Below are 288,358 nucleotides of genomic sequence, written 5' to 3' on the forward strand. Positions count from 1 at the left end.
CCTTCATGATTCTGATATCCTGTCTGCCCCTCTGGTTGAGAATAATCAATTTCAACATCAAACAATTCTCACATAAAACATATTGGCATCAAGGCACTCTCATTCCCATTTACGCTCATGAAGTGCTTCCACACGTGTGTGTGTGTGTGTGTGTGTGTGTGTGTGTGTGTTTGCTCCTAGCTGCAGACCTGGATCACATTAACAGAAATCTGGTGTGATGGGAAAGGAATCAGCCGTTTCTGGTTTTACAGCTGTTTGGAGACAAAGGCTGCCTACCTGCTGAATTTCAAGTACTTCCAGCCTCTCCCTATGGCCTTGTTTTGATAACACTTCCTTTCCGTGAATTGGGGGGTGGGGAGAAAGCACCCTCAGTTATTGCCAAGGCACTTAGGCCAGCCCGTTGTAGGCCTTTATTCTGGGTGTAAGAGAGGCAGACTAATTTCCTAATTTTGCCTGAAAGCTGTCAACAGAGGGCTAAGAAATGAATTGATTCTTTTCAGTTTGCTTTTCAATTAAGATATTTTCCTTTCCTTTTTTTTTTTTTTTTCTTCATAAGCATTTATAGAGCAGTCCAGGTCAAAAGCTTAGTTGAGTTAGGTTGGGGTTAGTGAACAAGGCGACTGTGATAAAAGCATCCAAAGACTGCATGGAGTGTAATCCCAAGTTCAAATCTAGAGAAAAATACAACTAAAGATATACTTTCATTTGCTCAAAGTATTCAACTGCCAGCTGACAGTGGTGATAGGACATTGTCCTTTAATATCCCTTTTCCCGTATTGATAGGATAATGGCACTTTTGAGTTTTAGTTGGGCCCATGGGCTCTAAGATTATCTCAAGCCTCTCTTCCAGCTTAGGTATGACACTGTGACTGAATTTTGGACAGCAAGATGGAAGAGGAAGTAGTATGTACAATTTCTTGGAAGTTCCTTAAAGGGAGAAGGTGTCTTCCTTTCCCTTTTCTTCTTCCTGCTGGTTGGAAGTCAAATGGTGATGGGGGGAGCTGAAGCAGCCATCTTGGGCCATGAAAGGATTCTGGGAATAAACAGCATGCATGATGGAACAAAAAGGTAGGAAGAATGTCTGACATCATAGAGGGCTGTATCATCTCTGGTCCCCCTGGCTGTACATTTAAATGAAGAGAAGACACAACCTTCTGTCTTGTTTACATTACCTGGCAATGTGGGGGTGAGAGTGGGGAGACAGTTCCCCCCCCATTGGTATAATTTTATTTATTTATTTTAAATATGAAATGTATTGTCAAATTGGTTTCCATACAACACCCAGTGCTCATCCCAACAGGTACCCTCCTCAATACCCATCATCCACCCTTCCCTCCCTCCCACCACCCATCAACCCTCAGTTTGTTCTCAGTTTTTGAGAGTCTCTTATGTTTTGGCTTCCTCCCTCTCTAGCCTCTTTTTTTTTCCTTCCCCTCCCCCATGGTCTTCTGTTAAGTTGCTCAGGATCCACATAAGAGTGAAACCATATGGTATCTGTCTTTCCCTGTATGGCTTATTTCACTTAGCATCACACTCTCCAGTTCCATCCACGTCCCTACAAAAGGCCAAATTTCATTCTTTCTCATTGCCACGTAGTATTCCATTGTGTATATAAACCACAATTTCTTTATCCATTCATCAGTTGATGGACATTTAGGCTCTTTCCATAATTTGGCTATTGTTGAGAGTGCTGCTATGAACATTGGGGTACAAGTGCCCCTATGCATCAGTACTCCTGTATCCCTTGGGTAAATTCCTAGCAGTGCTATTGCTGGGTCATAGGGTAGATCTATTTTTAATTTTTTGAGGAACCTCCACACTGTTTTCCAGAGCGGCTGCACCAGTTTGCATTCCCACCAACAGTGCAAGAGGGTTCCCATTTCTCCACATCCTCGCCAGCATCTACAGTCTCCTGATTTGTTCCTTTACGCCACTCTGGCGTGAGGTGATATCTGAGTGTGGTTTTGATTTGTATTTCCCTGATGAGGAGCGACATTGAGCATCTTTTCATGTGCCTGTTGGCCATCTGGATGTCTTCTTTATTAAAATGTCTGTTGATGTCTTCTGCCCATTTCTTCAGTAGATTATTTGCTTTTCGGGTGTGGAGTTTGGTGAGCTCTTTATAGATTTTGGATACTAGCCCTTTGTCCGATATGAGACAGTTTTTTTTTTTTATTACTCACAGCCAAATCTTTTCTAGACTCATACATAAGGTGTCAGGTGGATACACAGAAGCATGGCTGGGACATTTGCATGCTATCCCTTTGAGGCAGAGAGGGTTCAAACGTCATTACTATTTCACTTGTGGGAAACTCCTGCAGGGAGGTTAATTCAGTTCTTCATCCCAACTTCTATCTATTGGATCCCATGTTCCTTCCTTCCCACCTGGGTCTCCAGCAGGTGCACCTCTCACTTTTTATCACTACCACTCCTCATAATACTTAACTAAGTTCTGCCTTTTAGTTTTACATGCTTTGTAGACTGTGAGAATGTGGGGATGGAAAATGTCTCTTTTGCAGCCCCTTCTCCCACTTATGCAAAACAAAGCATAATTTAAATTTCAGACACTCCATAAACTCCATAACAATTAATTTGGAAGGCATTTTGAACCCCACCCATTATACCACTTCCCGTGTTTTTGTTTTTGTTTTTTTTTCACTCTCATCTTCAGACTTTCTGGTCTTTACAGAAATCATCTTTGCAGGGGACTGAATTATAACACTATCTAAAATAGTGGCCCTCAACTTGAGGAGGGGGAAGACAGAACTTCAGGGAGTCCATCAACTCTGCAAAGTTTTATATGTGAGAATATGAGCTTTGGTCTGGAGGGAAAGTACACGGCTTTCATCCAAATTTCCAGAAAATCATGACCCTCAGTGGCCTACAGAAAAAAAAAAAAACTTTGGCTAAAATGACACCTAAAATTGGTTGTTGGATGGGGGTAAGAGAAGGAACAAGGCCTATTTGGACAATGTAGTTCATAAAGAAGGTAAACCCACAAACAAATCTAAATGTTTTATATATCCAAAGTTGTTTTTTTTTCTTTTTAGGCTTAACTTTCTTTCCATGGTTTTAAGGAATGACCTTAATCCTTAATCCCAACTGAAGAGGCAACCAAACAGAAAAGATCAAACATACACTGGGAATAAACCGAAGCAATGCTTTATTGTGACCACAAAGCACCAGTTCAACAAGGCATTGACACACAGAGATTTGAACCAATGTCTCTTTGAACAGAGATGTAGCAAGCCCACTTTTTCAAGTTCTTAAAAACAAGTACTCAAACCAAGAATCCAACAGAGCATCAGAGCAATTAAAAAAATATTACACCATCATGAAGGAATATATATAAAAATACTCTGTACTAGTAACAAGGCTTTTTGATCTATAACTCTTGGCAAATTCCTTCAGAAACAAATTCGTATAAATACAAACCATAAAGTGAAAAAATGTTTTCTTCTTCGGAAACAAAGAGCCAATTTGAAAGTAAATCTATGCAGAAAATACCGTTACCCCGTATGAAAGAAGCTGAAGATGGAGGGACATCCCAAAGACACAACAGAGTTTCTCTTTTTCAGAGGTTCTGCTCCTGTAGGGGCCATGACGCACGATCGTCTCAAACATCGCAGTATATCCCAGTGAAACCTTAATAAGGTCAAGTGGAGGACCCTCTATAAAAAAGGGTGTCGGCAATTCCATCCAAATAACACAAGCTCTAAGGAGCAGAGGAATTCAAGGGAGACAGCAATCTTTCTTTTCTCCCCTTCCCCCAAGTGTTCTTGTTTTTAATCTCCCTACATCTGTAACCAAAAGATCATTCAATTCAATCCTTTTTCAAGGATTCTGGGAAAGCAATTTGAGAAGAAAATCCCTTTGGTGGGGAGGGGTGTCTAATCGTGTCAAAGATCACTCAATTTGACAAGATCCACCAGGAAAACCATCCTGTCTATAAGTTATCCTTGCTCCTCCTGGCTGAATTCAGGTCAGCTGATGGATTGCCTAGTCTATCCAATAGGATAACGTTTCATTTGACTGAAATTCTTTACATATACACATGTATGTATTCTGTTTACAAAGTTTCATCACATGAAACTAAATTATGTCATTATGTATTTTTTGAGGTCTAAGACCCCAACTTGACTGTACTATGAAGAGTGGTTCTTTAAATGCTTTGTCTGCAGAGGTTTAACATGATACTCGTAGATTTTCAGAGCAGGCCCCAGTTTTAACTGAAGTCCTGTCAACACGTCATTTCTTGTCATCAATAGCAGGGATTTTCCATCAATTTCCTACAATGGAAGCAAAGGATGAAAGCAACATGTAAGTCCAAATCCAAAGTTCAAAAGAAAAGACATATTGATTGTCTCCAACCCAAAAACATTACTTTTTTATTTATGCCAAATGGAAAAAATGGACTCCTCTATTTTTATGTTCCATCTTCCACTTTTATTTTTGGATTAAATGCAATCCATAGCTGATCTGGTTGTCAAGACCACATTGCTAAAGTTGCATCTTAAAAAAATGATGGCGGACTTGGTATGTATACTTGGTAGGGATCAAAGATATTGTTTCTGAAAGAGATAATGACACTTTCCTTTTATAAAATATATTAAAGTTTATGCGGAATTTCTGTGTACTTAATTTCCTAAAACAACTATAAATTAGGACGGGCAGGGATTATCATAATTTTACAGGCAAACACAAGGAGCAAGGTGTGAAGATCAAGAAGTTAGGCAAAGGTAACAGGATTTGAACTCATCTGCCTACAGCCAAAGCCAATGTTTTTTCCATAACTCCTTTCTGTTTCGCTTGACACTTGCAAGTAAATATGTGTGGTATAGATGAACCAATGGGGCCACAGAGTCCTAGGTTTTCTGGAATCTTGTTACTCACAACAATGGACAATGGAAAAATGATACACTTTTGGTGAACTTCTTTCCTGTCCTTTAAAAGAAGAACAATCCTGCCTCAACCCGAAAATCAACCTCTCGTGTTGCAGGTCCTACCATACTTCCTCTCAGTGGATCCTCAAGATCCCAAATAAGGTAGTGAGGGACAGGGCTCTGCCCCTGTTCTCTCGGAGTCCACTTCCCACACCCTTTAGGTACCCAACCAGAGTGCCCTGGAGACCACAAAGCTTGGAGGTGAAATACAAACAGGTTTCCCATCAAAGACATGAGGATCCCAAATACAGAAAATGGTTTGGAACTTTTGGAAAGAGATCACTGAGAAGGATGCTGAATGCCACCTTATTTTTGTTACTTTTTATTGTGGGGACAAGTGAGCTGGCTCTTAGGGGACCTGGACCCAAGAGATGGACCAACTGTGCATGTTAGGTAAGCCCTGACATGTCTGTACCCACCTCTCCCACTGATGGACAGACAAGGGGACATGGTGTATAACTGTAACTCTACAAAACTGTGACTCCTTCCTACACTGATCCCTAGAACTCCAAATTCCCTTGTGTTTTGCCAGACTGTGAAGAACATGTGCTTTGTACATCTCTGTGTGTGGAGAAACAGCACTGGGCTAGTGGGCTGACGAAACACTCACTTTGTGACCGGTAAATCCCTTCCTCCTCTGTCTCCTTGGTGGCAACGTGGGGATTTGGGGTTTCTGACAGGATTCCATGAGATACTATTCTCGCAAATGCTTCCTGAGCTATAAGTTATACAATCGCTTGTCATTACTCCTCAACAGACCCATGGTCCTCATGTCATTTGTCAACCACCTACCATGAACCAGAGCAGAAGGACAAGGAATTACTTATAACCGCTCTGTGGTGTTTTTGAACTCTGAAAATCTTTATTTTGCCGATTACTAGAAAAAAAAGATCTCACATTAATTTGTGAGAGACAACTAGTCAAAAACATGGTGCATAAAGCAGTTAGTTGACAGGGCAAGAGTGAAAAATTAGATGAGGACATAGGAATGGACGCTAACCCTCAAGTATTTTCTTCTCCTTAAGCAGCTAGCAAGCCCAAAGACTGCCCCTCAGTAAAACCCGTAAGCATAAGAGTTTGCAGAAGAGCTTTTGACATGCGGAAACCACAGTAGCAGTTCTGAAGGCTCTGTGAGGTCACAGGAATCTGAATCACAGGTTCCTTCAAAGCTCGCAGTCTATCTTAGATTGATGGAGATGAACACTGATTCACTTGGAATGCTGTATAAACCAGCAAAGCCCTTCCTGCTCTCCAACTTTCCTTTGTTGTTAAATGACAACAAAGTATGAGCAAATGCTCATACTTAACTTTGTACATGTTTTAAACAGGCCTCAGGAAGAGATGACACTGCTTTCATTTCTACACAACAAGAAAACTTCCTCGACTAACTGAAAGTGAATTTTTTTTTTTTATCTTTGCTGGCAAAAAACTCCTTCTACAACTCAGCATTTCTGTCAGAAGCCAAGTATGTCTGTGAAAGATGCTGAAATTTGGATTTTATTTAAGACAAAATAGAAAATCAAGTTTCATGCTCCAATTTGATTTTCCCTTTGTTCAGTAGCCACACTGAAGTTCACCTCACACTAGCAACGGTAAAAGAAAGCTCCATCTGGCAATCCTCATTTTAAAAATTTGAAATGAATCTAACTCATACATACAACAAAACCTTCCTCTTGAGCCATGACTACAGCAGCTCAAATGAACGGCAGTGGAACACAACATAATGGGAACGTGAGCTTCCAGGTCAAGCAAACTGTTGTCCAAACCCTGCCTCCACAACTTATTGTGTGGCCTTTGGTAAAGTAAAGGACTTGTCTTCCCTGAACCCCGGTTTCCTCACTTGTAAAATGGAAATAAGCCCCTGAAGGATTCTAGAGATTAGAAATAAATCATTCATGGAAGGCACCTAGCACAGTGCCTGACATATGGGAGATTTTCAATGACTACCAAGTGGAAATGCAAAGGCTTTGAGAGAAACAGGATGTGTTCCAATTCCAAATCCATCTACTGCTTCCTTTCTGGAAGCGTGCTCCCTGCCTGAATGCTACCCGTTGCCAGAGGGATGCAGGCATATTCCTGTTCAACTTCAGAAAATTCGGTAAGATTAAAAAAGCTCAAAGACTACATCAAAAATTTTGTCTCATAAAAACTGCAAACACAGAAAAGTTCCTTGATTAAGGAAGCAAATCATTTGTTACATAACTTCTATAAAAGACTGGGATGCAAATGAAATCCGAATTTTGCCAGTCAGCATGGTGTACTAGAATGAGCATGAGATTGGAAACTGGAAGACAGAGTTTCTGATGCAGACTCCACCAGTAATTTTCCACAAGCAACCACTCCTCTATACCCCAGTTTGTTTATTAGTATAAATGAAGGGGTTGGAGTGTGACCAGATCCAGTTAAATAAATAAACATTAAAAAACATCCCATGATTTTGCATATACATCATGATTAAAGTCAAAACAAAGAGATAATTCACATTTTGGGATCCTGTTTACATTCCTGTGTTAAGGGATAATCATTTGTCACTTTCAGTGAAGCTTTGTACATTGCTTCTGTCTTCCTGAAAGAGTAACCAAGTACCTGTTGGGCAATAATATTCATGCAAAAAAAAATGTCTGCATACTTAAGAAGCTCGAGCAAGTACTCTTGCATGGAAGTAAGGCTTAGAGATGATCGGTGTAAATTTCCAATGAGGGCAAGACCCTTGATCTAAAAATAAATGAGTAGGCTCCTTAGATGTTACAGCTCAGTAGATAAGCATGTGTTTTAGAGTAAGACATTATTTTATTGCTTATTAGGTGGGGCTGGGCAAGTTAATCTCTCTAAGCCTCATTTCCTTATCTATATGATGGAGGGAAAGTAGCTACTGTATTTCACTGCTGAAAGGATTACTGCAATAACATACGTGAAGCAGAATGCCTGATACCTACAGAGTACTCAATAAATGCTAGCTATTAAAAAAAGTATATAAAAAAATCTTAACCCATTTACTGTTCACTCTTTCTCTCTGCGAACACTAATCTACACCTTGGTAGCTTTTTCAGTTGAGCCTAATTGTGATATGGTCCGTTGGAAATGTATGGGAAGAAAGATGAGGTGGGAAGAGAAAAGAGAAAGAGGCTAGGAAGAGAAAAAGAGTGGCCGTCAAGCAAGAGGCAAACCGGTTAATAGCAAGGAAGGACAAGGAATAAGTCAAAGAGAAGTCAATGGGCTTTATGATGGTGAGACCCTGCAACTAACTCAGAAAGCCATATTTGTGGTGGTGGTCTCCACCCCCTATACGGTGGAGAGGAAATGAAAGCTCAGTTTAGACCAGAAGACCGGCTAGAAGCCAAACTCTGCCGCTTCCTAGTTTCTTGCATTAACATCTGGCCCATTATTTCTTTCCTCTGTGAAATGAGAGGTTTGCACTAAGCTGGTTTCTGTCCATTCTGCTTTAACACACTCTCAGATTCCAACTCTGTCTTTGATACGCATCAGACTCACCAGCCTTATAGGAAAGTCTCCCTGTGAAAGAACAAAGCACAGACTCCTTACCAATGACGTGGAGGAATCTGATGAAATAGGTTTTCTTTTTCCACTTCGGTCTTCCCCCTCACATTTTCTAGAACTTTCTTTGTAACAACTCTCTTGCCATTCACTATCTGGCTACAAGTGGTGACCAGTCTGAAGTTTCCCATTCCACTGCTTACAAAGGGTAAAAATGTTTCAGAGGAAGGGGCACTTGTTCTGGAGCCCAGGGATACAAACGTGGAAAATCCTGTGTCCAGTATGGGGATCACATCAAAGAAGGAGGAGCGGAATCTTCTGGCCCTACCCATATGACCAGTGGAAAAATAGTCCCATGAGAAGTGGTCTTTGTCTTCAAAGACATTTTGAAAGCCACAGTGTGGCCTCTCAAACCATGGTTCCTCTTTCAAACAGTTTTTGTCCCTGCTGAAGTCCCCTTTATCTTCCATTTTGATGCGGTTTCCTCTGGACTTGTCATAGTTGTTGCGTTTCTTGGCATCAGACAAGACCGCATAGGCTTCTGCTACTTGTTTGAATTTCTCTTCAGCTTCCTCCCTGTTTTTTGGGTTCTTGTCTGGATGTACCTGAAGAGCTAACTGGTGGTAAGCCTTCTTAATATCAGACGGGGAAGCATTTTGAGGCACTCCTAGCACTTTGTAGTAATTCACCATGTTTCTTTAAAAAACCTTTCCTTTCTAAGACACAGAGTTTGTTTTCAGAAGAATTTCCATATAATTTTGGAAAGGAATATGGTGAACTACTCAAGTCTACACCAAGACCGTTTGAATCTCATCACATGGTTGTTGGGACAAACTCTCCTCTGGGGAAGAAATTCCTCTTTGGTGTCCTCTACAATTCCACCCTCTCCATCGGCCCTGATCCTGCAGCTCAATGTGGGGGAGTGACTATGAGCTCAACATTATCAGCCAATGACTCCCAGCTGATGCTGTGCTTGCCTTGCATTCCTATTGGTGGAAAATTTGAGATGGATAATATACATATTAGGAAGACTTCACCTAGTTTAAGAAACCAACACTGAGCAGCTTGTCTACAGGAAAAACAAAACAAAACAAAAAACTGTTTATGTGGCTCAGAAAGAAGTCTACCTTATTTGTTAAAGTAATAGTCAGAACCAAAACGGGTCTTGACCTTAAATCAGACACAAAATCCATTTTGGCTCATTGTGAGGGCTCATGCCTTCAGTGACTTAATGGGTATCTCTGTGTTATTTAATATTTGCTGCTGGCACAAAGTGGGTGATAAAGGGGCTCTATTACAAAAAAAAATCTTGTACACATTTCTGATGAAGGAAAAAGAATGAAACTCACTTCATCAACTGAGGAAACTGGGTTACAGAGATGTCTGCCTAGATTTAAAACAAAACAAAACAAAACCCAGAATAGATACAAGGAACAGAATTAGAAATGAAGGCTTCCCATGTATGGTCAGATAAGGCTTCTTCACTTCAGCTATCTTTTAAAGTTAGCCTTTTTGAAACTTATCTCTGGACTTAAAAACAAAACTAAGTAGCAGCATCACAACTGGAAATGCTTTAAAAAATGACTTCGAGGCTCAAGTGTAGCAAGGCCTGTTGGTGGCTCTTTTTTTCCAGGACACAAAACTACACATTTCTCAAGATTTCCTTGCAATGTGGTATGACCATGTGACCACATTCTGGCCAATGACAGATGAAACGATGATGTGTTTCTATGTGCACCTGGCCCATAAAACCGCCTACGTGTGCCCCTCCTTGCACCTTACCTTTATGCCAACTGGATGTCAATGCCTGGATGATCCTGATCTTGCTGAAGATGACAGAGCCTCCATCAACCTGGGTTCTTGAATTATAGTGAAGGAGAACACTCCCAAGACCACCTTGGACTATTTACATGAATAAGAAACAAACTTCTACTCGGGGTGCCTGGGTGGCTCAGTTGGTTAAGCCTCCGACTTTGCCTCAGGTCATGACCTTGAGGTTTGTGGGTTCAGGCCCCACATTGGGTTCTGGGCTGACAGCTCAGTGCCTGGAGCCTGCTTCAGATCCTATGTCTCCCTCTCTCTCTCTGCTCCTCCCCTACTCATGTGCGTATACGTGCGTGAGCTCTCTGTCTCTCAAAAAAATGAATAAACATTAAAAAAATTTTTTTAAAGAAACAAAATTCTATAATTATGCCATGACACATGTTTTCATCTACTTGGGACAGCAGTTAGTAGAATACACCATTTCTACAACTTCACCTTTACTTCTAGAACTTTCTATAATGTCACTAACCAGAAGACTACAAAATCCTGCAACACTTAAAAATCTAAAATTCTATCTCTCACTCCTCACTCTCATTACACCCACTTTCACATTTCAAATCCACTTTTTCCATGGTTATGAGTCTCCTTCAGGCTCTTTCTTTGTATCAAGTCTGCACCCCCCGGTTGGCACTGGGAACCATTCTTTTATATGCCCTCTCAAACTGCTCTCTTAGGCTATTAGCCATCCACTGTGCCCATGCCACAAGCACCACATTCAGGAGCAGTGTAGCAATCCAGCTTCTCTGACTCCTATACCTGGTGCAGCTGGGGAAAAAAAATCAAGACGCTGTGAAGATGAAACATTAGACGTGGGCACTGTGCCGGTCTCAGCTGGGTCAGTAAAAGTCCTCAACAGTTCTGGGTATCCTCAATCAGATCTCTCTCCCATTCCCCATGGTGGTCGCTCTTAACGGTCACTGCTTTCCTCTAGTTCCTTACTAAACCTCTCCCCATCCTGTCCACTCCAAGCACAGGAGCTTGCCTCTTGTTTAGCAAAGGAAATAGAGACTGTCAGGAACTCCCTTACTGTCCCTGGGGACAAGGGCCATCTTAGCTAGATCGGTATACATCCTCACCTATGTCCCTGGAGCACAGGAAGGATAGAGGAAGAACAGGAAGGACAGGGGAAGATATCCCTGTCTTGCTCAGAATTAATCCCTTCATATTCTTTTTAAAGCAACAAAATAAAATATCTGAATATTTTATCGACCAAACTGAATGAAGTGAACCATGTATATTATGGCCGACATTATATCTTATTATGGTAAAATATATATAACAGCAAGTAGGCCATTTTAATGAACTGTTTTTAAGTGTACAATTTAGTGGCATGAATGTATTTACAATGTAGTGAGATCATCGCCACCATCTATTTTCTAAACTCTTCCATCACCCCAAACAGAAGCTCTATTAAGCAGTAACTCCCCCTGCCCCCAGTCCTTAATAGCCTCAAAGTTGCTTTGTGTCTCTATGAATAATTTGCCTGTCTTAGATATTTCATATAAATGGAATCATATAATATTTAATTGGTTTACTTCACTTAGGAGAGTGTTGTCAAGGTTCATCCATATTGTGGCATGTGCCAGAACTTCATTCCTTTTTATGGCTGAATAATATTCTGTTGTATGTATATACCACATTTTGTTTATCCATTCATCTGTTCATAGACACCTGGGTGGTTTCCACCTTTTGGTTGTTGTGAATAATACTGCAGTGAATATTTGTGTACAAGTATCTATTTGAGTCCCTCTTTTCAATTCTTTGTGGGGAATTATTGAGCCATATGGTAATTCTATGCTTAACTTTTTGAAAAACTACCAAACTTTTCTACAGCAGCCGCATCATTTTATATTCCCACCAGCAATACATGAGGGTTCCAATTTCTCCTATCCTTGCCTTTCCATACTCTTTGATCTCATCCTTTTCCTTATCCTCAGGGAGTTTGCTTTATTTAACTGTCCTCAATTTCATTGAATTTTAACCTGTGTAATTCTTTTGGCTACTTTCCTGCATGTAAATAAGTTTGAGTGTCTCCTCTCTTTGAAAAGAGCTCTCATGTCTATATACTGCCACCACCCCTACCCCCACCTACTGGTTCTCCCTCCACTTGCCTATTTCCTGTTCATTCCTCAGCTTGGAGGAAAGGGTCCTCCACCTCAATAGTCACCAATACTCCCCCACCCCCAACTCCACTGAAACCCCACCATCATTCGCAGACTCCACTGGGGCTTCACCTTTTTGAGGAATTTGACCTTGTCAATCATTTCATTTTTCTTAAAACTTCCTCCTTCATTGGTTTCTGTACAACCCCTCATTACTGGTTCTCTCCTCACCTCCCTGACTTCTTTCTCAGTTGCTTTTCATAGTTGCCTTTTTTGTCCCAACAATTAAAAACCTTGGTGTTCCCCAGGGTGCTGACCTTGACCTTTTTCTCCCCCCGCCCCCCTTCTATATGCCTCTCTCATTCTCATCCTTCTTATGACTGTTGATGACCTCATATCTCTGCCCCTAGGTCTTACTCTTCCCTTGAACCATCTGCTAGATATGTCCACCTGGAGGTACTACAGGCCTTCAGATTTAATGTGTCCCAAACTGTGCTCATTTTAGCCCTTTTACAACTTACCTCCCACAAACATCCTAGTTAATGGCACCACTTTACAACCCACCCAATCTGGAAACTTGGCAGTCACCCAAGTCCCGTTCTTTGCCATCTGTGGGCAGTGAGCTCGGTCTTGGGTTACAGCAGAGAACAGAGATGGGACAAATCTTCACCCTCTATTGCCAATGATCCACTAAATTCTTCTGGCCATCTTCCCATATTTTCGAAGCCATCTTTTCCTTTCCCCAGTGGAATTATTACAGCCAGCTTTCCCACCTTCTATCTAGTTGTCCTCCAAGCCACATTCCACATTGCCACCAGACTGATCTTTCAAAAACACAAATCTCATCCTGGCACTTGCTTCCCACTTAATATCTTTCCATGGTTTCCCAGTGCCTTTCAGGTGAAGTCTTCCGTCTGCCAGGCAAACCAGACTGTCTGTACCCTGGACCCCTGTTTATCTTTCAGGCTTATCCCTTGATGTTCCCTGCTCCACACCTCTAACTACAAGGTACTTGGAATTCTCAAGATAAATCATACTTTTCTCGTGTCCTCATGCCTTTGTATTTGATCTTCCCCTGCCAGGAATATTCTGTGCTTCCTTCAAATGGTTCCCACACCTACAATCATTTCAGGTGGTTTGTTAAAGTAAAATAATACTTGTAATGATGAGCACTAATTACTTCAACAGTTTTATATTTATTTTAATAAGCCTTAGAAAAAGCTACAATAACTATTTAAACAACTGAACAAGTGAATGAGACAAAGAAGCACCATGAATGTACCTGGCTAGGTGATAATGTCTTATAACTGGTCTCATTTCAAATAAATGACTTAAACAACCATTTGGGATTTTGGGTTTATAGAAATATATTCTATTTCAATAAAAAATTCAAATGGTTTCTTCCTTATCAGTTTTGCTTTCAATTCTCTTGACTATTTTCTTATTGTTAGCATCATCCACTGACTTTTTAACTATTTCCCAAATATTTGTGGACTGGAAGGACACAGCGGCAGAATCTGAGTTGCCACTTCCTCTGTTGATTATGTTATAAAATATTTTAAGCATTTCAGGAGCCTCCAACTGTAAAGAAATACCAGGTGTCAAAGCACCTTAAATATTTTCAGTAGTTGGTATTATAAAATGCTTAAAAAGTAATAAAAGTGATTTCTAATTTGTGGGGACTTAACTAATCTAACTCAGAGCTGAATGTACCATGGAGCTAGTGAAGCTTAACTTTTGCCTTAGTAATTGTGTATTCATATTTCCTGATTTTTCTCCACAAGGAGGGCTCTTAAAATTGTAAAAAGCTTCCCAAAACCTAGATTGGTCCTGGGTCTAGTTAGAAATATCCACCAGAATCACTACAGTTGAAATCCATCTGGCAATGACTTCGGCCACTATGCTCAGAGTTGCTCTGATTGGTCTCCCTACTTGACTGCTCCATTTGGAAATAATGTTATTTGGCAATTTGTAGCAGTGAGAATTTGTATTCATATTTGTTAAGTCAGTGGCTTCAGAAAGTTAGCAAATAGCCATCTGAAAAGAAATGCATTCCAAATGAATGGTTTAAACAACCAGTTGGGCATTTCAGAGTAAAATACTGCTCTTAGTCATGTGGTTTGGGGACAATGAGGAGATAATAGAGTAAAATTAATTTGTCACCATGAATTGCATATTACATTGTTATGATACTCTGAGGAAAAAAAAATCTCAGTGATACATATTGTTCTAGAAACAGAATCACCGATGTTACTCACTTGTAAGCTTGAGGAACCTGAACAATGTGAATTATAGGACACCGATTGAGTGGCAGACTGCTGTCTTCCAACTCCTTCATATATAATGTGACTATGTGAGTCAGACAGACAAAGACATGGAGGTGTAGTGACTACATGACGAGCGGCAGAGCTGGCTGTGACCCACATTAGGGTCCAGTCTGAGTGGTGATGAACCGGACTGCCAGAATTCCTTAAATGGCAACTAAAAGCACTCTCAATAGAAGTGGCTTCATACCGGAGAATGGTGCTCATTTAGCCTTCAGAGTCTGACAGAGTAAACCTTATCCTAAATGTTCTGTGAGGGAAGCGGAGATGCTTTTGAGTAAGATTAGTCAGAGGGTTCTCTTAAAAACTAATGCTAGGAAAGTAAAGTCCTTTTACTTCATAAGTACCTTTGACTCTTGAAAACCACGCAACTTGAATCTAAGGGCAAGTGCCATATCATCTAGTCACCCAAATTCAACACTGTATACCCAATATCTCAAGTGGTTTTGTGCTCTGTGCTGTGCATTGAAAGCATACTTCATCAAGGCCAGTTCTAAACTAATACCTGACTATTAGTGCAGCAGCTTGAGCAATATTCTGCTTGTTTACATCAACATTCACTTTATAGAAACCTGTGTCCTAGAAAGGGCAGACTCTTCAGGATCCTCCAGTGATCAATATCAATCAGGAGAAAAGAAACTTGGAGTCATGACTCTAACTAACACTCTTCACCACAGCATGAGAGACCTGTCTGCCAGAAGACACCTGGGAAAATAGTCACCACACCGCGGTGTCCATAGGAAAGAGAGCACTGACAGAGTTGTCATCACTGTGTCCTCCACTAAGGACTCCCACTGCCTCCTGTTCTTACAGGTCAGTGAACCCTCTGGAACACTATGTTAATGGGGCCAGGGAACCAAGGAAGAGTGAGTGATATCACTGGTCTTAAAGGGGACTGACCAGAACAGTAAACAACCTGAAACACACATACGCTATTGACACTGGGTCATCCTGGGTGGGGCAAGGGGCCAGGCAGGGGCTTAGACCTTCCCTCCGGACAGTTCTTTTGGCTTACAGTTGTGGCTTACGCAGAAGGGTCAAAACAATTTTACAGAAGAAAACTTGATAGAGATCACTGTACCAGAAGGAAACTTAATGGAAACCATTGTCATGTGGCAGTGCAATGTGTCTGCACAGGGAAAAGGCAGTCATGCAAAAATCACCAGCTTAACCAGATGCTTCATACCCCAGGAACATGGGACACCATTTCTGCCCTTTGGACAAACCTTACTCAATGGCCTGACATCTTCCAAGGAGGCATGCTACTAGAAAGCCACATCTGTGTCTGGTTGCTACAGCAACAGAATATCCAGTATGGTACTGTGAGGCCATATCACGAAGATGGATATCTGAAAGTCAGCCCAGCTGAAGGTGGACATGTCTGGCATCAATGTCACTATTTTAGCCAGCGCTAAGTTCTGATCACAGTTCTGGAGGCTGGGAGTGCTCACAGTGCCAGCATGGGCAGGTTCTTGGTGAGGTCCTCTTCCTGGCTGCCAGGTGGTATCCTCTTGCTGTACCCTCACATGGCAGAGAGAGACAAGCGAGCTTTCTGGTATCTTCTTTCCAGGGCACTCATCCCATCACGAGGGCCCTATGCTCATGACCTCATCTAAATCTGATTATTTCCCAAAGCCCTCCTAATACCATCACATTGGGAGTTAGGGTTTCAACATACGAGTTTTGGGAGGGGCACAGACATTCAGTCCATAACAGTCAGCCATGAAACTAAGCTCCCCACATTATTGACAACTGTACTATCCTTTCCAGACTTGCTCTTTCCAAATTGGTTTAGAGGGTACTCTCCAGTCCTGTCCTGCTACTGTCCAATGGCAGAAAAGCTTTCCCCCAGGAGATTTCACACTGTGGCGCTTCTTATTGTTTATTAGCTGCTGAGACCTGGAAGATGTACCTGGAAGGGACCTGTGTTTGAGCTGGGGGTGGTCTCAGTCTTCCCATCTAGGATGAACTTGGAGAGTGACTGCTGACTTTTGAGGTTCACTGCAGGAAGATCCTTGGAGGTGAAACATGAATCCTTCTTCTTCTTTTTATTTTTAATTTTTTAATGCTTATTTATTTTTGAGAGAGAGAGAGAGTCCAAGTGGCGGAGGGGCAGAGAGAGAGGGAGACACAGAATCCAAAGCAGGCTCCATGCTCTGAGTTGTCAGCACAGAGCCTGATGCAGGGCTTCAACCCATGAACTATGAAATCATGACCTGAGTCAAAGTCAGACGCTCAACCTACTGAGCCACCCAGGTGCCTCAACATGAATCCTTCTGAGGCATGATGATGGAAGAGGCAGGCTAACATAGTAAAGGATCCTGATCCTCAGTTCTCATGGAAATCACAGCAGCTACTTGTCTTATCAGCGGGGCCTGACCAGTGATTCCCTCCTTTCCCTTCTTCTACCTCCTTTAATGACAGGAGGGAAGATGACAATAATTACACGCAGGAGGAAGACGGGGATTACTTCCAGAGAATAATTCAAGGCAGACTCTTTCCAACCACCCTTCCATGAGAATGAAGGAACTCGAGCTTCTAGACCATTTCTCAGGCTCCTGAGTTGGGTTCAGCACAGTAGCAAGATGATGCCCTTTTTCCCTTGAAGGACTTCTGAATGAAATGCTTTGGGAGAATTTGTTCCCTTTTGCCTCCCAGTGTTGCTGGTACCAGAGTGATGTCATCCTTGGGAGAAAGGGCCTGCTCCTGGGCCAAGCTCAGAGCTGGCCAGCTCCATTCTCAGGTCCTGCACAGAATCTGGAAGGCCCAAAGGACACCCCCCTCTGCCCCCAGTCTGGGACATCTGCCTCCGAGGAGTCTGAGTAAAAGTGCAATCTGAAAAACACTTTTGGGCAGCTGGGAATTTGGCCAAGAGACCTTTTAGCTAAGTCCTTTTTTTGGTTAACCTTTCACAATATTGTTTAAATTTAATTTTAGAAGGGAGTTATTCAACTGTAATGACACAAATGGATATCACTCCATTAAAACCGAAAATAAAATATGTTCCAGCCGATCAGCCTTCGCTTTTCAACCTGAGCTATTCTCCCCCACAATTTTATTATAAAAATTTTCAAACATGAAGTTGTAAGAACTTATATAGTGAAAACCCTTATGACCATCACCGAGATTCTACAATTAACATTTTCTATACTTGCTTTATCATGTCTGTCCATCTACTCATTCCTCTCTCCAACTGTCAATACATATTTGATGCATTTCAAAGTAAGTTGCATAAATCAGTAGATTTTTCTAAATATTTCAGCTTGCATATTCCAAATTGTTTAATTTTTTTATAGTTCTTTTGATTTTGAAGTAAAAGGTAGATGCTATGTAACACACAAATCTGAAACATCATAAACCTGTGCATATGCAGTGCATCTACTGATGCGTATACGTATAATCCAAACCCTCATCAAGACACGAAATGCTATCATCACCCAGAAAGTTCCTTTGTGCCGCTTTCTAGTCATTCTCCACTCCCACCTATCCAGAGGCAACCACTGTTTTAATTCTTGCTATCAATGATGCATTTTCCTGTTCTCAATCTTTATCTAAATGGAATTGTGACGGTCTGAATGTTTGTGTGTCTCCCAAATCATATGTTGAAATCTCATCTCCAGGGGGTAGTAAAGGTAATTGGTAATAGTGTTAGGACGTAGGGCCCTTGAGATGTGATTATAAGGATTAGTGTCCTCACAAAATGAGCCCCAGAGAGCTCTCTCATCCCTTCCTCCATCCAAGGACACAGCTAAACGACAGCTGGCTAGGAAGAGGGCCCTCATTAGACACCCCGTCTGCAGTCTCCTTGATCTTGGAATCCCCAACCTCTAGAACCATGGGAAATGAATGTTTGTTGTTTATGCCACCAGTTTCTAGTATTTTCGTTATAGCATCCCAAATGGACTAAGATAGGCACTCTTCAGTATGAACTCCTGTGTGAGGGTTCTCTTACTCAGTGTGATCCTTTGAGACTCATCCAAACTGCTCTACATTAGTAGTAGTTAGTCTGTGTTAGTGGGTGGTATTCCATTGTGTGACTATACTACATTCTCCCACTGATGGACAGTTAGGCTTCCAGGTTGGGACAGTTATGAATAAAGCTACTGAGAACAGTTTTGTACAAATCTCTTATGCACATATGCTTTCATTTCCCTTGTGTAAATTCTCAGGAATGAAACTGCTGGATCATGGGGTAGATGTCTGAGTATTTTACACCGCCAACAACACTGTAGGAGAATGTGTTTGTTCTACATCCTCATGAACATTTAAATTCATTGATCTTTCTAATTTTAGCTATTCTGATGAGTGTGAAGTGATTTAAGCAGCTATTTTGGCAAACTTTCCAAATTAATGACAACAACAAATAGACACACATACAAACACACACACACACACACACACACGCACGCACACATATATACATATGTAGAGAGAAAGGAGGGGGGGGAGAGAGAAAGAGACAGAGATTAAGAGAGAAAGAGGGAGAGACAGAGATCAGGTTTGAAAAAAATATTGAAGGAGGTTTAGAGATTTATATATTAATATATTAGAAAAGTTTACCTACCCAAACCCAGTGTAGAGAATAAGAGATGGCTAAACAGATATGGAAAAAGCAGCCAGACACATTCTTCAACTTATAATTCTATCAATTATATTACAATACTTAAAAAGTAAATTTAATGCTTAGAAAACTGCATCCGTCACTGATTGGGAGATAGGATCTCTGTTTCCCTGCAGGGCTGGTCTGGTGTAGACCAAACATGCCCCCTCAATTTGCTTCCTCATGGTCAAGGCCCTTTGAGCATCATCCCTACAGAGCTGGCACAGCCTTAAAAATGGAGTCCGAAATCATGCAGACAATGGAGAGGGGACCTGCTTCTCTTTCCCTCTTTCCAATACCAGCCCTGGACCTGAGAGAAGAGAATTAACAATCTGGGGGCAAAAACATTGCGCAGGGCCTACCCCAGGCCCTGTGCATACACAGTCCTTTAATCTTTACACCACTACCCTATTGAGTGAGGCATTGATGGCCGCATGTTGTGGACATGAAAGCAAGACTCAGAGATACAGTAACTTGCCCAAGGTCACGCAGAGTTTAACTCTAAATCTGTACTCTTTCCCCTCTACCTTGCTAAGCACCCAGAAAGCAAACTGGAGGGGGCTTACTAGCTCAGTTGGTGCTGAGGCCAGTAGTACATGGTGCTGCATGTCTCTAGTCAGATCCATCCCTCATTTTCCTTTCTTTTGTGTCTTCTCCTTTCCAGGGTGTCTGTGTTGAAGGGAGGGCTGTCCCATCTTTCAGAAGATGCAGATGTAAATGGGCTTTAGCCCTCCTTGCTTCAGCTGTGACTATGTCCCAGGGCTTGGGGCTTCCTCTGGCAGGAAGGAATCATTAGCTTGTCACTTTCCTTCTGCCCTTCCCCACCCTCCTCAGTATCTTAGGGTCTGGTATGATCAGTGTGTGATGTGGAGGACACGCACAGACTCACAGATCCCTCGCTGCTCACTGGTCCTCTCCCCCCTCATTCCCTGTGCCCACTGTGGGGAACAGGTAACCGTGTTCATTTGTGTCTCTCTAGACCAACTTACCTGCTCCTGAAAAGCACTAGCTTGCTCCTCAAATCCCGCTGTTCGGAAATAGTTGACGACATCCATCACAGCCCAGTCTGCAGGGTCTGGTGGCCTCCCATTCTCCATGGAACTGCAAAACACAAATCCGGACATTTGTCATGGCAGAACATGCAAGAGTGTGTGACCGGGCTCACTTACTCAGACTCCCAGGGGCGGGCCCCAGCCAGCTTGCTAGAACCATGGCCCTCTCTTCCCTCAGAGGCCCAGATCTCAGTTTACCTCTCTCAGGACCATAATCATTCTTGTGTTTCTTGGGTTCAGGAGATCATTACTCTTGGCTCAGTCATTGCTTTCCTGATAAACCATTAGACCCTTCATGAGTGGTTCCATGATTTCTGGCAACTCACAGAATTATATTTATACTCCCGGATTACACACACCAGGCCCTGTACAGGATGGCCCCACATACCTGTCTTTTCCCATCTCCTACCACCTTCCCCATTCCCATCCCCACACACCCTCTCTGCAGCTGTGAAACTGCAGGGCTAAAGCCATTCCCCAATATGCTGTTCCCTTCACAGCTCTGTGCCCTTCACATGCTTTTCCAGCCGCTTACAATGCCCCCTCATTTGTCTCTACTTGACAAAATCTGCCATTCCTACCTGGTTCCACCTAGTTCCCATGCTACCTCCTCTGTGAGGCATTTTCTGGCTCCCCCAGGAAACTGTTTTAGTTATAATCTCCTATGCACTTGAGAACTCCATTCAAACTCCATTGTGGTACTTTCCACACTGGATTATACTCTCTGCTTACTGGACAGTCTCTCCCATCAGAGTGGGAGATGAGGGCTAGGAATATACATCTGGGCCTGAATCATTTTAGTATTCTTAGTGTCAAGCATGTATTAGGAACTCAACCAATGTGCAAATGACTAAACAATGATCTAGTCAATGTCAATGCCTAGACAATGATCAAGGATCTGAGAGGGTCTATGGGTAACCTGCCTCAGTGGATTTAGAAAGGAGGGATAGGAAAAGTAGAATCGCAAGAACCAGCTATTACTGTGACTTTGCCTCATTTCTGTTTTAGGAGTATTTGTCTGGATTTCTCTACATCTCATCCAAAGTGATTCTTCATCTAATCGCATTGTTTCCCTGCTTAAAATCCATCAAAAGCTTTCCATTGCCTTTGAGATAAATTTCAAATAGCTTAACTTGGCTTGGGAGATCCTCAGGACAAAGCTCCTGCCAGCTCTCCAACTAGGAATATACTAACGAGCAAACAGACATGGTCCTTACTCTCGTGGACCCACAGTTCTGTGGGGGTAGACACTGATCAGTAATCATACAACTAAATGCACAGCTAGCTGTATGCTATGGAGGACAGGTACACTGTGCTATGACAGTTTAAAGGGCAAGAAGATACTTTCCTGTGGAAGTTTCTTTTGAGGTAAGGTCTAGAAAGCAGCCAGAAGTTAACTGTATGAAGTCAGGTGAAGATTATTTCAGGCTCTTTCATAGGAATATATACAGTCAGCGGAGCTATGCAGATCTTGGAGGCCACATTGAGGATTCTGGATTTTTGTCTACGAGCAATGGGACTTGGTAAATGGTCTGATATAAAGAGGGTGACCAGATCAGATTCACATTTTGAAAAAGAGAATTGGAGAGGAGCCAGAGGGGAAGAAGGGGGTGCCAGTGAGAGGTGGTCTACTGGAGTCATCCAAGCAAAGTCATGGTGATCCAGACTAGAGTGGTGGCTATGGACAGGAGAGGAAGCGTGTGGATGTGAAAGATTTTTAACCAAGAAAATCAGCATGACTTAGTTGTGGACTAGACATAGAGAATGAAGGATATGGAAGTGTCATGGAACTGGAAGGACAGTGGTAACTTCTCTTAGATGCCACTGCTAGGTTCAGTGGGACACACTGAATTTTGAGTACCATCTATATACAAGCAGAGACTGAATGTGGGATATGTGTCTGGTGGTCAAAGCAGATGAGTGGGCAAGAAGTATACATTTGGGAGACAGAAGCATTTAGAGAGTAACTGAAAACTTGGGAGAGGTGAGAAGAAAACTGGGCCTAGAACTAACAACATGTAGCACAAGTTGAAAGCATTCATGTTACTTTTAATGGAAATGAAATTGCGCAGACTTTGGGGATTCCTGAAAACATTCAGATATTCATAAGTCAAGCTGTACATCTTCCTCATCCCTAGCATAATGGTTTGCCCATAGTAGGAACTTAAAATATTTGATTAAAAAACCAAAATTCTGTCTTAAGAAAAGACAGCCCTTAATCAATGGCACACATGATCAATGATTTATCAACACAACACTTGATTTAAAAAACATTTAGAGACAATGCTTACTAGTTAGTAGTGTTTTCCCTTTAGGGCTTAGAGATTGTGAATCTATAAACACTGCATGCCCATGGACACATGCACTCATATACATGCATGCTCACTACGTGCACACACACACACACACACACACCTTCCTACCATTTAACAGGCAATATACACAGAGAAAAAGCTACTTCAACCTAACCTTGGCAAACATTAACTATGTATTTTAAAGTCAAAGCTAAATGTTTTTTTAAAACATTGTCCACATGCTGGGATTTTCCATCATCCCATTAATGTACACAATCACGAGCTGACAGTGGGCACTCCCTTTAAGGTACCATTTTTCTTCCCTCTCTTGCTTAAGGTGGGTTTGAAGAATGTTTAGAAAGGAGTTCATTTTCCAACAAATCTTTTAAGTTTTCTAACGAGCTCACTTCTAGCAGTGAGCAGAAAGTCCCATCAGATATACTTTTAAGTGTACCAGAAAACATCTGAATTCACTCTCCCCGTGGCTGACTTCAATTAACTGCCTTTCCTCATAAAGAATAGTTATCTAATTGTAATAAAAAAGTATGCTACGTTGTCATGTTAGGATGGGAGGCTTTCCTGATTCTTATTCTTCTGGGATATGACATCATCACTTCCATAAATGTGAAATATTCCTGAGTACTAGCAATGCAGCAGAGAACAAAGACTTTACAACACTGTGTGTGGGTAGCGTACCACGAAGAAGAGGAGCCATGGAGAACCGGCGTGCTTTCATATTTAGGGCAAGGGGATCCACACAGAAGAAACAAGCAGCATGAAACCAATCAGTGCATTTGGTGATTGATCCACCCTCAGTTTAGGCCTAGTAGCAAAAAGCCCCCAAATAACTTAGAAGAAAAATCACAGTGTTAGACTACTCACATCCCAAGAGGACAACCTGTCTATCTGCATCTCTTCAGCTCTCCTGCATCTGGCATAGGTCTGAGGCGCACAGCTGATGCAGAGCAAAACGTTTGTGGACTAAGAACCAGAGAGTACATAGAGTCTGTAATACACTTTTTATACATTTCCTATTAACGGCCTCCCAGCTCCTTATCAACTGGCTACTGTAATAACCTGTTTTTAGGAAACTAAGGCTTAGAAAGGTTAAGAAACTCACCCCAAACCACAGAGTAGATAAATCAGGAATGGATTCCATATATATTTCTTCCAAATCTGTGCTTTTCTACTCTCCTTAACTCACTGATGCAACAAAGATTTACTAAAAGCCTACTGACTTCTCAGTCCTAGATGCAAGGTTACAAGGATAGGAATACATAGTCCCTGCCCTCAAGAGCTAGCAATCTGATGAGGGAAGCAGACATGTAAACAGCTAACTCTAAGTAACACTAGAATTGACAGGTGGGATGCCTAGGTGGCTCAGTCAGTTAAACACCTGACTCTTGATTTTGGCTCAGGTCATGATCTCATGGTTCATGAGACAGAGCCTGCATCTGGCTCTGCACTGACAGCACAAAGCCTGCTTGAAATTCTCTCTCTCCCTCTCTTTCTGCTCCTCTCCTACTCCTCTCTTCTCTCTCAAAATAGAATAAATACACTTAAAAAAAGAGAGAGAGAGAGGTAAACAAGTGCTATTGAAGGCACACGTGCTGGAGGGCCCAGAAAGTTCTGCCTGACTAGGACACCTTAAGATTTTCAATGGCAATTTTGAAAGGCATCTATTGCTCCAGACACATCCTAAGTTAGGCCTTGAGAGAGGATGGCTTGCAAAGGCAGGCACATGCAGGCACATGTTGTCACTTCAAGGTTGTTTATGGTAGAGTATGATGGATAATTTTGCTGGGCCCTTCCAGTGTTTTTGGCAACAGTTTTAAGAAGAAAACTGGAGATGATCAAGGGCAACATGAAAGTGGGGGCTGGGGGACCCGAAGTGCCAAGGCCACATGAAATTATGACTACATTTCAGACAATGGATTTAAGGGTCACCTCTTCCCACTAGGAAAGCCATACATCTCCTAAAGGACTGCTCTTTGTGGCCAAACTAAGACACTTTGTTCCCTTTTAAATGGACCATTCTCTCCAAATCTTTTCTTATAACTTGTGCATGTCAAATTCCAGAAGGAATTTAAATGGCGCTGTTTAAAACACCTCCCAGATGGTGGTCCCCATTGTGGCTGCTAATTTTGTGTTGATGAAATGAGATGGCAGATACAAAAGTTCCATTATCCATTTGATATTTATTATTCACTATCATCAGAGCAAAATGTTTCTTAAAATATAATGTATAAAGATGACAAATTCAGGAATATTTTTCCAGGCATGGGATATTTAAAAATATATATATTTATTTTAACTTATTACAAAAAACTAGCAAGAAATGAAGGATAGAATTTTCTACAATCCCATCACTTAATCAAATCATTTAACACAGTCACCATTTAGTCCTTGTGTATATGGGTTAAGTACATCATACGTATATTGATAAAAATTATATCATGCGCGGATAATTCACACTGGGAAGCAATTATACCTTAATTAAACAATCACCTCACTTTTAAAGAGATCTAGAGACACAATCATTGGGACAGAAATGCAATACATAACAAATCTGGCACATACATGCAGATGGAAACCTTATTATAAGCGTTTTTCATGTTGGCACATTATAATTTTAAGTGCTGGCAGCATAAGTCTCCATTTCTCCTTTACACATTAGTGAAGGCAGGTGGAAAATAGCTGAATCCCTTTCTCAGAATCTAGCATGTGTGTATTTTATAGTACTCATGATATTCTCGATTCTGAGGGTTGGTCAGACCAAAAGGAAACTGTGCATAAATATAATCCATATGAGATTTCAAAACCCCATTATACTCATTAATTGCATTTCTGCTTTAAAGTTCAGAGCAAAAGCTATTTTAGACAGTAGTCAATGTAATATAGTAATATATTTATCACATTACTCCTTTTATACAGCTAATTCTCAATGTTACTTATGTTTCCATTCAGAAATGCATTCTAACTTTGTAGTGCCTTGATCTTTATAACTTATTTTCAAAATGAAATTAAACTACTCTTTGCCCATATCTTAGAACAGCCTTTGGCTAAAAGCAATATAATTCTGATTATAATAAATTAATATTGATTTTTTTTTGCCTATGACATATCTCACAACACAGCAACTAAATGAGCTTTAGTTTTATCTCTACTCCTTCTTCCCTCTCCCTTCAACCAAACTAGCAGGGATCTGGCTAAAAGGAAGGCCTAAAAAAAAAAAGATGATTCAAAGTTTCTTGACAGGCCATTTTTCATTTTTTTAAAACTCTGATAAGTAAGAGTTGACTGCACTTAGCTGCAGCACATTCAAGCAATGAAAGCACTGAAAAAAACAAATAACTCTTCAAGCCTTCTGTATATTTCAAGTTCTTTAGTTTGGCATTCAGAAATTTGATTCAAACGTAACTTTCCAGGCTTATTTCCCATTCTAAGTTTGTACTGAAATCCAACTGGGCAACATCCTGGATTTTCCCATATCCACAGTTTGGTCATGCCATTCAAAGCTCTGTCAGTTCAGCCGACAAAGATTAGAATCCTAATCACTTTTTAAAGGTACTGGTTAAACGTCCTATTCCTAATATCCCAAAGCTCTTATTCTAATCATTAATTAATTTTAACCTGCCTACTCTAAGCCAGGCACTTGATGAGCCTTGGGAACTCTGTCTAGCGAAGGGGAAAATCTCAAGTCATCCAACTGATGAAAAGGGTTATGTGTGTCCCCTGCCTTATTCCACAAGTGGTTAAGGAACAGGAGGAATCGACAGATGGAAGAAGGAGGGCAGAGAAGTAAAAGTCACCATGGCAAGGTGAGTCAGGCCATGCTAGGTGTGGAGAGAGGCTTTGGGGGCCTGAATCAGAAGCAACACAGGAGCGGACCCCAGGGACAGACAGGGCATCTTCCTGTATTTCTTTCCGCTGTACTAGACTCTTCCTTCAGGCTGATGGCTCTCCTCCAAAATCACATGGCATTCTGTCTTTGACATACCTCTGCTGGGAATGTCTCCCCAGCACCTCACCCCATCTTTCCAAAAACAAGGGATTCTGTAACTGCCTCTTTCCCTACCTGTTCTCAACTTATTTGTACAAATAAAGACCTCTGAACAAGTGTAAATAAGGACACTCCTCTCAAGAGGACGCAACGAATTAATTTTTTATTCACTATCAGATACAATTCATGCCAAAATTCCCGCAAAACACAAACACACTTATGTTTCATATCCCAGTCAACACTAAAGACAACTGTGCAAGCACCACCAGATGAGCCTTCCCTCCCTGCTCTGAGCCACAGCCCAGAGGTCACTATTCCAAAGGACTTAACTATGGCTTTATTATTAGACAAGCTCGGCTTTCCTTCTGTAAGGATATCAGTAGCGTGCCAGAAACTAGGTAGAAAACAGCAACCCATCAGAGCCGCTAACGTATAAAAGATATATAATGCATGTGTGTGAATTTTGCTGGATTTGACTGAAACTCCTGTTGTTTTCATGCTTTAAATGATGACATGCTTGGCTGACTCTCTGGTTTTATGCATTTTATGCTTTTGAAATGTACACTTCTTTAAAAAAATTTTTTTTAATGTTTATTTATTTTTGAGACACACACACACACACACAGAGCCTGATGCGGGGCTTGAACTCACGAATGGTGAGATCAGACTTGAGCTGAAGTCGAACGCCTAACCGACTGAGCCACCCAGGTGCCCCTGAAATGTACACTTCTTTAAGGTAGTTGTTTGCAATGGACACAATACAAATAAACACAATAAACAAACTCAATTCTTAACTCAGGTTATCATTTAATTTAAGGGAATAATCAAATATTTGTCATAAGACACTATGACTAAACTGAATTCTGTGCCCCCCCTACCAATTCATATGTAGAAGCCCTAACCCTCAATATGATTGCATTTCAATATAGGGCTTTTAGTAGATAGGACAATTAAGATTAAATGAGGTCATAAGGGTAAGATCCTAATCCAGTAGGACTGGCGGCCTTATCAACCAGCATGCATGCACTGTGGGAAGTCCACATAAAGACCAGAAACACAGGTCTTATCAGGAACTGAATCTGCTGGTACCTTGATATTGGACTTCCCAGCCTCCAGAACGATTTCTGTTGTTTAAACCACCCAGTCTATGGTGTTTTGTTATGGTAGCCTGAGCCAATATGCCATCTGAGTATCATAGTGAACAGACACCATAAAATATTAAGGAATGAATTTTAGCTTCACTAAGAAAAATAAAACTGTACCAGTTACGAGTATCACTATTAACTTCCATATACTATTTGTATTCAAGAAACCATATAGCACCCTAACTTATCCCGCCAAAAATATCTGCAGAAGGGTTACAACATCAGATCCTGATTAGAAAGGTTATTTTTCAAGTTTGAATTATGGGCTCAGTTTACCTCCCCTCCTATTCTCTTTTTTCTTCTTCCCTCCTTCTCACCATTCCTTCCTTCTTTCCTCCCTCTCTTCCTTCTTCCCTTCCTTCTTTTCTCCCTTCCTCCCTCCCTCCCTCCCTTCCTTCCTTCCATCCTTCCTTCTTTCCTTCCTTCCAAACCATTAAGAAGCATTTGGTATTTAGCCACTTAAAATGTTTTAGGAGTTTTGTTTCCCCTGCTTTTAGTATAGAGGTATCTTACCATCATAATGACCCTCTGTTTCAGATTGCTATTCCCTCGAAAGAATAGCATGGTGGGAAACATCACTCATTGTGTTCACATAGAGTCAAGGAGTGTGGTTGTGGGGTCTGGGAAAGGTAAAAACAGACAAGAGGAGCCTAATGGGGAGAGAGTACCCAGGAACTACCCAGCAGATGGATATAATTTCCTCATGGCTTTCAAAGAAAATACATCTAAGGACTACTGATTATTTATGGGGCACCACAAATGGACAGGATTAGGAGCAAATGAGCAAAAGCTGAAACCAGTGATCAGACACACAATTATTTCTATCAGTTTCCTCTTCCTCCTTTGCTAAGGAGCCAGGCAAGGGTTCCAGACAAATAACCAAGTATCCTATATCCCATTAGGTTATTTATTTAACCCTAGATGTGACTGCTTCCCTTAGAGATGGGGACCTGAATGGTGGATTGTTGTACACACAAGCATTGTTAGATAATTTTTATAAGGTTAAATAATAGTAGCCATTGTTGTTACTGTTATATAAAAAGCCTCTCTGATAATTCTACAATGAGATCAGAATTTTGAAATTCTAACAATACTAACAATAACCTTAATATTTACTTCCACCATTCACCTGTTAACCCTAATTCACATGGGCAAAAATGTTAATTTCTTTAACTTAATGCTTAGCTTAATAGTTATTATAGTTAACAGCCTCCCAAAAGTCACTATTAAAGCAATCTTAAAACTTTATAGCACTCATCACAAATAAAAGTATCATATTAAAATTATAAAAGGAATTTTAGTTTCAAAATAAAAAAAAAAAGTCTATGCTTCAAAATGAAACCATATACTGACCACAAAGGCAGGGGATATGGTGAGATATGTGTGCAAGAAAAGGCTCAGCATTAATAAGAAATAGCTTCTTTTCAAAGTCCTTGCTAAACTTTGCTACTGTGAATTTTCTATTGCATTAGAGTTCTCCACTGAGGGGTGAGGGACATGGTGATGGTAGGGAAATAAACCACTTCCTGTTGAAAAGCTGCTAACTTGTTATAAGCGTCTATTGTGTGGGAACATTTGTTCCTCTTCTATCCTAGAAGAAAACCAAAGAAGGGAAAAAAGACTCACTGTTGAACAAGGGAGTAAGACTAAGTAAATGACACAAAAAAACTGATATTGAATACTTGTGATTTGTACAGATAGGCACATACATGTAAAATACCTAGAATTCTTTTTTTTTTTTTTTTTTTTTTTTAGAATTTAGTAAAAATTCTAACATGGATCCAACATGTTCAAACATAGGTCAATAAGAGTGTCATGTATCAATGTTTATGATTAATCTAAAATCTGTGCATCTACAACCCACAAAAACACAATACTGTAATCCCACTTGTTCAATAAAAGCTTATTTTATGTATCCTTTAAGTATATGTGCACATCCCTATGTATGTATGTGTATATTCCTGAACACATGTGAATATACGTGTATGTTCTTGTATGACTATGTTTATACATATGGGATCAGAAAAGTATTTGTATACAAAATGTATAGGATCTAGTCCAAATTATTAAGATGGTTCCCTCTTATTTAGTTATTTTTAAACTTAATAAACAGCCATGAACCCACCAGGCAAAATAAAAGTTAGGATCTTGACAATGACTACATCCATACCCCCTCACTTCCCTCCTAACCTTCCCTCCTAACCTTCCTCCTAGAACATATGTGCGAGAGTTTCACCTGGCTATATACCTGTGAAATATGGTAGCCATTTGACCAAGGAACTGAATTATTAATTGTATTTAATTTTAATTAGTTTAAATTTAAATGTAAAAACTTGAACAGGTACAAAATATGTTTAAACACAACTTCATTGTTTTAGTGTGACAACGTATCACTTTAAATGCTGCATCACCTAGGATACTTTGCTGAAGTTCCCCTATCAGATGCATGTGTCCTCTCTAGTATTATACACAAACACACAACCAATCAAGTTGGTATCAACGGAGTGATTCAGTTCAAATGATTTTTTCCTACACACGCATGTAGCACTGTAATGTATTTGATGCAAACAGCTCAAGTTATAAGAATCTCTTTGTATGTTACATTTGGTAATTAAGTTGACATTCCTAACTACTTTAATTATAATAAATATGTTTTAGTTAAACATAGGAATGGATACAGAGCGCCTGGGCAGCTCAGTCAGTTGAGCATCCGACTTGGCTCAGGTCATGATCTCACAATTTGTGGGTTCGAGCCCATTATCAGGCTCTGTTCAGAGCCTGAAACCTGCTTCAGATTCTGTGTCTCCCTCTCTCTCTGCCCCTCCCCTGCTCACACTCCGTCTGCCTCTCTTTCAGAAATAAATAAACATTTAAAAAAAATTTTAAAAATAGGTATGGATAAATTTGAAAGTTTAAAAGGGTAGCATACTACTCATGCAGAATTGAGAGGAGATGTAGAAATTAGCATTAGAACCAGAAGAATAAAGAAAAAAGGAGGCTGGCTGAAAGTATATTGTAAATTTCACAATGAATAGCAATTGCAATTTGCTGGAGCAGAGCAAAAGGAGAAAAAGCAGACTGTTGTGTAAAAAAATGATAAAGATAATAAAATGTACAGTATTAAGAGACTGTACAGTATTAAGAGAATTTTCATTGAACATATAGATTTGGTAACTTTCTTTTCAACAACCAAAAAGGAACTAATGACATTAGCCACTTGAATTCAAAATTAAATGTCCAACAAAATGCTTTAAAGTGATTTTAAACAGAATCTGAGCTTATAAATTTGTATAGCTATATACGGCTTGGATTCTTGCACAAAAAAGAAAACAATTTTTCCATAGACATCTGGTTATATTCAGTGTTGTTAGAATATTATGAGAAAAGACTAAAAAGGTACTTCACAAAAAGTGAGAGAGTTTTCAGTCAAGCCATCCAACAATTGCCTGAAGAAGACAAAATCTTTTTAACAATATCAAAGATCAACTGGTTAAAAATGTGAAAAACACAATTACTTTTCTTTAGCTTTACAGAAATAGTGCAACATAAAAGACACTGCCCAATTGATACTTGCAGTATGCTTTGTCTCAAAAAACTTCCAAATTTTTGAAGAAATATTGTCAATTTATGGCCTGAAAAACTGAACTCATACTTTAAATATTTTTAAATCTTTTACATCTGTCAAAGAAAAATTTCAACTAGATATGAAAAAATTAAACTCTATTCTGATGGATGTTAACTAAAACAAAATCTGGATTTAATGTAATTCTAAAACAAGTGACTGAGGTTTCCCTCACCGCTTTATTCTACTGTATGATATCCATGTTCAGTTTTCTAATGCAAATTCTTAAAATGTCATAGATACCATTGTTAAATCATTCATTATATATTTGCAAATGCTATGGATCAATGCCAGATAATGGAACTGTTAAACACACACACACACACACACACACACACACACACACACACAGAACACAATGAATTTAATGATGTGTGTTCTTTGCCAATTCTTGTTGGATAAGTCCTAGAAGAATTTTACAAAGATCTACTATACTGTTAAATCCAATTCAAGATTTTATTACATCAAATGAATGCTTGCCAAATATTCAATGAAGACCAAAAAATGGCAAAGTATATATTTTTTCATTGATATCACACTACATGTGAATGAACTAAATTTGGACCTGCCTCCCCCACCCCCCAAAAAAAGGAAAAGCTGGTTTGTGACCAAGCTAAACTGGCATAAAATTTGAAATTGAAACCTTTCAGAGTATACATACAATAGAGCAATAATAATATACCATAAGTATACAATGATAATTTTGTAATTTCCTAACAAATTTTAAGAAAAATTTGAAAAAATGATATATTGACATGGATAAACTTATAGTTGTTCATAAATGTATACACCACTTTGAATTCAATGTTAATGAGATTGAACTGACAAAGTCTTAGTAAATTTATTTAACTTGGACATTTTGAAACTGATACATATTTGCTTCAAAGTCAAATCAAATCTTCTAAAAAAGAAGAACAAGTTGTGTCAATGTATATACATATAATATAAAAATAATTTTTTGGTATTTGATTCAGTTATTAGAACTTTTAAGTATGTTTGAAATTATTTGGGTATGTGATTCTACCTTTTTTAACTGTAAATCTTATGAAATCTAATACAGATCAAATACTTCCAATGAAAATTTTGCATCTAAATTGAGATATAAAGCATAAAATACAAAATGGATTTAGAAAATTGAGTACAAAAGATGTAAAATGCCTTGTTAGTAATATGTTTTTAACTTCCTGGAACATCAGTTTTCTCATCTATAAAATGGGAATAATAACATATACAGTACCTCAAAATATGGTTGTGAGGACTGACAAGTCTCACACAAAGTACTAGATATATGTAGGGACTCCATAAACAGCAGCCTTGCAAAACTAAAGCTCTGATCAGAAGCATGTGGCCAGTGAACAAGGACTGTTATCTTAGGCTTCTTTGGAAGTGACCGTTTGTGACAGTATACTCCCTAGTAACACAATTATTATTTTTCATGCCTGGAAATAAGAGCAGCACAAGCCCCAGTTTTGGTAGGTCTCAGAAACAACCATAAGATCCTATGTTTTGTGCCTTTTGGGATTCTATATAATCTAACTCTACTCTGTCCAACAGGTTAGCCACTGGCCACTTGTGGCTGTATTAATTAACTGGAACTTCTGTTTCTGGTCAAGATGGAGTAATGAGGACAAGATTTATTCTTCTGCCTAAAACAACTAGAAAAATAGGAAAATAAATGTATATGAAAGAATGGCACTCGAGACATTGGACGTATGTAATAAAGGGCACTGATGCCCAAGGAATGGAAAACAAGCAAGATAAGCTCTATCCCATCACTGCCTGAAGAGAATTTGGGCTGTGTACAGAGGAGAGTTCCTAAGATGAGAGAAGAGACAGCTTTCAGCACGAGGACCCCAGAGATCTGCAGAAACTTCTTCAAGTGCTTTGCAGAGTACTGATTATCACATACATGTGAGAAAACTAACCAAGGCTGAGGAAAGAACCACCCAACATAAAAATTTGAGAGCATGATCCTTGGCGATCATGCAGGGATGGGAATAGTGCTTGTCTCCATCTGCCAGAGAGGAAAACCTCATAATTCAAGAGCATTGGCTAGAGTACAAGATGGGCCATGCCTCAGTAAGAGGGGGAAAATACCCTTTGATTAAATGCAGCCCTTGTCCTGCCTAACAAAACTTAAAACCAAGACTTAATAGGATCAGATTGTTTGCAAGTAACTTAACTGCATCCAGGACAGAGATCAAGAATATTTATAGAGGGGCGCCTGGGTGGCTTAGCTGGTTGAGCTTCCGACTCTTTATTTCAGCTCAGGTCATGTTTCCAGGGTCATGGGATTGAGTCTCTTGTGGGGCTGAGTGTGGAGCCTGCTTGAGATTCTTTCTCTCTCCCCCTTCCTCTGCCCCTCTCCCCCACTCACACTTGCACTTTCTTCTCAAAAAAAAAAAAAAAAAAAGACAACTATTTGTAGGAATACCAAAAATATCCAGCATCCAACAAGGTAACATTCACAGTATCTGACATTCAATCAAAAATTACCAGGTATGGGAGTGCCTGGGATGGCTCAGTTGGTTAAGCTTCTGATTTCAGTTCAGATCATGATCTCACAGTTCATGAGTTCAAGCCCCACATCCAGCTCTGCAATGACAACTCAGAGCCTGCTTCAGATTTTCTGCCTCCCTCTCTCTCTCTGCCCCTCCCCGACTCTCTCTCTTTCTCAAAAGTAAATAAACATTTAAAAAAATTACCAGGTATGAAAAGAAGCAGAAAATCATAACCCATTCTCACTGAGAAATCAATCAACTGAAATGGACAGAGAAATGATAGAATTAGTAGAGACACTGAAACAGTTACTTCATATATTATGAAGTTACTATACTTCATATATTCAGAAGCTAGAGGCATCAATGAATATGTTAATTAGAGATGTCAAGGCATAAAAAAAAAGAAAAAGACCCAGTTTGAACTTCTAGAGATGGAAACTACACTGTCTGAAATGGAAAATACAATGAGTGGGATTAACAACAAGATCATACTCTTCAGAAGAAAAGATTAGTGACCTTGAAGGCAAAACAATAGAAACTATCCAAAATGAAACACAGAGAAAAAAGAATAAAAAACAAAACAAAACAAAACAACCGAGAGCATTAGTGAATTGTGGCACAGTATCAAGTGATCAAATACACCATATTTGGAATCACCAAAGGAGAAGTGAGGGGAACCAAAAAAGAATGCCTGGAAAATTTCCATACTTGATGAAAACAAAGTCCATAGAGCTGAAAAACAAAACTCCAAGCACAAGAAAAATGAACAAAACTATACCAAATCTCATACTCAAATTGCTTGAAAATCAATGATAAAGAAAAACATCTTAAAAGCAGACAAAAAGTGGCACATTATATATAGAAAGCCAAAGACAAGAAAAAGACTAAATGTTTTCCCTTAAGGAAACAAAACTAGTTTGTCCAATCTCACCACTTCTATGCAACTTTTCACTGAAGAGCCTACTCAGTGCAATAAGGGCAGTAAGAGAAAATATATTCACATCTGGAAGGAAAAAGTAAAACTGTCTTTACTTACAAGACATAATTGTCTATGTCAAATATCTAATTGGATCTACCCAAAAGCTACTAGTAGTAATAAATGAGTTTATCAAGGTTGTAGAATATAAGGTCAATAAAAAAAATCAATTATATTTCTATATACTATCAACAATTGGATATTAAAATTTAAAAAGCAATACCATTTATAATAGCCTGAAATTATAAATTACGTAGGGATATATCTGACAAAAGATGTACAAGACCTAGAGATGGAAAATTACAAAACCCCACTTAGAGAAATTACATTAGACCTAAGTAAATGTACAAAAATACTGCATCAATGGGTTGGAAGACACAATATTGTTAAGAGATCAATCTCTCTAAGTTGATCTATAATTCAATGCAATGCCATCAAAGCACCAGCAGGCATTTTTTTTGGTTTTGATTTTTGTAGAAATTAACAAACTGATTCTAAAAATCATTTGGAAATGCAAAGAACCTAGGAGAGACCAAACAAGTCTGAAAAAGAACAAAGTCAAATAGATAACACTACTTGATTTCAAGATTTGTTACAAAGCTATAGTTACCAAAACTGTGTTATATTGGCATAAATATATACAAAATTATGAATGGAATAAAATAGTCCAGGAATACATTCACACACATGTAATCAATTATTTTTCAACAAAGTTGCAAGAACAATTCAACAAATGGAGCTAGAACAATTGGATATTCATAGGCAAAAAACCCTACCATCCCCCCCACCACCAGAAACAATTTAATCCTTATCTCACACCATACACAGAAATTAACCCCCAAATCACAGTCCCAAATATAAGAAAATGTAAGAGAAAATCCTTGTGACCTTAGGTTAGACAAATACTTCATAGACACGACACTAAAAGCACTATTCATGAAATAATAAATGGATAAACTGGAGTTCACTGTTATTAAAAACTCCTACAGTTTGAAAGACGCTGTAGAGAGAATAAAAAGACAAGTCTCATAGCACTAGAAAATATTTTCAAATTACGTATATAAGGTACTTGCACCCAGAATATTACAAAAACTGTCTATAAAATAATACATAAACACTAGCCTAATAAAAAGATGGGCAAAATATTTGAACAATATTTTACTTATGAAAGAGGTATGGATGGCATACCAATAAGATGCTCACCATCTTTGGTCATCAGGGAAATAAAAATGAAAACCACACCTAATGTAATACCTAATATGAAAAAGACTGATCACACCAAGTTCATGAGGATATAGAACAACCAGAACACTTACATACCATTGGTGGAATGTAAAAGGACCACCAGTTTAGAAAACAGTTTCCTAAAAAGTTAAACATATACCTGCTATATAGCCCAGCCATTCCATTCTTAAATATATATCCAAGAGAAATGAAAGCATATGTCCACACGCAGACCTGTACACAAATGGTCAAAGCAGCTTTATTTGTAATACCAAAAAAAATGGAAACAACTCAAATGTCTATCAGCAAGTGGATGGATAAACAGTGAACAATCTGTTGTATATCCATACAATGAAATACTACTCAGTCATAATAAATAATGAAATACTGATAGACACTATAACATGGGCGAATCCCAAATTAATTATCCTGGGTGAAAGTAACCAGACTGCCATACTCTCCCCACCCCCCCAAAAAAGTACACTCTGAATAGTTTCATTTATATAAAATTGTAGAAAAATTAAATTAATCTATAGTGACACATAGCCTATCCGTGGTCACCCAGGGATATGGCAGCAGAGAAGAACAGGAGGAAGAGATTATAAAGAGTTATGAGGAAACTTGGGGGTTATCTTAATTGTGGTAATGGTTTCACAAATGTATACAAATGTCAAAACTTACAAACTTTATATTTTAAACACATGGAGTTTATTATGTGCCAATTATATTTCCATAAAGCTGTTAACTTTTAAAATTAATTAAAAGTTCAGTTAGTCAGTTACACTAGTAACTAGTAACATTTCAAATTTTTAAACAGCCACATGTGGCCAGCGGCTACCATTTTGGACGCAAAATGTACAACATTTCCAGTCCTATTGGACAGGACTGCTCATACAAAAAAAAAAAAAGTGCATCTGTTTCTTTCATTTCTCCTACATTTATCTACCTTAAACTTCAAGACTGGGATAAGCATGCCAGCATGGCACTGATACATAAATTACCTGGGAATTTTAAAAGCAGATTTTATTAAGTTTATTTTAATGTAACTTTGCTGTGAAGCAAAATATACCTTCTATTCACAAATAGATAGCATACTCCTTCCTCATATAGATACCATAACTTCTGTGGATTATATTTAATTAGTTTCCTCCAAAGTTCAACTTCAGGGCAATTTTAAACTAAATGACAAGGAAGATAAAACAGATAACACTCTCTTGGAACTTACTTTCTCCTTGTAGCCAAAGTGGTTATAACTTCACAATAACACCTAAATAGGAATATACATATTTTTCATATACTTACAGCAATCTTATGAGTTACCCTGAAATATGTAGCATGTTTTAGAATATGCTACATAATGCAACGGAATTTTCCTTTTTAAAACAATCAAGCATATAACTCACAACAAATATAAAGTTTCAAATGTGAGAACGGACATGAAAACAGAACACTATGTTATGTGCTGAAATGTTTCACATTCGAGGATCAGTTTATAAAATTAGTTAGGGCAGAGTTGTTCAACTTAGTATTCTAACTAAAGCTTTTTCTTTTCTTTTTTTTTTTTTTTTTTTTTTTTTTTACTACAGGTCTCAGTTTTGACAGAGGTGATTTTACTTAAAAAGACTCAAATTCTCTGTTGTGCACCCCCACCCTACAAGCCTATGGACTTGGAAGACAGAGTCTGTTTGCTCGGTGTTTTGTTTCAATATACAGAATGCGGGGCTGAGATCCTCCACCGTCCCTGTTCCAAAGCCTGATACACTAACCCTTTATGCACGGTTTGATGCCTGAGTCATCTCTGTCTTAGAAATGGAATAAAGAAAAAGGCAACTGGGGCTGGGGCGAGAAGGGAGTGTGGTGGCCAGTATAGACCAAGCAAAACAACCCCCAGACAGTGTAATGTAGTAGATAAGCAAGAAGTATAAAAATAGAAACCAAGTCCCTCTGTTGTTTGCAGAAGCAGAACTCACAAGCCAGTTTCACTTACTTTTTTACACCGACAGAGCCATTTTCCTTGTTTTCCATGTCAACAGATAGCATGGGAAGGCTGCAGGGTTCCTTTACTTCAGCAACTAATCAATAAGGGAGAAAAGCTTGTGTTTAATTCTTAGAAAGTGAGAGAAGAATATATATTCTGAAACGGAAATATAATGGTCCCTTTTTCCAGCTTCACACCAGTTCACGTATGTTTGTTTAAACCTCCGGTTCCCTCAGCGATTGGAGAGATGTGATTAAACCTAAAGCACTGGAGGAGACGGACTGGGGTGCTTTCATCTGTACTGGCACTCCCTGCCTTGACAATAAGCATTTGCAAATGAAATTGAATCCTCGTTCAAAACAAGTGCTGTGTGAACTGGCACAGCTTCCCCTGGGTGCCAAGCTCTCACTTAAGACACTGCAACTCATAAATGAGTCAAAGTCGAGAAAAACAATCCCCCTTTTCCTGCCCCTTCAGACCACGGGCTGTGATTTCTTTCTTTTCTTCTTCTTTTTTTAATTGCATTTTTTGTCCACTCACAAACCTTCTATTTTTTCATTGCAATGCAAAAGAACACTTAAAGCTTTTGTCAGCAAGTATTCCCCTACCTCACATATTCTCAACGAAAGCCTCAAAACCTGTCTGTGAGATGGCCATGCTGTGGTAAAGCTGGAAGCTTACAAAAATGTCAGATAGCCCTTAGCACAGAAAGGTGGTGCTGGTGTGTGTGTGTGTGTGTGTGTGTGTGTGTGTGTGTGTGTAAGAGAGGGGAGGCAGCTCATTAGATTTATGTAAAAATCACCAAAACATCCAAGGAAATATAGTAGCATCCATCACTTTGTCTTTTTGTTTAGTAGGATGAGGACTGTGAAAAAATAAAAACCCTCCACAATTAATATGCAATTAGCAAGATGAAAAAGCTATGAACAAAACTGCTTTAAAAAACTAGTTCTGAAACGTGCTTGTTCTACAGCTGAAGCCATAAATTAAATACATTTCCTCTCAAATTACTTTATACTTCGGCACTCCTTCTCTAGGGATTACTCTGACATGACAAGTGCATCATTTAGTATATTCACAAGATTTTATCACTGTTAGAGAAGTAGATGATTAACAAATAATACTGTTAAGTGTGGGATAATCTTTCTCCTGACACACACACACACACACACACACACACACACACACACAAACTTCCAGTTGCTAAACCACTTAGATCATTCATAGAGAAAGCCAACATTTAATATACATATAGATATTAACATACATTCACACACCGTTACAGAGTAGACAGAAGATAGTGCTGCTGCTCCATGCCAAAAGAATGATTTCACTTCAGTTGGAAACTGTTACACATTCACCATTTTCTAAGCATCTCAGAAAAAAAAACCAAAACAAAACACTCACAATGATACTCTGTAACACCATACCACATTGTCTTATTATTATTATTATTATTATTATTATTATTTTCTTTTTTGTGGAAGAGTAAAAAGAAAACCTACCTAGAAGCAACTAAAACATGTCATTTTTTATAGGCTTATCAAGAACAGCCAAAGAAACCCCAATGTTTTCTTTCACAAAGTAGGCTGGCAAAGGAATTCAATAAGGAGGTACAATTTGACACAGTGAAATAAAACCAGGCTGGCTCTCAGCCAACATGACGTTAGGAATCACACACAAGCTGCACCAACTGCCTTCTGGTTCATGGCTGACTTTTTAAAGCTACAGTGTGCCTGTTCACTTTTGCTAACTACCTTCGGCACAATTAGTACAAGTGAATGAATCAGGAGTCCAAAAACTGCAGAATTCTCCCTGCACCTGTCTTGTAAAGAAAAACAAGCTGTATCAATAGCCGCTTATCTCCCCCCTCCCCTTCATTGTTGCTGCATGGTATGTCTTTGCTGTTGTTCTGAGCACAGATGTCATGTTTCGAAAACTATTTTTCTCCCCTGTGGGAGGGAAAAAAAAAACACAAGAGAAAATAAGGAAAAAAACCAAACCCTAGTGTTTAGGGGCTATACCCAGTGAATACTCAGAAGCTGCAGCCCTGTGTTACTCTTTCTTCCTTACAGAGACTCATGGACAAAGTTCCCAGGGCTGGCTTTTAAGTAATCTCTTTGTGAGAATAAGGAAAGTACTGCCCAGCATAAAATCCTTGGCTTCATTATGCCGGAAGAAACATATTTCAGGGGATGCAAAGTGGATGGCCAGATCTCCTGAGAACACCTACATTCTTTTATTTTGGCATTCAACCTGCCAGATGAAGTCAGCAAAAATTCAAAATGAAACAAACCTCATTCTATAAAACAATTAGTTCTGGGAGATTTAATCTTAATTGTTTATCCCAGTTGTACAAAAAGCATAATTCAACAAAGTTAACTAACACTGTCTATGAGCACCGGGTACTAGATTAGTTACATGTGAAAAAGAAGATATTTTATGCCAACCCCCAAATTCATAGAATCTCCCACCATCCAGGAAATGGGAAGGTGGTGTGGAGAGACTAGGCTTGATCTTTTAAGATACCGTGGTCAATCTCCATTTCCTTGCATGGCTGGGAACCACTACTGAAGGAAAACATTCCCATTCCACAAACATGCTGTAGATACACAGGAAGCATGCATAGCTGTCATCGAAACAAACACCAACAAATATTTGGACACTTTCAGGTCAAGATGTCAACTAAACCACTCAAGATAGAGAAAAGAATATAGGTTCCCAAGAAGGATCCTAGAAAAAGGCATCTGTTGCTGTATGACTGTAAAATTCAGGCAAAATTGAGGAGAAAGCAGAAGGTCTCCTTTTTCTTTGGTAATTTTTAAGGGCCCTAGATCAGCAACTATAATCTAAATTTGCAACCTGAATTTCAGAGTCAAAAATTTGCTCTCTTACTTATTCCAAGAATGATATTAGAAATGTACTTCTTGAAAGATCGTCACTGAGAAAGATTTCAAGTGTTCTCTCTGCCCATCTTTACCATTACTCCCTGGAAAAAGCAAACAATAATTTAGGGACAAATTCTAAGTGTTTATTTATTTTTGAGCACCATTTTTTGAGTCTGGTCAAACAGGGGAGTCTTATCACCACTGATCAAAATGATGAACTCTTCTGGATATAGAGAGCCCTTTCACCAACAGATTTCATAATGCTTTGGGACTTGATCTGAAATTCCTGAAACGTGCTCCAGGCAAATTCAAATGAAAGAGTGCTGGGCTGTGAGTCCTGGGGGCAAGGTGTCTCATAGCACTCTCATGCAGTTGCTCAGAACAAAATCAGTCCAGCTCAGCACTCTTGAAAGGAGAGGCAAAGAAAATGTAGTTAACACAGAACTTTTCCTTAGACACCCTCACAGGAGGAAGGATTCTGTGAAGTTTCTCCAAGATTTTCTTCCTATACATAGAGGACATCCCCTTCTGTCTCCCCTGCTGTGATCAAAAGTTTTCCTGTAGGACAAAGGTAAGGGTTTCAGAAGGTGATGTAGGAAATCAATTCCATTTTATGAAAAAAAGAAAAAGAAAAAGCCACGAAAGCATTCTAAATTTTAACCACAGCAGGTTTCACTTATCAGCTAGTTTCTAACTTAGGAATAAATTGACATTTGCGGGTGTAAGTATATACACTAGTTCTCACCCACTTCCTCCTCACTCTCTCCAACTAACTGATTTAACCCTCTTCTCTGCTAATAAAAATGATGTGTATGTATGTAGTGTATGTAGCCTACAGCCTAAATGAAGTGTGTGTGTGTATGTAATGTATGTGTGTGATGAATGTGTATGCTGTGTGTAAGGTGTACGGCGTGTGTGTGGCGTGTGTAGCGTGCGTGGTTTTTGTGCGCGCGCGTGTGTAGGGTGTACGTGTAGGGTGATAGAGATGCAAACAAGAGCTTCTGATCCAGGACATTATGGGATGTGCTTGCTAGAATCACTTGGGAGATCCTCATGTTGGGATTCTGAAGCAGAACTGTTGGGCACACTTGGGCATGGGCTTAGGAGAGAGGATGGGTCAGGAAGTGTGGGGGAACGGGTGCCTCCGATGGGGCTTCTTTTATTGCGCAGCACTCCTTCCTTCCCTCCACCCCGAGGACCAGAGCTGTCCCAAAGGAACCACTCGCCCCTGGCCTCCCGTCAGGGAATCGGCCAGCACAGTGTCCAGCCCGCATCGCAGAGTGCAGACCTGGGTCCACGTGGCTGCAGAAGAAATCTCGAGAAGTCGCCGGAGGGCAGGGCCGAGCTCACCGCCTCCCTAAGGGCGTCCCAGGGGAGAAGGGGGAGCGACCTGGAGAGCGAGCGGTGGGGGGCAAGACTGAGGGCAGGAGAGGGGACGCCAGGAAGCCCCTCGGACGAACGGCGCCGTCCGATAGACAAACGACTCGCTGGTGGCACCGACGACAAGAGGGGAAAAGTTTCTAAGACTTTCAAGAAGAAACTGTTTGTCTTTGAGTTTGGGGGCTCCCCAGGGAGCCCGTCTGTGGGAAGGGAGCGTGGGGGTGTGGCGCTCGCTGGGCGCCCAGCCGAGCCGTGCCACCACCGGGTCCCGTCCTGAGAGCTTTGCCCCGCAGCCACGGCGAGCCGCAGCTCTCCGCCGGAGCCCGGCACGCTTCTCTGTCCCCAGTTCCACTCCGGGGTGACAGATTCCACGCTCATGGGTGCAACAAGCTGCAGGAGCACCGGACACACAGCAGAGACGAGGGAGGGCAGGGCGGTGTTTATTGTGGTTTTCTTCGTTTCCTTCCATCCTGGAGAGGGGAGAGGGTGGCCGCGTTCCCAGTGCCCTCGCAGCACGAGCGGATCACTTACCTCCCCGCACGGCCGGCGGCGGGAGGCTTTCCCCCGCGCAGAGCTCGGCGGCCGCCACGCGCCCAGCCCCGGTGCAGCCGGCCGGCCGAGCGCGCGGGGCACGCCGGGACTTGTAGTCCTCCGCGGGCGGGCGGGAGAGCGGGCGGGGCGGGGGTCCGAGGGCTGGGGCCACCAGGAAGCGGAGAGGTCAGGAAGGGAGGGGACTAGGCGGGGGCCCTGCGAAAGCCTGGGAGGACGTTTGCTAGAACGTAAAAACCGCCAGGGAGCTGGCGGGGAGGGGAACATTCCTAGAGAGAGTTTTAAATTGGGGGTTTTCAGGCTAATACCATTACCGCCCTGTCTTACTCGCTCACGTCCCAGTGAAGTTTTAGGCTGGGTTTGGGCAGTAATGACAAGTAGACATCTCCCCGGCCAAATTCATATTATTTGGGGCCTTACGCTTCCTTCGCCCCGAACACAAACGTGGAGTTCTCTGCTTGGAGCACCTGTACTGTCACTCACAGAATAACTCAGGGCATGCAAAGGTAGGGTGAATAAATTGCACTTTACATTTGCAGAGCACTCTGCAGTTTACAGAGCCCCTCTCCCTTGGTTCTTTATGTTGGAATCATAAAACAACACTGAGTTAGGCAGAGAAAACTTAAGATGTGGGGAGTCTTTTGTATCCGCTCTATTCATTTCCTCTTCTAACCCTGCTCTTAGCAGCTGGGAAGAGAGTGGGGAGAAGGAAGGCTGCTGGCAGATGTGGTGGGCGCAGTGAAAGACGGGCCTGCTGTGAGGGACTTTCCTGAAATAGCTGGTAAATAAATCCTCACTAAATAAGGAGATAAGTAAGACCAAAGGAACTTATGGATTGGAAGAATGGACTGGGAAAGAAAAGGCAGGTGGGATAGAGATAGAGACAGAAGGGAAGACTGTGATAGAGGCTAGAGGTCATATGGAAACATGGTAGTTGAATATTGGATAGGGTAGGAAGGAAATGACAGGATAAATATACAGACTGAATAGAAGGTTGTGGTTAGACTATAGGTCTAATGAAATGAAAAAGTTGTATAAAAAAAAAAAAAGCAAAACAATGGGATTTTAGAAACCAGATAGATCTGGCATCCTGGTGTCACTTCAGGGCTAGCTCTGTGAACTTGGGTAAGTTATTTAACATCCCAAACCCCTTTTTTCTCATCTTTAAAATGTAAGTAATAATAACTCCTACTTTATGATGTGGTTGTGCAGATTAAAAGAGATGGGAAGCATTTAGTATAATGCCTGGTATATAATAGGACCTTTAATAACGTGCTTATTAATAAAGTGCTTATTATATGCCAGGCACTATACTAAGTATAAATAATACTATTATAAATACTAATCATACTATTATTACTTCCTTTTGTGGAAATACCAGAAGAAATTGGAGTAGAAGTACCAATTAGGAGGCTGTGACCATATTCTAAGTTACAGGTAATGATAGCTTGAACTACAGTAATAGAAAGGAAGCGGATATGAGACACTTCCAAGGCAAACTAGACAGAGCAGTGCAATCAATTGGACGTGGGTGTGAGGGGCGGGGAAGAAAGATGGTTGTCATTTCTAGACTGAGTAGGTAAATAATGTTGTCATTCACATGAATAGGTACAACTGGTGGAAAAACAGGTTTTCGAGGAAGATGACTAGTTTGATTTTGGACATGTATAACTTGAGGCTTTCTGTGTATGAGTGACAGAATGTCAGTTGGGAGTGTGGACTTGGATATCCTGTGTAGAAACGGAACTTTGAGAGTGGATGACTTAGAAGAAGGAGTTGAAGATCATCTGGAGTGGGAAAAGGAAGGGCAGCCGAGGTGGGCAAGGGGAAGTGAGGAGTCAGACAGTGACACCTGGCAGAAGCTGTGGAAGGAGACTAGAGGAAGCTGCAGGAGTACAGTGACACATAAGCCAAGAAAGGAAAGAGAAGTGAAGAGTTGTTCATTAACAGGTCAAACACTGTAGAGAGGTAGCCAGTGACTGGGCCACTGGAATTACAGATCTAGTCTGTTGGGATGGATCTGCCCCCAGGAGCTGTTTTGGAAATTTACCAGAGTGATTTTGCTTGTCTCCTGATTGGGGAGGGAGAACGACTGGAATGTAGTCAATGGAGCCAAAGCTGCTAGATATCATGCAGTACCCAGGCTAGTACAGCACAGCAAAGAATTGTCCTGCATTCTGCGTTGCTTGACTGTTCTCCCGTTCATTTGTGTAGATGAAAAAGCTATTTATATTTACCTGAGCCTAGAATCTATTTTATATATAAACATACAGTGTTTTTCACACAGTTTTAAGATATATTGAGTTTTCCTGGAATGCAGTACGTAGAATGGCAATACAGTTTTTGGAATTTGAATCACCAATACGATTCATTTAATGGCTGTCCATTTCATGGTGATTCTACAGATGAATGCAAGCATCTGATTACTTCCTTGTGCCTTTTAGTTTAGGGATGCCTGAGTAGCTCCATAATGAATCACACATTTACTTTTTCCTTTATGTTTCAGTTAAGGGATCACTTTGACTTTTTTAAAAAATTACAAGCTTGCAAGCGTAGGTAGTTTACAACCTTGCTTTCACAATGTTAAAGAGCAGATTGCCCCGTATTTGTTATTAAAAAGGGTGTTAGGTTTGATAAGGCCAAGAATCATTTATTCGGTCCATCAACAAATGTCTTTTGAATGCCTACTGTGTGCTAGGCACCTTTCTAGATGCTTGATCTACATAAATAAGTGAAACAGAAAAAGTTCACTGCCCTTAGGGAGCTCACGTTCTAATGTGAGCGTGGGTGAGGCAGACAATAAATAATAAACATAAACTATGTTAGTAAATTCTATGGTATGTTAGAAAGTGTTTTGGGGGCACCTGGGTGGCTCAGTTGGTTCAGTGTCCAACTTCAGCTCAGGTCATGATCTCACAGTTCATGGGTTCAAGCTCTGTGCTGACAGCTGGAGTCTGCTTCAGATTTCTGTGTCTCTTTCTCTCTCTGCCCCTCCCCAACTCATGTTCTGTCTCTGTCTCTCAAAAAAAATGAATAAACGTTAAAAAAATTAAAAACGTTTTTTTTTAAATTTTTTTTAACGTTTATTTATTTTTGAGACAGAGAGAGACAGAGCTTGAATGGGTGAGAGTCAGAGAGAGAGGGAGACACAGAATCCGAAACAGGCTCCGGGCTCCGAGCTGTCAGCACAGAGCCCGATGCGAGGCTTGAACCCACGGACTGCGAGATCATGACCTGAGCCGAAGTCGGACGCTTAACGAACTGAGCCACCCAGGTGCCCCAAAAATGTTTTGAAAAAATAAAGCAGGATAAAGGAGATTGGGAATACAGGAGAGTGTGGGTTGAAACGTTAAATATAGTGATCAGGATAAATTGTATTGAGAGGATGACATTCAAGAAACGATCTGGAATTGGTAAGGGAATGACCTGGTGGATTTCTGAGAGAAGAACATTCCAGGGAGACAGAACAGTTAGGCATAGGTCAGAAGGTGGCTGTCTGGCTGGAGTTTTTAAGAAACAGTAAGGATGCCATTGTGGCTGGATTGGAGAGAGCCAGGGTGAGTAGGAGGAGAACTAAAGGTAACCAAGTGGTTGGGACAGGTGATGTAGGGCTTATAGGGCATTGTGGGGACTTTGGCTTTCATGCTGAATGAAATGGGCAGCTGCTCAAGAGTTTAGAACAGAGGAGTGACATAATCAGGCATATTTTTAAAGGATTATCCTGGCTTCTCTATCTAGAATAGATAGAGCAATGGTAGAGGCTGAAGAGACAAAGAGATATTGTAATAATCCAGGCAAGAAGTAATGGTGGCTTGACCAGAGTCATAGCAATGAAAACTGATATGGGAGAAGAATCATGAATTCCAGAAGGCTCAGTGGTGGAGTTTCAGGGGTAGGGGAGGGCTGGAAGATGGAGACAGATTATGGGATGTTGGAACCTTATGGGAAGGAGACTTTGGGAGAAGTCTCCTAACATTTCTTTTATTTATTTATTTTTTTATTTCTTGAAGTTTTGCTTTACATGTTTAAATACTATATTATTTTATATATGAAGATTCATACTAGCGATAACTTCATTGTGAGTTGTATATCCCTTGCCATTATAAGAGCACCTGGGTGTCTCAGTTGGTTAAGTGCCTGACTCTTGATTTTGGCTCAGGTCAGGGTGTCAGGGTTCCTGGTATTGAGCCCTGCTTAGGATTCTCTCTTTCTCTTCTCTGTCTGACCCTCCCCCACTCAATCTTTCCCTCTCTCTTAAAAAAAAAAAAAAAAAAAAAAAGAAGCATCTGACCTATTACCCTTTGCCATTATAGTGTCTGTCTTTGTCCCATGGAATAATTTTTAAAAAATAGTTTATTCTACTTGAAATTATTTTAATTAGATATGTTTAACCTTATCTGTTATGTGTTACATTTTGAATGCTTATTGTTTCTTTGTTTTCTTTTTTGCTTTATAATCTGTTTTCTTTGTTTTTTTCTGTTTTTATTTTTACCTTCCTCTAGGTATTAGTTATCTTTTGCTGTGTAACAAATTACCCCCAACCCTAGCAGCTTAAAGCAGCACGTGTTTACCTTGTACTTTCTGTGGGTCACGAATCTTGGCATGGCTTAGCTGAGTCCTCTGCTTCAGAATTTTTACTGTTCAGTTTTCGCAGGTGTTGTACCACTTTCAAGCTTAACCACATGGCTGTTGACAGGATTTAGTTCCTCATGGGCCCTAGAGAGCCTCAGTTTCCTGTCACGTGGGCCTCTCCACAGGACAGCTCGTGACATGGCAGCTGGCTGAGTCAAAGCAAGCCATGGGAGGAAAGGCAGAGAAAGAGTGTAAGCAAGACAGAAATCAGTCTTTTTATTTTATTTTATTTTATATTTATTTTGTTTAGTTTCTTTATTTTGAGAGAGACAGACACAGTGTGTGGGGGGGGAGGGACACAGAGAGAGAGAGAGAGAGAGAGAGAGAGAGAGAGAGAATCCCAAGCAGGCTCCAAGATACCAGCTACGGAGCCCGGATATGAGGCTCGAACTCACACACTGTGAGATCATGACCTGAGCCAAAACCAAGAGTCCAACACTCAACCGACTGAGCCACGCAGGCGACCCAGATATCACAGTCTTTAATAGCTTAATTCCAGAAGTGAAATCCTTCACTTTGCCACATTCTCTTTGTTAGAGATGAGTCATTATGTCTAGCCTACACATGAGGGCATGATACCAGGAGTTGGGGATCATTGGGAGCCCCTTTAGAAGGCCACCTGCTATACTCTAGCAATTTAGAAGTTGTAAAGTATATTAAATAATATATTTATATTTATGTTTCTCAATTTACCTTAGAAATGAATTGATGATGAAAGATGATGAAATTAATCTACTTAGACTATTTTTCTTCTCTCCCCACCTTTCTGTTTGGAGAGCAAATATTGATTATTGTCCCTGTCTATTATCATTAAAATATTATTCTTTATATTATATAATTTTTCTTTAAGCATTATAGCAATTATTTTTCATTTTATGACTTAGAATTTTAGTTACCTAAATATAGTTTTAGGGACGAAGAGGTTTAAAGCTCATCACTAAACCTTTTCGGTAGATGTCTTTCTCATTCATGTCTTTCTCATTCATGAACTTCTTATTGTTACTCATCTGTTCACTGTCTTGATTTTTTCCTGAGAGATTTTCCAGAAGCTCATAAATGTTATGTTTCTTGAATTCTCATGTATTTGAGAATTTCTTTTTCTTACCATTACATATGAAAGGTGGTTAGAAATTTTCCACCAGGTATACAAATTTTTTCCCCTTTAATATTCATTAACCACAGTTCCATTTTCTTCTAGCATCTAATATTGTCTGATTTCTTTGTTTTTGAGGATGACTTTTTCCTTCTGCTTAGATGACTATAGGATTTTTTTTTTTACAGTCCTTGAAGTTTCAGATAAAAGCTTTTATTAAATTTTCTTGGAATGCGGTGAGCCCTTTCAAAATGTAATTTTAAGATCTGCTTTATTTCAGAAAATTCTTCTATTATGTAAATTTTTTTGGTTCCATGTATTCATTCACATCTTCAAAGATAGCAGGCATTCATGTGCCGGTTCTCTATTGTTTGTTTTCTGCCTCTTCCAGCTCCTCCCTCGTCACTTTCATTCTGTGTCATTTTCCACTAAATTCTATGTGATTTTTTTCAATAGCGTGCCCTCCATATCCGATTTTCTTTAGTTTAAATTCTACTCCTGATGCTCTTAGTGTGATTTTCAGGGATTTAGTTTCTTCTCCTTGTTTATTTCCTTTGCTTTTCCAGATTTCTTTTATTTTTACTGCTGCATGGGTCCCATGCTATTTTTTTTTCTGACTTTTCTCTTTTAATCTTTGAAGGAAATCAGTGAGATCTAGTTGATTTGCTCAAGAATAAAGTGAGCGTCTTGCTTCCCCTTCCCTTTTTGCCTGTGTACCGTTTGAATCGTCTATCGAAAATGTAAACCAGAGTACTGAGTGTTGATGGTTCATAGTCTTTGGTCAGTCATTCAGTGATGGATGAGCTGGGACAGGAGGAAAATCTGCTGTGAATGAAGAGAGACAGGGAGAAAGAAAGTGGGGGAGGGGGAGGAAGAGAAAGAGATTTACTTATTTCTTTGGCTTTTTTTTCTACTTATTGCTAACATTTTTGAACAAAGTATTCAAGTGCCTTGTAATAACATAAGAGGCAATTTTTAAAACTGTTTAATATCCACATGAAAATAAAATGTCAATACCAGAGGAGAAATAAAAATGCAAATTAGTAGCTGCAGCATTCTACAAAGTTGTTAAAATGAAATTGTGACTGAATTTTTAAGCTTCCTGGCAACCAAAACAAAAACAAACAAACAAACAAACAAAAAAACCCCACATAATTAGATATATGGTTTTCATTGACTCTAAATGAAAACCTATGGGTTATTCAGGGGGAAAATTTTTGTGGCATTTGCTTCCAGCGGGGAAACAAAATCAAAGGGGGCAAGGTTCTTAATGAACTTGATTAGTAAATACAATAGTGGCATTCATTAAGCTATTTCTCGTAGCATTGTTTAATGAAAGATAAAAACCTGGCATCTAAACAGAGTCCAGAGAAAGCGAATTCCTCTGGTTCAAAGATAGTGGGATCCAAACCTATTTGGAAGATAAAATCTTCTCTTTGGAGAAACAAATGATGTTAACTGGGTTGAAATGTGTCCCCCCAAAAGATATGTTAAAGTTCTAATACCCAGCACCTTAGAATGTGACCTTATTTGGAAATAGAGTTATTGCAGATGTAATTAGTTGAGATGAGGTCACACTGGAGTACGAGGTGTTCTTGTAAGGAGAAGTGAGACAGGGAGAGGAGGGTGCTATGTGAAGACAGAGGCACAGAGGGAAGATGGAGGTAGAGATTGGAGTTAAACTGCCTCAAGCTAGGAATCACCTGGGCTGCAAGAAGCTGGAAGAGGCATGGAGGACCCTGTCCTAGATGGGTCTGCCAAAACCTTGATTCAGACTCCAGCTTCCAGACTATGAGAGAATAAATTTCTGTTGTTTTAAGGGACCCGGTTTGTGGTATTTTATTACAGCAGTCTTAGGCAGCTAATACAGATAGACCGCATTTCGTTCAACGGTGTTTTGTAAACATTAGTTCTCCCAACCAAGATTTGGTATTGGGCAATTTGAGACTGGATATCGACATTTGGTGTTAGACAGTAGAAAGTTTGTTAAGAGACTCAAGGAGGTTTTATGTGCTGATATTGAGGATAGGTCTTTATGCTTTAAATGAAAAACTTGTAAATGTTGGTAAGGTAAACATTCCTTGTGAACATTCTTATACCTGAAATTCACACCTAGAGTGCTACCCATAACACCTATCTGTATGAAGGGTCAAGTGTACACTTGAACACAAATCCACGTGTTTTTTAAATTTGTTTTTGTTTTTAACAATGTGGGATCTGTTTTATCACATGAAATAAAGAAACAATTGCTGAGATGATTTAGTCTAGAAAGTTTATAAAACAGGTAATACCTGTCCCTTACTGTAAGAATTGGACTGACACATGGTCACAAGCCATATCAGTTAGAAAATGTAGGATGGGGGTGGCTGGGTGGCTCAGTCGGTTAAGCATCTGACTCTTGATTTCGGCTCAGGTCATGATCTTATGGTTTGTGAGTTTGAGCCCTGCATCAGGTTCTGCACTGATAACGTGGAGCCTGCTTCAGATTCTCTTTTTCCCTCTCTCTCTCTCTCTCTCTCTCTCTGCCCTTCCCCTGATTGCTCTCTCTCCCAAAATAAATAAAAATAAACTTTTCAAAAGAGAAAGAAAATGCAGGATAATTTTAGAATAATTGATAAGCCAGGATTTATAACAATGAGTAGATAGTAGATCAAATTGTTGTTGAAACTACCTCTAATTATGAAAACTCATCATTGCAATACAGGATACCTGCCCCCACATTCCCTACATATGTCCCTCCATAGCGGAAAGGATGTATATACAGACTTTCCGAAAATTGTCTTCCTTACTTTCTTATTTCTTCCTGCCCAGAGACTTTTTATTCCCAGGCAGATGGTATTAAGAAGCAAAAGTTTGTATAGTCTCATCTCTTTATCTAAAGGTCAAACTTTTGGACATTCTCCAAAACACAGCAGCAGTCTAGAGATATGGAAAGGAGGGGGTAGGTCATGAGAGTTAGGAATAATCTTAAACTCCTGAATTAAAATCAGGAAGTTTGCAGTACAGATATGGCCAGCTGGAGACAGACTCAGTGACAGGACAGACACACTAAACAGCAGAGTTAGGGTGATTGGTTTACCTACAGTAGTGGGGGTTATATAGTGATATCTGGGCCCAATGTGATAGCTGGACACAATTAAATATCTAGGGGCAGGGAAGGATCCAGTATTAAGTTTCTTATATCCTAAGGTATAAGCAATTTGAAATAATAAAATTATTAAATAAAAATATACAGAGGACTTCTCTTACTCTGAAGCACTTAACATAAGTGATAAAATATATAAATCATCTTTTAAATGCATGAATAAATTTAAAAGTAAAATGAATGTTTAATATGGTAAAATAAGTTATGAACGAAATAAAAACTGAGGAAAGAAAAAGAGACCATAAAAATATCCATCACATTTGAAAAAGAACAAAATAGAACTTCTAGAAATGAAAGATGAAAAGATTGAAATTAAAAACCCAGTGGAAGAATTTAGAGTGGAGGAAACCATAGACAGAGAATTAGGGAGTGGGAAGCATAGACTGGAAAACCTTATACAAAATGCAGCATAGAATCTGTAGAGGTTTACCATGTCCCTGTGTTCTCAGCATAGAGAGATAATCACTAGAAAATGTGACAGAGAGGTTGAGTCATAGAGGATAGAAGGAGAAGGCTCAGTATGCCTGTAATCAGAATTTCAGGAGATAATAGAGAAGAGGACAAAGCAATATTTGAGGACTCAGTAAACGAGGCATGTGTAGAACTGATGAAAGATAGTAACCTCAGATTCTAAAACCCAAAGGACCCTCAGACATAAACTTAAACAGATGCAGACACACACCTAAACACATTGTTGTAAAACTTCAGAATGCCAGAGACAAAGAGAAGATACTAAAATTAGCCAAAACCCCCAAAATACGGATTACTTGTAAAGGAATGACAATGAGACGGGTGAATTCTGAGCAGCAAAAATGGGACAAAAGATTGTGGGAAAATATTTTAAATGTGCTGAGGGATAGTAACTGAAAGAGAATTATTTACCCATTAAAACTACCTGTCAGAATAAGTTATTAGGCTGTGGTAACAAATTAACTCTGAAACCTCTGTGGCTTAACATAATCAAAGTTTATCTCTTGCGCTTTGCATCAAGGATAGGTCAGAGGGTGCCCTGCTCCGCCTGGTCACTCAGGGACCCAGGCCAAAAGAAGCTCTGATCTTTCTAGCTGCATCTCCCAGAATTACATGAGCTATCAGGTCATTTCAGGAGGGAAAGAGGGACATAGAGGAACACAGATTTCAAAGACCTTTTTCTAGAAGGGAAACATGTTATTTCTCCTCGTGGTCCTTTGGCCAGAATAAGTCCCAGGTCCCAAACTAACTGCAAGAGAGAGTGAGAAATGAAGAGAATCACGTGGATATTTTAGTAAATACTAACTTTCTCTGCTGCAACTGTTTTTCAAAATGGGGATAAAATAGAGGTAGTCTAGATAAACAAACACTGGGAAAAATTAACATCAATAACCTCTTAATAAAAGAACTTCCAAGGATGTCTTCAAGAAGAAGGAAAATGAGGGGCATCTGGCTGGCTCAGTTGGTAGAGCATAGGACTCTCCATCTCAGGGTTGTAAGTCTGAGCCTCATGTCGGGTGTAGAGATCACTTTAAAAACAATCTTAAAAAGAAATAAAAAAAAAAGAAGTAGGAAAATGATCTAGAAGGGAAGTTTGAGTGACAAAAACTAATGTCAAGTAAAGGAAAAGGCAAATGGTTGCGTCAACCTGAACAATACAAAAAATACAAATAATAAATAATAAAGTACAGCTTGTAGAATTAAAAAATAATGGCTTTTAAGATGGAGTGATGATAAGAGTTAAAACATTCTCAGGTCATTATGTATTTGGGAAGGTTGTAAAGATAACAAGTACCGGCTTTGTTAGGTTAAGTATGCATACTCTGATTTCAAAGGAACTAGTTAATGAACAAAAATAAAGTTTATAATTCCAAAACTAGAGAAGGGAAAATTTTGGAACTAAGAAATTGAATCCATTAAAACAAGACAAGAAGGAGAAAAAAGCAACAGAGAAGTCAGAACAAAAATTTTAAACTGGATAGTTTAAAAATTGGTGATAGAGGCGCGTCTGGGTGGTTCAGTCCTTTGAGCAGCTCAGGTCATGATTTTACCCTTGGTGGGATCGAGCCCTGCATCTGGCTGTGCATTGACATCTTGGAGCCTGCTTGGGATTCTCTCTCTTTCTCTCTGCCCGTCCTCCCCCCCACCCCCATCAGCTCACGTTCTCTCTCTCTCTCTCTCTTAAAATAAATAAACATCAAATGTTCAAAAAAAACTGATGATAGAGATAAATTAAAATTATCAATATCATTGAGGAGGGCACTTGTTGGGATGAGCATTGGGTGTTGTATGTAAGCGATGAATCATGAGAATCTACCCCCAAAACCAAGAGCACACTGTATACACTGAATGTTAGCCGGCTTGACAATAAATTATATTAATAAAATAAAATAAAATATATCAATAAAAATAAATGGACTAAACTTCCCATTGAAAGTGAGATTGTGAGATTGAATTAAAAAGTTAAATCTATGTATATGCTGGTTACAGAGACATGCCTAAAATGTAAATAAAGAACAGCTGAAAGTAAAAGGACAGAAAAATATATTTTAGGCAAATATTAACCAAAAGAGTTGCAGTTTATATATTATATAAAATAGACTTTAGGGCAAAAAACTTGATAGACAAAGGAGATCATTCAGTGATTATAACAGACTTGATTCACTAGGAGGATAAAATGACTCTATTTTTACATACCTGATAGTGTAGCTTCAATATCATAAAAGGAAATGTGACATAATTACAAAGAGAAATTGCCAAATTCTCCACTATAAGGAATCATTTAAATGTATCTCTCTCAGTGATTGATAGATAAAATATTCCAAAAAGCATTAAAGATATGATTAGGTGATACAGAGTGCTTGACCTAATGAATATATAGAATTTTGCAGTCTAAATTAAAGTACACAAATTAGTTTGGGTCATGCATGGGATGCTATAATAATTTGTCATGAATTAGGCCATAAAACAAATCTCAACCAATTTTAAGGAATGGACTTTTAAAAAATTATATTTTATGACTAAAATTCATTAATATAGATATTAACTGAAAGATAATGTTAGAAAACATTCATTTAGAAAATTGAAAAATACACTTCCAAATAACTCATCAACCAAGGAGTAAATCACAGTGGAAAACAGAACATCTCTAGAGTTAAATAATAATAAAACCAAAAACTTCACCAACTTTACTAAATCTTAAATGCAGTTTAACAAGGCTGAGAGAGAAATTTAAGCCATAAAGTCTTATATTAAAAACTAAGAAAGCCTTAAAATTATTGAACTAAGCATCCATGAGAAATTATAAAAAGAACAATAGAATGAATTTAAAGAGAACAGAAGAAAGGAAATAATAAGGATGAGCCCAGAAATTAATGTAATAGAAAACAAAGATAAAATAAGGCAAATGCTGAAAATTAGGTTTTTGAGGAGGTGAATAAAATAAGCCTCTAATTTAACTGATTTAGGGGAAAAAAAGAGAAGGCAGAAATAAGCAATTTTAGGAATTTAAAAAATGCAGAGATACAAAAAAATGTAAAGTAAAAACAATTTGATGCCATATTTGAATATTAAGACAAAAATATCAAATTACTAGAAAATGCAGCTTACCAAAACTGACTCAGGAAAAAAATAGTAACTCTGAATAATTTGAAGGCCCTTAAAGGTATTGTTTCAACAATTTTGAAATCTTACCACAAAGAAAAGACTAGGCCCAGGTGGCTTTATAGCCATATATAGATAAATATGTTCATACATATATAATGTTCATATATATTTGTTCATATATATAGTTTATATATATTTGTATATATAGAGATATGTATGCATATATGTGTGTGTGTGTGTGTGTGTATATATATATACACAAACACAATATACATATATATATATATATATATACACACACACACACACACCCAAGGAACATAATTCTAATCTAAAACACATTCTTTCAAAAGAAAAAAGCCTATGTATTTTATGTAATAAAATATACAAAAATAATATAAAAGAGGAAAATTACAAATGAGCCTCACTCATGAACATAGATGCAAAACTCTGCAAAAACAGTTTAAAAAAACTTAACCTGACAATGCATGAAAGATAATACATTATGGCAAATTGAGTTTATTCTTAGAACACAGAATAGTTTAACTTTAGAGGCACCTGGGTGGCTCAGTTTGTTAAGTGTCCAACTTTGGTTCAGGTCATGATCTCACGGTTTGTGGATTTGACTCCTACATCAGGCTCTGTGCCTGATAGCTCAGAGCCTAAAGCCTGCTTCGGATTCTGTCTTTCTCTCTCTCTCTCTCTCTGCTCTGCCCCTGCTCATTCTCTGTTTCTCTCTCTCTTTCTCTCTCTCTCTCTCTCAAAAATAAATAAACATTTTTAATTTTTTTTTAACGTTTATTTATTTTTGAGACAGAGAGAGACAGAGCATGAACGGGGGAGGGTCAGAGAGAGGGAGACACAGAATCTGAAACAGGCTCCGGGCTCTGAGCTGTCAGCACAGGGGCCCGATGCGGGGCTCGAACTCACGGACCGCGAGATTGTGACCTGAGCCGAAGTCAGTGCTCAACCATTGAGACACCCAGGTGCCCCAATAAACATTTTTTAAAAATTAAAAAAAAGAATAGTTTAACTTTAGAAAATCAATTAATGTAATTCACCAAATTATAGTTAGTGAAGAATAAGCACATACTATACTCATCTCAGTAGTTGCAAATAAATCATTGTATAAAATTTAATATTTATTCATGTTAAGACAATCAATCAAACAAAAACTCTTAGTAAATTAGAAATAGAAATTGCATTCTTTGAGTTGATAAAAAACATTTGCCAAAGACTCACAACAATTTTACTCACTGGTGAAAAGTTAGAAGCATTCCTTTAGAAATCAGTAAGAAGTCAAGAATGCCTGTTAATGTTACATCTAGCCAACACATACTGGAAGTCCTAGCCATTCAGTTAGTAAATAAAAAGAGTAACAAGTTTTTTAAAAATTGCCATTACTTAAAAGATGATGTGATTAGCCAAATAGAAAAATAAAAAAATCGATGTAAAATTATTAAAATTAATAATATAACTTGATAGATATGAGTTAAATATCAATTACCATCAAAAAAAGTAAGAAAATGTACTTTGAAAAATGTATCATTTGCAAGTACAACAAAAATACAGTATACTGGGAATAGATCTCACCGATTATGTGCAAGACCTTTATAAAAACATCATATAACTTTATTGAAAGACATTTAGAGAATGTCTAAATTAATAGAGATATACCATGTTCATGAATAAGAGTATTCATTATTGTAAAGACTTCAAGTCTGCCACAATTAATGTAGTCACAGTGAAGTTGCAATAAAAATCTCAATAGGGTGTTTTAAAGAAGTTGAGCTGATTCTAAAATGTATAGGAACACAAAGGGTAAACAATATTTAGATACTCCGAAAGAAGAACAAGGATAGTAGGGATGCCTGGGTGGCTCAGGCTGTTTGGCATCCAACTCCAGCTCAAGTTGTGATCTCCCAGTTTGTGAGTTCAAGCCCCACTTTGGGATCTGTGATGATAGCTCAGAGCCTGGAGCCTGCTTCTGACTGTCTGTCTTCTCTCTCTGCCCCTCCCCTGCTCATGCTCTGTTTCTCTCTCTCAAAAAATAAATAAAAACATTATTAAAAATAAAAAAAAAGAACAAGGCCAGTAGAAATTTGTCTTACCAAATGGCAAGATATATTATAGAGGTAATGCATGAAGAAACTGTGATGTTGGCATAAGGAGAAATAAATTGACTAATAGAATATACGCGGAAGCCCAGAAACAGACGTGGCATATGAGGAACTTGATATACAATGTGAATGGCACAATGGTAAGTATAATTGGCTTTGGGACAATTGGTTTTCCAGGTGATGGAAAATGCAACTGGATCTTTGCCTCACATCATATTATAAATATCGATTTCAGGTGGATTAAAAACATAAATGTTATAGGAAAAACTTTAAAATTTTTGGAAGAAAATATAGGAGATGTTCCTTTTGCCAACAGGGTAAGAAAGAATTTTCTAAAGACACAAAAATACAATTTATAAAGAAAAATATTGAAGAAATTTGAGCACAGAGTAGAAACTTTGATTCATGAGAATATAACATAAATGGGGAGAAAGTATTTGTAGTACATTGAATTGACAAAATACTAATATCCAGACGAATAAAGAGTGATTAAAGAATTTTAAGAAAAAAGCTAGCAACCAAATAGAAAAACAAGCATTTCCCGTAAGAGGAAACCCATGTGGCCAAGGAACATATTAAAATATTCAATCTCAATATTAGGACAATAGAAATCCAAATTCTGAGCTATGGTTTCACACCCACCAGGTTGGAAGAATTTTCAAAGTCTCAGCAGGCTGTGTTCTCAGGTGTGGAGCAATCAGAACTCTTACTTTCATAGTGTGATTAATTTGGAAAAGAATTTAGCATTTTGAAGTAAAATTGAAAATCCATATACCCTATTATTCAGCAGTTCCACACCTAGGTTTATCCCAGTGGTAGACAGAATAATTCACACCCTCCCATCCCCACATCCTAATCCCCAGAATTTGTGGATGTGTTTGGTTCCATGGCAAAGAAGTGTGAAGGTTGCAGATAGAATTAAGATTGCTAATCAGTTGATCTGTAAATGAGGAGAGTATCCTAGATTATGCAGGAAGACACAATAATCACAAAAGTTCTTAAAAGTGGAAGAGGGAGACAGAAAAATCAGAACCAAAGAGATAGCATTATAAGAAATTCTTGATCAGTTGTTGCTAGCTTTGAAGATGGAGAGGGCTATGAACCAAGGAATATGGGAAGTATCTAGAAGCCAAAAAATGCAAGAAAACAGATTCTCCCCTAGATCCTTCCAGAAAAGAATGCAGCCCTGCTGATACCTTGATTTTAGCCCAGTGAGACTTATTGCAGACTTCTGATGTCCAGCACCAGAAGGTAAGAAGTTTGTGTTGTGGTAAGCCGCTGCACAACTAAATTTGAGGTAATTTGTTACAACAGCAATAGGAATCGTGTAGGACTCTAGAGAAAACTCTTGCACCATGGCGACAGGTGACCAGTGCCAGATTATATATACCAGCATTGGTCAACAACACAAAAAATGGAAAATAACCCAAATCTTCACGGTTAGGAGAGTAGATCCATAAATAACTATGGAATAGGAATGCAATGGAATAATGTACATCAGAGAAATGAATAAACCACAGGCATATGGACAACATGATATTAAGGGAAAAAGCAAGTTACAGGCAAATAAATAAATACATTGGAATGTCATTTATACAAAATTCAAAAAATGAAAATCCCAATATGTTGATTAAAGATACATAATGGTACATACTATATACATAAAAGGGAAGGAATGACAAATACAATTTAGGGCTGCGGTTGCCTCTGGTGGGGAAGGCAGGGTGCGTAGATTAGAGAGGGGCATTGCCTTAATCATCTGGGTTGCTATAATATCATAAATCATTTATTTCTCACAGTTCTGAAGACTGGAAATCCAAGATCAAGAGCCAGCAGATTTGGTGTTTGGTGAGTGTCCATCCTGGTCCATAGACCTTTTACAGTGTCCTTCCATGGTGGAAGGGACAGAGAGCCCTCTTGAGCCTCTTTTATAAGGACACTGATCTCATTCATGAAATCTTCACCCTCGTGACCTAATCACCTCCCAAAGCCTCTACCTTCAGTAGATTACCATCACCTTTGGGGTTAGAATTTCAGCATATGAATCTGGAGGGGCATAAACATTTGGATCATTGCAGGCATATGGGGAGCTTTTAAGTAGCATTGGCAATGCTCCAGAATAGTGATTTTAATGGGTTTATTGTTATGCTTTATAATGTACATGTATTTCATGTATGTTATTAGCAAGCACCAAATATTTTATAGTGTAAGAAATAGAGGGGAATAGGGGCACCTGAGTGGCTCAGTTGGTTGAGCATCCCATTTCAGCTCAGGTCATGATCTCGCAGTTTGTGAGTTTGAGCCCACCATCGGGTTCTCTGCTGTCAGCATGGAGCCTGGAGCCTGCTTTGGATCCTCTGTCCCCTTCTCTGCCTGCCCCTCCCCTGCTCACTCTCTCTCAAAATAAATAAGTAAACTTAAAAAAAAAAAGAAATAGCAATAAAAAGAAAAAAATGTAACTATGATAGGTTTGTAGCTTGTCTTACAGTGTTTGAAATAATTAACTGAGCTGAGGCATTACAGTTGATCCTGATGTTCAAGTGACTATTAAGTATGTTATTTTTACATACACTCAGTAATTGGGAATTACTATGAGCCCATGTGGCTTAATTGACAGCTGATTTCTGTTCATAGAGTCAAAGCCAAGAAGTCAAGAAAGGTGGCCATCTCACGGAGATTGTCTTAGAGGCCCAGCAGCCTTCACAGCACCAACTCCACTCCTCAGTACTGGTCAACATTAATGAGTGATGCTCTTTCCAGGCACTGCTCCAACCGCGTACGTAATCCTCACAGCATCCTGTTGAGACAGGTACCATTGTTGATCCCATGTCACAGATGGACAAACTGAGGTCCAAGGTGGTTAAATACTTGACCCAGGATCACCCAGCTAGGAAATGACAGTCTTGATTTTTTTTTTTTAATTTTTTTTTTTCAACGTTTATTTATTTTTGGGACAGAGAGAGACAGAGCATGAACGGGGGAGGGACAGAGAGAGAGGGAGACACAGAATCGGAAACAGGCTCCAGGCTCTGAGCCATCAGCCCAGAGCCCGACGCGGGGCTCGAACTCACGGACGGCGAGATCGTGACCTGGCTGAAGTCGGACGCTTAACCGACTGCGCCACCCAGGCGCCCCGACAGTCTTGATTTAAACACAAACAGTTCTATGCTCTTATCCATCAGTCTATATGGCATCTCAATTGTTTTCAACTTTATTGTAAATAAAATTTACCTTGAAGCACTGGGTTCTTCTGACATAGTTGCTTTGAAGTTGGTCTTCAGATCTTGTATTTTTAATTTAATTTTATTTTTTTGGAAAGAGAGAGAGAAAGAGAGAGAGGGAGAGAGAGAGAGACAGAGTGGAGGGGGAAGGAGAGAGAAAGAATCTTAAGCAGGCTCCACCCCCAGCTCTGATCCCACCACTCTGGGGTCATGACCTGAGCTGAAATCAAGAGTTGGACGCTTGCTCAACCAACTGAGCCACCCAGGCTCCCCTGAAGTTGGTCTTCAAATGAGCCCTGGAATTCACATTGTCAGCTGGTAGCTTAAGCATTTGCCACTAGTTTGACTTCTTTCCAATACCCCTCCCACGAATCGGATCATACCTCTCCCCTGCTTGAATTTTTTCCATGTCTCTCCTCAGCATTAACACTCAAGTTCAACCCTTTTAGTTTAGCATACAAGGCTCTTCAGACTCTGGCCCCAGTCTTGCCCTTTTTGTGTCACAGCCATCCATTCTCCTCAACCCTTTCTTTACTTCATGGTATGGGCCTTCTTCCAAAACCATGTACAATGGCCTTCCACACCTCCATGCCTTAATACTTGCTGCTTTCTCTGCCCAGAAATGATCAGCCTGTCTTCTTCATCTAGGTAACTCCTACCCATTTTTCAAAATTCTGAAAGTTCACTTTACATCTTCACTCAGTATTGATTTAGAAGCCTCTCCTCTGCTCTTCTGTAACAGCCCACACTTTCTTATGTCTTGGAGCTAACGGCACTACCATGTAACCTTCAGTGTATTCAGATATCCCCTCCATTAACAGTCTCAATAATAATAATAATAACAGTCACTTAAGGAGCATGCTAAGCGATGGCATCCCTTAGGTCCTATTGCCAATCCAACTCCAAAAAGCACCTATCGTCAGCTGCGTTTTAAGGTTGAAGAGAGTGAAGTTTAGAGAGTGAGGTAGTAAGTCTGTGGTCTTACCATTTTAATGGTGGCATCACACTCACATCTGGCTCCGTTAATGTCTTGTTTGAGTCCATCTCTCCCGCACCTGTCATTAGTAGTGACATTTTCCTGGTTAGATGGATGTGGATAGATAGATGGCCTGGGATGCCATAAATCCAGGTTTCGAAAGAAAGAAAAAGAAAGCCAAATTTGAAGTCAGGATGAACACTCACGCTTGGGTTCTGCCTCTGCCTCTATCTAGCTGCTAAAATAGGACAGCTCTCGAATGATAAGTATGTCTAGAGGTGATTAGTATGGCAAGTGGACTTCTGGGTAGAGAAAGAACTTGGAACTACAGGCTGCAGATCAGCGGGGAGGCCAGAAAGAAACTTAACTCACAGGCGGGGTGAATGCTGGTGCAAATTTTCTTTGCGGCAGAACTATGTTGTCATGCAATCTTTATCTTAGTTCCCCAGATGGGGAGATAGCGCTTTGCTATCTCTGTGTGCAGCTGTGACCGGGGTTTGTTTGGTCTTAGTGCAAGGGCTTACACAGCACCTACCTTTTTGGTTTGTGTCCAGGGTGGCTGTTTTCTGAAAATAGAAGCTGATACTGCCTCTGACTCAGTTCCTTTCACCTCATGTTCTTTCTGGTACACTCGTTCTAGAGTATCAACCCATCTCAGATTCCTTGCTACATGACAGATTTGCAACATTTGTGGTTATGTGTGAGTTGTTACTGAGAGATTTAAACTTTCTTTTATTAATCCCTAGAAGCTGATGTACTGTGAATCAGAGGAAATATATATATTTATGTTGCTTCCCTAATGATATACGAAGCCATGGGATCTCCTTTACTCTGAGTCTTTTGAGTGAGTTAACAGAGTTCATTAAAGCCACTCCCTTGGGGTCCATACCATCTCAGTTGGCAGGGAGAACTTCTGCTTCTGGATTAACCTTTGTAACTCCCCATGACTTGCTGACTCCTCTTAATTCTTCTGCAAGAGCTCTTTCCACCCCCTCTCTTGTAATATCGTCGTCCTTTTAAAGTGACTGTTTCATGAGGGCTTCTGGGCACCCCATGTAACTGGAAATGGTCATGCTGCAAGTTCAGAGCACCTACAGAGACTCCCTCTGTGTTCTGGTCAGTGGGTCCCAGTCTCTAATTGGCACCTCTGGAGAGAAGCCCCGAGTAGGATACTGCTTCCCCCTCCCTTCCCTTCACCCCCCCCCAACCCACCTTTCCTACCCCTAAACTGTGAGATTTAAATGGTAATGGTCACTTTTTATCTCTTTTTGTATTTTCATTGACTGGCTAGGCTCTGAGCATTTAATTTCCTATGACGCAAGCTCTCTTAGTTGTATGTAACTAAGTCTGTCTATTTCTCCCTGACTTACTATCTCAATCAATATAGTATTGATTGGATAACAGCAAAAACTATTCTATTTTATGCCTCTAATTCTCTTTCCTCTCTGCCAAGAAAATCAGGGATTTGGGGGCAGGTGAGTATCTGGTCCATTCAGTGACTTTCTTCCCTTTCCTTTTTTCATTTAGCATTTTATTATGAAGATAATACGTGCCCATCATCAGTAACCAGTCTCAAACCATAAGAATTCCCCAATCTTATCTCCTGCTAACAGTGCAGTAAATATTCTTCCAGTTATTCCTATGTATTTACAAAAGTAGAAGAAAATGAAATGAAATAAGGCAAAATAAAATTCACACACAAAATACACTTCACATACACAAGTAGAATGCTTACTCAAACTATCTCGAGCAAAAAAGAGAATTTACTGGGGCACCTGGGTGGCTCAGTCGGTTGAGTGCCCGACTTTGGCTCAGGTCATGATCTCACAGTTCATGAGTTCGAGCCCCACGTCGGGCTCTGTGCAGACAGCTCGGAGCCTGGATCCTGCTTCGGATTCTGTGTCTCCTTCTTTCTCTGCCCCTCCCCAACTTGTGTTATGTGTCTCTGTCTATCAAAAATAAATAAATGTAAAAAATAAAAATAAAAATAAAGAGAGAGAATTTACTGATTCATACGAGTGAGGGGAAGAAAGGCAGGGCTGGCCTCAGAAAGGGACATGTCCTGTCGTCAGGATTTCTTCTCTTTCCATTTCTCAGCACGGATGCTCTGTTTTGGCCTCATTCTTTCCTAGAGCAAAACAAACTTTTTTATTCCAGTCAAAAGGGAAAGAAAGAGTTGCCCCTGAGGACACCTTCAGACTTACACCATCTCAGATTTGTCAGCCTGCTGGTTGGGTACCTGTAGCTCATCATTCTGCCTCTCCTAACTGCAGCTCTGTCATGTAAGCAAAGGTCCTTGGCCTCACTCTCCCAAGCCTCTCCTTGTGGCCCAGCCGGATCAGGCCACTCAGCGTGGAAACTGGAAGTCCAGGAGAAAGGCAAACTTTCCGACTGCTCCCATGCAGGTCCCTGTAGGGGCCAAAGGCCCCTCCTGAGAGAGAAACACAACCACATTCTTGAAGGCCACCTGAGGGCATCATCATGGAGTTCATCTCTTCTCATCTGCACCTGGTCTCAGGTAGCCCATGCTGGCCCCTATTTTATTGGGCGCACCTTCAAGGGCACAGGAATAGCTGCCCAAACTATGAGTCTGTGATTGACTGTCTCTCTGAATAGTGAACAGTTCAGGAACTCTCCCACCCAGTTTTTGTGACCAAGACTGCTTTTCCTCCCAGGAACTCCCAGCGTTACATCTTATTATTTCAAAATGATGTTTTCGAGGCCATAACACACTGGGGCCCATGGATGGAGCTTTCTTCAAGTAAATATTCCTGGGCCCTACCCCCCTGACACCGAATCAGTAGATCTGGGGTAAGGCCCAGGAATCTATGCTTTTTAAAAGCAACACACCTGGTTTTATGATCAACAGACTTGGGCAGGACAAACATAAATCCTCCTACATAATTCTCTTATTTAACTGTACCTTTCCAAAGGGCAGAAGCTGAGTGGGTATGGCATAATGACTGGTCCAGGCCAGGTGTGCTCAACAAAAGGCGTGTCCAAGTCCTCCCTGCTTTTACCCAAGTCAGTTATTTTTATTCCCAAGAGACGTCTGAGATAAAATGTTTTTCCTAAGTAGGAGGAGATCTAGGTTCTGTTGAGCCTGAAGTGTATCCAATTTGGGGAGAAGCCTTCTTTAAGGATAAAACAAAGTCTGAATACAAAATCAAGTCTAGAGCCTTGGAAGAGGCTTCATAATTAAGCTTCATTACCTTCATGGCAGTTCTGCCTCTGAACAGCGTTCTCATTCTGCAGCAAATCAAAAGAGCTCCGTTGCTCATATTGTCTACACCTTCTATATATATTAGATGAACTGAATTTGTGGAAAAGAAAAGAAAAACGACTGCAAAAATAGACTGTTTTGGCCTAGATAAGTCTGAAGCCGAGTTTTTAACCGTAGCATGGTGGCATACGTTTCGTTTTTTTGGTGAGTTTACTTGTTATGCTCTGTATTCCCTGAAATTGAAGGGAGAGCAACATGGTTCCTTTATAACCCACATCCTGTTACCTTTCTGTCCAACCACATCCCTACTACTTCTCTCCTTGTTCGCTCCTCTTCAACCACACTGGTCTTCCCAGGCACGCCTGGCACGCTTTTGCCCTATAGCCTCTGATCCTGGGGCTCATCTTCTTAGAATGGTGTTGTCTCCTTGTTACAGAGAAAAGGCAGGCAGCCTCAGAAAAGTTACGTGCAGAGACGTTAAAGTGATTAAAACCCACGGAAACATTCACAGCGTTTTTTCCACTGGTCTCATTCTTGACTCCTCTGTCTCTCTCATACTTCATCCAGTGAGTCAGGAAACCCTGTTGGCTTTTCTGCAAAATATATTCTGAGTTCAACCTTTTCTTCTATCTCCACCATTACCCCTTGGGTGGGACCCCCACCATCTGTGGGAAGGGAGCGTGGGGGTGTGGCGCTCGCTGGGCGCCCAGCCGAGCCGTGCCACCACCGGGTCCGTCCTGAGAGCTTTGCCCCGCAGCACGACGAGCCGCAGCTCTCTGCTGGAGCCCGGCACGCTTCTCTGTCCCCAGTTCCACTCCGGGGTGACAGATTCCACGCTCATGGGTGCAACAAGCTGCAGGAGCACTGGACCCCACCACCTCTTGTCTGCATTACCACCATAACCTTCCAACTTGTCTGTCTGCCTGCTTCTCAGCTCACCCCTTATAGGCTATCTCAACACAGCAACCAAAGTGATCCTTTAAAATATAAGTTAGATTATGTCACTCCTGTGCTCAAAACTCTGTAATGGCTCCCTACTTCCTATGGGTATAAACCAATGTCCTTACAAAGGCCTGTAAAGCTCTGTAGCTATGCTGTCCAACGAGGTGACCACTGGTGGCACCACTTGAGATGTAGTCAACTGGATTGAAATGTAAAACACACCATAGATTTTGAGGAATTAGTTTGGAAAAAAAAAAAAAGAATGTAAAGTTTAGTGGTTACCAAAGGCAGGGGCTGGTGGGGGGCGGTGGGTAGGGTATTGGGGGAATAGGTGGCAAAGGGGTCAAAAGGTATAAACTTGCAGTTGTAAGAGAAGTAAATCATGGGGATATAATGTACAGAATGATGACAATAATTAATAATACTGTACTGTATATTTGAAAGTTGCTAAGAAAGTAGGTCTTAAAATTCTCATCATGAGAAAAATTGTAACTATGTGGGGGCAGAGGTGGTTAACAAACAAAGACAGCATGTATTTGCTTCCTATTGATGCTATAGCAAATTATCACAAATTTAGTGGCTTAAAATACATATCTGTTCTCTTACAGTTCTGGAGATCATAAATCCAGAATGGATCTTATTATTTGACTAAAACCAAGGTGTCAGGAAGCTGTGTCCCTTCTGGAAGCTCTAGAGGAGGATTCATTTTCTTGCGTTTTTCAGCTTTCACGGCTGCCTATATTCCTAGTTTGTGACTCCCTACTCCCTCTTTCAGAGCACATCATTCCAGTCTCTGCTTCCACCATCCTTGGCCATCTCTCTCACTTGGACTCCTCCTGGGTCCCTCTTACATGGATCTTTGTGATGACACCCACCGAACCACCTAATCCAGGATAATCTCCCCATCTCAAGATCCTTAACTTAATCACACGTGCAAAGTCCCTGTTGCTATACAAGGCAAAATGTATAGGTTCTGGGGATAAGGACATGGACATCTTTAGGGACCCCTGTTCAGTCCACCACACAGGACAGTGTGACAGGTGCCAAAGTAGAGATACATACCAGATGCTACGTAAGCACAAATGACAGACCAGACAGGGTGTGGAGATGGAGTGGGACAGCTTTATGGAATAAGCTACTTTTCTGCTGAGGCTTACATCGTGGGAATGGACAATAGGTACCATGTATAAAGGAATATGCAAGGGATAGGAGGTATAAATGAGGACGACTTTTACGTCAGTTATCTGTTGCTGACAAATTACTTCAAAATTTAGCAGCTTACAACAATAAATGTCTGCGATCTCACATGGCTGCTGAGAATCATGAATCTGGAAGAGTCTTGACTGGATGGTCTTGCCTTATGGTCTCTCATGAAGTTGCTCTCAGACGTTGGCTGGGACCACTGTCATCTGAAGGGGCTGGACAAGCAGTACCCCGCTCACTCATATGACTGTCCACAGGAAGTTGCAGTTCCTCACCGTGTGGGCCTTTCCATAGAGTCATTTACATGACGTGGTTTCCTGAGGGCAAGTGATCTGAGAGAGAGAGTTAGTTCAAGATAGGAGCCTTAGTCACTTATAAACTCATCTCGGAAGTGATATAGCACCACCTGTGCCATTCTATTGGTCACTCAGAGAAACTCTGAGACAGTGGGGGAGAAGGCTTCATAAGGGCATGAACGCCAGGAGGTTCGGATCACTGGGGAGCATCTTGGAGTGTGGCTACCACAATCTTCTTGAGGTCAGAAGAGTTTGCCATTGCTGGACTGTAGGGCATTCATGAGAGACTGGCAGGAATGGGGTTGGCACAGGAAAGGAGAGCCAGAGCATGGAGGGCTATATGCTTGGCCAAGGAGCTTGGAGATAATCCTTTTATTAATAGGGAGCGATTGTAGGGATTTAGTTAGAGAGGTCACATGACCAAATTGCTTTTTAGAATGTTCACTGTAAGGGTGGAATAGGGTAAAGCAGAGGGCAAAGAGATTGGGGAGAAAAAGTGGCTAGGAAGCTATGGAATAGTGTAGGAGAGAGAGGAGGAGGCAAAATGTAAGGCAGTGGTGGTCAAGAGGTGCCACGGATGATGGGTTCAGGGTATTTTCAGAAGGCGAAATGGCTAGGGAGGCAGAGGATGAAGGAGGGAGGCCTCAGAGTGAGTCCTGATTTGCAGGAGGGACAGGTAAGAATCAATACATACAGAAGGATGGACATAGTTGACATGAGAGTCAAAAAGAGTTAAGATGACCTACGTGTGAATATATAGAGTCTGAGCTGCTTATGGGACATTGAGGTTCAGAGACAGCTGGGGAATAAAGCTAGTTTAGGCCATCTGTAGCAAGGCCTTTTAAGCATTTCTTAGTCTGTGCATAGAGGCCAGAGGAGAGCTCTTTTCATTCTGTGTTGTTGTGTCCCACCCACCCTCAAATGAAAGTCATTTTCTAGATGCCATCTTCATAATATGTCATCATCCTTGTATGCCTGCTCTATACCGTACTCTGTACTGTGAGCCTTGCATTCATTCACTGCATTTCCTCTTCGCGCTAACCCATTGAGATGTGTCACATCATTATTTCCTTTTTATAGATGAGGAAACTGAAGTAGGTACTACTGTTACCCCATTTCACAGATGAGGAAACAGGCTAGTGTTAATAACATTGCTCGAGGTTATATAGCATGTACATGATGGACACGGGTCTCAAATCCAGACCTTTTGACTGAGGCCCTGTGCCATCTACGGTGTGCTTTATGGAACTAGAGACACTTTCTGGCAAGGTTGGGGTGAAGTGAATGATGATTTATAACCTGACATGTGAAAGACAGCAAATAAATAAAGCAGGATCAAGGTCAGGAATCCAGATATGCAGTGGTGTGGAGAAAGGATCAAATGCCTTCTTCCTGTTAAGTATATGGGGGCTTTGGCATATTGGCAATGCTTGCTAGCTCTTCCCTGGGACTCCCTTCCAGTTTTTTGTTATTTCTGAAAAAAATGTGTGGAATTGTTTTCATTCACTTAAAAAGACCCAAATTGCTTATTTTCTTGTTATGGGAAAGTACAGCGTCCTGTGTTAGCCTGATGGCCTTTCAAGCCTAAGATTGATGCAAAGGGAGTTTTACCACAGAACATTTTTCATCAGAAAAGAGAATATGGAGTGGGTGGGTGAAGGATGTCAGACAGATCATGTCTTTTTCTTGAAGAGGGTTCCCAAAACAGCAGATAAATTGGTCCGGAAATAGCTACCAGCCATTTCTTTATGTAAAACTCATGTTAAAAAAAAAAAAAAAAAAGGTTCCCATATCTAAGGTTATACTGTGGAACTTAAGAGGAGATAAAGGGAATGGCAGTCATGCCCTGTTTCATAAATGGCTCCTAGACTATTCGTTTCCTAGAGAAGATGGCCCTCTGGACCTCAGGCTTCCTGCAGATCAGAGTGTGAGAGCACAGGGTCCCACCGACAGACAAGAGAAACTTCATAGTTTCTCTGCACTCGTCTGGAATTTCCCGGAGAAAGCAAAAGACAAGGCTAAATATAGTCTTTCACCTTGAACTGCCATAAAGGTAATAAAAACAGTGTTATGATAGGTTGGTTTGCAACACTCCCACTTCACCTTCTGTGTGAGTTTCCAAGCAACAGAGCTTTACTGAAACAAGAGAAGTAGGAAAGGAAGTGATGAACCCAGAAAGTTCAGCCATGGAGGTACCCAGGCAGTTTTGGATATCAGAGAACTGCCTGTCCCATCTCCCTAACCTAACCCTCTCTCTCCACTGCACCTCCCTCAGAACCTGCCAAAACCCCCAGCACAAAGTAGCTGTTCAATCAGTACATCTGTCCTTGCCTCATTGTTCCCTGACCATGCATCACAGGTTTCTTTCCTGATTTACTGAGGAGCCATCCAATGTTAGAAGAAAAATAGGTTCCATCTTAATTTTCTTCAGTATTTGTTAGCGAGGTAAATAAAGCAGCTCAGTATTTTGGGGAATCTTAAGTCATTATTCAACTTTCGGGGCACAGCTCTCCTTGTGTATAGCCCATTGACCTCTGTGAAATTTCTGGTCCTGGTTTTGGATTTCAAAACAGTAGTATTTAATTAAAATTAATTAAAAAAATTTTTTTTAATCTTTATTTTTGAGAAAGAGAGAGACAGAGTGTGAGCAGGGGAGGGGCAGAGAGAGAGGGAGGCACAGAATCTGAAGCAGGCTCCAGGCTCTGGGCTGTCAGCACAGAGCCCAACGCGGGGCTTCAACCCATGAAACGCGAGTTCATGATCTGAGCCAAAGTCGGACCCTCAACCCACTGAGCCACCCAGGCGCCCCTTAATTAAAATTAATTTAATGAAAGCTCCCAACTGAATGTTCTTTCTCAACTAATCTTAACACATAATGCTTTTTACTTCTAACTTTTATTTTTCTATTGAAAGAAATGTCTGTTAGATCAAAGAAAATTACGAAACTTTTCCAGGCTGGGTTAACAATTAACATGGTGCTTAGTGTCTATCAATATACTTGTTTGTACTAACATCATAAAAACGCACAAGTTCACATGAACAAGCTAAGGAAAGCAAAAACCACATCAAGACTGCCTAACAGGGAAGTAATCCCCATTTCCAGAAGGCTCACAGTAATAGAGTCAAATGCCAAATATATGAAGATTTATGACATGTTTGCACATTGTTACCACACATTATATTGCTAAGTCAGTCAATTCAGGGCCAGAAGGAAGTCAGTCCATGGATACACTTAGCCTTGAGTTTGCAACTCTTCCATCTGCTACAATCACAGAAACCGCTCAGTGCGGGAAGGTCAGTGCCTACTGGACATTAGCAAATGCTGGCTATGTGTAAGACCCTAGTAACAGTTTTCTATGTGTACAACTTGTCCAAGTTTTCTATAATGGTCTTTGTAATCCTGCGATTATGATTTTTCATATTGAAGAAATCATTTGATGACATCACTGAAGTGGGCATTGTCTGGCAGGTTTTTGGAGAACGAAATAAAATTCCAAAAATATATTCCAGGATGAAATTTGATATATTTGCTGTTCTCCTCCCTTTTCAGGGACACATCTAGCTGTCTCGAGGGAGAGGTGGCACCCAGGAACCACATGGGACCGGCACACTCAGGCTGGCACTCTGTACTTCTGAGGTCCAGATGGAACCAGACAAGTCCCAGCACCTAGCTCTGACTTCCGTTTAACCCTTAGCTTTTCTTCTCCCCAATTTGTCCTCTTGTTAGTTCTTCCAGTTTAGAAACTCTTTTTGAATTGATGGGCTTCCTTCTTCTTCCTACTTCCATATCCTCTGTGTTTTGTCCCCTCTTCTTTGCTCTAGTGCCTGCCTCAAACACGGGACTGAGTAACTGACCTCTCCCACTCAACCCAGGGTCATCCCCGTAATGTGCCCCTGGTGGCAATGCTGCTGCGTGTCCAGGAGACCTCAGCCAGCTCCTGGGTTTCTTTCAAGACTTTCCTTTCTTACAGTAATTTTAGGTTCAGAGCAACATTTAGAGGAAGGTACAGAGATTTTCTGTCTCCCATACATGCAAAGCTTCTGCCATTATCAACATCCCCCACCAGAGTGGCATTCTTGTTACAATGGATGAACCTGCACTGACACATCATAATCATTCAAAGTCTATCGTTTACATTAGGGCTCACTTTTTTTTATGAACATTTGACACACAATATTACATTAGTTTCAGGGGTAGAGCATAGTGATTCAACTTCTCTATATGTTATGGTATGCTCATAACAAGTGTAGCTAACACCTGTTATGGTACAACCCTATTACAATACCACTGACCATATTCCCTATGCTATACCTTTTATTCCCATGATGTACTCATTTCATAACTGGGAGCTTGTATCTCCCACTCTTTTTCACCCATTTGCCCATTCCCTCATGCCCTCTGGTAATCATCCATTTGGGTTCACTCTTGGCATTGTACATTCTATGGGTTTCCACAAATACATAATGACATGTATCATATAGACTGTTTTCATTGCCCTATAAATCCTCTGTGGTCCACCTTTTCATCCCTTTCTCCTAACTAACCCCTGGAAATAACCACATTCATAGTTTTGCTATTCTAGAATGTCACATAGTTGGAATCATGTAGTATATAGCCTTTCAGATTGGCTTCTTGTACTTAGTGGTATGCATTTAAGTTTCCTTTATGTCTTTGTATGGCTCAATGATTCGTTCTGTCTTAGCACTGAATAATACTGTATTGTCTGGATGGACCTCAGTTTATTTATCTATGTACCTACTGAAGGACATCTTGGTTGCTTCTAAGTTTTGGCAATTCTGAGAAAAGCAGCCATAAACATTCATGTGTAGGTTTTTATGCAGACATGCATTCTCAATTTTTTTGGGTAAATGTCAAGGAGCCTGATTGCTGGATCATGTGGGAAGAGTATGTTTAGTTTTGTAGGAAACTACCAAACTGTGTTCCAAAGTGACTCTACATTTTGCTTTCCCACCAGCAATGTCTGAGAGTTCCTGTTGTATACACCCCACCAGCATTTAGTGTTGTCAGTATTGTGGATTTTGTCCAATCTAGATAGGTGCGTGTGGTAGGATCTCACTGTGCTTTTTAAAAAAAAAAATTTTTTTTCAACGTTTATTTATTTTTGGGACAGAGAGAGACAGAGCATGAACGGGGGAGGGGCAGAGAGAGAGGGAGACACAGAATCGGAAACAGGCTCCAGGCTCTGAGCCATCAGCCCAGAGCCCGACGCGGGGCTGGAACTCACGGACCGCGAGATCGTGACCTGGCTGAAGTCGGACGCTTAACCGACTGCGCCACCCAGGCGCCCCGTTCTCGCTGTGCTTTTAATGTGCATTCCCCTGATGACATATGATGTGGAGCATCTTTTCATACGCTTTAAAAAAAAAAATACAGAGCTTTTATTGTATCTTTAAAATATCACAAATAGGCCTTAAGAATCATCTACTGGGGTGTCTGGGTGGCTCAGTCGGTTAAACGGTCAACTCTTGGTTTAGGCTCAGGTCATGATCTCTTGGTTCCTGAGTTCAAGCCATATGTCGGGCTCTGTGCTGACAGTGCGGGGCCTAGGGGCGCCTGGGTGGCGCAGTCGGTTAAGCGTCCGACTTCATCCAGGTCACGATCTTGCGGTCCGTGAGTTCGAGCCCCGCGTCAGGCTCTGGGCTGATGGCTCGGAGCCTGGAGCCTGTTTCCGATTCTGTGTCTCCCTCTCTCTCTGCCCCTCCCCCGTTCATGCTCTGTCTCTCTCTGTCCCAAAAAAAAAATAAATAAACGTTGAAAAAAAAATTAAAAAAAAAAAAAAAAAAAAAAGACAGTGCGGGGCCTGCTTGAGATTCTCTCTCTGCCCCTCCCCTGCTCACACTCTCCCTCTCAAAATAAATAAATAAACTAAAAAAAAAAAAAAAAAAGGATCATCTACCATTTTGTTTCTGTTCCTGGACAACTTAGAAATTATTCATCAGCCTGCTGAACCATTCTTTTTTCAGAGACATAGATCCATCCCCAAATTTTCTGATATTCTTGTTTTCAACTGTTGTGGCTTGGTGAATCAAAGCAGCTGAATTTGATACAAGTTCAATGTCATTTCCTTCTACAATTAACTCATCTTTTCGGGCACAAGACACTGAACAAGCAATGCCTGGTCTCATCCAATCCCTGCAGATGTATTCTTCAACCAGGAAATTTTGGACTTCAATAAGATACCTGTTCTCCTGAATAATGACATTGATGGAGGAAGTGAGCATACATAGACCTCATCTTATTATTTTTTTTTTATATGAAATTTATTGACAAATTGGTTTCCATACAACACCCAGTGCTCATCCCAAAAGGTGCCCTCCTCAATACCCATCACCCACCCGCCCCTCCCTCCCACCCCCCCTCAACCCTCAGTTTGTTCTCAGTTTTTAACAGTCTCTTATGCTTTGGCTCTCTCCCACTCTAACCTCTTTTTTTTTTTTTTTTCCTTCCCCTCTCCCATGGGTTCCTGTTAAATTTCTCAGGATCCATATAAGAGTGAAACCATATGGTATCTGTCTTTCTCTGTATGGCTTATTTCACTTAGCATCACACTCTCCAGTTCCATCCACGTTGCTACAAAAGGCCATATTTCATTTTTTCTCATTGCCACGTAGTATTCCATTGTGTATATAAACCACAATTTCTTTATCCATTCATCAGTTGATGGACATTTAGGCTCTTTCCATAATTTGGCTATTGTTGAGAGTGCTGCTATGAACATTGGGGTACAAGTGCCCCTATGCATCAGTACTCCTGTATCCCTTGGGTAAATTCCTAGCAGTGCTATTGCTGGATAGACCTCATCTTATAACGAAAGCCAAATAGAACACCCTTGATCACGTTCTGTACATGGCTACAGAAAGTGTGAACAGTAGCCAGTTCCTTTCTATTTCCCCACCATTTGTCAACCTAGAACCTCTTCTTTTTCTTTCCAGGAAGACAGAGTTTTACATTGAAGTGCTTTGAAGTCCTTCTGCAGGGTTCTTCTGTGGCTTTTCACAATAACTGTGCATCCTTTCACAGTGATGTTGACATTTTCTGGAATGTCAGTAATCTGACTGCTGAGAATGATCTTCATTCTCACAGTAGATGAGGCAAAGAGCTCATATGCTTATTTGCCATCTCTATGTCTTTGGTGAGGTGTCTGTTAAGGTGCTTGGCCTGTTTGTAACTAGGTCTTTCATTTCCATATTGTCAGGTTTTAAGAGATCTTTGTATATTTTGGGTAATAGTCCTTTATCAGATGTGTCTTTTGCAAAGGTATACTCCTAGTCTCTGGGTTATCTTCTCGTTTTCTTCACATTGCCTTTCACAGAGCAGTTTTGGGGCACTTGGCTGGCTCAGTCAAAGCACGTGACTCTTGATCTTGAGGTTTTGAGTTTGAGCCCCACACTGGGTGTAGAGATTATTTTAAAAATAAAAATAGGGGCACCTGGGTGGCTCAGTTGGTTGAGCATCCAACTCTTGATTTCAGCTCAGGTCATGATCCCAAGGTCATGAGATTGAGCCCCGCATTGGGCTCTATGCTGAGCATAAGGCTTGCTTGAGGTTCTCTCTCTCCGCCCTCTCCCCTGCTTGACATATTCTCTCTTTCTCAAACAAAAAATAATAATAAAAAAGTAAAAATAAAAGTTACCCCTCTTGATAATATTCACAGAGCAGAAGCTTTTAATCTTAATGAAGTACAGCTTATCAGTTATTTCTTTCTTGGATTGTGCCTTTGGTTTGTATTTAAAAGTCATCTCCATGTCCAAGGTCATCTAGGTTCTCTTTAATGTGATCATCCAGGAGTTTTATTGTTTTGTGCTTTATATTAAGTCTATGATCCATTTTAAGTTAATTTTTGTGAAGGTGTTAAGTTCTATGCCTAGATTAATTCCTGGGTAGTACAAGTGCCTTATATCAACAAAATACTAATTCCTCCTTCCCTTCCCTTGTGTCATTGTTGTCATTTATTTTACATACATACATAAGAATATATGCACCCATAAGCTATATTCATAAGCATACATGGTTGCTATTCATATTTTGAACCAACAATTATCTGGCTGGGTCAATTAAGAATAAGAAAAATAGGGGTGCCTGGGTGGCTCAGTCAGTTAAGCATCTGGCTGTTGATTTGGGCTCAGGTCATGATCTCATGGTTTGTGAGATTGAGCTCCACATCAAGCTCTGTGTTGGGCTTGTTACTGACAGTATGAAGCCTGCTTGGGATTCTCTCTCTCCCTCTCTCTCTGCCCCTCCCCTGATAGCTCTCTCTCTCTCTCTTTCTTTCTCTCTCTCAAAATAAATAAAAAAAATTTTTAAAGAATAAAAAAATAGTAGTTTTTATTTTATCTTCACTGTTTCTTATATCTTCTCTGATGCTCTTTCTTTATGTATATCTGAGTTTCTTTTGTTTTTAAGTTTATTTATTTATTTACTGGAGAGAGAGAGAGAGAGAGAGAGAGAGAGAGTATGAGCAGGGTTGGGCAGAGTGAGGGAAGGAAAGAGAATCCCAAGCAGGGCCTGCACTGTCAATGTGGAGCCCCATGCAGGGTTCAAGCCCACAAACTGTGAGATCATGACCTGAGCCAAAATCAAGAACCAGATGCTTAACCAACAGAGCCAGCCAGGTGCCCCTAGATCTGAGTTTCTGATATACGTTCTCCTTCTGTCTAAAAAACTTCCTTTAACATTTCTTGCAAGGCAGGACTATTGACAACACATTCCTTCCATTTTTTTGAGAAAATCTTTATTTCTTTATTAATGCTAATTTTGTAGGGTTCAGAATTTTCAGATGTTTGGTCTAGGTGATTGGTTTAAGATGATTTCTGAGGAAAAGCTGAATATAATTTTTATATTTGTTCCTCTATAGGTAAGATTCCCCTCTCCCCTTTGGCTTTTTAAAGGATTTTTTCCTTCATTTTTGATTTTCTATCATTTGAAAACGACATGCCTACATGTAGTAGTTGTTATTTGCTTGTTTTTTTTTTTTATTTTTTTTTAACGTTTATTTATTTTTGAGACAGAGACAGAGCATGAACGGGGGAGGGTCAGAGAGAGGGAGACACAGAGTCTGAAACAGGCTCCAGGCTCTGAGCTGTCAGCACAGAGCCCGACGCGGGGCTCGAACTCACGGACCGTGAGATCATGACTTGAGCCGAAGCCGGCCACTCAACCGACTGAGCCACCCAGGTGCCCTTGCTTGTTTTTTTTTTTTTTGCTGCATGTATCTTGCTTGTGGCCTCTGAGTTTCCTGGATCTGTGGTTTGGTGTCCAAAATTTCCCCAGTTGACCCTCAGTCATTATTGTTTCAAATATTTCTTCTGTTCCTTTCTCAGTTTTCTTCTCTTTCTGATGTTCCTGTTACACGTATGTTACATCTTTTGTTGTTGTTCCACAGCCTTTGGATATTTTCTTCTACTTTTTTCAATCTTTTTTCTTTGTTTTTGGTCTTGGTAGTTTTTACTGATATATCCTCAAGTGCAGAGATTCTTTCCCCTGCTTTGTCCAATCCACTAATAAGCCCAAAGGTGTTCTTCATTTCTGTTCTAGTGTTTTTTTTTTTTTTATCTCTAGCTTCTCTTTTTCGTCCTTTCTTAGGATTTCCATCTCTCTGCTTACATTGTCCATCCATTCTTTCATGCTGTCTAAATATCCCTTTGAACCATATTAATCCTACTCTGGTTCCTGCCACATCCCTGCTACCTCTGGCTAGGATGTTTGCTATGTCTTCCAAAAAAATTTTTTTTTTTTTGCCTTTTAGTATGCCTTGTGATTTTTTCTTGATTACTGGACACGATGAACCAAGGAACTTCTCTAAATAGGTCTTTAGTAATGTGATGTGAGGTGTGGGGAGAAAGGGAAAATTCTACAGTCCTATGATTGAGTCTCTGTCTCTTAGGGAGCATATGCCTCTGGACTTGGAATTGCACAGGTATTTCTTAGGGTTTTTTCCCTCCTAGGTGGGACAGGATGGACTGGCGTTGGGTATTTCTCTTCTTCCAGGCCATTTAAGCTCTGATAATACCTTAGCAGGTCAGTTTCTGGTTTATTAGTTTCACCTGCAGTAGGCCTTGTTAAGAAGAGAGAGCTCTGGTTTCTTTCAAAATGGTTCCCTTTTCCCTCTCCCTGCTGGAAGCCCAGGGATATTTTTCTTGGCTATTTATTGTGATAACCTGGTCAAGTTCTTGGGGGTAAAATTCACAAGAGTTTGGGGCCTTATTTAAAACTGGGTTCCTCTGTAGTTATTAACTCTCAGATTTGCCCACATTGAGCCTTCTTTAAATCATTAATTACAGTTCAGGTTTTCCTGGCCTGGTGCTGGCTCCCATGGCAGTTTCCACTCAAGAGTCTCTGCTCAGGTAAGCTGTGACTTCCTGCATTTGCCTGTCTCTCTAATATTAGGGGCAGTGGTTTGCCTTGTCCTCTCCTCTCTTATATATTCAAGAAGAGTTGTTTACTTTTTAGTTTGTTCTGCTTTTTACTTGTTGTTGGGACAGAATGGTGATTTCCAAGCTCCTTAGGTACAGAACTGGAAACTGTGCTCCTGAGTTTCTTGCCCTAGCTGGAGGAATTTATGATCTCCAGGCTACCAGGGTCCCAGGTGAGATAGCATGTGCTATGAGTGGCCTTCTACCTGACCATCCAGGCCAAGGAAAAACACTTACATGCTGGAGAATGTTCCCTGCTCAGAAAATATGACGATATGATGGGGATGACTTTCAGTCTCCATGAATTTACTACTCTAGGTACCTCACATGGGTGGAATCATCATGTTTGTTGTTTGTGACTGGCTTATTTTACTTAGCATAGTGTTTTTAAGGTTCATCCATGTTGTAGCATATGTCAGAATTTCCTTCCTTTTTAAAAAAAGTTTTAAGTGTATTCATTTTTGAAAGAGAGAGACAGAGCATGGGGTGGGGGGGGGGGGGAGGAGAGAAGGGAGATACAGAATCCAAAGCAGGCTCTAGGCTCTGAGCTGTCAGCACAGATCCCGACGCGGGGCTCGAACTCACGAACTGTGAGATCATGACCTGAGCTGAAGTCAGACGCTTAACCGACTGAGCCCCCCACCGGCGCCCCAAATTTCCTTCCTTTTTAAGGCTGAACATTGTTTCATGTTTGCATATACCACATTTTGTTTATCCATCTGTCCCTCATTGGACTTCTGGGTGGCTTCCATCTTCTGGCCATTATGAGTAATGCTCTATGAACATGGGAGGACAAATAGCTGTTTGAGTTCTTGTTTTTACTTATTTTGGGTAATATGCTCAGATTTAGAATTGCTGGATTGTGTTGTAATTCTATTTTAAATATTTTTGAGGAATTGTCATGCTGTTTTCCTCAATGGCCACCTGATTTTACATTCCCTCTAGTGACAGACAGGAGCTCCGATTTGTCCACATCTTAACCAACTCTTGTTATTTTCTTTTCTTCTCCTCCTCCTCCTTCTATAATTAGCTATCCCAACGGGTGTGAAGAAGTATCTCGTTGTGCTTTTGATTTTTGTTTCTCTCATGATTAGTGATGTGCATTTTTTTCATGTGCTTATTGGCCATTTGTATATCTTTTTTGGAGCGATGTCTGTTCAAATCTTTCCTCATTTTCTAATCATGTTGTTTGTTTTTGAATTGGGTCTGAAATTTGATTTTTTTTTAAATTGTCTTAAACACATTTTAAATATTGGTTACTAAGTAAATATTTAAAACACATGGGGGAAAAACTCTCAATGATTGTGGAAGTCAGACAAATCCTATCAGCCAGTGGTGCTAGCCCCAGTGCTGCCCGTTCATTGCCTCTGCCCTAGATGGGTATGGACAGCTCTAATGGGGGGGTCGTCCAGAAAACAAAACATGGTGGGAAGGACCAAAGGAAGGGCATTCCCTGTTTAACGAATGTAGTGGTTTCCAAAGTCTTATTTTCTTTCCTTTTGTTTTCAAAGCCTTAACTGTGCTCACCACAGCAATGAAAGCAAATTACGTATTTGACTTTATTTAAGGGAGGGCCTCACCTGGTGAGGAGTCAGAGAAAACTTCCCATTAACTCAATGTGGAGTATCAAAGACCTTTGTTCCACTGTACAGAATATTGCTTTGTAAAACATCTGTGGACTCACTGCAGGAGGAGAAAATGGCACATTGATCTGAAAATATATTAACCAGGTAACTCAAGGAGATGTCTTCAGTACTTCAAGTGGGCTCAGTGGAAGCAACCTGGACTGGAAGGTCCTGTGATTGATTCTGCCCCTACTACTATCTTGCTTTAACCTTCTGTTCCAAGCTCTGCTTCTTTCCCTCGAAGATGGCCTTAATAATACCTTACTGGAGGTGCTTTTGGAAGGAGTAAAAGATTTTTTTTGAAAAGTAGAGGTGCTTTTTAAATGTAACACTCTATGCAGCCCTAACCTTCGAATCTCATTTTTCCATTGGTCCTGGGAGCAAGCGTGGGAGAGGGTGACACTTGTTTGGTTTGGGCCTCCTCGAGTGTTAGACTGAAGCTCCCAGCCCCCTGGACTTTGCCCTTTGAAAGGCAATGAAGTTTTGTTTTGTTTTGTTTTCCTGCTGCAATTATTATCGTTCTTGATATTTTCCACTTCGCAGCTTACATGTCTCTTCCTGGCTTCCTTCGAAGCCACTGCCATCCCTCTCCAACATATCCCTGGCAAAGGTACTGCGATGGTTAGCCAGGGTGGCCTGTGTCCTTCATTACCCACACCATGACAGGCTTAGGATTTGTTCCTGAAGTTCCTGTCAACACCTGCTCGGGACGGAGAGGTGTCTTCCCGCACATGAGCACAGTTCTTCAGGCCAAAGTCTCTGGAACTGAAGCAAATTAAAGGCCCTCTAAAGGAAGAAAGAATTCTCACAGACCCTGAGAATACATTTGACATACATAGAGACATCTATCTCTATGAACTTACTGCTCTCGGTACCTCATGTAGGTGGAATCATCATATTGGTTGTTTTGTGACTCGCTTATTTCACCTAGCATGCCTTTCAGGTTCATCAACAAAGACCTCCAGAAATCTTTGGCCCCAGTGTAGCAAACCGTGTTCTAGGAGGCCTGGTGATGGAAAACAGGAGCGCACATAACAGACAAAAAAGCATGGCCTTACATACCCCAGGCCCTCTCCTTGCTAGCTGCATCACCTTGAGCAAGTTTAGCATCCTCTTCTATGCTACTAGGGAAATAATATCCATCTTCTCAATATGATGAGAGGGCTAAATGAGACATCAGACTGAAAGTGTCAGGAATTTGGGGTCAGGGGGAGCATAATAAAAGTTCGTTCCTTAACCATTTAAAGGTGGAGAAATATATCAGGGGCAGGGCCTGAAGCATTTGCCAGGTGCCAGCCAGAAGTGCGAGCGGCACATTTTTCATTTTCAAGGAGCTGGGGTCCAGGAGGGATCCAAGCACTGGGCATCCTCATGCCACCCACTGAGTGTCTTGTCCTTAATGGGTGGTTTCCTGAGACGTGGGAGGATCGTATTACCTAAAGTCAGTGTCCTACAAGTCCATCCTCTGTCTTTCTTTCCCACTTCTCCTGAGAGACTTCGGAGCCTTTGTACAATACAGCTCCTGGGTGTCTGCCTGATAGCAAAATTGCCCCAGAATGGGGAGGAAGATTGGGCTCCTCACTGTGCCTTTCTACACAAATGGCCATGGCTATCATTATTCAGGGCTGAGCCTGCAGAGAAAATTGTATAACTGTGCAGATTAGGGCCGTGACAAATACGTGGTTTTCAAAATCAGTTAACCCTTAATGATCCTTTTGTCAAGGGTCTGCTCCTTTCCCTATATTCCTCAGCTACTCTTCCAAACCTTTTCAAAAAAAAAATTTTTCAAGTTTCTTTATTTTGAGAGGTGGGGGGGGGGGGGCGAGGGGAGAAAGAATCCCAAGCAGGTTCCGTACTGTCAGAGCAGAGCCTGATGTGGGGCTCGAACTCACGAGCTGTGAGAACATGACCTGAGCCAAAATCAACAGTCTGATGCTCAACAGACTGAGCCACCCAGGCACCCCTCTTCAAAAGCTTAATCCTACAGGAGGGGTGGTGGAAGAAAATCCATTCCTGTTTTTGTTATTGTGTGATCTGAAGCAAGAATGGGCAGAAGGAAGTAAATCTTTCAGAGATAAAAAGAAAGAATTAACCACAAGTCTTTTTTGCATATATATGTGCTCTCTTTCTGTGATAGTAACTTATTGTGTTTATACATACTGTATACATTTGTACGTGTCTTCCATTATCTGCTTGATAGGCAAGGAATGTCACCTATAGTGTTTGCAAAGAATCAGTCAATTATTTAAATCTTCATATTTCAGAAAAATAAAAAAAAGCTTAATCCTTCTCCACAAACCTCCTAACTTACTCTGCCCCCACCCTCTCTGTGTAGGCACTGGCCTCTGATTTTCTGAGAAAACCAGTTTGCTAGATATCAACCTTCCCATTCTCACCTCTCTGCATCTTCAGAGTTGTCCCCTTTGGCACCTTGCCTCCTCAGAGTCAATCCAAAGACTCTTGGCAGAGACATTGAGATGTGGTCTATTTATTTTACTGAGACCCTGGGCCTCATAGACCATATAATGATGGAGATGGTGGGCACTGTCTTTGCTACCACATGGGTACAGACTGCATGAGAAAAGGGAAACAGAGTGGGAGACAGAGACAATCCCGTAATATTTTGATAAATCTTTGGAGGCAGCCATGCCTGGATTTGTTCAGTTGCACGAGTTAACTCTCGTTTACTCTTAAGCTGCTTGAGCTTCTGTCACTCACAACTAAAGGGGACTGAAAGAAAGCACACTCTTCTAGACTGCAAGTGTCACCAGAGGAGGACTATGCCTGTGTCTGTGCTGTTTATTCCCAGCACTTAGGACAGTGTCTGGCACATAGTAAGTTCTCAATAAATATTTATGGGCTAACTCTACCTGTGCCTAGTGTTGATGGTCCCATCTCTTCACCTCAGCTCCATCTTTGTTCCATTTTTTTAAAAATCATTTTCTTTCCTGTGTTTTAAGCCTCTCCCTTCCTCAGATAGTATGTATGTTCAAGTCCCCTTAATCCTTAAAATAGAACCAAGCACATAGTAACAAAATAAAAATCTTCCTTTATTATGGCATTTCTTTCTAGCACCCTGACCTACTTTCCCGTTTCATCTGAGCTTTTCAAAAGCATATTCTTAACTCATTGCAACCTGGCTTCCGTCCCAACTATTTCAATGCTGTCATACTCATTCTTGACATCCCTGACGTGAATGCATATATAGCACTCTCTGTCAGCCACTCTTATTACTCTCCGCACAGTTGATTGATAACCCTTCTTCCTAGGAAGCAGGATGTTTCTCAGAATCTTCTAGACTCCACTTTCTAGATCTCAGCTCAAGGCTCTCCCTTTTGCCTGAAAGTTCTGCTTGAATTCTAGTAACAGAATTTGGCCTTCCACTAACGGATTTTGGATTTTTTCCCCCTGCGTTGGAACTATAGCAGCACAACACTCTCCTTGGCGCTGGTAATTTGCTCCTGGCCTCTGTCACCCAGTGTGTCCAGGGCCCACACGGATGTCACACCTGGACCATCAGAGTTATACTAAGTGGAGGATGGCCTTTGTGACTCCGAGGCTGGTACTCTTCGCTCAATGATTTTCAGAGGCCAGTCTCCTAGGCCCACTCTGTAAGTATTGAACTGGAATTTTCTCTGCAACCCCAGGATTAGGTTAAAGGTAGATTTCATTTTATCTAAGATAGTGTACTATTACCTAAGGCCATTTCGGGAATGAGATTGTGAATGGAAGTACCTCGTCACACTGTTCCAGGAGCCCCTCTGAGAATTAATCCTGGCTGGTTCTGATGACCGGACAAGTAGTGGAGGATTCTAGGCATCTAAGTAGAAAATTACAACTTCACCCATATAACAAATGAACATGCATAAATAATCTGAATTGTATAATTTATAGAGGCTTAAGAGATAAATGATCTCTGCTCATCCTGCTAGCTTTAGAAAACAACAGAGTTCTCCAGTGGCTACATCCATTTCATTTATGCACTCAGCAAATATTTGGCAAGCACCTACCGCCTGCAAGGAGTTTATTATCCACATAGGGATAAAAATCATGCAGATAAATAGCTTTAATAAAATGTGGCATTAAATTTCAAATGGGTTTTCTTCTGCTAAAAGGCTACAAGGAGCCTTAAGAGTAAGAGCTGAGTCAACAAACATGAAGTACTCATTTAATCTAGTAAAGGTCCAGTTCATCTCATTCAGAGATGGCTAAACATGGCTCCGTATCAGAGCCTAGAGCAGTAGCCCACGGCGGACCCTAGGAACTGATATTTCTAACAGTGTTCCTGAGTGATTCTGATATGCCCCTAGACTTGGGCATTATAGGTACATTTCACCCTTTGCCTCAGAACTGGATTTGCCATCTCAGTGTCATTTGATGGGATCTTCTTAGAAATAAGTCCTCTCTTGATTATCTAACTATACTCCCTCTGGTTCTTCCCTGTCTGGTTTTTCTCAGTCTCTTTCCCTGGTTACTAATTTTCTGTCAGCCACATATTAGTTTTCTATGGCTGTCATAACCTCCAACTTAGTGGCTTGAAATCACCCAAATTTATTATTTTACAGTTTTGTAGGTCAGAAGTCCAACACAGGTCTAAAATCAGGGTGTCAGCAGGGCTGTGTTTCCTTCTGGAGACTCCAGGGGAGAGTCTGTGTCCTTGCCTTTCCCAGCTTCTAGAAGCTCATGGCCCTCATCCATCCTCAAAGCCAGCAACACTGGCCTGAGTCTTTTTCGTGCTGCATCACTCTGACTTCCTCTTCTGTCTCCCTCTTCCACGTGTGAAGACTTTTCGATTAGATTGGGCCCACAGGGGCAATCCATGATACTCGGAGCAACTTCGATTCCATCTGCTGCCCCCTTTGCCATGTACTTTAACCTCTTCACAGGTTTGGGCATTTGGATGTGGCTATCTTTGGGTGCAGTTTGGGGAGCATCGCTCTGCTGCTGCTGGCCCTTACTGTGGTTGTTTTGTAGCCCTCCCCTTGCAAACCAGGCCTTCAGAGGCCAAACAGGTGGTGTCAGTGAGCGAAGCTGGACCGGGAGACGAAGCGGTGGGCTGGGGCCCCTTTCAAAGGAACCCTGGCTGATCAACCGGCCAATTGTGGTTATGTGAGAATGTGTGCCCAGTGTTGCCAAATCTTTTGATTTTTCAGAGAAGCCAGAGCTTTTGTTTCTTTGTTACATTCCACAGCCTTTAAATATTGGCAATAAATTTTAATCTTTAAAAGCATTATGTGAGCCAAGCCAAACATATCTGTTGCTATATTTGGCCTTGAGCTGTCCGTTTATAACCTCTGCTCTGTATATTCCCCCTGGAAATGATCTCATTATGCTTAAGGATTCAACTACCACCTGTACTGTGCATGATGACTCCCAAAGCGATCTGTTTATTTAGATTTCTCTGATCTGCTGACAGCTGTATCCCCAACTATATTTTCAACAGCCACAGTGACTCATGCTCCCTCTGCACAAGTCTGCTTCTTGAGCCTGAGACCTGGTAGTCCCTCACTTTCTAGCCCAATGGTCACCAAGTCCTAACAGTCTGCCCCTTCATTTGCACTTGGGGCTGTGATTGCCTCTTTCCTGGATTATTATAATCCTTTTTTGTAACAAAAATTTTTGTAATGTTTTTTAATTTACTTTTGAGAGAGACAGAGAGACAGAGCATGAGTGGGGGAGGGGCAGAGAGAGAGGGAGATACAGAATCGGAACCAGGCTCCAGGCTCTGAGCTGTCAGCACAGAGCCCGATGTGGGGCTTGAACTCATGAGCTGTGAGATCATGACCTGAGCCGAAGTCAGCCTCTTAACCTGCTGAGCTACCCAGGTGCCCCAACACTCTTTTTGCTCATCTCTGAGGATCCATTCTTCCTGATTCCAGCCTATGCTCTAAAATGCAACTTAGATCACATCTTCTTTCACTTCTGTGGAACATTCTGCAGTGATTTCCAATAACCTACAGGATGAAGTCTTTAGACTTTAGTCCATAATATAGCATTCCATGCCTCTCATGTGGTGACCCAGCATTATCTCTCCAACCTCATTTCTTACCACTTTTCCATTGCTGTCTGGTATTTCAGTACTACAGAACATTAATTGCAGTTCCCTGTATATGGGATATGGCTTACCACTCACTGGTCCCTTTGACGGAATGCCCTTTCCCATTGATCCACCTAGAGACCTATTATTCCTCCTTACCCTGAAAATCAGGGCTTACTTAAATGGTGAAATGTTCCCCGACTCCTTCCCTGCAGCCTTTCCACAGACCTTCCTCCCAGCAATCATTGTGCTTTGCTTATGCATTTTTTACTGCACCTGTCTCGTGTGGCTTTAATTATTTGCTCACGTACATTCTCCTATCTTCGTGTCTTAGCGTCTTTGTGACATGAGTACTTAGCAGAGGGCCCTCGCAACAGACACGCCTAATAATATTTCTGAATGAACAAATGAATGAATGAAGGAACCATGCTACACAGATGGCATCTGTCCTATTTATGATCAAAATTACCCCAAGGAGTTGTAATTCTTTGATGAGTTTCTCGTTCGTCTCTTCAAATAAGTTTCTATCTTCCGCCAGCTGCAGAAGCTCTTTGAATGATTTAAAATGCAGAATTCAAAATTGGCTGCCAAGAAATGCCACTTCATTTCCTTTCTAAAATAACGTGATTTTCCCCGTGACCCAGACAAAAGAGCAAGACTTGGCTAATGTGTCATTTAAAAAAAAAAAGATTTTCCAGGGAAAAAGAGGTTAACTTGAGTAGATAAATGCTTTGCCCCTTTCCTTGGCGATCCCTAGGTGTTTCTTCCCAGGTCTGAAGACTCTCCCTGTGTAAATGCACAGGGGAAAGACACTCTAGGTCCTGCTTCTAATCCCACAACAACGCCATCTCAGGAAGTGCCAGGACCCTGTGAACCTTGCAGGCTCCTGCAATTTAGTCATAGATCTGGGCAAGGACCACAATTTACAAGGCATTTCTCTCAGACAGAGAGATTAGTCATCTTTCTAAAAATGGAAGGAACAGGCACAAAGGGGCACTTGTCTTCACAGGAAGCCTGGCCAGCAGAGCCCCCAGCAAAGCCTGTAGACTGACTGGAAGAATTGGGGGGAAGATCAGCTCAAGGGCAGTCCCACGGTCACTCCCAATCTGCCCAACTGTACTAGTACAGACCCAGGGACAAAAAATAAAGCCAGTTCCTGGACGACAGTTACCAGATATCTTTTTTTTTTTTTTTTTTTTTTGAAAAAGAGAGAGAGAGCACACGCATGTGCAGTGGGTGTGTGTGGGGAAGGGCAGAGGAAGAGAGGGAGAATCTTAGGCAGGCTCCAGACCCAATGTGAGGCCTGATGCAGGTCCCACGACTCTGGGATCATGAACTGAGCCTGAAATCAAGAGTCAGATGCTCAACCGACTGAGTCACTCAGACACCCCAGGCATCACTTTTTTGATGCCTGAGGTTTTCTCTTCTCCTGTATCCCTGTATGTATTATCTCCTGCTGTTCCTTGAGGGAAATGGAGAGAGGGAAAGGAATTTACATTCACTGTATACCTATTGTGAGCCAGGAAATGTGATAGATGCTTTAAATGCTTTTCTTTTCTTTTTTTATTTATTTTCACCTTTATTTATTTTTGAGAGAGCGAGACAGAGTGTGAGTGGGGGAGCGGCAGAGAGAGACAGGGGGGACACATAATCTGAAGCAGGCTCCAGGCTCTGAGCTGTCAGCACAGAGCTGGAGGCGGGGCTCAAACTCATGGACCGTGAGATCATGACCTGAGCCAAAGTCAGCTGCTAAACCGACTGAGCCACCCAGGCGTTCCTATGCTTTTCTTTTTTAACTGGCTTCAATTTTTTTTAAGCTTATTTATTTTTGAGAGACAGAGAGAGACAGAATGTGAGGGAGGGGAGGGATGGAGGGGAAGGATGGAGGGGAGGGAGGATAGAGCAGAGAGAGGGAGACACAGAATCCCAAGCAGGTTCCAGGCTCTGGGTTGTCAGCACAGAGCCTGATGCGGGGCTCAGACCCAGGAACCATGAGATCATAACCTGAGCCGAAGTTGGATGCTTAACTGACTGAGCCACCCAGGCGTCCCTAACTGGTTTCAATTTTATTTGCCTTCTTAAATCTCCATTTTACAAGTGAAGAGACTGAACATCAGTGAGGCCAAGCAACTTGCTCATTTCTGAACAAGCAGTAAATGATGGGGCCAAGATATTATTCCGGTAGATGTTATTTTAAAGCCCACACTTTGCTCCACTTATGATGCTGCTGATGTAGAATAGCTGTAAAATCTAATTTTTGTGCTTGTGTGCCAGAATGGAGAGCTTATGTTAGCCTATCCAGAGTATTCTCAGGCCAACATTTGGGAAACAAATCAACACATGTTTTGTGAAGGGACTGTCACGTTGATCCAAAGGGGTGTAAGACCCAACCCCTGCCTTTCAGGACTGGAAGGCCAATCTGGTGAGATGAAGTTCAGGAGTAACACTAGAGCATGTGAGAGCACAGGACCTGCTGCAAGTTAAGCATGTCAGCAATCCTGGACATTTCTACCATCTCTCTGGTGATGTTCCCGTGGGTGACATACTCCCCTGAGGGTTTGTGGAGACATCGCTACCACATCTCCTCTTCTGCTCGCTCAAGAAAATGTGTTAGACGGCAAGTCATTGGGAACGTGCCATTAAAAGGATTACTTGAATCATGGAGGATGTTTGCTATTTTAATCATTAGTAGTGACATACCAGTGGCAATTTCACAACAGATGGCAGTGCATCCATATGTTCAGAACTACTGTGCCCGAGGATCACTGCAGAGGGCAGCCAAATGTCTAATGTGGACAAAATATGCTGTGAGCTGAGATGAGGGGGAGCTCGACAGGGCTGGAGCACAGGGGGGTACCTTACCCAGAAGAGCCGATGATGTAGGCTCACGCCTAGCATCGTGCCTGGCATATGGGAGAGCTAAACAAAGGAACCACATTGAAAAATGCAGGGCACACAATACCAAAGAGCTGCAGATGCCAGTCACACCCAAGGTCCAGCATGAGGTAGGACCCTCCCCCCCTTTCCCCAGTGCAGTGAGGACACATAAGTGAACCGCAACCCCCACCCCCTCCTGCAGACACATTATCTCAGGGAGGGGATCAGGTAGGGGGGAAACTCTCAGAAAAAACTGAATATTTCCTAAAGTAATGGCTTGATTTATTAGTCTGGAGTATGCTTTTAGTCAAATAATATAAAAACTGTTTCTTCCCTCAGCCAGAGGGTGTGGGGTTGGGAGGGGGACTGGATTGATAAGGAGCAAAGGAGTTACATTTTCTCTGCTCTAAGTGATGTGCAAAGTGAAGTTTGTGACTCTGTTACATTGATATTGTTATTTGCTGGTTTTTCCATTTTAGATATTATGCCACTCCATGTTATTTTCCCCCTTTTCATCCTAATCTTTGTTAATTAACACTATCTTTAGTTCTTCTGTCACTACCTTTGTGTAACTTCACATTTTATACTTCAATCTCTTTCTTATTCCAACAACTTTTCAGTGATATCTCTGAGTTCCTATTTTGTCAGGTAAGGGCACTTCTCTCCACCACTCCTTCCACCTTCTAATTTCTGTCATTTGGATAATTAATGTTTACCTTCTATTCTGTAACCATATTCAAGTCTTATTTTATAATATATGTAGGTTGAGTCTAAAAGGTTGAGAATCAAAAATACATTTATGCTGCTTTGACTAATACTTTTCACTGTAGGGCCAAAGGTCAATGTCATGATTCCTGCACCTTGCAGAGGGCATTAGCCCCTAGCTGCTGATGTAACAAATTTGAACACCACAGTTGCTTCGTGGCTTACTCAACACAAATCTAAAGTTTTGGGAGTCAAAAGTCCTCCGGGGGTCTCATTGGGCTCAAGGTGTTTACAGGGCTATTCCTTCTGGAGATTCTAGGGGAGAATTTATTTTCTTGCCTTTTCCAGCTCTTATAGGTCACCTGCATAGACTCACGGCTTCTTCCTCCATTTTCTTCTCTCTCTCTTTTTTTTAAAGTATATTTTTTATGTATTTTTGAGGGGGAGAGCCCAAGCCTGGGAGGTGCGGAGAGGGAGGGAGAGACAGAGAATCCCATGTGGGTTCCACGCTGTCAGTGCAGAACCTGACACAGGGCTTGATCCCACAACCTTGAGTTGATGGCCTAAGTTGAAATCAACAGTCAGACACTTAACCAGCTGGGCCACCCAGGTGTCCCCTTCCTCCATTTTCAAAGCCAGTCATTGTATTTCTCTGATCCTTCTTCCTTCATTACATTTTTCTCTGATCATAGCCTGGAGAGGTTCTCTGTTATGAAACAGTCATATGATTGGATTGGGCCCACCTGGACAATCCATAATAATCTCCCCATCTCTTGGGGCCCCTGGGTGGCTCAGTCGGTTAAGCGTCTGACTTCAGCTGAGGTCATGATCTCACAGTCTGTGAGTTCAAGCCCCGTGTTGGGCTCTGTGCTGACAGTTCAGAGCCTGGAGCCTGCTTCAGATTCTGTGTCTCCCTCTCTCTCTCTGCCCCTCTCCCACTCATGCTCTGTCTCTCTCTGTATCAAAAATAAATAAAAACATTTAAAAAAAGTAAAAATAATCTCCCCATCTCACATGTCCTAATCTTTGTCACGTCTGTAAAGCTCCTTTTGCCATATAAGTTAACGTTGGCACAGATTCCAAGTATTTGGACATGAATATCTTTGAGGAGTCATTATTCTATCTACCACAAAAGATAAAATGTACCTGGTGTTAAATAAAAATGAATTCTTATACTCCATCATTGTTCAAAAGCCACACCATATTTTAACATGCATGTTTCATTTTTGGACTCCAATTTGGATCAATTGCTTTCTAGGTCTGCTGCTCTGTTTTCACGTGGGATTTCTTGTTCTTGAATTCTTGGTTTGATCTCACCATTTCTTATATTCCACATCTTCCGTATCTTTATATTTGTTGCTTTTCACCCCAATCCCCACACAACTTGCCATGAAACAATACATAGGAAATAACCTCTCTGAGTTCTTACACATGATCAATGATTCCTCCACTCCCTAATCTTTTACATTGTTTCATCATCTTGTATTCACTTCATGCTGATTCCTAATATGAGTGGAATTTGCCATTTATATTTTTCCATGAATTATTCATATTCTTTTTTCCAACTTTAAGTTGAGTTCACTTTTGCTAGAACTCTTTTTATGTATAGTGGAGATTAATCCTTTGTAATATATATTTCAAAATTTTCTTTCAGAGTTTATTTATTTTCAAATTTTGTTTATGGAGGTTTCTTCATACATTTTAAATTTATGTTTTAAATTTATAGTGTTCAGGCTTTTCCTTTATTGCTTTAGGGTTTTGGGTTTTGCTTAGAGAGATGCATATATATTCTAAGTTACACAGACATTATTCTGATTTTTTCTAATGTGTACTTTTATTATTTATATTTTGTTTTTAATCCATCTGGAGTTTAGTTCAATGTTTGTTATACTTATTAAAATTTTCTTTCTTTTTTTTTTTTTTTAATTTTTTTTTTCAACGTTTATTTATTTTTTTGGGGGACAGAGAGAGACAAAGCATGAACAGGGGAGGGGCAGAGAGAGAGGGAGACACAGAATCGGAAACAGGCTCCAGGCTCTGAGCCATCAGCCCAGAGCCCGACGCGGGGCTCGAACTCACGGACCGCGAGATCGTGACCTGGCTGAAGTCGGACGCTTAACCGACTGCGCCACCCAGGCGCCCCACTTATTAAAATTTTCAAATGGATAGCCAGTAGTCTCAACACCGTATGAGTATTAATTTCTCCCCCCACCTCACTGCTTGGAAATGCAGTCTTCATCAGATTGTAAACGTCTGTATATTCTTGGGACTGTTTTTGAACTGTTGTCTTCTGTTCATCTGCTTTATGTGGCACCTCACCAGTACCATATTGTTCTTATTGTAGCCTTTAGACATGCAGCGCAATTTACCTTTCCTTGTTATTTTACAAAAGCATCTTGTGAAATTTTATATTTGTATGCTTTCATGGAATATTGAGAATATGTCGGTAAAGTCCTTAACGATTGTCCAGGATTTTGATTGGAAAACATTGAATTATAGATTAATTTGAAGAAACTCTTTATCATATTGGCTTTCATTGAAGAAAAAGTTATTGGGACACTCGTTACACTGGTAAGGAAGGCTTTATTCAGGACTTTTGCAATAGATGTTAAGGCTATCACAATAGGAGAAAGAGATTAGGCTAAACACCGAATACAACGAAGATAGGAGGGGATTTATAGCCAATGAGCAGTGGGAGGGGTTTGGTGGATGAAAAATTACTGAGAGGAGGGAGACATCAAGGGTAGGGGGATTCTTGATAAACTGACTTAACAGGATTCTTCTAAAACTGGGGTAGGCAGGCTGAAGACAGGGCTCAAGGATGAGGTCTAGTTGAAAAGAGGGCTCAAGGACCCTGATTAAAGTTTGGTCAAAGAGAGAGTCTTTATCACTCTTTCCATCTAGGAACATAATTTTTCTCTATATTATTCAAGTTATATTCTATATTCTTCTATAAGGATTTACAGTTGTTTTCAGTCAGATTTTACTCCTTTTTTGTTACATTGAGTCTTTGGTATCATAAGAGTTTTGTTGATATTATGAGTGGGGTTTTAAAAATTACATTTCCAATTATAATTATTTAAATCGTAAGAGTAAATTATTGATTTTTGTAGGTTGATCTGTGCTTTGTCATCTTACTCTGCTCTCTTATTAAGTCTAGTAATTTTTCAACTTACTGTCTTAGATTTTATTTTATTTTATTTATTTTTAAACGTTTATTTTTATTTTTGAGAGAGACAGAGCATGAACAAGGGAGGGGGCAGGGAGAAAGGGAGACACAGAATCTGAAGCAGGCTCCAGGCTCTGAGCTATCAGCACAGAGCCGGATGCGGGAATTGAACTCATGAGCTGTCAGATCATGACCTGAGCTCAAGTGGGGACGCTTAATCGACAGCCAAGCAAGAATCCCTATTGTCTTACATTTTAAACGTAGGCACATTTGGGGAGCCTTGGTGCTCGGTTGGTTGAGCGTCTGACTTCAGCTCAGGTCACGATCTCGCGGTCTGTGAGTTCAAGCCCCACATTGGGCTCTGTGCTGACAGCTCAGAGCTTAGAGCCTGTTTCAGATTCTGTGTCTCCCTCTCTCTCTGCCCCTCCCCCGCTCATGCTCTGTCTCTCTCTCTCTGTCAAAAATAAATAAACATTAAAAAAAATTAAATGTAGGCACATTTGCCCATTTATTTGCCTGTTTATTTTTCTGATGTTATTGCATTGACTAAGGTCTCAAGAAAAGGTTGAATAATAATGGTGTCTTGTTCTTCACTTAAATATGAATGCTTCTAATATCTCACTGTAAGGTAAATATGTGTGATAGGTTTCTTATATATTACCAGTACCATGTTCCTAAAGCTTTCTTCTATTCACAGTTTACTAAGATATTTTAAAAATGGAATGAATGCTAATGTAGTTAATTACAGTAATGAGTGATTTCCTGAGGTTGAACCACATTTGAATTGAAAGAATTTTGTAGGATTGGTCAGTCATTTGCCCCTTGCCCTTGATGTTGTTTATAGGATCATTTCTTAAGAAGTGGCAGTGAAGTTTTTATACCCATCACTTTGGTAAACACAAAGGTTTTCCAGAACACAAAATAATTCTTTTCCATACAAAACTGTTGGTTTTGTTGTTGACAATGTGGAAGATTTTGGTGAACATCCACTTTTTTCCCCTGTCTGACCAGCACACCTTTCTTTGGAAAACCACCCCTCCCCCAGTCCATGTAATTCTGTTGAGGCTGTCAATTCTGTATATTCCCTTGCCCACGCACAGACGTAGGCTCTGACCCAGGCTGGACCAGTCAGAGTTCCCTTTCTGGATTTACACAGTGCCTGAGAGATCTCTGTCTCCCTCATCTGGGACCATACCCACTTCTGAAAGTGCAAGCCTGGAGTGGCTGGTGGTTTTATTTTCTGCCCCAGGGAGAGTGCCTATTGAGGATGAAGTTAATACTGAAGAAAGCTGGGCCAACAGGTTAAGAGAGGGGCAGAGTTTTGATGATATAGTTTGGTCTTTGAGACCTTACGGTGATAGAAGTCCCCCCTCAGACTTCCTGGTCGTGCGAGTTCACGGCTTCCCTTTTTCTGACAAAGCTGCTTTGCATGGTGTGGTCTGTTACTTGCTCCTGAGAGAATCTTGACTACTATCAATTCCAGAAGTACAAAAGCAAGACTCATGGTCTTCCTCACATAGCAAGAATTATTACCAATCACATTTTATTAAGAAGTGTGCAAAACCAGCCTCCAATGACCAACAAGTACGTATTAAGGGAAAGAAAAATAAAAAAAAAAAAATCACTGGCATGCTATCTAGAACAAGGTAGGTAAGACCACTGAGGAGATTCTACGTCGGGTTTTAGGTGTTGAGTATATGTGTTCTGCCGATGCAGGAAGAAAACTTTGGTTTGGTTTGCGATTACTTTCTGAGCCATGGTATAGACAGGAATGAGGTTATCCACAGATCAGTAAGCAACAAAGAGGGACACTGCTACTTGAATGAAAGAGGCTTTTTTTGGATGCCAGGAACCACATGATTTATTCAGAGAGAACAGTCTGCACTTAACTCAGCTGTGTGCTTCCTGACTTTGACTTAGTATAAAGAAAATAGTAAAAAATTTAGTAACAAGTTGGTTGTGCTCATTGAGTATGAGTTTTCAGTGTACTCTGTAGAAATGGGCAGTGAAGTAAAGAATCTCTTTTTTCCATATGGCAATAGTCTGGCTGTTAAAGAGAAGGGTGCTTGTGAGCTTGGGAATGAGGAATGAATGAGATGGAAACATTTCTTCACGGCGATGATAATGCTCATGAGGCCATTTCAGTGATATCTGTTGGTTTGCTCAAAAGCATTATCAGTGATAGAATATCTCATTTTTAATCTTGAAAGAAAGAGTTTGGATTTCTTAAGGAGACAGAACTCTGATGAAAATGACTTAATTGCTAAGAGTGAGTCTCACAATATTTGATTTTTAAAAAAATGGTTAAAAATTTCAGTGTTCCTATTTACTTTTGATTAACTACTTTATCCTTATAAAGAATGCAAGCAGGGGTGCCTGGATGGCTCAGTCGGTTGAGCATGACTTTGGCTCAGGTCATGATCTCACAGTCGGTGAGTTCGAGCCCCGTGTTGGGCTCTGTGCTGACAGCTCAGAGCTTGAAGCCTGCTTCGGATTCCGTGTCTCCCTCTCTTTCTGCCCCTCCCCTGCTCATGCTCTGTCTCTCTCTGTCTCAAAAATAAAATAAAAAACATTAAAAAAAAAGAATGCAAGCAATTCAGCAAAATGCAAGGAAGAAATTATAAAATAACCCCAAGTCTCGCACCACGAGTAACATTCCACGCCTCTTCCTATGCCCGTGTAGAGACAGAAGGCCAGAGAGATGGAGTGACACATCACTAGATAGCACACAATTTATATAAGTTAGATCTTATTCTTTAACAGAAAGCCTTCAATTTAATTTCACTTATGTTATAAAATCTAATTCACCAAAAGAAACTGAACTGAAAATAAATGTAATTGAATTTAACACAAGAAAAAGAAGTTGAAGAAGTAGAAATGAAAACCACAAAGTAGTGACAAAATTATGAAAAATCATCTAGAAGTTAGTTGTTATCTTATTTAACCGCATGTACTAATTTTAGATTCTGTTAGTTGACTTCCTGCAATAAAAGATAAGAAATTACAAGTCTCCCTTCCTTTCCCCATCTTCTGATTTTTCTAGTTATCTTATTCTGATTTTGCCCAGGTTTAAAACGCTTATATTTGGTTGTATAGCTTTACTTACCATAGCTGCTTGTAATTAGTATGACATTTAGACAGATTCAGGGTTCACCAGGGGCTTTTTGTCACTGCTTCTTCATTACTAAGTTCTTTATTTTGATTTATATATCTAGTTGGATATGAAGGACCCATAGGTTTTCAATTTCTTTCTTTTGATTATTAATAGGGACCTGACTCATGCTTTTAAATTAAAAGCGACTTGGCTGGGTGTAATATTTTGGCTAGTACTTTCTTTCCCCTAGAACTTTACAGCCATTGTTTAATTGTCTTTTGGCACAAGTATAACTATGGAGACATCTGAGGCCGGTCCGATTCTGCCCCCACCTTGAAGGTGACTGAATTCTTATGCATAAAATTTCATTGGAGTTCAAACCCTCCCTGGAGCATGGCTTGGTGTTGAAGGTTCTGTGTCCTTTCCCCCTAAAAAATAGTGCCTTCTTTCAATAAGTAAATTCAGTTTTTTGCTTCATTTTAGTGAAAAGTCTCTGTGCCATATATTTGAATATTTTTTTCTGTTTCATTCATTAATTTCAAAGTTCAGGATGCCAATAGTGGATCATCTTTGTTCTCAGTATCTATTACCATTTTTGAATTTTCTTTAATCTCTTTATCTTTTTATTCTGCATTCTGTAATTATCTCATTGTAATAAAAATCTTCTCTGTATGTTACTTAAGTCTGTGGAGTCCTCTCCACTCACCACCATGCGTTTTCCATTCTGTTTCTGGTCTGTGGAGATATTGATTTTTTAAAAATGTTTATTTATTTATTTTGAGAGGGAGAGGATGAGCGGGATAGGGGCAGAGAGAGAGGGAGAGAGAATCCCAAGCAAGGATTCTTTGCTGTCAGCACAGAGCCCGATACAGGGCTGGATCTCAACAACTGCAGGATCGTGACTTGAGCCGAAGTCAAGAGTTGGACGCTTAACTGACTGAGCCACCCAGGCACCCCTGTTGATTTTGTTTTGAATACAATCTATGTCCTTAAAGATATTTTAAAATATATTCTATCATTTCTATATGTTTTGGACCAAAAGAGAAAAGAAGGGTTTGTATGTCATTTAAATTCTACCATGACCAGAATTTTTAAAGCTCTTCTGTGTCTATCTCATTTTTATTCCTAATGATGTTTTTTGGGGGGTATTTTCTTTAAGCTTTCCAGAAGCTATTTCTTCCTTGTGGGACCATTTTTCTTCCCATATACTTTTAGAAGTTCCTAATTGATACCTTCGGTTAAAAATATATATATATATATAATATATTTTCTTTGGAGTGGCCTTTATTTTACCACTGTTGTTCCTTCTCTTACTGTGATGGCTAAGATCACCTTTGTTCTTTCTTCTTTTACTGTGATGGCTACGATCCTTTAGCACAATGTAGAATACGACCGATGATAATGGGAATATCAGAGTCCAGCCAAGAAAACAGAAACCATTCTAGGTATTTCAACAGAGGACATTTAATAGAAGAAATTGGTCACATAGGTGATGGAAAAATAGAGTCCAACAGCTTCACTTTATATAACAAAAAGAGCATTGGTCACATTATTATTAAAAACTTTATAGGGTCGCCTGGGTGCTCAGTCGGTTGAGTGTCCAACTTCAGCTCAGGTCATCGTCTCACGGTTTGTGAGTTTGAGTCCTGTGTCAGGCTCTGTGCTGACAGCTCAGAGCCTGGAGCCTGCTTCGGATTCTGTGTCTTCCTCTCTTTCTGCCCCTCCCTTGATCATGTCTCTCTTTTCTCTCTCAAAATAATAAATAAACACTAAAGAATACATTGAAAAAAACCTTTATAAAAGCAGCTAAAAATAAAGACAGACATTAAAATGGTAAAGTCACCCAAAGACGAGCAGCAGCAGAGAGCTCTATCAGCTGTGGACTGGAGGAAAAAAGGAGGAGCCAGGGTTCACAGAGCTCAAAAACCAGGACTACCTAGTGGAACATAGAACGATGACAGTGACCAGAAGTTGGGACAATGGAGAAGACTCCAGAGATGATAGAGATCACAGAGAGAGATAGGGAGGGAAACACTCTGGTTATACCTTTCTGCTCCTTCCAGTGTTTTACCATCACTTTCCACTAGCCAGGCCTATCTGGTCGCTAGAGGGCTAGGGTGCTTGGGAATGAAAGTAAGGCCCCCTCCCAACCCCCCCCCCCACCCCCCACCTTGCAGTGAAACAGCTGTTTGCCTAGGTGTATAATTCTAAGTTAAAAAAAATCCCTCAGAACTTTGGAGACATTACTTTTCCATTTTTCTGTGTCCTCTTTTTAAAACTTTAGACAATTATCATGTCTTGAGGCTAACTCACCTTGTTTCTTTTCTCTCATATTTTTCTGTCTCTATCTTTGGAATATAAATTCTGAGAGATTTCCTAAGCTTTATCTTCTAGATCACTAACCTTCTGTTATAATTGTATCTACACTAAAATTTATTTTCTTTGTATACTTTTTAAAATCACCTTTACAAAGGTATCGTGCACTCATTTTAAGTACCTGGTTCAATGAGTTTTGACAGGTGTAGACAATCAAATGGGCACTCATGTTGCCACTTGTATCTGTAGTTTGTTCCTTTTTATTGGTGAGTAGTATTTCATTGTATGGATATAGCACCATTTGTTGATCTGTTCATCTGTTGCTGTTTGAATTGTTCTCATTTGGGGACTGTTTCAAAGTTGTTGAACATTTATACCTTTTATGAACATATGTTTTCATTATCTTGGGTAAACATGTAGAAATAGAATGGGTAACCAATCCTATGATAAGTGAATGGCTAACTTTATACAGACTGCCAAACTTTTTTTTAATATCTAATTTTTTTATTGCTTATTCATTTCTGAGAGAGAGAGAGAAAGAGACAGACAGAGCATGAGCGGAGGAGGGTCAGAGAGAGAGGGAGACACAGAATCGGAAGCGGGCTCCACTCTGAGCTGTCCGCACTGAGCCCAACAGGGGGCTCGAACTCACAAGCTGTGAGATCACGACCTGAGCCGAAGTCGGATGCTTAACCGACTGAGCCACCCAGGCGCCCCTGACAAACTGTTTTTTGCGAAGTGGCTGTGCCACTTTATATTCCTTCTGGCAATGCAGGACAGTTCCATCCAGTTCCTCTCCATCTTCACCAACGGTTGGTATTATCAGTATTATTAATTTTCGTCTTTTTATTGGTGTGTAGTGACACACAATTGTGGTGTGTTTTTTTTTTTTTTTTTTTTTTTGTTTTTGGGGGGTTTTTTTGCTGTAGTGATGAGTATCTTTCAAGGCACTCAGAACTGATTTGCTACTCAAGTTCTGTGATAGCGTACTTGAAAATTCACTGCATGCTAACCACTACACTTCAGGAAGCCCACGTTCTCTTTGAATCGTGAAAAGATTGTCTCTAATTCCACCTTAGACATAACCATATTTTCCACCTAAAGTGACATTATTAGGTGTGATAGGCAGAATAATTTCTCCCTGTCCTCTCTCTGCCCCAGAGATGTTCATGTCCAAATCTCCAGAACTTGTGACTGTGATAAGTTATATGGTAAAGGGGAATTAGGTTACTCATTAGCTGATCTTAAAATAGGGTGAACAGCCTGTGTACCCAGATGGCTCAATGTAATCACTAGGGTCTTTAAAAGTGAAAGAGGGAGGCAGAAGAGGATGTCAGTGGGATGCAGCCCAATATTGCTGGCTTTGAAGATGGAGGGATGGGGTCACAAGTCAAGGAAAGTGAGCAGCCTCTAGAAGCTGGAAAAGAGATTTTCCCCCAGCGCCTCTAGAAAGAATCCAGTACTGCTGATACCTTGATTTTAACCCAATGAGACTCATTTTTGATATCAGACTTCCAGAGCTGGTAGATAATAAATTTATGTTGTTTTAAGCCACTAACTTTGTGGCAATTTATTATACTAGCAATAGAAAATTAACACGTTAAGGTAATCATTTACTGTGAGCATTACTAACCACCGAATAATCAGATGACAAACCAACTGGGGTTTCCTCACCACTACTTTATCCTCATTCCCACTTTCCTTTTGGCCATTTCATCAACATCACCATTAACAGCTGCGCAGAGGCTCTAAATTTAATGATTTGTTCAGTTTTAGGTTGTATTAGCACAGCTTCAAAAAGCTTGCTTGGCATAGCTTGATGCTGAGAGTAAGTCTGACCCGGAGTTAGAAGTGCTTTCAGCCACCCATGCTTTCCCCTATGCTCAGTTGCTAGTGTTTTCTGTTTCCTGCTTATATTCCAGAAAAGAAGAGAAATAAGAAAACAGGTGTACTGAGGTTTGTGACCACAATGACATACTTTTTTGTTTGCTTGGTTTTTGCTTATGGTAAATTATTTCAGTTTGGGCCAATTCTAAAGCATTTGAAGTGAGATCAATGCAAGCCCTTCACCATGGGAATATCGTGTACACATGGGAACACCGCAGTGGGTATACCAGTTTGTTAGGACAGCCATAACAAACTACCACAGAGTGGGCAGCTTAAACAACAGAAATTTATTTTCTCACAGTTCTAGGGGCTAGAAGTCCAAGATCAAGGTGTCAGCAGGGTTGGCTTCTTTTGAAACCCCTCTCCTTGGCTTATAGATGGTCGCCTTCCTCTTAGGTCTTCCTGTGGTCTTTTCTGGGTCTGTGTGTTCTATGTCCTAATGTCTTCTTGTAAATTCACTAGTCATAATCGGATTAGGGCCCACCATATGACCTCATTTTACCCTAACTAAAGGTCCTACCTTCAAATACAGTCCTATTCTGAGCTCCTCATATTCTGAGTACTTCAACATATGAATTCTGAACGAACACAATTCAGCCCTTATCAGAGAGCCCTTGTCAAAGGCTATTAAAAAAAGCATATAGAAAATGTTCAGGAAGGCTGAAACGAAAGCCATTTAACTTCACATTCAATATTTGTGCATAAGAGAAAATTTAAATGGATTTCAAATGATGATTTGGAGTGAGTGAAGATATGGCTAGAATTTTATAATTGGTTGTATAAGGAAATGAGAAAACTGGTATTTTGTATTAAGCCCTGACAATGATAAAATAAAGCACTGGTATAAAAATAGTAAACATGGTATTATAAAGTACATCAATATTTGTAAATGTTTGCAGTAACAATGATAATAAAAAATGGTAAGGTGTTAAATACCTAGAAAGTTATTTCTTGAGGTCAAGGACAACTGTAGAAACACATACCAATCAGCTGAAATCGGAAGAGGTACTATGAACCTCAACAACACTTCTGAAGAAAAAGGTAAAAATTCATAGTTCATTGTTCCAATATAAGGATGAGGGCTCCTGCAGTGTCAGTTATTTAAATATGTAAATTTTCAACATTAAGAGTAAGTTAGACTAGTAGCATGAGGAAGTAGAAACACTTTTTAGAAACTACGGAATGAATCTAGTAGTTTCTTAATATATACTCAGTTGGACTAGATTGGTGGGCATTCTTCCCCTATTACTCTGTTCCCATCACCAAAGACCAGAATGAATTCCTAGAAACTAGAAACCTATAGGCATCTGTAGTATCCATGGGAAAGAAATCAAGAGATAAGAGCACCAAATAGAACTCAAGACACCATTTTATCCTTTGAAGATACTTTAATTTTGCTGTTATGATTAATTAAAAAACACAGTTGTTTTCAGCATTTCCTAGCTACAATAGTGCATAGGAAATTCCATTCTAAACAAAGAAGTAATTAATGAAATAACAACACACCTTAACATTTACATTGATAGGTTACAGTTTACAAGGTGCTTTCACATACATTATTTCATTTGATTCTTACAACAAGCAGATAAAACAGTCAGTGGAAAAGAAAAATGATTTTTTTTTTTTTTAGGCTTATGATGAGTATTTTCAGGCCAATGGGCAGTCAATACAAGAACATATCAAAAACAAGACAGCAAACCCACAAGCCACAATATCTGTTTTTGGTAGGTTGACAGTTTGATATCAGTTGGATATTTAGCATCAGTGAAGGAGAAAGGAATCAAAACAGACATAAGGTCCTTATGATATTCAAAAAATTGTAAGAACACTGTAAGAGATAAGGAGAAGAAAGATGCCCTAAAATATCACCTTACCGAGATTTACTTCAAAGCACATTATCCCTTCAAAATGTCAAATAAAAAGAATTTTGTCATGACATGTGAAAATTAGAAAAGACCTTAGAAACCGCCTAATGGAATTCTTCCATTTTGTAGAAGAGAGAGCTGAGGCCAAGGTCAGGCCGACTGTGACAGACCAGACCTGAGACCCAGATGTCTTGACTTTGAGTCAAGGGGTCCCTCCTCTGCAGTGCCATCTCCTTATCATTTACTGAGGAAAAATGTAATTTCTTCTGCTTCAAATAATGTAATCTGAGGTTAAACACTGATTCATTCCACTGATTTCTTATTCAAATTTTCATCCTGTTCTTGGCTAAATTGTGGCTGAAACTGGGAGTTTTATATAACTTGAAGATATTCTAATTCTGCGTCCTTGATTGGTTGGAAATAGACTCCCTTGACATATCTGAAAGCTTGCTCATGTCCTTTAAGTGGAGAGAGAAATGGGAATGGCTAAATAGCCCTCAAAACCAACGCATGCCGAGAGGTCATCTACCTAGGCAGATTCTACAGCAAGTTGTGCAGGGCAAGTAGTAATTTTATTTAAAATGTCTTTTTAGAACTTAGAGAAATCTTCTTAATTGCTGAAAACTAAAATGTAATAATCAAATTGTCATCCCCATGATTTATTAAAATAATTCTACAATAATATACAATAAAGCTACCATGGAATTTGTTGCATACATATAGAATACAACGACCAGCATGTTCTTGGGCCAAAAAAAACGAATGAAAATATTTTATAGAAATGATGGTTTAAATTTATTAACATGAATGACATATTTTTGTCACATAAAACTTGATACAGCAAAGTATATCATATTTTTCTTGCACATTTTAAATATAAGTGGACCAACTGAAATCAGTTATCAGCTCTTAAATGACATAACCATGCAGGAACACTTGACAACCAAAAGATGTACAGATGGATGCAGAGAACATCCCAGACAGGCTTTTTCAATGTCTTCAAAGGTTTTACAAGAGTGTGGTACAGAGATAAAGAAGTTGTCAGTGACCGGCACCAATAATGAAGCAAATAGAATGCTTATATACATTAAGATCAGTCTGATTAAAAACAACTCAACTTATATGCATGTAAATTGATCATAAAAAATGAACACAGTTTACTTTCAGCTCTTTTGGTGTGTTGTTTTAAGATAGGTCACTGACACACGGAGATAAAACCAGATGGGAAAATTTAAAAGCAAAGAAAAAAATACTTAAAAAACAGAGTTAAGCCATGGATTCTCAACAAACGTGGAACTAACTGTGCAAAAATGCTTGAAATTTCCACTGACAGCAATGCTGTTGGCAAAAAAGAATTACAAAAAATTAAACTCAAATACTAACATTGCATCTGCATGATCATACATGCTGTGTACGGAAAGAGGCTGGGAATTCTAATGTGTCTAAAACTATCACACCTCAAAATTAAAATACAGTTGTGGCAGTTTTAAAAACTTTGTCCCTTTTCCTCGTGGATGAGGCATAGGATGAACGCTGAAGCTACAACAGTGCCTCTCCCTCGGGCTGACAGATACTGTGTGCTGGAATAACCTGGCAACAACTCCTTTTGTCCTTAACCGTGACAAAACAAAGCGAAGCAAAACAAACAGAAAAATCCCTATATAAATAAGAGTGTCTCTACACTGCTTACAAGCATCAAGCCATTTGTTGGACTCAGCGAAGTAATTGTCCACATTAATGATCTTTTTTAGTTCGTTTTTTTTTTTTTTTTCCCGTAAAAAATTTACAAGGAGGACTTGTTTGAGAAACTAAAAAATTTGTCCCTTTCTTCATCAGTCGCGTTCTGTCAAAATACTGGCTAAAACCCTTACGGAGGAGCGAAGGTATAGAAATCTTAAAGCCCTAATCCCTACAGCAATGACCAAGTGATGGTCCCCTACCAACTGATGGGACCCACAGCTTTAGTTTCTCCTGTGAGTGAGCTGCATGTGTCACACTGCACAGGTGGTCACCCGATTACTCACTGGGAGGAAAATACAAAAGGTGGTGAAGGGAGACGGAACCTCTGATCTCTAGAAATCCAAATTGCCGGGTGTAGCTACTCTATCCAAATGTCTATCCAAATGTCTCACCAGAGCGGTGAGTTCTGCAAAAGGTATTGTTTTGTTTTGTATAAATTGCCTTGTTGATACGACACTCTGTCTTCAAAAATTGTCAGAAGTTTTGGCAAAACTGAGTCTGAGCTACTCAAAGTAAAAATAATTACTGGCCGTACAGCCTCAAGCCATCGACCAACAACCATAACGGCAAGAACTACCGAAGGTAACACTTACCCTTCCTTTCAAATATCACAGAGCCATAACACTGCCCGTCTGAAATACCCACAAAATAAAATGGAGCACTGCTTGGAGAAAACCCGACGAACATGAAAAAGGAAGAAATGGGTGGAGGGGAGGAGAAAGCCCAACCAGAGGGAAGCGGGAAGGTGTCTAGTTGTGTGTTATGGCACAGACAATGCTTGCTTAGCGGTGCCTTGTTACATAGGTGGACGCAGAGCGCACACACGGACGATGGCAATAAAGACCTCACTCAGTCGCTGGAATGACGGAACTAGGTAACTGCTTCAACAAGGACGGTCTCGACTCCACCTGATCTCTCAACAGAGTGCAAAGACTGAGTGTGAGCTCTGATGTCATCTTGTTGCCCATCTTTAAAATTCACAAAATTCTTTTGCACATTTTTCTGTTATAGAGACACGGATATCTTCTTCTTCATAGTCATCAAAGTTGCTGGTATCTCCAGAGCCTCTGAACTTTGGTATGAATGGTGCTTCCACCTGGAAATGAGACAGAAAAATGAAGCGTGATATTTTGATTTATCATAGGAAAAACGTATTTGGTCTTCACCCTAATCCTGGGCACAGAGCTCCTTAAACTCTTGGATGTCATAAGTGTTATGTTAATGAGGTGACTTTTGGAAAGCCTCTAGGTAACCTAAGGATGGGTGCTGGTTAGACACTCGGAACTTTCAGTCTCACCTCCTAACCTCCAGGAGCGGGGGTGGGGAGGGTGGGGGGCTGGAGACGGAGTTTAGTCACCAATGGCCAATGATTTAAATAATCATGCCTACCTAATGAAGCCACAGGACTTCAAGAGGATGGGGTAGGGAGAGCTCCCAGGCCGGTGAACAAGTGGGGATTGGGGGAGAGTGGCGTGCTTGAATAGAGCAGGAAGCGCTGAGCCCCGTCCCCATATCTTGCTTTATGCCTCTCTTCCCTCTGGCTGTCTTTGAGTTACATTCTTTTATAATAAACTGGTAACAGTAAGTAGTTTCTGACTTCTCTGAGCTGCTCTAGCAAATTAATCGAACCCTAGGAGGGGTTTGTGGGAAACCTCTGATCTAAAGCTGCTTAGTCAGAAGCAGGTGCCTAAGTTGCAATTAATGTCTGCAGTGGTGGTGGGTGGAGGGCACTCTTCTGGGACTGAGCCCTCAGCCTGTGGGGTCTGCGGCTATCTCCAGGTTCAGCGTTAAGAACTGAGTTAATTGAGGGGCGCCTGGGTGGCGCAGTCGGTTAAGCATCCGACTTCAGCCAGGTCACGATCTTGCAGTCCGTGAGTTCGAGCCCCGCGTCAGGCTCTGGGCTGATGGCTCAGAGCCTGGAGCCTGTTTCCGATTCTGTGTCTCCCTCTCTCTCTGCCCCTCCCCCGTTCATGCTCTGTCTCTCTCTGTCCCCAAAAAAATAAATAAACGTTGAAAAAAAAAATTTAAAAGAACTGAGTTAATTGCATGGTGGTATGGAGAAAAAAAACCAAACCCACAAATATTGGAATCAGAAAGAGGAATAATGAATGCCTGACAGTTTCTAAATACTAAGGAAAATAAATTCCCACCATTATTATATGGTAGCATCTTTAAATGCCTTCAAGTCCCTAAATGATAACAGCATTAGAAACAGCAGCAAACAGGGGTGCTCGGGTGGCTCAGTCACTTAAGGTGCCGACTTTGGCTCAGGTCATGATCTCACATCTCATGGGTTTGAGCCCTACATCGGGCTCTGTGCTGACAGCTCAGAGCCTGGAGCCTGCTTTGGATTCTGTGTCTCCCTCTCTCTGTCCCTCCCCCACTCACTGTCTCTCTCTCTCTCAAACATAAACATTAAAAAAAAAATTAAAAAAAAAAAAAAGAAAGCAAACAGTAGGTTTGCTATTAATCTCAACATTTTCATTCAAGGAATGGTACAATACTTAAGAGAGTTCTAGGATAATTAACTGTTGGTATCAAAATACTGGCACTTTAGGTTACAGAACTCCAGATTTTCCTTTATCGGTTCCTTATTTCTCAAGCCTTTATATTTCTATCCTTTTCCTTAATTCCTTTCTCTTGAGGTTACAACCGACCTAACATATACTTGTTTTTTTTGTTGTTGTTGTTTTTTTTTAAGTTGGCTCTAGGCCCAACATAGGGCTTGAACTCATGACCTGCAGATCAAGAGTCACATGCTTCACTGACAGAACCAGCCAGGCACTCCTCTTAATCTTCCTTTTAATTCCCAAGTTTATTTTGTTTAAAATATCTAGCTATCAAAACTTTCTGGGAAGTTGGAAAGAAACATGTCCTTTTAGAAAAATAGCATTGCTGAATTCTGAACATTTTTTCTCCTTGGATCCTAAAATTAAAATGGCTTTCCTTTATTTAAAATAGGGACTTTATTAATATTAGGTGGTGCACTGAATATGTTTGAGGACAAGATTTTAATTTTTACTTTTTTAAAAGTAATCTCTATGCCCAACATGGGGCAGAAACATAAACATTTAAATTATGAGGAATTTTCAAGATTTTGATTTTCTTCTAATTAACATACTGTTATCCCAATTAAGAGCCCCAAAGACAATATAGATATTTGGAGAGACCAATAAAACAGGAGTCCTTGTTTAGTGGGTACACAGTTTTCTTGCGAGATGAAAGGGCTCTGGAGAGGGACGGCAGTCGTGGCTGCACAACAGTATGCACTTAATATGATTGACCTGCAAGATAGCAAATTTTGTTTTGTGTATTTTCTTACAATACAACTAAAAAATATTGAACTATATATTCTTTTCCTTGAACATTGATAAGAATTCCACATATTAAATATACAAATATTTTGGAAATTGAATAAAAGCTACCATCAAGGTATGTAAAACAGTGTGGTGCGTAGTACAAGAATAGACAGAAAGAACCCCTAAAGCATAAAGTCGGAAACAGACCGAAGTATGTAATAATTCAGCATTAGCAAAGGTGGAATTTCAAACAAGGGGTCAAAGAAGAGTTATTCAACAAATGGTGAGAGGGTAACTGGCTAATTACTAAACAACAACAAAAAGAAGTTAGATCAAAAAGCACTAAAAGAAAATACAGATTCAATAAATCACCCAAATAGAATTGCTCTTGACTACATAACATATCCAGTTGAGATAATAATGCTAAGGGCTGTTTCATGAATTTAACGCCTAGGAAGTTTCTGAACCCATCTTATGAGATGCAGAGACTACTGCCCTCATATTGTTTTGGTCTTTGCTGCATTATTAAATTCTTTTAATGCTTTGTTTTTATATTCTTTTCCAAAAGATATAAACTAGGAAAACCGTGCTATTAGTATTAATTTATAGCATTTACATTTTTTTCCTAAGGAAATTCACTCATGTGGCTGCATAGCATTATTAAATATGGCAAGTCTCTGAAACATTAGAAGTTTTGGCTTTATGGAAAAAAAATAAAAAATTAAATATATTCAAGATGACAACACTTTATAAATACGAATTATCTTTAGGCATTTGAGAAGCAATGTTGAGAGAAAAGTAACTCAGCACAGCAAAATCTTTCTTCAATGTCTCAATTTGTTACAACGGTAAAGTGATAAAGACTGAAAAATATCTGATGAATCTAGCTATTAAATGTTATTAAATCCAGCTGTTTGCCAATTCCAGGAAGGAGAATATATTTGTTTATATTTGTCTTTCTAATGCGGCTTCACATCAGTTTTGAAATGCAAACCCTTAGGACATTGTTTACTTAATAATTACCATAATATTGTGAAGAGTAAGAGGCAAGGGTAGGAAAAAGTTGACACTGAACACATTTCAGATTGGGGCGCCTGGGTAGCTCAGTCAGTAAAGCATCCGACTCTTGATTTCGGCTCAGGTCATGATCTCATGCTCTGTGAGATCAAGACCCGCCTTGGGCTCTGTGCTGACAGCATGGAGCCTGCTTGGGATTCTCTCTCTCCTTCTCTCTCTGCCCCTCCTGCATGTATGCATGCGCTCTCTCTCAAAATAAATAAACGTTAAAAAAAAATTTCAGATTGATGGTCAAAATAGAATATGCCTTCTCTTTAATCAAGTAGAAAACTCATTTTTTTTAAAACTCATTTTTAAGTTGTGGGCTGGAAAGGTCCCTTAAGTCCTGCATAGGATTAATTCAAAGGTAAAAAAATTAAAACCACGTGTTAAGTTGAAAATATCTTTACCACATATAATTTAAATACTAACTTCCAAAAGCTTTTAAAGAAAGAAATGGCTCACCTTCCTCTGGTAAATAGCAATCCAATCTGTTGTAGCAAACCACTTGTGAGTTTTTATATCACTCACACCATTCTTCAGGTTTCCAAACCGTTTTGTCAAATCCACCTGCAGCAGGTTCCTTAGAAGGTCCTTGAGATCTGAACTGAAGTGCGATGGGAATCGGACCTGTATGAACACACCATGTGGTCAAATTCACATTCCAGTGGTTATCATGGCCTCACTTTCAACGGACCATAGACATCTGAAGAAAATGCTTTAAAGGGTTAATAGACCCCATTTATGAACTCCTTGCATTCTTACTGTGGTTCTCTACAAGTGCCACCATCACCTTATAACTTGTATCGCGTGTCATGACATTACCTCAGTCGATCTTTATTGAGGTATGTTGTAATATTTGTGTATGTCTGTTTCCCCCAGATCATGAGCTTCTGGGGGGAAGGTAGTGTGCCATTTTGTATTTTTATTCCCAGAATTTATTGTGTCATTTCAAATAATGTAGTTCATCTAGTTAACAATTAGTTATTAAGACCTACTATGTACCACACTGCTCTAGGCACTAGATATATAGCAATGAACTATGACTTATTTGGTGACTATGGTATTAACTCTATTCTAAAGATGGAGAAACTAGGATTTGCAGACATTGTATAACTTACCCAATCACTAGACTATAAAGTGGCAGAGCTGGGACTAGAAATCTAGTCATGATTCCTAGCCTCATAAATTTTGTTCTTTATTACACTCTCTTCAAATAAATATAACTCCTTAACATATATATTCTGAGTTTCCAAAGCGCAACATGATGTGCATTCTCATAGTCTCAAAGTAGAAATTAAATCATAAGCATGCAAAGCTAGACCCTATGGCAAAGCCAGACTCATAACTATAGTCTCCCGACTGCTATTTATGCTATTCTGTAAATAAATGCTTCTCCAAGTGTGGTCCTAGGACCCACTTTCATCAGAGTCAACTGGAGGGGTAGAGGGTAAAAATGCTGATCCTGGGGCTTCAAATGACAGGGGCACTGGGTCTGAAATTCTGAGCTTTTATCTCTATTCATGAAAGCCTGAGAAGCACTATCTTCTCTACTTTGTGCAGAAGTTTTATTTTCTCTCCTAGTGACAGATCAAAAAAATTTTCATGTAAATAATAATCTAAAGTCATCATCATACCAGAGGAAAACTAAAATTTGTGTCCAACAACCAAGGACTATTTGAAGGTTGAATAGCTAATGACCCAACAGGATTTGGGATCAACTCAAATAAATCAGCAACTGAAAGCCTCATTTTTGCAAAGCCCGTATTACCACAGAGTATAAGAGGGTTTATGTTCCAAAAAAGAAAAAAAAAAAAGGCACACGAATTGCTCCTTCTTTAGTTTTTACTTCCAAAAGTAACATTTTATTAATATAATGGCTTATTAGAAGTTAGGCACTGTGCTAAACTTTATGTGCACTGGTTCATAACCTAACATTACGGTAAACATGATTATTATCTCCATTTACAGGTGATACAATTGAAAGTGACACCAAGTAAGTAATCTGCCTAAGATTACAGAGCTAATAAGTGGTAGAGCTATCATCCCAAACCAGGTACTCTTGGCTCTGGAGTATATATCCTTAATTATTCTATACTGTTTTTCATGATTCAATAACCTGAAAAGAGTTATTGTCAGGACACTTCTAAAAGACTGAAATTTTCATCTTAAAAATATTTGCTGCACATTTCCTCATTTATCCCAGTTGGAGTAGAAACTAGAGAATATGGGGTATTCAAAAGGCATAGTGTCTAAAAATAACATGACTTATTTTTATAGTGGTTATATTCCAACTTTGCTTAGATTCCAAAGAAGTAGCTTATATGAAGTAGAGCTGTCTTTGTTTAGAATAGAGTCCGCATGAACTGTTCAACGTAATGTGCCAGTTATTCTCCCTTTCGTGATGTTTGGAATGGTAGACAATAATGTACTACATATACATTATATTCTGGGGGTGCCTGTGTGGCTCAGTTAGTTAAGCGTCCAACTCTTGGTTTTGGCTCAGGTCATGAACTCATGGTTTGTGAGTTCAAGCCCCCATCAGGCTCTGTGCTTGCAGCCTGGACCCTGTTTGGGGTCTCTCTCCCTCTCTCTCCTCCTCCCCTTGCTCACGCTCCCTCTCCCTCTCTCTCTTTCTCTCTCTCAAAAAGAATTAAATAAACTTAAAAAATATTATCTTCTGAGGGGTGCTTGGGTGGCTCAGTTGGTTAAGCGTCGGACTTCAGCTCAGCTCATGACCTCATGATTCGTGGGTTCGAGCCCCACGTCGGACTCTGTGCTAACAGCTCAGAGCCTGGAGCCTGCTTTGGATTCTGTGTCTTCCTCTCTCTCTGCCCCTCCCCCACTCACACTCTGTCTCTCAAAAATAAACATCAAAAAATTGTTTTTAAATTATCTTCTGAATTCAGGTAATGTGCAATAGAGTGCCTAAAGAATATACACACCTAAATAGAGTAGATCTTTATTTTGGAATGCAGATAAAGCGTTGGTCTTGGATTAATGTGCATATGTATCTTTGTAATCTTTAGAACAGTGATTCTCAAATGGGGAGCTATAGAGAAGGGGCTTATGATGGTAGACATTGGCATTTGGAAAACTTATCATATGACAGACATATCCTCTTCACCTCCGTATCACAAGTCTTCTTCCCCAGAGATTCTGACAGGTAGCCCACCTCACGTAGTAGGCATGTTAATGATGTTAATGATGAGAATCTGTCATATCCTTTAAGTATACTGAAGGAGAAATAATGAGAATCATTGTGAAAGCATTTTTTCCATGACTGTTCTGAAATGTAATCAGAAATGTAGTTTCTTTGTTGATTTGACCTTCCAAAGAGCCATGTTGATTCATCAAATTGAAATTAGCAAAAACGAGAAAATGACTTAAACACAATTACGTTTCAGATGCAAGACTTTACTTATGGCATGTTAACTTGGAAACACCAACGGTTTCTATCATGGGAAGCATGATAATTTTTCCTTCAAAACTGTATTAAGAAGAGTATTATTTCTATTATTATTATTGATTATAACTGCTGTAAAAATTGAAATCAGAATCCTAGAATATTGGAGCAAGGGAAGTCTTAGTTTAATTTAATCCAAATCTTCATTTTAAGATAAGGAAACCAAGCTCCAGTGAGACTACCAACTCAGTCAGTTTCATTGTTGGGAAAATAACTGAATCCTCCTGACTCCTACGTCTCTCTGATAGTCCATTATGGGGCAAACAATGTGAAAGTAGCTGTAAAGAGCCAGATGTGGAAAAGAAAAAGTCTGGACCCATTAAACCATTAGATCTGAGAGATAAGATTATTGCAAACTGGCATTATTTAACATGAAAGAGGTGTTTGTGCAATATACACTTCCTAGAGTGTTTATTTGATCTTTTTTGCCCGATATTTCCTGTTTAGAATGCTTTAACAACGGTTAGGGACTAAGTTACTTCTGAGTTTCCTAATCTATTCATGAGAATAAATCTATTTCTACAACGAGGTATAGACATCAGAACAAGCTTTTGACATATAGTGTGTATCAAAAAGTTTGTGACAACTAAAAAAATACATGTTTAGAACACACAGGTGACCACCTGAGTCAGTATCTCTGAGAGTGAGTGTCCACTTCATGAGAGCTTCATGAAAGCAGAGACCATAACTAATTTACTGTATCCAGCACTGTCTGGCATATAATATGAGCTCAATGAATATTACATGAATGCATGAATTCACATCTGACAAATAATGATCAAACACCTTCCATGTGTTAGGCACCAATGTGCTTGGCATATAGTAGTAAACAAAATAAGCAAACAGTCCTACCTACAGAGTTTACATCCTAGTGAGGAAGAGAGATGATAGATGATAATTTAGCAACAAGAGCGATCCTTTTTTTTTTTTTTTAAATGTTTATTTATTTTTGAGACAGAGAGAGACAGACAGAGCATGAACGGGGGAGGGTCAGAGAGAGAACCCGACGCGGGGCTCGAACTCACGGACCGCGAGATCGTGACCTGAGCCTAAGTCGGACGCTTAACCGACTGAGCCACCCAGGCGCCCCCGAGAGCGATCCTTTACAAATGTTGTCATCCTATCGCACCTCACAAAGTCTTACATTGTAAGGTCTTTGATGTTTACTCTGAAGAAAATGGGGAACCACTGCAAGCTTCTGGAAGGAGTAACGGATCTAATTTAACATTTTTCAAGAACCACTCTAGTGACTCAGAAGAGAGCAATATCAGTGGAGGTGGCAAGAAGTGGTTGAATTCTGTGTGTATGCTAAAGATAGGTAAAGATAGAGTCAAAATGGTTTTCCTGTGCTTTAGATATGGAGTGAGGACTCCAGAGTATGTTCGCCTGAGTAACTGAAAGGATGGTGTTGCCATCAACTGAGACGGGAAGAGCAGTGGGAGGAACAGATTTGCCAGGGAAAACAAAAATCTGTTAGTTTTAGACAGATTGAATTTAAGATATGTATTGAATACCTGAATGGAGATCTCAGGTAAGAAGTTGGCTACAAGGGTCTGCAACCCAAGAGTCAGGTATGGACTGAAAAAGTGAATTTGGAAATCGTCAGTTGGCATTTACAGTCATGAAACTGGATGAATCCACCAATGGAGGAAGTGCAGAGGAAGAAGAGGACCAAGGCAAGGAGGATCAACAAGGAGAGACCAATAATGCAGAATAAAACTAAGATTGTGAAGAGTTACTGAAGCTAAGTGAACAAATAATAAATGAACCACTGAACTAAATTCAATTTCTGGCTTTGCCACAAACTACCTTTTATCTTTGGGCAATTCTGAGTCTTGATTTGCCTACATATAGCATAAGGGAGTTAAACTGAATAAAGTTGAACATTCTTACTATCTCAAAAGTCCCACCAGCCTATCACTTCAATAGAAAGAGTACCTGGGTTCTATTCCCAGCTCCAGTTACATACATTCCCTATGCGTTAGGGCAAACTCTTTCACCTTTCTGGTCTCTATAAAATGATGAATAGCCTCAGGTGTGAAAAAAATTAGTTAATTTTTATGAAACTGATGCAAGGCACTAATTCAATACATTTTTAATTTTTTCAATTTTTCTGTTAGAATAATATTTTAGTGATCTGAAGCTGACTTTTGAATCAAAGAAGGAACTTGGAAGGCAACAATATCTATCATTAGATATCTAGACTAGTCTGTGCTAGAAACATCGTTTGGAGGATGCAAGAAGTTCCTTCTTGTTTCATGCTCCACCTGTTCATTTATAGAAAAAGCACTTTCTTCTTTTCTTTTGGTACTTAAATTTGGTAGAGTGAGGGAGAAAAAGGACAACTATGACCCTGTTTTATAAGGACAGCATTGTAATTATAGCTGATACCTTAAATAACTTCATCAAATTTCATTATGTAATATGTTAAACCAACTAAGAAATTCACATCTGAATTCACTCAATAGAACATTGATTCTGTTTTCCGCACTAGTTATACATTTTTTTAAAGTCTATTTATTTGGAGAGAGAAGAGAGAGAGAGAGAGAGCAAGCGCATGAGTAGGGGAGAGAGAATCCTCAGCAGGCTCTGCAATGTCAGTGCTAAAGCCTGACAGGCGGCTTGCACTCACAAACACAAGATCATGACCTGAACCTAAACCAAGAGTTGGCCACTTAACTAACTGAGCCACTCAGGCGCCCCTCAGCACCGGTTATAAAGTCTTGTACATTTTGGTTTTAGGAAAATTAGTATTTTCTAAAAATTAAGAGGAAGTTACATCCGTAAAGCAAATCTGATCATATTGTTACCATACCCATACCAGGGGATTTAAATTCACTAACTGCTTTACTTTTTTTTTTTTTTTTTTTTTAGCTTTAGAAATAAAATAAGACCAAAATCAAATTTGTCTATGCTCAGCTTAATCACAGAATTACAAAGTTGGTCTTTGAACAAGAAGGGAAAATTTTTACTGCTATTCTTCTACAAGTGACAGGGAGATGGTTTAACTAGTCACATTACTTTTTATACATTGAGATAAAATTTATTGGCTTAAATGACTCAAAAGAGTTTGCACCCAGCCAACAAACAATAATCTGTTAACTTCTGTCCACAAGCATGCTAGAATAAATTTTTAAAAGTTACCTTTCAAATTAAGTACAGTTTTTTTTTTTTTTTTTTAAGTTTGTTTATTTTGAGAGAGAGGGAGAGCATACAAGACCAGTGTAGGGGCAGAGAGGGAGAAAGAGAGAGAATCCCAAGCAGGCTCTGGGCTATCAGTGCAGAGCCTGATGCAGGGCTCGATCTCATGAATTGTGAGATCATGACCTGAGGCAAAATCAAGAGTCAGATGCTTAACTGACTGAACTACCCAGGTGGCCCAAATTAGGTGCAGTTCTAAGAAATCTGTATCCCAGTAACAAATTTATCTAGCAAAAATGACCACATACATTAGTAAATTTTTCAAAAGGCATAACAACTTTTCATACATTAAGCTTTCTATAGATATGGTACCAACCTCCACACTGGCTCAAAGGACCTGAGGAAACTTAACCAGCCTGGATCTTATATATAAAAAGAAAGATCTAGTACATTTAAAAAATACTTATAAATATTACTACCACAGGGGCACCTGGGTGCATCAGTCGGTTGAGCGTCCGACTCCGGCTCAGGTCATGATCTCACAGTCCATGAGTTCGAGCTCCGTGTCGGGCCCTGTGCTGACAGCTCGGAGCCTGGAGCCTGCTTCCGGTTCTGTGTCTCCCTCTCTCTCTGTCCCTCCCCCAATCATGCTCTGTCTCTCTCACTTTCAAAAATGAATAAATGTTAAAAAAAATTTTTTTTAAATAAATATTACTACCACAGCTGGGCTCTCTGATCTGTTCTCTTATTTATGCAGAAACAGTGGTAGTTACGATAAATCTAGACGGTTCCAGAGGACCATTACCTACCCAATCCTCATTCTTTCCCCTGCAAAACAAATTGCCATCATTTGCCCAAAAGACCGCTAAAGTAAGGACTGTCTCAAAGCAGCTATTAAGAATTTTAAATGACCACAGCAAAGTGTTAAAAAATGGCCTTGGTTTTAGGCAAATGGTAAAACTGCTTTTGAATTTTATGAAAATGACTACTGAGTTATCTAAGTTTCTTTAACTATAGCCACAGCCAAATAAAAGATGGCACCTTAATTTCCCCAAAAGCATTAACAATGGCATCTTAGAACAAGTACAGTAGTATTTCTGCCTATGTGTATGTTATTTAGGAAACAGAATAGTGCAGAAAAGAGCTAATATAGCAGGCTTGGGACTGTTACCTTTAAGGAAAGCCTGTTTTCAAGTTTAGCCTTGGGCAGGATCTGGCAATTGGCATGGTAACAGTTCTTCACACTGGTACGAAACTTTCCCTAAATAATATGAGTGGTTCGCTGTACCTAGATTGTTGGTACAAACAATATGGCTTATGCCAAACATCTACTTTGCTCTGTCAGTTTGGGATGTAGGTATGGGCTAGGTAGAGGGTGTATATGTGATCCCAATAAAATCCTTGGGCACTGAGTCTCTAATGAGCTTCCCTAGGAGACAACATTTACCCATGTTGTCACAATTTGTGCCTGGAGGAATTAAGTTCATCTCTTGTCACTCCACTAGGAGAAGACTCTTGAAAGTTTGTGCCTAGTTTCCTCTAGACGCTGCCCCATGAGCCTTTCCTTTTGCTGATTGTACTTACTATCTTTTCATTGTAAGGTATCTTATAATGAAGGTACTTGTTATAATATAAGGGCTTCATTTCTTGAGTATTGCTGTATGTTGAAGTCTTTGGGTCTTCCTAGCAAATCACCTAACCTGGGAATGGCTTTGGGGACCCTTGAGACAGAAAGGAATAGCTATTTGGCTGCTAATCAGTTACCCTTCATGTGAATATGAATTTCCTTTCAGGAAAAAATGAACTGACTCTTTGATCATTCTATATATATGTATGTTTACAACTTTATATTTTGTATAGTGTCTCCTTGTACATTTTTGGTGCTCATTAAAAGTGGAATAATTTTTGCTTTAAATATAATAGAGCTCAGGGGCACCTGGGTGGCGCAGTCGGTTAAGCGTCCGACTTCAGCCAGGTCACGATCTCGCGGTCCGTGAGTTCGAGCCCCGCGTCAAGCTCTGGGCTGATGGCTCAGAGCCTGGAGCCTGTTTCCGATTCTGTGTCTCCCTCTCTCTCTGCCCCTCCCCCGTTCATGCTCTGTCTCTCTCTGTCCCAAAAAAAATAAATAAACGTTGAAAAAAAAAATTAAAAAAAAAATAAATATAATAGAGCTCAGAAATTTTTTTTAAATTTCATAAGTCAAGGTCTCTAAAGTTATGGTTCCACAACAGCTGTTACTTGACTGCCTTATTCCAAGTATCATTTTTGAACATAATATTAACTTATATATTTCTCAGAGTGATGCAGTTAAATAGAGTTGCTGTAGGAACCATAACTGATTCTTATCATAGAGTATATGGCACTGAAGTATGGAATTTAAAGACTATATACAGAAACTCAGTATATATATTGCTAAGAAATGTCAAATTTAATGTGAAAATTATTAAGACTTTTCTGTCAACTGTGCATTTCTAAACCTGAACCTTGATATCACATGAATAATTTGACATTTAAAATACCACCTCCTCCGTTTTTAAAGGCAAAATATGTGTAGGAGAGAATCTAACAAGCTGATTGATCATCTTTCTATGCATTTAAAAATACCAACTTGAGTTAAAATATTGTAATAGAGAAAATACTTAGCAACCTAATTTTCAAATATGTGTATTTCAGTGAATTAATCACTTCATTAAATACATTTTATTTTAACTTTGATGTTACTGATACCTATAATCTATGGCTTCAGAATGGAGAGAGTAATCAATATAAAATGTTGCATAAAATGATAACACACTTTTAAAAAAATCAGCAAAAATAATTACGATTGAAACATATTTTAAATGATATATCATTCAAATCATTAAAGATTTTTAAATACAAATATAGGATTTGGAAGACCAAAATTTGAGTTTTAATGACTTGAACAATGAAAAAATTTAAATATTAGTTATTCTCCAATTTGGCTTTTATTTACTAACCAGAGAGATAATAACACTTGTAATGTGTTTGTCATGTGGATAGGGATACATTCCAGTTTGGCTTTGAGTGTTGAAACAGATGGTTTTACTGGGAATGGTGCATATGAATATGACTTTATGTTCACACAGTGTAAATCCTAGAGATCAGTTAGTACCAATATTCTGCTTCATGAGTTCTACTTTAAGAGCAAAGGGGAAAAAGGAAGAAAATAACTTTATTTCCAATATGGGACAAGATAATCTGGCACCTTTAGTTAAAAACAATAGTATACCAAGCTTTGCACCATGGCAGTATCGTAGCCAATGAGGTTTTTCCGAGGCGCGATTATTGCTAATTGAAAAACAATAGTATACCAAACATCCTATCATATTTCTAAATAAGTGAAGAAAGATATCAGATACTGTGATAAGATAAAATTTTATGTTGCCATTCTTCTAATAAGGTGACTAGGATTTAAACAGTTATGATTATAGAATATACACAGATTTAAATATTAATAATGGAGCCTGACTATTAAAGTTTGATATGAAATAAAAACATATTCATAAACAGGTAAACATTTTTTTTCCACATTGTGGAATGATTGGCTAGTGAAGGCCTATTCATACAGATGAAGATAGACTCATTTTAAACAAAGCCATTTTTCTAAATAAGGGAAATTTAGTTATGACAGCATCCTTGTCAGAGAGTTTTACTTCTTTTATAAAGCATAAGTGAAAGCAATGTAGAAGCTTTGTAATGACCTATAATTAAATTAGACATAGAATTTCTAATAACTATTAGTAGAATTTCTGCATCCTTGGTCTTTGCTGAACCCTTTGATAAAACCCTGAACCGTTTTATCTCCATACATACACCTGGGATAAAGTTTAGTTTATGAATTAGGCACAGTAAGAGATTAAAAACAATGAACAATTACAACAACATGCTGCAGTAGTAAAAGTTATGTGGGTGTGGTTTCTTTCTCTCTGTCCCCCTCTCAAACTATCTTACAGTACAGTACTCACCATTCTTGTGATGATGTGAGATGATAACAATGCCTATGTGATGACATGAAGTGAGGTGAATGACACAGGTGTTGTGCTGTAGTGGCCGGCTATTACTGACCTTCTGATGATGCCTCAGAAGGAGGATCGCCCGCTTTGGACTGCAGTTGACTGTAGGTCACTAAAACCGTAGACAAGGGTGGACTACTCTATGCTTCTTTCATTCAGTGATTTTAAAGTGTTTCAGTTCTCTCAACATTCTTCATATGACCTTTGGGTCATATTCTTTCTTGAGATTTTACATAATCACCTTTCAAATTCTTAAAAAACTTAATACCTGTCTTGTACACTACTTTTTCTTGATGTTTTGTTTATCTCAAGTTCTTTTACCATGCCTTTGATATTCTGCTGGATGAAAACAGTTACAAGGATAAGAAACCTGAGGCCTAGATACCCACAAATGTAACAAGGACAGCAGTGATACCTAATGACTTAAGTATTCCTTTCTGTCTTTCTGTATTACCTTGGTGTAAATCTTTCAACACCTAGCTTAGTTATCTTTAAGAAGTATTTAATTTTTATTTTTGACATAGTTGAAGTGTAAGTTCTTTAGTTAGTCCCCTAGTTTGTGAATACTGCCATAACATAAAACTTTCATAAAATGAAGGGAAATATAACTGAAAATCTTGTGATCCCTGTAGACTACGTATACACTATAAGATATGGAACAATACCGTGTTGAGATGTGGATTCTAGGGGGCTGGATAGACTCATTCTGTTGGTGTCTTGTCCTCACAGTCCAGCTGTGTGGCATCCATGATTTAAATTTGAATATTGGTAAAAAAGATAAATTACTACATTAGGGACATTCAGGTGATATAGGTGATATAAATTTTAAGTTCATGGAGCTGAGGGTCAGTTTTTACACTAAATGTAAAGTGTGAATCTGGCTGAGGTATAAAGAAATAGAGACTTTTCCCCTATGTCCTTCCAGATTCTCTAGGTTGATTAGGCAATTCTCTGCCTTAGACTAAGGTTACAAAATAGAAAAAAGTCAACTACATCACATCTCAGGGTACTGTTATGTCAAGATTGATGCTCTATTTCCTGGTCATATTCTAAATGGGGCTATGTGATCTAAAGAAAAAAGAAAGATAAACTAATGGGGTGTACCACATGTAGGAATAGGAAAAAGGAAAAAATGGGAAAATATCCCTTCCTATAAACTCTATCATAAATGTATAGAAGGTCTTTTTGGACTTTTTTAAAGCCTATTCTTTCTATGGTGGAAAGAATCAGACTCAACTCTATTAAAATTGACTGTAGTATTTTTTTTTAAGTTTTTTTGTTTGTTTGCTTGTTTATTTATTTATTTATTTATTTGAGAGAGAGAGAGAGAGAGAGAGAGAGAGACAGAGAGAGAGAAAATCCTAAGCAGGCTCCACGCTGTTAGCACAGAGCCCAATGCAGGGCTTGAACTCAAGAACCGCAAGATCATGACCTGAGCTGAAATCAAGAATTGGACGCTTAACCACTGAGCCACCCAGGCTCCCCGACTGTAGTATTTTTTTAAAAGTGTATGCTAAGGCAAGAATGAATGGTTTGTTTTGAGATACTTTTGGAAACAAAATTAGGGATTACAAAAGAAGGAAGGTTTATGGAGTAATTACAAAATGTAAAATACTATGATATAGTGAATCTACTCATGCTCAAAAAAAAGTTATTGCCATATTTGCTAAAGATCAATGGCAATTATAATCACAATCAACATGAACAATTATATAAATATCCTTTCTCTGAACTTCCATTTTAAAAGGCTTATCTATTTTGTATTTGCTTCCAATTTTGTGATGTTTGGCATAATTCAAACAAGCCTCTCCTGAAAAAACAAGGAGATACAAAAATAGCCCCTAAAACTTCTCTCTAAGGAGATACCCACATGAAATAACTAAGTAAGTAAAAATTTACTTACTTAGAGAAATATTGAGAATGACAGGTATGATCCTATATTTTATAAGTGATAAAAAAGAAAATTGCTTTATCTTTTTGCTAACTTGTTTGTAAAACTGCCTCATTTGCTTAAGAAACTTCAATGATTTAATGTTTATTTTGTTATCTTAAATGAATGCTAGATACAAAGACAGGAACTATGGATATTTTTGTATTCTTCCCAATTTAGGGTAATTATTCTGATGACATCAAATGGTTTTAATATACAAATCTTACATTTCATTATAGAAATAACAAGTAATAGAGGAATAATAAAATGTATTACTTACCTTTCCAGAAACAATCTTTTCATAAATCTGAATTGGTTGGTCTGCAAAGAATGGGGGGTATCCAGCTGCCATTTCATAGATTAACACTCCTAATGCCCACCAATCCACTGCCTTATTGTAGCCCTAAGATAAACCAGCAGCAAATATTAGTTATTACTTAATCTACCAGAAGGGAATGAAGTCATAGAGGATTTCAAAATGATCTTCAAGCATATGAAATTTGTTAAAGAGCAGTTGCTGCGCGGCTATTCAGGAGAGAATAAAAAATGAACAAAATGTATCAGATCACACTTGAATTAAACAGGGAGAATTTACAGATATTGGCTATATTCCAATTATATTGGAATTAGAAATATTATTAAATCTCGTTCCTAAAATCATTAAGAATATTGTAGACAATAAATATCCCCTAATTACTTGGGATAATTTAGTTGTTGCTCAACAATAGGAAGGGACTTGCTAAATTACTTTTTCAAGTCCATTCTTGGTCCATAACCTTATAAATCAGGTTTTCTAGAGCATTCATAGAAAGGCCAAAGGTTTTTAAACAAAATAGTAGATACTGGACTTCGTAGTAAACAGCAGAGTTGACTTCAAAATACTCTATATTGTTGACGTTAGGAGGGTGATTATACTAGGGGCATTCTCTTCCACTTCACAGGATCTTAATGAAAGCTACAAGTTTAATTTGGAGCCTAATAAATGTAAATATTTAAGTTTACTCTAGCTATCCTACTGTCTTCTCATCTCTAAAAGGTGTACAGAAAAGATAACTAATCCTTAAGGTTTTTGTAAGAACTTTATCAAATAAAAGGAAAAAATGTAAATAAAAGTACATTGTAAACCAAAGGTACAATTCTAAAGTTATTTTTGTTTTTTTTCCATACTAAACTTGCTAAAATTAAGAACTAGCAGTATTTGTAAGAAAATAAAAGTAAAATATTAACATGTTTATATAGTTTGTTATCAACTATGGTCAATGTCAGCTGGCACAAAAGATTATGGAAAAAAATTCAACCTGTTCACGGAGAGAAATGAACTGAGTTTTTGCCAGATCTGGTCTGCCCTCAAATTACCTTCACCACTCCCCACACTCCAAAGTTTTGTCAAAATTTTAGCTTTACAAATCATTTAATTTTCAAATTATTAGCTAAAATCTAATGTAGAGATTTTTTTCTGCTTCTGTATGTTTTTTTAAAGGGAGACTAGCATAAGATGAATAGCACTTTGTTTTGCTAATAGAAATGGGCATCAACTATGCTTTAATTCTTTTAAGTCACTAATAATGTCATTCATTATGATATTTTTAGTCTAGTGAAAGCACGTGATGTTGAGCTGGATCCTTTTACTAAGCTTTGGTTTCTATGTTGAGATTGTGTGCTAATATTTATAAAAAATATGCCAGATACTTTTAATACCCTAAGTATAGAGAATTAAAACAAATCAGTAAGAAAAACTAAATTAAAATAGATAAATGGGCAAAGGACATGAACTAATAACTCATACACACAGAAAAAACCCATCAAATGTCTGTAAAGCATTAAAAAAATCTAATAATCAAAGACATGAGACTTAAAATAATGAAATACCATTTATTGCCTATTAAACCAGTAATTATTTTATTTATTTGTTTGTTTATTTAAAAGTTTGTTTATTTTGAGAGAGAGAGAGAGAGAGCAGGGGGAAAAGAGGGAGTAGTGTGAGGGAGAGAGAGAATCCCAAGCAGGCTCCGTACCCTCAGTGCAGAGCCTGATGTGGGGCTCAAACTCATGAACCTTGAGATAATGACCTGAGCTAAAATCAAGAGTCGGATGCTTAACTGACTGAGGCACCCAAGTGCCCCATTAGTAATTATTCTGAAACTACAAATATCTAATGCTGGATACAGTGTGATGAAGTAGTAGGAGTATAAAATGTTACAATCTTTTTGGAAAGCACTTTGGCAGTATTTATTGAGAGACTTAAAAATGTTCATACCCTTTGTCCCAGTAATTCTACGTCTGGGAATCTGTCCTGAAAAAATAATTTGAAATGCAGAAAAAGCTTTATGTATAAAATATTTATGTTTATCACAGTTATTTATAATAGCAAAAAAAAAGAAAAAGAAAAAGGAAAAAGGAATGACTTGAATATTTAGCAATAGAAGAATGGCAAAATACTTTATGATAACATTTCAAATAAGCCATTAGAATGTTTGCGTGCTTGTTAGCATTCAAGTGAAAAAAGCTGAATACAAACTGTACATTCACTATATCTCAACTATGATAACATGTACAGAAAAATATATTGAAAAAGGCTACCTTGGGGCACCTGGGTGGCTCAGTCGGTTAAGTGTCCAACTCTTGATCTTGGGTCAAGTCATGATCTCACAGTTCATGAGTTCAAGCTCACGTGGGGCTCTGTACTGATGGTGCAGAGCCTACTTTAGATTCTGTCTCTCCTTTCTGCCCCTCCCCTGCTTGTGCTCTTTCTCAAAAAAATAAATACATAAACTTAAAAAAATTACTTTTAAAAAAAAGCTACCTCTGGGTAGTGAGATTATAAGTTTTTTTGGTTGTTTCTTTTGATTTTTCTGCATTTTCCAAATTTTGTAAATGAACATCTATTACTTTTATAATATATATGCATTTTTTAAAGTTCTGGTGCTTATTCTGTCATCATTATTTGGTAGGTGTACTTACAAAAGAAATGTGTTAACAGCAATGATATTTAGGTTATAAAAGACTAAAAAGTTATAGATGATTTAAATTATAAAGTTGAGAGGAAAGCTGAATGAGATCATTTATTTTATTCTTATTATATAGTTATTTATAGTTTTTCAGGTTGTAACTATCAAGGCATGTGTGTCATCCCTTTCTCTTTCATTGTTCCTGTTTGTGCTCAGTTATTGTTAATTTTTCCTTTCTAGCTGTTTCCACCTAGGGATGGCAGTGGAACGGAGAACAGAATGGAACCATCCTTTTAGGTATGACTATAGACTTCTCTTACCATATTTTCACTGTTTTGAAAAGTAGAACAATCCTCAACAGACTATCAACAACTGTCTTTCAAAACATGGACTTTTTTTTCTTTTTATTACATCTATATGAGATGATGTATGTTAATTAAACCTATTGTGGTCATCTATCCCACAGTCTATGTAAATCAAACCATTACACTGTATGCCTTCTACCTAGACAGTTAGGTCTGGCAGTTACTTCTCAGTAAGACTGGAAGAAAAAAATATGGATCTCGAGATCAGATTTATTCACGTTAATTTTTTTTGAAGTATAGTTGACATACAATATCCTATTACTTGCAGGTGTACAACATAGTGATTCAACATTTTATATACATGGTGAAATGATTACTATGACAAATCTAGTTACCATAGGCCACAATACAAAGTTATTACAATATCATTGACTATTTTCCCTATGTTCTACCATACTATTTCTCTTAGATCCAGAGTTAAAATTGAGAGGTTACTGAGTAAGTGGTAGACTGCCAGTAATTATTATTTAGTAATCAAACAGACATAAATTCATAATTTAGATTAAGTAAAAATGTAATACTAGATCAGTAAACTGTTTTTATAAAAGTCCACAGTGATGCATGCCTTATATTTTTACTCTTACATAATGACATTATAAATATACCTTGCTAAGGATTATCTCTGGAGCCAAATATTCTGGAGTGCCACATAATGTCCAAGTTCTGCCTTTAACTCTTTTGGCAAACCCAAAGTCTGTGACCTATGAAAGAAAAAAAAATTTGTGAATATTCATTATTTCACAATAAATGTATTTGTTGCACCTCAGTTCAAAGTTAAAAATCAGGGTTAAAATTAAAACCATGAAAAAAAATTAAGTCAGTGTAACTGAGACCAATCCATGCAGGCCACTATTAGTGAATGAAGGTTCACTCTGGAGAGCCTTTTCCTGACTCAAAAAAATAAACACACACAAAATGGTAAAAGTAAATGCTTTTAACAAAAATGAAGCAATGCTAGAAGTATTTCTTGAGTCCAAGCATGTGCTCTGCCATTAGTTACATCATTGGCAATACAAAAGTATCAACAGGAGAACCTATTGATAAGTGTGTAAAAAGGGATGTTCTCGTCTATTCACAGAAGTGGAAATAAAACACTCCCACCAGTTCCATATTGGTAGCCAGGGCTCCTTTGGCTGCTGCTGTTAAAGAGCACAGACTCTGGGGACAGCTGGGTTCAAATTCTGACTACCATTTACTGCCTGTGTGATTTGCTGTGCCTTAGTTCTGTTAGCCTCAAAATGAGGGTAACAGCATACTTATGCTTTATAAGGTTATCAGGACAAAAAAAGATGATACATGTAAAACACTCGGAATGATGCCTGGCACTAAATGAGAGCTCACAAATTTAGCTATTCTATGTATTTCTGTACGTAGGAGCCTATGTTCATTCAATTCACAACTGCAGACTATGGGAGGTATAAACAGGTTCTATTCTTGATGGGATTTTTGGTCTCTGCAATAGTGGCAGAACCGTGAGCTCATTTAAGCTATTAGGAAGATTGTTAAGCTCTCCCATATGCCAGACATGATGCTAAGCTGTTAGGAAGAAATAACTGTCTCACTCAAAGAAAAAACATCCAATATTGGTAGTTGAGGTTAAATACATACAACTTTTACCTAGTAATACATTATATATAATGTGTTCAAGTCATACCTGGATATAACCTTGGTGGTCAATTAAGAGATTTTCAGGTTTTAGATCTCTGTAGATGAGGTCTAGTGAATGGAGGTACTCGAATGTTAGCACTATCTGAGCTGCATAGAACCGTGCATGGGGTTCACTGCGAAGAAAAAGAAAACACTGAATTTCTGTAAAATGGGTTAACACACGGTAATTAGTAGATTATGGAAAAAATTAATATAGGGTAGAAATATTTTGGAAGCAAATTTTTTTTTCTTTTAAACATTTAAGAATCTTGTTAGTTTCTGAATATCTACTAAACCTCTGAACTATCTTCAGATAATAGTACTTTAATATGCTTATGGGGCAGCATACATTGAAGAAAAATATAACTCTAAAACAGTCATCTTATTTTAAATTCTTATCGGCCATATTAGAGGCTATTGATGCCTTTATAATTATGTCTCACTTTGAGAATGATTGAAAAGCAAACATGTCAATACGTGGTCTATCAGGCCATTGATAAGCTCCATGTACCTGTCTCATAAATTTCAAGTGCTTAAAGAATTTCACTACACAGAAGTTGTTTAACTGCATTAATCTGCAGACTGATGCCATTTGACCCAGACTATTCCTATTACAAAAACAATATATTCTCATTATTAAAAAAGCATAAAAAATATAGATGGAGGATAAAGAGCTCCCGTAATCCTATCCAGAAAGCATAGATACAATCATGGTGTCTGAATTTCCAAATCTTCTAGTATGCATGTTTACACAGATATATAAACACAGGGGTAATCTGTATGTTTGTGTAAACATGTACAGTTCTTGTATGCACAGATTAGATCAATTGACAGATCAGTGTCATGTTGATGCCACATTCAGAGCATTACTCCAAAGGATGTACTGATTTTCTAGTTTGAGTTTCTCTTTCATCTTGTAGTGTACACAATGAATTCTGTTAACTGGCCTGATAAACTGCAATGACTTTCAGATTTATGTCCTCAATGAATAACATGAACTATGAATAGAACTTCCCTCAAGATGGCTGGCATGAATTTGATCTCATAGCACCAGAAATAGAAATTCCAAAAAAGATTATATATGCTGCTCCTTTTGCTTGTCACTCTATTTCCTAGGTTCTAGCCTAATACATATCAGGTGCTCAGTAAATATTTGTTGAATAAATTAATATGTAAAGAAACAAACTTTGGGGGAGAATATTTTATAATACCATTACAGTTTCAGCCCCATCTCAAAACCATAAATTCTATGACAAGAAACAGGGGAACATTTTAAGGGGAGACTGGAAGAATCATCCTGGTCATTGAAATATCCCTAACTTTGGAAACATTTGACCTGGAAGGCCCCTCCAATTTTCTCCATGCATCTATAAATACAAGATGCACTTAGCATCTTATAAATAGACATAAATTTATCATCACAAATATAAGATGTACTAAGCATTTTATATTTATTTCCACACACTGATATTTGATTGGAGGAACACAAACATTACATAGATCTGTGATCCAATTGTTGAAAGATGAAAGCAAAATATTCTATTGGAAGACTTAATGCCGAAGCAGCTTTAAGTCTAGACAGTTGCTATTTAAGTAGAGAATCATAATGACTGCCCTGATTCTGATTAAAGCCATGCTCAATAATAACTCAATATTCTTCTTGTCTTAAAGTTCCTAGGATAGGAGTTAACAACTTGTCAAGTGTACGTGTAGTATGAGTGAAAAGTTAGAAAAGACAGTGTGTCTCAATAGTGAATTATTGCAATCAACTCGCTTTCCTCCTAGTACCAAGTCAAGTATTAAAGAAATAGGAGTGTGGGTAGTTGCAAAGGAAAGAAGTTAGTAATGATAGAGAATGGAAAAAATATTTTTTGAAGATAGGTTTAGGTGTAATGCTTCAGTGTAAAACTTTGAATTATCAAGGGCAATCTGAGGATGCTGGGCCTGCATGGACAAGGGTAGTAGAAGAGAGGACAACAGGAGGTAAAAGGAAATCATTAAAGATAAACAGAAGTTGCTTTGCATCAGCACAGTGCCTGACACGTATTAGGTGCCTTACCATATCAGCTCAATAAGTGAATTTTGGCGTAGGCCTCAGGTAACTAAGTAACTCTAATGTTGGCTCATAACTGAATACGATCTTGTATTATGATCTGAGTCTATCATCATCTCTTTCTGAATCGGATTATCATCATCAGCCAGTTTGCACTCCTGTACGTGCTTTCAGCATACCAGCTCATAATGTGCTAAATGAAGCTGGACGTGCATTCTTTCAGTGATTACTAATGAACAGTAGTAGCTTACAAATTATTACACAGAGGTAAAGTTAACAGAATTTATAACCTGTTTTAAAAAAATTTTTTAACGTTTATTTTTGAGACAGAGAGCATGAATGGGGGAGGGGCAGAGAGAGAGGGAGACACAGAATCCGAAGCAGGCTCCAGGCTCTGAGCCATCAGCCCAGAGCCCGACGCGGGGCTCGAACTCACGGACCGCGAGATCGTGACCTGAGTTGAAGTTGGACACTTAACCGACTGAGCCACCCAGGAGCCCCAATATAACCTGTTTTAAAAACTGTGTGGCCTTGTTAGCAATAACCTAATAAGGTACAAACTCTTTTTATTTTTAAATATTATTTATTTTTGAGAGAGAGAGATAGAGAGAGAGAGAAGCGGGGGAGGGGCAGGGAGAGAGGGAGACACAGAATCTGAAGCAGGCTCCAGGTTCCAAGCTGTCAGCACAGAGCCCAACACTGGGCTCGAACTCACCAACCATGAGATCATGACCTGAGCCGAAGCTAGACGCTTAACTAACTGCCACCCAGGCGCCCCAAGGTACAAACTCTTTTAAAATTACGTATGTATTTTTAAAATTCAACAAAAACTTTAAGGAGAATTAAATTTGTGCAAAATGAACTTCTTAATCACATCACTATGATGCCATTATTATCTTTTCCATTTATTCCTTTCTTCATCTTTACAAAAACCTCTTCCCCAGAGTTGTAGTATTAATATTTGTTCAATAAGTACTAGTATGTTTAAATTCAATTTTTGCATCTTCTGAAAATCCTCCAAATAATGGATCTTCACAATATCTACTAATGGTAGAATATTTACATGGCTATCATGGTGCTTTTATTTGATTTTTAAAACTCAGTAGGGTGTGGCCTCTTATGAATGTTTCCATGTAATTTTTCATATAGCTAACATATTACTAAATGAAATGAAATAAATTTTTAGCATTGACAATAACTTAAAAAAGATCTGAGGAGGATAAAGTATTAGTTACCTGAACCTTCCAATTCTTCTTAGATGTGAAAACATTTCACCCCCAGGGACATATTCCATAACCATGTATAAATTAGAATTATCCTATGAACAAATAAACCAAGATTATTTCAAGGAAATATTTAAAGATGACACCATGTTCAATTAGAAAAATACAAATTAAAAAACCCGAGAGATTACTAACATTGGGAAAGACAATAAATGGAATACGCTCTAATTTTTCTTCAGTGGGGAATTCATTCCCCACCCCCAGCCAAAGTATTCTTGCCACAAATTAGTCTGGGATATTTGCTGTTCCTGTTCTTGCAGGGAACCCTAACTTTTGAACAATTAAACACTGCAGCCGTGACTTAATACTATAGTGGATGCAAAAGAATAACAGTTAAAACAACAATTTGAAAAAGTAAGAATGTTTACATTTTATGTACTAAACTACATCAGAGAGATGAATGATTTTTAATATCATCCTAAACCTACAGGTGTTCATCTGATTTAAAGAATAACGGAGGAAAAGGGAAAAGGTTAAAATGTTTCATATGAACTAAGACTACGAGATGCCAAGTGTCATTCTAAAGAGTTGAAAAGCTATCAATTTAAAGAATAAATCTTGTTCAACTTTATGAGAACATTGAGGGAGGGCCAAAGACTGTTCTGCCTTACATAAACGGAAAGACTAGAACACAAATTACTAAGGAAAAGAGGATGGTAAGACTGTGTCAGAAAAGGTTCAAGAGAAAAGGAAGTTAGGTGGGCGTATTCATTTGCAAGATTGTAAGAACTGCTTAATAAGATATTACTATGGATTTTGATAAATGGAAATATTTGAATTTATAATAGCATCTCATGAAAAATTACACATTACCTTTAAAATTTTCCCTAGGGAAAGCCAAAACCTTTTCAAATATGAACATAAATGTATAAACATAAAATCTAAATATATTACTTTTTTATTTATTCATATTCTCCACGTTTATCATATGGCTCAGAATCCTATCACAGTTTCATATTTTAAAAAATATGTGAGGGTAAAATTATTTTATTTGAATATTGTAAAATCTACCTTAAAAGAATACTCCAGTCGAACAAGAAAAGGAAAATTCACCGCCTGTAATATTCTTTTCTCATTCAAAGTATGCTCTATTTGCTTCAGTTTAACAACCTGTAATTGAGAGATAAATATATTTAATGTACTTGAACAGAATTTAAAATTTACTATAATTTTAAAAGAATAAAACATAAATAAAATGCTTACCATATAACGAGCTTGGATAAGCAAAATCACTAAGTTGGATAAGGGTATGATAACAACCAATAACTAGGTTTTTATCAGATTCAAATGAAACACCTAGCAGAGGATTTAAAATTTGGTCTTAAGAAGGGCAACTATGATTTTCAGTCAAGAAGCAAGAGCTAAGAAGTAGTACATTACTTAAAAGAAATAATACATAACTGAAAAGAAATTAGTATGTGAAAATACTCAGCTCCTAATTAGTTACAGTCACAAATCACTGCAATAGGTAGGTATTGATTTTCAATCTTCAGAAGATCAGCAAGGAAATTAAGAATTGAAGGAAAGCCAATAATTGAAAAACACTTTCAATTCAAACTGGGTAAAAATGAACAATCTGTTCATTTCCTAATACCTGAATAAATAGAAGATTAAATTCTAAAAAATCAATTTGTGCAGCACAGGAGAGCACACACAAAATATGGGCAAAAGACCAACTATATCTTTATAGCAAATAGGTTATTTAGGATTAATCAAGCTTCTTCTGGATTGTCTACTCAATCAAATACATAGCAGCAGGGGAAAGTGACTTATTTTGACTTCACAAAGACTGTGCTTCTATCCCACATGTGATTCTATTTTTAATTTAAGAAAAGGTGACCTTAGGGAGATATAAATACTTGTCTGGTGTATGTATAAGTCATTAGCAGCTGGCAGTCTTTCTTGCTAGAAGCTTACCGTCAGTGTGGGGCAGTCACCGAATTCAAGAAGTTGAACATAGGCAAAGTCAAGTTACCATCCAGTTATTAGTATATACAATTATAGTATAAAAATAGTAGTGAGCAAAGAATACTTGACTGAGAGTCAAAAGATCTGTATTCTAATCTAGGCCTTCTCATCCAGCAGTTTTGTGGCTTTTGGAGATGTTATTTCAGCTCTTAGGATCTCAGGTTTGTTTTGTTTTGTTTTTGATGTAATATGAAGTGGTTGGACCATTGCTGTCTAAATTCTAACTAGTCACAGAACTAATTAGTCCATACTTATCATAACAAATTATGTAACATTGGCTCGAGAATTACTATTGCTTTGTATTTACTTTTAAAAAAATAGGCTTTTTTTTTTTTTAAGCAGTTTCAGGTTCACGGTAGAATTGGGCAGAAGATACAGAGATTTTCCATATTCCTCCTATCCCCACACACGCATAGCTTCCCCCACTAGCAACATCTTCCCAACCCCACCCCCTGCACACAGGTGTGTGGTATATTTGTTACAAGTGATGAACCTACATTGACACATTTTTTTTTTTTTTACACTGGCATCTTTATCACCCAGTGTCCATAGTTTACACTAGGGTTTACTTGTACTGCCCTAAAATTTCTGTGTTCCACTTATTCATCCCTTTCTCCCTACTAATCCCAGGCAATCACTGATCTTTTTACTGTCTCCATAGTTTTGTCTTTTCCAAAATGTCATATAGTTGGAATCATACAGTATACAGCCTTTTCAGATTGGCTTCTTTCACTTAATAATATGCATTTAAAGTTCTTCATGTCTTTTCATGGCTTGATAGCTCATTTCTTTTGAGCATTGAATAGCAGAAGGTACATCCATTGTCTAGATGTATCACCTTGTTTACTTTTGTATATTATGATCTAGCAGATTTTTAGTTAGGTATTGACAATGCACTTCCTTTGAAATAAGCAATAAAAATTGCAGTAGAGAGGCTTTCTGCATTATAGCCCTAAGCCAACCATGTGTATGTAGGGCATAACAATTAAAAATAGAAATGAATCCATGATATATGAAGTGGCAAAGCATAAATGCTTAGTTAATTTTTAAGTTAATTTAAAAAATTAACTAATTAAAATCTAATTTACTTTTAAGTGTGTGTATTACTACATATGAAGCCTAATAATGCAATCAAGATAAAGACAAGAAAATGTCTACCTTAATGCTGCATAAAATCTATTTGCAAGTATGGTGTATGAATATGTGAATATTAATAAGTGAATAATTGCCAAATGAGAGTTATGGGTTGTAAGTATTTAGACAAGAAAATGTTTATGTTAGGCCTAGTACATCATCTTTTTAAGTTCCAGATTATTCATCTATAAAACACGGATAATAATACCTACTTTAAAAGTGGCTCTGAGAATGCATGTGAAGTGATTAACATGGTGCCTGGCACAAAGTGAAAGCTCAAAAGATGCCAATTGCTATTATAGCCTATTAAAAAGGGTAGGAGTTCAGCAGGGCCTTATAGATGAATAGATGACAAAGGTTAGGAAAAGATAGAGGAAACAGCACAGGGTTAATATCCAGAACCATTACCTGAAGGGGTAAATACACAAAGGTAAGTGCGAGTGCTAGTTTCATTTGACAATAGCTTAGGACAGTGCTTCTCAAGATTTGGTAGTGAAATACCACTAAATGGCAGAGAAAAGTTAATAAGTAACCCTGGGGGGTTAGTCCATGTTCTACTTTGAAAATACATATAAAATTTATATTTACTTCTTAATATTTCTGTTGGCTTAAATATGTATATTTAAAAGCATTTATAAATGATTACTTATCAGCTGATTTATTTTTTTCACCAAATACTTGAGGAGTTATTAATAAGGAAGATGGGGTATCTGTCATCACATGCTCCCCTGTCCCACCCAGCATGGCACTGTATACTTCTGAGGGTCAAGTTTCAATGAGAGAAGTAGCAAATAGAGGACATATAGGGGAAGAGTGTGAAATAAGACTATGGTAGAATATGGAAGAAAGTTATGAAGGGTTGGAAGTAGACTGCAGGGTTCTATTTTTATTTAATAAATATTAGGAAGATTTTTGATTGAGTAAATAAAATTATATGATACGGTGGGGCAACTGGGTGGCTCAGTCGGTTAGGCATCCAACTTCAGCTCAAGTCATGATCTCGCGGTTCGTGGGTTCGAGCCCCACATCAGGCTCTGAGCCCTGACAACTCGGAGCCTGGAGCCTGCCTTGGATTCTGTGGCTCCCTCTCTCTTTGCCCCTCCCGTGGCTCGCACTCTGTCTCTCTCTCCCTCAAAATAAATAAATGTTAAAATTTTTTTTAAAAGTTATATGATATGGTAGGAAAACTTTTCTGGCAGTGAGGAAGGTGAATTAATAGACGGTGAAAAGCCTGAGGTTGAGGAAATTAAGATGTTATTGTGAAAGCCCAGGTAATGTTAATAAGGGACCAAACTAGGTAGTGGTACTTTAGGGATAACAAATACATTTTAAAGGAAAAATAAACAAGGAGTATAGGCACAAAGATCAGACAACCCTAATCAAATTCTTGGTTTATCTTACTAGCCTGTTTGATTTTGGAAAATTTACTTAAATAGAAGGGTCACTGGCTTAAAAGGGAGATTAATATCACACAAAGCTGAGGAGATTCATTGATACAGTAAATATAAAGTACCTAGCAATGCTTGACACAATGTATAGAATGAAGAAATATGATTTTCCTTAATTCCTGCACTGATTTCCTTCCCCTCAACCCTTAAGACAGGAACAGCCAAAACTGAAAGGTTTGTGACATCATTAACAGAAAAAGTGACTATAGAGTGTATTATTTTATTACTCATCTTTGTCAAATTCAAATAAATAAACTTTAAAACATTCAGAGTATAAAATCTTTGTTTTAATTATGAATAAATCTAGAACACTGCCATAGCAGAAATAACTTAGAGTGGCAGCTATTCTTCTGCTATGATTTAACCATGAGGTAACTTTCTCAGTAATTTACTTAACAAGTCACCATCTTGCCAAAAAAAAAAAAAAAAGTTATTAAAAACATATTCCCTAAATACTTTAAACATAAAAATGGCACATTATGTAATCCTTGTAATACATTATGACTAAAGCATATTCTATTAATTCCTTAAGAAAGATAACAAAATATTAGGGGCTATCCAGACACTAACATTTTAATGACAGGTTTAATAAAAAATATTTGATTCAAATAAAAAATTTGAAGCATTTTGTTGTTGTGCTACCAACATGAGTGTACAAATCACCTGCTCTAAGGCCCAATGACCTCATCTAGAAAACAGAACATGAACTAGCTGGTTTCTAAGAGCTCCATGCTCAGATTGTACAAATTAGGGGTGGAGAGTTCAAGGATGAGTCGAAGCTTGGATAACAGTTCAGAGGGAGTGTGCAGAACATGAAAATAAGAAGAGGGGATAGTCCAGAGATCGAGTGTAACAATCTTTAAAGAGTAGACAGAAGGATAAAATAATAGGAAAAGGCACATTAAAGAAGAGCCCAAAAAGGCAGGAGCATAATTTAAAGAACAAGGGGTTACAGAAGGCAAGGGACAAGGGTTCTAAAACAAGTCCTGTGCTGGGAAAACTGGACAGCGACATGCAGAAAAATGAACCTGGACCACTTTCTTACACGATACACAAAAATAAAACTCAAAATGGATGAAAGACCTAAATGTAAGAAAGGAAGCCATCAAAATCCTCGCGGAGAAAGCAGGCAAAAACCTCTTTGACCGTGGCAGCAACTTCTTATTCAACATGTCTCTGGTGGCAAGGGAAACAAAAGCAAAAATCAACTATTGGGACCTCATTAAAATAAAAAGCTCCTGCACGGCGAAGGAAACAATCAGCAAAACTAAAAGGCAACCGACGGAATGGGAGAAGATATTTGCAAACGACATATCAGATAAAGGGTTAGTATCCAAAATCTATAAAGAACTTGTCAAACTCAACACCCAAAAAACAAATAATCCAGTGAAGAAAATGGGCAAAAGATGTGAATAGACACTTCTCCAAAGAAGACATCCATATGGCCAACCGACACATGAAAAAATGCTCAACATCAGTCATCATCAGGGAAATACAAATCAAAACCACAATGAGATACCACCTCACACCTGTCAGAATGGCTAACATTAACAACTCAGGCAACAACAGATGTTGGCAACGGTGTGGAGAAAGAGGATCTATTTTGCACTGCTGGTTGGAATGCAAACTGGTGCAGCCACTCTGGAAAACAGTATGGAGGTTCCTCAAAAAATTAAAAATAGAACTACCCTACAGCCTAGCAATTGCACTACTAGGTATTTATACAAAGGATACAGGTGTGCTGTTTCATTGGAACACATGCACCCTGATGTTTATAGCAGCACTATCAATAACAGCCAAAGTATGGAAAGAGGCCAAATGTCCATTGGTGGATCGATAGATGAATGGATAAAGATGATGTGGTGTGTGTGTGTGTGTGTGTGTGTGTGTGTGTGTGTGTATGTATATATATATATATATATATATATATATATATAATGGAGTATTACTCGGCAATCAAAAAGAATGAAATCTTGCCATTTGCAACTATGTGGATGGAACTAGAGGGTATTATGCTAAGTGAAATTAGTCAGTGAAAGACAAATTTTGTATGACTTCACTCATATGAGGACTTTAAGACACAGAATAGATGAACATAAGGGAAGGGAAGCAAAAATAATATAAAAACAGGGAGGGGGACAAAAACAAAAGAGACTCTTAAATATGGAGAACAATCAGAGGGTTGCTAGAGAGGTTGTGGGAGGGGGGATGGACTAAATGGGTAAGGGGCATTAAGGAATCTACTCCTGAAATCATTGTTGCACTATATACGAACTAACTTGGATGTAAATTAAAAAACAAACAAACAAAACACGTCATATAAGATGAGCAAAAAGAGCCCCCTGGTCTTGTTGATTAGGCCACTGGATTGGTGACCCTCAGTAAAGTCGTTTCAGTGGAGTAGCAAAAGGTAGGACATAAAACAAGGAAACAGCTAAATTGTTGTAAGTTAAAGAATTAATAGGAAGTGATTAAACTATTTTTTCAGGAAGCATGGTTACCAAAGTTACATGATACAGGGCAGTAGACAAAGATGCACAATTAAATGTATTTGTAAACATGTACATGTGTATTTAATTTTAGAAAGACTTAAGTCATTACTCCTTTTCATGTTAGAGGCTAGATTTGTTTTTTGTTTTATTTTATTTTATTTTATTTATTTATTTTTTTCAACGTTTATTTATTTTGGGGACAGAGAGAGACAGAGCATGAACGGGGGAGGGGCAGAGAGAGAGGGAGACACAGAATCGGAAACAGGCTCCAGGCTCTGAGCCATCAGCCCAGAGCCTGACGCGGGGCTCGAACTCACGGACCGCGAGATAGTGACCTGGCTGAAGTCGGACGCTCAACCGACTGGCCACCCAGGCACCCCTGTTTTTTGTTTTAAATCAGAGTTTGGACTGGAACTTCAGACCAGTCTAATGCTGTGCTGTCCAATATGGTAGCCGCGAGAAATTTAACACTTGAAATGTGGCTTATCTGAATGGAGATGTACTGTAAGTATAAAATATACATCAGCTTTTGAAGACTTGGTATGAAGAGAGTAAAATATTTCAATGTTTATATTAATTACATGTACAATAATAATATTTTGGATACAGTGAGTTAAATAAAATCTATTAAAATCAATTTCAACTACTTCTTTTTACTTTTTAAATGTGGCTACTACTAAAAAAATAAAATCCTTTATGTGGCTCACATTATATTTTTATTAGACAGCATCAGTCTAGCCACTACCTATAACCCTGACTACTAGCTCAGTACTATTTCCTCCACATTTTCCTACATCCCAGTAAGCCAAAGTGTTATTCTTGGGAACATAATATCTATAAGATAATCTGTTAAGATTTGCCATTCATCTTTTATGTTCCCTTCATCCTAAGTGATTATCAGGAAAATAAAAGCTTAATATTTAAAGCATAACTATCTTCAGACCTCCTGATTCATTAGACACACCAATATGTGATAAATACTTAAAAACTGATTTTTCAAAATGATTTAATTGACATCTAACATTATATTAGTTTCAGGCATACAACATAATCATTTGATTTTTTTTATTTTTTTAATGCTTATTTATTTTTGACAGAGAGAGAGAGAGAGACAGAGTACGAGAGGGGGAGGGGCAGAGAGAGAGGGAGACACAGAATCTGAGGCAGGGTCTAGGCTCTGAGCTGTCAGCACAGAGCCTGATGCGGGGCTCAAACTCACAGACCACAAGATGATGACCTGAGCCAAAGTCGGATGCTCAACCGACTGAGCCACCCAGGTGCCCCAATCATTTGATATTTTTTATAGTATTAGGATTCCAACTTTTTCTCTGCTTTAACTGACATTTTAAATTAAACAAACTCAATCATACTAAAGTGCTTCTACTGTTGATTAAAATAAGTCACAAAATAAAATCACTAAATTTCTGTTTCCTCACTCTAAAGGTCAAGTACACCTGACCCCTGCATTTTCCATAAGGCAAAAGGTAGTAGAGATACCTGTTCTTTACATGTTGAATTCAAGATTTTGTTAGTAAACATACACATACCTATTATATATGTAATTATTGAAATAATAATGTATCCCCATATACTTAACTATTAACTGTGTATCTTACAGACAAGAAATAATAATGAAAATTAACTGCAACAATAAAATTATCTGAAGATATCAATGGAAAGTCGGTATATTGCATTTGTTTAATAATCTAGCTGATAAAACTGAAGTTTACCTGTCAGGTAAATAATAACAAATGCACTAACCTTCTGCTTATCTAAGATCTTCATGGCATAATACTGTTCAGTGACTTTATGTTTCACCAACATGACTCTTCCAAATGAACCTGTTCCAAGGGTTTTTTTCCTTTCAAAATCCTCCAGCCCGGCATTATTCTACAAATACATGAAAAATAAAAGAAACTTTAAAATTAGAAATTCTCATAAGACTATGGTGACTATCACAGATTTAGTTATATATAATCAGAAGAGATAATTTAATTTAAAACTATCCATTTAAAAACAATACAAAGAGACTACTGAGATCCCAGGTTATTGGTTCTATTTTTCCCTTTGAATAAAAAAAGAATCTTAATATTTGAAAAGAGATTATATTGTAAAATAAAGCATTACATAATATTAGGGAGGAAATAAGAGCCTAAGCTGAAATTAGTACTAAGGATGATAATGAATTCCAATATGAATTCCTAGTATTAGACTCTTAGTATTAGTTCCGTATTTTAATAATTACAAACTGACCAGAAGTATACCGACAAAGGCAATCGTAGACGCCAAACGGTCTCAGTGTACTCACAAATAATTCTAATGAACAGATAAACTGAGGGATCAGAGTCCTTTCTCTGGAGTTACCTCTGAAGAAAGCACTACTTTACTTCATTTATATCTGTGTACAAGCTTATAGGACTAGATAATAATAGCATGAAAGATCCTAATGGCTCTCTCTCTCTCTGATGTTATAATAACCCAGTATTACCTAAAATATAATAATAAGGAAAGAAGAGTTCCTTATTCCCACAAGATAACCAAAAGTCAGAGTCCCAGAACAATAATCAGTCTCTTTTTCTCCTTCAATAGATGCTTTGTTATGAGCAAACATCTTTGTTTGGCTTTGACTATAGCATAGAAGAAAAGAATCGGAGGCATCAATCTATTGAATTTGTTGCTGCCACAACAAAATGAAAATTACTAGGAAGAAATTATGTGCTAAATAGCCACAAGTAGTAATTGCTGACCCATTTGTTTAATAGGTTTTCATTATAAAGATCTCCATGAAAATCCTGGAAAAAAATATGTGTGCACTGTACACAGTCTCTACAGTATTTAGCTTGAGAAAAATGTGATGTAATATGATTCTTATATAAGCAAGGAATCTGGATAGTTACTGCAGTTCACTATAGTTGGATTTAATCTCTACTGCAAATCAAAGCTTGCCTTTGGAGACATAGCAGAGCTTCTTGCTGAATCATTACAGAGAGAGCAAGCAGCTCTAAGTTTTTACTTATAAAACTTGTTTCCATCAAATTTTAATTTCAAAATGCTAATGATTTTAAATTGCTATGAGATTCTATATCAGTGTGGAAAGAAAAAAAACCTTGTAATTCTGATTGAATTATTCAATTTTATGGATTAATGCTTCATTTTTTGGTTTTAGCAAAACAGATTGAAACGTTTAATATAGTCCCCAACTAAGTAATGGAAACTGACTTAAGTAATAGACAAAAAACAGAACATCCCTTTTTGCTAGTTATTAATGCTTTTCATACAAATGTGCCATTTTCCTCACCTCTCTTAAATGTTCCATGTTAGACAATGCCTAACTTTTTGTAATCACTAGAGTGACTATGTTTTAAATTACAGATCATGCTCTTACTCTTAATGATGGTATCTTCCTAAAACATAATATTCAGAATTAAATATTTTTTAGTGAGAAAGACATCTGAAATAAAGATTTTTGTGGTAGGAAAATAGGTGTTCGAAATTTAATCTGTTATTAAAGTTCATTAATTACTTATAACTTCAAAAAGATTTTTTGGCAAATATAAATGGCTCTTTTTATACACAGTTTTTAGATCTCAGCTACAATCTAAAAGTATTTATGTAGAATTTACCTCATCCAATGTTTATGAAGAAGGATCTCTGTGTATTTGGTATGTTGCCAATAGCCAAGTATTTGTGATTAAGGATTTGAAACTGCACAATAGTATCCATTTGTGGTAATTAATAAAGATAACAAATATGCTATCAAAGGCACAAATCAAAATTACTATAATATTAACAAATATCAAGAGTTTGTAGCAGCTTGTAATTAGTATCAAAATTTGTAATTAGATATTATAATGGAAATTAGTTCCTCCTCCAATTTAGGTATATATAAAATTATTAGTTAGCAAATCAAAACATAATGTTATGATAATATTATGGCAAAACTCCCATGTTAAGCTCACTTTTTAAAATGCAACTTGAAAGTTTCATGCTACTTTAAAGTTTCTAAACTAGTAAATTACTTGGGCAAGAATCATGATTTTACATAGGACTTTTAAATCATAGAAAATTTTAAATATTCCTTACCGGAGTAGGATTTTCCCATTTTTTAAGAAAGTCTTCTTTGGCTTTGGCTAGAAACTCTTTCACTGAAAATAGATTAAAAAAACAAACAAATTTTGTCTTGTAAGAATATTTATATTACATGTAAATATACTTTAAAAATACAGACTTATGTCAACTTTTGTTGCCATGAAATATGTATTCATAACCATGATAAACTAGAGAACTATTTAGTTTCTGTAAATAAGAAGCAAATATTTTCTTAAATTTCTGAGAATCTCTAATACTATTTTATATGGAGATCACTCTGATAATTTCAAATCTAATAATAAAAATACTGTTCCTGAAAACATACCTGAAAGTAACATAAAAAAGTTATAAATCAATGTAGACCAAAATACTGATTGCTAGTAAGCCATCAGTGATATTAACAAAGCCGTGAAAAGTAACAAGTTGAAGCTATCTGATGAATGTGAACTCATTGATTTGTGGAGTTTCAAAAATAACTGACTTTGATGGAGGGCTGTTTTCAGGTTTATAAAGATTTATGTTATTGGATTTGTGTTTTCTCTGCTGAAGGCAGAGAGAAAAGGGAAGAACACAGGCTACATATAAAGGATGGCCACCAAAGACAAAAACAGAACAAAACACCAAAAACAAAACACTCAAACAGCTTAAAAAAAAATCTCATTCTAAATTTAGAACAAAACTACATGCCTGAATGCCTAATCTAAAATGTACACTAAAGTAAAGCGTTCAAACCAGATGTTTATCTAGTGATCAATAACAGCCACATTATCAAGCTGTGGTTTGAAGCTTTAGATTTGTTAAATGACGAATCATTTAAAAGGTTTCCTCTTTTTCATTTTCTTTCCACGAAGTTTTCATAATGACTTCTGTTTACAAAATGACTTCAGGCATTTAAAAACAAATAGGAAAAGGATTCCAGAGATAAGATGGCATTAACAAAATGTATTCTTGTTCTTACAGTTAGGTCTGAGAGCAAAACCTAGTGATTCAAGAGGTATTTATTTTAGTATTTCTTTTTGTTTGGAAGTTCTGAGTATTCCTCGGATATCTAAATCTAAAAATGAAGAAGACAATAGAATTTAAATGGTGTTGAAATAGTAAAAGGCTAGGCAAAATGAACTTAGAGTGGCACCCTGGCATTTATTTCAGAAATACTAAGAGTGATGATGATGATGATAAGAAGAAGAAAAGACCAAACATTGGAAGTGAGAGGCTCATAAATTCTTTAATGAGGTCTCTACTGATGTAGTGGTATTGAAGTGAGGCATTTTAAGATATATGTTATTATTTCCTCCTTCACTTTTGTAAAAGAACTTTGCCAAAACACTGTTACTAACCAAAAAGGCTGTTGGCATTCTAAAGGTTTTGAGATTTCAAAATGGTGATGACAAGCACCAAGAGCAGACGTTAGTTTTTAAGTGACACTAAAGTGTTCATTTCTGAAGACATTATTTTACTACTTTATATAAACTGTCACTGTATTTTGCTGTAAAATACTCTCAAAATACCTATTTTAGAAAATTTGAGAAAAATAATTTTTAAAATTAGACTCTCCCCCATTGTATGAAAATCTCCTCCACCAAAACAATGAATCAAATAATTGTACCTCATTATGCAGATATGATCTCATTCTTCCCGGGGGTGGATTTGGGGGTGGATAAGTCTTACATTTTGAGTTTAGGATGGTTCAGGCCATCCTACTTCTAAAAGTTAATGTACTAGTTACAACTGAAGAAGAGTGGTTTTATAAGTAAGATTGTGTTTATTTAATTTATGTATTCTTTTGCATGGAGCAGACATATTTGCAATGGCATTGCTTTAGAGATGACAGCTATGATAAATTAAAAACATAATTTCCTGATAAATGCAACTGTGGCTTTTAAGAAACAACAATTTGTGATTCCCAAAATATACATCTGATTTCCTTTGAAAAATGTTTTTGGTTATCTTCTATTTTTAGAACTTGCACATCAAGTTGCAGTATAAACTCTCCAGATGCCTGCATGAGTATAGATAATTTGGAGACAAGCAAGAGAATCAGGGAAAGAAAAAAAAAATTCTCAACATCCTATTTCAGCTTCTCCTGTCACTTCCTGCTAAGTGGATCTGGAGTTAAGAAAAAAGTAACTGGTCAATGGAAGGACTGGCATTATTGGCCAAAGATGGTGCATGTACTGCAAGAAAACTTCCTTTTCCCTACTTGGTGAATGAGCTAGACGAAAAATTTCAGGCACTACTTAATTTCATTTGCTAATAGGATATTCAGGAAATTCTTTGAAATGTTCTCTGTACTCATCAATGTTCCAAGTTCACTGATAAGTAACGTTACAGAAAGGAAGTAACAGTTCTCAAAAAGGCCTTACATGAAAATTATCAGAATAGGTATGAATCAAAGTTATTAAATTTTGTGAATTATTTCAACAAATAAGGAGATTCCCTTTTAGAGTAAGGATAAGCATTAATTATAATGTCATTAAATACTTCCATGAAGCAAACTCTTTTCGAAACATTTTTTAATCACGTAAGTATATATACACACAGAAAATCTCTAGTTTATATGTGCACTACTCAGATGCAAAGATGAACATAGTTAACTCTGTAAAAATATAAGTTAACCAAAATATACATCTTATAAATACAAACACCAGAAATAAAATATTTCACAATATGCTGGGTTATAAATAACTCTAAAAACAATAGGCAATCTAGAACCACATGTATTTGCTTTGGTTTTTATTATTTTTAGACAGTGGTGAATTTCACTCTCTAAATGTTTTTCTCTGGTTGTTTAAAAAATTTATACCCACTGACATAAGGTGTTGGCAGCTAATTAACAAAATAAGTGGTGGGAGAGACAGCCACATTCAAACACTGCAGCACATTCAATCCAGACTTCCAGACTTTAGAACTGGAAGTTCTAAATATTTTGGTTTTCTTATTGTGCTCTAATATGTACACAATATCTACATTTAACAGTTTAAACCATTGTGATAGCCTGAAACAGCCCTAAGTTTTGGAGCTTGGCACATCTGAATTATAATATTGGTCCTAGTATTTCTTAGCTCCACGATTATGGGTAGCTAAGCACCTTACAGTGATTAATAACTCTCCTTAGGAAAAGATCTCAATGAAGAATTTTTCTGCAAGTATATTTTGTTCTGTAACAGTCAATAATGTACTACAAAAAATGAAAAGGGCACACCAAAAGTTAAATCAGTTTCTTCCTAGGAGTATATATTTCAATTATATATATATTTTCCAAATAAATTTATATTCTTTTCAATTTGTATCATTTAGAGATTGCATTGTGTTCTGCAGAAATGAGCATACCACAGGAATCTATTCCTACAAATAGGAATGTTTACCCACACTCATGAGATAAAGAAAGAAGAAACAAAGTGACAATTTTTACGTGTTTCCACAAGTGTACAAAAAATGTAATTCTTATCACCCTCAAAATATTTTTGAATATATTTATACACAGGACATAATTTAAAATTTAGATTACAAAGTTCATTTTAAACATTAGGAAAATTCATTAAAAAGTCAAGTATGGCTTATCTTTATTCCATAATATGCAGATAATTTTACAATGAATAAGAATGTTTCACTAATTAGATTTATTTATTAGGCACTTTTGGTTTCTGTGTTAACTATACTACATTACTGCTTATTATATAACAAGAGCATGTTGTTAGTTATAGGATGCCATTTTCCAATGCTTAAAAGAGGTTATCATTCATGTTTTGAAAGAAGAGTTTAGAAATCTATTACTATTACAGATTACAATTACTCCAGATGTTTCTCTAGTTTATCGTAATGAGATAAGTGTCACCTCCCTCTCTAACACGTCTTTTACAATAAAAACACAGCTTCATTGAACTTTTATTTAATGTATAAATGTATAATGAAAAAAGAAAAGAGAAACAGAAAATAGAACAAAACAATATAAACTCTCTGGGGTAAATATTCAAATAGTAGCTATTTTGTTCAAAATTTACAACAGTATATTTTATTTAAAAAAAACATTCATTAATCTGTGTTATCTAATTTAAGTGGTGTGTATTAATCTTTCTTCTGCTACCCTGTACAACTCCCACTACTTTCCAGTGCTATATTTGTTGTTTCTAAAATATCACATAAAAAGTGCAATATAAATCATTTCTATAGACCAAACTCAATATAAAGCTAAACCATTTCGTCCATCAACTAAAATATGGTATTAACTCTGTATACTTTATAAAAATATAACTTATGAGGAGCATAACAACTTGCAAACAACCAAAGAAAAAGTTGGAAAGGTAACATTTGTTTTATTAAAAAGTAGTTGCCTACCAGATACTTCTGAAGAGGAGCAAGCTTGTATTCAAAAAAAAAAATTAATTAAACAATGATTAAATAACGCTCATGAAAACAACATATTAGCACGAAGTCACCTATATACATTGTCTCAGAATATTATGTATAGAAATAGAACATTAATACAGAAACTCAACATTTTGACAGCACATATTCAAATAGGACATCTTACAATTAAATGCTAAAGAAATAAAATCAGTACTTGTTGTTTAGTGTCAAAATCAATACCATTCTAATTCTTAAAACAACTAACAAAAACTTTTAACTCTCAGAGCAATTGTGCTAACAATATGAAGTGGTATATGTATTGAAATACACAGCCTGTAACTATTGCAATACCATCACTGGACTTGTGTTATGTATTTGAAACTCTACTGTAGGAAAAACAACATTCATTTCAAAACTTCGTTAACTCCCTTTTGAAAGACATTAGTGTCTTTCAGGCATTTACTTCCTTGGTGCCAGTTTTAACAATCTTTTCAACAACATTTATTGAGGAGCACTGTTTTGTGGTGCCAGAAATTGAGCAAGACTTTGGGAACACTACAAAGAACACATATATTTACATTGTTAAAGAGGTGAAAAGCTAACGGGGAGAGAGATGAAACATTAGAATGCAATATGACAAAAACTACAACTAAGGGAATCATAAGGTACTATAAGAGCTCAAAAGAGGAAATTGGTAGGTAAAAATAAGGCATAGAGGACACAGCATTATGTTAAGTCTTAAGGACAGAGTTCCTCTACCAGATAAAGTTGAGGAAGAAGGCATTCTAGGCTGGGATGATCTTGTGTAAAAAGGTATGGAGGAAGTAGGGGTGCTCAGTCCGTTGGGCGTCCGACTTTGGCTTGGGTCATGATGTCTCGGTTTGTGAGTCTGAGCCGCACGTGGGGCTCTGTGCTGGCAGCTCAGAGCCTGGGGCCTGCTTCGGATTCTGTGTCTCTTCCTCTCTCTGCCCCTCCCATATTCATGCTCTGTCTCCTCTGTCTCTCAATAATAAATAAATGTTAAAATAATAATAATAATAATAATAATAAGGTATGGAGGAAGCATCATGGTTTATCCCAGCATTGGCAACTGACTTGCACAGCTGCAGCATAGAGTATAAGTGCCCTGTAGCAGTGAGGGGTGAAGCGTGTAGGTAAGCAGGTGCCCAAACATGAGGGTAACTGTTTGCCAGGGTGATGCTTTTCAATGTGTCTGAAGGAAAGGGGGTAAACAGAGTTAGTCACAATTGCTAGACCCTATTTCTTCTGGAAAACAAGAAGCAAGATCATTTGCTAAGGAAGAGGGCAGCCAGATGGAGTAAAGAGCAGTGATGGTGGGGATCTGAGGCCTGGGGCTGAAACTTTGATGGCTATCTACGTAGGGAATAAGGGAGGGGGCTATTCCTCTAAAATCTCCTGCGAGGGAAGGAGAACGTATCAGGTACTATAAAGAGTGGTAAGTTTCTTAATACCTTTTTTGAAATAATAGTTTAAAACTTTTTACTTTTTAGATTATAATTCATGGGCCTCCTGATCTCTGCAATTAAATTATTTTCATCTTCCTCCTTTACCTTAAAGCATTAGTCTAAGAGTTATTTGGTATATATCAGAAAGCACAGAACAGGATGGAAACTGAGGTTAATTACCTATGAAAACACCAAGTTCTATCAGCAAATAACAGCACAGTACAATCCCTTCCAAAACCTCTGGAAAGTGTAAATCTAGTTAAGTGTCTGTGTTCTGGCGCCCCTATTTCAAACACACCCCTGTTTAGAGCTCTACAATGGTTATTTTTAAGAATAACCCCACACACATACACTGCACTACAAATATTTTCGGTAAACTAAATATAAAACATTCTAGTTGCCACAAAATACCTAATAAAAATGCAATTTATAGCAACAAAGCAAACAGAATTATTCTGTAAAAAATGGTTTCCTACCAGATGCTTCTGATGATTTGCGTGCTTGGTCAAAAGGAATAAATAAGTTAAACAGATTAAATAACACATCAAATAACATACCCACAAGAAGTATCTATCCCATATGCTCATTAGTATATTTACACATAGAAATAGAATGAAAAATACTTGGGCATCCATATTCAAAAGTGTTTTTATCTAAGGCTTACAACACATTCTTTGGATATATATATATATATATTTTTTTTTTTAAACCAGCCAAACCCTATTCTAGAAATCTGTTAAAAAATATCAAATTCTATCCCTTTAATGTGTAGAGCAGTGTGTTCACTTTGCTCAAGGGATGCTTTATTTGCTTCACCATATTCAAGCAAGTTCACTCAGAGCAAGTTCACTATAATCTTAAAATTTATAGTGAGTGTAAAAAATAACTTTACTGCAATTGCATTTGTACATTCCAGTGGATGGGACTAGGCCTACTTTTGTTTTCTAAGATATCATTTGGTCTTGCACAAAATCACAGATGAATGGGTGTTTGGAAATTTAACAGGAGATAAAAACTATATTTCCTATTGTATTATCTATTTTATTCCTCTTTCTTTTTCTTATACTTTTTTTATTGGTTAATTCTTTATCAAGTCTTGGTTACAAGTGAACAGTATAATTGACTTTCACTAACCTGTTACAAAATAATTTTTTGTGAGACATATATTTAAATGATCAAATTACAGAAACATTAATTTATTTAAGTAATATGTACATAGAGAGATGGATATACCATGAATCCACATAGTGTACTAATTCACAGCTCATGTTATGTACATGCTTTCTCTCCCAACTTGCTCTCTATTTAGGGATGCTGTGGATTTTCTTGGCCATCCAAGTCATGTTTGATTAGAGAAGCTGGATGCTGACAGGATGAGGTAATAAAAACTTAAACTAGGGGCGCCTGGGTGGCGCAGTCGGTTAAGCGTCCGACTTCAGCCAGGTCACGATCTCGCGGTCCGTGAGTTCGAGCCCCGCGTCAGGCTCTGGGCTGATGGCTCGGAGCCTGGAGCCTGTTTCCGATTCTGTGTCTCCCTTTCTCTCTGCCCCTCCCCCGTTCATGCTCTGTCTCTCTCTGTCAAAAATAAATAAACATTGAAAAAAAAAATTAAAAAAAAAAAAAAACTTAAACTAAATTTCTAGCCATAAACAACCCAAGTAATCTTTAAAATGCCCTTTCAAGAAATGTACTTTACTTCCCTAATTGTTCAGAGACTTTTTCTTAGAGTAATATTATATCTATCACAGTCATATGCTAAGGATTTTCCATTCAGTTCTGAATTAAAATATTCTGTCTTGCTATCAGACAGTATAGAGCTGGGAGTGGATCCCTAGTTGATAGGGTGTGTAGATTTTCAACTTTACCACACAGTAATACAGTAAGTGGCTCAATATATGTTGTGCAAGTTTATTTTGCCACCATATCTTTGATGACCCATACCCTCAACAAAATGTGTCACTAATATAATGGATATGAAATCATATCTTTTTATGTTTATTTATTTTTGAGACAGAGAGAGAGAGAGAGAGAGAGAGAGAGAACCAGCAGGGGAGGGGCATAGAGAGAGGAAGAGAGAGGGAGAGAGAAAGAGAGTGAGAGGATCCCAAGCAGGCTCTGCGATGTTAGCACAGAGCCCAATGTGGAGCTTGAACTCATGAACCATGAGATCATGACCTGAGCTGAAATCAAGCGTCGGATGTTTAACCGACTGAGCCACCCAGGGGCCCCTGAATTCATATCTTCTTGTTAAAGATTAGGTAAATGTCTCTCAGTAAAATTTTATAATTTTTTTTCTTAAAAGTCTTATTATGTTTTATTAGATTTAGTCCTAGGTTCTTTAGAGTTTGGGTTGCTATTGTAAAAGCAAAATTTATTAAAGCAAAAAGTATTAAAAATTACCATTTGTTTATTACTGATGTATAACTGATGTTTATATATTGATCTTACTGTATCTGGCAAACTCTCTTATTAATTCTAAAGTAACATTGGTAGATTCTCTTGAATTCTGTAAGCAGACCTATCATCTGTGAATAATGACAATTTTGTTCCATCCATTTTTTTATTGCCTTACTTACTGTGCAGGTTATGACTAAGAGTTCAATATTGTACAGAAACAGACAATGAGCATCCGTTTCCTGTTCCTAACTTCAGACACAATGTTTCTAATTAATTTTCTTTTCCCATACTTTACTTGTAAAGCTCTACTTGACTCAATAAATAAATTTAAGAGTATCTCCTCTTTTTCAGTTCTTTGAAAGATTTTGTACCAGACTGAAATTTTCATTCTTTGAATATTTCCTAGAACTTGATTGGAAAACTGCCCAGTCCTAATTTTGTTAAGTTTTGAAAAAAGATTTTAATTATGATTAAATCTTAAATAGGTATAGTTCTCATCAGTTCTTTCAAAAGTCTTTTCCACGAACTAACCTTCGGTTCTGATGGATTTTTATTTTCTATTCTACTGGTTTTTGCTCATGTCTTCCTTAGTCTTTTTCTTCCTTTGATTAACCTTGCCTTGCTCTCTCTACTTATTTCCTTGAGTACTCACATCATTAATGTTCTTCTCCTTTCCTAACATAAGCATTTAAAAATTTGTCTCTAAATCCACTTTAGCTGTACCCCACAAATTCTCATTGATAGCTGAATTTTAACTTCATGAGTTTATTCTTGACCTGAGTTATTTGAATTTTTGTAATCCCTAAATATAATATTTGTGTGTTTGTTAATCTGTTTCATTAGTCTTTTTTACTTATTAAACTTAATTGCTTTGTGGGCAGAGCCTATGGCCTATATGTCAATTCTTTAAAATATTTTGAATATGTTTAGTTGAGTGTTCTATACATTTCTGTGTATTCCCCCATTACTAGGTGATTATACTAGTTATACTAGCATAACACTCTTTATAAATATCCATAAATCTTATATATTTACAATTTCTCCTTCTAAATGGTCAATTTTGTTTTATATGTTTTGAGGTTCTGTTAGAGATGCCCGGTTTTTTTCTCTTACATATATATGTTTTTGTGTGATTATTAATTTTAAATGGTAGTCTGTGACAATTCTACCTCTTGACATTCTTGGAAAAGTCTAATCCTGTTGTATTTGCTGGATATTGTTTATAGTAGATGTGTGTGTATCTATTTTGATTTTGGATTGTGAATTTATGTTTAATTTTTTTAATGTTCATTTATTTTTGAAAGAAAGACAGAGAGAGAGCATGAGCTGGAGAGGGACAGAAAGAGACGGAGACAGAATCCAAAGCAGGCTCCAGGCTCTGAGCTGTCAGCACAGAGCCCGATGAGGGGCTTGAACTCATGAGCCTTGAGATCATGACCTAAGCCGAAGTCGGACACTTAACCGACTGAGCCACCCAGGCATCCCTGGATTGTGAATTTAAAGTTCAGTTGGGCTTTATCTATGATAAACCTGCAGGGTTTGACCTGGGAATATGTTTTGTATTAGCTTCTGCCTGGCATCCCGTGGATGTTACTAGCCTGGGACTGTCACAATAATTTTATTTTATTTTATTGGTGATTCTTAAACCACATAATTAATACAGATTAAAATGTGAAATTTACTGGAGAAGCAGTTGATTACAAACTCTCAGGAGAGGCATCCCACACACATACACACATTCCTCCCATGTCCCCAGGAATCTAGGCCAAGAAATACAAGCTTCCTTATTTTTTCCCTGTGTCAGTGGAGAGGTTTTATTTTCTCAACTATGCTTTCACTGAGGTTACAATCCTTTGAGGATCCTGGCTTTACATAGGGGTCTAAGAAATCCTAAGGTGCATGGATCTAATAAAGTGTCTTCTGTCTCAGTGAGGCCATTTAAAATGAAAGCCCTTTGGCTAGCCAAGGAATGAAAATCTCCTCAGGGTAGTCAAAGTATGCTTCCCCTTACACCTAAGATTTTCATTTACCACTTCACTTTCTGTACACTGAGGGTTTCTATTATATTCTTGTAAATTCAGATATTCATTACAAGGGATGCTTGATACATTTTATTCAGCATTTCTAGATACTATTGTGTCTTCATTAATCTTTGCTCTAGAAAGCTTTTCAAATGATCTGATCTGTTTGGATTTTTTTTCTTTATAAGACAAGTTTTGTGTTAAGTTGTAAGATGCAAAGATAGCTAGATGTTTGTAGAGCTTTTTACCTTAGAAATTCAAAACTTCTATCAGGATGTATTCAGGTATTGGGGCACCTGGGTGGCTCAGTCGGTTGAGCATCAGACTCTTGGTTTCAGCTCAGGTTATGATCTCACGGTTTGTGAATTCAAGCCCCACATTGGGCTCTGTGCTGGCAGCGTGGAGCCTGCTTGGGATTCTCTGTTTCCTCTCTCTCTCTGCGCCCCCCTCCCCCTCTTGTGCTCTCTCTCTCTTAAAATAAAGAAATAAGCTTTTTTAAAAAAGGGATATATTTAGGTATTGGTGTTTGTGTTAATCTTTGTCAAAATACAATGAGCTCTTTGAATCTACAGATTCAGAGTTTTTTTCCAACTAAGGAGTTTTCCTGAATCATATTTTTTATTATTGCTCCTGTTTTATTAGTCATTATCTGTTCTGAAGGAATGCTATTCATTCAATGTAGAGTTTCCTACTTTTATCTGACATACTTTTTACTTCATAACTTTTATCTTGTCCGTTCCCCTGACGTTCTAGTAGGATTTATTTATCAAGCTAGTTCTTCATATCATTAATTTACTTTCCTGTAGTGATTATTTTGCTTTTTAATGCTTCTAAGGCAGCTTTATGTTCTGCAAATACCAGGTTCATCTTCTTATAACCATCCCTTATCATATCATTAGTATTCCTTTTCTGTTCCTGCCTCTCAGCCAGTTCTTTTCATCCTAGTCTCTCTCTCTTTCTTTTATCATTCAAGTAAACACAGATTCATGTTCACTTGGAATTTTTAAGAATTGAACCCAGACTACCTATAATTTCTTGTTTTTAAACCCTTCCCACAAATATTTTCAAAATATAAGTTCACTCTTTTCCTCTTGAAGTCTGTGATTTATCCTTAAGTGATGCATAATCTTTCATAGGCTCCATATTGTTGCTTTTCTTGTTTATCCATTTCTAAACAATGAGAAACCTTTCAAAACTTTACAAACATACCCAAATAAGGTAGTTTTTCTCACCTCCTATTTTGAGAGTGTTAGAATCAACTTCTCAGATATTTTAATTGGTACATGGTCATATTATCAGTTAAATAATACAGGGACTTTCAGAAATGGGAGTGGAGCTAGGACTACAGGGTATCTGGCCGGTGGTGATACCTACCAAGTCAGGGAAGAGCCCTGTTATATCTGGAAGTAGAATAGCCACGTTTTCAACTTGGAATAGTCTGACAAATTCTTGGATGTCCAGACAGTTTTAAAACGAAAGTAATCACTAGTGTTGGATCTTCTACTCATCTCCACAAGTCTCTTTCTTGTAAGCTTCATCCATCCCTCCAAGTTAGTGACAGTGAAACTGCTATCTACTTATTTTCCATGAAGGCAAGCTCCTCAAAGTAAAACTGTTGCTTAGACTTTGGTGTCTGATCTTTAATCTGATAGTGCATATTTCTGGGCAAGTACGCTTTCTTAAAATCAAAACTGATACACTGATTTTCCAGTTTTGTGTCCTTATATTTTTTAATCTAGAAAATATAGACCTAGAAAGGGGAGTTAAGTAAATGTTTGTGATCAATTCTGGAACTTTCCTGTCATTCATAGCAGGGTAAGCTTCTTCAGAGATTTGCTCTCCACTGGAGCTAGGCCAATAAGAGTTCTCATCTGGAATTTTGGAATAAGGGTGCTAGTTATATTCTGATAAGCATATGAACCAAAAATTAAAATACATGACTGGTATTTTTCATTGATAACGTAAGAAAAGTACTCAAATATGGGTAGTTTTTAGTCATTCGTTTATTCTACAAGAATTTATGAATTCATTACTATGTTTGGTGCATAGGGGTAAACTATGGGAAACACATAGATGAACTCAGCACCACTACCCTCTACTGAAGGAGTTCAAAGTTTGGAGACTGGAAACTGACATGCCAGGATATAATTTCAGTATAATACAAAAATTGTTTTGGGAGTATAGGGGAATCACCTAACTCTACAGAGTCAATGATGAAGGCATTTGAAAAGCATAGCTGGTTTTCATAATTTTTATGATAAAATACATACATATGAAAAGGTAGCAAGGAACAATATGTAGTATAGCTAGATCAGAACTTTATGAGAGAGATGCAGATAAAGCCAGAATGGTAGGTAACTGATCTTACATGCCTTACTTTAAGGAGTTTAACCTTGATATTAGATACAATAAGGAATAACTGAAAGTTTTCATGTTGGGTTATGAAATGGGCATATTGGCATTTAAAAAATGGCAGCACATTAAGTGGTCTGGAGGGATATAAAACTGGAAGCTGAGAAACTAGTGAAGCAGTTACTGCGATAAGGCTGAGGATATACAGAATACCTAATCTTAGGCATTCCCAGTGTTAGTGAGACTAGAGAAAATTGAGTGATTTCTGAGACATTTCTGATGTAGAATCAATAGAAGTTAATGGCTGAGTGCATGCCTGGGGTGGGTTAAAAACAAGTTAGGAATGACTACAAGGTTTCTGTTTTAAATTCCTGTGTGGGTCTGGGATTATTAACAGAAATCAGGATCAATGAAAAAGGAATAGATTTGGGATAGAAAGAGAAAATTCACTTTTGAACTGAATGTTCAGGTAACATCTGAAGATGTGGGCATGGATGAGATCATTCAGAGAGAATATAGCATTAAGAGAGGTCCAAAGATAGATTCTCTGAGAAACCTAACACTTAATAGGCAGGAAGGAGAAAAAGAGTAGCTTTTTAACTAGAAAAATACCACGTGCACATAAAAACCACATGTATGGCTATAAACTCAGACGAAAAAGTCTAACATTTGCTTATTTTTACAAATAAAATCACACTTCATTTGTAATTTTCCACCTTTTGATGGCTAAGGCTTGTAACCACTTATGACAGGAGTAAAATTAGTTGAAATTGGACAATACTGAAAAGTCAGAATGTCTAATTGTAATTACTGTGATTCCTGTGTTAGACAAGCCAATATGGCCAAGTGTATCAAATAATACCTGAATAATCCATAGATTCTTCAAAGAGAAATAAAGCAATAGAGAAGCAGCAACAATCTTCTTCAGCTACAACCAATACATCTAACTGTGAAACCTCTAGAACACCACAGTGGCTACCTAAAAATTCTGTTCTATACCGAACTTTCAAAGAGAAAACACGCATTGGCCAGAGTCAAAGAAATCTAATATTTAAAGTATGAAAACCAGGCGTATTCAATTTTGATACCCATAGAAATTCTAAGAAATGTTAACATGTTAATTTTGTAAATATTAGCCCAAATTTAAAACACTAAATCAGAAGGATCTGTCTACTAACAGGAAAATAACAATAACAATTCTTAATGTCTTGCATATAAAAACGTCCTTTAATGTCTAACATCATTTCACAAACAAATACTTAACAGTGTGGAAGAGGCTTATGTTATATGGAAACAGGAGAAAAGAATATTTACTGGCAGTAATGAGGTGATCTTCATTTATGGAAGAAAAGGTACGTCTGTTTTGAATTCTATCATTATATAGCAAAAATCCAACTCTCTCAGGTTCTGGATTCCAATTCCAAATCTTTTAAGTGTAAATAATAGACTGTTACGTTATAAGAAAAATAATATAACAGTTTTCCTAAAAATGTCTTCAATTCAAGGGTTAACTTATAAATATCCTCTTTAGTTAACCAAAAAGATGCTAATGAATTATGCTGTAAGCAAATATTTCTCACTCTAACAACAGGATATCTATTTTTAGCTGCAGGTTTGGCTTAAAGTGAACAGCTCTCACCCTATGATAAAGTGCAGTATATACTGTAAGATATTTTCCCAAAAAGCATTTTTGGAAATGTTTCAAAAAAATAAGTCACATTATAAAAACATAAAAGGAAACTAATGATCATGAAAGTACTTATTCTAACAAATTATTTCCCCCAAAAAAGTATCTCTGAAAAATTTTAATAAAGCCTCTAAAACCAAAATGCACATATTTATTTCATCATTAAATCTCTGTTTCTCAAAGAACTATAGTTAAAAGCAACCAGTAAACCAACAAAATTCTGGCAGCATCTTATTCAAGACTAGGGTTTTTTAAATGTAATAAAAAAGAAGCTAACAAGACTTAACATTAGAATGACAAAGCCAATAAATGGAAAGTTCAATTATCTTCAGGATCAGATAATAAAAAGAAATTCCTCCCTTATCATGGTGGGTCTTTTACTCACTAATTTATAACACAATTAGTAACAACAGTATTTAATGAATACAATAAATCAAACCATAAAGAAAATTAGAAAATGACTATTGGTATCGACTATTAATAGTGGTTTTACTTGTTCACAGTTCTCAATGGATTTTAAAAGCAAATTACTATAATGCCAAAATGCAAAAGCATCAATAGAAAATGTAATTCACTGTAGCTCTGGCTTTACAATTGCCCCTTTAGAAAATATTTTTCCCTCGTATAGTTAAATATTTCTAAAAAAATATAGCTGCAGTGGCTCCGAGAGCATACTTACCACTCATGATGAAAACCAACCTTTCCAAAACATATTGCTCAAAACAACAATCCAACAGCAAAGGGAGTTATGCTAATCTCTAGAGGTGGAAGAACCGATGGTGTAAACACATACACTGGAACATGCAGCACACAGAAAATGAAAATAGCTTTCTTTTGTTTAAAAAAGAAAAGCCCCTAGAAGCAAAGCATAACTGCCCAGCATGAGATATCACTAGTAAACATCAGATTAATGCCAAAGATGTGTATAACTAGATTTAATTTCTTTCAAGCTGGTTATTCTAGCCTCCTTCATATACCACTAGAACAACTCAAAATGGCAGGGAGAAAATGTTCAAACCAGGATGTATAAGATGTTCTCAATTATATCAGCATGAGTTGTTACCACGGCAACATTAGACCAGAATTATCGGTTCACTTGTAACCAAGGAGTAGCTTTTCTAAAGCTTTAATCAAGCAAGACAAATAAAATATCTTTTTATTTTAGAGCCACATGATTTAAAAATTACCACGTTTCTTAAATTTAAGCACTTATCTACCCTTTTTACATCTTTCAAAGATCTAAAAAAAATTGCTGTTTTCTTCAAATACTCACACAATCCCATGTTGAACCTGGCAAGGAACAAACAGCAGAATGATTGCACCTAAACGTCTTTCAATTACACCAGCTCTTACTGCTAGCTGTGGACCTCACTGATATTAAAATGCTGTGTGCTGTTGCTAGTGACTATTGGCGATGAATCTTATTGCCCAGATCGCTGATAGCTTTCATTTTTCATGAGCCAGAAAGCTATACTGCAGCACAAATGTTAACCATTTAAACATTCTGTATTACGGAAGAGACAAAACACAACCCTACAGATTTCATTTATAAAGCAGAATCATAAAATAATGCATTTACAAACTTCTATTCGATTCGGCATTACAAACAGCGTCAGATGCCAGTAACGTGGTTTTCAAAAGGGAATAACATACAAAAAGTTACTGGTGATCATTGTTGAAGTGTGAGATTCCTTAAATCAAAAAGGATTAAGACGACAGATTGTATAGCAAGGTGGGCAGACTGGATGGCATGATGAACAGACTGTTCTGATTCCCAGAGACCTAAATTTTGTACCAAAATGGTACAAAGGATCTATAGAATGGTACCTCATTAAGTGGAACTTCAGCAAGTGAACTTGCCATTTGAAAAGCTCCCAGGTGAGCTAGGACTTCTGGTGATGGGGCCATGAATAAGCCAGAAAATCTCCTACGAAACAACTAAGAAGCTGGACAAAATTGCCAAAAACAATGACTTCATGGCTCTGGGAACCTAGCAATCACAGACAGTAAATTGAGAAGCATTTATTCACAAAAAACTGCTGAACTCTGTATAAGAACGGTGGGAGTCTAAGGTGGTCTTGCTCAGTGCTGCTCCTGTTCCCCCAACAGCTCAGTCAGTGCAGTACTTCCATCAGGTGGGGCTGGCCTTGACAACTAGCAGCTTTGCTGCCAGAGGGGCTGACGTGGTATACAGAGCAGGCCAAAAAATCCCACACAAGTGATGTTGTCAATAAAAAAAGCAAACTGTAGGAAATGAACAGGGCAAGTGTCCAGCTTTGCTAGTCTCAAGTTGTGGCCTTGGTAGGGGTGAGCAGCAGACTGGTAGTCTAGCAAGAAATTTAACACAGAAAATGGAAATGAGAGAGTCAGAGAGGATGTAAACATATCCCTAGCTAACTGGGAAGCTATTCCTGTAGGGGAGACCCCAGAGGACCCTACAGAAATTTAAAGCTGGTACAGACTTGAAAACCGCTTCGACACTGACTGTGCTCCTCAACCCACAAATGCAGACTTGCCCACAGCGTTTGAGGACAACCTTCTGATCAATCACTGAATAACAACTAAGTTACAAAGAGACAGGGTAATTCCTAGCAGAGAAATTAGCAGCCAGACACCATGGGGGACAGTCCATATATTAAGGCCAAAAAAGTTATTAAAAATACATACATACATACATACATACAACCAGGAAGAAAAGAGAATCAGAATCCAGAAGTGCCACAAAAATAGTATTTTAAAACAATCAGTGTTTTTTGACAAAAATATGTGACAATAATGAAGAGAAAAGGTAGTCAATAGAAAATGTCTCTGAATAGGTAAAAATATAGGATTTGGCAGACAAAACAGCTATGATAAATACATCAAAGAATAAAAGAAAATTACGTTTAAAGAATTAAAGGAAATTATAATGACAATGATATAAGAAGGAGAGTTTCAATACAGAGAGAAACTATTTACAACATAAAAATCATAGACATTGAAAGTACAATAACCAAAATTTACAAACTCACTACATAGGCCCAACAGAAGATCTGAGGAGGGCAAAGACTTAATTAGTGAACTTGAAGACAGATGAACAGAAATATCTAGACCGAAGAATACAAAGAACAAAAGACTGGAGAAAAATGAACAGATCCTCACATACTTGCGGGATATCAAGGGTACCAACATACATGTAATAGGAATCCTAAAAAGAGTGCAGAAAGACAAAGGGCAAAGAAAAAATATTTCAAGAATAATGGCTGAAAGTCCAATGTGGAAAACATTACCCAACAGATCCAGGAGTTCAAATAATATCAACTAGAATAAACACAAAGAGACTCATACCTAGACACATCATAGTCAAGTTTTTGAAAGACAAAGACAAAATCTTAAAAGCAGCAAGAGAAAAATGGCTAATCATGCACAAGGAAAAAGCAATACGATCAATGACTTTTTGACAGAAATAAGAGAGGTTAGAAGGCAGTGGAATGATATCTTCAGAGTGCCAAGAGAAAAAAGAAACAAACCTGTTCACAAAAATTCTCTATCCAAAATATTATCCCTCAAAAACAAAGGTGAAATAAAGACATTCCCAAATAAACAACTGAGAATGTTTGTTGCAAGCAGAAATACTTAAGGATGTCATTCAGGATGAAAGGAAATGACACTAGGCAATACTCAATTGACAGAAGAAATGAAAAATGCTGGAAATGGTAAAAATAGAAGTAAAAAATTTTATAAATACATACTTTTCTGTTCTCTTAATTTCTTTAAAGGACTTCAGCTGTATGAAATTGCATTGCTGAGTTTTACAAAAATACACATGTAATATGTGTGAAAATAATAACACAGAGTTGGAGAAGATATGGAGCTATCTTGGATCAAAATAGATTTACTAGATTTAAATAGATTTACTAGATTTATCCTGAAGTAGAATGTGATAAGATAAAATGTACATTATAACCCCTAAATCAAACAGTATGAAAATATCTTTTAAAAATTTAGTTAAAAAACAAAGAAAAATTAAAATGACACCTAATAAATATTTGTTTAACACTAAAGAAATGAAAAGGAAACAATAACAACAAAAACTGTAAGACATACTGAAAACAAACAGCACAGTAGAAGATGTAAATCCAACCATATCAATAATTACACTGAATGTGAATGGAACAAAGATGGATCAAAGGCAGAAATTATCAGACTGGATAAAAAAAAAAAAAGGCAGGATTAAAAAAAGAAAAAAGCAGGGACCAACTATATCCTGTCTACAAGAGCCACACTTCAGATTTAAGGATACAAGTAGGTTGAAAGGAAAAGGAAAAGAAAAAGATATACCATGAAAATAGTAACCACAAGACAGCTGGAGTACCTAAATCAGTATCAGACAAAATAGACTTTAAGAGAAAAAAAAAAAAAAAAGTACTTCAGACAAAAAAAGACATTTCATAATGATAAAAAGGCCAATACATCTGAGAGAGTTAACAATTAGAAATGCATATGCACTGAAAAAAAACAGCCCCCAAATACTAAAACAAAAATGAGAGAATTGAAAGGAGGGCGTCATTATTCAACAATTATATTTGAAGATTTCAATATTCCCCTCTCAATAATTCATGGGAAAACTAGACAGAAAATCAGCAAAGATGGAGAAAACTTTGAATAATACCATTAAATTTTGACATTTATAAAACACAGCACCTAACATCATCAAAATACATAGTATTTTCAAGCACACATGGAAATTTCCACATTAAGCATAGGCTAAATACTATAATAAATTTCAAATTTGAAAGGACTGAAAAATCATTCAAAATATGTTCTTTGATCACAACAGAATTAAATTAGAAATCAGCAACAGATGGAGGGCGCCTGGGTGGCTGTTGGTTGAATGTTGGACTTCAGCTCAGGTCATGATCTTGGGGTTTGTGAGTTCAAGGCCGGCGTTGGGCTCTGTGCTTACAGCTCAGAGCCTGGAGCCTGCTTCAGATTCTGTGTCTCCCTCTGTCTCTGCCCCTCCCCCATCACACTCTGTCTGTCTCTCTCTGTCTCTCTCTCTCTCTCTCAAAAAAAACACAAGCAAACAAAAAAAGAAATCAGTAACAGAAAATTTGGAAATCCTGAAATACTTGGATTTAAATCACAAAGAAATCCAAAGGGCAATAAGAAAATATTTTGAACTGAATGTAAAAGAACCTACAAAAAATCAACATTTATGAAATGTAGACAAAGCAGAGCTTAGAGGGAAATTTGTAGATTTAAACACCTATATTAGAAAAAATGGAAGGTCTCAAACAATAGTTTAAGCTTCCACCTTAAGAAACTCAAGAAAAAAGATAAAATTAAGCCAAAACCAAACAGCAGATCAGAACAGACTTCAATGAAATAGAAGATAGAAAACAACAGAGAAAATGAGTAAGTCCAAAAGTCTTACTGATAAAGCTAGACTGATGAAAAATCAAAACTAACAAAACGTGACAAAACAAAATAAGACAAAATAGAGAAGATACTAATTACCCAAATCAAAAATGAAAAGACAACATCACCCCTGACACTAGACGAATTTAAAAAATTATAAAGGAATACTATAAACAACTTTATCTTGATTATATAACTGAGGTGAGATGGACAAATTCACAGAAAGACACAGGTGCTGGAACTAGCTCAAGAAGAAATAGAAAATCTGAAGATACCCGTGAACAAATTAAAATGTTGAATTAATAATTAAAATTTTTCTCACAAAGAAAAGCTCAGGTCCATAGGCTTCACTGGGGAATTCTATGAAACATCCAAAGATATAATATCAATTCCATATAAACTTTTTCAAAATAAAGAGGAGGATGTGACACTTCCCAACTTATTCCATAATGTCTGATACCAAAGCTAGACAAAGATCAAAAGAAAATTACAGACCAATATCCATCACAATGCAAATATCTTTATCAAAATATTAACAAACCTAACCCAGCAGTATAGAAAAAGGATTATATACCACGACCACGTAGGATTTATCCCAGGAATGCAAGGTTGGTTCAACATTGAAAATCAATTAATGGAATACCCTGTATTAATAAAATAAAAGACAAAACTACATAATTGTCTGAATATACAGGAAGAAGTATTCCAAAAATTCAACACCTGTGATCAAAGCTTTCAACAAATTAGGACTCGTAGAGAATTTCCTCCAGTTGATAAAGGGCAAGTGTGTAGGGGACTCCGTAGCTTACATCACATATAATGGTGAAAGACAGAATGTTTTCCCCCTAAGACTGGGAATAAGGCAGGAATGTCTACACTCACCACTTCTATGCCATTTTATATTAGAGATTCTTGCCAGTGCAATGAGGTAAGAAAAAGGTATACAGATTGATAAGAAAGAAAGCTGTCTTTATTTGCTTTTTTATGACATGATTATATATGTAGAAAATTCTAAAAATCTACAAAGAAACTACTAGAATTAATAAATAAGTTTATTAACATCATAGGATGTAAGATTAATATACAAAAATCAGTTAGATTTTAATTCACTAGGAACAACAATCCAAATGTGAAAGAAATCACTCCATTCACAAGAGTATTAACAAAAATAAAATATTTAAAAATCAATCACACACGCACGCGCGCGCGCACACACACACACACACACACACACACACACACACACACAATGGAATATTACTCAGCCATAAAAAAGAATGAAATCTTGCTATTTGCAACAATACGGATGGAGCTAGAGTATTATGCTAAGCAAAATAAGTCAGTCAAAGAAAGACAATACCAAATGATTTCACTCATATATGGACTTTAAGAAACAAAACAAATGAGCAAAAGGAAAAAAGATAGGAGGGCAAACTAAGAAATAGACTCTCAACTTATAGAGAACAAACTGATGGTTACCAGAGGGGAGGTGGGTGGGAGGATGACTAAAAAATGTGATGGGGACTAAGAGCACACTTGCTGTGATGAGCATCGAGTATTTTATGGAAGTACTGATTCACTATATTGTACACCTAAAACTAATATTACACTGTTAACTAACTGGAATTTAAATATAAACTTTAAAAAATCAATTTTAACAAGACTTCTTCACTAACAAGTAGAAAACTGCATAGAAATTAAAGGCTGTCTGTTAAATGGAGAAATATTTCATCTTCATGGATCACAATACTCAATTCCAGCATATTTTTTTTTAAAAGAAACTGATAGCTGATGCTAAAAATTGGATTAAAAGTGCAGTAAAAATTGGCTAACCATATGAAGAGGAAAAAAAAAAAAAAAGAACTTCACTCCGTATCTCACATCATATACAAAACAACTTAAAAAACGGATTTCTAGATGAGAGCAGAGAATAAGAATCTTCATTGCCTTGGGTTAGACAATGATTTCTTAGGATTTGGCACCAAAAGTACAATCTATAAAGGTAAAAATGATAAATTAGACTTAATTAAATTGCAAACTTTTCTTCTTCAAAGAGATCATTTAAGGGGCGCCTGGGTGGCTCAGTCGGTTAAGCGTCCGACTTCAGCCAGGTCACGATCTCGCGGTCCGTGAGTTCAAGCCCCGCGTCAGGCTCTGGGCTGATGGCTCAGAGCCTGGAGCCTGTTTCCGATTCTGTGTCTCCCTCTCTCTCTGCCCCTCCCCCGTTCATGCTCTGTCTCTCTCTGTCCCAAAAATAAATAAACGTTGAAAAAAAAAAAATTCAAAGAGATCATTTAAGAAAACAAGACAAGCCACAGAATGAGAGGAAATACTTGGAAGTTATCTATTTGGTCGAGAACTTGTGTTCAGCCTATACAAAGAACTTTCAAGACTTGATAGTAAGAAGGTAAAAATCCTAAATTTTGGAGGTGGGCAAAAGATTTGAAAACACATTTCTCCAAAGTAGATACCCGAACAGCTCATAAGAGCATATGAAATTATGCTCAACATCATCAATCGTTAGGGAAATACAAACTGAAACCACACTGAAATAATAGTTCACGTATAACAGAATGGTTATAATAAAAAAGACTGATGATATCAAGTATTGACAAGAATGTAAAGAATCTGGCCCTCATACATTGCTGGTGGCAATGTAAAATGGCAAAACCACTTAAGAAAACAATTTGGAAGTTTCTTAAAAGAATAAACACAAACTTAACATACGACCCAGCAATTCTACTCCTAGATATCTACTTAAAAGAACTGAAAGCATTTGTCCACTCAGTCTTATATGCAAATGTCTATAGAAACGTTATTCAAATAACCAAAAACACTCCTGAGTGCATAAAGAAAATATGTTATTTTCATAAAGCATGCTATAATTCAGCAATAAAATTGTTGATATGTTCTATAACATGGATAAACCTCAAACACATTATTCTAAGTGCAAGAAGCCAGAAACAATTGATTGCATTACATATTGTATAATTCCATTTATATAAAATGTCCAGAAAAGGAAAATCTGTAGGGACAAAAATCCATAGGGATACAAAACAGATCAGGATTTGTCTGAGGTTGAAGTAAAGTGGAGACTAACTGCAGAAGGGTACAAAAGAACTTTTTGAGGGGATGGAAATATTCTAAAAATGAAATGTGATGATGGCTACAAAATTCTATAAATTTATTAATAAACATTGAACTGTACTTATAACAAGTGACTTTATGGTATATATAAATTATACTTAGTTTTTTAGAAAGTTATCAAGTGCTTCTCTATAGATGTAGAAACAGTGATTTGAAGCGGGTCTTCTATGTTCTGGGAAGAATCACTTTAGTGGACAACTTAATTATGTAAATATAAGGCTGGTAGGCATCCATTAGCTTGGGGGAATGATCTAACAAAAACCCTTTGGAGTGAGATAAAGGCTGTTCCTTCCTAATACCCAATCGTAAACAAAACTAATTAAAGGGAAGGAGGAAGTAGATCCGCATTAAAAATAAAACAAGGATTCTAAAAGAAAGGGATTAAAACCTAGACCCCATTCTTTCTAAGATTCAGAATTACCAGAATTTCTTTCATGAATTTTAGTGATAGTATCTGTGGTCCATGAGTAGGAAGGCACACTAAGTAAGCTTTATCAAAGAGGAAAAGAGAATGTGAGTTGGTGATTTAGGCTCAACAATGGAGGCACTATAGGCCAAATTTAAGTGCCTACAGAGGCCATACAGGCAAAACAATAGAAGTAAAGGTTAGCATAAATTAGTATTAATCCTGATTAAAGAGGATATTCATTCAGTGCTGCCCATTTGTTCTTAATGGGAATAAGAAGCCACTGAAATCAACTTCTTTAATATTTCAAGGATATGAAGTCCAGATATTAATATGAAATCTCTAGTTTTAAAACCATTGTATTTTATATTTTTATATAAAAGAATGGTGCCAAATTCAATTATTTTAAAAAATACCTTGAGGACCAAACAAGACATATCTGTGAGCTACATTTGGGTTACAGACAACCAGTCTGCTATCCCTGGATAAGATGTTTAAGAGAGGAAGGCTGGGGCACCTGGGTGGCTCAGTAGGTTAAGCGTCTGACTTCGGCTCAGGTCATGATCTCACAGCTCGTGAATTCGAGCCCTGCGTTCAGGCTCTGCGCTGACAGCTCAGAGCCTGGAGCCTGCTTCAGATTCTGTGTCTCCCGCTCTCTCTACCCCTCCTCTGCTCATGCTCTGTCTCTGTCTGTCTCAAAAATAAATAAATATTAAAAAATTAAAAAAAAAAAAAAGAGGAAGGCTGATTTTGGTACAGGGTGGGGAAGGGCTAAACTAAAAGATAACCTTCTCACACATTCAACCTGACATAGAAGTCAGGATCAAAAGGCACAGAAGTATAAATTAAGGAAACTAAATCCTATGGTATATTCCTTGGATGAGCATAACACTGGAAAGGGTGGTCACCCTCCTGTTTAAGAACCACCAAGATCTCCCCAAGGGTCAGTGTCATCACATCAAGTGCAAGTATACATCAAACCCTTTGGGATCAGTTTTGAACTGTAAAACCACGTAGCAGTGGCAAAATCAACAGAAGCTAAAAATGAGACCACTAGCTTATATACTAATCAAAATACTCCTCTCTGTATCTACACTTTAGAAAGATTAGACTCTCTGTAATGAGTAAACTGTCAGAAGTTTAGCAAGATGTGAAGGGGGCTGGAAGGAGACCCCAAGAGAAAAGCTACTTAGCAGCCCTACCAGTATGAATAGATGAATGCAAATGATTAATTCGAATATTTAAAAGATGAAACCGGGGCGTGTGGGTGGCTCAGATGGTTAAGCGTCCGACTTCGGCTAGATCATGATCTCACAGTTTGTGAGTTTGAGCCCTGCGTTGGGCTCTGTACTGACAGCCTGGATCCTCTTCAGATTCTGTGTCTCCCTCGCTCTCTCTCAAAAAAATGAATAAACATTAAAAAAATTTTTTTAAAAAGATGAAACCTTATTTGTATCCTAAGTGGGTCATACTAGTTACATAACTAGTTAAGAGCATAGTTGAAAGCAGTCATTACTTTAGGGCTTGCAAGTAATATTCAATCCTTCAGAGAATGCATCACTCCAACTTCCAACTTACTGGCTCTTTTCACATGGACATCTTATTTTCAAAGTTCTCTTTCTAGCCTGTTGCTTTTCTTGGTCCTCAAAATAGCACGCTGTCTCTGCATCTAACAGGAAACTTAAGACACAAATCTTCGCTATAGAAGCCAAAGACCTGTTTTTCTTACACACATGTAGAAAGGTTTCACAGAACAGGTATTAAAAGCTGGTTTTTTTAAAGGGTTACATAAACGAATATATGCAGTGTCCTTAGAACAATGCCTGACAGAGAGTAAATAAATGTTTCATGTGATAATGTATATGAAAATATTCCACCCAGGAAATGTGGCAGTGAAGGGACAGGAGTCACTGCTATATTGCACAATCAGAATTATGTAATGTTCTTTATAATATGACTGAATCTCCAACCCAACTAAGTTATACTCTGCTGATTACCAAGGAACACGTAATGATAATGCTCTATTCGGCAACTAAAACATGTCTCTCATGGGGAGCCTGGGTGGCTCAGTGGGTTAAGTGTCTGACTTCCGCTCAGGTCAGGTGGTTCACCAGTTTGAGCCCCGTGTCTGGCTCTGTGCTGACAGCTCAGAGCCTGGAGCCTACTTCAAATTCTGTGTCTTCCTTGCTCTCTGCCCCTCCCCCGCTCATGCTCTCTTTCTCTCTCAAAAATAAACATTTTTTTAACGTTTATTTTTGAGAGACAAAGAGAGAGAGCAAGTGGGGGAGGGGCAGAGAGAGGAGACGCAGAATTTGAAGCAGGATCCAGGCTCTGTCTGAACTATTAGCAGAGAACCCGATGTGGGGCTCAAACCCACCAACCACAAGATCAAGACCTCAGCCGTTGTCGGATGCTTAACTGACTGAGTTACCCAAACACGCCTCAAAAATAAACATTTAAAAGAAATAAATAAAACATGTCTCTCAGACTATTTGCTACTAATAACTGACCAGCTTTGAAAAGTGGAAAATCTGATAAACACTAATAATAAAGGAGAAAATAAAGCATCCTTGACGTGCCAGAAAATTATACTAGGGATTTTAAATGTCTTCTCTGAACATTGAAACAAATTTAACTCCAAAAGGATATATTACATGTACATTTAGGTTGCAATTAATTTAATACAAAAGCCTTAAAATAGTCATAACATTTCTCTAAATTTGTCCTATAAAATATAAAAATAACGTATACAAAGATTTAGCTATAAGGATATTTATTACGGCATTTTTTTATATAATAGCAAAAAATTAAAAACAATCTCGATGACCAGTGATATGTTAAACAAATTGTGATGTATTCTTACAACTGAATACAAAACAGCCATCTTAAAAGATACTGTGGAACAACTCTTTTTTTTTTTTTTTCTGAGGTGGGTCGAGGGTAGAGGGAGGGGGAGAGAGAACCTTAGCACCTTAAGCAGGCTCCAAACTGGGTGGATCTCACCTCGGTGAGATCATGACCTGGGCTGAAATCAAGAGTAATACGATTAACCAACTGAGCCACCCGGTCGCCCTTGTGGAACACCTCTGTATGATTAGCAAAGATGTTATCAAACACTGTATGCTAAATGATCCAAATTTAGGGGCTGGTAGAAATTTGTTTATCTATGCACCAAATAGACTATAGATACACAAGAGATATATAGTGTGTATACATACATATATATATATATATATCTTGTGTATTTATCACAAGACTATATACACAAAAGATGTTAGCAGTGATTATCTTTTGGTGGGATCATGTGATTTTTACTTTTTCCTTTCTTCTTTCCTAAGATTTGCAAATTTTCTCCAGTGAAGATATATTATTTGGCAATGAGATTAAAATGTTACTAGGGGAAAAGTGTCTCTCAAACTTTAATGTGCATATGAATCAGCGGGTAATTTTGTTAAAATGCAGATTCTGACTCAGTAGGTTTGATAGGCCTGAAAGTCTACCTTAACAGGCTCCCAGGTGATGCTGATACTGTTGGATTGCTAATACACTCAGAGTAGCAAGACATTACCTAGAATATATACTTAACCTTCCTTTTTCCCTAACCATAGTAGAATGGCTATTCTTGCAAATATTCTTACAAGCAAGTAAAAGCTACTTTTTATGTTATTACACTATTTGGCACTGCCAAATAGTCCATGGAAACATTTTCTAATTTTAAATCATTTAATATCCCGATTAATTTAGTATAAGGGCTGCTGATTACTCAAATTCATATAAACAATCGTGATCAAAATACACAGGTAACAGTGAAAAGTTTAGTGCCTCTGGCATGTAATATTTTCCAGATTCAGGTCAGCATTTTACTGCTTCTGGTTAATAACCACAGGCCTTTGAGATAAACTGCAAAGATCACAATAGAACAAATTAGAGAAAGCCCGTTAGTGTAAGGCCATGGTGATATTTAATGGCAATCTAACAAAAAACTCGATGTTTATTGAGAACTATGCTGGCGATACCAAAAATAAATTGACAAATTCATGCCTTCTAGGAGTTCAAATAGGGGAGATAGGTAACCTAAGGACTAAGGTAATATAATTTTAAATCTATCAAATAAACCGTATTTTAAGTGAGTATAAGATAATATGAGAACATAGGAAGAGATTATGAATTCTAATAGAGTGAAAAACAGAGGAATAGAATGCTTTGTGATTTTGTTACAGGGATAGTACTTGAGCAGGGTCTAAAAGTACGAGCAGATCCCACCATTGGTAGAAGAAAGGAAAAGGAATTCCAGGTAGAAGAAACACCTTAAATAAGCACTGTTATTATAAAGGGAATCCACTGTCTGACTATTCATTGCCATGTTCATGTAGTGACCAAAAGTCTTGGTTCTAATTAACTGCCCAGCTCAAACAGAATATGTATAGTATCAAATACATTTCCTTGTAGTAGAGTTAGCAAGTTAACTTCTCCTTTATTAGGCAAGTTAAAAAGCAAATTCTTTAGGCTCTTTTAACAAAAGATTGCATACATATTATTTTCCACTTTAAAAAAAAAACTGTATTAGCTCCTCACTATTAGAATGTAGTCCAAAATTCTGAATATCTAATGGATTTCAAAGATCAGATCTACAGACTACGTTTCTGGACAATATCTTACTATGTCTTTTAAGTAAATCCTAAATTTTCATGTTTTCACTTATTTGTGTATGTTGTTTATTTTCTTAAAATAATCTTTCCTCCTTCTTTGAGTCTCCAAATTCAATTCATTCTTTATATTCTTGAAGGTCCCATCTCCCCTAATGTTAATTTCTTCTTACACTAAGCTCCACATTAAGCTACTTATACATTTTTAAGTGACCTTTTCACTATACCTTAAATATTGTTCGTATGTATGCTCTTCCTACTCTTGTTTTGGAGGGTAAGAACTAGATCTTATTCTTCTTAGAGCCTGTTTAGACTATGAGATAGTAAATTCTCAGAAACATTTGCCAAAGGGTGCCTGGGTGGCTGGATCAAACATCTGACTCTTGATTTTGGCTCAGGTCATGACCTCAGTGTCGTGGGATCGACTCTCATGCAGGGCTCTGCACTGACAGTGTGGAGCCTGCTTGGGATTCTCTCTTTCTCACTCTCTCTGCCCTATCTCTGCTCGGTCTCTCTCTCCCTCTCTCTCTTTCTCAAAAATAAATAAACGTCAAAAAAAAAAGAAATTAAAAAAGTTTGCCAAATAAATAAAAATGGATTACTACCAAGAAGCTTATGGAATAGTTACAGATGGAAAAAGTAGATAAAAGGATAATGTGGAGGGTCCTCTAGCTTAGAAGTTACAATGACACAGATTCAGTGGCCTAAGAAATAAATATGAAAGTGAATCATCTTGAAGATTGTATGAGCACTGGAAAGGTAAGACTGGCTAGATAAGGTGGTCTGATAAACCACTTTAGTTATCTTACTCTACCTGAAGAAATCCATATGCAAAATTGCTTATTTGTTTAATATGGTATTTAAATCTAAGATTCACTCATGGATTTGTATCTACCAGAAAAAATAGCCTGTCAGTTAATGGGAAAGGAGAATAAGTAAAGTGTTTGATGGTATTTACCTATTCAGTCCTTTAAATGTTGTTATTAGACATTCATTAAGTGTATGAAGTCTAAGATTTAAAACGCGAAAACTTCAATCAAGTTCAGCATTATATAATTCGATACACCATTTATGATCAAAGGAAGATTAAAAGCTAACCATAATACATTTGCTACAAAGAGAATTCAATGAATGTCAATATTCCCATTCATTCGGAGTCAGAACAAAAAGCAGAATTCCTCCATGTTTTTTTTTCTTTTGAACATGTACTTACATGTGGATGGCATCAGCTGTTAAATATTTATGCCATCAAACAGGAATTCCTGTTACTTAATTTAGTAGTAAAAGATGAAACACAGTTAAACCACCTGGAAACTACAATTTGGCTTTTATTCTGTATTTCTTCCTATACATAGTGTCACTAGAGAAGAAACTTGCATTAAAACTTGTTACATTTCATAAACACCTAAATTGGTAGTTAACCTTTACTCAATAGTTCACACATCTAATTTTTAAAAAATTACATGTAGTTTCTGTGCTTAGCTGATTTCTTAAAATAGCACTTTTGGAACAAGCATATTCAGAGTGTTTGTTATCAGTAGATAGTACATTCCTTTTCCTTGTCAAACAAGTCATACAAGTAGAATGCTTTGAGTAGCTTTGAAGAATGTGGTTTTCATAAAAACTTCATATAGTCAAAATTCCTTCCATAACTCACTCTGTAAATGATAATTGGTGTTTTCAGCACAAAAATAAACCTTGGAATTTTGAAATGATAGGATTCCTCTTTTTCTGTTGTATCAGTGTTTTCTCCTCTATATCAACACATTCCATAGTAGAAGACTAGAGCTCCATGTTAACTGCACTCATCATTAAACATATAACATTATTGTGTCTGTTTTGATTATTTTGGGGATATGAAAGAGAGAAGAAAGTAGAAGAATACTTGATTAATGGATACAGTTACTCTTTAAGTATGCCTATTATTTGCAGGGCTATGAGATCTACATATAATTTTACTTGTGTACAAGAATACTAGTTTATTTTGTGACATCATAATAAAGAAAAATGTTAACAGCATTTTATCAGTCTGCTTTTTCTAAAAGAAATCATGGCTCATGATGTTATCTTCAATTGCCAGGTTTTAAAATGTGTTTCAGAAAACATCAGGCCCCATACATTAAAAAAATATAGTGACAGTACAGTTCAAACATAACTTTTAATTATTACAAGCCTGTGATATTCATTCATTTGAGATACATTTACTAAACACCCACTATTTGGATGAGTAGGTATCAGTGAAACAGAAACTAATTCAGTAGTGTCCTCATTCTTCATTGAACATTTAATTAAAAGGTCTTAAAATGCAAGATTTCCAAAAGGACCTAGGAGATTGCAATTTAACAGAATAGGGCAAGTTGAATGAATAACAAACTTCTGTTGCATGGTAAATTTTAATAATGTAGTATTATTTCAATAGTTAACAGTTCACTGACTTGAAGATATTTGAGATTCCTCACCTATCAACCTGCTATATGGTAAGGATTAATTATAAACAAAATCTTTAGAATAAGAAAAATTTTACATATATATGTTCTTTACTTTCTCCCTAAAACAGCTCCAAGAAGGTAAAAAATTCTGATGTAGTAAATAAATAATTCAAATAAGCTTTTATAGAACTATGAAGGTACTGTAAAAAATAGGGAGTAAATTTTGTAAAGCATTCTTGGTTTGTTTTGTCTTTTTAAACTGTGTTTTTAGACTGCTATGGAATATACAAACAGAAAAGGGCAAAACCTAGTGCTATCTGATTAACAAACACACCAAAAAGGGCAAGGCTACCAAGGGTAATTCTATTGTTCCTTTAATCACAATGACAAAAATACCTTGGGGAGGGTCCAAGGTGAGAAGTGGAATGGAGGCACTGGTATTGTTTATACGTGAAATTTATCTTTTAAAAGTGCACGCCACCAAAAATGGTTACATATCACCATTTTAGCAAAGCAGCAAGTCCAAACATTTTAACATGCCTGGAAAGAATGTGATGTATGCATAAACAACTTTTTCCTCCTTTAACCGTAATTATAAGTAACATAAAATATAATTATAAAAGCTTTTGATATTTCTAATGTTATAAATATAAGATTTCACACTGAATAATTATACTATGCTTTTGTATTAGAAATCCTGCTTGTGAAACTGAAGTAACTTTCACACGTGCATTTAAAAATAAAAAATAGTAAACATAATAGAACTTGAATTATAAATTCAAGTCTTCTGACCTTTGAAATTTAGGACTTATGAACCCAAACAATTTTTTAAAAATAACCTGATTATTATTTCCAAAGTTTAGGCTCTTCACTTTTATATAAGAAAAATAAAAACAAAAAAACAGTAACATACACTAGAGATGATAATAAGAATTTTGTAGAAAGATTTCCTATTGATACTCACTTCGTGGTCAGATATAAAACAAAACAATGAACTACACAATTCAGTTCAACTTATAATCAAGTTTTTGTGGCATTTTGCAACTTCATCCTGCAAAATGTCCTTGTGCAAATCATAAAAGGACAAACAAAACATTGGTCTTTATGTTTGATTCTAAAATTCCAATTAGTATTTTAGCTTCTAGTTAAAAATGTATCATTAAAAAAAATAAAAAACTTACTTGATCTGTCCCATAAGGCAGTATGTTCAGAGAAATGAAGGCTGTCATTTTCCAGAGTTGTTTTCTGATCATGTGCAGTACTTTTAGAATGTCTATGAAATAATCGGCTAGCAAAACCTTCCAATTTCTGAAGAGCAGTTGTACCTGTATACTGGTTACAGGGTAGTTCTCTATAAGCTGCCATTCATGTGCATTTGCACTTTACTTAAAGTAACTGAAAATATTTCCAGAAGGAGCTCAACAACTTCTTGCACAGAAGCTAAGAGCTATGCAAGTGTCAAACTTCCTGTTTGCAGGGTATTCAAACCACTACTGCTGTTCTGTTTCCTGTTAATATAAAACAGTACATTACTGAGCCTTTCTTAGCAAAATTCTTCATTTCAACTAAAGATGGGGACTTTAAAGCCTTGCGATAGCAGCCCGAAATATTTTATACTTAAGACTGTTTAATATTAATAAATAGGTTAATGACAACATTAAATTTAAGGCTTTATATACAGACTGAAAAAAATTTTTAAAAAGGAAAACTAGTTAAACATGTATTACAACCCTATGCAAACAATTCAAGGCCAAACCGCTTTCCAAATATAATAGGTTAAAAAGGTTGTGTGTGGTTTCCAGGAAATCAGCTAATGTACAGATTTTATGAATCTTTATAAGCAGCTAACTTTTCATCAAAAACTCATATAAAATGAATATTAAAAACTTCTGCAAAACAACTATATGACATGTGTTTTAACTAAGAAAAATTTGAACTAGCATTTAAAACAAAGAACTGAATGTTGCTAACTCATTGACTTAAGTCTAATATATACAGGAACTACAAAAACGGAGTATGGGAGTACTGCTTATCAAACTGACAATCTGCTGACAAGTGCCCTATCAGCAGTACATTTTAAAACATTCGAAAATTTGAAAAAAAGGAACAAAATATAAGATTTACAATGATATAAAATCAGCCACAACAAGACATTTCAACTGAGAAAACAAATTCCTTCTAGTTTACGGAAACATGTTAATTTTTAAAACTAAACACTGAGTACTACTGCTTACCTGATCCCTAACTTTAGGTCTAACTTAGAAACAACTCATTTGATTAAAAGTAAATAAAATTTGCAACTGTCTATTTGCAGGAAACAAAGTAACCTGTGGCATTTAATGATGATTTTGAGTACTTGCCTTTTGACACTAATTAAAGGATGAGAAATCTATATGCTTTTCTCCTTGGGAGAGAGAAGAATCTAACTAAAAATATGTTGGTCCAGGGGCGCCTGGGTGGCTTGGTCGGTTGGGCATCCGACTTCGGCTCAGGTCATGATCTCGCGGTCCATGAGTTTGAGCCCCGTGTCCGGCTCTGTGCTGACAGCTCAGAGCCTGGAGCCTGTTTCAGATTCTGTGTCTCCCTCTCTCTCTGCCCCTCCCCTGTTCATGCTCTGTCTCTCTCTGTCTCAAAAATAAATAAACGTTAAAAAAAAATTAAAAAAAAATATGTTAGTCCAGATTTCCTGCCAACTGCTTAATAGGATAGGAACAATCATAATAAATAGAATAAGTAGGAGCAATAATGTAATCAAATTAGGGCAACACATACACATATCCATGAAAAACTGACTAATGAATTTTGCCAAGTAACAGCTCCTTTGTGTACACTTTGTCTTGTGTAATAAAATTAGTATCAATGTAAACAAATGGCCAACAGGATCTATAGGACTAAACTTTCAACATTTTCAGCTTTCTGTGTAAATATGTGTGTACAAGAATAGAAAACTTATTAACAGCTGACAGTACTTTACACAAAACAGACACTGAACAAGGTTCTGCAGTCGTTAATAAACACCTCAGAGTATGGAAGGACTATAGGGGCAGAAGGAGATGAACTTCCTGAATTCTCTGACTTACTATCTTAGGAGAAATTCTATTCATCCTCGAGGACCACTCTGACTGTCACCTCTTCACTGAGTTTTCCCACATATTTCCTAGAAAATAAATCACTCTCACCTGTTTCCACCAATCTTAAACCTTTGTGTTAAAACTTGCTGTTTGTAAATTTATGTCTCAAATTGTGAGTCACTTGAATTCATAAATGTAATACATATACTGCAGACTCAATAAATATGTTGAAGAAAGCATTCATTCTTAACAAATTGAAGGTCTGCGTAGAAATCAAATACTTGAAAATGTTTTAATTTTGTTTATGCAACGTCACTGAACTCTTTTCTGTATATTCAGTCTGTTACTAAATTCTGTTTGTTCTTTGGGTGTCATTTTTATTAGTGCAAATGTTGATTTCTAAAAAAATTTGTTTTCTCTACTTCCAGTCATTTCTTTCAATCACTCATCTCTGACACATTAACCTTCCAAAATATCATACTCATGGTATTCCCTTGCCAAATGCACAAGTTAATCCTAACAATTGTCTCACCATATTCATTTTTAATATGTTTAGCTAGGCATATTCAACCTTGCTCAAGTTTAGTACAGATGATCCAGATTCCTAACTAGAACACTAAGATTAATTTATTTAAAACAATGCATAATGCTTACAGCAAAATAAGCAGAGAAGGAGGAGGAGGGATAGAAGGAGGAAGGGGAAATAAGCTTCATCTAGTGATGAAATCTGGGCTTTTTTTTTTCTTCAATAAAACTGTTTCCATTTGTTACCAAGTCCTTATAGAAAGTAGAACCTTTAGTCTTCAGAGCATGTTTCTATATATGGTAATGTGACCAGGAAGTTGTTGCTATGGAAGTACTTAGGCAATTTGACTTTTATTAAAAAGAAGAACTCTACTGGCATCTACTGATAGAAGGAAACAACTACAGCTTTAACTAAAACAGAATTCCTTCATAATTCAAATTAATCTTAAGAAGTATATTGCTCGTATTTCATCCTGACGGTATTTTCAGAATTTTAATTTGTACTAAGATGTCTAGCGCTGTACTCCAAATTTGATACAAGAGCATATTTTATACTCTAGTAATAATTTAAATAACGTGTGATAATAAAACCGGAGTAATCAACTTTGAGGTTACAAAGTCCTTATTATTCATTCTGCATTAATTTTTGAGATCATAACAATTTTCAGAGTTGAATCTCCTTTGATTATCTTAGGATACCACAAAATCCTGGGTTTTTTTTCCTTATATTTAATAATACTAATGAAAGCTCACATTTACCAATTACTTTACAACATATAAAATGGTTTCCACTGGCTTATCAGATCTTTACAAATTAAGTAGGCAGGACAGGTGTTATTAACTTTATTTTAAGATGAGAAAACAAACTTCTAAACACGAAGTCACTTGCCCAAAGTCACTTAAGTCTTCTGGCTCCTAGATCAGAGCTCCTTCGTACTGCACAACAGTGATTACCAAAAGAAGTAAAGATTTTTTTCAAATGCAGCATTTTTCAAACAAAGATGAGGAAGTGTGAATAAAAGAATAGTAGGGGGTGGAATTAGTTCTTGGATATACTGTCTCGAGTCTAAAAATCTGCTATTAGAATGTTTCCCTTTAGATGGTCGGTCACCTTATAGCCATGTGATTTCAATGTCTACCTTTAGGTTTACAGTCATGCTGAGGCCAAGCATAACTATACACGTCAGAGTTTCGAGGTTAAAAGAAACACATGGAAGCATACTCGATACATAAATGATGTTATTTGTTCCACATAGAGGGCACATAATATGACCATGACCTCTGCTATTCAAATAAAGATTTTAGGGTAACAGTTTTGCCTTTCACAAAATGTTTTAATGGATTCATGGGGCACCTGAGTGGCTCGCTGGTTGAGTATCTGACTTTGGCTCAAATCATGATTTCACAGTTCGTGAGTTCAAGCACTGCATCAGGCTTGCTGCTGTTAATGCAGATCCTCTCTGCCCCTCCCCCACTTATTCTCTCTCTCTCTCTCTCTCTCTCTCTCTCTCTGCTCTTCCCCCACTCATTCTCTCTCCCTCTCAAAAATAAAAATAAACATTTATAAAAAATTTTTAAAAATAAATGGATTCCTGTATTTTATAAATGTATTCAACCTTTTAAGACTGGCTTCTTTCATTTAGCACAATATAACAATTAAGATTCATCCATGTTGTGTTTCAATAGTTGACTCATTTTTATTACAGTATTCCAGTGTATGTTTTTACCACAATTTATATATCCATTCACAACTGAATTACTTTGCAGCTTTGTCAAAAATCAATTAACAATATATTTGTCGGGGTCTATTCTGGACTCTGTCCTGTTCCACTGATTTGATGTGTCAGTTCTTTCATCAATACCCTACTGTGTTGGTTACTGTAGCTTTTGAGTAAGTCTTAAGCCAGATAGGGTAAATCTTCCAACTTTTTTTTTTTAATTGTTTTGACTGTTAGACTTCCTTAACCTTTCATATGTATTTTAAGTTTGTCTATGCCTACAAAAATAATCTTGCTGGGACTTTATTAAGATTGTGTTTATTGAGGGGCGCCTGGGTGGCTCAGTTGGTTAAGCGGCCAACTTCAGCTTAGGTCATGATCTCACGGTCCGTGAGTTCGAGCCCTGTGTTGCGCTCTGTGCTGACAGCTCAGAGCCTGGAGCCTGTTTCAGATTCTGTGTCTCCCTCTCTCTCTGACCCTCCCCCATTCACGCTCTGTCTCTCTCTTCTCAAAAATAAATAAATGTTAAAAAAATTTAAAAAAAAAAGATTGTGTTTATTGAGAGAAATGCCTCTCAATTTCTCAATTGAGAAAACTCTCAATGAGTTTTCAATCCATGGTCATAATGTATCTCTTAATGATACTTGGGTCTTTGATTTCTTTCATTAGTGTTTAAAGTTTTAAGCATTTAGATCCTGCACATATTTTGTTAGTTATACCTACATACCATTTTTTAAATTGGAGCTATTGTAAATGTACTTTAAAAAATGTTTACAATTGTTCACTGCTAGTGTATAGAAATAGGTCTTATTTTCATATTTTAACCTTGTATATTGCAACCTTGCTACGTGCACTTATTAGTTTTATGAGTCTTTTTGTAGATTTCTTGGGATTTTCTATGAAGGCAATCATGTCATCTTTGAACAGATTGTTTTATTTCTAGGACTTCTAGTAATAATGTTGAACAAAAGAGTATCAAGAGTGGACATCGTTGCCCTATTCCCAATCTTAGAAAGAAAACATTTAGTTTTTCATCATTTATTATGTCAGCTGTTGACATTTTTTGTAATTGCCCCTTATTGAGATAAGGAGTTTCTTTGTATTCCTAGCTAGGTATTTTTACCTTACAGGGATGTTAATTTTATCTAATGCTTTTTTAGCATCTATTGGTAATGATCATATGGTTTTACTTCTTTAGCCTATTAATATGATAGATTACAGTTACTGATTAGTTTTCAAATATTGAGCCAGGCTTGAATCCCCAGAATAAATACCTCTTGGTCTTAATGTACTATTCTTTTTATATATTGCTGGATTCAACTTATGAATACTTCTTGAGAATTCTGTGTATATGTTTATAAGAAATATTTTCAAATTTTAATTTCATTACCATTTTTGAATGATTTTGGTATCAGGTTAAGGATGAGGGCATAAAACAAGTTGAGAGGTATTCTGTCTTCTATTTTCTGGAAGAGACTGCAAAAAGGTGGTATCATTTTTTCCTTAAATATTTGGTAGAATTTGTCAGGAAAACTATCTGGGCCACGAGTTCTTTTCTGAAAGGCTAAAAATACCAATTCAATTTCTTTAATAGATATGGTACTATTCAGTTGTCTATTTCATCTTCGGTGAATTTGGTAGTTTGTTTTTCACCAGTTGGTCTATTTCAACTAAGTTGTCAAATTTATGTGAATACAATGTTTCAAATCTCTTTATTACCCTTTTAATGTCTGTGGCATCTGTAGTTATATCCCCTCTTTCATTTTTGATAGTGGTAATTTGCCTACTTTCCTTGGTAAATCTGGCAAAAACATTCTAAGTATTTTTTTTAAAGGAACCACCTCTTGTTTTCATTGATTTTCTCTACCATTCTTTCTGTTTTTAATTTCATTGATTCTTGCTCTTATCTTTCTTCCTTCCTTCTACTTTTTTTGGGATAATACCTAGGATTATTTAGAAGTGTATTGTTTAAATTTCCATCTGAAAAATTTCCCTGGTATCTAGTTCTCTTACTGATTTCTAATTAATTCCATTATGGTCAGAACATGATTTTTAATTCTTTAAAATTTTTAAAGTGTTGTCTTATGACCAAGAATATGGTCTTTGATGGTGAATGTCCCATGAACATTTGAAAAGAGTGTCTTTTATAATTGCTAAGTATACTATAAATGTCAATTAGGTCAATATGATTGATGGTGTTTTTCAAGTCTTCTATATTCTTTCAGATTTTTGGTTTAATTGTTCTATAGATAACTGAGAGAAGATTAAAGAAGTCTTCAACTTTGTAGATTTTCGTATTTCTCTCCTTTCAGTATATTAGTTTTTGCTTCATGCATTTTGAAACTCTGTTATTAGATTCATATATATTTAGGATTGTTTTATCTTCTTATCAAATGGACACTTTGAGCATTATAAATATCCCTTCTTAATCCTGGCTAATTTTCTTGTTAATACTGCCAACACAAATTTTACCGAATAGTATTTGTATGGCATATCTTTCCCTCCAGTCTTTTGCTTTTAAACACTGTATCAATATATTTAAAGTCAATTTCTTGTATATAACACATAGCTGAGTCTTGTTTAAATCATTTACATTTGCTGTAATTATTGATATAATTGGCTTTAGGTCTATTATTTTGTTACTTTTTTTCTGTTTGTTACCTATTTGTTAAAAAAAGCTTTAATGAATATAACTGACATAAAATAAACTGCAAATATGTGAAGTGTAGAATTTGATGTTGACATATAAATACAACTGTGAAACCAGGACCAAAGGCAAGATAATGAACTTTTATCATGCCTCTTCATAATTTTTCCTTCTTTCCATCCTGAATCCCAGCAACTTGATACTTTCTGACAATATAGTTTATATTTTTAAGACATATAAAATGGAACTTTTTCTTGAAATAAACTTTTTATTTTATAACAGCTTTAAATTTACAGAAAAATTACAAAGATAGTACAGAGTTGCTATATAACCAACACCTGTTTTTCACTATTATTAACATCTCACATTAGTATGGTAAATTTGTATAATTAATGAGCCAATGTTGATACACATTTGTTAACCAAAGTCTGTAGTTTATTCACATTTCCTTAGGTTTTAACTAATGTCCTTTTCCTGTTCCAGGATCCCACCCATGATACCACATTACATTTAGTACTCCTGTCTCCTTTGGCTCTTCTTAGCTATGATGACTCATGTTTCCTTAGACTCTTACTCAGATTTCCCTTGTTTTGATGACCTTGACAATTCTGAGGAGTATTGGTCAGGTATGTTGTACAGTGTTCCTCAATTACTATTTGTGTGTTGTTTTCATGATGGCTGGGGTTATGGGCACTGAGGACCAAAGAAGTAAAAATAACATTTATATCACATCATATCAAGGGTATATACTATCAACACGACTTATCAATGTGAATGCTATCCTTGATCACCTGGTTGAGGTAGTGTTTTTCAGGTGCCTCCACCTATTCCATACCGTACTTGTTGGAATTAAGTCACTATGCCCAGTGCACACTTAAGGAATGGGGAGTTACACTCTACTTCCTTCAAGGCAGAGTGGAATTCCTCTGCTAGGGCAATGTGTCTCTTCTTGCCCATTTATTTATTCAATCATTTATTTACATTCTATATGGACTCATGGATATTTATTTTATATTTTGGGCTATAATCCAATACTACATTATGTATTTTATTGCTCGAATCATTCAAGTTTTGGCCATTGGAAACTTTCAATTGCTTCCTATGCCACTTTGATATACAATCGTGTGTGTGTGCATAAGCACGTGCACACATGCATGTATATTTGAACACTTGCTTACTAGCACTATAAAATGGCCCATGCTCATTTTGTATACTTCCTGCATCAATCCTAGAATCAGCCATTTCTCCAAGGAGCTCTAGTTCCTCTTACTGGACAATGGTACTACAGACCAAGATCTGGGAACTAGGTGAGCTTGTTGCTACTGGAGTGTTGTTGCCTTTAGGCCTTCTCAGCTGACAGAGCAGAAAAATACATGTGTGTACCAAATGTGTATATACCCATATCTATAAGTATTTCTACATATAATCATCTGTGTCTATAATAAGGTAAAGATGAGTTCTTTCTAGTATCTCCAACTCTAATTCATTACTGCATGATTCATTTAACTTCCTCCTCTTTCTTACTTGAAAACTCCCACTCCAACCATCCACTATTCATTTACTTACTTGTTCAATTTCAGTATACACATATGGAAATATCAGAATTGTTAAGCTGGTACAGTTAACAACTTAATCCCCATGGGAAACAACTTTATTAACTCAAGTACACTACTATGCAGTTTCTGTTGCCTCTACCCTTACAGATTTCACCTATTTCCAAATTTACTTAGATCAGCACCTTTGGCCTCATCTTCAGTGAGGCTGTTTCATGAGTTTGTAATAAAGTTAGATTGTTTTGTCACAGTCTGCATTTCATTCTGGGATCCCCCAACTTTCTAAATGATGTGTTTTTTTTAATTACATACATAAGACAAAAATTACATACATTAAGATTTACTCTGTACTGTGGGTGCTATGGGTTTGGACAAATGTATAATGTCATGTAACCACAATTACATTATCAACAGAATAGTTTAGCACCTTTATAAATATCCTGAGCTTCCCTGATTCTTAGCACCTATTGATCTTTTTACCACTGCTAGAGTTTTGCCTTTTCCAGAGTGTCAAAATTGGAGTCATACCCTATGCAAACTTTTCAATCTTATTCTATCACCTAGAAATATGCATTTAAAATACATGCATGTCTTTTTGTGGTTTTATGGCTTATTTCTTTTTATCACTGAATAATAACCTATCGTATTGATGTACTTGAGTTTGTTTATTCACCTACTGAAGGGTCATAGTTACTTCCAGTTTTTGGCCATTATGACTAGAGTTGCTATAAACTTTCATGTGCAGGTTTCTGTGTGGATGTAGTTTTTAAATTAGCATAGTAAATTAAATTCCTAGGAATGTGATTGTTGGATTGTATGTTTAGATTCTGTTTAGCTCTGCAAGAAATTGCCAAAATGTCTTCCAAAGTGGCTGTACCATTTTTATTTACCACCACCAATGAAGAGTTCCTGTTGTTCTATGTCCTTATTAGAAATCGGCAGTTTTGTGTATGTTTTAACATTAGCCATTTTAAAAGATGTATAGTAGTATCTTATTATTTCATTTTGCAATTCCCTAGGGACAAATAATGTTGAGCATCTTTTCATTAGGCTTATTTACTTACTATCATTATCTTTAGTGAGATGTCTGTTCAGATCTTTTGCCCATTTTTAAAATGGATTGTTTATCTTATAAATGAGTTCTATCTGGTAGAATTCACTAGTGAATGCATCTAGTCCTGATGCTTTTTCAGAAATTATTTCTTAATTATTTTCAAATTATTGATTCGGTCTTAATAGATAGATTAAGATAGATACATTGATAGATCTATTCAGATTATCTATTTCTATTTGTGTAAGTTTTGATAATCTATCTCCTTCAAAAAATTGGTCTATTTATGGGGCGCCTGGGTGGCGCAGTCAGTTGAGCGTCCGACTTCAGCCAGGTCACGATCTCGCGGGAGTTCGAGCCCCGCGTCAGGCTCTGGGCTGATGGCTCAGAGCCTGGAGCCTGTTTCCGATTCTGTGTCTCCCTCTCTCTCTGCCCCTTGCCCGTTCATGCTCTGTCTCTCTCTGTCCCAAAAATAAATAAACGTTGAAAAAAAAAATTGGTCTATTTCATCTGAGTTATTAACTTGTGGGTCTAAAATTTTTCACAGTATTCTTTTATTACCTCTTAATGCCCATGGGGGTTATGGCGATCTTCAAGCTTTGATTTCTAATATTGATAATTTGTGTTCTTCATCTTTTTTTTTTTTAATTAGCCTGGCTAGATATTTATCAATTTTACTGAATTTTCCCTAGATCAAGTTTTTATTTTTTTTAATTAAAAAAAAAAATTTAAGGGGCGCCTGGATGGCTCAGTCGGTTAAGTGGCCGGCTTCGGCTCAGGTCATGATCTCGTGGTCTGTGAGTTCGAGCCCTGCATCGGGCTCTGTGCTGACAGCTCAGAGCCTGGAGCCTGTTTCGGATTCTGTGTCTCCCTCTCTCTGACCCTCCCCCGTTCATGCTGTGTCTCTCTCTGTCTCAAAAATAAATAAACGTTAAAAAAAAATCATTAAAAAAAAATTTAAGCTTCTGCACAGCAAAGGAAACAATCAACAAAACTAAAAGGCAACCGACGGAATGGAAGAAGATATTTGCAAATGACATCAGATAAAGGGTTAGAAACCAAAATCTATAAAGAACTTACCAAATTCAATACCCCAAAAAACAAATAATCCCATGAAGAAATGGGCAAAAGACATGAATAGACACTTTTCCAAAGAAGATATCCAGATAGCCAACTGACACATGAAAAGATACTCAATCAGGGAAATAACAAATCAAAAGCACAATGAGATACCACCTCACACCTGTCAGAATGGCTAAAATTAACAACTCAAGCAATAATAGATGTTGGCAAGATGTGGAGAAAGGGGAACCCTACTGCACTGTTGGTGGGAATACAAACTGGAGCAGCCACTCTGGAAAACAGTGTGGAGGTTCCTCAAAAAACTAAAAATAGAACTATTCTATGACCTAGCAATTGCACTACTAGGAATTCATCCAAATTATACAGAAATGCTGATTCGAAGGGGCACATGCACCCCAATGTTTATAGCAGCACTATCAACAACAGCCAAATTATGGAAAGAGCCCAAATGTCCAACAGCTGATGAATGGATTAAGAAGATGTGGTGTGTGTGTGTGTGTGTGTGTGTACATATGTATATATAAAATGGAATACTACTAAGTGATTAAAAAGAATGAAATCTTGCCATTTGCAACAACATGGATGGAACTGGAGGGTATTATACTAAGTGAAATAGTCAGAGAAAGACTAGTATCACATAATTTCACTCATATGTGAAATTTGAGAAACTTAACAGATGATCATAGGTAAAAAGAAGGAAAAATAAGATAAAAACATAGAGGGAGGCAAACCATAAGAGACTCTTAAATACAGAGAACAAACTGAGAATTGATGACGGTGGGGCAAATGAGTGATGGGCATTAGAGAGGGCGCTTGTTGGGATGAGCAATGGGTGTTATATGTAAGTGATGAATCACTGGGTTCTACTCCTGAAGCCAAGACTACACTGTATGTTAACTAACTTGAGAATTAAAAAAAAAAAAGGTCTAGATTTTCAAATTTAGAATTAAATTTTTTTTAATTTTTTTGGGGGGGGCAGTGTGCACACAAGAAGGGGAGGGGCAGAGAGAGGGAGAAAGAGGATCTGAAGTGGGCTCTATTGCTGAGAGCAGAGAGCCCGATGTGGGGCCCCACCAAACTCATGAACCATGAGATTGTGACATGAGCCAAAGTTAGATGCTTCACTGAGTCACCCAGCCGCGCCCCTAGAACAAACTTTTAAAAATAATTGTTCTCACTGGTTTCCTGTATTCAATTTCTAGTCTGTATTATTTCTTTAGCTTGCATTGGGCTTAAATTGCTTCCTTTCTCTACATTCCTAAAGTGGAAACTTAAGGTTATAAGCTGCCCTCTAAGCACTGTTTTTGCTGAATTCCCCAAATTGTGATAAATTGTATTTTCATTATCATTTAAATTATTTTCAAATTTCTTGAGACTTCTTCTTTGACTCATGTGTTATTTAAAAGTATGCTCTTTAATTAATTTCTATATTTGGGAATTTTCCAGCTTAATTTCTGTTATCAATTTCTGGTTTAATTCTGCTGTGATCTGAGAATATACTTTGCATGATTACTATTTTTTCAAACATGTTAAGGTGAGGTTCCACCTCACTGATTCTTTCCTCCGCTATATTATTCTACTGATAAGCTCATCCAAAACCATTTATTTGTTAGTGGGTTTTGATTTTTTTTTTTTTTTTTTTTTACTTCTAGCACTTGCTTTTGATACTTTCTTAGTTTCTGCTTACATTGCTCATGTCTTCTTGCATATTGTTTACTGTTTCTATTAGAGCTCTTAACATATTAATCATAGTTATTTTAAGTTCCCTATCTAATAATTCCAACATCTGTAATATCTGAGTTTGGTTCTGGTGCTTTCTTTGTTTTTTCACACTGTTCTTTCTTGTCTTTAGGCATGTCTTCTTTTTGTTGAAAGTTCACCAGTTGGTATTGGGAAATAGGAAGAGGTAAGTAACCATTTACTATGTGGATCTGTTAGTCTGGCCAGGAGGTGAGCTGTGTTTAATAAGTGTCAGAAGCTTCAAGTTCCTCCATTATCTTTGTTTTTTGTCCCTTATTGACTGTGGGCTTCCCTCAATACTTCTCTTCAGAGAGTCCATGGCTTTTTCAGCTGTAATTCTATTATTATACTGGATCCCTGTTATATATCTGCTTATTTGGATAGTTGGTTTTTTCTCTTTTGGTTTTGGTATGAGGGTTTGGGTGGGGGAGGAAAAGCATTCTGTAATATTAGAATTAAATCTTTATTTCTTATTTGGCCTGTTTTTCTGGGCTTTGACCTTCACAGGTGTTTCTCCATGATACAGCTTCCCCCCTCCCCCTCTTTAGAAAGAAAGCCTAGACAGGGCTGGATTAGGAGGGATGCCTCTCCAAACTGGGATTGTCTTTTTTTGTTTGTATAGTTTCTTAAATTCCACATGTGAGTGAAATCAAATGGTATTTGCTTTCTCTGAATTTTTTCACTAAGCATTATACCCTCTAGGTCACTCCATGTTGTTGCAAATGACAAGATCTCATTCTTTTTACGGCTGAATAATATTCCATTATATATATAATGCACCTGTTTTTCAGATTTTATTTGATGGATCAATTACTTTCTAGTTTTTCAACTTAGGCAGCTTGTACTACTTTTTGGTTTTCCTCCCTTATTTATCTTCAACTGACATGTAAAAGTACACATTTTATAAGGTATGGGTAACACACATGATGAAATTTTTTCCATTTCCCTATATTCACTCAACTAGGACATACATTGATGTCTTGAATCAGTAAAATTCTACTAATGAATATTTTATATATATATACATATATACGTATATATATATATATACATATATGCCACATCTTCTTTATTCATTCTTCTATGGACATCTGGGTTGCTTCCATATCTTGGCTATTGTAAATAGTGCTACAGTAAACATAAGGATAAGGGTGCCTGGATGGCTCAGTTGGTTAAGCATCTGACTCTTTTTTTTTTAATGTTTTTATTTATTTTTGAGACAGAGACAGATCATGAGCAAGGGAGGGGCAGAGAGAGAGGGAAACACAGAATCAGAAGCAGGGTCCAGGCTCTGAGCTGTCAGCACAGAGCGTGATGCAGGGCTCGAACTCATGGACTGTGAGATCATGACCTGAGCTGAAGTCAGATGCTTAACCAACTGAGCCACCCAGGCGACCCAGCATCTGACTCTTAATTTCAGCTCAGGTTATGATCTCATGGTTGTGAGATCGAGCCCCCTGTTGAGCTCAGTGCTGGGCATGGGGCCTGCTTAAGATTCTCTCTCCCCCTCTCCTTCTGCCCCACCCATCCCTCTCTCTCTCTCTACCTGAAAAAAATAAATAAAATAAAAAAGACAGAAGGAAAAATGTTTAAAGTTGTATCATCTTTGCTGATTATCTGTTTAATCAATGAATAAAGATAGGCATATTAATAATATTAAAACTGCTGACAGATATTACTTTTCTTTTTTTTTTTAAATTTTTTTTTTTTTTCCAACGTTTTATTATTTATTTTTGGGACAGAGAGAGACAGAGCATGAACGGGGGAGGGGCAGAGAGAGAGGGAGACACAGAATCGGAAACAGGCTCCAGGCTCCGAGCCATCAGCCCAGAGCCTGACGCGGGGCTCGAACTCACGGACCGCGAGATCGTGACCTGGCTGTAGTCGGACGCTTAACCGACTGCGCCACCCAGGCGCCCCAACTTTTCTTAAAACAGTTCTGAATAGATAATTTGGAGGAAATATTGTAGATGGGAGAACTGTGGAGAATGGGATTCAAGCTAGTTATTTCTTAACTGGCTCCTTACACATTGAGTATTTTAAATAACCTAGGATTTATTATTATGCTTGCTGATAAATGGGTTTATGACACTTTGAAACTAACTAGTTATCTCTGTAATCCTTGGTTTCCTCTTTTTGCAAAACAAGATCATTAATACCTTCCCTGAATGTTATTACTGATTTTACGTATGACTCAAGATAATATAAGTGAATTATCTTTGTAAATTGTAAATGTTATGAAAATGTAGACAGGTATTACATTAACACACCTGATTAATAACTATATAACTATTATTTATTTAAGTCATATTAAAGAAAGTCAAAGTATACTACAATATCACTTTTTTATTTAAGTCATATTAAAGAAAGTCAAAGTATACTACAATATCACTTTTTTAAAGTCTAAGCACTGGAAGCATCCAAATTGTTCAAAAAGATTATAAACAGCTATTCCATTTTAATATTTAGTATTTCTGAGAAAGTGGCACATGTACTGCAAGAGTCAATGTATGCAATATGGAAAAAATGGTATAGATATGAGTGGACAATTCCAGTGACACCAAGACAATATTGTTCTTAAAACATGAAAGGCATTAGTTCTGTGTCCTGTACTGTATAACGCCCTGTTTAAAACTGTTTAAACACCCTGTTTAAAATTGTGCTTTTTAGAGGCACTGAGTGGCTCAGTCAGTGAAGCATCAGACTTTGGCTCAGGTCATGATCTCACGGTTGATGAGTTTGAGCCCTGCATTGGACTCTGTGCTGACAGCTCAGAGTCTTGGAGCCTGCTTTGGATTCTGGGTCTCCCTCTCTCTCTCTCTGCCCCTCCCCCACTGGGTGCATGAGTGCTCTCTCTCAAAAATAAACAAACATTAAAAAAATAAAAATAAAATAAAATAAAATAAAATAAAATAAAATAAAATAAAATAAATAAAATTGTGCTTTTTAGCAGATGGGTACCTACATTATGCAAATAAACTTTAATGAAAAATAGATTAGATTCTAAAGAGTCCTAGGAAAAACCTTTTTTTTTCACATAATAAAAAGTTGTGCAAATCAGTTTTCTTTAAATAAAAAATTCTCATTGAACATATATTCATCTTTAATATAATTTTACGATATAAGAATAGGAAATAATACATTTACTCAAAGCATAAAATGTATTCACTGGAAGTATTATTTTTTATTAAAAAATATTTTTAATGTTTTTATTTATTTTTGAGACAGAGAGAGAGCATGAGCAGGAGAGGGGCAGAGAGAGAGAGGGAGACAGAATCTGAAGCAGGCTCCAGGCTCAGAGCTGTCAGCACAGAGCCCGATGCGGGGCTTGAATTCACGGACTGTGAGATCATGACCTGAGCTGAAGTTGGACACTTAACTGACTGAGCCACCCAGGCACCCCAAGTTTTTCACTGGAAGTATTATTAAGACAAACCTGTAAATCTCCAGATAGGAAAATAGTTAATATAGACAATTCAATGGATTATTAAAATAACTTTTCAAAAGTCAGAGTCCAATTAGGAATAAGAACTAAATTTGCTGTGTATAACTATCAAATATAAGAAAAATAAAGCAAAAAATTTTCTCATTTATATTATAGACACAGTAAACCAGTTTAGTATTGTACTAAGAATAACAGTTATGGCAAATGATTAATTGTTCTGAACTCACACTCTTTACCTAATTAAATGCAACTATTAGTAACACTAGCAGATAAAATAACTTCATTCTTCCCTGGAAAGATAGATTTTTAAAATACTGATACAGTTGAGAATACCTACTGCAGAGTTTCATACTACGGCATTTTTGTTCTTGGTTTTATTTTTAAAAAAAAATTTTTTTCAACGTTTTTTATTTATTTTTGGGACAGAGAGAGACAGAGCATGAAGGGGGGAGGGGCAGAGAGAGAGGGAGACACAGAATCAGAAACAGGCTCCAGGCTCTGAGCCATCAGCCCAGAGCCTGACGCGGGGCTCGAACTCACGGACTGCAAGATCGTGACCTGGCTGAAGTCGGACGCTTAACTGACTGCGCCACCCAGGCGCCCCTGTTCTTGGTTTTAATTCTTCCAACAAATAAAGGCTTTAGAATATCTGACTCAATGTCTTACAGGTATTTTTAAGGGGAAATTATCATGCTTACTAATGATATATTTAAACCCCTCTTGCACCTGTTTTTCAGATTTTATTTGATGGATCAATTACTATCTAATTTTTCAACTTAGGCAGCTTATTCTACTTTTTGGTTTTTGTAAAAGTACACATTTTATAAGGTATCTTGGGTAACACACATGGTGAAATTTTTCCATTTCCCTATACTCACTCAACTAGGACATATATTGATGTCTTGAATCAGTAAAATTCTACTAGTGAATATTTTATTCCTTGAAAGAATGGCAGATATTTCCAAAAATGAATCAGTTTTATTAACTTTTCAGAAACTGTTTTTAATATTGGTGTAATGCACTCATTAGTTAGCTTAAGTAAGCTAAATTATAGAGAACTTATGAACTTATTCCTATGGACCTGATTTTTTTTACCTAATCAACAAAGAAATAGAGAATATATAACTATCCACAAATATGTACTGACTGTCCATAATGTCCAAGCATTGAATCATAGAGAATATAAAATAGTTATGTAAGGGTGACTACCCAAGAAATTTAAAAGTCAAGTAAAAGCTAGTAATATCTACTATAGGTAATAACTGAAGATTTATATGACATATAATTAAATATACAGCTGTACAATGGAGGCAAAATTTTCTAAATAGTTAATCTTCTATGGCTTGAGATAATAATTTTTTAACAAAGAAACCTTACTGATACACTAACCCAAACAAACATGTTTGTGAAATACTTCTTACATATCAAGGAACTCCAGCCACTTAATCTATATGGAAGACATCACAGCAAATATAAAAGTAAAGACTGACCATTTTAGAACTCTAACATCCCAGGCTATTAGTATTTTCTGCTTATGGGACTTCAAAGGGCTAAAGGGACTTTTTAAAACATCAAAAAACCTTAAAGATAAGAAACAGTTCAGTGTATACTAGGTACTGAAGAAAATGGAACAGAATATGTAAAACTTGAGAAGGGTCTTGGAGGAAAGGCAGGATTTATAATAGAACAGAAAAAGGAACAAGGGCAATTCAAGAAGATAAATCTATCTGAATGAAGGTTATAGGTAAGAATGAATATGTACTTGATCCTACCTATTCACTCTCCTTCTCAGATTAAGAAATGTGAAGAAGGAAATAAGATACGATAGAAAGTAACTTGCAGGGAGAGGATTACTTTATATAGGGTGATCAAAAATGTCTGAGGAACATGACTTTAATTTGAGTTGTCAAGACTTGAAGTATAAGAAAAGGAGCATATCAAAGGCTGATGGAAAAAGAGTGAACCAGGAAGAAGAAACAGTGAAAGAAAGACTGTGACAAGAAGAATGGACAGAAACAATAGTACTACTGAGCAGAGAATGGATTGGGAAACGGTCTGTGTAAATTGAGAGCAAGAGTGGAAGAAGGGAAAACAACTGAGACTACTGCAAAGTCCAGGGAAGAAATGGTGGCCACTTAACATTGAGATTGTGGTGAGAGACAGAAAGGGAGAGAAACGGCCAGATTTCATTTATATATTTTGGAGAAACGAGATCTGCTGACAGACTGAACCTAGAGAGTGAATAAATGGAAGATATCAAAAATAACACCAACGTTTTTGGTATTATAATACCAATGAGCATGTGGGTAAGGAGTGATGACAATTACTAAGATGGGGGAAAGGTGAAGAATAGGTTAGAAGCATGTTGTCATAAAGAAAGGTTTTATTGGACATATTAGACATCAAATTGGAAATTTCAAAAAGAGTTGGATAGGTATCTGGAACACATCACTGCATTCTAAATTTTATTTTAAAATTATGTATCAAGTGTTTTATATCTCCAGTTGTCCAGGGACAGAAAGAATGGCTTGCATTTACTTAAAATATTAAATAAATCTCCCTCTCAGTGGTGACTGTGAAACTGTGATATGTATACCACAGGTTTAGAGAAAAGGTCCTCTCTTCTCTAAACTTCCAATGTCTTAGTTCTGACTCTCATCATATTTGTCATATTACTAAAACACAATCCTGTGTCATTCCAAAGAAAAACAAACTCAATTGACTTCCCATGACCTACAAAATCTAAACCTTTACTTAGCCCAGTCATCAAGGACTTCTGCCAACCTCAAGCAGACCTCCATTTAGCTCCATTTTACCAATTTATATCTCAAACAATAATAATGCTAACTTAACTGCCATTTCTTTAGTACAACATGCCCTTTCTTATCTCTACTGCCATTGCACATACCTTCCACTGTGGTGCAAAACCATACTCCAAAGTGAAGCAATGGATCCTGTAAATCAATACATGGCTAAAGAGACTTTGTAGATGTAATTAAGGTTACTAATTAATGACCTTAAAACAGATTCTTGTGGATTATCTAGGTGGGACTGATCTAATCATATTAGCTCTTAAAAGCAGAGAACTTTCTCCAGCTTGAAGCAGAAGAGAGCCAGGACAAAAAGTTGTCAGATTCTAAACAAGAAAAGGATTCAATGCATCATTACTGGCTCTGAGGTTATTAGAGTCCATGTGCAAGGACCAGAGAAAGGCCTGTAGGAGCTATGGGCAGCCCCCAGATCACAGCCAACAAGGAAACACAGACCTCAGTTTTATAACCACAAGGAAGTGAATTCTGCCAAAAATATTAATGAGCGTGGAAGTAGATTTTTCCCCAGAAACACCAAATAAAGGCCTATCAGAAAAAACCCTGACCTAAAAAATTGTGAGATAATAAATGGGATTTTTTTAAACCACTAACTTTATGGTAATTTGTTATGGCAGCAATAGAAAACTAATACAAGACTCATATGTATTAAGGTGATGGGGGTGGGGAAAGTGGGATTCTATTGCCAGAATACTAAATATATGAAATATGAAAATATGAAGCCTCTAATCATGGTTGATGCAGCCACTCTCTCCCTCTAACACTTATAGTCCTTTACATTGATGAGAATCTTCCATTGACTCACTACTGATTCACTAGCCAAGATAATGGCCAGGCAGCCAACATCTCCATGCAGGGACGTTCTAAATACTTAATACAGGGGCACCTGGGTGGCTCAGTCAGTTGAGTGTCTGACTTCGGCTCACGTTATGATCTCTCAGTTCTTGAGTTCAAGCCCTGCATCGGGCTCTATGCTGACAGCTCAGAACCTGGAGCCTGCTTCAGATTCTATGTCTCCCTCTCTCTCTGCCCCTCCCCACTCACACTCTGTCTCTGTCTCTTTCTCAAAAATAAACATACATACATACATACTTGATACACAAGTGAAGAAGATGAAATCTAATCCTTCATCTCCCACTACCTCCTTTCACTCAAATGAGAGTCCCCATCAGTCTAGATAGGGGCAAGCTCAGGCCTCAGGTATCCAAATGCCAGTGTGACAGGTCTGGCTCCACAGAATGGGGAGGTGAATGTAGGGGGCTACAGGCTCAGATAACAATAGAAAACTAGTTTACCTTTACCCAGAATTACCACAATGGAAGCCAGATCTTCCCTACTAAAATATAAACACCTGAAAACCCCATTCTTCAGGTGATGACAAAGCATTCTGGGTATGAAAGACGGTATAGTAGTACTAATATGAAATGTGGGGATGTGCAGTTAAACCAGTAGTCAGAAAATTAAGCATAAAAGTCCCATTTACGTAAGATGAGTTTCTCCTGGCAAATTCCTACTTATTACCCCAAGTTTATTGCAATGTTATTCCCTCAGTTCTAACTCCTAAAATACATTAACACCCACATTATTACTGTACTAACCACACTATACAATAATTACATGCTTATACTTCTAACTCTTCTTGTAAGTTTCTTGCATTATTTTCTATCTCTAAATCTAACACAATGGTGGTCACACAGTCAGCATTCAACAAATGTTTCTGAACTGATTCATTTTTTAAGAGATACCATGGCTCTTTTATGATATAATTTTAGGTTTCTCAAGTCAAAGATGAGTCACAGAAATAGAGAGCCTTTATTAGGCCCCAGTATATCTCATATATTTATTTCTACACTACGTTAGGAGAATATGCATTTCCACTATCTTCAATTTCTCTATTCTAACATTGGATATAAAACTGTAAGAAAATATAAACATTGTCTAGGATATTAAATGTTTTAAGATTGATGATAATCCTTAGCACATGTCAGACATTGTTGTAAGCCTTTTGCAGTAAGTAAATAATGCATTTACTTCTCACAACAACATACCTTTAAGATAAATAATTATCTCATTTTCCAGAGGAACAGAGAGGTAAAGCAAGTTGTAAAAGGTTGAAAAATTGTAATATTCTGGGGCGCCTGGGTGGCGCAGTCGGTTAAGCGTCCGACTTCAGCCAGGTCACGATTTCGCGGTCCGTGAGTTCGAGCCCCGCGTCAGGCTCTGGGCTGATGGCTCAGAGCCTGGAGCCTGTTTCCGATTCTGTGTCTCCCTCTCTCTCTGCCCCTCCCCCGTTCATGCTCTCTCTCTCTCTGTCCCAAAAATAAATAAACGTTGGAAAAAAAAAATTTTTTAAAAAATTGTAATATTCTATATTCTATTTTAATTCTTTCTACCTACCTCCCCAGGAGTATATATTTATTTCAAATAAATTATATTTTCAGAAGTGTTAAGCCTTTACCAAAATCTTTTTTGAATAAATGAAAACACACTGAAGAGTCACAAAGCCAAGGATATAAAGTACTAAGATTGCATTACCATGCACATGGCTTCTCCTTTTATTTCAAGCTCTGATAAGTGATTATTGAACCCAACATTAGTTTTTAAGAACTTAGCAATGATTTAAGTAACTTTCATTTCTATATCACTCTCCAAATAGTTTTTTTATTGTGACTGTGACAAATATCTACCAAACTTGGAATGTTTTAATTTCAAGTAATATATATTAATTTTGAGGAAAATGTAGTTATAACTATATACTGTTAAAGGCAATAACCCATCATTGTCATCATGTGGTAGGTATCACATTCCAGTAAACTTTGACACATTTTAGAACTAAGAAATAAATGTGAGCCTAGGGCATTAGAACTATGTCACAGCTCACACTGACCCCATCTGAAATCTCCCAGGCCCAAAAATAAATGATATGGTGATGCTAACTAACCATGGCAGGAACAGTTAGAGGACTCTTAATTTATACCACTAGAAGATATGAAGTGAGCCAGAAGGTGGCAGAATGGGGCCATGTAGGCTTCACATACAAATTCAGAAAAACCTTTTATTGTCATTACCTAAGGTTTTAGCAGTATACCAAACAAGGACAATTTCAGGCCCTAACATAAAAATTTTATGTACTAGAGATACAAAAGAGCATCACTGCATGTATACAAATCAAACTGTAAAATTCCCACATAACCCACTACATTAGAAACTAATCCCCATTTACCCTGACAAATCTTCCCTATTTATACAACTCAATGAAAAAATGAAGTCCTCCAAAGTCCCCTACAACATTCCAATATCACATCTGAATTCACTTACAATGTAATGAAAAATTAATAGTAAATGTATTATGTAATATATTTAATTTCTTAAGTTTGATCATAATTACTACATAATGGCAAAACCAAATCTTTTGTAAGTAATCATATAACTTTAAAGAAAACAGCTGTTTAAAATTTTTTTAAACGTTTATTCATTTTTGAGAGACAAAGACAGATCGCAAGCAGGGGTGGGGCAGAGAGAGAAGGAAACACAGAATCCGAAGCAGTCTCCAGGCTTTGAGCTGTCCGCACAGAGCCGGACGCAGGGCTCGAACTCACGAACCGTGAGATCATGACCTGAGCCGAAGTTTGATGCTCAACTGACAGCCACCCAGGCTCCCCGAAAACAGCTGTTTTTATATTGGGTTTTTCAAATGGGGTTTAGAAACTATGGCTTAGTATGGCAGGTTAACCATATTATTCTTCATATTGCATTTGAATTTACAGTGGATCTGTTTATGTTTGCATTCCCAGTACCTATCAAAGAACCTAGAATACATAAGCCCTCAAAAACATTTGCTCAATTCAGTACAGGATTTCCAGGAGAAAACAGAGCTAAAAGCAACTGAGTAGACACCTAAGACACCAATTGGTATTAAAATGATTCTCTTTAGTTTTCCATCAGGTGACCAGCCCCTCCACACTGAACACAAAAGAAGTGCTAATTACTCTCAGAGACTAAGCCATCTATACAGAGACAAACTAAGAGATCATGAAACCAGATCTGTCAACATTAGCCAACTTACATCAGTGGCAGAAGAGATTCCCGGAGAGAATTGTGGAGCAAGTTATGAGGTAGGCAACACCATCTGGCAGACGTGGTGTTTCACCTTTACCTCAAATCAAGTAAGGGGCTTCTGGGGAAACACTCAGAGATCTGACCTATCTGCTACCCTCTAAAGTCTACAGGAGTTAGAAGCTGTTTCAGTGGACTTACCAAATGCACCAAATGCAGATACTATGGTGGATGAAGCCACCTAGGCCAGGTTGTGGAGTAGAGTAGTACAGACAGCGAGCTTCCCTTGCAATGGCAGGAAAAATGTGTTTATGTCCTAGGGACCCCAGAGAAAGGCGCGTGGGTAAGGGAGTCATAAGTGGCCAGCCAGAAGAGAGGCATTCCCTCATAAAGAGAACTGAAATCCAAGATCCACAGCAGATTAACTGCCAAGCTAAAGAATCTTAAATTTTAGGAAATCTCAGGTGCAGGGGAAAATTATAATGCCCTGGGAGAGACTCTAGCATTGTGTTCCCAAGAATATATGCTTTTGTAAGATTTGCAAAAGTGAGATATTTTTAACTACAATTGATTAAAACTGCTGTCTCCTTACATTCCAACTTCTCCTCCTTCACACTCCCATTATGTCAGGTGTTAAGGAAGTGGCTGCAGGCATTTTAGAGAATTTGCTAAGGGGAAATTGAGATAGGAGTATGTCAGTTTAGCTACAACTGGGAAGAGGTTTGGGAATTTTTCAATAAAAAAGAAATTACAAACTCCTGACTTGAACATATATGAGGAGAACATCCTTTTACATCTTTAAATTTATGTATTACAGAAGTAAGACAATATTTAGATAGAAACATAATGGAATATGAAACAGATTGAAAAGAGCCATGAAATAAATAAAAATTCTTATTTAGAAAAGTGAATCACATGGTGCACCTGGGTGGCTCAGTAAGTTAAGCATCCAACTTTGGCTTGGGTCATGATCTCGCGGTTTGTAAGTTTGGGTCTTGCATCGGGCTCTGTGTTGACAGCTCAGAGCATGGAGCCCGCTTTGGATTCTGTGTCTCCCTCTCTCTCTGCCCCTCCCCTGCTCATGGTCTGTCTCTCTCTCTCTCAAAAATAAACAAAACATGAAAAAATTTTTAAATTCAAAATGATTAATGAATATTATTCATTCAAAAATTACTTAGGATTAAATATCATCAGGAAAACCTGAAATGTCCTGATATCTGATAGTCATATACGAAAGAAATCTGTCATAGGTGTTTCTTCAACCATAAAAAACATAGATGTGAGAACCAGAGGCTAGAGGTCGGAGTGGTAGACCTCACTATTTTATTGAATCTAAGACTATTCAGTTGTTTAAGAATCATCATTATTTTATTTACTACTAAGAAAGAAAAAAGGAAAAAAGTGCAGCAATTAAACTATGAGGTAATGCTTTATTAGTTACAGTTTTTTTCTTTAGAACTACTTTAGACCTAGTTTGTCGTAACTTTCTATCTTATACCACTCGTGCACACACAAGATGAAAAAAACATTTATGTGGTTAAGGGATTCCTAAAACTCCTTCACATTCAGATTCTGACTCTGTGGAATCATTTTTTGACTCATAGTCATTATGGTGAGTTTTTAGACGAATATTGTCCTTTACGACATCAAGAATATTGTTCACGCGATGTTTCCTGCAGTGGTCTACTACCACCTCCTAGATTTTCTTCCAATATTTCTATTCTGATGTTTGTGCATGCATAGACAATTACAAGTATGTCACAGTATTGCCTGACAGACAGTAACTATAGGATACCACCAAGTTTAGGAAGCATCCTAATTTCAGAAACGATAACATACAAGAAAAGTATGTATCCTGGAATTAATGAAAATAGTATCATCCTTAATTATCCGTTTGACGAATGTTTGCTTCCTGTCCCTGTGACTTTGGATGATGTAGAAATTTTAGTGCCCATGGAAGGGATACTCCTACCAAGAACACATAACAATGAACCCCTTGAACTAGAAGCTAAGAGTGTCACCTGAGTATTCTGGTCTCGTCTCCTCTTTGCACTAAAATAACAGGCAAAATAGGGAGTTATTGTTTCTGTTTGGGTGATTAGTTCTGGTTATCACTGAGACATAGGTTCTTGCTATAAAATGTGGGCAGAAAAGAACACGATTGCTCCTAGGAGATCTTGTGGAGTATCTTCTTATAATTTCCATATTGAGTTGTGAAAAACACATAGGTTACCTCAGCATTCCAATATAGGAAACACTACCAAGTTCTCAGTAACTCCAGAATGATGATCTAAACGACTATCCTTAAATAGAAGCCCTTCGAACTTACATGCTGGCAGACGGAACATGGAATGAACAGTGGAGAGGTTATATATATAATACCAACTTCCAGACAGAACTAGGATTGTAGCAGCTACCCTTAAATACTACTTTGCTCTGCTATGTGTGTGCATATGGATGTGTGTGTATATATAAACACATCAATTTCCTTCTGCCCTTTCCCCAATAACTTTATATAAGGTGGTTAACTTAATAATTTAGCACCAGGGCAGCAGAAAATCACTGTGATCTAATAGCTGAGATGAGTATCATCCACAGATTGATACAGGAGCTGATGGAATTTTACATCTCTCCCTTTGGGTAAAAGTTTGAATGTGTTTTCAGTTATACGAAAGATAGCAGCATTAAATTAGATGCAGTATACTGCAGTTGCCATTGTTGTGTGGAAACATCGGTAAAAGGGTATATATAAGTGACAAACAGCCAAAGGAGGGAACCGTACTGGATATTGCAAATTGGCTCATTCAACATCTTTTCCATTCTATAACAGTAGGAGAGGCTGGAAAGCTATAAAGTATAATTCCTGGGGGCGCCTGGGTGGCGCAGTCGGTTAAGCGTCCGACTTCAGCCAGGTCACGATCTCGCGGTCCAGGAGTTCGAGCCCCGCGTCGGGCTCTGGGCTGACGGCTCAGAGCCTGGAGCCTGTTTCCGATTCTGTGTCTCCCTCTCTCTCTCTGCCCCTCCCCCGTTCATGCTCTGTCTCTCTCTGTCCCCCCAAAAATAAATAAAACGTTGAAAAAAAATATATATATATATAATTCCTGGATTCCCTATTCTTAAAGTTTAGATGCAAATAAAGTTCTCTCTGTTAAGTGCACTTCTATGATATATGAAAAGTAGAAATGGGCCCTTTATTGTATATTTCTGATGGCAAGCATAGGTCATGGAAATAAGGTTTCCTAGAGCCAATATTTCAGTGACTTCCAACTCCAGGTTCTGACCATAAAAAAAAAAAAAAAAAATTGTGTCAGTACTGTAAGACAGGAAAGGACAGAGAGACAGACAGACAGAAAGATACAGAAAGAGAGGCAGATAAATCTAATAACATCACTTAAGGTCCTGGATACCACAATTCTTAAAGCCAGTTTCATCACTTGAACTTTCAATTTACTTTATTATTTTTTAATACGAAATTGTCAAATTGGTTTCCATACAACACCCAGTGCTCATCCCAACAGGTGCCCTCCTCAATACCTATCATCCACCCTCCCACCCCCCATCAACCCTCAGTTTGTTGTCAGTTTTTTTTTTTTTTTAAATTTTTTGAGCATGAACGGGGGAGGGGCAGAGAGAGAGGGAGACACAGAATTGGAAGCAGGCTCCAGGCTCTGAGCCATCAGCCCAGAGCCCAACGCGGGGCTCGAACTCACGGACCGTGAGATCGTGACCTGAGCCGAAGTCGGCCGCCCAACCGACTGAGCCACCCAGGCGCCCCTGTTGTCAGTTTTTAAGAGTCTCTTATGTTTTGGCTCCCTCCCTCTCTAACCTTTTTTTTTTTTTTTACCTTCCCCTCCCCCATGGTCTTCTGTTAAGTTGCTCAGGATCCACATAGGCGTGAAAACATATGGTATCTTTCCCTGTATGACTTATTTCACTTAGCATAACACTCTCCAGTTCCATCCATGTTACTACAAAAGGCCATATTTTATTCTTTCTCATTGCCATGTAGTATTCCATTGTGTATATAAATATAAACCACAATTTCTTTATCCATTCATCAGTTGATGGACATTTAGGCTCTTTCCATAATTCGGCTATTGTTGAGAGTGCTGCTATAAACATTGGGGTACAAGTGCCCCTATGCATCAGCACTCCTGTATCCCTTGGGTAAATTCCTAGTAGTGCTATTGCTGGGTCATAGGGTAGATCTATTTTTAATTTTTTGAGGAACATCCACACTGTTTTCCAGAGCAGCTGCACCAGTTTGCATTCCTAGAACTTTCAATTTACTTTAGAAAATTCTCTTTGCATTTTAGTTTCATTAAAAAAATTTTTTTTTAATATTTTTTATATCTGAGAGAGAGAGACAGACAAAGCACGAGCAGGGGAGGAGCAGAGAGAGATGGAGACAGAATCTGAAGCAGGCTCCATGCTCTGAGCTGTCAGCACAGAGCCCGACGTGGGGCTGGAACTCATGAACCACGAGCGAGATCATGACCTGAGCAGAAGTCGGACGCCTAACCAACTGAGCCACCCAGGCGCCACTTTTAATTTTTTTTTAATGTTTATTTATTTTTGACCGAGAGAGAGACAGAGCATGAACAGGGTAGGGGAAGAGAGAGAGGGAGACACATGTCTGAAGCAGGCTCCATGCTCTGAGCTGTCAGCACAGAGCCCCGCGTGGGGCTCGAATGCAAGAACAGTGACATGAGGTGAGCAGAAATCGGATGCTTAACTGACTGAGCCACCCAGGGGCCCCTGTGTTTCAATTTCAAATGGGTGTCTCCTTGCAACTGAAAGAAACTCATTTAATAATATTCCAAAAACAAGTATAATTTTTTTGGATTATTCCACTTTTTAGTTTTTTGTTTTTTTTTAATTTTTAACGTTTATTTATTATTGAAAGACAGAGAGTCAGAGCATGAGCAGGGGAGGGACAGAGGGAGAGGGAGACACAGAATCCGAAGCAGGCTCCAGGCTCTGAGCTGTCAGCACAGAGCCCGACGTGGGGCTCAAACTCACAGACTGCGAAATCATGACCTGAGCCAAAGTCGGATGCTTAACCGACTGAGCCACCCAGGCGCCCCTGGATTATTCCACTTTTTAGAGAAAGCAACTATTTCTGTAAGTAAATGACTTTTAAGAGCTGCTAGGTAATGACAGAAAGTGAGTTCCCACTTTCCTCAAGTTGAAGAAATGAATAATTAAGTGGTTTGAAAAACACCATCAGATTTTATAAGCATGATTAATTGTTGTTGAATAAGAAATAGAGGATGGTAAATGTGTCACATGTGGCTGTAAGATGTTCAAAACATTATAATCTGGAAAGTTGACTAATACTATTATGTGAAACTGCTGTTTTACTATTGCTGCTATCCTTGGGTCTGCCTTGGGCTCACAGGTTTATCACTACCATTTTCAAACTTTTTTTTCACTTTCACATTTTTTTAAAAAACAGCTTTACATTAGGAACCCAAAGAAAAAGATGGCTCTTTTATATTTGTTTCTTAAATTTTGATTTCTTTTCTCATCCTTATTCCCACCACCCAGAAATACTACTTATTGGTATTTTGGAATATTTGCTTCAAGTCCATTTTTCTGTTTATACTTTAAAAAATTAAATAATTTTGAGTTTTGAATAAATTTGCACTGCATATAATACTAAAAGCTCTCCTGATTTCTATCCACATCCCGATTTCTCTGCTTTGGCTCTAAATTTGTGTGTAGCCTTCAAATCTCTTTTTTATACTTTTACATACACATAGCTCCACAGAAAATATTTATAGTACTATTTTTTTTAAATGTACCTGAATGGTGTTATGTTGTACACATCTTTTTGCAAGTTACTTTCTTCAAAGGCACCATATTTTACTTAGCTGTTTCTCTGTTGATGGGCCTTTAGGTTATTTCTGTTTCCATTATTACAGGGAATGTGTATCTCCTCACCACCCCCCGCCATCTCTCTTTCTATCTCTGTGTTTTTCCATTTTGTTTATTTCTCCTAAAAGTCATGATATGCCTCTGGTCATAATTTCTTCCAGCTATCCTTCATACAAGCATTGGCCTACCATCTCAAGCTATAATTTTACAAAATCCCCAGCTATTAACCATTTTTATTTTAGTTTTACTGAGATAGCTTTTATATTCCATAAAATTAACCAACTTGAATAATCCAGTTCAGGAGGATTTTTAAGGTAAATTTAGTTATACAATCATCATCACTATTTCACCTTAGAACATTTCTCTTCACCTCCCCCAAATCCTCATGTTCATTTGCAGTCATTCTCCATTCCTACCACCAGCCTTATACTAATCTACTTTCTCCTTCTGCAGATTTTGTCCCTTTCATATAAATGAAATTGTACAGTGTGTGGCTTTTGTGTCTCATTTCTTTCACTCAGCATAATGTTTCTGAGGTTCACCCATCTTGTCACACGTATCAATACTTTCTCTTTATTGCTTACTTAATATTAATAGTACTTCATTGTATAGATATACCATCTTCTCTATCACCAGTTTAGTGGTTTCCACTTTATGGTTATTATAATTTTTTTAACATTTATTTATTACCGAGAGACAGAGAGAGACAGAGCGTGAGCAGGGGAGGGGTAGAGAGAGAGAGGGAAACACAGAATCTGAAGCAGGCTCCAGGCTCCAAGCCATCAGCACAGAGCCTGATGCATGGCTCGAACTCACAAACCACGAGATCATGACCTGAGCCGAGGTCAGGCACTTAACCGACTGAGCCACCCAGGCACCCCAACTTTATGGTTATTATAAATAATGTTGCCATGAACATTCATGTATAAGTTACTGTGTGAACATATGTTTTTCTCTTGAATAGATTTCTAGGAGTAAAACTGCTGGATGTGGTAATTTGGTGCTTAACATTTTGAGAAACTGACAAACTGCTTCCAAAGTGGCTGCACCATTTTACATTCCCGCCAATAATGTATGAGCGTTCCAATTTCTCCACATCCTTGCCAAATGTCACTTTTTTTTTTAACACATAATTGTTTTTGCACATGTGTTAAGTGTTTCTATTCAGGAGAAACCTAAAAGGGAAATTCCTGGGTCTAGTTTATACCCATTTTTAATTTTAATAAGTACAACCAAATCATCCCAGGAGTGGCCAATCCAATCTATACTCAAGATGCTTGCTATACATGTGACTTGTTCATCTGTGCCCATCTGGAGAATGAAAAAAGGTTATTTTAAATCACATTTCACTGACCACTAGTGAAGTAAAATATCTTTTCATATGTTGATTGATCATCTGAATTTCATCTTTAGTAACTTACCTATTCATATTTCCTTTCTCATTTATTATCTTTTTGTTGATTTATAAAATGTTTTTATTCTGGATATTAATCCTGTTTTATGCATTGAAAATATTTCCTGCCAATCTCTTTTCTTAAGGAATATGAAACCCTGTCATTCAGAGTTCTACATAAAAATATTTCTCTGAACTATCATTTAGAGTCTTATGCTCTTTGATTCCTGTGCCAAATAGCTTAACTATACATCCTAAGAGTACTTTTCATTGACTTACTGGGAGCCCTATGAAACATACATACAAAAAAGACCAAGGTGCCTTTCCTGGCTGGACATAAATTAATTTATTAATGTTAATTAGGTTTCCCTTTAGGAAATGTAGTAGGTTGTTAGTTTGAAAAAACAAAACACAACCAAAAACTTACGTTAAGTGGAAGAAATCTAGAAAAAAAAAACAAAACAAAAAAACAGAAAAGGAATTTATTCACTGGGCACATTATAGAATGGTTAGGAAGAATGGAAAACCAGGAAAAGGCAGAAAACCAAAGAAGGCAAGACACAGTTGAGAAGCAAACTACTTAGGATGCTGTCTATTGTGAAATGAACATTCCTCTCCAATGCTGATGGCAATACACCAATGAGAAGCAATCTACTTAGGATGCTGTCTATTATGAATTGAACATTCCTCTCCAATGCCGATGGCAATGCCACCAATGAATGTTCATTGTTATACTACTATATTCTCAATTCTACAGAATAACCTGTTTGATCTTGCGTTTTGGAGTCAAGCTCACAAGACTCACTTGCAATATTAGTTTCCTATTAAGACATTGCTTCTAATCAAACAAGTCAACCCTGGCCTGAAATTGAAATACATGGTTATAATTATCTCCAGGGACATAACTAGTCTTCTCTACTACCAAGCAGAAGTATTTTGATAGCTATCTTCCCAATCTTATATTTGAAATAAATAGGGGTGCCTGGGTGGCTCAGTTGGTTGAAAGTCCAACTCTTGATTTTGGCTCAGGTCATGATCTGAGGGTCCTGGGATCAAGCCTTGTGTCGGGCTCCACGCTGAGCATGAAGCCTGCTTAAAATTCTCTCTCTGTCTCTCCCTCTGTCCCACTCCCCCACTCATGCTCTCTCTCTCTCTAAAATAAATAAAAATGAAAAAAATGTTTTTTAAAAAGCAGGAAATACAAAATAAAAATTGTTACCAAATCATTCTATAGGGTCAGTAGAGATTTTTTACAGTAATTTTTTGATATAATTAAGTTGTCATGGTTATATTTAAAACAAGAACCTCTCTGAAAAATATTTCAGATCTATTCTTTTTTGCCTATCAAGAAACTATTCATTTATTCAACAACTATTTCATGAGTGCCTACTATGCTACTAGTACTACGTGCTAGATTTCAATCTGAGCAGAAACAAATATTATAGTTCAGTGGGAAAGTTTATATTATAAAAAGAAAAAAAAGTGGCAGGATTCTACAAAAATATAACAGGAGACCTTAATCTAGTGTGGGAAGGTCAGAGAACACCTTCCTAAAAGCATAATGATTAAAATGAAATGTGAAGGATGTGCCAAAAAGTTACTCAGAAAAGGGAGATAAGATAAAAAGACTTCTAGACAGTAGATAGTATGGATAAAGGCCTTAAGGGGAAAAAAAAAAAAAAAAAGGAGGGTGAATTTCAGAAACTATAGCTTTGAAAAAAGCATACTTGCCAAGTAAAGTGTCATCAAAAAATTCGTAATCATGTGTTTCTAATACCATAACATACTATTTATATCCTTGGTTAATTCCTTTGGAATATTTCCATACGATCAAATAATAAAAGAAAAATTCAGGTACAGTAAATCTTCAATAATCCATACTAATGCAAGCTATTAATATAGATAATCCCAAGCAGGAAACAGCAGACAAAATAATTTTGATTTAGTTTTGAATTAACCTGATACATTTTCCAATAGTGGACTGATTTGTTTTGCTACAAAAACAAAATTGACTTGTAATATCTTAATATTAGCTAGCAGTACAGAAAAGAATTGTTTTGTGTATGACATACTTCTGAATACTACAACTTTGGGTGTTAAAGTAGTAACAATGCCAGTGCAATCACAGTAATAACAGTATCTTCTCGTGTCTTAAAAGCACTATATGGTGTGACAGGAAGGGAAAAAAAAATAAGATAAAAGGAATCATGCCAAATCATGACAGGCTTTGCATGCCATGCTAGGAATAGATTCTGTTCTATATGCAATGAAGCACAATAAAAATAATTTTAAGCAGGAGTAACCATATCAGATTTGGGAGATGGCTAAGAAAAATAAAGGTAGGGAGACTAGTTAAGCAACTATTTTATATATCCTGGAAAGGGATGATAAAGATCTGAACTAAGCTAGGCAGAGTAAAATTGGAAATGAGGGGACAAATCATTGATAAGATCCAGTCATCAATGAGAGGTAGGGGAATAAGAAAAATGAAAGAATCTAGAATGACTCCTAGATTTCTGGCTTACATGACTAGGGAAGTTATCCATTTTCACCAAAATAGGGGATGTAGATTTAGGGAAAAGATAATTTCCTCAATTTGACTTTCTAGGAAACACATCCAGTAAAAATTAGCTATGCCTGGAGAATAGAAGAGAGGTATGTGCTGGTCACAAAGATAAGAAGTAACAGGAAGTGATGGTATTTGGAGTAATTGAGTAAACAACTCGCTTGGGGAAACACTATAGAGTAGGGAAACTCTACTAGAAAGAAAAAAGCTTATAGAGTAACAGTAGGATTACTGATGATGCTTGCCAGACACGGATGTGTGTACACACACACACACACATACACACACACACACACACACACAAAGGGGAAAGAAGAGAGCAGAATGTAAGAGCTGAAAATATGAGTAGGCCCTTTGAAGCATACCAAAGATAAAAACTGTAAAATATAAATTTGCTTACAAAAATCCTGAAGTTTTTATAAAGTTAAAGGATGAATAGGAAAAGTGTGTAACATAAAAAGCCAGAAAAGGTTGATAACGGCAATAGAGACATTTACAAATATTTCAACAGAAATATTAGCACAGAATGAGAACAAATTGTTTATTAAAAATATAAAAATTGCCAAACATCAGGTTCAACTTTGCTGGAAATAAAATTAATTTAAGTTAAAAATATGAGATGATATCTTTTACTGAGTAAAGTTGTAAAAGTTATAATAACTCATTTTTGTAATGTTTCAGTGAAACACTCATGTTATTTGTATAATTATGTCCAGAGGAAACATGTATTAGAAGTCTTAAAAAACATACAAGAACATTAGTGTCAATACTTCATATTTTTTTTCAAAAAAAGAACAGAAACAACTTAAATGTCCAACAATAGGAGCTGTCGTTTTTAAAAAGTACACATCCATACAATGGAACACTACATAGTCATACAAATGTGATTGTAACACCCACCAGAATGCAACAAAAAAGAAACAACTAAAAGTTGGTGAGAATGTAGAACAATGAGAACTCTCATACAATGCTGGTAGTAATGCAAGTTGGTATAACCACTTTAGAAAACTATGTGACCATATCTTAAATGTATACAATGGAATTTTACTTGCCAATCAAAAAGAATGAACTCTTGCCATTTGCAACAACATGGATGGGATTAGAGTATATTATGGTAAACGAAATAAATCAGTCAGAGAAAGACAAATATCATACGATTTCACTCATATGTGGAATTTAAGAAACACAACAGATAAACATAGGGGAAGGGAAGGAAAAATAAGATAAAAACAGAAAGGGAGGCAAACCATAACAGACTCTTAAATCAGAAAATAAACTGAGGGTTGCTGGAGGGAAGGTGGGGGGGGGGATGAGCTAAATGGGTGATGGGTATTAAAGAGGGCATTTGTTGGGGTGAGCACTGGGTATAATATGTAAGTGATGAATCACTGGGTTCTACTCCTGAAACTAATACCACACTGAATGTTAACTAACTTGAATTTAAATAAATAAATAAATAAATAAATAAATAAATAAATAAATAAACAAACTGTTTGACCATATCTATTAAAGCTAAATGTCCACACTAGCTATATACTCTATAGAAATGCATACATATGTTCACCAATATATATGTACTAGGAATGTTTATTGCAGCACCATTTATAATAGTCCTGAAATGGAAACATCACATTCCAACAGAATAGAAAAACTATAACATAAAAAAAAGGAATATTACACTGCAAAGAGAAAGGACAATTTCCAAGAGTACATGATGTGTGATTACATTTCTACAATAGGCAAAACTAATTAATGCTATTAAAAGTAGAAAGATGGTTACTATAGAAGTGGAGAGTTAAAAAATTAGTTTGGAGCACCTGACTGGCTTAGTCGGTTGAGTGTCCAACTCTTGATTTCAGCTCATGATCCCAGGGTTGTGGGATTGAGCCGTGTATTGGGCTCTGCTCTGAGCATAGTGCCTTCTTAAGATTCTCTCTCTCCCTCTGCCCCTAACCTGCTGACATGCAATGTGCTCTCTTTCTCAAAAATAAAAAAAATAACCCCCCCAAAATTAGTTCTATATATGTTATTATTTACTAAACATAACATAGTGAAGGTAAAAACAAACAATTCCCTACAAAATAATATCTGACTGCATGGAAAAATTCATGACATAAAAAACAAAAACAAAGTATAAGTCAGTATGTTTAATATGGATGGCAGGTTAGAATAATGGTTAAAAGTGCAGGCTCTAAGGTAAAGACTACCTGGACATCAGGTATGTGATCTTGGGCAAATTACCTAACTGCTTCAGTTTCTTCACCTGCAAATGGGGTTAATAAAACTACAGACCTCATAGGATTGTGAGATGGATTAAATAAAATAAATCAGATTAAGGCATTTATAATAGTGCCTGGTACATAATAAGCACTATATTATTATTATTATTATTATCTCATTTTTTCTTAAACTTCATCCATATATTTATCAAAAAAATATATTGAACAAAAAGTAGTAACAGTGTTCATCTGTGACTAGAGGGATTCTGGTTGAGACATGTCTTCTCTTTTTCTTATATATAAGTAACGCTGAGTGGAACTTTTCATCTTAATAGTGATGAAAATTCCTTTGTTGAGAAAAATAATTTGATAAGTTCACTCTAAGAAAACAAACAAAAAAGCACGTGTTAGACTGGGGTTTCTGTGAAAGAGACAAGTTTCTCTGCAAATAAGGAGGTGAGAAGGAATTGGATGTTCCAAATGAAAATATCCGGAAGGGAGGAAAGTGACCAGGATGGAATTTTGTTCTAGAGAATGGTCAAAAGAGAAGACCTCTAATCAATACTGCAATCAGAAGGACATTTGAGAAAAACTTTAATGTCTCATGAGAATTAAGTTGTTTACCTTTTGGCAAATTGTATCAACTATCCTGAATTTCCTTTAAGAAATGTTTAGTCAGTTGCACTCTGCTAATAACTACATGCTTTTGTGTGAGGGATTTCTTTTATGAAATGCTCAGAGGAGATCCCACCTGAGATGTTTTTAAACTAAGGATTAGTCCTGAACCATACCTCAGATTCTATCATTACTGTAGAATTAAGTCAAGAGATATGCTAACCATAACTGTCCAACTATTAGATGAAAAGTGCTAGGAATGAACTGGCATTATATAAAAAGTCTCTAGGTGTACACAGGTTTGTTAATGATGGAAAAAAAGGGCCCCAGAGTGTCCTCTGGAAAGAAGAAGGACATAGGCAGTTTAAACTGTGATTGAAGGCAATGGTTATTACTGTCTCTGTGAAGCTGGGCAAGTGATAGAATTTTTCTGTATTTCAGTTCCTTCATTTGTGTTTCAGTTGTCTAATGCTATGTAACAAACACCAAAGTTGAGTATTAAAACAATAACCGTATTTTGCTCACAATTCTGTGATTCAAAAAGTTGGATAAGGTACAGTAGAAATGCTCATCTCTGTTCTACAAGGTCTGGTGTGTGAGCTGGTCGCTCGAACAGCTGAAGGATGGCTGGAATAGCCCAGCTGAGAGGTCTAACATCTGTCATCTCACTTCTCACTGTTGGTTGAGTCAGTCACTCATCTGATTTCAGTTGAAGGATGGGCTCACTGAAAGGTCTAAGAAAGCTTCATTCACTTGTCTAGTGCCTAGGGACTACTCCCCATGGCTAATCTTTCACACTCTCACTCACCTTTTATCCTCTCTTTCTCTCTCCAAGTGGCTAGTTGGGCTTCTAACAGCATGCTGGTCTCAGAATAGCCAGACTTCTTACATAGCATCTGGCTTGTATGACAGCAGAGGCTGTCAGTCCTCTCAAAGGCCTAAGACTAGAACTGACCCAGTATCACATCCACCATATTTTATTGGTCAAACAAACACAAGCCCAGCCCAGCCCAGATTCAGATGGGAAGGGTGGTGAAAAATTTGCACCCATCTTTACTGTCACAGTCTGCCCTCTGGCCATATATTATTTACACTCCTTCATTTTCAAAATATATCCAACCCCTCCCAAGGCCCCAAAAGTCTCATTACATTACAATGTCAGCTCAAAATCCAGGGCCTAATCTAAATCAGGCGCAGCTGTAGATGAGGCTCCTCAGATCCAGTTTCTTGGTTGCAGCTTCTCAGGTACACTTCTTCTAATCTGAAGACATGTGGACTAAAGATACAAGTTAACTGCCCAACACACACCTAATATACAGTGGTGAGGAAAGAATAGGAAAATTGCAATGGACACTCCCATTCAAAAAGGGAGTAAACTAGAGGCACTAACAGTCATTGGTCAATAGCCATTCTGAAATCCAGTGGGGTACATGTCACCAGTTCTTTAATTAGTCCTGGCAGTGGTTCTCCATGTCTCTTAGCTCTACTCTCTGGCTTCTTGGCTGCATCCTCTGAGTCATCCTTCATTTTCCATAAGAAATGGCGTGTTTAGAGCTGAACAGCTTCTGAGCCTGCATCCTTTTCACAGGAAGTTGAGAGGTCAGAGGCTTCTTTTCATTATGAACTCTCTCTGCCCCTTTTAATCAATGAGATACAATTTCTGTTAATACTCTGTGGGTTAGGGGGTGGGATCACAATGGCAGAGTGGGATGAGCTTGCCTCCTCCCATGGACACACCAAAATCTGTAACTACATATAGAACAAATATCTCTAAGAATGAACTGAAGACTAGCAGACCTGATCATACACAACTAAGGATATAAAGAAAAAGCCACACTGAGAGGGAAAGAAAGGGTGGAAAGAAAGGGTTGTCAGGACCCATACCCTCAGTACAAGGACCTACAATCAAGAGGGATATCCCAGCTATAGAGGCCCTCCCTGAGGAATGAGGGGTACCAGCCCTTCACTGGACTCCAAAGCCTACGGGACTTGCACCAGTAAGACAAGCCCCCACAACTCCTGGCTTTGAAAATCTACTAGGCTTATGTCCAGGAGAGCTGGCGAATAATAGGAAATCAAGACTCTGCTCTTAAAGGGCATGTGCACAATCTCACCCACTCCCAGTCCTAGGGCAGAGGCAGCAGTTTAAAAAGCACCTGGGTAACACATGAAGGAGATTTATTGACTAATTTTAGGGCATGTGTCAGGGAAGCACCATTGATTTTTTTTCTTTTGGCACTTCCCTTCCCTGCCAGTGTTGGCAGGTGTCATTTCTGATACACTCCATCTAGTGTACTAGCACGGCTTGCCCCATGCCCACATTCCCCTGCACAATCACCCCATTCAATCACCCTCCTGGTGGGTGCTCTGGGCCAGCACCAAAGCTTCTCCTAAGCATCCTTGCCCCAGGGGGCCAGTCCAGCACTCTAGAACACCTATGATAGTCATAATCCAATCTCAACGTGAACCATGCCAGAGAAATGCCCCAACCACCAGGGCATCTACAGATATGGCAGCGAGGCCTTGCAGCCAGCCTCACTAGGAACCAACCCCACACACCAGTATACCTGCAACAGTTACAGCGAGGCCTCTCAGCCAGATGGGCAGGGGGCCAGACCCTCTCCCTAGCAGCCTGAAGCAGTCATGGCTAAACCTTGCAGACAGCTGTGTTGGGGGAAAGTCTTGCATACCATGAGCGCACCAATCATAACCCAGCCACAACAGGGAGGTACACAAAGCCCACACAGGTACCTTCTGGGGCACCTGGCTAGGGTGACCAGGAGTGTCTGTACTACTGTGCCCCACAAGACATCTTCTGCATAAAGCCACTCCTTCAATATTGGGAGACATAACTGATTGACTTAATACATAGAAACTAATAGAGTTAGGCAAAATGAGAAGACAGAGATATATGTTCCAAGTTAAAGAACAAAATAAAACCTTAGAAACAGAATGAAATGACATGGAGATAACTAATATACTAGAGAGTTCAAGGAATAGTCATAGTCATGAACATACTCACCAAACTCAGAAAAAGAATGAACACAGTGAGAACTTCAATAAAGAGATAGAAAATCTAAAAAAGAACCAATCAAAGCTGAAGAATACAACAATTGAAATGAACAATACACTCCAGAGAATCAAGAGCAGATTAGGTAATACAGATGAATGGATCAGCAATCTGGAAGATAGGGCAGTGGAAATCAACCAATCAAACAATAAGAAAAAAGAATTTGAAAAATGAGAATAGTTTAAGGAAACGCTGAGATAACATAATGCATACTACATTCACATTATAGGGGTGCCAGGAGGAGAGGAAGAAAACAAAAAACCTATTTGAAAGAATATTGGCTGAAAACTTCCCTAACCTGGCAAAGGAGACAAACATCCAAATCCAGTAGGCAAAGAGAGCTCCAGATAAGATGAACCTAAAGAGATCCACAACAAGACACATTATAATCAAAATGTCAACAGTTGAAGAGAGAATCTTAAAAGCTGGAAGAGATGAAATAGTTACATACAAGGGAACCTCCATAAGGTTATCAGTTGATTTTTCAGCAGAAACCTTTACAGCCCAGAAGGGAGTGGCATGATATATTTAAAGTGCTGAAAGGGAAAACTTTATAACCAAGATTACTCTACCCAGCAAGATTATCACTCAGAATTGAAGGAGAGATAAGGAGATTCCCAACCAAAAACTAAAGGAGTTCATCAATACCAAAGTGGCCTTACAAGAAATGTTAATGGACTTCATTAAATGAAAAAGGCCATAATTAGAAACTAGAACTGAATCACAAAGAATTAGAAAATCTGAACAGTACTAGTAATGAATTTGAACTGGTAATCAAAAAATTCCCAGTAAACAAAAGTCCAGGACCAGATGGCTTCAAAGTGAATTCTACCAAATGTCTAAAGAAGACTTAATACTTATCCTTCTCAAACTATTGCAAAAAACTGAAGAGGAAAGACACCACACACACACAAAAATTACAGGCCAATATCCCTGAGGAACACTGATGTAAAAATCCCAAAATATTAGCAAGCCAAATTCAACAATACATTAAAAGGATCATCACTATAATTAAGTGAGATTTATTCCAGGGATGCAAGGATGGTTCAATACGCACGAATCAATACCCACGCAAGGATGGTTCAATACCCACGAACACAATAAACTACACACAAAGTTAAACATAAAACTCATATGATCATCTCAATAGATGCAATATAGCATTTGATAAAATCCAATAATCATTATGATAAAAACTCAATATAGTAGGTATAAGGGGAACATATCTCAACATAATTAGTAAATATAATGGAACTCAGCCATAAAAAAGAATGGATCTTGACATTGTAACAACTTGGATGGGTCTAGAAGGTATTATGTTAAGTGAAATAAGTCAGATAGAGAAAGACAAATACCGTATGATTTCACTTATATGTGAAAACTAAAAATAAAATAAATTAAGAACAACAAAAACCCAATCAGAAATGGACTCATAGATACAGACAATCTGTGGTTGCTAGAGGGGAGATGAGTGCAGGGATGAGCAAGTAGGGGAAGGAGATTAAAAGGTACAAACTTTTAGCTTTACAATAAATATGACAGCGGATAGATACAATGTACAGCAGCAGCAGGAATATAGGTAATAATTGGTAACAACTTTGTATGATGACAGATGGCAGCTAGATTTATCATGGTGATCACTGTAATATGCTGTAATGCATATAAATACTGAATCACTATTTTGTACACCTCTAACTAATAGAACTATAAGTCAACTATACTTTGAGAATAATAATAAAAGCTGTGGATTTATTATCAAATTATAATCAACTTCAATAGACAAAAGCTGTATTCACATTTCTTTCTGAGAGGCCATTCTCTACCTAGTGCTTCATGTTAGGCTGCTATAGGACAATGTCCTCATTTCTCCAAATCCTGACTCTTAAGTGAGAGCATCTATGAGATACACACTTAAGGTAAGCCTTTTAAGTCCACTTAAAGGTCTATGAGGCATCACTTTAAATCTTTATGTCTCAGTAAAGGACCTTATAGCATTTTAAATATTATTTATCTAAAGAGGACAAGATGGTCAAGATATAAAAAAGAATTACCCTAATAATAATAGAAATAATAATAATAACTTGTAAGCATCTCTCTGAAACCCTCCTTGCATCTAGAAATCTAGAGAATTATCTTTTATTAAATAATGATCTTGTTAATTATGTAGGCCAAAGCGCCTTGTATTTAAAAGATTAATTTCCTGTTAGAATTTGATGCTAAATTCCTATTAGAATTTCATGAATTTGGGGGTGCCTGGGTGGCTCAGTCAGTTAAGCTTCTGACTCTTGATTTCTGCTCATGTCATGATCTCCTGATTCGTGAGACTGACCCCCTCATCGAGCTGTGCACTGCCAACATGGAGCCTGACTGGCATTCTCTCTCTCTCCCTCTCTCTTTCTGCCCTTCCCCTGCTCACGCTCTCTCTCTCTCTCTCTCTCTCTCTCGCTCTCTCTCTCTCTCTCTCTCAAAATAAACAAAAAAAATAAAAGAACTGTGAATTTGGAAAAGAGGTTCCATACTGTATAACTACCTCTCCTGCCATGTAGAAAGTGCTAATTTTATGCTCAAATACAGTAACTAGCTTCGGCATAGGTTTTCCGGTTCAATCATAGTTCTACCTTTTATTTTGAGGCTCTTGTTTATTTTTAAATTTTTGTTTCAAAGGTAATATGCTTTATGTAGATGTATTCTATTGCAAAACACCTAAAATCTTTTTGGGTGTGGCAACTGGGTGGGGTGAAGTTGAGGAAGTGGCAGGAGTGATCAAAAAATACATGAAGGTTGAAAAGCAAACAGAAGTTCCATTTGTAGCTTGGGAAAATGAAAGCCACTGACCACCTCAAACCCACTCCAGCGTTTAAAAAAAAAAAAAAAAAAAGGTGCCAGTGATGATCACTTTGTGCCAGCTTGGCTAGGACAGTCTTTAATTAATTATTCAAACACTAATCTAGGTGTTGCTGTAGAGGTATCTTTTAAATGTTATTAAAGTCTATAATCAGTTTACTTCAAGTAAAAGAGATTATCCTAGATAATCTGGGTGGGTCGGATTCAATCAGTTGAAAGGCCTTAATAGCCAAACTAAAGCTTCCCTGAAGAAATTCAGCCCCTGGACTGCAGCTTCAGCCTGGCCAAGAGTTCCTGCTTGTCTTTCCTAAATGCCTGCTCTGTGGATTTTAGACTTGCCCTTTGGACTTGTTTAGCCAGACCCCACAATCAGTAAGTCAACTGCTTGTAATATATCTCTTAATATATATCCTGCTGATTCTGTTTCTCTGATAGAGCTCTGACTGATATATTGCCTTACAGAGTCATGAGTTTCCTATCACTGGAAAGATTATTATGAAATAGAGACGTAAATGCAGAAAAAAATTAACAAATTTTTAGAAAAGTAGCCAGTATGATACAGTGGTTAGAAACAGACTCTAGAGTCATGACTTTGGACAAGTTACCTAACTTTTCTGTGCCTAAATTTCCTCTTGTATAAAATAAGAGCAACCATAGTTCCTATCTCAAAGGGCTGTGAAGATTAAATGAGTTATTATACATGCAGCGCTGACAACAGTGTCTAGCACATAGGAGAAGTTAAGTGATATTCTAAAAAGGTGATAGGTAGAGCTTCTAGGGGCCCTTCAGATTCTAGGACAGTCTCAAATGCCCAATTTTTGAAAGAAAATATCATCATCATGTTAGGGAGTAGTGTAACACAGTGATTATGAAGGCCTTGAATTAGATCAACTAAGTTTGTGTCACATTCAGCTCTGCCATTGAGCTACCTGTGTGTTTAACATCTCTAACCTTGGTTTTCTTACTAGAAAAAATGATAACAATGGTATCTACTACATGGGGTTATTGTGAGAAATAAATGACTTAAGCTGCTTCATGTAATTTTTAAAGTTTTGATAGATAACTCTAAAAACTCCCTCTGAATGTTTATCTTTTTATTCTTGACGATCCTGAAATTATGAATATAAATCAGCTACTTATACTTATAAATGAATATAACATTACTCTACTAAATTAATTTGCAGTTTCTAATTGTTCATTGACTGGTAATTCAGACAACTTGCTTAAAAATGTGCCCAGTCTATACAGACAGTGGTTAAGGATTTTCCCCAAAAACTATAGCTACTGTTTACTGACCATCTTCCAGGTGCCAAGAGAAACACATCATATGTGATTTCTATATCTCACAACTCAGTACTATGTTCATTTTGCAGTTTAAGAAAGATTTTGAAATTAGCTATGTGAGCTGATATAAATATGCTATAATATCTGTTGAGCTGATATAAATATGCTGTAATATCTGCTATTGCTTCTCTGAGAACACTTTTATTACTTTCTGGATCTCAGGTGTGATCCAGACACCAGGTTAATAATACTAAGTGTCCAGCTAAGTAACTTCGAATCACCAAAGTAGCTAGCTTCTAAATTCTCATAGGATATTCAGTTAATTTATTTAAAAAAAAAGGGGGGGGGCGCCTGGGTGGCTCAGTCGGTTAAGTGGCCGACTTCGGCTCAGGTCACGATCTCGCGGTCCGTGAGTTCAAGCCCCGCATCGGGCTCTGTGCTGACGGCTCAGAGCCTGGAGCCTGTTTCAGATTCTGTGTCTCCCTCTCTCTCTGCCCCTCCCCCGTTCATGCTCTGTCTCTCTCTGTCTCAAAAATAAATAAACGTTAAAAAAAATTTAAAAAAAAAAAAAGGGGGGGAACCATGTAACTCAATTCCTTTCTCAATTAGATAAATTTATATTTGCTGTTAATAAAGATAATAAAAATACATTCCTCAGATAATAAAATACACAGATATTTTATTCCACAGATAATAAAAATACATTCCTATTTATGCAAGTAGTTGAAAATGAACATTTTTACTATTTATTTATTTATTTTAAAAAATTTTTTTTTCAACGTTTATTTATTTTTGGGACAGAGAGAGCAGAGCATGAACGGGGGAGGGGCAGAGAGAGAGGGAGACACAGAATCGGAAACAGGCTCCAGGCGCTGAGCCATCAGCCCAGAGCCTGACGCTGGGCTCGAAACCCCGGACCGCGAGATCGTGACCTGGCTGAAGTCGGACGCTCAACCGACTGCGCCACCCAGGCGCCCCGAAAATGAACATTTTTAAATTCAAGAACAGAAACATTTAAACTGAAGTTTGTGTATACAGAATATATAAACCAACATGATACTACTTTGTCTTGGCTATATACCATAAATTGAAAACTCATGCCACAAAAACCCATTTGATATATTGTCTTTTCATCTAAAAATTACACTGTTAAAATCAAAATTTTAAGTACTTTGCTAAATTTTTAATAGAATTTTTAAACAGATATTGTCCATATATTTCTTATATTTAACACGACAGATAAAACTGGCATACTTGTAGTTCATTTAATACATATGCTCTTAGAATACATATATACTCCAAACTTTAATATTTAATATCTATATTCACTCAATATGTACATTCCCACCCTACTCTACCTTAGATACTTACTTCAAAGATTATACCCTAGATTCATTTCATTCTATCCTCTCTCCGACAACCATCTATCATTTTAGCTCACTCCAATATCTAAACTCCAACAATCTTCAGACCTTAACAAGATATCCAGTCCTTTTCACTGTATTTCACACCTAAATAACCTCTTTTTCCTCCTTAAAAAGTATACATTCCAAGGCCTAGCATTATAGTAATCTCTTTGCATATATACACTTCCAGGCACTTGCCCCTCTCTCGTTTTAACATTTTTATGTTTTTATGTTGTTACTGAAGTACTTATAGGTAAACTGCACCTTTCAAAAAAGTTGTATTCTAAAAGCTGAACTGCATTAAATATGTTATGTTCTTTTTTTCAAAAAAAAATTTAATGTTTATTCATTTTTTGAGAGAGAGAGAGAGACAGGGTGAGTCGGGGAGGAAAAGAGAAAGAGGGAGAGAGAATCTGAAGCAGGCTCCAGGCTCTTGAGTTGTCAGCACAGAGCCCGATGAGGGGCTTGAACCCATGAACCACAAGATCATGACCTGAGCTGAAGTCAGATACGTAACTGACTGAGCCACATGGGTGCCCCTAAACATGTTATGTTCTGTGCACCATAATTGTCAATATCTATAATATAGCAAGAGAAAAAAGCTCTTTTTTTAAAAATCCTGTTCTCAGGTTTTATCTAATACACATTGACATTACCTGCCTGGCCACCAAAGGCAACTTGAAGTGGCCACATTACTTTAGGCCAGTTCACTTTATGAGGTAAGAGATGAAAAAGGGAAGGGGGAGAACGCAGAGTCAATAAGCAAAACAGAAAGGTAAAGAAAAAAGAGTATACATTTAAAAGTAAATGAAAAGATGGGGTGCCTGGGTGGCTCAGTCAGTTAAGCATCCAACTCTTGATTTCAGCTCAGGTCATGATCTCACGGTTTTTGGGTTCGAGGCCCACGTCAGGCGCTCTCTCTCTCTCTCTCAAGAACAAATTTTTAAAAATTAAAAAAAAAAAAGAAAAGACAGCAAGCTGAATATGAAAGAGAAGAATATGCAATAGCATACATAGGTCCCTGGGAAAGTAGAAGGGTTGAGATCCAAAGTAATGGTGGAGGGATTGGCCTTGTAAAGATGTATCATGTGGTGGCTTTTAAAACAGGTCAAAAATTTATTTACATTCCTCCCATCAAAGGGTGGAATTTAATTCACCTTCCTTTAAATATAGACACATCTAAGTGACTTCTAATAAATAGAAGTCAGCAGAAATGATATTACTTTAGAGGTTAACTCATAAAACGTGATACAGCTTCCACATGGCTCTCTCTCTCTCCCTTAGAACTTAGCTACCATGTTATAAGAAAGCCCAAACCACATGTAGAGGCCATGTGATGTTTCAGCTGAAAATCCAAGCTAATGTTCCAACTACCTACAACCAGCAAAACAAGAACACATGAATGAGCAAGACTTTTGGTGATTCTAGCCCCTGGCCTTTGAGCTGAGCTAGCTGCTGTCAAATAGAGCAGAGATGAGGTGTCCTTGTAGAGCTCTGCCCAAACTGTACTTTCCTAAGCAAAATAAATGCTGTCATTGCTTTAAGCCACTAAATGAAGTAAGGATGTGTGATATAACAATAGATAAAAAGAATAGGCAATTCTTCTATTAGAACAGAATAACAAGATAGATTAGGTTAAAATACAGGAGGTGTGCATGTTTTATAGAAAGAAGTTGAAGGGGTTCTCTCATCTGATACATTTCATTTTCTTTGTGAGATATGAGGCAAAATCATCTCTTAGAAATGAGATAATGGGGACTTCAGAGTGTGAAGTGAATAAAATAAAAATTATAAAGAATGGGAGACAGTGTTGATCAGAGAAATATGGTAGAATTGTCAAATCATGTTGACAGCTTATCTGAGGCTACATTTATAGTGCCCTTCTATGTGGCTTTCTCTAGTATTGCTTAGCTCTTAGCTGAAAGCACTAAGAAAACAGACAGTTGAGTTTATCAGTTAGATTTTTGTCAGAAAGATGTGCTAAAAAGACAAAAGTGCAATGGATTTCAGGGACCATGTAATCGAAACTGGTTAAAAAGGAAAATGAAGTGAGACATGATGGACAAATGGACAAAAGATTCTGATGAAGAATAATAGTGAGGGGCGCCTGGGTGGCGCAGTCGGTTAAGCGTCCGACTTCAGCCAGGTCACGATCTCGCGGTCCGTGAGTTCGAGCCCCGCGTCAGGCTCTGGGCTGATGGCTCAGAGCCTGGAGCCTGTTTCCGATTCTGTGTCTCCCTCTCTCTCTGCCCCTCCCCCGTTCATGCTCTGTCTCTCTCTGTCCCAAAAAAAAAAAAAAAAAAAAAAAGTTGAAAAAAGAATAATAGTGAGAATATTTAAAGAGCAAAGAAAATTGGGGGACATTGTGATCAGAAAATGGCATGTGTACATTGGTGATTATTGAGCAATTAATAAATATGACAAGATTCTTGGTGAGACTGGCTATTTGAAATGAAGTGAACAGAAGGGGATAGAAGATAATGTGGTCAAGGAACTGAGATGCAATGGTAATGAATGGGTCATCCACATAGAATTTGAAGCCACCTAGGATAAATGCAGGGCTTAGAGTACAGAGAAAGATTGTGAGCCCCGTGCCAAAGTTTTTGATGAGTGAAGAAAAGTAAGTAAGAGATTGGTAAATGAAAGCTACAAGGATGGGAACATAGTAGTACAGCTGACTAGTTTAGGCCTTGTCTTGGTCCTGTCCGGGCTGCTATAACAAAATACCATAGACTGGGTGGCTTATTAGCAAAAGAAATTTATTTCTCACAGTTCTACAGACTGAAAGTTCAAGATTATGGTGCCAGCAAATTCAGTATCTGGTGAGAGCCCACTTCTTCAATGACAGCCATCTCCTTATGGCAACCTCACTTAGCAGAGGGGGCAAGGGAGCACTCTCCAAAAGGCCGCACTTTCTAATATTATCACCATGGGGGTTAGGATTTCAACATATGAATTCTGAGGAAACACAAACATTCAGACTATAGTAGGCCTCAAATGAGCAGGGATTTTCAAGAAGTTGGGAGCATAATAGTTTTTCCTAATCCAATGTCTTCCTACCTGAAGTCTGAGACCAATCTCTCCATACCAGTTAAAAGTGACATAATTGTGATATATGTCAAACTACTGTATGCTGAGAAAAGAAGGAAAGAGGTACCCTCTTCTCAAGAAAATCAACTAACAGGCCCAAATAGTCAATACATTGAAGAGAAAGTACCTGTCAACTAAGGAGACAGATGGGGAGTAAACACTTCTACAAGAAGCTCAAATTTTGTATCCATTTAACTATCGATGATTTCAGTTTCCACTATGGGCTAGGAACTGTGCCAAATTTTAGGGATTAAAACACTAAACAAGATAGATACCGTCTTTGCCCTTAGAGATTACAGTGGGAGAAACAATGGAGAAATCAATGCTACTGTAAGTGTTATAATCACAGATGTAAACATCTCCAAAATGGACTCAAAGCCAGTTTCTATTTAAGTTGGTTATAGTCTATCTCCCAAGATGATCTCAGGAATTCAACACTTAATCCTATATACACTCCTACCTTGTATTTTCAGCCTAGTATCAAATCTTAGGCACCTGTGTATCACCCTACATTTTTTTTCATAAATATCTGTATGTATCTGTCTCCCAGCTTAAAACAGGAACCAAGTCTTATGTTTACTCACATATTTGCATTTATGGACTAGCACAGAATCTGATACACAGGAGGCACTCAGTAAATACTGATTGAGAATAACTAAAGGATTGAATGAATGACAAATAAATGACCTTTCTGTCTCTGTCATTCTATCAGATGAACTATGACTTACTTAGTAACTTCAAGACTACAGCCTAAAGAGGGATTCATATTCTTCCCCAATTTAATCTTTCATGGCTCCTACTCAGATAGGAAGCTCTTCTCCTTGGATTAGAGGGGCTAAATTATCAGCAGAATTAGCACCTACAAAAAAAGCTAAGTTATACCTGTACAAACATATTCTCTTAAGTTTGTGGCTTACACACAATAGTTGGATGATGCCGTATGGTCATCTACTTACGAATAAGTAATATAGAGGGGCACCTGGGTGACTCAATTGGGTAGGTCTCTGACTTTGGCTCAGGTCATGATCTCGCGGTTCATGGGTTTGAGCCCTGTGTCAGACTCTGTGCTGACATCTCAGAGCCTGGAGCCTGCTTCAGATCCTGTGTCTCCCTCTCTGCTCCTCCCTTGTTTGCACTCTGACTTTCTCTCTCTCAAAATAAATAAACATTAAACAAAAGAAATATTTAAAGAATAAGTAAGTAATATTGAAATTGAATACTCATTTTACTAAGTAGGACTCTTTTTTTTTTAAATTTATTTATTTTGAGAGACAGAGACAGCAAGTGGGGGAGGGGCAAGGAGAGGGGGAGGGAGAGAGAGAAAGAGAAAGAGAGAAAAAGAAAGAGAGAGAGAGAGGGGGAGAGAGAGAGAGAGAGAGAGAGAGAGAGAATCTCAAGCAGGCTCCGTACTGTCAGCCCAGAGCCCGATGTGGGGCTTGAACTCACAAACCTGTGAGATCATGACCTGAGCCAAAACCATGAGTTGGATACTTAACCTACTGAGCCACCCAGGCACCCCCTTTTACTAAGTAGGACTCTAAAGTGAGATCTCAAGAGCGTATCTTTCATTTTTTGAAGACAAAGTCCAGACGGAGAATTCAGATTTGCCAAGGACTTAAAGGTTTAGATTCAACAGTTATTTTACAAGAAAAAAAATTCAGAAGTCATTGAAAAGTTCACTTTATATGAATAGTGGGCAATAGGGAATATAACCTTAAATCATGGCCATAAAACCTGGGACTTTTCACCTTGTAATAGCAAGTCAGATAAGATACAACATCTACACTGGATTTTCTAAGGCAGCTTTAAGGTCACATGTGCTGGTGCATCATTTATCGTTGTGAATTGTCAGTGCATTTCTCTTTAAAAGAGTCCTAACTTTGATTAAAAAAAAAAACATCTGCATAGATACAGAGCATTACTGAATCTAATTTACATTACAACCAAAAAGTTAAAAAACAAAATTATCACCACAGGAAACATCCTATACTATACGTCCTAAAAAATTCTCATAATTATGTTTTTACTTATCTAAATCTGCCAAAAGACTACGAGCTACATAAAGGCAACTCTTTTATTTTTTTATTTTTTTAACATTTATTTATTTTTGAGACAGAGAGAGACAGAGCCTGAACTGGGGAGGGTCACAGAGAGGGAGACACAGAATCTGAAACAGGCCCCGGGCTCTGAGCGGTCAGCACAGAGCCCGACGCGGGGCCCAAACTCACGGACCGCGAGATCATGACCTGAGCAGAAGTCGGACGCTTAACCGACTGAGCCACCCAGCGCCCCCATAAAGGCAACTCTTTATCTCCCATCGCCAAGATATTTTTTAAAAATCAAATAAATGGGTGAATTATTATTTTTTTAAGTTTATTTATTTATTTTGAGAGAGAGAGAAAGTAGCAGAGGGGGAGAGAGAGAGGAGAGAGAATCCCAAGCAGGCTCTGCACTGTCAGCACAGACAGAGCCTGACGTCGGGCTCAAACCCACGAAGTGTGAGATCATGACCTGAGCTGAAATGAAGAGTCAGATCTTAACTGACTGAGCCACCCAGTTGCTCCAATAAACGGTTGAATTATAATATTAAAGTAAAAACTTAAGCTATACATCCATATCAATTTAAGTAATTCAAGCTATGTCTCCTTATCAGGGAAAACAATTTATTATTTGCATTATAGTAATAAACCTCAGTATTAGTAAGAAAAAGGTTTATCTGTTAATATCAATGACTCTTTTAGAAGTTATAAAAAGCAGAAGGGGTTATAAGACCTATAAAAAGAGTAAAAAAGCATTAAAATTTTCTAGCAATTTTTAAGTTGCTAAAAATACTAGCTGAATTTATAAGCACAAATGTTTTTTCCTTTAAACCTAAATGATTAAAAAGCAGTTAAAAAGACTTATTCTCTAAGCCTAGTTTCTCAAGGTTTTGCTGTATTTTATTTGCTCTACAGCAAGCTTTTTTAAGTTTTGAGGAATATCTCATGAGTTCTTGTAATTCAAATTTAAGTGAAAAATCCTAGCTTTTCTGTCAATGCTACCTGATTTATACATTTTAATCATGTAGCCATAACCTTTTTAGTTTGAAGAGTTTGTTTTGTGTTTTTTTAGCTTATTCTCATACAATAAACCTTCTATTTTCTTACACCTATTAGCTGCCTCTGATCTTAACTTCCCCTGGTTCGATTACACACAAAACATCATAACTACACATAGTATGCTAAGGGTTTTACATTAATAGTAGAATGCTCTGTGTTTTATTTCCACTCCTCTGATGACTAACATTTAAATGATCCCTTTACCTGTAGTAGAACATGAGAATATCTTCAACAATCAATACAGTGATTCATTAATGTTTCCTAGGTCAAAATTCATAGGTTATCATTCTTAAAAGTACAGGTAAAAAATTTCCCTAAATACAGTACCTTATATGTGCTCACATTGAAGTTCATTTACCACTTCTCCACCCACATAATTTTCTCCACATAATTTTCTGAGAACATTCTATAATTTATTCCCAAGTGTTGGTACTTCTAAATGTACATTCTTTCTTTAATAAATATATTGGAATCATTAGATTATAAAACTGGAAAAGACCACAGCCTCATTATCAAGTCGTCTCTTCTCAATTTTACAGTATAGGTTGGAGACATTAAAACAAACACTTGTTCAAAGTGAAGTAATAGAAACTATTAGAAAACAATCTAGATTTTTCTTATTCTAAGTTCATGTCCTTACCATTAAGTTATATCTCAATGTTATAATATTTATTTGAAAGCACTCCAGGGGAACAAAACTGGTATTTACTTAGTAAAATATATGTTGCTACTGTATTTTACATGTTCTTTCCACTATTCTACATGGTTCTACCAAACTCAAAAGCTTACAGGATGTACACTTTAACTGTAAAAGTAATATTTTATCTGATTTTAAGTTATTTTGTTTCTTTTAAAGTTACACTGTTTTCATCAGTGCTTTAGGTTTTACTCTTTTCAAAAAAAGCTACACTTTTAGTAGCTGTAGTTCTGAATTTCTAGGAATTATGTTAGATGTTTTAGTTCTTTTTTTTTTATGTTTACTCATTTTGAGAGAGAGAGAGAGAGAGGGTGAGACAGAGAGAGAGAGAGAGAGAGAGAGAGAGAGAGAGAGAGAGAGAGAACCTCAAACAGGCTCTACACCCAGCATGAAGCCCTACAAAGTGGGGCTTGATCCCATGACTCTGAGATCATGACCTGAGCGGAAATCAAGAGTCAGATGCCCAACCAACTGAGCCACCCCAGGCATCCCTCAGGTGTTTTAGTTCTATAATTTCTAAACAGCTGGCCTTTTTTAAGGGAGCAAAATGAGGATGTTATGTGGAACAGATCCTCTAACCATCCAAGGTCATTTCCCCACCATGACTGGGAGAATTAAAGTAGACAATCCACATATAGAACAACCAATCAGGTATCACTTTTCTTAGAAATGCCATAGGCACCCTGAATTCAATATGCCCCTGAATTCAATACTCCCCAAATCTGCTCCTGGCCTTTTATTCACTTCCTGACTCTATTACTGGCATCACAACCCATCCAAACAAGCGAAAAACTTGGGCATTATTTCCAATTCCTCTTCTTCATTCCCCAAGTACAGTTTGCTCATTTTCATTTTCCAAACTTCTCAAATTTCAGATCTTTTCCTGCATCCCTACCTCTACCGCCTTGATTCAGACCCTCAAAGTCCCTCACTTGCATGCAAGAGTCTTCTAATTGATCTTCCTGCCTTTACTCCACTCGTTCCATAAAGTGACTCATCTTCACACTACCAACCAAAGTAATCTTGGTAAAAACCGAATGTGTTCATGTCTCTCCCTTATTCTGAAGTCCACCACAGCTCCCTAGTATCTATGGGATAAAATTCAAAATCGGAATTTCCATTACATGGCTCTGTCCATTTCTTCAGTCTCATCTTTCATTATATAGTTTCCCCTCTTTCCTACAACCAATTCTATCCTCTCAGTTAGTCACAATGGACAACTTACTTTCCTTTTCCTGTATATCCCATTTTGTTTCATTCCTCTGCATCTTTGTTCACTTTGTGTTCCTTCTACTCAGAGCACACTTCCTCCTGTTGAACACTTATCATTTTCGATGCTCAACTCAGAGCTCACCTCCTTTCTGAAGCCCTTTTAGAACCTCACCCTCCCCACACCAGTGGAAACGACCGTATTTTCTACTGGTTTCCCCACTGAGTTTTTACATAAGTACTTATCACAGCTTTCACCCCATCAATGTGTTGACAAATATGTCTCTAACTTCTGGGATGTAGGCACTATGGAGCAGGTATAGTGTCATATTCAATCTTTACTCCCATAGATTTGCATAGAGTCCATCACATATTAGGAACTCAACTATGTGGAATGAATGAATGGACCAACAAAGAAAAGAACTATATAGGATACTCTTGAAGGAAGTTTTAAAATTAAAATACTCAAAATAATGTGGTACTGACCAGGGTATATTTACTTCCATAAATTCCACATTTTTCTACTTAACATACTTTTCTTTATTCAAAACTTAAGATTTATTCCCCTAAAAAAATCTGATCATATATCTGTACTAACATTATTATCACCTAGGTATACAATCTTGTAAATTATACTAATTGTTTTATTTTATTAATTTAATGGAATACCAAAATGATTTATGGTCAACTCCTGACTCTCTGAAGAATTTTAATAAGTATCATGGCTTACCTAGGATCTTTTCATGGACTGCTTCTGCCACTCAACTGTGGCTTACTTTTCTAAGCTGGCTTTCAGGTCTTTAATTATCCTGTTGCTGGCAATGAAAAGTAACATTCTGTGTAGATCCTAAGTGGAGGTCACTGACCAGGAGAATGGAAAAAATGGTTTCTAAACATGAGATAATTTTATACATTAGATAATCTGTACAAAGTGAATCACAAAATCATGTATCTGGATCAGATAACAATGTATTTATTATTTGGACAGTGTTGCTGTTTGTTGGGACCTTTTGTTTTCTTTCTCAAAAATTTTTAACTCAAAGAAAACTATTCCCAAATACTTCTGCCAATCTAGTAAATTGGTACAAATACCTGCTACTGGTTTTCCCTTAAAAATACCTGATAATTAAAAACTTTAAAGACATGAGTATGATATGAGCTCACTAAATTTCTCCTAATCAACATTTAAATCTACAAAAACTTACAATAAAAATATGTTCACTGAGATTCAGTATTGAAAACTAAAACAAATTAATTCTAGTAGAACCCAATATGGAAATGAACTTTGTAGTGAACTTTATACATGACACACAAATCACTAAGCTACAGTAATGTTCACTAAGTTTATAAAGGCTTATTCAGGGGAAATGCTTTAGAAAGAAGTTACTTCTTAGGATGAGAAAAGATCAGTCCAGCATTCTGTTTATCAACACACACTTGTTGAGTATCTACCAGTTACCAAGATGATGGAAAGATGGATTAGCATTTTTATTACATGTAAAGACAGCTATGTTTTAAATTTGTGCTGTCCACTACACCAAACATTAATAGCCACATGTAAGTTAAAAATTCAGTTCCCCAGTCGTCCTGGTCACATTTCAAGTGCTCAAGAGCCACATACAGCTAGTGGCTACCACATTAGACAACACAGAAACCTGTCCATCACAGCAGAAAGTCTGATTGGATGGTGCTCCTCTAAACCATGGTAAAATGCAAATTTCTAAATACTTTTCAATTTTTTTTTCTTTCAACGTTTATTTATTTTTGGGACAGAGAGAGACAGAGCATGAACGGGGGAGGGGCAGAGAGAGAGGAAGACATAGAATCGGAAACAGGCTCCAGGCTCCAAGCCATCAGCCCAGAGCCTGACGCGGGGCTCGAACCCACGGACCGCGAGATCGTGACCTGGCTGAAGTCGGATGCTTAACTGACTGCGCCACCCAGGCGCCCCTCTAAATACTTTTCAAAATGGCGATACAAGTTCAAATAGTAAGTTTTTGATTGGCTTTTTGTCAGGAAGAGAAAGTATGTATTCACAAATGAGAAAAAAAAATTAAATACAAATACTAATAGTAATGAAGGGTTTAAGTATATAAATCAATTTATATGGCTTAATTTGAAATTATACCATATTAAATCTAAAGATTTTCAAAGTAACTTAATCTTTTGTCCTCATTTTACAGATGAGGAAACTGAATTTAGAGAACAGTACCAGAAACAATAACTCTAAGAATTAAATATATACAAATAAAGTCACTACTGAAAACAACCAAAATTTCCTGTAACTGACAATAAACTGAAACAAAATAAAGTCTGAGCTATTCTGTGTGTTTGAGAATTAGCTTTTCCATTGGATACACATAGGCTGTTCACACAGTGGTTAGGATTTCGGGTTTGGGCTTAGGCTGCCTAGGTTCAAATGTTGCTCCTTGGCTTCCTCGCTGTACAACCTTAGGCAAGTCATTTAGTCTCTCTGAGCCTCTATTTCCTCATATATAAAATGGAAAAATAACTAAACTACTTCACAGACTTGGAAAGATTAAGTGAAATTATGCATGCAAAGTACATAGAGAACCAGGCTCATAGTAAGCCCTCCAAAAATGCTAGTTGTTATGAAACTTGCATTTTGGTTGAACCTAGTCTACTGGAGAATTTCTTTGATTAATTTCTATTCACCTTAAAGTTCCTAAGACAGATACTTGGGAAAACATTCAAAGATCATTATGTAAACACTAGGTTACAAGGTGGCTCTACCACTTGCAGTCACAGGAGAATCTGCCTCCAAGTCTCTATTAACACGTCACCCATTGGTCTCAACACCTTTGCCATGAGAGTGTAATACAAAGCCCCACAGGCAACCTGTGGGGTCTAATGGGTCTTAAAAAATGAAATAAACGAAAAGAACTTTCCCATGATAAAATAGTGGCATCTGCTTTTTACGTTGGCAACTGTGGGTAAAGTAAGAGTGGGAGACTGGATAAGGAGAACCATTTTGGATGGCAAGAGTTTAAAACTTCTCAGAAAATTATATACTCATGTTTCTAAAATTTATGCTTCTGTGTATTAGCAGAAGTTTAAATAACTACATTCGAATTCTGAAACACATATTTTTGAGAGTATTTTTTTTTTAAATACACAGTTAGGTATGTAATGGTAAAAGATGTCCTTTCAATAAGTTTTCAAGATATCTTAATACAATTTCTTAGTTCATGGCAACAGAACAACAGGTACCCAACTTAATGTTATCTCCAGAAAGTGTGGAAATGAGAATGGCATCTCCAAGTCCTATCCTGGAAAATGTTTTATTCCAAGAGTAGAGAGATTTCTTTCCTTTTTTTTTTTTTTTTTTAAGTTTATTCATTTTTGAGAGACAGAGACAGAGTGCCACTGGGGGAGGGGCAGAGAGAGAGGGAGACACCGAGTCTCAAGCAGGCTCCAGGCTCTGAGCTGTCAGCACAGGGCCTGACGCGGGGCTGGAACCCACAAACTGTGAGACCTGAGCCCAAGTCGGACGCTTAACCGACTGAGCCACCCAGGTGCCCTCCTGGAATAGAGAGATTTCAATAGAATACAACAGAAGCACCAAATGGTCAAAGCTTCATTCCTCTGGAATCTTTTTATAATGAAACTCCAGAATCATCTCTATGAGGCATGGTCCTGATCAAACCCCAAATAATAGTCAACGTTATACATTTTAATCATCATTTCAAATCAAACATTTTCCTGTTGGTCATTTTCAGAGTTCTAATCTTACTTTCCATAATGTTAGCAGTTATCCTAATTTACTTTTCAGTTAACTTCAATAAGTACATTTTCTTTCTCACACTACACTGTAAATTTCTTGAGGTTTTACCTACCGAGTCTCCAAACAGAATATACTTGATAGACATTTTCAAAATGTATGTATTAATTATTTAGTGATGCAGAATGGAATCAGAGCACCAGATTCTATTCCTTACTCTGATATCAGTAATAATATGATCTCACCTTCAGCTTCTTCAGAGGTCAGGCTCTTTGACTTTGAAATGGAATGATTATACAGGCTGATCTCTAAGATCGCTTATATTTCTGAAAGTTTATGCTCTTACTACCAGCTAAAGTTTAAATAACTACATTCAAATTTTGAAAGGTATATATTGTCAAGAATAATTTTAAAAAATAAACAGAAGAGGGGCACCTGGGTGGCTCAATCGGTTAAGCCTCCAACTTCAACTAAGGTCATGATCTCATGGTTAATGAGTTAGAGCCCCACATCAGGCTCTGCATTGTGTGGAACCTGCCTAGGATTCTCTCTCTTTCTCTCTCTCTCTCACTCTCGCTCTTTGCCCCTACCCCACTTGCACGTGCACGCACTCTCTCAAAATAAATAAATAAACGTAAAAAAATTAAAAAAATAAAAGTAAACAGAAGTTAGGTCTGTAATGGTAAAAGCTGTTCTTTCATTAAGTTTTAAGAGATATCAATAAACTTTATTAACTATAGAACAGCAGCAACACACATCTGATAACATTGCTCCAAATGAAATTACAAAGTGATCAACACGTGACATTTCAATAATTGTCCCTATGAGACATCATTTGCTATTTTCTTTTATCACTTTACAACATTTATTCAAACTACTATAATGACCTTCAGTTGCCATAAATAAACTTGCATAAAAAGCTGGCTAACATACTTACTAAATAGACTGTCACTAATAGTTAAAGCTCAGGAAAGAATTTATTCATAGGAATAATTTAAATACATATTTAAAGTTTATTCTGTTTTCTGTAAATATTCTGAGATTATCCCATAGTTATGAGGTTCAAATTAGTACTAAGGGAGAATTAGTTTGGTAACTTAATAATGGAAATATACAGATCAGAGAAGAGTCTACTATCACTCTTTTTACAATGTAAAAACATAAACATTGTACAGGCCTGTATTTGCTAATGAAAATCACTGATATGATTCAATTATCAAGCATACTTTTTTGTAACACAATTAGTACATTTTACCTTAAAGGGCAAAATGATAACTCATCAGACAAAAAATTCTTTACACTTTTCACATTCCTATACTTTCTGTACAGTTACTACATTTTTGCAGTTGAAAAAGAAAAGATAACAAAGTTCTACCTCTATATTGGCTTTTAAAAATTTCCCTATCCCATACTAAAGTATGGTCATTGATAATTTGTATGATAGTATCTCAAACTTTTCTGGGGCTCCTGAAAATTAAAACCTTACTGGTGAAACATAAACCATATAATCTGATCTCATTATTCACATTAAACAAAACGAACGACTAAATCTTTCCAAATTGATTCTGCTTTGTTGATATAGAAAAAAAAAAAAAGCTATTTCCTTCATGCCAAATTACAAAATTAACCTAAAACAGGTTACAAACATAGAAACATTAAAAGACACTATTTACACAAACGGAAATAAATGATCTGGCATTCCCTCAAGTGCTGAGATGTCATTTACTCCTGGTGATAAAACAAATACCATTTGTTATCTGATCATTCTGAATTATAAAATCTGAGAGGAACCGGACAAAGACACACCAGTTTTTCTTTCACAGCTATCCTGATTTTATTTATTTATCTACTTATTTATTTGTTTAACTATAAAGAAATTCAATTTGCATGACTTTTTATTATTTGGTGTAAAATGTAGGGTGCCTGCACTTTCAGCTTTCAGAAGAAATTCACCATATTCTGTAAGCACTTTAAGTGAGTGACCTTTAAGTTTACAGACACCGTAGGAGAGTCTTGAATGTCTCAAGAAAAGGCAAACCTGCCTTGCTTTTTTCAAGGAGAAAGTTGCACTTCAGTCTTGTTATATCTTCCATTCCTAATCTGAAGAGACGGAAGGGTCTCTAAAACACAGCCGCTTGCTCAGAATTAACCTTACCTGCGGAAAGCCAGACTAGTAGCCCCTTACCTTGTGATAGGTTGGGCTGGCCCCAAGTGATGGAGGGAAAAGAGCCAACTCTGCCCACAGCACTACCTGTGGCTCCCAAAGAGGTGGTCGTGGGTAGGGGAAGCAAGGGCTTGGATGGTTCTATGGACTTCTTATCCGGACCATATTTGGGGAATTGTTCTAGCGAGTGCGTCCCCCTCGCTCTATAGAGAAAGGGAATTTCGGGGACCACTCTTCTCCCTCGATCTCTCCATCCGGCCCTCCGTGCTGGGCCCTCACGCCGGAGCTGGGGCGGGGGGGGCCGGGGGGATGGAGGAGGAAGGCAGCTGGTCCCCAGGGCCCCCTCGAGCAGCTCCCGGCGGCCGCTGCGAGGCCTGGACCATGCCCGCGGCCTCGGGGCTCCGACCCGGAGGGGCGATCGGTGCCCCGCGCCGGCCCGCCCGGTAGGTACCCAGACCCGGCCCTTGACTCACCGCTCTCCACCTCGCTGCCTTTCTTGGCGGTCGCTGCGTTCCCCATGACTGGGGCGATGGAAAGAAGGGGTCAGGGAGGGGAGGGGGGCCGGGGCCGTCCCCGCCGCTCCACAGGCTCAGGCAAGTCCCGCTTCTGCACCGGTCAAAGCGGTGGGTGCTCCTGGCGCTGGCGCCCCGAGTCCGGACGAGCAGCCTGGGCCGGTTCGGAGGGCAGGGCTTCAGCGAACTCCCCAGCCCCGGGGGCTACAGCGGTAGCTGCGGCGGCGGCAGCGGGCGGACACTCCCCTTTCCCCCGCCCCGCCCCCCTCGCTCGCCCCCCTCGCCGGCCGCGGTCTTTCTCCGCGGGCGGGCGCGCGCGCCGGAAGTGACGTGTCGCCCTGGACGAGGGCGGTGGGGTGAGGGGGCCTGACTCGGGGGCGGCGGTGCAGGCTAACCCAGACAGGCGACTCTGCGGCCCGCCGAACTGCGTGTTGTGGCCCGGGATTGGGTCGGATGCTCATCCCAGAGATACGGGAGGCGGCGTGGGAACCGTTAGCTTCGAGGAACCCGTCGTCTCGCAGCCCTGGAGCGGGGCCTCGGGAGGCCGCAAGGGGGCTCGGGTTGCTTTCTTTGTGCCCCGCAATCCCGCGGCTGCTCGCTCGAAGGTCGCCTTCTCCCCGCAGGCCCGGGCAACCGCACGTGCGCGTAGGAGATCCCAAGCGAGGGGAACCCCCTAGTTCTTGCCTCTGGCGAGTGCGGACTGGTCAGCCTCAGCCGCGGAAACAACCTGGTCCCTAATGTCGACCGTGGCTCGGAACCTCCCTTTACTCCGAAGATTCAAGGTATTCGCTGAGCCCACCACGTTGTCCTCGCGGTTCTCAGGCATCAGTCGCAAGCCCCGTGATGTTTCCAGTGCGGTTTTCATTCGCCATGATTTTGTGGGGTCACTCTCAAGGTTTTATCAGACGTCTCCCAGGTGGCGATAAGGAAAATACCATATCTGCACAGTGTCTGTTGATGCGAGACATTGGATTGAGCAGCATTCTGTGTTGATGTCAGAATAAATGCGTTCACAATTGATAATTGCGTTTTATTAATATACATTATAGAGCACTTGATTTTTCACATAGCTTTACTTACAGGTATGTGGCACTGTAGTATTTTTTGTTACCGTTCCTTTTAACTTTGCGAGCATTTGTGCCAAACTTAATGCAGAAAGACTTAAGTTCCTGAGGGCGAGACCACATAAACGTATTTGGTGTCCTCAAGGCACCAGGCACAGTAAGGTTTAATGGATACCAGGTGACTTTAAAGTAAGCCAAGGAAATTTTTCAGATTTTTTTAAAAAAATATTTTTCATTACTGACAAAAACAGAGTGCTAAGAAGGCCCTCAGTAAATTCTTAGTAACCATTTATTACCAATTACGTTAAATTAGTTTAACAAACATTTATATTATATATATTGATATATATATCATATATATATGATATATTATGTGTACCGTATTCCAAGTACTGTACAAATAATAATTCGTTGATCCTCAAAACCCTGGGAGATAAGGTAGCTTTACTGTCATTATTTAACGTGGGGACAGGTAAAACTGAGGGACAGAGAAGTTAAGCAACTTACCCTATGTTACACAGCTATCATCTGGTGGAAGCAGGATTTAAACCTATGTGGATGGTCTCCAAAGTCACCATTTGTCTATAACATTGATCAGAAACCTGTGGATGTTGTGGTAAATTGCTTTCTCACCATTTGAAATCCTTGACTTGAGCTACAAGAGATACAGTTTACTTTTTTGGGAATTTCATTATACTATAGTCCCCCCTTATCCACAGTTTTACTTTCCATGGTTTCAGTTACCCATGGTCAGGAAGCAGATGATTCTCCTGATGTATCAGCAGAAGGTCAATAGTAGCCTAATCAAGTCATAGTATTTACGTCGTTCACCTTATTTCATCTCATCATGGAAGGCATTTTATCATCTTACATCATCACAAGGAGGGTGAGTACAGAACAAAAAGATTAGATAAAGACCACATTCACATAACTTTATTGCAATATATTGTTACAATTATTCTATCTTATTATTAGTTATTGTCGATCTATTATTGTACCTAATTTATAAATTAAACTATAACATATGTATGGATGCAGAGGAAAACTGTATCCACAGGGTTTAATACTATCCATGGTTTTAGGCATCTACTGGGATTCTTGGAACATATCCCCCATGGATAAGTGGGGGAGGGGGGGTGGGGAACTACTGTATTGTTTCGAGGGTTCCCATGAAATCCAAGTATTATGAAAATAACAGAGAAAAAAGGGTTTGGACTAGATGTAAGGTTTTGTGTCAGCATGTAACAATGTTGCAACAATGTCACATCTTTCCAATCACATTTAGTTTTGTGTTGTGGATGTGACATTTGCCCTACATACATGGAAAATTCAATAAATAGCATTAAGCCACATATAGACCAAATTAAAGACAACTTTTTGATATACTTTATTTTGGAGGGACTCTTTCTAGAATCCTGGAATATTCATACTGTCCTCACTGTTTAAAATGTGTGCCTTTTTAGAGACCAGCTTTAATAGTAAAAGAGTAGTTATAAACATAATTTGTTCCATTCCTTAACATTTTGAGTTCTAGGTCTCTAATAAGAGGGCAGCCATCTGTGTTGCAAATCATTAATTTTCAAAGGAGACAGTTGACAACTGTTACAGAGTTAGATGCATCATAACTGCATTCTGGAAAATTAATAAGCAAAATATTCAGCTTTATGAAATTTCTCCCTTCTGCAATTTAACTTTATCACTGGTTAAGAAAATAAATGAATTACTAATAAAGAAAAAAATGATCAACAATTAGAAATATCTTGTGATTTTTCTTTCTTCCTTTTACTATTTGTTTCTTATATTAGCTTACATGTTTCTCTGATTCAAGGAAGATTATACTTTAAGAGTATAGTTTCATAGTTTTCAATTGGTTGACATTCACAATCATTTAATTATAATTATATACAAGTTGGTTGTTTATTATTAGAGAAGAAATCTCTATAGGTGACCATCATTTATAGCACATAGAAAACTATGTTTCACGAAGATTTTTTATATACTAGAAGAGGCAGAAATTTCATTAACTGTTCAGTTATTCTTGAATGATTAGCGTTAACTAACATGAGAATTGCTATCCTTTGCCATTGATGACTTTCCTATAACCTAGACAAGTACAAATATAGAATTAAATCTTATTTCCCTAGGAAAGCAGACACAGTAAGAAGGGAATCCTATAGAGAAAAGACTTTAAATCCTTTTCCATATAATATTTTACCAAAGAATCTGCAGCACTATGTAGCAGAGAAAATTGTATTTTGCTTTGGAAATAATTAGTTCTACATTTTCTACTACTTTATAAAAACATTTCACATGCCATTTTTTTCAAATCTGACCCTCACAACACACCTATATAAGCTAGAAAGACTAGCCCCATTTTACAAATGAGTAAAATGAAAGTTCAAAGAAGTAAAGTAACTTGGCCAAGATCATTCAAATGGTGTCAGAGCACTAGATTTTATGCCGTTTTGTGCAAGACAAATGTAATCTCAATCCTCATTAGATTAGGTTTTATTACCCCCATTTTACCAATGAGAAGAATAATGCCTAGGACCTAAGAACCTTGGCCCTTTTCTTCCTAGAGTTCTCTCTTCACTCGAGTGGAAAAGTGGAGAAAAATTAGTAAATTATTATTGCTATTTACTTTGTAGTTTTTATTATTATCAACTTGATTTCCAAGACTTTTTAAAACAAAACACCCTCAAAAGTAATGTATGTCAGAAATGTTTTTCGTTTACAATCACCAGGACAGATAAGCTGAAGTTGATAATTATTGGAGAAGATGACCAGGTCATTTATTTTTATATTGCATTTTACATAAAATAAGTGCAAGTAAAAATTTATTAAACCATCATGAGATTATGATTATTTTGAATGATAACTAGTAGTCCACAGAGTCTGATATTTCATTGTTACACAGTATTGTGTGTCCTAAACCAAATGATACCACATTAAATATCAAGCAAAGGGCAGAATAATACTTTGGAAATGAGGAAGTAATTTTATAGTTAATAAGTTACAAATATTATAATTGTTCAAAGCGTTGCAGTACAGTACGAAGTACTTGTACAAGTTTCTTCTTGGGGATAATTCTAACCCCTTTGTTCGATAACAAATTTATTATCTAAAGTTCAGTATTCATCTTTTTGGGTATTTCTTTACAGATGAAGAGACTAAAATAGTTGACTGGTTAAGAAATCTGCTCAAAGTTAACAAAAATGGGTTAGTAACAGTAGAATTGCAGCGTATCTCTTGTGTAAAATTTAGAACACAAACTGAAAGTGATTTAAGAAAAAAAAGAGAAAGCATGGAGGAGAGAACAAAACCAACAACTTTTTTCCTCTCTTATTATGCAATACATTTCCTCAGAAAAGATATGTTTGTTTTTGGATATTCAGGTTTTACTAGTGTGTTTTATCAGACTATGGCTAAATTTCCACTCTTTCAGTTTTGTGCTGTGCATTTTTTGACAGTACCTATAGACCAAAAAGAACACCCAAATCTATAAAACATTTGTTTCTTTATGAAATCATGGAACAGATGGGGCAAGAACTTTCATGAAATCTCAGCTTTTATAATTTGAGCCCATCTTTGGCCAACGTGCATCTGGCCCACTAAATTAAAATTACATTCATAGTATTGACAGTAACAAACCAGAGTGGAGTGTCATGAGTTAGAAAAGGGTTGAGTTTCGTATTCAGAAAAATCTGGATTTATGTTCTGTTATAGCCACCATCTGTGACCTTCACATAAATTATTTAATTTCCCTTGTTCTTTGTTTCCCAAAGTGTGAAGTTATATGGATTAAATGAAATCATCTGTGAAAAGTACTTAGGATAACTTTTGTTATATAACTGTAACCCTACGCCCACCTTGCAATAACATTCAGTGTTTTCTTGTATTTATATTATTACAATAATCATTCGGAGAGTTCCTACTGTATGCAAAGCATAATAAGGGTACAAAGATTAATAAAACCTGTTCTCCTCCCTCAGTTTCTCTGTAAGGCGAGATGGACATGTAAGTCATTAAGTAAAATAAGACAAGTTTACTTTGTACTATAATATATGTATAAACAAACCACTGAGGAAATGTAAAGGAAAGTGCTGTTAAATCTCAACCACATGGAGATTTTAGCATTGGATTTTGCTGTTAAATGGGGTAAGATTACTGAGAACTAAGAACAGCATAAACAGAGTCTTGCAGGACAGTTATCCCTCGATCATACTAGATCAGATGTTATAAAAGGATGTTGTAAGAGTTGCCACCTTCCCACTGAAATGTAAGCTATTTTGTCATCACTATATTTACTGTATCCAGAATGATGTAGGGTACATAGTAAGTGTGCAATAAATATTTACTGAATGAGTGAATAAATGAATGAATGGCAGTTTCAGACTAGATAATGCTAATTTCGGGGAAGCCCTGGGTGGCTTAGTCGGTTAAGCATTGACTTCGGCTCAGGTCATGATCTCACGGTTTGTGGGTTCAAGCCCTGCGTGGGGCTCTATGCTGTCAGCTCAAAGCCTGGAGCCTGCTTCCAATTCTGTGTCTCCCTCTCTCTCTGCCCTTCCCGCTCACACTCTGTCTCAAAAATAAATAAAACATTAAAAAAAAAAAAGTGGGCTTTGTTCACCATGCAATAGAGAACCATTGAGGATATTTAAGGAAAAGAGTAATATAACCTCACATTTTATTAATAAGGTAACTTTGATAGTGTGATGGTTCATACAGGATGAACATAAATAAGGTTGGCAGCAAGCAGACTGTAAGGTAGTTGTTGTAATAGAAGAACTACATGAAGTCATCGGGTAGTGTAGCAGCAGTGGGAGAGAAGAAAAGATACAGGTGAGACATTTGAATGTAAAATCAATAGGATTTAGTAACTGTTAAGGCTCTTTAATATAATGCAGCAAGTGATACAAGCCCAATTCAAAGTAGCTTACAAAAAATTAGCAGAATTTTTGAGTCAAAGAACTGGAAAGTTTAGATTGTCCATGGCTTTAGGCTTAGGTAGATCCAAGAGTTCAAAGGTATTTATCTCTGCTATCTGTCCTAAATCTGTTATTATATATTGATTGTGTTTTGCCAAACAGGCTCTCTCCATGTGACAGATTTATATACTTCCAGCTTAGCAACCTGAAGAACAATGCCTTCTCTTTCCCAATATCCATACATTATACATATTATAGTATGGGGTGCCTGGGTGGCTTAGTCAGTTAAGCATCAAGTTCTTGGTTTTGGCCATGGTTCATGGGTTCAAGCCCCACATCAGGCTCTGTGCTGTCAGTGTGGAGCCTACTTGGGGTTCTCTCCTCTCCCTTTCTCTTTGCCCCTCCTCCCTTGCTCTCTCTCTCTCTCTCTCTCAAAAATAAGTAAACATTAAAAAGTAAATATTATAGTATTTATGTTTCATTTATATAATTATAATAATATAATAAACATTAAATTCTAAATATTATAAATAATTATACATACTGGTTCTGTATAATCCACATGACCATTCCTGTGAAGAGAGGAAGCAAGGTACCATGACTGATATGGAATGAGAGAAGTGCAGTTTTCTAGAAGAAATTGTCAAATAGGGTAGACAAAAGCAACAGATACCCCATACATTGAAAATAAATACTGCTTTCAATCAATTTTCCATCCTGGGTGACTGGATAACAGAAGTCAGGAAGGAAGGAGAGAAACTAGTTTTTAAATTAATGGGAGGTGTATGACTTGGGTCATAGTGAGGTTGAGTTAGTAGTGTAAATGCAGATGATGAATAGCAGGCAAATGTCGAGTTAGATGAATACAGAAGTTGTGAATTCCGTGTAAAGATGAGAGCCAAAGCCACAGCTCTGAATGAAATCTCACTGAAAATGTAAAGAATGAAAAAGCTGCCGAGAATGGACAGTTATAGAACAGGGAAAAGAAAGGGGGTCCAAGAAGGAGCCTGGTGTGGTAAAAGCCTGGAACTGTCAGACAAGCTGGGAGAAAAACAGGAAATGCAGTCACCGAGGTCAAAAAGAATGAGAGGGTACTAATTTGAGTGCATGCCAGGAGTTAACAAATAAAAGCAAAATATGGCAGAATATACAGATGCTTATAGGAAAGAAAAGAAAGCTAAAGAATCAGGCTTGGCGCATTCCAGAGCCAGGCAGCTCCAAAGAGTCGAAATAGTTGTTGCTGATCGACATTTTCCGTATGATAGCCAATGGAACAGCAAAATATAGATTGTTTTCAGTCTTGTTCTTTTCCTACAATTCAGTTTCTAATGAGAGAATTCCATTGGCCTATCTTGGGTTCAGTTTCTGCTTCTTACCCAGGAGAAGGCAATTAGTTAGCAGTCCTGGGACTCATCAGTGGAGAAGCAGAAATTTCCCATCTTCTAGATGAACTAGAAGGTAAGCACTCAGTAAAAGAAAAATGTCCACTAAAAAAAATTTATTTAACAGTGTTAGTGAACACAAGTATTTCTCCTCAGTGGTACTGTAAAGAACTACTCCTTCTCCTCCACCCAAATGTGATGGACTTTATCATAAAATCATAGAATTTTTTGGTTAAATATGTGAGAAATATTCTGTTACCTGATGTGGTAGACAGAATAATGTCCTCCCAAAGATGTCCAAGTCTTAACTACCAGAATCTGTAAATATGTTACCTAAATTAACAAAGGGAAATTAAGATTGCAGATGGGATTAAGGTTGCTAATTAGCTGACATTAAAATAGGGAAATTATCCTGCACTATCTTTGTGGGTCCAACGTAGTCACAAGGGTCCTTAACAGTGAAAGAGGGAAACAAAGAAGTTGAGAGTGATGCAATGTGAGGACACTACGTCATTGCTGACATTAAACATGGAGAAATGGAGCCAGGAGCCTAGCAATGTGGGCAGCCTCTAGAAGCCAGAAAGGACAAAGAAACTGACTTTCTCCTAGAGTCTTCAGAAAGAAACACGACAATGCTGACACCTTGATCTTAACCCAGTGAGACCCAGGTCAGATTTCTGACCTACTGAACTGTAAGGTAATAATTTTGTGTCATTTTACTTACTTATTATTTATGTATTTAAGTGTTTATTTTCTGAGAGAGAGACAGAAAGTGAGCAGGGGAGGGGCAGAGAGAGGGAGACACAGAATCTGAAGCAGGCTCCAGGCTCTGAGCTGTCAGCCCAGACAGAGCCTGATGCGGCACTTGATCTCCCAAACTGTGAGATCATGACCTGAGCTGAAGTCGGGCACTTAACCGACTAAGCCACCCAGGTGCCTAATTTTGTGTCATTTTAAAAGCCACCAGGTATGTGGTAACTTGTTACAGCAGCAATAGAAAACTAATACACCTCACCCCATTTTCCCTGTTTTAAAAATAGAAGAGAGTTAGGTTAAGTGATTTGTTAAATTTTCTGAGGCAACACCAGGACCAAAACCCAGGCTTTCAAGTGCTCTACACTTCACACAGGTGTGTTAGAAATTCTTTCCACTAAAACTCATTATTTGGAAACACTGATTTCCTGGAAACAGGATAAAGGAGGAAAAGGTAGTTTAATTTTCTTCTAAATTATTCTGTTAAAAAACTATCGAGTATCCAACTAAAGAGAATGAAGTTAAATATGATTTTTTAGTTCTTGTGATCTGGAACTTGAAGGAAGGGGTTATTTGAATAATATGTGTGGAATGTGGCAGAACCATGGTAGAAAGTTAAGGTCATTTTTCAATTTCTTTTTTTCTTTTTTTCTTTCTGTCTTCTTTCTTTCTCTCTCTGCTTCCTTCACTCTTCCTCCCTTCCTCACTCTTTCTTTCTTTCTTTCTTTCTTTCTTTCTTTCTTTCTTTCTTTCTTTCTTTCTTTTTTTCTGTCTGTCTTTCTGTCTTTCTATCTCTGGCTTTCTCTAAGAAGTGATGAATCTTGCTATATAAAAGGTACTGGGTTTTTTTCTTTTTAATAAGTAGCTCTGCAAGTTTAGGAGTAGCTAGAGAGAGCTTAATTGCTCAGTTTAATTAAGGGGGAATTCAAATTTTCAGAGTAATCCAGGAGGTAGGGAATAAGGGAGATGGAAGGGAAGAATTAGCAAGATGTCAGGAGACTAAGGTTTTTATATGGAGTGGTACAGACAATGGCAGCTAAAAAATCTAACATGTGATTCCAAGTTGTGTCCTACATGGCAGTTAATCTTGGCACCAAATCTTCAACTAAATTTTTGCTACATGCAACAGCTTTGTATTTGTGGTTGCTCTGAAGGAGATGATAACGTATAAAGAGCCATTTTTACCTTTGCCTTAAAATTATAGCAAAGAAGTGAAAAGTCATAAGGTATTATACAATAAGGGACAAAAATTGCTCAGAAGCACAAAATCAGACCCAGAAAGGTCCATGAAAATATAAACCCATCAGAAATTTGTTTGAAATCATAAGGAGGACCTTGGATACTAAAATGCATGTAATAGGCATTTGAATCAATTTTTTGTCGGGAGTTAAGAAGCTGGATTGACTACAAAATCACCACCACCACCACCACTAACACCACCACTGTCAAGAGTTCTCTTGAACAGAGACAGAAGATTCTCTACATACCAGGCTCTGCACTAACCTTTAAAATATATCACTTCATGTAACTCACACAGCAGTCCTATAAAGTGGGAACTGTTACAGTCCCATTTTATATGATGAACAATGAGTCATAGGTAAAATAACTGTCCTAAGATTTTATACCTAGGAAATAAAGAACTAGATATACTTCATTTGAACCCAGATCAGTCGCATTCCAGAAATGTAATCATTAAAACCAGCATTTCCAAAAGTCTAGTCTAGACCATCTGCATGGATATGATTGGGGAGTGTTTGTTTTAAAAATGCAGATTCCTGGTTGGGGGGGTGCCTGGGTGGCTCTGTCCATTAAGCATCCAACTTTTAATCTCGGCTCAGGTCAGGATTTCACGGTTCCTGAGATCGAGGCCCGTGTCAGGCTCTGAGCTGACAGCATGGAGCCTGCTTGGGATTCTCTCTCATACTCTCTCTCTGCCCCTCCCCACCCCATGCATGCTCACTCTCTCTCAAAATAAATAAATTTTAAAAATGCAGATTCCTGGGTCCAATTCAAGTTTATTAAATCAGAATCTTCTGTGTGAATTGTAATTAATCTTCCTCTTAACAAAGTATGATCCTTATGTATGTGTGTAATCCTAATGTTTAACTTAAGTGTGATCCTTATGCATACTTAAGTTTGAGAACCACTACCCTACTGTGTTGCCTTCAAAGCCAAACTAACACTCCCAATACAAGATTGGTCAGGCAACCTTTGAGAATACTTAGGATAGTACTGGACTTCTGGAATTGGTACTGAAAATTTATCTAGTATATTCATTCTCTGCTATCTCCTTATATAGAATATGGGAATCAGTGAGAAAAGAGTTGAAGGTGGAAAACTTAACAATTATTGAGTCTTACCTTGGGCCATATACTATGCAAAGCCCTTACATTAACTCATTTACTTCAAATAATTATTCAAGCCACCCACCATACCCACCCCCCAACTTACAGATAACACAGAGCTATAGGTCTTTAGATTTCTTTTGTGTAGACACCTGCATTAGCCGTGTAGCCAATCTCCCACACCATCTGTCACCTTTCTCCGTATTTTCTACTAAGTGTTCCAAAATTGTTAAATAAAGTATATCTAACAAAGAATGTGTAAAATATAAATGTACAAATCCAATAATAGTAATAAACCAAAATTAATATACCCGTATCCAGACCAGAAACAGAATATTACGGTATCTCAGATGCATGCTATGAGACCTTCTCATTCATTGTCCCTATCTAAAGATACATAGTACCCTGAATTAGTCATTCTCTTGCTTTCTTTTATATTTATTGTGGGACTTTTGTTTTTATTTGTATTTTGCTACCTAAGCATATATATAGCTCTTAAAATACACTCTTCAGTTTTGCCTGGTTTTGAAATTTATAAGAATTTGTAAGAATTATTCTGTAACTTGCTTCCTTCACTCTAACATTGTTTTTGAGTTACAATCATGTGGATATATATACTATAACTCATTCATTTTACATATTTGTAATATGAGTATACTGTTATATGAATATACCATAGCTTATATACTTTTATATACTTTTATACTGTTAATATATGGATATACTGATTTGCAGACTGTTTCTATGATTTTTAAACAATGTGGCAATAAGTATTCTTGCTTATAAACACACATATTTGACAATTATTTAGGTATATAGCTAATTGTGGAATTGTGGGGGTGTAGAATTTAAGTGTGTTCAATTTTCCTGTATGTAGCAAACTGTTTCCAAAAGTGGTTATACCAACTTATAGCCAATTCCTATTGCCCCACATCCTCATATACACTTACTGTTCTTTAATTTTTCCATTTTAACCAACCTGGAAAGTGGTTTAATTGTCATACTAAAGAAATTGAATATAAGTGCATATATTTGAGAGCCACTTATGCATCCTTATATGTGAAATTTCTATTTATTATTTTAACCCACTTTTCTATTGAGTTCTTAGCTATTTTCTTATTGATTTTTAGGGGATCTGCATATTTACTGAATCCTAATTCTTTATAATCTATACTGTGGCAAATTATCTTCTCTTCATTTATTATTTGAGTTTTTACCTTATGATATATTTAATGTATTTAAATTTTTATCAGCTTTATTGAAGAAAAATTGACATATAATGAACTGTATATATTTAAATGTACAATGAATTTTTAAAAATATACACATAAACACACACCCCTGAGGCCATCACCACAATCATGATATTGAACATATCCATTATCTTCAAAGTTTCAGCATGCCCCTTTGTAATCCTTCTCTCCCACCTCTCCTTGCCCATCTATTTCCAGACAATGACTTATGTGCCTTCTCTCATTATAGATTAATTTGTATTTTATAAAATTTTATATAATGTTCTCATGCAGTCTGTACTCTTTTTTTGCCTTCTTTCACTTAGCATAATAATTTTTAGATTAATCCATGTTTCATGGATCAATAGTTTTTTTTATTGCTGAGTAGTATTCTACATATGGCTGTATTTATACCTATTGATCAACCTTTAGGTTGTTTTCAGTTTTTGGCTAGTTCAATAAGGCTACTATGAATATTTGCTTATAAGTCTTCATGTGGACATATACTTTAATTTATCTTGGGTGAATACATAAGAGTAGAATGGCTGGATTATATGGGACATATATGTTTAACTTTTAAAGAAACTGCTAAATTGTTTTCCTAAGATAGTCTACCATTTTACATTCTCAATAGAATTGTATGAGAGTTTCAGTTGCTCTACATTAGCACTTTTAATTTTAGATATTCTAACAAAATATATTATCTTACTGTGGTTATAATTTACATTTACCTAATGACTACTGATATCAAATGCCTCTTCGTGTGCTTATTGTCATCTATGTGTCTTTTTTGGCAAAATGTCTGTTCAAACTTTTTACCTACGTGTTACTGGTTTTTTTATTAGTACATTTTTGAAAGTACTTTATATATCTTAAATACAGGTGTTTAATCAGATTTGGTTTTACAAATATATTCCTTCAGTTTGTAGTTTGCCTTTTTGCTCTATTAACAGTGTGTAGTTTGCCTTTTGCTCTCTTTCAAAGAAGAAAAGTTCTTAATTTTAATGAAGTCCAACTTATCAATCTTTTTTACCATGTTTTTGTGTCCTATCTAACAAATGTTTGCCCTAACCTTAAGTCATGAATGCCAAACTCTGCTGAATTCTATAAAGCATTTAGGAAAGAAAGAATATCAATTCCACACAAAATCTTCCAGAAAATTAATGAGGAGAGAATACTTCTCAACTCTATGGGGCCAGCATTACTTTGATACCAAAATCACGTAAAGATATTGCAAGTAAATAAAACTACAGAACAGTATCAATTATGAACATATATGTAAAAATTCTAAGTGAAATTTTAACAAATCAAATACAACAGTGTATAGAAGGGATAATATATCATGGTCAAGTGGGACTATATCCTACAAATACAAAGTTGTCTTAACATTTGAAAATCAATGTAATTCACCACATTAACAGAGTAAAATAAAAAACATAATCATTTCAATAGATGCAGAAAATCATTTGACAAAATCCAATTTCCATTCCTGATTTGGAAGAAAAAACAAAACCTTTCAGCAAACTGGGACAAGGGAATTTCTTCAACCAGATAAATGCCATATACAAAAATCCTACAGCTAATGTCATATACAGTGGTGAAAGATCAAAATTTTTTTAAGGTTAGAAACATGATGAGGATGGCTGCTTTCACCCTTTCTATTCAACATTTTACTGGAGGTTCTAATCATTGCAATTAGGCAAGAAAAATAATAAAATCCATCCAAATTGGAAAGGAAGAAGTTATATTTTGTTTGTTTGAAGAAGATTGTGTAGAAAACACCATGAGATTTATAAAAAAGCTTTTAGAACTAATAAATGAGTTAGCAAGGTTGCCTGATACCAGGTGGTTATTTAAAAAAATAAATAAATAATGTTTACTTTTTTTTGAGAGAGAGAGAAAGAGAGCAAGCTCTCTTGGGCAGAGAGAGAGGGAGACACATAATCTGAAGCAGGCTCCAGGCTCTGAGCTGTCAGCACACAGCCCGATGTGGGGCTCGAACCTAAGAACTATGAGGTCGTGACCTAAGCCAAAGTCGCATGCTGAACCGACTGAACCACCCAGGCGCCCCTCCCCCCAGGTGATTATTTTACAATCAGTTGTGGTTTTACATTTTAGTAATAAGCAATTAGAAATTGAAATTTTAAAAATACAATTTACAGTAGCATCAAATAATATGGAATGCTTAGGAATAAATCTGACAAAAGATGTGCAAGACCTATAAACTGAAACCTATGAAACATTACTGCAAGAACTTAAAGAAGAACTAAATAAATGGAGAAATACACCATGTTCATGGATGGAGAAATACACTATGTTCATGGATCAGAAGACTCTGTTTTAAGATGTCAGTTCCCCTCAACATTCATCTGTAGATGCAATACAATCCCAAGCAAAATTACAGTAGGTTTTTTATAAAATTGGCAAGCTGATTCTGAAATTCATATGGATCGCAAAAGATGTAGAATACCTAAAACAACTCTGAAAAAGAACCAAGTTGGGAAACTTACACTACTGGACTTAAAGATTTATTATAAAATTACAGAGTATTAGGGTTCTCCAGAGAAACAGAACTAATAGGATATATAGAGATATATATAAGAGGAGATTTAATATAGAAATTGTCTTACACAGTGCTGGAGGCCAGGAAGTCCCACAATAACTGTCTGCAAGCTGGAGAACAGGGAAAGACAGTAGTATAAATTCAGTGTCTGACAGCTTGAGAACCAGGGGAGCTGATGGTGTAACAGTCTTCAGTTTGAGACCGAAGGTCTGAGAGAGCAAGAAGGTGGCACAGCTGCTATAAGTCCTGGAGTACAAGGGCCCCAGAACTGGGAGCTCGGGTCACTTGTGGGCAGGAGAAAATCGATGCCCCAGCTCAAGAAAACAGGCGTCAACCTTCCTCTACCTTTTTGTTCTGTTTGAGCCCCGAACAGATTGGTTGATGCCCACCCGCATTGGTGAGGGTAGATATTCTTTACTCAGTCTACTGATTCAAATGCTACTCTATTCTGGCAATACCCTCACAGACACACCCAGAAGTTGTTTCACCAGCTAGTTGGGCATCCTTTACTCTAGTAAAGTTGAAATATAAATATTATGTACAGTAAATCAACAGAATGTACTATTGGTATAAAGATAGACAAGAGACCAACCGAACAGAATAGAGAAAGAGACTTATACATATATTTTCAATTGATCCTTCCCAAAGGTGCAATAAGGTTAAGTTACATATTCAGTGGAGAAAGATAGGCTCCACAGCAATTAGATATCCATATTAAAAGAGCTTTGATCTATATGTCATACAATATAGAAAAATTAACTCTGGGGCGCCTGGGTGGCTCAGTTGGTTAAGTGTCCGACTTCAGCTTGGGTCATGATCTCACAGTTTGTGAGTTTGAGCCCCACGTCAGGCTCTGTGCTTACAGCTTGGAGCTGGGAGCCTGCTTCGGATTCTGTGTCCTCTCTCTCTCTGCCCCTCCCCTGCTCATGCTCTCACTCTCTCTCTCTCTCTGTCTCAAAAATAAATAAATATTAAAAAAAATTTTTTTAAAGAAAAATTAACTCAAAATATATGATATACATAAATGTAAAACCTAAAACTATAAGAGGTTTTCTAGTTAGATTTTGCTGTAAGTGTCTAATATTGTTGCATAGTTGTCCGAATACATTCTTCGCATTATTTCACTCTTTGAATTTGTTTATACTTACTTTATGGCCAGTTAAATGGTCAAATTTTTTACATGCTACAAGTCTGCATGAAAAGAACTCTTCCAGTAATAAGTAGGAAAACCTGTTCCATGGCAGCATGTCCTACTGTCAACTCTGAGTTATTGAGCTTCCTCATTTGTGGATTCCTCATTGTCTCAGTGAAGAATGTGTCCTCTGGGCTCTTCTACAAAACAAAGTCAGATGGTGGGTTCTCCAGTCTCACATTAAATATCTATTCAAAATTCTAACATCTGGAGCTTTCTGAGTCTTTCTTTAATACTGTTCCAAAGCATTTCTAATATCTCCACCTCATTTATGTAGGCATCATCATGTTCAAGCTTCAAAATGTTGTCTCAAACCATATTAGGACTGGCTCCAGGCATCCTTGCCAGAATGTTGAATCACAAGACATGAGAAGATGTTCCCTGTGTCAATAAAATTTTCCCTATCCAGTCTTTATATTTCCATACCTTCACTACCATCAATCTATTCCCACAGGTGTTCCTCTAGTTCCTATACATACTTCTTAGCCATAACTTGAAATTCCTTTTGTGTATAGGTGCAGTCAACTCTCAGTGTTTGAGGTAGTTATTTTCTATAAAGTCATTGAGCCATTACTTGTAGGATAAATACATAGTTAGATTTCTACTAGTCTGGAATCACAACACTTTCCTCAACTAATCAATACACACCTTGATTTATGTATGTTTCTGTTTTAAAATACCTTATTTAATATGTATTATTTATTCATTAACCTTGAACTCACAGCCAGTAGCACCATAACTCATGACTGAATGAAGCTAATCTAACATATACATTTACTCTGTAAGACATCACACCTTTCTTTCACTTAGTAACACTAGATAGCATTTCAAAACTACCTTTAAGGGCTATTTTATTTTATTTTATCTTTAATTTTTTCAAGTTTTTTCATTTATTTTTGAGAGAGAGACAGAGAGAGCAAGCGAGGAGGGGCAGAGAAAGAGGGAGAGAGAAAATCCTAAGCAGGCTCTGTAATGTAAGTGCAGAGTACAACGCGTGGCTCGAACTCACAAACCGTGAGATCATGACCTGAGCTGAAACCAAGAGTTGAATACTTAACTGGCTAAGCCACTTAGACGCCCCTGGGGGCTATTTTAAACAGAAAAATCACCATCAAGAAAGACAAAAATGTGAAAACATGACACTAAACAGACCGGAAAAAGGACGCTTGTTTATAGTAGGAGAACTGAAACAAGAAGGTAGAGCGTGGTCTTGTTTGACTTCAGCTTGTATGTATGCAACAAGCAGCTCAAATTTTTTGCAGCTATGTGCATGATGACAAATGACCATGAAAGTGCTGTGAGTACTGATTTTGGGTTACAAATAAATTTTAATTGGTAGGCAAATTCACAAATATAGAGTCCATGAATAATCATGATTGTACTTTCTCTTCAAGCAGAAACTACATATATCTGTTCAAGGCAATGAGGAGTGGAGAAGGTAGGTCTTAATAATGACAAATGTTATCTTTGAGGCATATGTCTCAAATGAGGTTTTTGCAAGATTTTTAGCTAAGGGGAGATTGCTCTCTTCTAACCCCCTTCTAACAAGGGACAGGGGTCTGTTCTGCTCTTTGGAGTAATTCTGATGGGTATTAGTTTCAGGCTTGCCAATGAGTTTTAGGATCCCATCCTTTTCCTATCAGGGCCATGACTTGACATTGGAGACCTGGAAAGGCTGAGCATTCCATATTTGTCATAGCACTGATACTTTACAAACAGATCTTGAGTGTAATTTTCATAGAGCTTGCAGAAGATAAGGATCACCTTAAACAATACTAATTAAGTCACAAATATATGAATTAATAGTTGGATGACCTGAGCTTGTCTTTTTTGTCTTCAAGGCTTCTAAAAGAGTTAACAAAAGTCTACAGCAACTCCACAGTTCTTATAATTACCGTTGTTCCCATACTTGCCAAATGCCATAGCTCTCCTGTAATCCAATCTTTATTTTTCACCTTCACCTATCCCAATCCCAATCTGCCACAAAAAAGAGAGAATAGCCAGCAAAATTCTAAAAACAAAAAGCAAAGAGAGAACTAGCTTTATTTATCAGATGTTACAATATATTTTAAAGCCAAGGTAAAGAAGTTACATCAGCATCATAGTGACATAAGACCACCATGGTTGTTTCTGTCCTCCTCACAATGAAGGGAACAGCATCTGTTCCCTTTGACCTGCATCACTGCCATTTGTTTGGGTTATTTAATTTGTCAGTTTGAGGGAGGCGGTGTAATTTGAGCTTTACAGAATGTTGATACCACTTAAAATCATTTTCTCCTTTATCTCTCTTAATGAGGTTTCCTGATATTCCATCTTCCAGTCTCTGCATTTGGAAAGTGTGTTGGATTGGAGAGTGAAATTGGTAGATTTGAAGTTGTTATTATATGAGACTTCAGTGCTGGTGACATCTTCTGAGGCTCTGCTTGGGTCATACTTGACCCCATGGGGTAGGGGATACAATGAAGACAGGGAAATCTTCTGGGAGCCTGATACCCTTCCCCCTGTAATGCTGTTAAGAAGTAAGGAGGGGGGAGTCTCTTCAGCTTTTGGGGGAAAAATGTTTTCCTAAGTACAAGGAAGCAGTGATGTACCTTACAAATTAAGCTTCATTCAGGTATGAGTTATAGTACTATTGGCTATGAATTTAATGTGTTATTTCCCCCTCCCCAAAAACAAATACGCAGAACCTATCCATGAATAAAAGGGACTTTGTGGGAGCTGTGTGATCCAGCACCACAGCTCTGGGCCAAGGGCATCAGGAGGAGTCTCACCCACCCACGCATCAGGTAATATAGGCAGATGGACCTTGATCTTGGCTAGAGACATTGAAGTGATGCATTAACTAGCTCCAACCCCTCTTGAACCCAGTCCAGGAGCCCCTGGAGAACACTGATTTAGACAATCACCTATGTATGAGAGAGCCATTGTTGAAGTCTAGGTTTCCAGAGGAGAAGATCTAGCACTCTGTTAGAGAAAAATAATGTAAAATTTGAGTTTAGATCCATTGGAGTAAGAGGAACAGTTTGATTTTACCCAAATAACTCCTCCCCCAAGGTGGCACAGTTTAGGGCTAAGAGAGCTCTTCCTGGGCCCATGATTTCTCCTGTGGGGCAAAGGGAGAGAGGTATGAGTGAGCACCCAGCTTCCACAGCTGTGTGGATGCTACCAAAGAAGCTCATTCCTCTCCCACCCCATTTAGAGAACTAAATGCTGAGCTCCATCACTGGAGGGCGGGAAAAGTCTGGGGAAGTGACACATGACTCAGAGGGCATTTAAGGGACAGTGGGGCCTATTTACTGCATTATGAACTCCATCAGGAAGTCTGTCCACAAAGTGCTGAGAAAGCCTCATCTGTGGATACCCCCAATTGACCCATGGGCAACCCTAGCACCTGTGTGTGTCACCTACATAGCCTCCCCACTCTGTGGCCAACACCCTGTGCAAGCTTTTGAAGATGGTGGGCAACAGCAAGCTTTAGAGGATGTCTAGTGAGCATGCAAAGCAGAAAGCAGGCCCAAATCTGCCAGCCAGCTAGAGACCAAAACTTGAGCTGTGGCACCACTTTTGGGAAAACAAAAGAGGCTGTCAGCATTGGGCTTGGTGTGTTGCAGGATTGAGAGAAGCCATAGTAGCTTAAGAATTCTGCCACAAGAGGGAGTAAGATGCATGGAGCAGATGTATTCATGGAAGGTCCGAGAAAAACTCAGAATCTCTAGTGGGTCTGATGGAAGGTACTTCTCACCCAAAGGCATTTACTATAGACTGGAGGAACTGATGCTACTTAAAATGAGCAGACAGCAACACAAAAATCCAAAGAACATAAAAAAATTCAGAAAACATGACACCGCTGAAGGATCACAATAATCTTCCAGTAAATAAACCCAAAGACATGCAGATCCATGATTTACCCAATAAAGAATTCAAATTAGCTTTTTAAAGGAAACTCAATGAGCTACAAGAAAACACAGAAAAATTCTTCAATGAAATCAGGAAAACAATACATGAACAAAATTAGAAGTTTAACAAGTAGTTATAAATCATAAAAAAAAAAAAACAAATTCTGGAACTGCAGCATTCAATGAATGAAATGAAAAATGCAATAGAGAGCACCAATAGCCGACTTTATCAAGCAGAAGAAAGAATCAGTGAAATTGAAGACAAGAAGTTTGAAATTATCCAGAGGAGAACAAAGGAAAAAGAATGAGATAGAGTGAAGAAAGTCTACCTAATCTTCAGGGTACCATCAAAAGGACCAATTTGCAAATCACTGAAGTTCCAGAAGGAGAAGAGAAGGGGGGAAAAAAGCTTATTTAAAGAAACAGTGGCTGAGAACTTCCCAGATGTGGGAAGAGATTTGAATATCCAAGCTCATGAAACTTATAGGTCACTCAGCAAAATCAACTTAAAAGAAGGAGGGTACTTTCAGTGGGTAAGCATTCATAAGCATTCATAAGCAGACCTATCTGGGACTGGAGTGCAAAACATGGGCTAGAATATAGAAGAAAGTAAGTTGTGTGGGTTTAAATTCTAGAGGGCCTATAAGGCTTTTATTAGGAATTTTAATTGGATTGGACTGGCATTTGGAGACCATTTTATAGCATCTGAAAAGGAGAATATGATAGTACAGTTTTTCCTTTAGGAATATGACTCATATTGTAATTTTCAAGTTAGGTTGGCCCGGAGAGTATACTGTCTTTTTGAGACTTCCAATACAGCAAAGTAAATCAGAACACCAAGAAACATTTGTAGTTGATTTAATTGTATTTATCTATCTCTTCTGATTAATATTGTAGTTCCGATGAAAATAAGAAGCCTCGTATATAGTCTCAGTGAAGGAACACACAGAATATGGTAGTGAACAATCAATATAATGTCTTTCCTGGACCCATGCCCCTTTTTAAACAACATTTCCTTTGAAGCTTAAAAATAAGAATAAAGATCCATTTTTCATCCTCAGGGTGTGTGTGTGTGTGTGTGTGTGTGTGTGTGTGTGTGTGTGTGTGAGTGTGTGTGTGTGAGTGTGTGTATGTTACTAGATTTTGAAGACAATTACAAGTTCAAGAAAGTGTTTGGGTTTTTTTTTTACTTTGGTTAGCCTAGATACTAGGTAAAACTAGGACAAAATGCAGTTTAAGATCTCTCTGCAGTGTTGCACTGGCTAATTTCTGACAACTTGCATATTCTCAAAGGCTTTCATATGATGATGAAATATAGTTTCTGAATGGAAATAAAATTTCTATATTCCTTGGGCTTAACAAGCTCTTCAATTAAAGACATACAATATTTATAAGAAAAAAGATCCAGAGGGAGAGTTCTGTGATTCCCTTGAGATGCTAGGTCTAATTTCTGAAATCTAAGCTATTTTTTTTTTCCGGTTTCAGAAAAATAAATTGACAGAGCAAGTAACTTATATCATTTATCTTGTTCTTCTAAAAACACCAGAATATTCCATTTTTATCTTTAGAAAATAAAAGTGGCCCAAATAATTGGGGGAAAAAAGGAAAATAATTTCTAGGCTTTAAATAAGAGGATCTGAATAAATCTAAAATTCATGATTTTTCTCCTGAAATATCAAAGCAAGAAAAAATGTGACTATACCAACGTATCTAGAATATTCTAATTCAATTAAAGGAAAGCATTCTGCCTTTAGAAAGGGCATCTTTAAAAGGGGGCATTAGGCATAATTTTCCAATACAGAATCAGTGACTGTATAAAAATGTTTATGAAGTAAAGAGAATGAAATCTGATTCATGCATTTTTACTTCAGGTATTCTCTTAAGAGGGTATTTTAGGGGCGCCTGGGTGGCTCAGTCGGTTAAGCGGCCCGACTTCGGCTCAGGTCATGATCTCGTGGTCCGTGAGTTCGAGCCCCGCATCGGGCGCTATGCTGACAGCTCAGAGCCTGGAGCCTGTTTCAGATTCTGTGTCTCCCTCTCTCTGACCCTCCCCTGTTCATGCTCTGTCTCTCTCTGTCTCAAAAATAAATAAACGTTAAAAAAAAATTAAAAAAAAAAGAGGGTATTTTACTACAACTACATTTCTAGGATAATGGACGGATGGCCATGGGATAAAACATGGGCCATGACCTAGAGAAACTTGATAGTATCTGGAAGGCTAGATTAAGTATTCTATAAAAGTAGATCTTTAAAAGTGCACAATCATGGGCCATGTCTGGTTCTGGAAATTTCAGAAGTGATTCCAGTCTCCTGAAAGGAGAACATGAGGAGAAAAAATGTGCAATTGAGTAGAGCATAGGTACAGAGCTGGAACTCTGGAGACAAAGATAACAAACATTGCTTTCAAGATCAGTGCTTGTGCTGGGATCAGATGCTTTATATTTTTATTCTATCGACTTTCTAACCCTTATTTCTCTCATCAACAAAATGAGAGAAACTAGTGTCTATAATGTTGCTGTAAAGATTAAAATGGAATAAGTCGTGCAAAATTCTTAACATAGCATATGATACAAACTAAATGCTAAATAAAAACGTTGATCACTTCTTGCCAGCATTGTTGCCACAACTTCTGTATCTGCCAGGTTCATTCAGAGAAGAAATACAACTCTGAGCTATATAGAATAAGGGATTTATGATAGGGGGTAAACTTTACACAAATGTAGAAGCTCATCGAGAAGTCTATGTCAGACTGTGTGGCCTCTGCACCTGGTGGTGGGCCTAACGTCACTATAGGTTAGCTGAGCTGGCAGTTGAAGGGAGCCGGGTGAGAACTGGGGGGAGAGCAAGAACAATCTAGATCTTACAGTGATGGCTAGAACCCATGGGAATAAACTGGATTCCATGAGGACAACTGGAACCTCCATGGTGCGAGGGATCTTTGGGAGAATCTGGTGTTCTTTACTATGGAGTTTCACTCATACCTGGCCCCAGGACACTAGAAGAGATCTGAGGAGAGCTGGAAAAGCTGTATACCCTGATTGTATCCCACACCAACAAGGTTAACTATAAGATCAGCAATAACAAGTCTGAGCAGCCGTGCTGATGGTGCCCCATACCAAACTTTAGAACACAAAAATAGCAACTTTAAAATTTTTTCCACTGAACAGATTTGAGGAAATTTCTCTTGTGGCCAACCTTAGCCTGAGACTACATAGGAAAGGGGATTACAGGAAACAGATCCAGCCTGGATAAGCTGAAACAGTAAAAAGCCACCACAGTTCACCTCCTGTCAACTTAACATTTGTACACACTTCTTTAAACTAGACTTAACAATCAAGTAAAGATGACAGCAAAATCAAGCTTCCATCTAACATGTTGCCAATGTTTCTTATACAACCTAAATCATGCAAACTCTTTCTCTAAAGGAGATACAAATTTCCTTGTACATTGGATCATGTCCATTTTTTTTCTAGATGGATCAGAAACACTTTTGATAACCTATAACTTAAATTCTGAGATACTTGGCTAACTATTATTAACACATCTATGTTAGATAATTTGTTTACTTCCGCAACTTGTCATATAGTTGTAGCTGGTATCTATAATCACTACCTTGTGCTACCTATTTGCCCTCAGCACATACCTTGGTAGGTCATTGTTCCTTCTTTGATGGGTGACTAAAACTTTCATTTCTGCAGGGTCTGGTTCTTTAAGCATCCTGCATATATTGGGTTGTTGTAGTTTTCCATTGACTTATTTAAAACAGCTTTGTTGAAGTATAATTTACATGCCATAAATTTTACTATTTTTTGTGTACAACTCAATGATTTTTGGTAAATTTACTGAGTTGTGTAACCATCATCAAAATTCAGTTTCAGAACATCTCCATTGTCCCAACAAGATCCCTCTTGTCCCTTTGGAAATAATTCCCTATTTCCACCCTCAGAGCCAGGAAACAACAAACCTACTTTCTGACTCTGTGGATTTGCCCTTTCTGGAAATTTTATATAAATGAAATCATATAATATGTGATCTTTTGCATTTGGCTTCTTTCAAGTAGCATAATGTTTCTGAGGGTCATCCGTGTTGTAGTATGTGTCGGTAGATTTTTCTTTTGAGTTATATCACAGAACATGAAAGTATTTTCAGTTGTTCCCAGTGATCTCTTGCATTCCAGACATACTCTTCCTTATTTCATTGTATAGTAGCAACACGATGTTTTCTTGATAGTCAGAATCAATCACCCCAGTAATATATTTAACTCTCTTTCTTGGTGATTCACAGGCATAACAAACCCCAAGCAGGCAGGTAGCCATCTCAACTTCTAATTTAATGGAACTGTTGCTGTGTCTCCTGGTGGAAATGGGCCACATTTGGGAACTAAAATTCTTAACCAGCAAAGCCCAAACTCTAGATTAGCAAAGCCCAAAGTCAAGATCAGCAGCCCAGTCATAGACACAGTAAGCAAAACTTTTCATAGAGGATCACAAAGGGAAGTACCTATGTAAAGAGGGAAAATATGCAACAACAACAATATAAAGCATGACTATATAGGTACCTGAGGTTGCCTAATTTGTTTGCATGCCATTATAATCCACCTGGTGGGGGTGTGATATCCATTTGGGCCCAGGAATTCTGAGCTGATAGGAAATGACTGTTCTCTTTGCACAATAACATAGAGTTATAAGGCAAACAAAGATATTATTTAAAATTTTTGTGTATTATTTATCATTATTTTTGTGTTAGTTTTTATTTTAAAATGTTGCATTAAAATATTAGTATTTATTATTAAGTTTTTTGACACTCAAATTTTGTACTGTAGTTGAGTGCTTCGTTCATTTCATCCTAATTCTGGCCCTGAGGTAATATTGAGGAGAAACATTCCCATTTCAGCCAATTGATTCCCAGGCCTATAAACTTTTGCAAATGGGAGAGCATCATATATTGGTCACTGATTTAGAACACACACTGTATCCTATGCGACATTACCCCAGCCTTGTAAAGTGTTGTCCTCTAGCTGATGCTCTTTTGAAAACATGTTTTACTTTTTAAATTTTTTTCACAGTTTATTTATTTATTTTGGAAGAGAGAGAGAAAGAGAGAGAGAGGTGCAGAGAGAGAATCCCAAGCAGGCTGCATGCTGTCAGCACAAAGCCAGATGCAGGGCTCTATCTCAGAAACCATGAGATCCTGACCTGAGCTGCGATCCAGTCAGACACTTAATGGACTGAGCCACCCAGGCGCCCCCTAGCTGATGCTTTTAACTGAAACTTCAAAAGGCTCTTCCACTTCAGAGTAGTGGAGTACTTGATCAGACCAGTGAATTCCATGTTTTTGTTGCCATACTTCATTCACTATAAATGAACCTCTTGATGAGAAGCAATGTGTGGAATATACAGATGGTGAATAAGGCATTCTCTAAGTTCATAGATGGCTTTGGCAGAAATGTTGTAGGCAGGGAAGACAAATCCACATCTTGAGTATCTATTACAGTAAGAACAAAGTGCTCTGTCTTTCAAGATGTAAATAGGCAATACAATCAGTCAGGAGCTTCTTTGATTCCCCTGGGGAATGGCCCCATATGGTTGGTAGATTAATTAGCCAGCTCAGCCTTGGTGACTAGAAGTCTGTGTTGCTGAGCAAATATATAACCTTTATTCCTGCTGCCTTGAACAATTTGTCATGATTGTACTAGACAAGGATGAGGTGGCTAGGGAAAGAGTTTGACTGATGGCCACAGAATTGGTCATCATGTCCACCTGATTATTGAAAGCCTTTTCTGATGAGCTTGTTCTTTGGTAAGCATTTACCTGGAACACAAATATCGTCATTTCCAAAAACATCAATCTACATACAGTACCTCCTGTCACTAGTTTCCCAGTTGTGTTGCTACCAATTCTTTGACCATCTAGTCAAATCATTAGGCAGTGTTCATGACTTAGAGTAGACTTCTACCTCTGGTATGCCAGAAAAATGAGCAACCAGATACACTGTGTAAAGTTCTACCCACTGGAAGGATTTCCTTTTAAGGCCTCTCTAGAGTGGGGCTATAGTGCTGTAGTAGTCCACACTCCACTTTTGTGTAGTGTCAGCAAATCATGCAGAATAATATGTAAAATTAAACATTTTTTTCCCCTAAGTCAACTGGCCATAGGGAACATCCCATAAGAGGAAGGAAAAATTTTAGCAGGAATAGAAGCCGTGGTATCTGGGCTATTTGCTCATGAAAACTACTTGTATCTTCAGGACCTTCTCAAGACCACAGTCTCATACATATAACTTTTATTTTATGACAGAGTGCTATTGTGCACAGCAACATTTATGACTTGGTGGATTAGACAACACTCAGGTCATGATGGACAGCTCTGGATACATGTTACTTTATGGTCCATGGTAAGTCAATATTCCCTTTCTACTAGGGCCCAGTAACAAACCAGACGCCATTTCTTGAAAGAGGTGTAGTTATATTTTGAGAGTGGCATCACTTTGTTCTAAAATCTTTCATGTCTGCACCGTAGTTCATTTATACATACCTGTCAAAGGCTCCATGTAGCATCCTTGTTTACTACATATACTTTCAGCACCATTACATTGCTGGGTTATATGACCCAAGTGGAAGAGCAGCTTGCATGGCAGCTTGGCCTATTCAAGAAACTTTATTTCTTCCAAATCCCATTCAAAGTTGGCAGCTTTTCTAATTACATAGTAAATAGGTCAGAATAGCACAACCAAATGATTATTATATATTATCTCCAAAGTCCAAAGAAGCACACTAATTGTTAAGCTCTTTTCTTAGTAGTAAGGAGGCCAGATACAGCAACTTGTCTTTCACTTTGGATGGGATAACTTAACATGTTCCTAGAAATGAGAAATTAGAACCCTAAAATTCACTGAGGTGTCAGGCCTCTGAATTTTTGTGAATTTATTTATTACCACCTGACATTCATGCATCTTACCAAAATGTCTAGAAGGGTTTCTACTTTCTGCAGACCAGGTAAATCATCAGGATATCATCAGTGAAATATAGCATAGTATAGGCCTATGGAATGTAGAAGCCATTAATGTCCTAAAGACTAGATGTTGGTATGGGATGAAGAGTTGCTGTAACGAGGTAGGAGCATGAAAATATATTGGTCCTAATAGCTGAAAATAAACTGTTTATGATAGTTTTCCTAATAGGTTTAGAGAATAAAAGCATAAGCTGGATCAACGACTTACATACAAGGCTCAGGGATGTGTTGATTTTCACTAGCAACAACACTTCATGTGAAAGAGGTACTGCAACTGATGTTAACATCTGATCAAGTATACCTTATTCTGCTGTCATTCTCTTCTCCACGGCACATTTATCTTCTGCATGGGTCATGTCTATGCTTGAAACACTCCAATATCTCCCTCAAACTATAGGACAAAATCTAAAATCCATAGCCTTACATACAAGAAACACCTTGTGTTTTTTTCTCATTTTGTTTTAAGAGTTTTAAAGATTTTTTCCCCTTTATTTACTGAATTTACTCTATTTTGAGTATATTTTTTGTACATGGGTAAGTAAATTTTTTCATATGATTTTTTTATGTGAGTTGCAATTTTTTAGCAACATCTATTGAATATTTCATCCTTCCACCAATCATTTCTTATTCTATTCTTGCCACATACCAAGATTCCATATATTCATGTATCTATTTCTGAGTTTTTCATTTAGTTCCATATGTATGTATGTTTTGTTGTTCCCTGAGCCATTGGGGAAGTCCATGGAGAAGGTGGCATAAAGTCTTCCCTAGCTTTATTATTTTTTTTTTAAGATTTTATTTTTAAGTGATCTCTACATCCAACGTGGGGACTGAACTGACAACCCCGAGATCAAGGGCGGCATGCTCTAATGACTAAGCCAACCAGGCACTCCCATCCCCAGCTTTATGTAACTACCTCAACTCTGTTGTCACCCCTGCATGGCACCCATTCCATGGGTTTACCTCCTTATACAAATGTTAAAATCCCAGCTCTCTGTTTTTCAGGACTATATTCAGTCCTGATAACCTTATAAGTTATTGCTCATCCTTGTAACTGTTGAATTTCTGCTCGTTTCTGGCACTTTGGATTTTCCTTTCCTTAATTTTGAGTTCTCCAATAAGTTGAAAACATATTTTGTATTTTATGCAGTGTTGTGTTTAACACAGGTACATGGTGTGTCTTCCGTGTTTGGTCAATCCATCATATCTACCACATTTCTATCATTTGGAATTTTCTTTTCTTTCCTTGAAATTATTTTCTCTGCTCCTAAATTCTCCACCTACTGGTTTTAATATTCACTGCTTCAGGGCAAAGTAGATAAAGCTCTACAACAAAGAAGTTTATAGAAATGTTAAGTGGAATTTTTAAAACAATCAGCAGGCATTACAGCCTGAAACCAAAGAGCTTTTGATTCTCAAGGGCTAGGAATTCAGAGGAAAGTTGTTTGTTTTGGTTTCTAAAAAGATTTAGGTTGGATCATCAAAGCCAAAGCCTGTAGGACTAGAGAATAGATATTATAAAAGATAAATGTTGAATAGAGCAAAATGCAGAATAGACATCAGCTCCTCAGAAGCACAGAAAATAATTGACAATCAAAAAGTCAGTATATCTATAAGGGAGTCACTATAGCAGGAGGCCAGAGAACCCTGTAATCAAAAGTTACAGGTAGACCACCCAAAATGGGGAGACTAGATGAGGATACAACTGAGTCTCAAAGAATCAGCAAGCCTGTGAGAGCCAGTGATGCCTGGGGTAATTATCTAGTCTTACTCCTAGACATCAGATCATCAGCAGGAGAGGCAAGTAAGGATAAAAGGGCATCAAGGGAACCAGAAGCCCCTCTTCCACTATAATGATAATGTCTAACATTTACTGAGCATTTACTATGAGCTAGTACTTGTTCTAAGCATACATACATTTTATCTAATTTAATTCTAACAACCTATGAGATTGGTAGTGTTATTATCTCTATTTTAAAGATGAGACGATGGGGCTCCTGGGTGGCTCAGTCAGTTGAGCAACTGACTTGTGATTTCAGCTCAAGTCATTGTTCCCAGGGTTGTGGGGTCAAGACCTGTGTCAGGCTGTGCGCTAAATGTAGAGTCTGTTTGGAATTCTCTCTCTCTCTCCCTCTGTCCCCTCTCTTGCTCTCACATGCTCTATCCCTCTCTAAAATAAAAAAAGTTGAAAAAAAAAAAAGATGAGGCAATGAAATACAGAAAATTTAAGGTTATATTGCTAGAATTTGATAGATTCAGGATTTTATTTCCTTTGTTTCTAGACACTATGAAGGAAAAAAATGAGATAATGCTTGAATTTCAGGATGAAAAGCTAGATAGGGGTTTGAATTTGAAAATAACTTACACACTGAAGAAAATTGCCCACAATAGTTAATTTTTTCCAGAGAAACAGAGTACATGCGTGTGCACGTGCACACACATACACACACTAATTAATTAATTAATTAAGGTATTCATTATAAGGAATTAGCTCACACAATTACGGAAAAGTTCCATGATCTTTATCTGCAAATTAGAAACACAAGAAAATTAGTGGTGTAGCTCCAATCTGAGACCAAAGGCCTGAAAACCGGGATAACAGTGATGTAAATCCCAGTTCAAAAGCAGAATACCAATGTTCCAGCTCACACAGTCTGGTATAGAGAGCAAATTCTCTGATACCTTGTCTTTTTTCTCTTCAGGCCATCAGCACATTATATGAGCCTTGCCAACATTGGGGAGGGAAATCTGCTTCTCAGTCTATCTATTTATTTATTTATTTATTTATTTATTTATTTATTTATTATTTATTTATTTCAATTTTTATTTCATTTATTTTATTTTATTTTAGAGAGAGAGCATACAAGCAGGGGAGGGGTAGAGGGAGAGAGAGAGAATGTTAAGCAGGCTCCATGCTCTGTGCAGAACCCAACAAAGGGCTTGATCCCATGACCCTGGGAATATGTCAGTCTACCAATTTAAATGTTAATCTCATCTAGAAACATCCTTACATGCCTACTAAGAAATAATGTTGTAACAACTATCTGAGCATCCCTTGGTCCAGGCAAGTTGACACATGAAATTAACTACCAGAAATTTACCCATAAAATTAACCATTACAAGTCCACCCTTTGTCAACTTGGCAGCCATATGCATCTTCTTAAAGCATACTTAATCTCCAAATGAAGACAACACAGGGTCATAATTTCACCTAACATCATACAACTATTCTGTATACAACTGAAATGCACTAACCCTTTCCCCTAAAGGAGATAATATCCTTAAGTCATGTTTACTCTTTTCTTTGATATCCCATAACATAAATACTATGGTGTAAGATTAATAATACTTTATTTATAATAAGTCAATACATCACATGTTACATTATAGGAGAATGAGGGAGGGAAGAAATCAGAGATATTTGCATATATATATATATATATATATGCATACACATGTATACACAAACATGTTTATAACAAAATAAGGAGGAATACTCATTACAATTAAGTGCACATTTCTTTAACTGGTAACATGGTCGTAGCTGGTATTTATAACTACCTTCTTCCACTACACATTCTGTAGTCCCTTCAGAAAGCACCTAAGCTGGTCTTGGTTCTTACCTGGTGGAATGACCAAAATCTTCATTCCTGAAGGATCTGGGCCATTAGTAGTCCTATCTGGATTGAATTATTGTAGTTTTCTATTGACCATAAGTCACAGAACGTGGTAATACTAAAAGATGTCCTGAGGGATTTCTTGTATTTCAGACATACTGGTCCTTACCTCCACTGTGGGGTAGTAGTCCAATTTCGCCTTGGTAGTCAGGATCAATTACTCAGCCAGCACAGTAATTCCCTTCTTCATTTTTTGATTCAAGAGCATGAAGGAGTCCAAAGTGGTTGCAAAGCCCAAACCTTGCTCCAGCCCTGCAAGATATTTCCACCTAGCTGATGTCATAACCAAGTTTTGAAAAGGCCATTCCAGTGTTCTATCAAAGTAGCAGCTTCCTGATGGTGGGGGATCATGATAAAACCAGTGAATTCCATGAGGATGGGCCCATTGCCATACTTCTTTTTGCTGTTATCTTAACTGAATAAGTTAAGATAAGATATATGTGTGGATAAGGCATTCTGTAAGTCTACAGATGGTAGTTTTATCAGAAGTGTTAAATACAAGGAAGGCAAATCTGTATCCAGACTAGTGTCTAAGCCAGAAAGAACAAAATGAGGGAAGCAGTCCAAGGTAATCAATCTGCCACCAGGTAGCTGACTGATCACCCTGGGGAATGGTGTCATTTGAGGGCTCAGTGTTAGTTTCTGCTGCTGGTAGACTGTATACTCATCAGTGGTTACAGTCAGGTAAGCCTTAGTGAGTGGAAATCTATGTTGCCGAACCCATTCATAACCTTCATCTCTGTCATCATGGCCACGTTGTTCATAAGCCCATTGGATGATGCAGGGGTGAGTGGGGAAAGAAGCTGACTGATGGCTATAGACATTTATTTATTATTATTACTTTTAATGTTTATTTATTTTTGAGAGAGAGAGAGAGACAAAGTGCAAGCAGGGGAGGGGCAGAGAGAGAGGGAGACACAGAATCTGAAATAGGCTCCAGGCTCTGGGCCATCAGCACAGAGACCAATGTGGGGCTCGAACCCACAGACCATGAGATCATGACCTGATCCAAAGTCAGATGCTTAACTGACTGAGCCATGCAGGCACCCTTAAATTATGATCTATGATGAACATTGGAATTATCCAGAAATAATTCACCTAGAGGAGACTGGATGAAGAGAAAAGAGAGACACATATGGCCAAAGAGAGTAGAATTAGAACCACTGGCTATATGAAGTTAAGGTCAAACTAAATTCCACTAAATTTAAGGAGGAATTTTCTAGCACAGAAAGCTCTCTCAAATGATGTAGGTTGCCTCAGGAAAGAGTGAATTTCTCATCACTAGAATTGTTTAAACTGATACCGTATAGAATATTCAAATACTGTATAGGGAATTGAGCCAAAGGACATTAGGTTCCCTTTTCAAGCCTGATACTTTTGCCAGTAAATGTCCTCCCCCCTTTGAATTTTGAAGATATATGCTAAGAGCTCTCTATGGTGCATATGGAAGCCAACCAAAGATGCTTAAATGATTAAGGATGAGTATGTGTAAATAATCTGCATAATCCACATGGTGAAATATGAAGCAGGAAAATATCAAAGCCTCAATTATACCAGTCCATTTTTGCTAGGTGTGGCAGTTACAAACAGTCCCAAAATCTTGATGGCTTACTGTAAAAAAGATTTCTTTCTTACTCTCATTACATGTTAGCTGAAGACTAAGTAAACTCTGGACCACATCATCTGATCTTATAGGCCAGACTGAAAAAAGAAGCCTGTACCGGAACATTGCTGGAATTATGGAACCACATGAAGGCCCTTAATACTTCTGCTTATTAAGTATCACCATTTCCACTCCATTTCGTTGGTCACAGCAAGATATATGGCTAAGCCTACCATATATGGCTGGAAGGGTGGCCTTGAAAGAGAGGAAATATCTTGACTACACTTCAACATACTATATGAAATCATGTAGTCATGGTTTGACATTTCACCATTCCCCCAGTGACATAAATGATTCTAGGGAGTAAGAAAAACTTTTTTATATATAGCATTTATTTTGGAAGTGTTTTTTCCCACCAAAAAATAGAGTAACCTGAACACCTACTACCCACTTCACTGCAGAAAGAGAAAATGGAACTCCCAGACATCTAGAGCAGGGATATTTGCAGGAAAAAGGCATCTCCTTACATTTCATCATTGTCTGAAGAAACTTATAGAAATATAAATATCCATGGCTACTTAATATAGTTAATAAAGCCTTTGTGCTTTAAAAATACAATTTTGAGAGGAGCCTGGGTGGCTCAGTTGGTTGAGTATCCGACTTCGGCTCGGGTCACGATCTCACGGTTCGTGAGTTTGCTGACAGCTCAGAGCCTGGAGCCTGCTTCAGATTCTGTGTCTCCCTCTCTCTCTCTGCTCCTCCCCTGCTCACACTCTGTCTCTTCTCTCTTTCTCAAAAATAAATATACATTAAAAATTTTTAAAAATAAAATTTTGAATAACTAATCATAGAGATAGAGACTTCTCTGTAAGTCCATGACCAGAACTGTTTGGATGATGGCTATATGACCCTGTTCACGTGGGGACTGCACAGCTGGGTAGAGGAGCTGGTGGCAGAATTGGATCCAAATGAAAGAGGTAAGAAGAGGAAAGATTTCTAAGGATCTTTTATATCAAACTAAGAATCTGGACTTACTTTGGAGGCTATCGAGAGCTAACAAAGAGGCTTTTTAAGCAGGCAAGAGGCAAGATCATCTTTGAGAGGAAGCTGCTTGTCCTCACTTCCTTGTTCCTTTTCTCATGGGAATTGGAGTGAGTGTCAGTCCTGTAAATAAGGACAAAAAAGATAGAAGAACCCCCAAGGACCTGAATGACCTTGTGGAGCAAAGCCACTTAGAGCCCATCTACCAGCAGACTGTTACATGGAGATCATTAGTTTCTATTTTGTTTTAGCCATTGTATTTGTGTCTCTTCATTATTTATAGCAAGTAAGCCTAATACATGAAATAAGATACCTGGTACAATGTCAATCAACTGTAAAAAACTCCCACATTTTTAAAAGACATAGAAATGATAAAATGTATCATTTAAAGGTGCTGTCTAAAAATTTGATTGTAATTAAGCTTTTATTCCCTTGGTACAGAAATCATCACACTGCTATAACATGCATGTCTATTGTTTGAATTTCACACATCAAATTTATTTGACTTTTGGAGGAATACATTGTGAGTGAAAGTAGGGGATTCTCAAGTATGTTTTTATTTATTTATTTATTTTTTTTAACGTTTATTTATTTTTGAGACAGAGAGAGAGAGACAGAGCATGAACGGGGGAGGGTCAGAGAGAGAGGGAGACACAGAATCTGAAACAGGCTCCAGGCTCTGAGTTGTCAGCACAGAGCCCGACGCGGGGCTCAAACCCACGGACCGCGAAATCATGACCTGAGCCGAAGTCGGCCGCTCAACCGACTGAGCCACCCAGGCGCCCCTCTCAAGTATGTTTTTAAAGACATCATGCCTTATGAGTGTTATGGCTCAGTTGACCCTCAGAAATTGTACCGCGGAGTACTTGTCTTGGTACCAGCACCAACAGAGCTCTATTTATCTGCCAGACAAGGCAGGGAGTCTGCTCCCACAATAAGTATACTGGATGTGTACAAAAGGTTTCAATCTGTATAACATAATGCAGCGATGGTCACAATGCTAGAGAAGCAGGGAAGATAAATGCAAACAAAAAGAGAAAAAGCATTTTTATGTTCACAAAGAGGCCATGTTTCTTTTGCTGCCTGACGACCAAAGCTTCCACCCAAATGTATTGAATACACCTAAGAATTCAGCCAGTGTTATTCTGGTACTTTTTTCATCTCCCAGGTTCTCTAAATGTACACATGATACTAGGTCCCCTGAAACTCCCCTGATCAGATTGTTTCCCCCTACAATTACACCCCTGAATTTATATTTCCATAAATAGAAAGCTGCCAACTGAATTAAATGATAGGTGGACTTCAAAAGATCACTAACCTAGAAGTCAGGCTCCTGGTTCCAGTTCTGCTATGCATTACTATGTGACTTTGGTCTGGTCCCTAATTTTTATTTTTATTTATTTATTTATTTTTAATGTTGATTTATTTTTGAGAGAGATAGTGCGAGCAGGGGAGGGGTGGAGAAAGAGGGAGACACAGAATCTTTTTTGTTGTTGTTGTTTATTTATTTTTGAGAGAGAGAGAGGCAGAGAGAGAAAGGGAGACACAGAATCTGAAGCAGGCTCCAGGCTCTGAGCTGTCAGCACAAGCCTGATGCGGGGCTCAAACTCACAAACCACGAGATCATGACCTGAGCCAAAGTTGAATGCTTAACCAACTGAGCCACCCAGGTGTCCTATGGGTCCTAATTTTTAAATGACAGAATTGATCATTTCCTAATAGCCATATTCTCTTATTCTATAAATATGGGTGTTATAAGAAGAATTTTATCCATAGGGAATCAAATTCTTTGTTTTAGCATATTCATTTCATGAATACTACATACGGAAAAGAATTTGTGGGGTGCCTGGGTGGCTCAGTCAGTTAGGCATCCAACTTCAGCTTAGGTCATGACCTCGTGGTTTGTGAGTTCCAGCCCCACATCAGGCTCTGTGCTGACAGCTCAGAGCCTGGAGCCTGTTTCGGATTCTGTGTCTCCCTCTTTCTCTGCCCCTCCCCCACTCACACTCTGTCTCTGTCTCTCAAAAATGAATAAATGTTAAAGTTTTTTTAAAAAGAAAAGAATTTGTTGCCAAGGGTGTATGCATCATATGTTTTAATGTATTTTAAAGTGGAAATTCCAAAATTATGAGACTTAAAAAATATTCAAAAAACTTGTATTGAGTAACTGCTAAGTATAAGGCAGACTTGGTTCTGTCCCCTGCAGAGCTCAGGGAAGACAGATGTCAAAAGAAATAACAACATGCATGATGAGAAGTAGAGTAAGCTTTGGCTGTATAAATTAGGGGACTTAGGATAGTCTGTGTAGGAGACAGTGTTGGCAAAAAGAGAGAGAGGTAAGTTTGGAGAATGACTTTTAGGGAATAAATGAGCATTTCCTTTGTGCAGACGTCGAGTTTAGAGATTGTGTAGACCTGGGTTTGAATTCCAGCTCTGCTACACACCCTGTCATCTTGGGTAACCTCTCTAAACCACTTTTCGTAACTGTAAAATGGGGATGGTAATAGTACCTACCTTATAAGATTCTTAGCAGGATTGGATGAAATAGTGCTGTATCTAACACAATAATTATACCAGCTAACGTTATAATTGCTGTTAATGAATAGTATTGTGTCCTTGGCTCTCATCTAGCATTGATTTTGGTCTTTCAGCTGTCCTCAGGAGTCCTACAATTGGTGACATAGTCCATAGTTGGACTAGAAATTTTATTTTTTTAGAAAATTTTTAAGTTGCAAATTTGCAAGCAATCTGTAGTGTATGTGAGACAAGGCTTCATAAAACTTTCCTGGACTCTTGCCCCCACCCTTGCCCCAAGATGGGAGGCAGAGAAGGGAAGCAGGAAAGGAATGGGGAAGGAGCAAGGAGCAAGACCTCTCAGGGAGCCCAGCATATGTCCCAGAGCCCAACACAGTGGACCCAATTGCCATCCCAGTGAGATGTGGATTTGACTTTGTTTGCAAGATATAAACCTATGGTAAGTCATGACCTGTTTAATTTCAGATAGTGATCAAAAGAACATGAATTGGCAAAACAGAACAAACATAAAAAAGAATGACAAAAACAATGCTATGAGAGGCAAGAGAAAGTTTTTTTTTAGCTCAATTGTAGCCACATAAGAGAAGGTTGTATTCCATCCAAGTCAACCAGCAGCATATCTCCTAGCTGCTCCCATGTTTCTGCAGGCAGACTTTCCAGTTTGTGAGACAATGAGGTGTATGCAGATACATTTTCATCCCTTCTACTGGACCATTCCAGCTTCCTTGACAGCTTAGTCTTCAGTATTCCAAACCAGCTTCGGTTGCCTGAAACTTCTATCTTTCTATCAGCCATGGTTAATACAGCATAATATGATACACTATAATATGATACAGTATGATATGATAATACTATACAAAAGGACACAGTTAGTTTGGGGAGAGCTGTGATCCACTCCAGAATTAGTATATTAACATTTAAAATAACAAGGTGGTTGACACTCACCTCAGCACCTAATCCGGAATCTGAACTTATTAGAAATTGACAGTAGTTATCATTTATATACGTTAATTTTTTCATTTCTTTTTGCTTCAAAGAAGTAGATAACTGTAATTTAACTTTTCTCAATGTTTTGAGGATTTCTTTGGTAGAATTCTCCCCACAGAGACCCCAACCACTTGACAGAGAAAATAATAATAAATTTGAATTTATTATACAAACCAATAATAAGTAAAAACTAATGAGGTGATGAATTTTATTTTGCATTCAGCCCAATATGAACAATTAGGTATCCTCTCCTTGGGTATTTTCAGCCAATCTCTTTCTGAACTTCTAAATGATACTGACATTAATATCATTATTAACATTGCTATTTCTAATCTATCACTTTATAAAACTTTTGGCCCAAACCACCCTGAAGACCATCACACCTTGATGATTCTGACTTCTGGCATTTCTTTGAACTCAAGTCAGAACATGGTATGGTATGGCAGGAACATTCAGGGGAAACCTCCATTTATGGACACCACATGGCTTCAGTGACTCTCAAATGGAAGACTGAGAGAGGCCCTGGAAGGACACCAAAGTGCTCCTTAGACACAGTTAGTCCAGTCTTTTGGGGACATAGGTCATCTCCTCTCACAAAAGATAAGCATTCAATCTCACGAGAGATGACCTAAGGGCAAAAGCTCTCCACATCCCTTTCTTCATATTAAAATATCATTAATTTCTGCGTTAATGACTTTAATACAAGATGTCAAAGGAGCAATTCAGTAAGACTCAACTTGTATTAATTTGAGATAAATATAAGAGAGGTAAAAATAAAGTGGCTGCAGAGAATTATCAGAAAAGAAAACTGGAAAATAAGGTAGAACTGGAGTAAGATTTGAATCATTTCAAAGATGAATTAAGAAAATAGCTCAAAGAGAAAGGGAAAAATGACAGAAGCTTCTTTCAACTGAAAACCTTATACCTTGAAGTCTTCAATTATGCTACATGGTGACAATGGAAAGCTTTATTTTCCTACTTAACACTCCCTGCAGTAAACCAGAGATGACAACATATCATTTGTTTCTCAAAGTAAAAAGCCAGCCAGACATTAAGAAAAACTAGAATTGCAAGGATTTTTGCCTTTTCTGAGCTAGTTTTTTGGCTATTGGTATTGTTAAAGTAAAGCTCCTACTGTGAGGTGAAATCCAGAATGTTTTAATTTGTAACCTGGGATTTTTTTTTTTTTTTAAGTTCATTTATATATTTGAGGAGGGGGGCGGAGAAAGGGAAAGAGCAAGCAGGGGAGGGGCAGAGAGAGAGGGAGAGAGAAAGAGAATCCCAAACAGGCTCCATGCTGTCAGCACAGAGCTGGACCTGGGGGTTAGTCCCAGGAAGTGTGAGATCATGACCTGAGCTGAAATCAAGAGTTGGTCGCTTAACCAACTGAGCCACCCAGGCGTCCTGTCTACCTGGGATTTGTCTTAATTACACACGGTAGGATGCAAACAGAAATGGCTGTTATGAAGAAAGTTTGTAGTCACAGATCCCTAGAGCCAGAAGGCCCAGCACACTCTGCAGGGCCACATAGGGAATTATCACAGTCCGTCTGGAGGCAAAAGCAGGAGGGGAAAATGTGGGCAAGAACCTTACTATGGTTTCTGAGGTAAGGAACAGGAGAGGTGAGGTAAGCAGGTTTAGGATTTGCTAGTGTGAATAATTTCAGCAGTCTGGGAGATATGGGCTAGTTTTCTGGCACCTGGCCCTGCCTGGTTATTAGGGCAGAGTAAAAGTGGCCCTGAGTTTGAGAGCCCATTAGAGGAAGTGGTTGATTGTGTGGGCTCTTAATTGGTAGTTCACTTATGAAAGACAGGCCAGCAGCTTGCTGTCTCCAGGATTTAGCTTTTCCTATGAGTGGTAGTCCTTCCAGGTTCAGCAAGGCCCCAGATGGCAACGCATCAGTACAGAAGCTAGGCAGCATCATTATTGCACAGAAATATGTCATACTTCATAACTGACTCTGAAAAAAATACAGCCACAATTCATATTAAAAATATAGAAAACTGAAAAATTTTGAAGTTCTCATCAATATGTAAAAGCCATATCTCATTTGTTACATTCACAGATTTATATAAATGGTATGACATTTGACTAAATGCAAATTGTTGCAAAACTAACCACTCTGTACCTTTCTAAAAAAATACTGTAAGAAAAGCAAATACCATTTTTTCATACTAAATTATTTAACTTTGGCAAAATAAATAAGTAAATAGCTCAAAAATCTAGTACAGGTAAGAATATTGTGACTGCTTATTTAAATCAATCATATTTCCAGACCTTTAAAGTGACCAGTCAAATATGGCTCAGTGATAACTGTCAGCGTCAGGATTATACGACCCCTCATATAATCAGGTATCTCTGCGATAATGGACCAGTCTCCTTTGTTGGGCCCTCTTCTTCTTGATCTTTTAAGTTCGGAATGCCTTAGGGCTTAGTTTTGGGGTCTTTTCTTTTCTATGAATATACATTTTCTCAGTACTTTTGGCTAGACTTATGACTTTAAACCCCATCTATATGTTTTTAACTCCCAATTTTATTTCTCAAGCCCAGATATCCCTCCCAAATTCCAAACTCATACATCCAACTTTCTACTTGAGTGCTTCACTTGAATGTCTAGTAAATGTCTCAAACTTAACATGTCTAAAATGGAACTCCCTCTTGTCTCCCCACCAACCCCTGCCCCACCCACCACCAAACCTCAGTTAATGTGTGTCCATATTTCCAATTAGTCAGAATGAATAGGACCTTCTCAACCCCTCTTTTTCTCTCATATCCCACATCCAATCCATAAGCAAATCCTTCTAGACAGACCTGCCCAGCTTTCACAGCTTTTTTTTTTTTTTTTTTTGCTGGTGCAAGCTTGGGAACCTGAAGTTTATTTTAAATCTCAAACAGTTAAGTGTTGTTTCAATCAGCATTCATAGTCTCTTTGATAATAGAATTTCACCAGAAATTTAGGAGGCTCTTGATCTATTTCTCTGCTGAATTTCCTCATTGATTTTTGTGTTCTATTAACTTCTACATTTGATCCTTTATTAACTATGATTATTTTTTAGATTCTGTCTGATAGTTGTGACATTTGTGTTTATTGTTTATTGTTCTATCTCCTCTCAGTAGGTTGTTTTTTCTTGCTTTTTAAAAGTCTTGTTGGGTTCCTGGGTGGCTCAGTTGGTTAAACGTCCAATTTTGGCTAAGGTCATGATCTCATGGTTTGTGAGTTTGAGTCCCTCGTCGGGCTCTGTGCTGACAGCCCGGAGCCTGCTTCAGATCTGTATCTCCCTCTCTCTCTGCCCCTCCCCTGCTTGCATTCTGTCTTTCTCTCTCAAAAATAGATAAAAAATAAATTACAAAATTTTGTTTAAATTAAAAAAAATAAAAATAAATGAAAATAAAAGTCGTGTAATTTTCTTATTGACCTGCGAGACATTATGCGTAGGACAGTAGAGACAAGGTAAATAGTATTTACTCCTGGATAGGGGAATACCTCTTCTTCTGTCAGACCATTAATGGGTTTGAATTGATAAGGTCAAAAGCTGAATTAGGTTTGGGTATTGTTTTTGCTTTTTTTGTCTTCAGTGTAACACGGGCTTAAAATTCAGCAATGGAGCTAGTACTCCTTTGTGCTTGGGATGGGAGACAGAGTGCAGGAGGGTTTCTCTAATTGGTTCTGCTCCACTTTTAACTTTCAGTGTCTACTCACACTTTTGCCGCTCCCCCAATGGTAGAATGCTGTTGCAGGAGGGAGTCTCTGTTGTCCTGTTGTAGCCTCATTCTCTGGCAGCTGGTCCTTGGAGGTTGAGCTTTCTCAGTATGTCCACACATCCTACCTGTGGCAACCAAACTCTGCCTTGGATCTGGGGTTGCTCTTGTGCAGGAGTTTCTTGTCTCTCCTCCAGTGGCAGCGGAACTTTGGTAACATTCAAGATCCAAGGTGGTTTTTTGCCTCTCCTCCAGAAGCAGGTGAATTTTGCTGCTGTTCCTTCCTTAGATGCAATGAGGTTTTGTCTAAAACCTGCAGGTAAGAGGGTTTGCTGCCCCTCCTCCTAGCGACTTAAAGTTTTTGGTTCACAGGAAAGAAGAAAACAGGAAGCAAATAAGGCCTTGTGCTCATTTCCGAACAGTCACCCATTACTTCTTCATACCTGCATATGGCTCTCTCAGATCTCCCTCCCTGCTCCCAGTCTTTTTGTGAGCACCCTATAGAAGTCTATGGGAAAACTTGAGGATGAATGCAATCTCCCTTTGTTTCTGCGATGTTCAGCTCTCCCAAACTGATGCATCAGCCCACATGTGTCTTTAATTTAAAAAAAAAAAAATAGCTATTCTTTTTCTTACTCACTTGCCTGGTGGCAGCCAGTTTTTCCCCTACTCTGCCAAAGGTCAAAAGGTTCATGTGTTCCTTCTCTCCTTGAAGGAACTCATGCCTCATTGCAACTCAGATTACTCAGTTGCCTTGTGATCTCAATTCTTTGAAGCTCAAGGAAAGTTATGCTTTTGTAGATTAACTACACTTTTTCCTTTTAGTTTTTAGCTTTAGTGTGATAGTCCTTACAACTTTATACATCCTAAGTGGACGCTGAATTATGTTCTTTTCCTTTTTTTTAAGTTTATTTATTTTGAGAGAGAGAGAGAGAGAGAGAGAGAGAGGGAGGGAGGGAGAACTGAAGCGAGGAAGGGGCACAGAGAGAAAGAGAGAATCCCAGGCAGGACCCACATTGCCTGCACAGAGCCTGATGTGGGGTTTGAATCCATGAACTGTGAGACCATGACCTGAGCCAAAACCAAGAGTTAGACGCTTAACTGACTGAGCCACCCAGGCCCCGCCTGTTCTTCATTTTTAAGTTATAGAAATTGCTTCTGGATAATTTAAGCAGAAAAGACATCTTTAACATGTTGATACTGGGGAATCAATAAAATCCATGGGTAAGTTAAAGAATCAAGCTCAAATTATACAAGAACTAGAATAATTCCAAGTGTCCAGACAACAAGGACTACTTAATTATCTTGCTAAGTTACCTTTACTGGAAAGAATGAATTCCAACTATCCTCTAGATTCAAAGTCCTGGAGAATCTCTGCTTTGTTAGTTTTGTCCTCGTGTTTATCTTTTGGTTTTAAGAAGACACCATGTTTATACAAATGGTAGATAGAAATGCACCAAAATAGGTGTCATATCACTGGTATAGGATGAATATGTTTGAGGCAGGCAAGAAAAATAATTTTCTACTATGCTTATGAATATTGCTGATTTGCTGATTTTAATCTGTTACAATCAAGATTTCATTTGTTTGTTCAACAAATATTTATTGGGTATTTGTTATATGCAAGACAATGTTCTTATTGGAATTATAGGCAAATGACCACAGAATAAGAAAGGTTTTATGTATCAAATTATCCATTTTTGGATGTATTCTGTTTTTGTTTGTGTCCTTCCATATTCCTGGTTTTAGTTTTGAATATTTAGATAATAATGAAAATATGAAATGCTAATCTATTTTGTTTTGGCAGTGAGTTACAAGAGAAGAATCGGCAACAATATTAGGGAACCGATATTGCAAAACTATCATGTGAATTATTATATGATACTTTAAGGAAAAGAGAATAGCCTTGGAAGATAAATGTTCCCTAGTTTCAAAAATACTTAAATTTTTTTTAACATTTATTCATTTTTGAGAGACAGAACACAAGCGGCGAAGGGGCAGAGAGAGAGAGAGAAACAATCTGAAGCAGGCTTCAGGCTCTGAGCTGTCAGCACAGAGCCCAACACGGGGCTTGAACTCATGAACTGTGAGATCATGACCTCAGCCGAAGCTGGACACTTAACTGACTGAGCTACCCAGGCACCCCAAAAATACTTTTTAAAATTTTGTGCCATGAGATGAATTTCACTAATTATTCTCTATATCCTGAAAGTATTATGGGATCTATTAGTCTTGGCAGTGATTTAAGCTGAAAGGCAAAGTCAAAGGCAGTACAGAACTATATTTGATAGAATTATTTGTTGTGAGTCAGATTTTCATTCCTTATACTTCTAAGGAAATTACTCTTCTTGGAATGTGAGGGTGAGCCAAAAGGTTTGCAAGTTTAATTTTGTATTATTTGCTTGGCAAATGGAACGGGTTTTCCTAAGGAATTAGCCTGGTGACAAAATGTCATATGTCTGGGATACTTGGATCCACAAATGGGATGGAATATACTAGCTTCTCTTTCTTGGTAAGGCAGTAGAGTGGAACAGTAAGGATGGGAGCTCCTCCACAACGTGGGGGGGCTCTAATTCACAAACCTTGAAATCATGACCTGAACCGAAGTCGGAAGCTCAACTGACTGAGCCACCAGTTGCCCTAGACTGGGTAATTTTAAATAACAAAATTTATTTCTCATAGTTCTGGAGGCTGGAAATCCAAGATCAAGATGTCAGTATGGTTGCCTTCTGGTGAGGGTCCTCTTCCTGGTTCATAGCAGGCACCTCTCATTGTATCCTTACATGGTGGAGGGTCCTAGGGATATTTCTGGAGCTTCTTTTATCCAGGCTCTAATCCCATTCATGAAGGCTCCATCCTCAAAATTTACGCAGCTTCCAAAGGCCCCACCTCCTAATACCATTGTCTTTGGAGGTTAGGATTTGAAGATACAAATTTGATGGGTGCGTAACATTTAGATCACAGCAAGGAGAAATATGGAAATGCTCAAAAGCATTGGAAAAATAAACACTATACTAAAATAATGGGGAACAGCAAAACTGAATTCAGAAGAAAATGTGTTGCCCTTAATTATGGAAGCAGAAAGGTGAACAAAGAAGGAAGGCTTAAGTACTTAATGAATTCTAGTAAGAACAAACACAACAACAACAACAACAAAAATTTGAAGAGGGAATTAATATTGATGAAGGCTGAAATTATTAAAATAAATAAAATAGAAAAGAATAATAAATTCAAAGATGGACTCATTAAGAGATTAATAAAATAGATCAATACCATGTGAGTATGATAAAGAGAATGAAATAAAAATTAAGCAAGATTAACAATGTGAAATTAGGAAAGAGATGAAAAGAATTTTAGGTAAACACTAACGGTGACTCTGGAGCAGTACATTAAAAAAAAGAAAAAAATTGAAAAGAATACTTACCTAGGAAAATGTACATTATCGCTAATGACATAAAAGAGGTGAAAACTTAAGTAGACCAATTATTATAGAAGACATGGAAGAAGTGATTAATGGTCTCCTATTGAAAAAGGCAGCAGGCAGATGGATTCACAGCTGAATTTTTAATCTGACCATTGAAGAATAGATGATTCCTATATTATTTAAACTATTGTGGGACTTGGAGAAATATTGAAAGTTCTCCAGTTAATTTTATGAACCCAGACTGTCTTAAATACCAAAGCCAAAGAGAGAATGCAACAATAGCAACAATGACAAAGTGCAGGCCAGCTTCACCTCTAGCTACAAAAGCCACATGTTTAAATAATATATTAGAGAACAGAATGGTGGAGTGAATCAAAAGACTAACCCACCATGACAAAACAGTCTTTATAAGAGGAATGAAAAGACAGTTCAATTCCAGGAAGTCGATCTACATATTGATTCCATTAAAAATTAAAGGAGAAAAACCCAACCATTATCCATAGGTGGTGGGAAGACATCAAAGGTCAAGCAACTGATGCCAAGGGAAACTTGAAGCAAAACAGAAACAGAAGGAAATTACTTCAAGTAATGAAGAAAAGCCCAATAACATCTTAAATGGCAAAAATTAAATCTTTCACTTAAAATCAGGAATGAGGGGCGCCTGGGTGGCTCTGTCGGTTAAGCGTCCGACTTCAGCTCAAGTCATGATCTCACGATCCGTGAGTTCAAGCCCTTTGTCGGGCTCTGTACTGACAGCTCACAGCCTGGAGCCTGCTTCGGACTCTGTGTCTCCCTCTCTGACCCTCCCCCGCTCATGCTCTGTCTCTCTTTGTCTCAAAAATAAATAAACATTTAGAAAAAAATAAAATAAAATCAGGAATGAGACAGGCATCGCTATAATTACTTGTATTGGTGATTCCAATAAATGTAAATAAAATAATGGATGTAAGTAATGGAAAAAGAGATAAAGTTCCAGATACTGATGATATGCCTGTCTTCTTAGAAAACCCAAAGATTCTCCTGAAGAAAACAAGTAATAAGAGACTTTGGTGTGTTGGATTAATAAAAAATAAATTATAGAAATAACCAATCTCTCTCTCTATTCAGGTCAAAATCTCATAGAAGAGGAAATGGGAAGAATATTTCATTCAGAAGACAAATGCTAAAAAAATAATTTGGTAAGAAAGGTGCAGAACGTATATGAACAAAACTATAAAAATATTCTTGTGTGGGTGGGTTTGGGGTTGCGGATTCGAGCCCCACATTGGGTGTAGAGATTATTTACAAATAAAATCTTAAAAAGTAGAAAAATGTTCTTGGGAAATGCAAGATAAAATATAAACAAATGAAGAAGCCTATTTATGTTAGATGGAATAACTTACTGTTACAAACATGTTAATTCTCCAAAAATTAGTAAGTTAATTTAATGTTGTTTTATTTTTTATTTTTTATTTATTTATTTTTTTTTTCAACGTTTATTTATTTTTGGGACAGAGAGAGACAGAGCACGAACGGGGGAGGGGCAGAGAGAGAGGGAGACACAGAATCGGAAACAGGCTCCAGGCTCTGAGCCATCAGCCCAGAGCCTGACGCGGGGCTCGAACTCACGCACCGCGAGATCGTGACCTGGCTGAAGTCGGCCGCTTAACAGACTGCGCCACCCAGGCGCCCCAATGTTGTTTTAATTTGTATCTTTTTTCTCTTATGTAAAATACCATGTAATAATTGAAAAGAGTTCCAGGTATCTACATATAATAGTAATTGTGAATGAGCATAATCTTTAACTTGAGAGTTTTTGAAGAATTTTCAAAATGATCAAAGTAATACTGAAAAAGGCAGTTAACAATTTTTTTTTAATTTTTAAGTTTATTTATTTTAAGAGAGGGAGAGAGAGAGAGAGCGAATAGGGGAAGGGCAGAGAGAGAGGGAGAGAGAGAAATGCCCAAGCAGGCTCCCCATTGTCAGTACAGAGCCCAAAGCAAGGCTCGAACTCAGAAAACCCTGAGATCATGCATGACCTGAGCTGAAACCAAGAGTTGGATGCTTAACCAGCTGAGTCACCCAGGCACCCTGGCAGTAACAATTTAATAAATACATTTTTGTATAATAAGTGTAATTATGTATAGTGGGTTTCATTTATCTTTTTAAAGTTTTTATTTATTTATTTTGAAAGAGAGAGAGAATGGGGTGGGGGTGGGGGGTTGCAGAGAGAGAGAGAGAGAGGGAGAGAGAGAGAATCCCAAGCAGGCTCCACACTGTTAGCGCAAAGCTTGATGTGGGGCTTGAACTCGTGAACTGTGAGATCAGGACCTTAGCCAAAATCAAGAGTCAAACGTTTAACTGACTTCAGCCACCCATGCTCCCTGTATAGTGGGTTTTAAATACTGGTCTCCCATTTCCTTTTCAACAAGTGGTGGGTGGGGTTAAAGGGTTAAGTGTAGCAGACTGGACGTTTGTGAGCCACATGTTGTTCTTGTCCTGTATGGTGTGGTCACACTGGTCAAATGATTGTGCATTAGAATCACTTATGGTGCTTAATAAGAATACAGATTCCAAGGTCTCACCCAAGAGTTCCTAAAATGAGAATTTTTAGCAAGAATTTGGAAACACTGGCTAACTCTATGCTGCAATGGTCGTTTCTTGTTTCAGCGTTTCCTTTCTGAGCACAGAAACCTAGAAAAGGGTACCCAATGTTTCCACTGGGAAGACTCTCATTTAAATCCTCTTTAAGAAATGACTCATTTCCTTTGAAGAATGAGAGTTGAAAATAGATTTTAAAACACATACAAAATAGATTTTCTATTGTAGAGGAAAATGCAATGTACAGCTTGCTTTCTATGTAGCAGGAGGCAGTAAAAGTATGTGGAGAGTGATGTCATGCATTGGTTTGGGTTTGAAACCCGGCTTTGCCACTTTCTAGCTGTGTTACCTTTGACGAATTAATTGTTGTAATTCTCAGTTTCTTCATCTATTAAATGAGGCTGAAAATGGTACTTCACATAATAATAATAATACTTACCTCAAAAACACTATGACTTAAAAGGTGATAACTAGGGGCGCCTGGGTGGCTCAGTTGGTTAAGCGTCCAATCCTTGATTTCGGTTCCGGTTGTGATCTCATGGATCACAAGTTCTGACCCTTCATTGGGCTCTGTGCTGACAGCACAGACCCTGCTTGGGATTCTGTCTGCCCCTCCCCTGCTCAGGCTCTTGCTCTCTCTTTCAAAAATAAATAAATAAACATTTAAAAAAAGTGATAGCTAAAAGCAAACAGAAATGACACTATTAAATATTCTCAATAAGAGTAACTTGGGATGTTAACATCACCACACACCTTAGTGTGTTGGCCAATACATAGTTTGTATTAATATTTTTTTCTGGTTATGCTGCTATATGTGTATTTTTTAATTCCAGAGAGAATTTATCCAGTTCTGTAAAACTTTGAACAGTATATTCCGTGAAGATCCAGAAGAAAATGATTTGTATCAGGCCATTGCAAAGTAACCACTCTGCTGCGGCAGATCCGGGAAGTGGGGCAGGGAAGTGTCAGCTCTGAAAACCGCTTCCCCAAATGTGGGAAGGAGCTGCTGGCTTCAGCTGTTTCTCCGGAGCGGGACTCAAGTTTTGCAGACACCAGCACTGGTAAGATGCCTCAGGACTCCCAGACATTTCCTTTATTTGACAATCAGCATTTAGTTCTTATCCACCTGAACTTTCTGTAGATTTTTGAAAGTGGTGACAGGTACACAGGTAACCAATGTATAGAGCTTGTTTGGTGAATCCTCATCCTTGTTATGTTTTCTAGACAACTGCACATGGATATGGAATGGAACATCCCTTATTCCTTTGGCCCAGACAGCGTTGTTGAGCCTGCTGTCAATGCACATATCTGCCGTTCCCCTTTCTTTTGTGGTAAGTTTCCGGATCTCTTTGAGCGCCCGAGGAGTACATTTCTTGAAACCCACTCCATCGTTGCACTTGTGGAGGTTGATGGTGTATTCTCTGGTCACTACTTGGCTGGTAGCAGAACGGCCCTTCTGTCACCCTTCTTTGGGGGAGCCATTCTGAAGGGCCAGGTTGGAAAGGAGTTACTTAGTTATTATTGAATCAAAAAGTTCAACATGGTGTGGCTCACCACTGTAGTTTTATCAAAGGTACTAAGTATTTTCTTTCTCTTTGGCTCTCTTATTAATATCATTTTAAAAGTGATATTATTTGAATGTCCGCATGTCATGCTGATTTTGTGAATACAAATAAATTCACCCTAATAATGCTGCCTAAATAAGATTTAATAATCACCTTAAGTTTAATAGTCATCCCTTCCCACCCCCAAGCTCCCTCATTTAGGACAGGAAATACTCAGCTGGGTCTCCCAGGTGCTCCAGAATAATTCCACTCATGCTCTACGGCTCTGGGTTCCTAGTCAACACATTTGACTGTATATTGGCCACCAATGCCCTTTATGAGAATATGCCTTCACTGGTGGAGCCATTCCTTATTGGTGGCAAGGTTGCACAACGGTCTGTGGCAGACTGGGTGAGAGAATGGCCCTCTCCCTGGCTCTGTGTCACTAGGGCCCATAGTAATACATCTTACACTCGAAATCCCACAAAGTCATTTGTGAAAATAATTCCTCAGTTTCTGGCCCTAACTTCTTTCCCCAACATGCTCAAAAGCATTTGCAGACTCTGTGGGAGAGTAGGGAATGCAGGCATCACACCATTCCCTCCTTTCCTTTTGCCAGTTTCTCAAGGTCACGGGCACAGCATGTCCCCTTCCTTCTTCATTTAGAAATATACACTCCATGAAGTTCAACTTATACAAACGGATGGCTGGAGATGTCACTGATAACCAGGTTCTAAATCCCAGCGTGGTCTCAGGTAAACCACCTGAAACCTTATCCTTCTTTCTTATATCCCTGTCAATCAGACAGAGAATACTAATTCCAAAGGCATCTTGGCTACTTGTCTCCTTTTGTGTCCCCTTTGAAAGTGAAACAACTGCATGTGGAGAGAAAAGTCACACATTTCGGAGGCTGAAGCCATCCCCACCCTGAGTCATAGCTGCCTGGCCTCACTAGGGATCTAGACACAGGCTCCTCAGCAACATGGAGCTCTGGGGATTTCTGTTTTGCTGGGACTGATGTGTGAACATTTACAATAACAGTCAACATAAGAACAATGACACAACATAGGTAAGGATTTAATTTTATTCCTTATTTTTCAAAAAGCTTCCTTAACATGATGTGACAGTTACTAATGCCCTATTACTTTAAGTTCTGCTAAAGTATATGAAGACCCATGACATTAAGTCCATTTAAAAACTCTTGTTCTTTTCTGGGAAGAACAATAGTGCAAAGTATAATATTGAACAATAGTTTAAGGGTAGTGTAAAGCACAATACAGTGTAAATGATGATGTAAAAATGATTAACAAAAAGGCAGTGGAGAATTTCTCCTCACCTTCACATGACCCAAATCATGCATTTTTTGTTTGTTTTGAAATTGATGTTTCCACGTTAGTTCTGGGGGAAGTACAGCCTCTTCTTTCTGATTCCTACTCCTAACCTCAGGGTGACATCCACCTTAGATACTTAAGTATCCGCAGTTTTCATAAAGAAAGGATAAGTAAACTCACATTCAAGGACCAATCATGGTTATGATAAAGCTTAGTATATGTTTCCCTGAGGCATTCTAGTGGAAAGGCACTAGTCTGATTGCAATGCTTCCTCTGCTGCTCATTATTTATGAGATGTGAACCCAGCATGACAAACTTTCTGAGCCTAGTCTGCTTAAAAACTAGCAATGATATTGGGGCACCTGTGTGGCTCAGTCGGTTAAGTGTCCAACTTCAGCTTAGGTCACGATCTCATGGTTCCTGATATAAAGCCCCGTGTCTACCTCTGTACTGACAGCTCAGAGCCTGGAGCCTGCTTCAGGTTATGTGTCTCCCTCTCTTTGCCCTCCCCTGCTTGCACTCTCTCTCTCAAAAATAAGTAAACATTAAAAAAAAAACAAACCTACCAACAATATCACCAATTTTACAGGAGTTTTTAGAAGAATAAATGTGGGAATGCAAGCTAGTGCAGCCACTGGAAAACAGTATGGAGGTTCCTCAAAAAACTTAAAATAGAACTACCCTACGACCCAGCAACTGCACTACTAGGTATTTATCCAAGGGATACAGGTATGCTGTTTCGAAGGGGCACATGCATCCCAATGTTTATAGCAGCACCATCAACAACAGCTAAAGTATGCAAAGAGCCCAAATGTCCATCGATGGATGAATGGATAAAGAAGATGTGGTATACACACACACACACACACACACACACACACACACACACACACACACTGGAGTATTACTCAGCAATCAAAAAAGAATGAAATTTTGCAACTACGTGGATGGAACTGGAGGGTATTATGCTAAGTGAAATTGGTCAGAGAAAGACTAATATATGACTTCACTCATGAGGACTTTAAGAGACAAAACAGATGAACATAAGGGAAGGGAAACAAAAATATAAAAACAGGGAGGGGGAGAAAAACATAAGAGACTCATAAATATGGAGAACAAACAGAGGGTTACAGGAGGGGGTGTGGGAGGGGGGATGGGCTAAATGGGTAAGGGGCACTAAGGAATCTACTCCTGAAATCATTGTTGCACTATATGCTAACTAATTTGGATGTAAAGTAAAATAAATAAATAAATAAATAAAATTAAAAATTAAAAAATAAAATAAACATTGAAAACAAAGAAGAATAAATGAATAAAACTGGAAACAGTCTCAGTACAGTGTTTGGTCCATAGTATGTGCTCAGTTTATGTTAAAAGATTGTTAACTCAAAAACGGACAAATCTTAATCCAGAGAAAATGGCTTTTAACTGTGGAATTTCTATTGGGGGGGGATGTATTTTGAGGGTCTTTTTTTTTTTTTTTACTCCATTAAATTACATTTTAAAGGTAGTTGCCAACTCTGTTTTTTTTTGTTTTTTGTTTTGTTTGTTTGTTTGGTTTGATAAAGAAAACTATACACTTGTCTTAAATTTTACCATGGTCTGAAATGAGTCTGCTTAAGCCTGGTTGTGACCTGGGCCGGGACCAAGGGACCACAAACGGGCTTTCACAGCAGTCTAAGACATGTCCTGGTGGGAACTTCTCTTCCCAGCTCTATGAAGTTCATTTCATATTAGGATACTATCTCCTCCCCTTTCCCAAGACACTAATCTTTAAAATGGTGAACAATGAACCTGACATATTTTTTACTTTCTTTAATAATCTTTTATAGAGCTGTTAAAGGGGCTTTCTAAATCCACATTTTTTTTCCAACTGCCGTGGTTCAACATTTGTGGAACCACTGTAAACGATTCAAAACTGTCCCTTATTTTCCTGGATCTACAACTCACCTACCGGATGGGGCCTACTTGATTTTATTTTCTAACTTTCAGGCTGGGCGTGGATACCTTTTAATTCTTTGCTCCACAAAGATGCTTGGGTAAAAGGTCTGAGGAACCCCTTCAAGGACTCGGATGCCCCCTCTGATTTGTGGTAAGACGTCTGGAGTAAGATAGGCACCAGGAACTGGCGCCACCGGGCCCCACCGCGGAGCAGAGGGCGGCACGAAGGCAGGGCTCAGGCCAGCGCCCTTTCGCATCCCCCCAGGAGGGGACACCGCCCAGGCGCACCCGTCGCTAGGTCCACTGTTTGCCGCGTTCGAAAGGAGCCCTGAGCGGGACCAAGGCAAACCGGGAGGGGGGGGGGGTGCCCGGAAAATCTAAAGGATTGTGTTCAGTCCACAGCCAGGGAGAGCAGGGGCTCCTGGGTTGGTACCTTCTGCCCCCCACCCCCTAAGCCCTCCCGGCGCTGCTGGGCGGCGGCGGAGTCCCCTCGGCCTTGGTTTCTCCCAACCGTCGCCGGGCCTGGGCGCCCTCCGCGTCCGCCCCTCTCCGCACGTCGCGCACCCCCGGTCGCAGCCCACTAATGGTCTGGCCCGTCGGTAGCCGCCACCCCCTTCGGCAGCGACAGCTGCTCCAGCTGCTCCGGGTGGAGCGCCCCAGCCCCGAGCCGTGGCAGCCTAGGGTGGCGGGCCCGCGGAGGGGAGCAGCGGACCACCAGCTCTGGCTGCGGGGTCCGGGGGCGACCGCCCGCGGGGATCCGGGACGCGGGGGAGCCGCAGACGGACCGCCTGCAGCGCGGAGGCGAGGACCGGGGCTGGGCTTTCCTCACCCGGGTGAGTACCTGCTGCTCCGATCCTCCCAGACCCCCTTTCACTGCCCCACCCCACCCCGAGGTCTCGGCCCCCCACCGGGGACGGTCACAGCTCTAGGGACACTGGCTCCCGTGGGAGCAGCCGAGCCGGGAGCTCGTACTGTTAGGGCTAATGATTCAGCAGCATTCGTGCCCCGAGAGAGATTTGGGCAGAATGGGGGAGGGCAGGGGGACGGAGTCAGTTGCTGTGCTCTCACCTCAGTTTCTAGGCTTCAGAGGTGCCACTGGGCGGGCAGGGTCGGGTGGGGTGAACCAGAAAGCTCCCTGCTGGCTTGTGCTGTATTTTGTCCTTTTCCCACAGCATGGTACGAACCTCTGTGAGTGTGCGGTGCAGTCTTCAAAGTGTGTCACATTAGTGTGGTTTTCGGACTTGCGAGTGAAGCAGGGGGCCCTTGTCAGTTTCTTTACTTCTTGCTCCATTAGATGCCTAATTCATGCTTTCGTCCACTCAGTTTTTCTTCGCCTAGCGTTTCCCCGCTAATGTATGAAATAGATGCTGTGTGCAAGTTGTCTTGTGTTCAGAGTGGGTTTGATTGGTCTTGGTATAGGAGGAAAAGATTTAAGGGAGGTAGGAAATAATACTTGCAGAGCCTGGACACTTACTTTTAGATAATATTATTTCATTAAATCATCACAACAACCTAGAACCAAAGGTGGAAAGTGAGGAGCCTGGAAGTTAAATTACCTCCTCAAGGTCACAGAACAGGAATTTGAATGCAAGTCTCCGTGACTCCAAAGCCCATGGATCTTTCACCGTAAGGAGGAGTTGTGTGTCCCAGTGTAAGTGTACCTATATATGGTCTATTAGATGTTCAACATAAAATTAATTTTCATGTGAGTAGTCTGAAACAATAGCAACAACCTGTAAACTAACTGTGTATGGAATTATTGTTCTTTTAGTATGAAAGAGCATTCTTTGAATTGCATGGAAAAAAACCTATTTTCTTAGAAACCATATGCCAAAAAATAATATCTGGATAACACTGCATAGAAGAGCTAGGTCGTAGCAGGAGATGTTTAACACAGTTTTGGCAGTGATAAATGGTGGTTGCTCAAATGTTGGAAAAACCAATTAGGAAAGTTAAAAAAAAAACGGGAAATATTTTTTTTCTTCTTAAACTTTAGAGAAAACATTTGCAATGAGAACAGTATTTAGTTCATGGGATGTGTGACTGAACTATTTTTGTGGGGTGTGTCATCCCATGATAGGGTGACAGATAAACTCAGACTGATAATGTTATTTGATTCGTTACAGCTGTGATTTGGCATAGTAGGTGATAACTCCATTTTACAGACTAAGGAACTGAAATACAGAGAAGACTCAAGATCATATAGCTAGTGAGTGGTGGAATCTGGACAAGCATTGACTTAGCAAAATGAGTGTTGTAGCAAAATGTGGTTCTGTATAGTGGGAAACTGCATTGATTTATTTTTGCCCTGCCCTTCAGAGTCAACAGTTATAATTGACCTGTGTGCTCTTTCTGAAAAAAATAATGGATGCTGGGTTTTGCTTTGTCTATTGCTTGGCCATTTGGTTTGCTTTCACTTACGATTTATGTATTCTCTTTTACGATATGAAACTCTTGTTGATGTCTCTGGGGGCAGGTTGCTATAGTGCAAGTGCTCATTATTCTTTTAGTACTGGAATAATATTTGATGGCAGATAGGAACATAGTCATCTTAGTCCATCATGTATAGAGTATTGAACTACTTACATTGGAGAATTATTAATGAGGATATTGATAGACTAAAGCCCACTGCCTAAATAAGGCCATAAAATGGAGACACAAATTTGTATTTGTTGTTCACCCAAGACCTTAAGAGAAGTAGGATCTTGTGATTAGTCTTAAATTTGATTCCTAGGAAGTCATTTCTTTTTGTTCTTTATATGGCTGTAGACTATATCCTGAACCTTGGTGAGGCATCTTGCAGTCCAATCTGTTTAATTCCCAGGAGGATAGCAGACTTGGTAGGAATAAATAAGCAAAACTACGATCCCACTGCTGTTAAAAAAAAGCAAAAGAAAGTACATGTCCTAGTGGTGAAGGGTCAGCGGGAAGCTTTTAAAACCGAGGCAACACATTTTATTTAGATAACATCACCGAGTATGAATATAATACCAACCTGGCTTTAGCACTTCATCTTTTCTCTCTCCTCTCTCTCTTCCTGTATGTCTGAATGTTTTGTCAAATGACTATGGTCTGCAAACCATTCAAATTCTTGACTTCAAGGACCTTAAAGTGTAACTGGGGAGATACTTACTTACACAGGAGTAATTAACAAAATAGTTAGAACTGGTCTAGGACCAGAAAAAGGTGGTGCTATGAATGCTATATCAACAACTTAAGAAGGAGAAATCATAGAGATGGGGGTTCATAAGAGGATCAGGAAACTCTTCATGGATGGAAGTGAATTCAGTCACTCTGCAAGATGGGAAGGGTTTGGATAGGTAAAGAGAAAGCCAGACAAGGAGGTTCAGCTAAGTGCTCATAGACTATTTGGCTACCCAGTGACAAATTGTGAAGAACCTTACATATCAGGCAGGGAAATCCACTCCTCATCTGGTAATCATAGGGAACTAATGTAGGTTACTAAGCTTGCTAGGTTTCTCTTTGGCTAGTCTTGCTCACATTCTCCATATTCCTTGCTCCAAGTGCTCTTCCGGAAAATACTGTATTTCCTGGGTTCTGATATTAAAAAGATCAGTTGTCAACTCAACCCAGAAGGAGTTTTCTATTCAAGTAACATTTTTCCTCTTTCAGAGAAGCTTGCCTTTCAAAAAGCTTTCCCTTTCCATTATAGATTTATGAACAATTTGGAAGCTAGAAGAATATGAAAAGGCAAAAAATCACCATGCTTGTACTAACAAAGATAAGCAGTATTAATATTTTGATAGGATTCTGATGTTTCCTCCTCCTATTTTTTCTGTGCATAGTTTTAATCATGATATATATATTCCTTTTTAAAATATTTTCACTTTACATTTTATAACATTAATTTTCACTTAATTACAACTAGACAGCCAACTTCTAAAATATCTACATAATATTCCATTAGGTAGAGGTACCATAATTTCTTAACCATTCCTCAATGTTGCTATACTATTGACGATAATAAGTAATACTGTGATGAACATCTTTGTTCATAAGCTCTTTTCTATATTTTAGAAATTGGTTTCTTAGGATAGAGTCTCAGAAATGAAATTCTAGGTTAAAAAGTATGAATTCTTAGTTTAAATTTTTTTTTAAAATTTGAGATATAATTGACATATAACATATTAGTTTCAAGTGTACACCATAATGATTTGATATCATTTGATATTTACATATATTACGATTGATCACCACAGTAAGTCTAGTTAATATCTGTCACCACCCAGTCACAGCTTCTTTTCTTGTGATGTGTAGTTTGGCTACTTTATGCAAGTTTTGAAGCTCTATTGGATTCATCATGTTCTCTTTGGACATTACAAATTAAATGTAAGATATTGGCATATTATTAATTAATAACAGTTACTCCTGTCTGTGGTTCCTCAGATCATACTTTTTCAGGCAACCTCTTCTTTTGATTGGAGAAACTACTTAAATTATTGGTACTGGGCAAAATAGGTGAAGAGGATTAAGAGGTATAAGCTTCTAGTTATAAAATAAAGAAGTCATAGGGATGAGAAGAAACAACTGAATGTAGTCATAGAGAATATAGTCAATAATATTATAATAATATTGAATGGTGACAGATGATAACTACACTTATTTGGTGTAGTGGTGAGCATTGCCTAATGTATAGCGTTGTTGAATCACTGTGTTGTACACCTGAAACTAATGTAATATTGTATGTCAACTATACTTCAGTTAAAAAAAAAATCTTGGGTAGTGAGAAAGGCAGGCGTAGGGGGCCACTGTGGAGAGATGGCAATAGGTTGGAGAACATGTTTGGTGAGAGCCAGCCAGACAGAGGTGATAGTCAGAGAAGGGAATACATGACTTTCTGGTTTTAGCACTGTGTCTGCAGACCTTGACTCCCTCCCCTTTAGCCTCCCCTCCGGCATCTACCCCACCCTTATCTCTTTCAAACTTCACCTTCTTCTGTCCGCCAGTATCAGGTTTCCAGGTCTCCAACTTCAGTATCCTGGTAATGCGAGGCATATGAACACACTCTTGTACTCTAATTTAGAGACTCCACATAGGTGAGGGAGGGAACTTCAGATCTCCTTCAGGTTCTCAGCAGAAGCCCTGGGTATAAGGTACAAGAGAGTGTAGTGAACATTGATGATTTCTGCCCCTTCCCCATGTACACTGCTAGAGACGGCCTTTGAGATCAGTGTCCAATGAAACACACAGAGAACATTCCCAGCATTTCCCTTTGGGATTCAGACACTTCCCTTCTCTTGTTGTAACTCTCCACCGAAGGAAATCTCCCTCAAGGAGAGAGACTAACCCCTAACCCCTAACTGCAGCAGTTGTAGGGATGGAGTGACATTACCTCCTCTGCTTTGGCCATCTCTTATTCCCCCAGTCTCTCACCTTTGCTTCCTCTGAGTCCCACCTCCACCTACTTGGAATACCGGAAGCCATTGAGGTGGGGACGTCATTAAGTTTCTCTGAGGACCAATGGAAGGGGAGTCACTGGGATGTGAATATGCTTTGAGGGCACAAGTAGGGAACCTGCACAAGTATGTAATATGTCATCAGTTTTGGGAGATCTGAAAGGAAACAATGAAAACTGAACCATCAACTTTACAAATCCAAAATAGGCACCCTCTTCCCCTTTTTAGGACCTGACAGATGATTTCTGGTGGAAGCCGGGCATTGAGGTACACAGTATTTTGGGAAGAATTTGCCCTGTGCTTAGTTGAGAACTGTTATTTAAAACAATTTCCTTAAACTTTCAGAAAGTGGTAAATTTATTTCCATTCCTCTCAGGCATTATCTGTCAAAGTTGAACTGGGCATAGCCAGCCGTTTCCGTAGGGTTAACTCAAAGTTAAAAAACTTAAATTTAAATAGGCTTGCCTATTTATTCTCCACTACCCTTATTTCTGTTAATTCCCATTTGACATTTATTTGTTAACACACTCCTGCCCATAGTACGCATAGTAGTTAAGAAAGCCAAGGTGTTGAGATTGTTTAGGCTCTGAGAAGGTGAGTGATAAATCTTTTACTCTTTTTTCCTTCACTCTGTACTTGCAAGTGACTGGTTGGCCTATGTTCCTTTGACTCCTTTGAAAGTTTAGAGTTAGGTGGTCAGGTGATCACTGGGTCTTCTCTAAGGCTGACTGAAAGCTCTGTGAGAACTCCTTCCTTTGAAATTGATGATATTCTTGTTCCGCTGGGTGTGCTGAACTGTCCACATTGTTTGGTTTTTTAAAATTGTGTTGTGGCTCCTGAGCTTCCAAACTTCCATGTTATTTTTGTTCCTCTGCTTAGCCATGTGAAATGGAACATTATTTTTGACAAAGGATTCTTTTGAACATTTCCATCTCTTTTACTCACTACTTTGCAAAGCCTGACCTATGTCAGGTCTAATTCAGCCAGATGGAATTAGCTTATTTTTACATGAATTCTCCTTTTCCTCCATTAGTGTATTTCTGTGAAGTTGACTTCTTAAAGTAAATTCAGCATTTGTAGATTTGGAAGATGGATCAGCAGTAATCCAGGCAGCAGGTTCAAGATTATTTTGAGGTTTTTTTGTTGGATTAGAATTTTAGAGCTGCTTAGATATATCTCTCTTTTAAGGTAGCACTATCTTTCTTTTGTAAGAGGAGTGAACCCACTTAAAACTTATTTGTGTAAAATCTGCTTTAATTGATGTGGTCCTAGTACTAGGTTTGACTGATTTTGTGTTATGAATGGTTATATGTGTGGAGTATTGGTAGGAAAACGTGGATTTAATTTACATCATTGCATTCGATGGGAAAATTTTCATGTGTAATTTTGTCGTTATTATTTAAGCTAGTTTTTTCAAGGTACTTAATAAATAAAATCTGTAACCATGTGTGATTCTCATAGTGATTGCTAAAAAATCAGGACAATAATTTTAGCACACATCTCAGTTTATATTTAGAATCAGTCAGTCTGCAGTTACCCAACAAATATGTGCTAGCTACTCTGGAGAGGAACGATAGAAATTGGACACTTTCTATATTCAGCTTAGTTTACATGAAACCAAATGGGGGCATTTTCATTTAGCTTTTAGATTTGATCACATGCAAGATGACAATATGGTATTTAGGTACTTAGCATGTCTCAATCGAGAATATTAAATATTCTTTCCTCCATTTCAACAATATAAAAAAATCAAGTGAGGAAAAAAAAACGGGCATAATTTTCATGCACATTCATTAAAATTGGTCTACAGCTGCCCCTTTAGATACTGATTTTGACAATAGATGCTAGCATTTACTCTTATATGTAAATAAAAGGATAATCTTTATTCATTTAATGGATAGTTTTAATGGTTTTACTTTTAGGGTATTTGAGGAAAAAAAATAGCTTGTCAAATTCATTGAATACTTTTTAAAATCTCTGACATCTACATTTACTCCATATCAGCATCCCCTTTGGTCAGCAAACACATTTCAACCCATTATTTTTGGTAAGTTGAAACACGTTATTTCTGGAACTTGCTACAAAAGGATACTAGATGTCTTAAATATTAAGGAAAGCTTGATGTGCAGGCGAGGGGGATCAGTGCTTAAAATCAAATGAACTGTGTGCATGTAGAAAAGCTTTTTCACTTGTCAAAACTCAGTGCCAAATGAGTATTTTGGGAAGAAAGAAAAGTTTACTGCTCCATATGTGAGGGGGCTGTCATTTCAGAATAGAAGGCATTTTGTCTTTTAAAAATTTATCTTGGGTATAGAATATGTGAGAGCTATTTTCTTCCTTAACTAAGGAATTAAAAGTTAAATGTTCTTCATTAGTTATAGTAGGGCATACTTCAATAACATGCTTGAGAGTGTGTTTGTGAATTTTGTTTTTAGTATCCATAAGGAACCAGAATAACTATAAATATGAAGTAAGGTTCCTAAAGTTAGCTTCTACTGGGAATAAAATTAAGCAAACATACTTAGCAATATCTATGAATATATATATTTAGATGTCCAAATAAAATTACCTAATGGTCCAAGAGTTTTCCTGTCTTTAATATGACTGTACATATTATGGTGGTATGAGAGTGATTATCATGTTTTCTAGAAGAAAAAAGTAATAACTTTTTCTTTCAGAGCAGTATGAAAATATTGTGATTTATATAATTATTTGGGTTATTTCTAACATTTTGTAAGTATTCCACAAATGCAACTTTTCCTTCCACTTAATATTTGGTATTATTTTTATATAATTTTTTATTGTGATTAAAAATTCATGACAAAATTTACCATGTTAACCATTTTTAAGCATACAGCTGGTAGTGTTAAATATATTTACATTGTTGTGAAACAGATCTTCAGAAATTTCTCATCTCACAAATCTGAAATTCTGAACTAATTAAATAACAATTCCCTTTCCCCCCTCTCCAAGCCCTT

The 288,358-nt window shown here is 37.8% G+C and overlaps 2 protein-coding genes, 1 long non-coding RNA gene and 3 pseudogenes across 4 annotated transcripts; 1 reads left to right on the forward strand and 5 right to left on the reverse strand.

Moving 5' to 3' along the window:
* Positions 1–3,146: 3,146 nt before the first annotated feature.
* On the reverse strand, positions 3,147–48,539 carry SAMD13 (sterile alpha motif domain containing 13). Its single transcript, XM_047082339.1, has 5 exons — positions 48,476–48,539; positions 42,883–43,044; positions 38,093–38,177; positions 20,278–20,389; positions 3,147–4,289 (listed from the first exon to the last, which is right to left on the reverse strand). Exons 1-5 carry the CDS (start codon positions 48,537–48,539, stop codon positions 4,146–4,148), a joined length of 567 nt encoding a protein of 188 aa, XP_046938295.1. The 3' UTR covers positions 3,147–4,145.
* Positions 48,540–59,854: 11,315 nt separating this feature from the next.
* Positions 59,855–61,970, reverse strand: LOC124515916 (uncharacterized). Its single transcript, XR_006962927.1, has 3 exons — positions 61,870–61,970; positions 61,673–61,742; positions 59,855–60,263 (listed from the first exon to the last, which is right to left on the reverse strand). It is a non-coding gene; the product is annotated as an uncharacterized LOC124515916 (long non-coding RNA).
* Positions 61,971–73,277: 11,307 nt separating this feature from the next.
* Positions 73,278–74,424, reverse strand: LOC124516231 (60S ribosomal protein L9-like; annotated as a pseudogene).
* Positions 74,425–100,839: 26,415 nt separating this feature from the next.
* PRKACB (protein kinase cAMP-activated catalytic subunit beta) lies at positions 100,840–229,378 on the reverse strand. 2 transcript variants are annotated; one of them, XM_047082653.1, is made up of 10 exons: positions 229,195–229,378; positions 139,424–139,485; positions 137,102–137,230; positions 129,310–129,408; positions 128,251–128,333; positions 124,970–125,096; positions 123,921–124,016; positions 120,283–120,405; positions 107,897–108,061; positions 100,840–104,172 (listed from the first exon to the last, which is right to left on the reverse strand). In XM_047082653.1, the coding sequence occupies exons 1-10, from the start codon at positions 229,238–229,240 to the stop codon at positions 104,047–104,049; spliced, it is 1,056 nt and encodes a 351-aa protein (XP_046938609.1). In that variant the 5' UTR covers positions 229,241–229,378; the 3' UTR covers positions 100,840–104,046. The 2 variants fall into 2 exon arrangements, with proteins under 2 accessions (XP_046938609.1, XP_046938608.1); XM_047082652.1 differs by lacking the exon at positions 229,195–229,378 and adding an exon at positions 170,909–171,180.
* On the forward strand, positions 117,291–117,460 carry LOC124516669 (uncharacterized; annotated as a pseudogene).
* A 46,880-nt stretch (positions 229,379–276,258) lies between the features above and the next one.
* Positions 276,259–276,629, reverse strand: LOC124516393 (60S ribosomal protein L31-like; annotated as a pseudogene).
* Positions 276,630–288,358: the final 11,729 nt, after the last annotated feature.

Source organism: Lynx rufus, unplaced genomic scaffold (assembly GCF_022079265.1).
Source record: "Lynx rufus isolate CCGP_SWC_20201006 ecotype Redwood Valley unplaced genomic scaffold, mLynRuf1.p SCAF_2, whole genome shotgun sequence".
Lineage (NCBI taxonomy): Eukaryota > Metazoa > Chordata > Mammalia > Carnivora > Felidae > Lynx > Lynx rufus.

What these genes read in the sequence shown, in the direction of transcription:
- SAMD13 (XM_047082339.1), bottom strand. Translation starts at nt 48,539, where the DNA reads ATGAGTAACAATAAGAAGTTCATGAATGAGAAAGACATGAATGAGAAA. An exon ending in GCCGCCGGCCGTGCGGGGAG is followed by an intron (nt 38,178 to 42,882) that starts GTAAGTGATCCG and finishes CTTATTGATTAG; the next exon opens with TTGCTGAAGTAAAGGAACCC. An exon ending in GGCTCTGTCGGTGTAAAAAA is followed by an intron (nt 20,390 to 38,092) that starts GTAAGTGAAACT and finishes TGTGTTTTGCAG; the next exon opens with TTCCATGGAGAATGGGAGGC.
- PRKACB (XM_047082652.1), bottom strand. Translation starts at nt 171,092, where the DNA reads ATGGCAGCTTATAGAGAACTACCCTGTAACCAGTATACAGGTACAACT. An exon ending in TGCCTTATGGGACAGATCAA is followed by an intron (nt 139,486 to 170,908) that starts GTAAGTTTTTTA and finishes ATCTATTTTCAG; the next exon opens with TGAAAGAGTTTCTAGCCAAA. An exon ending in TTGCTATTTACCAGAGGAAG is followed by an intron (nt 104,173 to 107,896) that starts GTGAGCCATTTC and finishes TCTCATTTCCAG; the next exon opens with GTGGAAGCACCATTCATACC.